This window comes from Rutidosis leptorrhynchoides, chromosome 3, assembly GCF_046630445.1.
Source record: "Rutidosis leptorrhynchoides isolate AG116_Rl617_1_P2 chromosome 3, CSIRO_AGI_Rlap_v1, whole genome shotgun sequence".
In the NCBI taxonomy this organism is placed as follows: Eukaryota; Viridiplantae; Streptophyta; class Magnoliopsida; order Asterales; family Asteraceae; genus Rutidosis; species Rutidosis leptorrhynchoides.
This window is the reverse complement of record NC_092335.1, coordinates 326,607,431-326,895,788: the sequence shown is the minus strand read 5'-3', so window position 1 is coordinate 326,895,788 and position 288,358 is coordinate 326,607,431.

Genomic DNA, 288,358 nt, shown 5'->3' with positions numbered 1-288,358 from the left:
GAAAGATTGTCTTTTCAAAAACGAATGCAATATTTGTAAAATGTATCATATAGAGGTCAAGTACCTTGCGATGTAATCAACTGTTATGAATCATTTATAATCGATATGGACATTGTCCAGATGGATTAGGATGGGTCCCCTCTGTTGGTATCAGAGTGGTAGTCTTAGCGAACCAGGTCTGCATTAGTGTGTATAGCTGATAAGTCGTTAGGATGCATTAGTGAGTCTGGACTTTGACCGTGTCAGCATGTCAAAAGTTTTGCTTATCATTAGTGTCGAAAATTTTTTGCTTATCATCCTTAAAGTGTAGACACGTCTTACTGCTTCTATTGCATAGACAGTGTATAGATAAATTCATATCTTAGCATATCTGTTATTGTTACCTTTGCCTAATAGCTTCCGTAGGTTCCTCCGTAACTTATGGGATTTTAGTATTATATATGCATATGTAAATTATGTATTGCAGGGTACTAATCTAAATCATATAATCTATTTCTTATCGAAAATCCTTCGTCTGATCGTACGAGATGAATCCCTCAACCAATTCGGGTCCCTCAAATTTCGATAGCTATTCCGATAGTTATTCCGACAGCTATTTCGACATGGATATTCACCTAAGCCCCGAAAGCGTTGTCATCAGAATGAATCAACCAATCAGTCATCCCCAATTCACCTGATGGGTTCGTAGTTGACTTCATCAAAAGAGACGCGAAGAAGGCAATCCCTTCCACCAACCGAATTTATCACTTGACGATGAACCTGAAACACTTACCGGCGAACCAGTCCGAAACACCATTTTCACCCTCATTTCCCGAATATATCAACGCGATTAAATTCTATCCACAATTCTAAACCTTATTCAGCCGCTCGTTCTAACCGACGATCATTCCGAAATAATGGAAGAAGCCAACAAGCTTCGCGCTCGAGTAATCAATTTGCAGAATATGGTGCAAAACTTACCAGCTTCAGCAACAACATCAATACCATTACCACCAACAACCCAAGTTTCAACGTCACACGCCTCAACGTCTCATTCGGTACCTCGAATATAATCATCGTTCTACGAATCGTTCTACATAAACTATCTTCGTCCTTCATGGCAATTATGTAATCTTTAATGTTTTAGAGATTATGTACTCTAGTTTTAGCCGTAAATCTGATGAGTTTAATATCACATTGACTCATTAAATCCATGATTACGTCTGAAGAAAATATATATGTATATATGTTTTCATAAAGATTGTAATTAAAAATTCTTTTGTACAAACTGTTAATGGTGAAAATATTTTAACGGGTAGGTAATACCCGAGGAATATTTAGATTTCATATTAATAAGTTACATTATACATTCTTCGAATCTGATTCAACAGTCATTTACTATCCTATTTACAACCACCGATATACGAATCCGTTCACCACAGAATAACCATTTTCATCCAATTTCATATTTGAATTTTAATTTATCAGAATTCAACAAGTGGCATAATGAAGAAAACATTTGATAAAAATAAAATTTGTTAGAAACAAACAAATTAAATATGAGAAATTTTGTTAAGAATCCACGCAAACTGTTTCTAGCTAATTGTTCCTAGCTAACGGATTACATTTTATATTATCGCAATTTAATTATCACAATTTACATTCTCGCAATTTTATTTATCGTCATTTAATTTTTGTTATTTACTTTACGCACTTTATTTATCGTTATTTAATTTCTGTTATTTATTTTTACGCACTTTAAATATCGGGACACGTATACAAGGTTTTGACATATCATATCGACGCATCTATATATATTATTTGGAATAACCATAGACACTCTATATGCAGTAATGATCGAGTTCTCTATACAGGGTTGATTTTGATTCTACAATAATATATATAATTTGAGTTGTGATCGAGTCTGAGACATGTATACGGGTCACGATACGTATTAATTAATTCGAATATTATATAGTAAACTATATATGAATTATTATTTGTACACTGCTAACTGTGGACTATCAACTGAGGACTATCAACATTGGACAATTAAAATGAATTAAAATATTGATTATAACATATGAAACTAAACAATTCTTCAAGTTTGCCACTTGATTTCATTCTAAACTTCATTAGTATCTTGACGATTACAATCTGCGTTCAAACCTTTCATGATTCTTGAAAACACCTCAATCGATAGGATGAATCAACCGCACTTCATCTACGGAAGAAAAGATTTATGCATATAGTTATGCACCTAAGAAACTCTCGGCAATTGAGTAAAAGTTTAACACGTATCCGCGTCAGATCCTTTGGCATTTATTAACAAAAATAACTTTGGTAATTCCTTTCAAAATAGCAAATTTTGTCACAGCTCCAGCAAGTCAACTTCGACTTTTCCTTCGAAGTAGCCTTACTATAATCCTGATATATACGATTACCCTTTCGATACCGGGAAATTCTTTTATATTCCATTATATTACCAGCAGACGTACCAGCAACCCCGTTGCTCCTTGACTTAAATCTCTCCGACAAATCACTATATTTATCTATTGAAGTCTCATCATGTACTCGTCCGCATCTTGTAACAAGAATTGCCATACCAATTACTGATAATCAGTAATCAATACTTTGAAAACTCACAGCATATCTACAAAAACAGTTATATGTATACATATAACATTCACCTCTTAGAATTTTGATTTTCCATTCTGAAAAGCACCCAGTCGACAAACCAAAACCACAAATTCTGAAAAAAAAAAAACAAGCTGAATACAGCAGCAAAAACTGTACACTATTCAATGCCTGCTGAAGTCTTTAGTGAAATGTCCCGTTCTTATTGATTAAAAACGTTCCATATTAATTGATTTCGTTGCGAGGTTTTGACCTCTATATGAGACGTTTTTCAAAGACTGCATTCATTTTTAAACAAACCATAACCTTTATTTCATAAATAAAGGTTTAAAAAGCTTTACGTAGATTATCAAATAATGATAATCTAAAATATCCTGTTTACACACGACCATTACATAATGGTTTACAATACAAATATGTTACAACAAAATAAGTTTCTTGAATGCAGTTTTTACACAATATCATACAAGCATGGACTCCAAATCTTGTCCTTATTTAAGTATGCGACAGCGGAAGCTCTTAATAATCACCTGAGAATAAACATGCTTAAAACGTCAACAAAAATGTTGGTGAGTTATAGGTTTAACCTATATATATCAAATCGTAACAATAGACCACAAGATTTCATATTTCAATACACATCCCATACATAGAGATAAAAATCATTCATATGGTGAACACCTGGTAACCGACAATAACAAGATGCATATATAAGAATATCCCCATCATTCCGGGACACCCTTCGGATATGATATAAATTTCGAAGTACTAAAGCATCCGGTACTTTGGATGGGGTTTGTTAGGCCCAATAGATCTATCTTTAGGATTCGCGTCAATTAGGGTGTCTGTTCCCTAATTCTTAGATTACCAGACTTAATAAAAAGGGGCATATTCGATTTCGATAATTCAACCATAGAATGTAGTTTCACGTACTTGTGTCTATTTTGTAAATCATTTATAAAACCTGCATGTATTCTCATCCCAAAAATATTAGATTTTAAAAGTGGGACTATAACTCACTTTCACAGATTTTTACTTCGTCGGGAAGTAAGACTTGGCCACTGGTTGATTCACGAACCTATAACAATATATACATATATATCAAAGTATGTTCAAAATATATTTACAACACTTTTAATATATTTTGATGTTTTAAGTTTATTAAGTCAGCTGTCCTCGTTAGTAACCTACAACTAGTTGTCCACAGTTAGATGTACAGAAATAAATCGATAAATATTATCTTGAATCAATCCACGACCCAGTGTATACGTATCTCAGTATTGATCACAACTCAAACTATATATATTTTGGAATCAACCTCAACCCTGTATAGCTAACTCCAACATTCACATATAGAGTGTCTATGGTTGTTCCGAAATATATATAGATGTGTCGACATGATAGGTCGAAACATTGTATACGTGTCTATGGTATCTCAAGATTACATAATATATAATACAAGTTGATTAAGTTATGGTTGGAATAGATTTGTTACCAATTTTCACGTAGCTAAAATGAGAAAAATTATCCAATCTTGTTTTACCCATAACTTCTTCATTTTAAATCCGTTTTGAGTGAATCAAATTGCTATGGTTTCATATTGAACTCTATTTTATGAATCTAAACAAAAAAAGTATAGGTTTCTAGTCGGAAAAATAAGTTACAAGTCATTTTTGTAAAGGTAGTCATTTCAGTCGAAAGAACGACGTCTAGATGACCATTTTAGAAAACATACTTCCACTTTGAGTTTAACCATAATTTTTGGATATAGTTTCATGTTCATAATAAAAATCATTTTCTCAGAATAACAACTTTTAAATCAAAGTTTATCATAGTTTTTAATTAACTAACCCAAAACAGCCCGCGGTGTTACTACGACGGCGTAAATCCGGTTTTACGGTGTTTTTCGTGTTTCCAGGTTTTAAATCATTAAGTTAGCATATCATATAGATATAGAACATGTGTTTAGTTGATTTTAAAAGTCAAGTTAGAAGGATTAACTTTTGTTTGCGAACAAGTTTAGAATTAACTAAACTATGTTCTAGTGATTACAAGTTTAAACCTTCGAATAAGATAGCTTTATATGTATGAATCGAATGATGTTATGAACATCATTACTACCTTAAGTTCCTTGGATGAACCTACTGGAAAAGAGAAAAATGGATCTAGCTTCAATGGATCCTTGGATGGCTCAAAGTTCTTGAAGCAAAATCATGACACGAAAACAAGTTCAAGTAAGATCATCACTTGAAATAAGATTGTTATAGTTATAGAAATTGAACCAAAGTTTGAATATGATTATTACCTTTTATTAGAATGATAACCTACTGTAAGAAACAAAGATTTCTTGAGGTTGGATGATCACCTTACAAGATTGGAAGTGAGCTAGCAAACTTGAAAGTATTCTTGATTTTATGAAACTAGAACTTTTGGAATTTATGAAGAACACTTAGAACTTGAAGATAGAACTTGAGAGAGTTCAATTAGATGAAGAAAATTGAAGAATGAAAGTGTTTGTAGGTGTTTTTGGTCGTTGGTGTATGGATTAGATATAAAGGATATGTAATTTTGTTTTCATGTAAATAAGTCATGAATGATTACTCATATTTTTGTAATCTTATGAGATATTTCATGCTAGTTGCCAAATGATGGTTCCCACATGTGTTAGGTGACTCACATGGGCTGCTAAGAGCTGATCATTGGAGTGTATATACCAATAGTACATACATCTAAAAGCTGTGTATTGTACGAGTACGAATACGGGTGCATACGAGTAGAATTGTTGATGAAACTGAACGAGAATGTAATTGTAAGCATTTTTGTTAAGTAGAAGTATTTTGATAAGTGTATTTAAGTCTTTCAAAAGTGTATAAATACATATTAAAACACTACATGTATATACATTTTAACTGAGTCGTTAAGTCATCGTTAGTCGTTACATGTAAGTGTTGTTTTGAAACCTTTAGGTTAACGATCTTGTTAAATGTTGTTAACCCAATGTTTATAATATCAAAAGAGATTTTAAATTATTATATTATCATGATATTATGATGTACGAATATCTCTTAATATGATATATATATACATTAAATGTCGTTACAACGATAAACGTTACATATATGTCTCGTTTCAAAATCATTAAGTTAGTAGTCTTGTTTTTACATATGTAGTTCATTGTTAATATAATTAATGATATGTTTACTTATCATAATATCATGTTAACTATATATATAACCATATATATGTCATCATATAGTTTTTTTTTACAAGTTTTAACGTTCGTGAATCACCGGTCAACTTGGGTGGTCAATTGTCTATATGAAACCTATTTCAATTAATCAAGTCTTAACAAGTTTGATTGCTTAACATGTTGGAAACATTTAATCATGTAAACATCAATCTCAATTAATATATATAAACATGGAAAAGTTCGGGTCACTACAGTACCTACCCGTTAAATAAATTTCGTCCCGAAATTTTAAGCTGTTGAAGGTGTTGACGAATCTTCTGGAAATAGATGCGGGTATTTCTTCTTCATCTGATCTTCACGCTCCCAGGTGAACTCGGGTCCTCTACGAGCATTCCATCGAACCTTAACAATTGGTATCTTGTTTTGCTTAAGTCTTTTAACCTCACGATCCATTATTTCGACGGGTTCTTCGATGAATTGGAGTTTTTCGTTGATTTGGATTTCATCTAACGGAATAGTGAGATCTTCTTTAGCAAAACATTTCTTCAAATTCGAGACGTGGAAAGTGTGATGTACAGCCGCGAGTTGTTGAGGTAACTCAAGTCGGTAAGCTACTGGTCCGACACGATCAATAATCTTGAATGGTCCAATATACCTTGGATTTAATTTCCCTCGTTTACCAAATCGAACAACGCCTTTCCAAGGTGAAACTTTAAGCATGACCATCTCTCCAATTTCAAATTATATATCTTTTCTTTTAATGTCAGCGTAGCTCTTTTGTCGACTTTGGGCGGTTTTCAACCGTTGTTGAATTTGGATGATCTTCTCGGTAGTTTCTTGTATAATCTCCGGACCCGTAATCTGTCTATCCCCCACCTCACTCCAACAAATCGGAGACCTGCACTTTCTACCATAAAGTGCTTCAAACGGCGCCATCTCAATGCTTGAATGGTAGCTGTTGTTGTAGGAAAATTCTGCTAACGGTAGATGTCGATCCCAACTGTTTCCGAAATCAATAACACATGCTCGTAGCATGTCTTCAAGCGTTTGTATCGTCCTTTCGCTCTGCCCATCAGTTTGTGGATGATAGGCAGTACTCATGTCTAGACGAGTTCCTAATGCTTGCTGTAATGTCTGCCAGAATCTTGAAATAAATCTGCCATCCCTATCAGAGATAATAGAGATTGGTATTCCATGTCTGGAGACGACTTCCTTCAAATACAGTCGTGCTAACTTCTCCATCTTGTCATCTTCTCTTATTGGTAGGAAGTGTGCTGATTTGGTGAGACGATCAACTATTACCCAAATAGTATCAAAACCACTTGCAGTCCTTGGCAATTTAGTGATGAAATCCATGGTAATGTTTTCCCATTTCCATTCCGGGATTTCGGGTTGTTGAAGTAGACCTGATGGTTTCTGATGCTCAGCTTTGACCTTAGAACACGTCAAACATTCTCCTACGTATTTAGCAACATCGGCTTTCATACCCGGCCACCAAAAATGTTTCTTGAGATCCTTGTACATCTTCCCCGTTCCAGGATGTATTGAGTATCTGGTTTTATGAGCTTCTCTAAGTACCATTTCTCTCATATCTCCAAATTTTGGTACCCAAATCCTTTCAGCCCTATACCGGGTTCCGTCTTCCCGAATATTAAGATGTTTCTCCGATCCTTTGGGTATTTCATCCTTTAAATTTCCCTCTTTTAAAACTCCTTGTTGCGCCTCCTTTATTTGAGTAGTAATGTTATTATGAATCATTATATTCATAGATTTTACTCGAATGGGTTCTCTATCCTTCCTGCTCAAGGCATCGGCTACCACATTTGCCTTCCCCGGGTGGTAACGAATCTCAAAATCGTAATCATTCAATAATTCAATCCACCTACGCTGCCTCATATTCAGTTGTTTCTGATTAAATATGTGTTGAAGACTTTTGTGGTCGGTATATATAATACTTTTGACCCCATATAAGTAGTGCCTCCAAGTCTTTAATGCAAAAACAACCGCGCCTAATTCCAAATCATGCGTCGTATAATTTTGTTCGTGAATCTTCAATTGTCTAGACGCATAAGCAATCACCTTCGTTCGTTGCATTAATACACAACCGAGACCTTGCTTTGATGCGTCACAATAAATCACAAAATCATCATTCCCTTCAGGCAATGACAATATAGGTGCCGTAGTTAGCTTTTTCTTCAATAACTGAAACGCTTTCTCTTGTTCATCATTCCATTCAAATTTCTTCCCTTTATGCGTTAATGCAGTCAAGGGTTTTGCTATTCTGGAAAAGTCTTGGATGAACCTTCTGTAGTAACCAGCTAGTCCTAAAAACTGGCGTATGTGTTTCGGAGTTTTCGGGGTTTCCCACTTTTCAACAGTTTCTATCTTTGCCGGATCCACCTTAATACCTTCTTTGTTCACTATGTGACCGAGGAATTGAACTTCTTCCAACCAAAATGCACACTTTGAAAACTTAGCGTACAATTCTTCCTTCCTCAATACTTCTAACACTTTTCTCAAATGTTCACCGTGTTCTTGGTCATTCTTTGAGTAAATAAGTATGTCATCAATGAAAACAATGACAAACTTGTCAAGGTATGGTCCACACACTCGGTTCATAAGGTCCATGAACACAGCTGGTGCATTAGTTAAACCAAACGGCATGACCATAAACTCGTAATGACCGTAACGTGTTCTGAAAGCAGTCTTTGGAATATCATCTTCTTTCACCCGCATTTGATGATACCCGGAACGTAAGTCAATCTTTGAATAAACAGACGAGCCTTGTAGTTGATCAAATAAGTCGTCGATTCTCGGTAGTGGGTAGCGGTTCTTGATGGTAAGTTTGTTCAACTCTCGGTAGTCGATACACAACCTGAATGTACCATCTTTCTTCTTGACAAACAAAACAGGAGCTCCCCACGGTGATGTGCTTGGTCGAATGAAACCACGCTCTAAAAGTTCTTGTAATTGGCTTTGCAGTTCTTTCATCTCGCTGGGTGCGAGTCTGTAAGGAGCACGAGCTATTGGTGCAGCTCCTGGTACAAGATCTATTTGAAATTCAACGGATCGATGTGGGGGTAATCCCGGTAATTCTTTCGGAAATACATCGGGAAATTCTTTTGCAATGGGAACATCATTGATGCTCTTTTCTTCAGTTTGTACTTTCTCGACGTGTGCTAGAACAGCATAGCAACCTTTTCTTATTAGTTTTTGTGCCTTCAAATTACTAATAAGATGTAGCTTCGTGTTGCCCTTTTCTCCGTACACCATTAAGGGTTTTCCTTTTTCTCGTATAATGCGAATTGCATTTTTGTAACAAACGATCTCCGCTTTCACTTCTTTCAACCAGTCCATACCGATTATTACATCAAAACTCCCTAACTCTACTGGTATCAAATCAATCTTAAATGTTTCGCTAACCAGTTTAATTTCTCGATTCCGACATATATTATCTGCTGAAATTAATTTACCATTTGCTAATTCGAGTAAAAATTTACTATCCAAAGGTGTCAATGGACAACTTAATTTAGCACAAAAATCTCTACTCATATAGCTTCTATCCGCACCCGAATCAAATAAAACGTAAGCAGATTTATTGTCAATAAGAAACGTACCCGTAACAAGCTCCGGGTCTTCCTGTGCCTCTACCGCATTAATATTGAAAACTCTTCCACGGCCTTGTCCATTCGTGTTCTCTTGGTTCGGGCAATTTCTAATAATGTGGCCTGATTTTCCACATTTATAACAAACTACATTGGCATAACTTGCTCCGACACTACTTGCTCCGCCATTACTCGTTCCGACACCATTTGTTCCTTTCGTTCTATTAACCCCTGGTCCGTAGACCTCACACTTCGCCGCGCTATGACCATTTCTTTTACACTTGTTGCAAAATTTGGTGCAGAACCCCGAGTGATTCTTTTCACACCTTTGGCATAGTTGCTTCTGATTGTTGTTGTTGTTGCGGTTATTATTGTTGTTGGGATGATTGTTGTAGTTGCTGTTGTTGTTGTTGTTGTTGTTGTTGGGCCGTTTGTTGTAGTTGCGATTGATGTTGCGATTGTTGGGATAATTGTTGCGATTATTGTTGTAATTGCTGTTGTTGTTGTATTGGTGATTCTTATCACCGTTTTCCTCCCACTTTCTTTTGACTTGCTTCACATTGGCCTCTTCAGCAGTCTGTTCTTTAATTCTTTCTTCAATCTGGTTCACTAGTTTGTGAGCCATTCTACATGCCTGTTGTATGGAGGCGGGCTCGTGTGAACTTATATCTTCTTGGATTCTTTCCGGTAATCCTTTCACAAACGCGTCGATCTTCTCTTCCTCATCTTCGAATGCTCCCGGACACAATAGGCACAATTCTGTGAATCGTCTTTCGTACGTGGTAATATCAAATCCTTGGGTTCGTAACCCTCTAAGTTCTGTCTTGAGCTTATTGACCTCGGTTCTGGGACGGTACTTCTCGTTCATCAAGTGCTTGAATGCTGACCACGGTAGTGCATACGCATCATCTTGTCCCACTTGCTCTAGATAGGTATTCCACCATGTTAACGCAGAACCTGTGAAGGTATGCGTAGCGTACTTCACTTTGTCCTCTTCAGTACACTTACTTATGGCAAACACCGATTCAACCTTCTCGGTCCACCGTTTCAATCCGATCGGTCCTTCGGTTCCATCAAATTCCAAAGGTTTGCAGGCAGTGAATTCTTTGTAGGTGCATCCTACACGATTTCCTGTACTGCTAGATCCAAGGTTATTGTTGGTATGTAGCGCAGCCTGTACTGCGGCTATGTTTGAAGCTAGAAAAGTACGGAATTCCTCTTCATTCATATTCACGGTGTGTCGAGTAGTCGGTGCCATTTCCTTCAAAATAGTTAAATGGAACAAGTTAATCATACAGAATATTAAGAGTAGTTAATAGTATTTCGTAGCATAATATGAACTCATTTATAAAAGCTTTTTCTTCATATTAGCGTTTTATAAGTTTAAATTCGGGTAGTACCTACCCGTTAAGTTCATACTTAGTAGCTAATATACAATTCAACTACTACAATTCTATATGAAAAACTGATTGTAATAATATTTCGCGTTCAAACTTTTATACAATATTTTACAAACTTACAATACCGCTTATTTTACATAAAGCATGAAATATAGCACACAATAACTTTGATACAAGATAGTTGTGAAGACAATTCTAGCTAGTACACAAGTCGTTCGGCAAAGGCAATAAAGACACGTAATTCATACGTCAAGAAACAAGTCATGCATTCTGGTTTTACTAGGACTACTTCCCATCCTTGGTCTTGTGCAACATAACCGTTATGGCCGTTGATAAGACAGCGTGTTGTAACGTCATCAAAGGGACGAGGGTTACGTAATGTCCAACAGTCCCGTAATAATCTAAAAACCTCATTTCTTACCCCAATTACCGACTCCGTCACTTGTGGAAACGTTTTGTTTAATAGTTGTAGCCCGATGTTCTTGTTCTCACTTTGGTGAGAAGCGAACATTACTAATCCGTAAGCATAACATGCTTCTTTATGTTGCATGTTAGCCGCTTTTTCTAAATCACAAAGTCCAATATTCGGATATATTGAGTCAAAATAATTTCTTAACCCGTTGCGTAAAATAGCATTTGGGTTCCCCGCAATATATGCGTCAAAGTAAACACATCGTAACTTATGGGTTTCCCAATGTGATATCCCCCATCTTTCAAACGAAAGTCTCTTATAAACCAAGACATTCTTGGAACGTTCTTCGAATGTCTTACAAACTGATCTCGCCTTAAATAGTTGTGCCGAAGAATTCTGGCCGACTCTAGACAAGATTTCATCAATCATGTCTCCGGGTAGGTCTCTTAAAATATTGGGTTGTCTATCCATTTTGTGTTTTTAAACTGTAAAATAGACAAGAGTTAGATTCATAAAAAAAAATACTTATTAATACAAGCAATTTTTACATATATCATAAAGCATAAGAACACTATATTCCATATATTACACCACACGAATACAACTATCTTATTCCGACTCGCTCGTTTCTTCTTCTTCGGTTTTGGTTCGTTTTGCCAAGTTTCTAGGGATATATGATGTTCCCCTAATACGAGCCGTCGTTGTCCACATTGGTTTAGAAAAACCTGGTGGTTTAGAGGTTCCCGGGTCATTGTTACAACTTAAGGACTTCGGGGGTTGACGATACATATAAAGTTCATCGGGGTTGGAATTAGATTTCTCTATTTTTATGCCCTTTCCCTTATTATTTTCTTTTGCCTTTTTAAATTCAGTTGGGGTAATTTCTATAACATCATCGGAATTCTCGTCGAAATCCGATTCATCGGAGAATTGGTAATCCTCCCAATATTTTGCTTCCTTGGCGGAAACACCATTGACCATAATTAACTTTGGTCGGTTGGTTGAGGATTTTCTTTTACTTAACCGTTTTATTATTTCCCCCACCGGTTCTATTTCTTCATCCGGTTCCGATTCTTCTTCCGGTTTCGATTCTTCTTCCGGTTCCGACTCTTCTTCCGGTTCCTCTTCGGGAACTTGTGAATCAGTCCACAAATCATTCCAATTTACATTTGACTCTTCATTATTATTAGGTGAGTCAATGGGACTTGTTCTAGAGGTAGACATCTATCACATAATATCAAACACGTTAAGAGATTAATATATCACATAATATTCATATGTTAAAAATATATAGTTTCCAACAAAAATGTTAAGCAATCATTTTTAAAGAAAACACGGTCGAAGTCCAGACTCACTAATGCATCCTAACAAACTCGATAAGACACACTAATGCAAATTTTCTGGTTCTCTAAGACCAACGCTCGGATACCAACTGAAATGTCCCGTTCTTATTGATTAAAAACGTTCCATATTAATTGATTTCGTTGCGAGGTTTTGACCTCTATATGAGACGTTTTTCAAAGACTGCATTCATTTTTAAACAAACCATAACCTTTATTTCATAAATAAAGGTTTAAAAAGCTTTACGTAGATTATCAAATAATGATAATCTAAAATATCCTGTTTACACACGACCATTACATAATGGTTTACAATACAAATATGTTACAACAAAATAAGTTTCTTGAATGCAGTTTTTACACAATATCATACAAGCATGGACTCCAAATCTTGTCCTTATTTAAGTATGCGACAGCGGAAGCTCTTAATAATCACCTGAGAATAAACATGCTTAAAACGTCAACAAAAATGTTGGTGAGTTATAGGTTTAACCTATATATATCAAATCGTAACAATAGACCACAAGATTTCATATTTCAATACACATCCCATACATAGAGATAAAAATCATTCATATGGTGAACACCTGGTAACCGACAATAACAAGATGCATATATAAGAATATCCCCATCATTCCGGGACACCCTTCGGATATGATATAAATTTCGAAGTACTAAAGCATCCGGTACTTTGGATGGGGTTTGTTAGGCCCAATAGATCTATCTTTAGGATTCGCGTCAATTAGGGTGTCTGTTCCCTAATTCTTAGATTACCAGACTTAATAAAAAGGGGCATATTCGATTTCGATAATTCAACCATAGAATGTAGTTTCACGTACTTGTGTCTATTTTGTAAATCATTTATAAAACCTGCATGTATTCTCATCCCAAAAATATTAGATTTTAAAAGTGGGACTATAACTCACTTTCACAGATTTTTACTTCGTCGGGAAGTAAGACTTGGCCACTGGTTGATTCACGAACCTATAACAATATATACATATATATCAAAGTATGTTCAAAATATATTTACAACACTTTTAATATATTTTGATGTTTTAAGTTTATTAAGTCAGCTGTCCTCGTTAGTAACCTACAACTAGTTGTCCACAGTTAGATGTACAGAAATAAATCGATAAATATTATCTTGAATCAATCCACGACCCAGTGTATACGTATCTCAGTATTGATCACAACTCAAACTATATATATTTTGGAATCAACCTCAACCCTGTATAGCTAACTCCAACATTCACATATAGAGTGTCTATGGTTGTTCCGAAATATATATAGATGTGTCGACATGATAGGTCGAAACATTGTATACGTGTCTATGGTATCTCAAGATTACATAATATATAATACAAGTTGATTAAGTTATGGTTGGAATAGATTTGTTACCAATTTTCACGTAGCTAAAATGAGAAAAATTATCCAATCTTGTTTTACCCATAACTTCTTCATTTTAAATCCGTTTTGAGTGAATCAAATTGCTATGGTTTCATATTGAACTCTATTTTATGAATCTAAACAAAAAAAGTATAGGTTTCTAGTCGGAAAAATAAGTTACAAGTCATTTTTGTAAAGGTAGTCATTTCAGTCGAAAGAACGACGTCTAGATGACCATTTTAGAAAACATACTTCCACTTTGAGTTTAACCATAATTTTTGGATATAGTTTCATGTTCATAATAAAAATCATTTTCTCAGAATAACAACTTTTAAATCAAAGTTTATCATAGTTTTTAATTAACTAACCCAAAACAGCCCGCAGTGTTACTACGACGGCGTAAATCCGGTTTTACGGTGTTTTTCGTGTTTCCAGGTTTTAAATCATTAAGTTAGCATATCATATAGATATAGAACATGTGTTTATTTGATTTTAAAAGTCAAGTTAGAAGGATTAACTTTTGTTTGCGAACAAGTTTAGAATTAACTAAACTATGTTCTAGTGATTACAAGTTTAAACCTTCGAATAAGATAGCTTTATATGTATGAATCGAATGATGTTATGAACATCATTACTACCTTAAGTTCCTTGGATGAACCTACTGGAAAAGAGAAAAATGGATCTAGCTTCAATGGATCCTTGGATGGCTCAAAGTTCTTGAAGCAAAATCATGACACGAAAACAAGTTCAAGTAAGATCATCACTTGAAATAAGATTGTTATAGTTATAGAAATTGAACCAAAGTTTGAATATGATTATTACCTTTTATTAGAATGATAACCTACTGTAAGAAACAAAGATTTCTTGAGGTTGGATGATCACCTTACAAGATTGGAAGTGAGCTAGCAAACTTGAAAGTATTCTTGATTTTATGAAACTAGAACTTTTGGAATTTATGAAGAACACTTAGAACTTGAAGATAGAACTTGAGAGAGTTCAATTAGATGAAGAAAATTGAAGAATGAAAGTGTTTGTAGGTGTTTTTGGTCGTTGGTGTATGGATTAGATATAAAGGATATGTAATTTTGTTTTCATGTAAATAAGTCATGAATGATTACTCATATTTTTGTAATCTTATGAGATATTTCATGCTAGTTGCCAAATGATGGTTCCCACATGTGTTAGGTGACTCACATGGGCTGCTAAGAGCTGATCATTGGAGTGTATATACCAATAGTACATACATCTAAAAGCTGTGTATTGTACGAGTACGAATACGGGTGCATACGAGTAGAATTGTTGATGAAACTGAACGAGAATGTAATTGTAAGCATTTTTGTTAAGTAGAAGTATTTTGATAAGTGTATTTAAGTCTTTCAAAAGTGTATAAATACATATTAAAACACTACATGTATATACATTTTAACTGAGTCGTTAAGTCATCGTTAGTCGTTACATGTAAGTGTTGTTTTGAAACCTTTAGGTTAACGATCTTGTTAAATGTTGTTAACCCAATGTTTATAATATCAAAAGAGATTTTAAATTATTATATTATCATGATATTATGATGTACGAATATCTCTTAATATGATATATATATACATTAAATGTCGTTACAACGATAAACGTTACATATATGTCTCGTTTCAAAATCATTAAGTTAGTAGTCTTGTTTTTACATATGTAGTTCATTGTTAATATAATTAATGATATGTTTACTTATCATAATATCATGTTAACTATATATATAACCATATATATGTCATCATATAGTTTTTTTTTACAAGTTTTAACGTTCGTGAATCACCGGTCAACTTGGGTGGTCAATTGTCTATATGAAACCTATTTCAATTAATCAAGTCTTAACAAGTTTGATTGCTTAACATGTTGGAAACATTTAATCATGTAAACATCAATCTCAATTAATATATATAAACATGGAAAAGTTCGGGTCACTACATTTAGCGAATATCTTGCTCCTTACTCTAAACCCTTACGGACAATAGTCTCCATTACCCTCTGATATTAGATATTCAAAGATATTATCGTATCTTTCATTATAAATATCCTACATATTTCTGAAGATATTTTCATAATTATTCTTATCCGAAATCATGAATCTCTTCGTGCTATCAGTGTTACATCATATAGAAACTGTTAGTTTCTATATTCTGTAAACTTTCGGGCTTAAATTATGAATGTTATTGAAGTAATGTTGGGAACTGATGCATGAGTTAGTATAATATAATGATACTTGATCAACGTGATTATATTACAGTAAGTCATGCTGAGTTTTAATGGGACATGATGATTCACAGAATCATAACGTCATCACATGCCATGTTACATAACTCTTTCATTCTACTTAACTTCTGAACATATCAAGAAAATATATTCTTGATAGTTCTATCCTCAGTAATTCTGGTAATTTGACAAATCAAATCGTGCTACTACCTTTTCTTTCTACCTTGTATATTATGGTAATTCGAAACTCCATACCTATGAAGTCTGGACCATTACTTGTGAAAAGAAAACAAAAGCATGAAGTTCTGAAAGAGAAAGGGGATATAAATCACAGAAAATAGGAGAGAGCATTAACTATGGATGACAATGATTATAGAAGACAGAAGCAGGGTCATCGAAATATAAGGAAAGATATAAAACCCAACAACAACACCGAAATTTCAAACCGTGGATATTAATACGAATAGCAATATAAAGACACGGTAGAATTAAGAATAGTATCCCCCCAAGGTAATAGTAGAAGTAAACGGATTTTTCTGGTGGAAGATTGAAAAGAAGGATGACAGAAATGATAATTGGGAAAATAATAAAGATTAGAACTGGACTAAGCATTTTCATAATCTTTCGGATGTATGAACTAAGAAAGAAAGTATAGGAATGGTGAAAATAATGAAACGGGAGAGCTTAATTTCTAATGGAAATATCAGATAGGGTAATCAAGGCAGATCACTGTATTTAATTATAGAGATCTTAATTTTCTTATTCACCGAAGAATCAAATCTTTTCGATTTCGAAGATTTTCTATAAATCCCTTGAATTCTGGATTTCAACCAATACAACGTCAAAAGTTAAGACGCACCTTATTTTCTAAATTTAACCCTGACTCTGTCAAAAGTTAAGATGAATATTTACTTTCCTATTTCACTCTTTGGTGATAGCTTCATTCGTACTCTTCGATTAATTGAATTATTTTATCTTTATTACTCAATGATGATAAAACTCTATTCATCAACTCATATTCGTCATGAAAACATTTTTATTGTTAGCCATGACCACCCCACTCAAATTTCGGGACGAAATTTCTTTAACGGGTAGGTACTGTGATGACCCGGGAATTTCCGACCAAATTTAAACTTAATCTTTATATGTTTCCGACACGATAAGCAAAGTCTGTAATGGTGAGTCTCGAAAATGTTGGAACTATGTTTATATAATCAAATGACCTTTGACTATGCCCGACGATTCACGAAAAAATATTTGTATGTAATATGTATATATATTTATATATACAAATGTGAGTATTTAGAATAATTTGAAATTACAAAATTTAACATTTAAAATTAATTATGTAAAATAAGATTCAAAATTTTTAAGTGTAATTTAAAAAGAATCTATATATAAATATATGATTTTGATGTAATCATATATTCCACAAACATTGAGTTCATTATTTAAAAGATAATAGTTTTATTAACAAAGATAATAACGAATAATTATATATTAAAATTATAAATTAATATATGTAATGGATATATAGCTTCTATACATCATTATTTAAGCAAAATCTTAATATAAGAATTAAAAAAAACATTATATATATATATATATATATATATATATATATATATATATATATATATATATATATATATATATATATATATATAGAATGTTAATAATAATGTGATAATAATAATTTAATAAAAATAATATCATCGTTATAATTATTATTATTTTTAATTACATCATTTTATTATCTAGATGTTTATGTTTATTAATTTATGATAATTAAATATTAAATATATAATATATATAACAGATGGATCACAGCAAAATAATGGAGGAATCTGCTTTATTTATTTTACTCCATATTCGTACCATTTCCCTACCTGCTCTCGATTTTTCTGTCGAGTTTAATTCACAACAAAACAGTTTATCAGTTTTGAATTATCGAATCAATCATTCACTTTCACATCATAATTAGTTGCTGCTATTCTAAAATCAAAGAGAAACATATTTTCTTTAAAAAAAAAAACCGAAGGTTCCCCTGTACGTTTTCTTTTTCATCTTAATTCGATTTCAAACCATATAGCAAAATCTATAAATGCAGAAGTATTAGAAATCTTTCACTTGAACTATCTGTAAAGTCTTTTGCTTCAATTTTTTCAAACGGCTTCGAATTTTGGAGTCAAATAATTAATACAAAATGTCAACAGATTTGTTCTTGGTTAAATTCGAGTTGTATTTAATGTTTCGAGTTAAATTGACAATTTAGAATGCTTTTAAGGATGATTTAAAACATAAGTTATGTTGAAGGCTTCATCGAAAACGTTCTCTTTGACTCAATCATATTTTTTTCTCTCTTAGATAGCAGCGACGAACCAAAAGATATATATCTTCAATTTTGTTTTCTCTTTCTTTTCACTGTTATTAATCATCAATACTTTTGCTAATTTAACTCTTTATAATTCATAAACTTAAAAACAAAAATCACTGTTATGAAGTGTATATGGGTCGATTCAATTGGAGTGTGAAGAAGATGGAATAAGGAGGAGTTAATGACGGTTTATAGAAATTAAAAGTTAGAATAAAACAGAAAGGAATGTTGGAGCCGTGGTTAAGTGGGTTAGCGGTTTAGCGGGAGGTCTAGAGTTCGAGTCCAGTTCATGGGCAGTTTCTTTTTAAAAAAGCCTGTTTAAAGGTAGTTTTAAATTTTAAAAATTCTTATTATTATTATTATTATTGTTATTATTATTTTTGCTATTACTTATTAATGTTATTATTATATATTGATAGAATTATGATTATTATTATTATTACCATGATTATAAGTAAAGTGAACATTATTAAGGTATTTATTATTATAAACTTGTCATTTAAGGATTAATTATCATTTATTATTAATATTATTATGGTTATAGTTATAATTAAGAATATAGTTACTATAATTATCATTAATATTGTTATTATTATTATTATTATTATTATTATTATTATTATTATTATTATTATTATTATTATTATTATCATTATTATTAGTAACCTAGGAAAAATAAATACTATTATGATTATTAAAAAGAAATATAAAAGTATTAGGGTTATACATCATGAAGATTATTATGATAAAAGATTAGTAAAACAATTTTGATCATAACATAATGATAATATAAGGTGCAAGTAAAATGATGGTTAAAATTATGAATTCTAGAACTTAGAAAAGATTATATATTATCGATAACGAGAGGAACGAATAAAAGATAACGAACCGTAAGGCAAAGCAATGACAAAAATTAAAATTTGAATAGTGTAAAAATGATATTAGGAGTATTGCTATAAATTTATGAATATTGTAATTATTATCATTATTATCATTTTTATTATTATTAGTATCATTATATATATAATTATCATTAATATCAAAACTATCATTCTTAACAAATAGATATTTGGTACATAAAACTTACTCATTACATATACAACAATTATATTACTAATCTATATAACTATATATATTGCATATTAACATTTCTTATATAAATACCTACATACAACAAATTCGATATTTTTAATATAATACTAAATATATATATGTATATATTAATATAACTAAATGTGTAGATTCTAATCATTTTAAATACATATATAAAATAAATATATATAATATATATACCTTAAAATATAATAAAAGTATATATGTTTAAATGGAATTTAATATAAATTATATAAACTACAAACACATAAATAAAATATAATTAATAAAGAAAAATTATGTGATTTCTATTATATGTTTTAATAGATATATAAATAATATAGGTCCGTGAATCCGAGGCCAACCCTATACTTGTTCAATTTCGTTCTATGTATTTTTACTACAAAATACATTAGGTGAGTTTCATTTGCCTTTTTACCCTTTATATTTTTGGGCTGAGAATACATGCGCAATTTTTATAAATGTTTTACGAAATAGACACAAGTAATTGAAACTACATTATAAGGTTGAATTATCGAAATCGAATATGCCCTTTTTATTAAGTCTGGTAATCTAAGAATTAGGGAACAGACACCCTAATTGACGCGAACTCTAAAGGTAGATCTATCTGGCCCACAAGCCCCATCCAAAGTACCAGATGCTTTAGTACTTCGAAATTTATATCATGTCCAAAGGAGGATCCCGGAATGATGGGGATATTCTTATATGCATATTGTGAATGTCGGTTACCAGGTGTTCAATCCATATGAATGATTTTTATCTCTATGCATGGGACGTATTTATGAGAACTGAAAATGAAATTCTTGTGGTCTATTAAAATAATGGAAATGATTATTTATGTTAAACTAATGAACTCACCAACCTTTTGGTTGACAATTTAGAGCATGTTTATTCTCAGGTATGAAAGAAATCTTCCGCAGTGCATTTGCTCATCTTAGAGATATTACTTGGAGTTATCCAGGACATATTTTAAAAGACGTTGCATTCGAGTCGTTGCGTTCATCAAGATTATTAGTATTAAGTCAATTATAATTAGATATATTATGAAATGGTATGCCTGCCGTCAACTTTCGATGTAATGAAAGATTGTCTTTTCAAAAACGAATGCAATATTTGTAAAATGTATCATATAGAGGTCAAGCACCTTGCGATGTAATCAATTGTTGTGAATCGTTTATAATCGATATGGACGTTGTCCGAATGGATTAGGACGGGTCCCTTCACAGGAGCCCATGCCCGAGCAGCTCCCGGTTTATCAACTGATAGGGCGGAAACAGATCCTGTCATATCGGGGAAAAACCCTTTAGAGTCGATACCTTTGTGGGCATCATAATTGACATCAAAATCAGAGAACGATCGGACAAACCCGTCTCTCCTGACAGAATATGTCAGTACGAAGACAACGACAAAAATAAAAACAGTTCGTCAAGCATATGTGCTACCAATATCCTGTATAGAAGTTTATTTCAAGACAGAAGATAAACGTTGTGCATTTCATTACTAAGCACGAAAGCTACATGTATAAAAGCTGAAACCCTAACAACCTATGGTTTCAACACAAAAATATCATCAAATCTTATACAAACTAAAGGAAACCCTCGTATATGATCTGTCAAAGCTCACCCCCAAAAAGAAGTGAAAATGGGTACATATGTTGAAAGAAATCAAAAGCTCTTAACGAGCAATCACCAATATGGCCCGGCTGGTATTGGAAAGATCGCAAGATGGACAAATGTCCGACAGCCCCACGGGTCGTGATTCGAGTTTCGAAATCAACTGGAAGCACAAGAAACAACTTTCGATCGCAAGAGATGCGCATAGCACATCGTCATCCGAGCGTAAACGAATCGTATTCCTCGAGTCTGGAAGATCCAACAACGCGACGACCAATTGGATGAAATAAGATACATCGAACGAACATCGGTGTTCGACAGTTTCCAATCTATCCGCAGTTGAGGGCGGAATACATTCGAAAAAATTCAAAGATTCGAAACAAATCTTCAGATCCAAATCGAAGCCTGAAACAGAACAAAAAACAGCAATAAGAAGGCCGCACAAGAAGAGAAGACAGAAAAGGAAAGACACAAACACTTACCAATACTGTGAGAAAAATGCCTCAGCGAATAACGGCAACCCCATCTTTCGTGCAACAACAACAACAACAACAACAATGATTAATCAAGAAAATGGGTTATTCATAACATCGAAAGGCAATTTTCGAAGGCTGAGAATTTATAAAGTGAAGCAGTGTTGAAGACACAAATGTAGAATAGTTGGAAGTAAAAAAGGTGAAAAACTCAAGAGAAAAACGAAGCTATTTATAGCCACAACGTAAACAAGAAGCAATGATGAAAGTAGCATACAATTGTCTCTTGGAAAATGTTTCAAGATATCGATAAATGGAACGTAATCACTAAAAATGACACAGTTGCAAAGAAAAATGTATTTAATGCACGTCCACTCAAGAACTTGGCACAATTTCCTAAGTTTGGCGACGGTAACTGTTCCGGCTACCACCACCAAACTTTGGGGACTTAATGATACGCATAATGATCCGTCTCAAAAACAGGCAAGCATCTCGGCAAAGATCCAACCCGGCACCGCACATCCCGGAATACGGACCCTTTCCCGACACCTATCCGACGACATCTCAGCAACTTTACCACGCTGGGCGAATGGCTAAACTGAGAGCTCGATGTCATACATGTAACCGGCGCCATGCAGCCAGTCATGATAACTATAACCGTGAAGAAACACTTGGAACAAATAGAGAGCAAAACCTTCCCCGCTAGGCTGAGAGCATCGTGATGCCTTAACCGGAACCAACATGCCGTCAGCATCGTCACGGCATTGAAACCTGACACTAGGATACTCTCCCGGGACAAGCACGACGTCCCAAATAAAGTACATTGCCCCGTAGCAGACACTTCATCCCGAAACGAGTACCTGACAACGGAACAAGCATGCAAGCAAGTTGCATGCCAAGTCAGCACGCGAATCTAGGGAAGTTTGTTAGGATCAGTTACTCCCATGAAAAGGACAGGTGCCACGTCATCATTCCCTCCTAATATCTATAAATATGCAAACAAGAACTTACATTTGGACAACGCTGGATGCATTAATGTTACTCTGCTCAAATCAATTGCGATAACATTACTCCAGTCATTAAACCAATTCCGGTCGGTGCTCCGATCATCGTCGGAATTAATCCTCACTCTTAGATATTAGCTTATTTGATTCCGATCGAATAAGGCTAATTCAATCTATTATTTTACGCCCTTGGAATCCAGATTCCAAATCGGGGTTTGCACAATTATTGGAGTTAAAACATTCGACTTACTATTTTTCCCAAATCAAGCACTCAAACCCGAAATCTACTCACACTAGACGATTTTGGTTTGATCAGACGACAAAATCGTCATTACCCTCAGGTAGTGATAATATCGGAGCGGTAGTCAACTTCTTCTTCAGAGTTTGAAAAGCAGTCTCTTGTTCATCCTTCCACTCATACTTTTTCCCCCTTGTGCGTTAAAGCAGTCAGAGGTTTCGCTATACAAGAGAAATCTTGAATGAACCTTCTATAGTAACCTGCCAACCCTAGAAATTGACGGATCTGAGTAGGAGTTTTCGGAATTTCCCACTTCTCAATTGCCTCAATCTTGGTAGGATCAACTTGTATTCCCTATTTACTAACAACATGTCCAAGGAATTGAACTTCTCTTAGCCACAAAGCACACTTAGAGAACTTAGCGTACAGTTCGTCTTTCCTCAACAAATAAAGCACCAACTTCAAATTTTCTTCTGTTCTTCATCACTCTTGGAATAAATAAGTATGTCGTCGATGAAAACAATAACAAATTTATCTAGATAGGGCCTACATACACGGTTCATGAGGTCCATGAACACAGCAGGTGCATTTGTCAATCCGAACGGCATAACAATGAATTCGTAATGACCATAACGTGTGCAAAATGTGGTTTTCGAAACATCAGATTCTTTAACACGCAGTTGATGATAACCGGAATGAAGATCGATCTTAGAATAAACAGACGAACCCTGAAGCTGATCGAATAAATCATCGATTCTTGGAAGAGGGTAACGGTTTTTAACTGTGAGCTTGTTCAATTCATTTTAATCAATACATAAACAAAACGAACCATCTTTCTTTTTAACAAATAGAACAGGAGCTCCCCAATGGACGAACTAGGATGAATAAAACCCTTATCTAACAACTCACTGAGTTGACTCGACAATTCTTGTAGTTCGGAAGGCGCAAGTCGATAAGGAGCACGTGCTATAGGAGCAGCACCGGGAACAAGATCGATTTGAAATTCTACCGCGCGTTGCGGCGGAAGGCCAGGTAAATCTTCGGGAAACACTTCGGGAAAATCTCTAACAATAGGAACATCACCAATGTTCTTCTCTTCTCTATCAGAATCAACAACATGGGATAGAATAGCATGACAGCCTTTGCGAAGATGTTTATGAACTTTCAAACAGCTAATAAGGTTTAACTGTCTACATTTCTTATCCCCAAAAACCATCAGTGGCTCTCCAACCACATTAGTATTACGAACAACTTTCTCATAACACATGATCTCAACACGATTCGTAGACAACCAATCCATACCGATAACAACGTCAAAATTGCCTAGGTCAATCGGTATTAAGTCTACCTCAAAATCTCTACCATCCAGATTAATGTTAAATTTATGATACATAGTCTTAGCAGTAAGTACTTTACCATTATCTATCTCTACAACATAAGTTCTGTCAGTGGAGTTAACAGATTTTTGATTTTTGGACTAAATTTACTCGACACAAAACTCAAATTAGCCCCTGAATAAAATAGTAGATAAACTGATAAATCGTTGACCGAGAACGTACCCGTAACAAGTTTCGGATCTTCCTCAGCATCCCTGGCATTAATGTTGAACGCCCTTCCACGTGCATTCTCAGTAGTCTTCTTGTTAGTGCAGGCATCACGGAAATGCCCCGGCTTACCACATTCATAACAAACTTTATGACTTCCACCATTTCTCGGCTTCCCATTACCAATACCACCATTGTTACCACCATTATTACCGCCACTTGCAGCAGGAGTAGCAGTATCCAACATGATCACCATACAATTTTTAGCAATGTGTCCCTGCTTGGAACACCTCTTGCAAGTAACCGTACAATAACCATCATGAGCCTTATAACATCACGGACAAACACGCTGATTACGGTTATTAGAACCAGAAGTATTTTGTTTCTTCTGCAGACTTTGGTTCTGGTTGCTGTTGTTATCTCACTTCCTTTTTCCATCATCAGCCTTTTTAACAACTTCCTCACTGTCATCAGTCGCAGCTTTCTTACTTCTTCTTAAAATCTTATCATTAAGCTTATGCGCCATACACATGGCAGTTTCAATAGTCTGGGGCTCACTAGACTCAACCCCATGCTCAATCTGCTCAGATAACCCATCAATATAAGCCTCAATTTTACGGTCCTCATCAGCATAAGCATTTGGACACAACAATGTCAGTTCAAAGAACCTTTGCTCATAGGCATCTAAATCCGTGCCCTTCATCTTTAAGTTCTTAAGCTCAGTCTCCAACTTCTTAAGTTCACCCCTGGGACAATAACGGGTGATCATCCTCTCCTTAAAATCATTCCAAGACAAACCATAAGCAGCATCATTACCCAAACTGCTAACCAAATTATTCCACCAAGTTAAAGCACTGTCTTTGAGAGTGCAGCTGGCGAAACTAACTTTGTCCTCATCTCGGACTCTACTAATCCGAAAAATAGACTCAACTTTCTCAAACTAACGAGTAAGTCCTATAGGTCCTTTGGTGCCACTAAATTCTGGTGGACGACTTGCCATAAAAGTCTTGTGGGAGCATCCCACCTGATTATTGGCATTGGCATTAGCATTAGGTGCCATAGCAGCTGCAATCCCTTCAGAAATTAGGCGTTGCATACGAGCTTCGTTGGACTCACGGGGAGGCATGATCTTCATAACAGAATAACACAATCGATATTACTAAGAATAATATCAGTGTTATAAAGGAATAGATCGAACACGAAAAGATTAACCATTAAAATAATAGTCAACGAACACTATGAGTAATAACATGATAGTTATGATAGTTATAGAAATAGCCACCACATGCATACATACTTTATTATAAAAATCATACAACAAACATAGCACCTAACATACATGAACTATATTACGCATAATATAACACACCAAGAGTCACAACACCAGAATAAAAATATGATAATGATAAACAGATGTTATAAAAGAAATAACCATCGATACATAAATGAAAATATTCCATAACAAAATCCTCGGCAAAACGTCGTACATCACCCAAAAATGAATTTATAAAAACGAAAAATAGTCTATGAAATAAAATAATCACTCATGAACATCACATCACATCTGCTTGGAGCTGTTGTAATAGATGGGCCGGTATGAGGCTCTTCAGGAGTCTCATACTTCCTCAACTTTCCTTTCACCTCCTCCAACTCCGTCTTAAGATCACGAACCCCGCTCTCAAGAGCCTCGAACTTAGCGTCCACCTCTCAATTATGCTTCCGAGTCTCGAACTCGATCCCATGCTTGAAGCTAACGAACGTATCCATATCAGCTCTAATCTCATCCATCACCTTCGTATGCAGCAAGACACGCATACAGTTACTAAGAGCATCAATGCGAGTCTCGTTCGTATATACCCTAGTCATATGAGTAATGGTGGCCATGTAGTAGTTAACAGGGTCCCTCAAGTGAGGTTGCTGTGCACGACGGGCAGCAGACGGGGAAACGGGAGCAGGAACGGAATTGTTGCTCGAGGCCGACATATGCAAACAGCAAAACCACAAACCACACACAAAATAGAAATAACATAAGCAATAACTTAAAATTATTTCTCATACAAACTGAAATTCATAATAATGCTATATCAAGAAAGGCCGGGCTGTAGACTAGACTCTAATGCACCCTAAAGACCAAGGGTTAACCACATTAATGTAGCCTAATTCCCTACAACCAGAGCTCTGATACCAACTGTGATGACCCTGTCAAGTACCCTTAACGATTCCTGAAGCGACCCGTCCAAATCCACCTGGACGAAGTCTTCAACATTTGGTCCCATTGCGATGATCGACTCCAAGTAATATCTTTAAAATGAGCAAATGCACAGAGGAAGATTTCTTTCATACGTGAGAATAAACATGCTTAAAAGTGTCAACCAAAAGGTTGGTGAGTTCATTAATTTATCATAATCAATCATTTTTAATAATACAATAGACCACAAGATACTCATATTTCGAAAACAATCTATGCAGGTCTGCTCACTGCTGTAAAAATCATTCATACGAAATTAACACATGGTAATCGACATTAACAAAATGCATCTAGAATATCTCCCGCATACCACAATTCGCAAATATGCCCACAGCATACGAACAGGCCACTCTTTTGAAAATGACGGTTGTGTACACCTCACAAACAGGTCATTCCTTTTAAAGCTAGCGGTTGTATACTAAAATCGAAGTACTAAAGCAGTTCAAAGTCTCTGAATGGGGCTTGTCAAGGCCCATAGATCTATCTTTAGGATTTGCGTTAATTAGTGGACTGGTTCACTAATTCTTAGATTACCAGACTATAAAGGGGTGATATCCGGTGTACTCATAACTCAATCATAGAATGTTTTTAAGTATTTGTGCCTATCTCGTCAAACATTTATAAAAGTAGCGCATGTATTCTCAGTCCTAAAAATATATATAGCAAAAGCATTTAATAGGGGAATAATGAAAACTCACAATTTGATATTTTATAGTAAAAATATGCATACGACGGAACTGAACAATGCAGGGTTGGCCTCGAATTCACGAACCTATATTATATATATATATATATATATATATATATATATATATATATATATATATATATATATATATATATATATATATATATATATATATATATATATATATATATATATATATATATATAACACACATAATTGTAATCGAACAAAGTTATATATATATAAATTTATTAATTCTATCATTTTTATATTAATAACGTATATATCTCATATATTCATTTTATATATTTTAAATAAATAAAAATATTAATTTTGTTACGTTATATGTATTAAATATATTTTCATATAACTAATATTTATTTGGTAAAATAATATGAATAATAAAAATAAAAATTTGTATCTTTTTATGATAATAATAATACTAAAAATAATTAGATTTAGTAATGATACTGATATTAATAGTTTTGATAATAATACTAATAACGATAATAACTATAATAATAATTTTTATTATTAATTATAATGATTTTAATCCTAATGATACTACTAATAATAACCTAATGATAATACTAATAGTAATACTTATAATAATAATAATAATAATAATAATAATAATAATAATAATAATAATAATAATAATAATAATAATAATAATAATAATAATAATAATAATAATAAAAGAGTACAACTTTGAAGAAAGGAGCTTAAAAAAATAAAACGCCACTGCTCAGGCTCGAACCCGCAACCTCTCACTTAAACCAAAACACTACTACACCAATGAGCTGTTTGATGCTTTCTGAATTAATTCACACGATAATTTATTTTAACCTATAATTGCTACATCCTTCTACTTAACACCAAACCCACTTTAATCTCTTCATCATGAAATATCATCTCTCATTAACATCAACACTTCGTATATATATAGAAACAGATCGAATAGCAAAAGTAGAAGTCATACGTGCATACTCATCATCATCTCGATTGGGCCTGCTATGATGTTGGACTTATTTTGCTAGGAAACAAGTTGGCCATGGTTGTTAAATGGGCTGAGCAGGAAAACAAGATTGAATAAGTAATCAGTCCATTTGAAAATTGGTTTAAAAATGTGAATGGCCCAAAAAAAAGAAAAGAAGCTGGATCATACTCTAACAGAAGAAGGGACATGCCCCAATAACAATTCGTTGTTATGGTTAATGTCGACAGGAAAAAAATAATAGGAAACAGAAAAGTGGATAGCAGGAGCAGTTCACAACTTTATTCATCATCATATGATAATCATCATCATCATCGACATCATCTATCATCTACATCACCACATCATCACATCATCATCAACGTTTAACATCTCATCATCATCGTTATCATCATCAACGTTCATCTTCTTCTCCGGTTGTTATCATCGTGACATTACAGCCTCCGTATCATCATCATCTCTTTTTATCATCATCTTCGTATTCACTATAACATCACGATCAAAATCATTGTTTGAACAAAAACAAGACAATAACAGTAGCTTGATGATATGTTGAGTCTTCAACGATAACAGGAACATAGGTAAAATAATGGTGGTGGATAGATGGTGGAGTTGTGGTGACAGTATTGGATGGTGTTGGGTTTGACCGGAAGTAAAAAAATGTTCATTAGCATCACAGTTATGATTCGGTTTTGGGTTGTTTGAATGTAACAGAATTGGAGAGTGATGGTAGGGTGATCTCGGTGATTGAGTACGTTTGAAAGGCTACCGCAGCAGCAATAATTATGAAAGTTTAATTATTGTTCTGGGTGGTGGTTTATGGGACAGTGGTAATAGCAACAGCAGATAGGAATCAATAACCAGAGGATGGCAGCCATGTTTTGGTGTTGGAGTTTTAAACAGAAATGAGGTATAGCAACAAGACATGGTGATGGTGGCTAACGAAAAAAGAAAGAAGAAGAAGAAGGAAGAGAGAGAGAAAAGGGAAGTGAGAAATGGAGGATGGTTGCGGTGGTTCAAAGTGGTGGTTCTTGGTGCGGTTTATGATGACGGACTGGGACTGTAACAACAGGAGTAGCAGTTCCATGAAGTTCAAGTATGTTTGTTAATTGTTTTCATTTGGGATGCAAAACAGATAAAAAAATATTAGTGTGACGGTGGTGGCGTATTATGGTGATTATGGTGGTTTAGGACTACACCAATAGTGAGCTGTAATCGGGGTAATATAAACAATAGGCTGCAATTGCAATTGCAGTTGTGGTGATCGAGCAAATGATGCATATATATATATATGCATATCTCATATATGAATAAACAAACTAGTACAGTAATAATAATAATATAAAATAATAATAGTAAATCACATGAATCCTAAATTGCAGCCGTATGTTTAACTCTTGTGCCGACAATTTACCACAGAATGCAATATCGTGTCCCTTGCTAAACAGTTAACGTATAAAAGTGTTCCTAAAAATCCCAAATTTTTAAATTAAGTTCATTTAATTATTTCAGTCATTTACTGTTTGAAACCTGATCAAAAAGGTTCTATAATTATTTATTTTCTGTTCCAATTAATATGTATGGAGTACTAATATTAAAACTTAAAAAGGTAAAAATATTTTTAACAAATCTAAAATCTACATAATCAATTTACAGTCCAACTTTTATTTCAATCCTTCATGAACATGTATTATATCTATATTAAAACTAACAAAACATCAACTGAGTGTTACTGACGTTTATTAATTAGGCTTGAAACCACTTATTTTTAATATATTCTCTTTCTATATATAAACATTTTTAAATAGCAAGTTTAACTACTAAAATAAATATATTATATATTTTTAAACAAATAGATTTAATATAATTTTATATATTTACAAGTAATATTTATATACATATTATATATATATATATATATATATATATATATATATATATATATATATATATATATATATATATATATGTATGTATATATATATATCTATAATAAAAGTTTTCATTACATCGCATATTATTTTACATATTTAATTTCCAACAATTTAATCATATATTATCTCAAATAATATTTCAAATTACTATATATATGTATATTTAAATATACAATTATCTATATACAATTAGTTGTTCGTGAATCGTCGGTAATGGTCGAAGTCAAATGAATGTACAAAAATAGTTCAAAAATTTTGAGATGCAACATAATGGACTTTACTTATCATGTCAGAATTATGAAATCGTATCGTGAGTTTGGTTCAAAATTAGTCGAAATTTTTCGGGTCATGACAGTACCTACCCGTTAAAGAAATTTTGTCCTGAAATTTGAGTGAGGCCGTCATGGTTAACAATAAAAATGTTTTCATGACTAATATGAGTTGATAAATAGAGTTTTATCATCATTGAGTAATATGTATAAAACAATTTGATTACGCGAAGTGTATAAGTGAAGCTATCACAAAAGATTGAAATAAAGAAATAGAGATTCGTCTTAACTTTTGATGTTGACGGGGTTGATTTCTGGAATTTAAGGAACTTAAGGGAATCCTCTAATCAGAAAGAAAATGTAATAGCACGATTTATTAGCAACTGTTGGAATTACAGAAGAACATAAAAATCAAGGAAATATTTCTGTTATATGCTTAGAGATTAAGTAGAATGAAAGAGTCGTGTAACATGGCACATGATGAGGGTGTGACCTGTGACTCATCACATTCTATTAGAAATTCAGCATGACTTACTGTAATATAATCACGTTGGCCGGCCGTCATTATATTATACTAACACATGCTTCAATTCCCAACACTACTTCAAAAACATTCTTATTTTAAACTCGAAGGTTTATAGAATATAGAAACTAAACAGTTTCCTTTATGATGTAATGCAAATAGCGCGGAGAGGTAAATGGTTTCAGATAAGAATACTTATGAAATATCTTGAGAAATATTGAGGATATTTATAATGAAAGATACGATAATATCTTATAATTCTACAATCAAAATGTGATGAAGAAATTCATTTACAATGATTTAGAACAATTACGGAATAAGGCATTCGCTAAAGATTTCATCAGAAATAGAATCATCTAGATTCTTTATGTACAAGTTTAGTCCTTGCGATTTGTTCAGAGTCTCTTTCATGGTTTGCTCAATCTGTTTTCCAGTACCAATTTTCTTTTGAGCTTTTCTAATGTATCCTTCTTTATCATCAAACTTTTAACTGTTAAAGTCATCTATAGTTTTTGCTGCTTCATCAGCACTTTCAAAACTTAGAAAACTGATTCATAGGCTAAAGCGCTTTTCAGAAATTCAAAATTGAAGTTCGTAAATATATATATATATATATATATATATATATATATATATATATATATATAACTGTTGTCGTGGAATCGCTGAGAAATTCGATATTATCGATTGATGCCTCCCGGTATTTGGTATGGTAATTATCATTACAAGATGCCGATGAGTTCATGATAAGACTTCAATAGATAAATATAGTGATTGGTCGAAGAGATTAAAGCCAAGGAGCAACGAGGTTGCTGGTACGTCTGCTGGAAATATGGTGGAATATAAAAGGTTTTCTGGTAACATTAAAAGAACACGCATATATATCAAGGTTATAATAAGGCTGTTTCGAATGAAAAGTCGAAATTGACTTGCTGGAGCTATGACAAAACTGGCTATCTCGAACAGGAGTTACGAAGTTATTTTTGGTAATAATAATGCTAAAGGAATTAGCACAGCTACGTGTTAAACGTTTACTCAGTTTCTGAGAGTTTTTAAGGTGCATAACTATATGCATAAATCTTTCCTTCCGTAGATGAAGTGCGGTTGGTTCATCCTCTCGATTGGGGTATTTTCAAGAATCATGAAAGGTTTGAACGCAGATTGTAATCGTCAAAATACAAATGAGGTTTTAGATTGTCATAACCCGACCTTAACCATATGGACAAATACAATAACATATGATTTCATCGCGAGGTATTGACCTCTATATGCAACATTTTTCAAAAACTGCATTCGTTTTTACAATACAAACCATAGCTTTTATTACAAATACAAGGTTTAAACAACTTAATAATGATTATCTTTTAGTGTTAATCTTAGACTTACAAACTTTATATGTGATAATAACAATATGACTTCCAACATATTTTACATTACAAATCCTCCGATATGCAGTTTTATTTTTGACACAAAGACGCATACTCAAGATCTTGCTTAAATTCAACATGTTGCAGCGGAAGCTTTTAGTTATCACTTGAGAATAAATATGCTTAAAACGTTGACATAAAGTTGGTGAGATATAGGTTTAATGCCGGCAGCGTTATAAATATAGACCACAAGATTTCATATATAAATGTTTTAATAAAAATATTCTAAGTTGTTGAGCACTTGATAACCATACTTAACATTTAATCAACGTCACATATTCCCTTTATTATGAAATCTTACTACACCGTACCAAGTGTAGTCACCGAAACGAAGTACTGTGCAACCGTGGAATACTGGTCATCCAGTCCGGTTGGGGTTGTCAGGCCCGATAGATCTATCAACAGGATTCGCGTTTACAATACCTCATGTAAATAGTAGTTACCAAGTTACAGGGAAGTATGCCAGTGGTACAACTCAACGTAGAATATATATTTTTAATCACTTGTGTCCATAACATAAATCATAAAATGCATGTATTCTCATCCTGAAATATTTAGAGTTTAAAAGTGGGACTATATACTCACGTTTTGCCTTGAAGGTAATAAACACGACTTGGTCTCCGATTGATATCACAAACCTAACCATATATATAATATATCAACATATTTTCTTTTCAAGTAATCGTTACATATATATATATATATATATATATATATATATATATATATATATATATATATATATATATATATATATATATATATATATATATACTTTTAATACTTTTAATATTTTCTTAGTCCGTAGTTAGCAGTCCGATGTTAGTGGTCCACAATTAGTTGCTTAAATAAAATAAATAAAGACCCCATCGTATTCGTATTGATCAGAATTAATCTCGACCCATGGTACCATGTTGTCAAGTGACGTGTTGCGTACATAAAGTACCGTGTTGTCAAATGACGTGTTGCGTACAATCATGAGGTCTTATGATTAATCTTCTCGTGTTGTTTACGGGTGGTCCTGAAATACATAAAATCAAATCATAAGTAAATATATATGAAATATCATATTAATTAGAAAATATATGATTAATTTAATTTTTCTCCAAATATTTTCGTAGCTAAACTAGCTTCGGATACCCGATCTTGTTTTAGTCGTAGTTTCTTCATTACAACTCCGTTTTTGTTGGTTCAACTTGCCACTTCCTTGGATCGAGTCATATTTTAAGAATATGAACTGATAATACCTTAGTTTGTATTCGAAATCAAAGGTTATAGGTCAAACTTTGGTGAAACTTATGAAAGTGATCATTTTCCATCATAAAAACAACATTTAATGATCATTTTTCTAAAAATACTTACACTTTGAGTTAAACCATGAAATTTTTATGTGTTAACATATTCATAAGAAATATAATTTTTCCATAATATGAACTTTCAATTCAAACTTAAGATGGTTTTTAATTATCCAACCCAAAACAGCCCCCGGTTGCACTCCGACGACGTAGATTCAGTTTTTAAGGTGTTCTTTGTAAAACCAAGTTATATCTTGTTAAGTTAGCATATCATTATGATATATTACAGGTCTTGAAGTGTTTTAAAAGTCAAGTTAGAAGGATCTATTTAGTTTGCGAACAAGTTTGAAATCATTCAAACTATGTTCTTGTTGTTAAAATTTTATACCACAAAATAAGATAGCTATATGAATATGAATTGAATAAGATTATGAATAAGGTTACTACCTCAAGTTACTTGGACAAAGTTACTGTAAGATATGAGAAAAATCCTAGAATCAAAAGAGTGGTGGAGTTGGATTGAAAGGTTGGAAGTAAACTTGTTTACTTGGAAGGATTTTTGAAGTGTTCTTGAATGGATTTTCTTATGATGATTAAGGGTTGTTTTTGAAGCTAGATCTTCATGGTTATTTGCTGAGATTGTGAAGAACACTTAAGGTTCCTAAGAGTGTGTTTTTAGTTAGAGAAAATGTGTAGTAAAAATGAAAATGGAATGGAGTATAAATGGTGGTGAAAAGATGTATAAATTTGTAATATTGTGCAAAAGTCTTGTAATATGCCAAATTGATTAATCATGCATGCTAAGATCCAAAATTGGCTGACTCATGGCTGCTAATAAAGTGATTGTAATGTGTATATACCAATAGTAAATACGTATAGAAGCTGGGTATGATACGGGTACATATACCCTAGATATACGTATAAAAATCTTGAGAAAACGGAACGAGGATTCAAATATAGCTATCTTTTGTAAATATACTTATATTGTTTTATGTATATAAATCCTTTAAAAGTGATAAAATACATATCTATACGATACATGTATAAGCATTATAAGTTTTAAGTATTTAAGTCGAAGAACGTCACATATAGTTATCGTTTTGAAAACTTAAGTTAGTAGTCTCAAAATATACTTATAACTCATTGTTATTAGTACACAATGAGATGTTAAAACATTCTTAGATCATGTTAAATATATAAAAATACATATATATACACAAACATATAATTATCGTATGTTATATAGTTCGTGATATCATCGGTCAAATTGGACGGTCAAACGTTGTGTAAAACTCTTTTCAAAAACATAAGTCTCAACAATTTAGATTGCTTATCATGTTGGTAAGGTTTAATTTATGTAAATATTAATCTTATAGGTATAAAATGATCGGAAAAATCTGGGTCGTTACAGTACCTACCCGTTAAATAAATTTCGTCCCGAAATTTTAAAATTGTACCTATTTTGCGTTCTCGGGAAACAAATGTGGGTACTTTCATTTCATCTGATCCTCTCGTTCCCAAGTAAACTCGGGACCCCTTCGAGTATTCCAACGAACCTTAACGATCGGTATGTTGCTCTGCTTGAGTTGTTTAACTTCACGGTCCATGATTTCGACTGGTTCTTCTATGAATTGTAGTTTCTCGTCGACTTGGATTTCTTCAAGAGGAATGGTGAGATCTTCCTTTGCAAGACATTTCTTAAGGTTTGATACGTGAAATGTATTATGTACTCCAGCGAGTTGTTGTGGTAACTCGAGTCGATAAGCTACCGGTCCGATGCGTTCGATGATCTTGAACGGGCCTACATACCTTGGGTTCAGTTTACCCCTTTTTCCAAAACGTATTACACCTTTCCAAGGTGACACCTTTAGCATAACCATGTCACCGATCTGAAACTCTAATGGTTTCCTTCGGACATCCGCGTAGCTCTTTTGGCGACTACGGGTTGTTTTTAATCTCTCCTTGATTTGTACTATCTTCTCATTCGTTTCGTGTATGATCTCGGGACCAGTTAATTATCGATCTCCTACTTCATTCCAACAGATAGGGGATCTACACTACATTCCATACAGTGCTTCAAATGGTGCAGCTTTAATGCTCGCATGATAACTGTTATTATACGAGAATTCTGCTAATGGTAGATACTTATCCCATCCGTTTCCAAAATCAATCACACATGCCCTGAGCATGTCTTCAAGAGTCTGAATTGTTCTTTCACTCTGCCCGTCAGTTTGTGGAAGATATGCGGTGCTCATATCCAAACGAGTTTCCAGGGCCTCCTGTAGTGATTGCCAAAACTTTGATGTAAATCTACTATCACGATCGGATATAATGGAAATAGGTATTCCATGCCTTGAAACAATTTCCTTTATGTATAATCGTAATAGTTTCTCCATTCTATCTGTTTCCTTTATAGGCAAGAAATGTGCAGATTTGGTGAGACGATCAACTATTACCCAAATGGTGTCATAACCCCAGGCAGTCTTAGGTAACTTTGTGATGAAATCCATGGTAATACCATCCCATTTCCATTCTGGAATTTCTGGTTGTTGAAGTAACCCTGACGGCTTCTGGTGTTCTGCTTTGACTTTGGAACAAGTTAAACATTCCCCAACATATGTTGCAACATCTGTCTTTAAATTAGGCCACCAATAATGCATCTTAAGATCTTGATACATTTTTCCAACTCCAGGATGTATCGAGTATCTTGTCTTATGTGCCTCATTCAATATCAACTTCCTTAATCCACCCAACTTCGGTACCCAAATACGGTTTGCAAAATATCGAATTCCATCTTCCCGTATAACGAGTTGCTTCTCATACTTTTTCATTATTTCATTTCCTATGTTTTCTTTAGTAAGGGCTTCTCGTTGAGACTCTTTAATTTGTGAGTTGAGATTCATGCGAATTTTTATGTTCATCGCTCGTACTCGAATTGGTTCCCGTTCCTTTCTGCTTAAAGCGTCGGCTACTACGTTCGCTTTCCGGGGATGATAGCGAATTTCACAATCATAGTCGTTTATCAGCTCGACCCACCTACGTTGCCTCATGTTCAGCTATTTCTGATCGAAGATATGTTGAAGGCTTTTATGATCGGTAAACACAGTGCATTTAACCCCATATAAGTTGAAAGGACCCGTCCTAATCCATCCAGACAAAGTCCATATCGATTACAAACGATTCACAATAGTTGGTTACATCGCGAGGCACTTGACCTCTATATGATACATTTTACAAACATTGCATTCGTTTTTAAAAGACAAACTTGCTTTATATCGAAAACTGACAACATGCATACCATTTCGTAATATATCTTACTATAATTGACTTAACAATAATCTTGATGAACTCAATGACTCGAATGCAACGTCTTTTGAAATATATCATAAATGACTCCAAGTAATATCTTTAAAATGAGCATTTGCACAGCGGAAGACTTCTTTCATACTTGAGAATAAACATGCTTTCAAGTGTCAACCAAAAGGTTGGTGAGTTCATTAGTTTAACATAAATAATCATTTCATAAGTTTAATAGACCACAAGATTTCATATTTCCATTTCTCATAAACATACGTCCCATGCATAGAGACAAAAATATCATTCATATGGATTGAACACCTGGTAACCGACATTCACAATATGTATATAAGAATATCCCCATCATTCCGGGATCCTCCTTCCGACATGATATAAATTTCGAAGTACTAAAGCATCCGGTACTTTGGATGGGGCTTGTTGGGCCCGATAGATCTATCTTTAGAGTTCGCGTCAATTAGGGTGTCTGTTCCCTAATTCTTAGATTACCAGACTTAATAAAAAAAGGCATATTCGATTTCGATAATTCAACCATATAATGAAGTTTCGATTACTTGTGTCCATTTCGTAAAACAATTATAAAAACATCGCATGTATTCTCAGTCCCAAAAATATATATTGCAAAAGCATTTAAAAAAAAAGGATTAATGAAACTCACGCATATAAATATTGTAAAACAGTTATTAAAACAGTGCATGTATTCTCAGCCCAAAAATGTAATGAGTAAAAGGGAATAATGAAACTCACCTAATATATTTTGTAGTAAAAATACATACGACTATATTGAACAATACAGGGTTGGCCTTGGATTCACGAACCTATATCATTTGTATATTCATCAATATACATAGTTGTAATCGAACAAGTATATATATAACTTTATTAGTTTTATCCCTCTTTATATTAGTAGTATATATATGTCTCATATATTCATTTTGTGTATAATATTAATTTTGTTATGTTATACGTATAAAATATATCATTTTATTAAATATTCATTAATACGTTATATAGTTCTAGTACATCTATACAAAATGTTATTTTATAATTACTTGATGATTATGATAGCATAGGTTTTATAAAAAAAATTATGTATCTTATATATATATAGTTATATTTATTCATATGTATAAGTATATATATTTGTATATATATAAACATTAGTTACATTTATAAGTCACAACCTATAACTATACTTACTATTTTACTAATGTTATATTAATCCATATTAAGCTATATATTATTATACACTATTCTCATTTATAGTCGTAATATATTCTGTACCTTAATATATGCCAAGTTTTTATGTAACTAACATTTACGCTTTAAGATTATATCAGTCGTTATATATTAAAAATAAGTTCATTTAGAGTTTAACCTTATGCGTCTTCTATACATCAATATATATGTATATGTTACATATAACTATATATTTTTACTCATCTCAAATCCAAATTTTCAAGTTATCTTATGATATTATCTCATATATATTATAAACTTTATGTACTAATCAAATTACTTATCATACAAAATTTACGTTTCATAATATCATCCTTAACAATTACAATAATAATAATAATGTAACAATGATAATAATAATAATAATAATAATAATAATAATAATAATAATAATAATAATAATAATAATAATAATAATAATAATAATAATAATAATAATAATAATAACAATAATAATAGAATTTGTAAACTACCTCAATAAAAATGAATTCTAAAAACATAACAGCCCCTGGACTCGAACCCGGGACCATAAGCTAACCCGACACACCCTTAAACCATTGAGCTGTTGTGACTTTTCTGATTATGCTCTCACCCATAAATATATAACTGAACCTCTACTGTTTCTTCTTCTTCTTCTTCATAATATACATTGTTCAGTGTACAAACCATACCCAAAATAGGTTTATTGATTTATTTTAAGATTAAACACAGATACATAAACATTTAAAGGTTTTGTTAATTTATTTAAAACGGAAAAATAATTAAAAGAAACCCAAGAATCTCGCTGATGAACACGTAAGAACTCAAAACCAAATTCGAATAATTTGAAATCATAACAGATAAATCTCGTTTGTTTTAAAACATGTAAATGACACTGAAATGGCAAATGATCTATTTAATTAATCAAAATCAAAGTAAGAATCAAAATTTAATTAAAACAGACCTTAAAGTATACGGTATGAAGTCAAGATCAAAATTCGAATTTCAACTTGTTTTAGAAAAAACTTATAACATGAAAAAGGTGTGAAAACATTCGTAAAAGCTTTCTGGTTCTTCAATTGTTCCTAAAACATTGAATTAAGTTTGAATTTTTCGATGAACACTTGCTTTGACTTTTAAAAAAAAAAGTTTGACTCGAAAATTTGATCTTGATAATAGAAATTGATCACTGAAACTTTCCAGATAGTTTTATTGAAGCATTTCTAACAAAGTTGCATTATTAGATTTCTAACTTTGTTAAGGAAACCTGATTTGGCCAAAAAGTCTAAAAGCAGAGGACGTGCGAGATTTTAAAAAAAAAATCAATTTAATTCATTCAATAAATTTGTAGTAATTGATAAATGATAGTAGATGTGAAAGAACTGAATGAATTTCCTAATATCACTTGATCAGATGAATTGATTTATACGAAATTTATAGTCGACAGGTTTTAATCAAAAAAAAAATTAAATAAATAAATAAAATAATTGAGAGGGATTGAGACCTACAACTGATTCTTGTTTGGATGCAGCAAAAAATTCGCTGTCTATTTTAGATTGGAAACAAGAGTACAAAGCTTGATGTTGATACATAACAATTTTGGTACCTTTACAGCTTTTATATATATATTATTATATTTATATTAATAATAATATTTATATTAATAATAATATTATTAATATTATTAATAACTCTAAAAATAATAATACTGATAATAAATAATAATTATATTAATTATTATAAAAGTGATAATAATAATATCTTTAAATGGTAATAATAATGATTTGTATTATACATAATAATAATAATAATGGTTTTATTGATTTCAACATCATAATATTAATCACAATTTTACTACTAACTAAATTAATAATGTTATTAATAATATAACAATAGTTTTAGTAATAATGATATAATGTAACCAATTTTGCATCTTTATATTATGTATAATAATAGTATTGATTATTAATATTAATATTTATATTGATTTTAATAAAAGAAATGATCAAATTAATATAGCAATTATAATTTATATTGTAAGTAAATTTAATATATTGATATTATTAACTATGTAATATTTATTAACTCTCTAATATATAATAACACATATTTATATATTTCATATATATATTACAATATACTTATAATATTAATAATGTATAGAAATCTTATATATATATATATATTTATTTATTTATTTATTTATTTACCTAATAACAACCTTATGATCTTGTATATTATTTTACATACTTGATTCTAATATTTCAGTTATATTTTATTATTTCCAATTATTATACCTACTTTTGTTATAATAAATTATATATAAAAATATAGATATATGTTCACATTTATTTACATACAATGGTTCGTGAATCGTCAGAAATAGTCAAGGGTTAAATGTATACATGACATAGTTCAAACTTTTTGAGACTCAACTTTACTGACTTTGCTTATCATGTTAAAAACATTTAAGATTCAAGTTTAAATTTGGTCGAAAATTCCCGGGTCGTCACAGTACCTACCCGTTAAAGAAATTTCGTCCCGAAATTTGAGTGGGGTTGTCATGGCTAACAATAAACATGTTTTCATGACGAATATGAGTTGATAAATAATGTTTTATTCCTCATTAAGTAATATGGATAAAAATAATTCGATTATTCGAAGAGTACGAATGAAGCTATCACCAAAGAGTGAAAATAGGAAAGTAAAGATTTATCTTAACTGTTGACAGAGTCAGGGTTGAATTCCGGAATTCAAGGGACTTAAAGAAAATCTTTGAAATCTAAAAGATTTGATTCTTCGGCGAATAAGGAAATTAAGATCTCTATAATTAATGCGTAAATCTGCCTTGATTTCTTTGTCTGGTATTTTCACTATAAATGAACTTTTTCCGTTCCATTACTTTCACCATTACTATACTTTCTTCCTCTATTCCTACTTCTAAAATATTGGGGAAATGCTCCATCCTGTTCTGATTCTTGATATTTTCCTATCTATGTATCTGTCATCCTTCTTTTCAATCTTCCACCAGAAAATCTATTTACTTCTACTATTGCCTTGGGGGGAATACTATTCTTAATTATACCATGTCTTTATATTGCTATTCGTATTAATATCCATGGTTTGTAACTTCTTTGTTGTCATTGGATTTTATATCTTCTCTTATTTTTCAATGTCCCTGATTCCGTCTCCTATAATTATTGTCATCCACAGTTAATGCACTCTCTTATTTGCTGCGATATATACTCCTTTTCTAGTTCGGAGCTTCATGCTTTGGTTTTCTTTTTGCAAGTAACGGTCCAGAATTCATAGGTGTGGAGTTTCGAATGAGCTTAATGATCTAAACAAGAAAGAACGTATTAGCACGATTTGATTTGTCAAATTACCAGAATCACTGAGAATAGAACTATCAAGAATATATTTTCTTGATATGTTCAGAAGTTAATCAGAATGAAAGAGTTATGTAACATGACACATGATGACGTTATAATCTGTGAATCATCATGTTCCATTTAGTAACTCAGCATGACTTAATGTAATATAATCACGTTGATCAAGTGTCATTATATTATACTAACTCATGCATCAGTTCCCAACATTACTCCTATAACATTCATATTTTAAGCTCGAAAGTTTACAGAATATAGAAATTAACAGTTTCTATATGATGTAACACTGATAGCACGAAGAGATAATTAGTATCGAACGAGAATATTTATGAAAATATCTTCAGAAGTATCGAAGATATTTATGATGATATTTTAGAATTTTTAAGTTCGATGGTTGATGAGGAAGATTTTCCGCAAGATTTTAACATGACCTCAGAGTAAGATATTCTCTAAAGATTTCATCGGATTCAGAATTACCTGGATCCTTTGAATATAGGGTTTGGTCCTTGTATTTGTCTTTGGTCTCCTTCGTGGTTAGCTCAATCCGTTTTCCAGTTCCAACGTTTCTGGGCTTTTCCAACATACTATTCTTTATCAACAACTTCCGACGACTAAGGTCGTTTACAGTTGTCTACAGTTTTCTGCTGCTTCATTCAGCTATAACTGTTGATGTAGATATGCTGTGAGTTTTCAAAGTACTGATTACCGATTCCTCTACATTTACTGCTACCATATCTGAATCATTATTTATCGATCTGAGGTGATTTCAAGGGAATTGTGTTTTTAGATGATTAAACGCTGACGGTAATATGGTGGAATATAAAAGGTTCCCCGGTAACAATAAAAGAACATACATATAAGTCAAGGTGATAATAAGGTTGTTTCGAACGAAACGTCGAAGTTGATTTGTTGAAGCTGTGACAAAATTTGCTACTTTGAAAGGAATTACCAAGTTGTTTTAGGTAATAATAACACTAAAGGAATTAGCACAACTATGTGTTAAACGTTTACTCAGTTTCCGAGAATTTTTCAGATGCATAACTATATGCATCAATCTTTTCTCCCGTAGATGAAGTGCGATTGATTCATCATATCGATTGAGGTGTTTTCAAGAATCATGAAAGGTTTGAAAGCAGATTGTAATTATGATGATACGAATGGGGTTTAAAATGAAATCAAGTGGCAAACTTGAAGAATTGTTTAGTTTCATATGTTATAATCAATATTTTAATTCATTTTAATTGTCCAGTGTTGGTAGTCCACAGTAACAGTCCAGTAATTCATATATAGTTTAATATATAATATTCGAATTAATTAATAAATATCGTGACCCGTGTACATGTCTCAGACTCGATCACAACTCAAAGTATATATATTATTTGAGAATCACCCTCAACCCTGTATAGAGAACTCGATCATTACTGCATATAGAGTGTCTTTGGTGATTCCAAATAATTCATATAGATGCGTCGATATGATATGTCAAAACCTTGTATACGTGTCCAGATATTTAAAGTGCGTAAAATAAATAACAGAAATTAAATGACGATAAATAAAATTGCGAGAATGTAAATTGCGATAAATAAACTGCGATAAATAAATTGCGATAATTAAATGGTATACGGAATTAACAGTTAGCTAGGAACAGTTAGCTAGGATTTTGTTAGCGTGGATTCTTAATAGAATTTCATATTGTTAATTAATCTGTTTCTAATCAATTTTTATTTTGTCCATTATTTCTTCATTATGCCACTTGTTGGATTCTGATAGGTCAAAATCCAAATATGTAATTGGATGAATATGGTTATTCTGTGGTGAACGGATTTGTATATCGGTGGATGTAAGTAGGATGGTATATGACTGTTGAAACAGATTCGAAGAACGTACAAGGTAACTTATTAATGTGAAATTTAAATAGTCCTCGGGTATTACTTACCCGTTAAAATATTTTCACCATTAACAGTTTGTATAAAAGAATTTTTAATTACAATCTTTATGAAAACATATATACATATATATTTTCTTCAGATGTATTCATGGATTTAATGAGTTAATATAATATTAAACTCATTTGCTTTTCGGTTGGAACTAGAATAAATAATCTTTAAAACTTTAGAGATTACATATTCGACATGTCGAATGAAGATCATACTCAAAGTACAGATGATGATATTGAAGCATGGATTGTTGATGGCACTGGTGCTGTTATTGATTGTACTGTTGGTGCCGGTGATGTTTCTGAAGCTGGTACATTTTGCACCATATTCTTTGAATTGACTTATTACTCCAGGATGATTGTCGGTCGGAACGAGCGGATGAATAAGGTTCAGAATTGTGGATAGAATATAATCTTGTCAAGTTACCCTGTAAATGAGACTAAAAATGGTGTCTCGAACAGGTTCGCCGATAAACGCTTCAGGTTCATTGTCAAGAGGTGAATTCGGTTGGTGGAAGGGATTGCCTTCTGCGCGTTTCCATTAATTAAGTCAACTACGAACCCATCAGATGAATTGATAATGGCTGATTGGTTGATTCATGCCGATGGCGTTGTTTTTTGGAGCTTAGGTGAACATCTATGTCGGAATAGCTGTCGGAATAACTATCGGAATAGCTATCGGAATCCGAGGGACTCGAACTGGTTGTAGGATTCATCTCGTACGATCAGATGGAGGATTTTCGATAAGAAATAGATTATAGGATGTAGATTAGTATCCTGCAATACATAATTTACATATGCATATATAATACTAAAATTCCATAAAGTTACGGAGGAATCTACGGAAGTTGTCAGGCGAAGTTACAGTAACAGATACGCTAAAATATGAAGTAGCAGATACGCTAAGATATGAATTTTGTCTATACCCCATTCATGCAATCATTGTAGTAAGATGTGTCTAGACTAAGAATAATAAGCAGGTAATTTTCTAAGGATGATAAGCAGATGATTTCTGACTAGAAATGATAAGCAAAACTTTTGACATGCAGACACGGTCGAAGTCCAGACTCACTAATGCATCCTAACGACTATCAGTTAGACTCACTAATGCAAGACCTGGTTCGCTAAGACCTCCGCTCTGATACCAACTGAAAGGACCCGTCCTAATCCATCCGGACAAAGTCCATATCGATTACAAACGATTCACAATAGTTGGTTACATCGCGAGGTACTTGACCTCTATATGATACATTTTACAAACATTGCATTCGTTTTTAAAATACAAAGTTGCTTTATATCGAAAACTGACAACATGCATACCATTTCGTAATATATCTTACTATAATTGACTTAACAATAATCTTGATGAACTCAATGACTCGAATGCAACGTCTTTTGAAATATATCATAAATGACTCCCAGTAATATCTTTAAAATGAGCATTTGCACAGCGGAAGACTTCTTTCATACCTGAGAATAAACATGCTTTCAAGTGTCAACCAAAAGGTTGGTGAGTTCATTAGTTTAACATAAATAATCATTTCATAAGTTTAATAGACCACAAGATTTCATATTTCCATTTCTCATAAACATACGTCCCATGCATAGAGACAAAAATATCATTCATATGGATTGAACACGTGGTAACCGACATTCACAATATGTATATAAGAATATCCCCATCATTCCGGGATCCTCCTTCGGACATGATATAAATTTCGAAGTACTAAAGCATCTGGTACTTTGGATGGGGCTTGTTCGGCCCGATAGATCTATCTTTAGAGTTCGCGTCAATTAGAGTGTCTGTTCCCTAATTCTTAGATTACCAGACTTAATAAAAAAGGCATATTCGATTTCGATAATTCAACCATATAATGAAGTTTCGATTACTTGTGTCCATTTCGTAAAACATTTATAAAAACATTGCATGTATTCTCAGTCGCAAAAATATATATTGCAAAAGCATTTAAAAAAAAGGATTAATGAAACTCACGCATATAAATATTGTAAAACAGTTATTAAAACAGTGCATGTATTCTCAGCCCAAAAATGTAATGAGTAAAAGGGAATAATGAAACTCACCTAATGTATTTTGTAGTAAAAATACATACGACTATATTGAACAATTCAGGGTTGGCCTCGGATTCACGAACCTATATCATTTGTATATTCATCAATATACATAGTTGTAATCGAACAAGTATATATATAACTTTATTAGTTTTATCCCTCTTTATATTAGTAGTATATATATGTCTCATATATTCATTTTGTGTATAATATTAATTTTGTTATGTTATATGTATAAAATATATCATTTTATTAAATATTCATTAATACGTTATATAGTTCTAGTACATCTATACAAAATGTTATTTTATAATTACTTGATGATTATGATAGCATAGGTTTTATAAAAAAAATTATGTATCTTATATATATATATAGTTATATTTATTCATATATATAAGTATATATATTTGTATATATATAAACATTAGTTACATTTATAAGTCACAACCTATAACTATACTTACTATTTTACTAATGTTATATTAATCCATATTAAGCTATATATTATTATACACTATTCTCATTTATAGTCGTAATATATTCTGTACCTTAATATATGCCAAGTTTTTATGTAACTAACATTTACGCTTTAAGATTATATCAGTCGTTATATATTAAAAATAAGTTCATTTAGAGTTTAACCTTATGCGTCTTCTATACATCAATATATATGTATATGTTACATATAATTATATATTTTTACTCATCTCAAATCCAAATTTTCAAGCTATCTTATGATATTATCTAATATATATTATAAACTTTATGTACTAATCAAATTACTTATCATACAAAATTTACGTTTCATAATATCATCCTTAACAATTACAATAATAATAATAATGTAACAATGATAATAATAATAATAATAATAATAATAATAATAATAATAATAATAATAATAATAATAATAATAATAATAATAATAATAATAATAATAATAATAATAATAAGAATAATAATAATAATAATAATAATAATAATAATAATAATAATAATAATAATAATAATAATAATAATAATAATAATAATAATAATAGAATTTGTAAACTACCTCAATAAAAATGAATTCCAAAAACATAACAGCCCCTGGACTCGAACCCGGGACCATAAGCTAACCCGACACACCCTTAAACCATTGAGCTGTTGTGACTTTTCTGATTATGCTCTCACCCATAAATATATAACTGAACCTCCACTGTTTCTTCTTCTTCTTCGTAATATACATTGTTCAGTGTACAAACCATACCCAAAATAGGTTTATTGATTTATTTTAAGATTAAACACAGATACATAAACATTTAAAGGTTTTGTTAATTTATTTAAAACAGAAAAATAATTAAAAGAAACCCAAGAATCTCGCTGATGAACACGTAAGAACTCAAAACCAAATTTGAATAATTTGAAATCATAACAGATAAATCTCGTTTGTTTTAAAACATGTAAACGACACTGAAATGGCAAATGATCTATTTAATTAATCAAAATCAAAGTAAGAATCAAAATTTAATTAAAACAGACCTTAAAGTATACGGTATGAAGTCAAGATCAAAATTCGAATTTCAACTTGTTTTAGAAAAAACTTATAACATGAAAAAGGTGTGAAAACATTCGTAAAAGCTTTCTGGTTCTTCAATTGTTCCTAAAACATTGAATTAAGTTTGAATTTTTTGATGAACACTTGCTTTGACTTTTTTAAAAAAAAGTTTGATTCGAAAATTTGATCTTGATAATAGAAATTGGTCATTGAAACTTTCCAGATAGTTTTATTGAAGCATTTCTAACAAAGTTGCATTATTAGATTTCTAACTTTGTTAAGGAAACCTGATTTGGCCAAAAAGTTTAAAGGCAGAGGACGTGCGAGATTTTAAAAAAAAATTCAATTTAATTCATTCAATAAATTTGTAGTAATTGATAAATGATAGTAGATGTGAAAGAACTGAATAAATTTCCTAATTTCACTTGATCAGATGAATTGATTTATACGAAATTTATAGTCGACATTTTTTAATCAAAAATAAATAAATAAATAAAATAAATAATTGAGAGGGATTGAGACCTACAACTGATTCTTGTTTGGATGCATAAAAAAATTCGCTATCTATTTTAGATTGGAAACAAGAGTACAAAGCTTGATGTTGATACATAACAATTTTGGTACCTTTACAGCTTTTATATATATATTATTATATTTATATTAATAATAATATTTATAATAATAATATTATTAATATTATTAATAACTCTAAAAATAATAATACTGATAATAAATAATAATTATATTAATTATTATAAAAGTGATAATAATAATATCTTTAAATGGTAATAATAATGATTTGTATTATACATAATAATAATAATGGTTTTATTGATTTCAACATCATAATATTAATCACAATTTTACTACTAACTAAATTAATAATTTTATTAATAATGATAACAATAGTTTTAGTAATAATGATATAATGTAACCAATTTTGCATCTTTATATTATGTATAATAATAGTATTGATTATTAATATTAATATTTATATTGATTTTAATAAAAGAAATGATCAAATTAATATAGCAATTATAATTTATATTGTAAGTAAATTTAATATATTGATATTATTAACTATGTAATATTTATTAACTCTCTAATATATAACAACACATATTTATATATTTCATATATATATATATATTACAATATACTTATAATATTAATAATGTATAGAAATCTTATATATATATATATATATATATATATATATATATATATATATATATATATATATATATATATATATATATATATATATATTATTTATTTATTTACCTAATAACAACCTTATGATCTTGTATATTATTTTACATACTTGATTCTAATATTTCAGTTATATTTATTATTTCCAATTATTATACCTACTTTTGTTATAATAAATTATATATATAAATATAGATATATGTTCACATTTATTTACATACAATGGTTCGTGAATCGTCAAGAATAGTCAAGGGTTAAATGTATACATGACATAGTTCAAACTTTTTGAGACTCAACTTTACAGACTTTGCTTATCATGTTAAAAACATTTAAGATTCAAGTTTAAATTTGGTCGGAAATTCCCGGGTCGTCACATAAGTAGTGTCTCCATATCTTCAATGCAAACACTACTGCTCCCAATTCTAAATCATGCGTCGTATAATTCCGCTCATGAATCTTCAATTGTCGGGATGCGTATGCTATAACTTTATTCCGTTGCATAAGGACGCAACCAAAACCTTGTCGCTAAGCATCACAATATATCTCAAAATCATCGTTCCCTTCAGGTAACGATAAAATAGGTGCTGTAGTCAACTTCTTCTTCAGTAATTGAAATGCACTTTCCTGCTCAGAAGTCCATTTGTACTTCTTCCCTTTTTGCGTTAACGCTGTTAATGGTTTAGCTATTCGGGAAAAATCTTGAATAAACCTTCTATAATAACCAGCTAAACCCAAAAATTGGCGTATCTGCGTTGGTGTCTTAGGAGTCTCCCATTTTTCAATGGCCTCAATTTTAGCTGGATCAACCTGAATTCCTTTGCTACTAACAACGTGGCCAAGAAATTGCACTTCTTTCAACCAAAATGCACACTTAGAAAATTTGGCGTATAACTGTTCTTTTCGTAACAATTCTAATACTATCCTTAAATGCTGCTCATGCACTTGCTCACTCTTGGAATAGATAAGAATATCGTCAATGAAAACGATAACAAACTTATCTAAATACGGACTACAAACTCGATTCATGAGGTCCATGAATACAGCTGGCACATTCGTTAATCCAAACGGCATGACCAAAAATTCATAATGACCGTAGCGTGTCCGAAAAGAAGTTTTCGGAATATCTTCTTCTTTGACACGTAATTGATGATAGCCCGATCTTAAGTCGATTTTCGAGTACACACATGATCCTTGTAGTTGATCAAATAAGTCATCAATTCTCGGTAGTGGATACCGATTCTTGATAGTTAACTTATTTAATTCACGATAATCTATACACATCCTAAAAGATCCATCTTTCTTCTTGACGAATAAAATTGGAGCTCCCCACGGTGAAGTACTTGGTCGTATGAATCCACGGTCTAGTAATTCTTTTAACTGACTCTGAAGTTCTTTTAACTCAGATGGTGCAAGTCTATATGGAGCACGAGCCACTGGTGCAGCTCCTGGTACTAGATCTATTTGAAATTCTACAGATCTAAATGGAGGTAATCCCGGCAACTCTTCCGGAAAGACTTCAGGAAAATCTCTTGCCACAGGCACGCCATTGATGCTCTTCACTTTTTCCTTCATTTCGACTTTATTAACATGTGCTAAGATAGCATAACACCCTTTCTTCAAGCACTTTTGAGCTTTCAAACAACTAATGAGTTTTAGCTTTGAGTTACCCTTCTCTCCATAAATCATTACTGGCGTTTTATCCTTACGAGGAATGCGAATTGCCTTCTTGGCACACACAACTTTAGCTCCTATTTTGGACATCCAGTCCATGCCGACTATTACATCAAAACTTCCTAATTCTACGGGTATCAAATCAATCTTAAATATTTCTCCGGCTAAATTTATTTTACAATCACGGCAAATTTTATCGACTTTAATTAGTTTACCATTAGCTAACTCAATCATGTACTTAGCATCTAGAGGTAATGATGAACAATTCAATTTAGCGTAAAAGTGTCTACTTACGTAACTTCTATCGGCACCAGTATCAAATATAATAGATGCGGATATGTTATTAATGGTAAAAGTACCCGTAACAAACTCCGGGTCTTTACACGCCTCTCTAGCATTAATAACAAATGCTCTTCCACGTGCAGATCCATTATTCTTCTCTGGATTCGGACACGGGCTCTTATAATGACCCTGTTTCCCACACCCATAATAGGTAACAGTGGCCAAGGTAGTTCTATTTGCATTAGTGGCAGGAGTCTTGGTGCCATTTGTATTTGTAACAGGAATCCGACAATCTTCAGCAATATGACCCCTTCGATTACAATTTTCGCACACCACATTACAATAACCAGAGTGATGTTTATGGCATCTGTTACATAAAGGATTTTTTCCTTTATAACCTGAGTTCGAACCGCTACCCGCACCTTGCGTGGTTTCTTGTTTCTTGTTGGATTGTTGATGATTACCTTCCCACTTTCTTTTGTTTCCCGATGTCTTGACATCGGTGTTCTTATCCAGAATAATCTGGTCCATCAACTCGTTCGCCATGGTAATGGCTTCATGAATAGTCTTGGGTTTCGATGCTGTAACATTTGCTTTGACATTTTTAGGCAAACCATCTTTGTACAGTTCTATCTTCCGTTCTTCGGTTGGTACCAATTCGGGACATAGCAAAGCTAATTCCATGAATCGCTAATTGTAGTTGGTGAGTTCAGTACCAACGACTTTCAGGCTTCGTAATTCAGCTTCCAACTTCCTAACCTCGTTCCTTGGATAATACTCGTTGATTAGCATTGTTTTGAATTCTTCCCAGGGAGTATCATAAGCTACATCTCCTCCTACGGCCTTCACATAGTTTTTCCACCATGTGAGTGCACTATCTTGTAAGGTGAACGATGCATACTTGGTCATGTCCTTCTCAATACAACCACTGATTTTAAACACAGACTCAATCTTTTCGATCCATCGAGTTAAACCGACTGGTCCTTCTGTTCCACTCAATGATGAGGGCTTGCAACCTTGAAAAGTTTTGTAAGTACATCCCACACGAGGATTTGGGTTAACCGTAGCACCTCTCGCAGCCTCGACCCATAACATTCTGTCGTCCACTCGCTGATTGATGAGTTCCTCAATTTCTTGTTCCGTCATTCGGTTCAATCGCGCCATAATCTTCAATAAGAATGAAAAAAAATAATTATTCTCATGGAATATTATAGATGTAGTATGTATTTACAGTACATCGTAGCTTATTAATAATATGAACCAGTTATTATTATAAAAGCCTTTTCTTCTTATTAGCGTTTTATAATTATATCTAGGGTAGTACCTACCCGTTAAAGTTCATACTTAATAGCTTAGTACAGAAATCAATTACTATCACCCAAATGATACTCAACCATGGAAAATTATTGCATTTCACACTTCACTATTTTACATATGCTTATCTTACATCAAACATTAAGCAAACCACACTAGTAATATTATACAAAACGTTATATGATCCCATGGTTTAAAACAACAGCGCATCATTTAACCCAAAACGTTTGTGTTCAAAGAAATCGCTTATAGGTTATCTTGACTGTCTCCCTGCGTTTTGGCGGAGGGGCTGAAGAACTGGATGTCGAGATAGAACTAATAGGAATAGCGGGAATAGGTGTGGAAGTATCTGGTGGAGTTGGTGCCACAACATCCTCTCTAAACTCGGGATTTGGATTTTCCAATTCAGTAGCCTTTCGTTTCTTTCCTCGTTCGAACTTGTCTTTCGTAATTTCCTGTATTTCTTCCTCCTCAGGATCACCTTCTGGTTCCTCTTAAATTAATTCATCCGGAACTTGTGAGTCTTCCCCAAAGGTGTCATTTTCATCATCGGATAGGTTAATGACTGGAACACCATCTGAAGATTCTGGTTCGGAGTCGCTGAATGTGATAACAAGTTCTAAGCCAGACATCTATCACATAACAACTAGTAAATTAGTATCACATAATATTTACATATTAATTTTTAACCAACAATGATAAGCAATATTTTTCGAAATCAAACACGGTCAAAGTCCAGACTCACTAATGCATCCTAACAAACTCGATAAGACACACTAATGCAAATTTTCTGGTTCTCTAAGACCAACGCTCTGATACCACATGTCATAACCCGGCCTTAACCATAAGGAAGAATACAATAACATATGATTTCATCGCGAGGTATTGACCTCTATATGCGACATTTTTCAAAAAATGCATTCGTTTTTACAATACAAACCATAGCTTTTATTACAAATACAAGGTTTAAACAACTTAATAATGATTATCTTTTAGCGATAATCTTAGACTTACAAACTTTACATGTGATAATAACAATACGACTTCCAACATATTTTACATTACAAATCCTCCGATATGCAGTTTTATTTTTGACACAAATATGCATACTCAAGATCTTGCTTAAATTCAACATGTTGCAGCGGAAGCTTTTAGTTATCACCTGAGAATAAACATGCTTAAAACGTCAACATAAAGTTGGTGAGATATAGGTTTAATGCCGGCAGCGTTATAAATATAGACCACAAGATTTCATATATAAACGTTTTAATAAAAATATTCTAAGTTGTTGAGCACTTGATAACCATACTTAACATTTAATCAACGTCGCATATTCCCTTTATTATGAAATCTTACTACACCGTACCAAGTGTAGTCACCGAAACGAAGTACTGTGCAACCGTTGAATACTGGTCGTCCAGTCCGGTTGGGGTTGTCAGGCCCGATAGATCTATCAACAGGATTCGCGTTTACAATGAAAGGACCCGTTCATATACATTATAAACAATTCACAATAGTTGATTACATTGCGAGGTATTTGACCTCTATATGATACATTTTACAAACATTGCATTCGTTTTTAAAAGACAATCTTTCTTTACATCGAAAATTGACAGGCATGCATACCATTTCATAATATCCACTATCCAACTATAAATTGATTTAATAATAATCTTTGATGAACTCAATGACTCGAATGCAACGTTCTTCGAAATATGCTATGAAAGACTCCAAGTAATATCTTTAAAATGAGCAAATGCACAGCGGAAGATTTCTTTAACACCTGAGAATAAACATGCTTTAAAGTGTCAACCAAAAGGTTGGTGAGTTCATTAGTTTATCATAATCATTTATTTCCATCATTTTAATAGACCACAAGAATTTCATTTCCAGTTCTCATAAATATACGTCCCATGCATAGAGACAAAAATAATCATTCATATGGTGAACACCTGGTAACCGACATTAACAATATGCATATAAGAATATCCCCTATCATTCCGGGATCCTCCTTCGGACATGATATAAATTTCGAAGTACTAAAGCATCCGGTACTTTGGATGGGGTTTGTTAGGCCCGATAGATCTATCTTTAGGATTCACGTCAATTAGGGTGTCTGTTCCCTAATTCTTAGATTACCATACTTTAATAAAAAGGGGCATATTCGATTTCGATAATTCAACCATAGAATGTAGTTTCAATTACTTGTGTCTATTTCGTCAAACATTTATAAAAGCACATGTATTCTCAGTCCCAAAAATATAAAGGGTAAAAAGGCAAATGAAACTCACCATACTGTATTTCGTAGTAAAAATACATATAACGTCATTGAACAAGTGCAAGGTTGTCCTCGGATTCACGAACCTATATTAATTATATATATTTATATGTTGGTCAATATTTGTATAGCAATTTAGGTCAGGTCATAGTGTAATCCTATCCTATAGCTCGAGTCTAACTCTACAGTATAGTAACATGTTATATTACTCATGCTCAATTAAGATTCTAATAAAAGGTGACGTGTGAAACAACGTAACACAAATGGTTTCATAATCATAAAATAGTATTTTAGGTTTTTTTTTTTTTTTTATAGAGAAAATCAACACAAAAAGTTAACTGAAAAGTTAACAGGAAAAGTCAAAGTTCAAAGTCAAAAGTCAAAGGTTAAAGTCAAAAGTCAAAGGTCAAAGTAAAAATGAGGTCGCATGCAAATATATAATAACTTATACAAAAATGATTTTCGGTCAAACATGACTAAACGGGCACTTCAGCTATTTTTAGAAAAATTATCGGAACTCCGATTGATAAACGGCCAAAGATAAAAGTTACACATTACCAAAAAAATTAAGCATAAATATTACAGAAGTAAACTAAACCTAGACAACTCGTAGTTGCGAACGCGTTTTCGGCGTTTCAAAGTTAATTTTTCAGCTTTAATAAATTTACAAAAGTAACCGAGTAGCCTACTTTGGAGATTTTTAGAAAATTCCTCAAAACTCGTATTGACAAACGGTCAAAGCCTGCAAATTCTCGTTACCACAAAGATATAACATGATTTTTGTCAAGAGTAAACACATATCAGGCTGACCATGACAACTGATACAAAACTGACATTTTTAAATAAAAAAGTTTCAGCTCTTTTTAGAATTTTAAAATGTGACCAAACTGTCAACTTTGATGATTTTTAGAAAAATCGTCGAGACTCGAATTGACAAACGGCTAGAGTTGTTTATTAGACCTTACAGCAAAGAATTCAGTGGTATTTTTTTTATATATGAAACAACGCAGATCAGCGAGAATTTCAGTTCCCGTTTCGACATTTCATCAAAATTTGCAAAACTTCTTTTGTCCATAACTTGACAACCGTTCAACGAAACGAGACGTGCTTTATATGAAAATTCATCTACTCGATGAGTAGAATCCAAATAATTACTTTTTATAACCCAGAAAATTAGTTCACTAATTATCATCAGCAATTTTAATTACGAAATTAATTATGCAATTGGTTTATTTCATAACTTTCTAACCATTACTTGGATTCAAGTGATTCTTAAACCAAAATTCAACTATTTTTCGCTAGCTTTCCAACGACATGCATATCTTAAACCTTATCTCAATCGTATATGTAACTAATTCAGGAATCAACATAACCTATCTAATGGCAATATCAAAAGTACAAGCATGCATAATCCTATATACTCGAGCACTAGTCAGGGATACACTATTAATATGTAAAAATTAAATTATGAGTACTCACATATCAATATTGAGATTCAATATTGCAGGAAAGGTACGTAAATGCAACGGAGATGATAAACACTATATTGACCTCACGAGCATACCCATGAACCATACTCAATCACCTCCATAGCTATAACCCATAATTTCCTTAATCTTATCCCACTCGAAAAAACAACTTCGAAATCACTCGGACAGCACTCCGTCGTAATATTTTATGTATACTAATAATATCTTGAGATAATACGGAGTAAATATATATATGTAAATCGATTGAGAGAGTTTAGAGAAAACTATTTTCAAGTTTCTATGAAATAATGAAACCTATTGAATTATATTTATAATAGATTTTTGAATTATTAAATTGAATTATTAAAGTATGAATTATTAAAGTGAATTATTAAAGTATGAATTATTAAAGTGAATTATTAAAGTATGAATTATTAAAGTGAATTATTAAAGTATGAATTATTAAAGTTAAAGTAAAGTAAAAATAAAGTAAAGGTAAAGTTTAAATATAGTAAAAGTATAAAACTATGTACGTATAATACGCGTATAAATATATATAATATTAATTTAAATCGTTATATATATTTAATAAAATAAAATATAAATATCGTTATCTTTATCATACTAGTTAAGTAATGAGTTGTCAAAAGTGGTTCTAGATATTTATAAAAGTTATATACGTTTTAATAATAAAGTTCTTTTTAAACTGAAAACGTTTTTGTACGTTTGAAACTATATAGATCAATCGAGTCTTTATGAGATTCAATCTTCCACTATCCTTTGTCTAGTTCTCAATGATTGACAATTTGTTCATATTTATAAATCACTTTACCATTTTCCGAATATTGTTAAAATGAAAAGATTTCTCAAATCAACGTGGGCCTTTCAACAGAGACTTGTAATCATAATTCAATATATCTGATAATTCAATCATTTGATCTTATCTTCTAATTCCATTGATAAACATTTTGAAACAGATACAATCATATAAAGTATTTAATCTAATATTTTGTTTACGTTTCAAGTTATAATATATATACACATATACATATATAATCATATTCGTTTAATGGTTCGTGAATCGTTGGAACTTGGTCGAGGTTGAATGAATGTATGAACATAGTTTAAAATTCTTGAAATTTAACTTAACAAATATTGCTTATCGTGTCGGAAACATATAAAGATTAAAGTTTAAATTTGGTTAAAAATTTTCGGGTTGTCACAGTACCTACCCGTTAAAGAAATTTCGTCCCGAAATTTGAGTGGAAAGGTCGTGAATGATAATAAGTATGTTATCATGATGCATATGGGCTGAAAATTAGAGTTTTATCATCAGCGAATAATTTGGATAAACAATCTATTTATATGAAGAGTACGAATGAAGCTAACATAGAAGAGTGAAATGAGTAAGTGTAGATTCATCTTATCATTTGACGTAGATATGATTGATTTCCAGATTTTAAGGGATTTGAAGAAAATCTTCTTAATAAGATTTGACTATCCGGTAATCAAGGGAATTAGGATCCGCTTTAAATGCGATCGTCCATTTTAATTGTTCTGTCGGAGATTTTCTTATAAATTCACCTCCTTCATTTCCTTACAACTCACACCATCTGTTGATGCATTTTATGCAAGTTCCTAGACATCTACCCACGTCCATTGCAGGTACAACAGTTTACAGGCTACCATGATTGCTCGTTATTATCCTATCCGTAGTTTTATGTGGTTACAGAAACTACAGGAACAAGATTTAGATGTTTGACTATGTTAGACTTAGTCAGACGTACGAGTGAAGCCTTACTAGTACTGCTGACAGGCTCATACGCATGGTTGATGCTGAGCTAAGTCACAATTATAAGCTAAATGATAAGACACGAGTGAGTGATCACCCATACGGTTGATGAAGCCAACTCGTACATGTGATGAATGAATCGTATGGGTGTGTCAACAGCAGGGGTATATAAAGTCTTATGTTCTTCATTTTAGGTTAAGCCTCTCATTTGTTACACACACTCAGATCTAGTGAGCTCCTTCGATTCTCTCTCAGTCCAAATCACCCAGGTGGTGAATAATAGCTCTAGGTGTTGATCTAATCACACTTGATTTAGTTGTGGTTTGACTAAATTAATCAAAAAAAAAACTTAACCTATTCACTAGAGGGTTTGATTCACTTATTCTGCCATTGTGTGAGTTAAATTTGTTGATTTCTAAGTTCCTAGTCATGTTTCATCACCTTCTATTCTTTCCCCCTCAACTCATATTTTAAAGTATTCATCAATATGCTCCATCCAGTTCTGATTCTCGATATACTTCTAACTTTCATATCGGTCATTCTTCTTTTTTTTCATCTACCGCCGGAAGAATCTATTTACTTCTACTATACTCTTGGGTTTATAGTGTTCCTAGTTCTCCCGTGTCTTTATATTGCTATATGCATCGATATATATGGTTTATAATTTCTGGTTTGTCGTTGGGCTTTATATGTTCCCTTATATTTCAAAGTCTCTGCTTCTGTCTTCTATAATCATTATCATTCACAGTTAATGCTCTCTTTTATTTGCTGCAATTTATACCCCAATTTCTATTTCGAAGTTTTGTCCTTTCGTTTCTTCTTCTTGCGATTAAGCACCGCTTGTAATGGTCCAGAATTCACAGATACGAATTTCGAAATGAACATTGTTAATGTTCTAGGAAGGAAATTGTGATGGCACGATCTTGACTTGTCAAATTTCTAAAATACCTTGGAAAAGGCCGAATCATCAAGAAATATTTTCTTGATATTTTAGAGGTTAAATAGAATACAAGAGTCGTATAACATGGCACATGATGATGTTATGATCTGTGAATCATCACGTTCCATTTAGAAACTCAGCATGACTTACTGTAATATAATCACATTGATCAAGTGTCATTATATTATACTAATTCATGCTTCAGTTCCCAACACTACTTCAAAATATTCCTATTTTAAACTTGAATGTTTCAGAATTTAGAAACTAAAATAGTTTCTTTTATGATGTAATACAGATAGCGCGAAGAGGTAAATGATTTCAAATAAGAAAAATTAATATCTTCAGAAATATGGAGGATATTTATAATGAAAGATATGATGATATTTTAGAATTTCTAATATTAGAGGATGATGAAGAATATTGTCCGCAGGGGTTTAGAGTCAGGAGCAAGGTATTCGTTAATGACTTCAGCAGATACTGAATTATTTGGATCCTTTGAAGTCAGGTTCAGTCTTTGTAATTTGTCCATAGCCTCTTTCCTACTTTGCTCAATCCGTTTTCCAGTTCCAAGACTTCTCTTTTTCTGCGCTTTTCCAGCACACCTATTCATTATCATCAAACTTTTACTGTTAAGGTCGTTTATAGTTTTTTTGCTGCTTCATCAGTATTTTTCCATTTTCGGAGAACCAATTCGTAGTTCGAAGTGTTTTTCAGAATCTTCACATTCAAATTAAGTCCAGAAGATAGACGTTATATATACACATATAACTGTTGGCGTAGACATGCTGCGAGATTTCAAAATACTGATTGCTAATTCCCAATGATTCGTATGGAAATTCTCATTACAAGATGCGAATGAGTAAATGATGGGGTTTCAATGAATAATTATAATGACTTTTTGGAGAGGCTAAAGTCAAAGGGTAATGAAGTTGTTGATACATCTGTTAATAATGTGGTGGAATGTAAAAGGTTCCCTGGTAACGATGGTGTATATCTCAAGGTTATTATAAGGTTAGTCTGACTGAAAAGTCGAAGTTGACTTGCTGGAGCTGTGACAAAACTGGCTACTTTGAATAGGAGTCGCAAAGTTATTTTTGCTAATAAATGCTAAAGAATCTGGCGCGGATACGTTGTTTAAACTTTTACTTTGGTTTCAAGAGTTTTTCAGGTACATAACTGTGGGTAACATGTGGTTGGATCATCATCTCGATTGTTCATCATTCGAAGTGTCTTCAGAAATTTTCGAAGGGTTTGAACACAGATTGTAATCGTTAACATACATTTGATGTTCTAACACAGTTTTGAAGTCAAAATATAGCTTGTGAAAGATGTAAGGATCTAAGAGTGATGATTTTGGTCATATCTCAAGTTGAATTTTGAGATTTCAAAATCAGAATATGTAATTAAATTTTGAATGAGTATGGTTGTTTTGATTTCTATAAAAGAATGTATATTGTTGTGAAAGTAGGGAGTATAATGGATGATTTGCTGAATCAGATTCAAAGAATGTAATATATTAATTGTGAATTTATATATCTCTCGGGTATTACCTACCCGTTAAAAAAAAATTCACAATTAATATTTTGTACAAAAGAATTTTATTACAGTCTTTATAAAAATATATATATGTATATTTTCTTCAGATGTAACATAGATTTAATGAGTTAATGTTAAATTAAACTCATTTGATTTACGGTTGAAACTAGAATTGAATAATCCCTAAAGGCTTTAAAAAGTACATAACTTTTACGCAGTATTTCTTTAATGACATTGAAATTATGAATCAATACTTCGTTATTTGTTGATGTATGATGTTCGGTTCGTGGAATTCTTGTGAATTTCGCAAAGTACGAATGATGTTATCTGAAAAGTTTCGGGTACATCGATGATGAAAGTGTAAAATCAAATATATACTTGATTTATTATGAATTGGAATTTGTTGAATTGCGACAGAGATTGTAGTTAACGCTGGTTAAGTTGCGGCCGAAGGACGTACATTATTGCATATTTGTAATATGAATTAACCGAGTAGTTAAGATTCACACACAATAGCTTAGCACGGAAAGATTTATTTTTATTTCAAAATATATAAAATATACATATAATTTCTTCAAAGGGAATGAGTTAATTCTTCATAACTCGTTGATACAATATACGGGTTATTGATTCGTAATGATGTCCATAGTGATTCTTGAGCTGACGGAGTTTGTGATGTTATAGGTGTTGTTGATTCTGATGTTGACTGTACTGATGATGCTGGTGACGCTGACGGTACTGTTGATGATGTTGGTAAAACAAGTTTAGCTTGTTAATCACACACCATTTTTGTCAGGGTTTCTACTCTTCCTTCTATCATTTTGGTTCGCTTAACTGATTTATGGTTAGGGCTAGATTAGATAATCTCTAAGACTTTAGAGATTACATAATCTGCGCGGAATGTTTCTCCAATGAAGTTATGAATTAATACTTCGTCGGTTATTGTTGTTGGTATTCCTTGGTATCTACAGGGCGTATGACATTGGTGCTCGTGGGACAGAGTGTAAAGTTGAGGTTTACGACGTGGTTGTGGTTGGGGTGGTAATGGTACTATTGGCGTTGATGATGGTGTTACTGGTTATGCTGCTGATGCTGCTGCTGGTGTTTGTAATCTCTGCACCATATTCTCCAAAGTCACTACCCGAGCGCGAAGCTCGTTGACTTCTTCTATTACACCGGGGTGATTGTCGGTTCGGACGAGCGGATAAATAAAATCTAAAATTTGATGTAATATATAATCGTGACGAGATACTCTGGAAATGAGCGAGAAAATGGTGTTTCGGACAGGTTCGCCGTTAAGTGCTTCAGGTTCTTCGTCAAGAGGGCAATGTGGTGGATGGAAGGGATCACCTTCTTCTTGTCTCCAATGATTGAGGAGGCTACGAACCATTCCCAATTCATCCAGAATAGGTGATGACTGATTGGTTGATCTATTCCGGTCACACTGCTTTCGGAGCTGGAGTGGGATTCCATTTCGAAATCCGAGGAACTTGAATTAATGATGAATTCCATTTCGTACGATTGAATAAGGATTTTTTTCCGATATGAAATGATTTTCGGTTATCGTATGGTATTCTAATTACATAGAATATCCATATATATAGAACAAAAGATTTCGTAAATTACGGAGGAATTTACGGGATATATCAGGCAACGTTTACAGTAATAGATACGATAAGATATGATTTAGCAGATACGCTAAGATATGAATTTTTGTCTATACACTATTCATGCAATCAATGCAGCAAGACGTGTCTTAGACTAAAAATGATAAGCAGGTAATTTCCTGAGGATGATAAGTAGTTAATTTTTGACACAAAATGATAAGCAAAACTATTGACATGCAGACACGGTCGAAGTCCAGACTCACTAATGCATCCTATCGACTTATCTGTTAGACACACTAATGCAGACCTGGTTCGCTAAGACCACCGCTCTGATACCAACTGAAAGGACCCGTTCATATACATTATAAACAATTCACAATAGTTGATTACATTGCGAGGTATTTGACCTCTATATGATACATTTTACAAACATTGCATTCGTTTTTAAAAGACAATCTTTCTTTACATCGAAAATTGACAGGCATGCATACCATTTCATAATATCCACTATCCAACTATAAATTGATTTAATAATAATCTTTGATGAACTCAATGTCTCGAATGCAACGTTCTTCGAAATATGCTATGAAAGACTCCAAGTAATATCTTTAAAATGAGCAAATGCACAGCGGAAGATTTCTTTAACACCTGAGAATAAACATGCTTTAAAGTGTCAACCAAAAGGTTGGTGAGTTCATTAGTTTATCATAATCATATATTTCCATTATTTTAATAGACCACAAGAATTTCATTTCCAGTTCTCATAAATATACGTCCCATGCATAGAGACAAAAATAATCATTCATATGGTGAACACCTGGTAACCGACATTAACAATATGCATATAAGAATATCCCCAATCATTCCGGGATCCTCCTTCGAACATGATATAAATTTCGAAGTACTAAAGCATCCGGTACTTTGGATGGGGTTTGTTAGGCCCGATAGATCTATCTTTAGGATTCGCGTCAATTAGGGTGTCTGTTCCCTAATTCTTAGATTACCAGACTTTAATAAAAAGGGGCATATTCGATTTCGATAATTCAACCATAGAATGTAGTTTCAATTACTTGTGTCTATTTCGTCAAACATTTATAAAAGCACATGTATTCTCAGTCCCAAAAATATAAAGGGTAAAAAGGCAAATGAAACTCACCATACTGTATTTCGTAGTAAAAATACATATAACGTCATTGAACAAGTGCAAGGTTGGCCTCGGATTCACGAACCTATATTAATTATATATATTTATTTGTTGGTCAATATTTGTATAGCAATTTAGATCAGGTCATAGTGTAATCCTATCCTATAGCTCGAGTCTAACTCTACAGTATAGTAACATGTTATATTACTCATGCTCAATTAAGATTCTAGTAAAAGGTGACGTGTGAAACAACGTAACACAAATGATTTCATAATCATAAAATAGTATTTTAGGTTTTTTTTTTTTTTTTAGAGAAAATCAACACAAAAAGTTAACTGAAAAGTTAACAGGAAAAGTCAAAGTTCAAAGTCAAAAGTCAAAGGTTAAAGTCAAAAGTCAAAGGTCAAAGTAAAAATGAGGTCGCATGCAAATATATAATAACTTATACAAAAATGATTTTCGGTCAAACATGACTAAACGGGCACTTCAGCTATTTTTAGAAAAATTATCGGAACTCCGATTGATAAACGGCCAAAGATAAAAGTTACACATTACCAAAAAAATTAAGCATAAATATTACAGAAGTAATCTAAACCTAGACAACTCGTAGTTGCCAACGCGTTTTCGGCGTTTCAAAGTTAATTTTTCAGCTTTAATAAATTTACAAAAGTAACCGAGTAGCCTACTTTGGAGATTTTTAGAAAATTCCTCAAAACTCGTATTGACAAACGGTCAAAGCCTGCAAATTCTCGTTACCACAAAGATATAACATGATTTTTGGCAAGAGTAAACACATATCAGGCCGACCATGACAACTGATACAAAACTGACATTTTTAAATAAAAAAGTTACAGCTCTTTTTAGAATTTTAAAATGTGACCAAACTGTCAACTTTGATGATTTTTAGAAAAATCGTCGAGACTCGAATTGACAAACGGCTAGAGTTGTTTATTAGACCTTACAGCAAAGAATTCAGTGGTATTTTTTTTATATATGAAACAACGCAGATCAGCGAGAATTTCAGTTCCCGTTTCGACATTTCATCAAAATTTGCAAAACTTCTTTTGTCAATAACTTGACAACCGTTCAATGAAACGAGACGTGCTTTATATGAAAATTCATCTACTCGACGAGTAGAATCCAAATAATTACTTTTTATAACCCAAAAAATTAGTTCACTAATTATCATCAGCAATTTTAGTTACGAAATTAATTATGCAATTGGTTTATTTCATAACTTTCTAACCATTACTTAGATTCAAGTGATTCTTAAACCAAAATTCAACTATTTTTCGCTAGCTTTCCAACGACATGCATATCTTATACCTTATCTCAATCGTATATGTAACTAATTCAGGAATCAACATAACCTATCTAATGGCAATATCAAAAGTACAAGCATGCATAATCCTATATACTCGAGCACTAGTCAGGGATACACTATTAGTATGTAAAAATTAAATTATGAGTACTCACATATCAATATTGAGATTCAATATTGCAGGAAAGGTACGTAAATGCAACGGAGATGATAAACACTATATTGACCTCACGAGCATACCCATGAACCATACTCAATCACCTCCATAGCTATAACCCATAATTTCCTTAATCTTATCCCACTCGAAAAAACAACTTCGAAATCACTCGGACAGCACTCCGTCGTAATATTTTATGTATACTAATAATATCTTGAGATAATACGGAGTAAATATATATATGTAAATCGATTGAGAGAGTTTAGAGAAAACTATTTTCAAGTTTCTATGAAATAATGAAACCTATTGAATTCTATTTATAATAGATTTTTGAATTATTAAATTGAATTATTAAAGTATGAATTATTAAATTGAATTATTAAAGTATGAATTATTAAAGTGAATTATTAAAGTATGAATTATTAAAGTGAATTATTAAAGTATGAATTATTAAAGTTAAAGTAAAGTAAAAATAAAGTAAAGGTAAAGTTTAAGTATAGTAAAAGTATAAAACTATGTACGTATAATACGCGTATAAATATATATAATATTAATTTAAATCGTTATATATATTTAATAAAATAAAATATAAATATCGTTATCTTTATCATACTAGTTAAGTAATGAGTTGTCAAAAGTGGTTCTAGATATTTATAAAAGTTATATACGTTTTAATAATAAAGTTCTTTTTAAACTGAAAACGTTTTTGTACGTTTGAAACTATATAGATCAATCGAGTCTTTATGAGATTCAATCTTCCACTATCCTTTGTCTAGTTCTCAATGATTGACAATTTGTTCATATTTATAAATCATTTTACCATTTTTCGAATATTGTTAAAATGAAAAGATTTCTCAAATCAACGTGGGCCTTTCAACAGAGACTTGTAATCATAATTCAATATATCTGATAATTCAATCATTTGATCTTATCTTCTAATTCCATTGATAAACATTTTGAAATAGATACAATCATATAAAGTATTTAATCTAATATTTTGTTTACGTTTCAAGTTATAATATATATACACATATACATATATAATCATATTCGTTTAATGGTTCGTGAATCGTTGGAACTTGGTCGAGGTTGAATGAATGTATGAACATAGTTTAAAATTCTTGAAATTTAACTTAACAAATATTGCTTATCGTGTCGGAAGCATATAAAGATTAAAGTTTAAATTTGGTTAAAAATTTCCGGGTTGTCACATACAATACCTCATGTAAATAGTAGTTACCAAGTTACAGGGAAGTATGCCAGTGGTACAACACAACGTAGAATATATATTTTTAATCACTTGTGTCCATAACGTAAATCATAAAATGCATGTATTCTCATCCCGAAATATTTAGAGTTTAAAAGTGGGACTATATACTCACGTTTTGCCTTGAAGGTAATAAACACGACTTGGTCTCCGATTGATATCACAAACCTAACCATATATATAATATATCAACATATTTTCTTTTCAAGTAATCGTTACATATATATATATATATATATATATATATATATATATATATATATATATATATATATATATATATATATATATATATATATATATACATATACTTTTAATACTTTTAATATTTTCTTAGCCCGTAGTTAGCAGTCCGATGTTAGTGGTCCACAATTAGTTGCTTAAATAAAATAAATAAAGACCCCATCGTATTCGTATTGATCAGAATTAATCTCGACTCATGGTACCATGTTGTCAAGTGACGTGTTGCGTACATAAAGTACCGTGTTGTCAAATGACGTGTTGCGTACAATCATGAGGTCTTATGATTAATCTTCTCGTGTTGTTTACGGGTGGTCCTGAAATATATAAAATCAAATCATAAGTAAATATATATGAAATATCATATTAATTAGAAAATATATGATTAATTTAATTTTTCTCCAAATATTTTCGTTGCTAAACTAGCTTCGGATACCCGATCTTGTTTTAGTCGTAGTTTCTTCATTACAACTCCGTTTTTGTTGGTTCAACTTGCCACTTCCTTGGATCCAGTCAAATTTTAAGAATATGAACTGATAATACCTTAGTTTGTATTCGAAATCACAAGTTATAGGTCAAACTTTGGTGAAACTTATGAAAGTGATCATTTTCCATCATAAAAACAACATTTAATGATCATTTTTCTAAAAATACTTACACTTTGAGTTAAACCATGAAATTTTTATGTGTTAACATATTCATAAGAAATATCATTTTTCCAGAATATAAACTTCCAATTCAAAGCTTAAGATGGTTTTTAATTATCCAACCCAAAACAGCCCCCGGTTGAACTCCGACGACGTAGATTCAGTTTTTAAGGTGTTCTTTGTAAAACTAAGTTATATCTTGTTAAGTTAGCATATCATTATGATATATTATAGGTCTTGAAGTGTTTTAAAAGTCAAGTTAGAAGGATCTATTTAGTTTGCGAACAAGTTTGAAATCATTCAAACTATGTTCTTGTTGTTAAAATTTTATACCACAAAATAAGATAGCTATATGAATATGAATTGAATAAGATTATGAATAAGGTTACTACCTCAAGTTACTTGGACAAAGTTACTCTAAGAGATGAGAAAAATCCTAGAATCAAAAGAGTGGTGGAGTTGGATTGAAAGGTTGGAAGTAAACTTGTTTACTTGGAAGGATTTTTGAAGTGTTCTTGAATGGATTTTCTTATGATGATTAAGGGTTGTTTTTGAAGCTAGATCTTCATGGTTATTTGCTGAGATTGTGAAGAATACTTAAGGTTCCTAAGAGTATGTTTTTGGTTAGATAAAATGTGTAGTAAAAATGAAAATGGAATGGAGTATAAATGGTGGTGAAAAGATGTATAAATTTGTAATATTGTGCAAAAGTCTTGTAATATGCCAAATTGATTAATCATGCATGCTAAGATCCAAAATTGGCTGACTCATGGCTGCTAATAAAGTGATTGTGATGTGTATATACCAATAGTAAATACGTATAGAAGCTGGGTATGATACGGGTACATATACCCTAGATATACGTATAAAAATCTTGAGAAAACGGAACGAGGATTCAAATATAGCTATCTTTTGTAAATATACTTATATTGTTTTATGTATATAAATCCTTTAAAAGTGATAAAATACATATCTATACGATACATGTATAAGCATTATAAGTTTTAAGTATTTAAGTCGAAGAACGTCACATATAGTTATCGTTTTGAAAACTTAAGTTAGTAGTCTCAAAATATACTTATAACTCATTGTTATTAGTACACAATGAGATGTTAAAACATTCTTAGATCATGTTAAATATATAAAAATACATATATATACACAAACGTATAATTATCGTATGTTATATAGTTCGTGATATCATCGGTCAAATTGGACGGTCAAACGTTGTGTAAAACTCTTTTCAAAAACATAAGTCTCAACAATTTAGATTTCTTATCATGTTGGTAAGGTTTAATTTATGTAAATATTAATCTTATAGGTATAAAATGATCGGAAAAATCTGGGTCGTTACAAAGATGAAATCAAGTGGCAAACTTGAAGAAATGTTTAGTTTCATATGTTATAATTAATATTTTAATTCATTTTAATTGTCCAATGTTAGTAGTCCACAGTTAGTAATTCAACAATTCATATATAGTTTAATATATAATATTCGAATTAATTAAAATGTATCGTGACCCATTGTATACATGTCTCAGACTCGATCACAACTCAAGGTATATATATTATTTCAGAATCAACCTCGACCCTTTGTATGCTAACTCGAGCATTACCGCAATATAGAGTGACTTACGGTTATTTAAAATAATATATATAGATGATGTCAATATGATATGTCAAAACATTGTCTACGTGTCCTGATTTATCCGACGATATTTAAAGTGCGTAAAATAAATAACAGAAATTAAATGATGATAAATAAAATTGCGAGAATTAAAATTGTGATAAATAAATTGCGATAAATAAATTGCGATAAATAAAATATAATAAAGAATTAACAGTTAGCTAGGAACAGTTAGCTAGGATTTTGTTAGCGTGGATTCTTAACACAATTTCTCATAGTTAATTTCTTTATTTCTAAAAAATTTTATTTTGTTCAATGTTTTCTTCATTATGCTACTTGTTGGATTCTGATAGGTCAAAATTCAAATATGAAATTGAATGAAAATGGTTACTCTGCGGTGAACGGATACGTATATCTGTGGATTTGAGCAGTATTGTTAATGACTGCTGAATCTGAATTGAAGAATATACAGTGTAACTTATGAATGTGAAATCTAAGTATTTCTCGGGTATTACCTACCCGTTAAAATATTCTCATCATTAACAGTTTGTACAAAAGAATTTAATTACAATCTTTATGAAAATATATATACATATATATTTTCTTCATATGTAATCATGGATTTAATGAGTTAATATAATATTAATCTCATCTGATTTAGCGTTAGAACTAGAATACATAATCTCTAAAACTTTAGAGATTACATAATCGCCATGTCGAACGAACATAATCGATGTAGAACGATATGTAGAACGAATATAAATATTATAGATGTCGATTGTTAAATCGTTGATGAAAGATGTGAATGATAACATATGTGAATTTATTATGATAGAAGCCCTTTAAAGCTTCTTTTATCTTTCTCGGGTATTACCTGCCCATTAAAAATTCACACGTCATAGTTAATATGAAAATAATTTTTATTACGATCTCGAGATATACATAAATATATATACATATATCTTTTATTCGTGAACAGAAAGTAATGAATTAATATTTCATAATTCATCATTCTCGGTACTCTTCGGTGTCTGTGTTGCTTATGGAGCTTGTGGTGATGGAAATGATGTTGGTGCTGGTGATGTTGCTGATACCATTGTTATTGATGATGGTACCTGCATTGTAGGTGCGAGCCTAGCTTCCAAGTCGAACACCGTCACTTCCAGGGTTTCTACTTTACGCTCGAGTCTATGAATTAGTTCTACCCATTCTTTCGTAAGGTTTGTCAATTCCTGATATTTAGTTCGAAGTCTTCTAACTTCAACTAATAATCCTATCTGATTAGAATTCGGGAGTAGAGGATGAATCCTGTCTTTAACTACATCGAGTCGACCTTCGAGGTGGAAAATCCTAGCGAAAAGAGTGAAAATGGTGTTACGAACAAGTTCGCCGGTAAGCGGATCGAGTACTCCTACGTTATGTGGCAAGTTTGGCTCAAGATATGGAGTACCTTCTTCATTTCTCCATATGGTAAGTATCTCGCGAACCCATCCCCACTTTCTAAAGAAATCACGATAGTTGATCGGTTGGTGCGCTCCCGTCACGATGTCTTCGTGAAAGGACCCGTCCTATGTAGTGACCCGAACTTTTCCATGTTTATATATATTAAATGAAATTGATATTTATATGATTAAGTGTTTCCAACATGTTAAGCAATCAAACTTGTTAAGACTTGATTAATTGAAATAGGTTTTATATAGACAATTGACCACCCAAGTTGACCGGTGATTCATGAACGTTAAAACTTGTAAACACTATATGATGTCATATATATGGATATATATATATAGTTAACATGGTATTATGATAAGTAAACATATCATTAAGTATATTAACAATTAACTACATATGTAAAAACAAGACTACTAACTTAATGATTTCGAAACGAGACATATATGTAACGATTATCGTTGTAACGACATTTAATTGTATATATATCATATTAAGATATATTAATATATCATAATATCATGATAATGTAATAATTTAACATCTCATTTGATATAATAAACAATGAGTTAACAACACTTAACAGGATCATTAACCTAAAGGCTTCAAAACAACATTTACATGTAACGACTAACGATGACTTAACGACTCAGTTAAAATGTATATACTTGTAGTGTTTTAATATGTATTTATACACTTTTGAAAGATTTCAAGACACTTATCAAAATACTTCTACTTAACAAAAATGCTTACAATTACATCCTCGTTCAGTTTCATCAACAATTCTACTCGTATGCACCCGTATTCGTACTCGTACAATACACAGCTTTTAGATGTATGTACTATTGGTATAAACACTCCAATGATCAGCTCTTAGCAGCCTATGTGAGTCACCTAACACATGTGGGAACCATTATTTGGCAACTAGCATGAAATATCTCATAAAATTACAAAAATATTAGTAATCATTCATGACTTATTACATGTAAACAAAATTACACATCCTTTATATCTAATCCATATACCAACGACCAAAAACACCTACAAACACTTTCATTCATCAATATTCTTCATCAAATTGATCTCTCTCAAGTTCTATCTTCAAGTTCTAAGTGTTCTTCATAAATTCTATAAGTTCTAGTTTCATAAAATCAAGAATACTTCCAAGTTTGCTAGCTTACTTTCAATCTTGTAAAGTGATCATCCAACCTCAAGAAATCATTCTTATTTACAGTAAGATATCTTTCTAATACAAGGTAATACTCATATTCAAACTTTGATTCAATTTCTATAACTCTAGCAATCTTATTTCGAGTGGAAATCTTACTTGAACTTGTTTTCGTGTCATGATTCTGCTTCAAGAACTTTCAAGCCATCCAAGGATCCTTTGAAGCTAGATATATTTTTCTCATTTCCAGTGGGTTTATCCACAAAACCTTAGGTAGTAATGATGTTCATAACATCATTCAATTCATATATATAAAACTACCTTATTCGAAGGTTTAAACTTGTAATCACTAGAACATAGTTTAGTTAATTCTAAACTTGTTCGCAAACAAAAGTTAATCCTTCTAACTTGACTTTTAAAATCAACTAAATACATTTTATACATCTATATTATATGCTAACCTAATGATTTAAAACCTGAAAACACGAAAAACACCGTAAAACTGGATATACGCCGTCGTAGTAACACCGCGTTCTGTTTTGGGTTAGTTAATTAAAAACTATGATAAACTTTGATTTAAAAGTTTTTCTACTACGAAAATGATTTTTATTATGAACATGAAACTATATCCAAAAATCATGATTAAACTTAAAATGGAAGTATGTTTTCCAAAATGGTCATCTAGACGTCGTTCTTTCGACTGAAATGACTACCTTTACAAAAATTACTTGTAACCTATATTTCTGACTATAAACTTATAATTTTTATGTATAGATTCATAAACTTAAGTTCAATATGAAACCATAGCAATTGAATTCACTCAAAACGGATTTAAAACGAAGAAGTTATGGGTAAAACAAGATTGGATATTTTTACTCATTGTAGCTACGTGAAAATTGGTAACAAATCTATACAAATCATATCCTAGCTAACTTATATTGTATTACACATGTATTCTAATATATTATGTAATCTTGGGATACCATAGACACGTATGCAAATGTTTTGACATATCATATCGACCCATCTATATATATTATTTGGAACAACCATAGACACTCTATATGCAGTAATGTTGGAGTTAGCTATACAGGGTTGAGGTTGATTCCAAAAATATATATACTTTGAGTTGTGATCTAGCCTGAGACGTGTATACATTGGGTAGTGGATTGGGTTAAGATAATATATATCAATTTATTTCTGTACATCTAACTATGGACAACTAGTTGTAGGTTATTAACGAGGACAGCTGACTGAAAATATTTAAAACATTAAAACGTATTAAAAAAATTTTTAAAAATATTTTGAACATACTTTGATATATATGTACATATTTTTTATAGGTTCGTGAATCGACCAGTGGCCAAGTCTTACTTCCCGACAAAGTAAAAATTTGTGAAAGTGAGTTATAGTCCCACTTTTAAAATCTAATATTTTGGGATGAGAATACATGCAGCTTTATAAATGTTTTACAAAATAGACACAAGTACGCAAAACTACATTCTATGATTGGATTATTAAACCGAATATCGCCCTTCAAGTCTGGTAGCCTAAGAATTAGGGAAATGGCCCCTAATTGACGCGAATCCTAAAGATAGATCTATTGGGCTTAACAACCCCCATTCAGGTTATGGATGGTTTAGTACTTCGAGATTATTATACAGACGAGAGGTTCTGTTTTGGGGATATTCTATGCATTAAGTTAACGTTGGTTACCAGGTATACAACATATGAATGATTTTTATCTCTATGCAGTTTGCGAAATGCCTGATAAGAGATGTGTTATAAAAATGAAATCTTGTGGTCTATTATTATGATTTAATAATATGAAGGTTAAACCTATAACTCACCAACAATTTTGTTGACGTTTTAAGCATGTTTATTCTCAGGTGATTATTAAGAGCTTTCGCTGTTGCATACTAAATTAAGGACAAGATTTGGAGTCCATGCTTGTATAATATTGTTTAAAAACTGCATTTGAAGACTTATGTTGATGTGTAATATTATTGTAAACCATTATGTAATGGTCGTGTGAAAAACGCTATATTTTAGATTATCATTATTTGATAATCGTCGTAATATTTTAAAGGTTATGGTTTGTTTTAAAATCGAATGCAGTCTTTTAAAAACGTCTCATATAGAGGTCAAAACCTCGTGACAAAATCAATTAATATGGAACGTTTATAATCAATATGAACGGGACATTTCGGTTGGTATCCGAGCATTAGTCTTAGAGAACCAGAAATTTGCATTAGTGTGTCTTATCGAGTTTGTTAGGATACATTAGTGAGTCTGGACTTCGACCGTTTTTCTTTAAAAATGATTGCTTAACACTTTTGTTGGAAATTATATATTATTAACATGTTAATATTATGTTATATATTAACCTCTTAATGTGTTTGATATTGTGTGATAGATGTCTACCACTAGTACAAATTCCATCGACTCACCTAATAATAATGAAGAGTGGAATATAATTTGGGAAGATTCACAAATTCCCGAAGAGGAACCGGAAGAAGAGGAACCGGAAGAAGAGGAATCAGAAGAGGAGGAACCGGAAGAAGAAGAGGTTCCGGAAGAAGAAATATTGATACCTATAGTAAATCCATTAAATAAAAGAAAATCCTCAACCAACGGACCAAAGTTAATAATGGTCAATGGTGTTTCCGCCGAGGAAGCAAAATATTGGGAAGATTATCAATCTTCTGATGAATCGGATCCCGATGAGGATTCCGATGATGTTATAGAAATTACCTCGACCCAATTTAATAAAGCGAAAGAAAATAATAAGGGAAAAGGTATAAAAATAGAGAAACCCGATTCCAACTCCGATGAACTTTATATGTATCGGCAACATCCGTATTTCCTCAAATGTAACAATGACCCGGGAACAGGTTTTTCTAAACCATTGTGGAAAACGACAGCTCGTATTAGGGGAGCATCATATATCCCTAGGAAATTAGCAAAATGAACCAAGTCCGAAGAAGAAGAAACGAGTGAGTCGGATTAAAGAGTTGTAATCATGTTGTGTAATATATGTAATATAGTGTGCTTGTACTTTTATGTTCTATGTAAAAATTGCTTGTATTGTTTGTTAATTATCTTTTACGAATCTAATCCTTGTCTATTTTACAGTATAAAAACAAAATGGACATTAAGGGTAGACAATCGAATATTTTAGAAGACCTACCAGAGGATATGATTGAGGGAATCTTGTCTAGAGTCGGTCAGAATTCATCAGCACATTTAGTTATGGCGAAATTAACTTGGCAAACATTTGAAAGACTTTCAAGAAATGCCTTAGTTTATAAAAGGCTTTCCTTTGATAGGTGGGGTATATCACATTGGGGAGACCGTAAGTTACGCCGTGTTTTCTTTAAAGCGTTAAATGCGGGGAACCCAAATGCAATTTTACGCTACGGGTTAAGAACCTATTTTGACTTAACATATAATAACATAGGATTTCGTGAGTTAGAAAGAGCTTCTAACATGCAACATAAAGAAGCATGTTATGCTTACGGGTTAATAATGTTCGCTTCTCATCAAATTGAGGAAAAGAACATTGGGTTGCAACTTTTAAATAAAACATTCCCACAAGTGATGGACTCGGTAGTTGAGATGAGAAACAAGGTTTTTAGATTATTATGGGGCTGGTGGACATTACGAAACCCTCGTCCTTTTGATGACATTACAACATGCTGTCTTGTCCACGATCACAACGGTTATGTTCTACAAGACCAAGGATGGGAAGTAGTCATAGTAAAACCAGAATGCATGACTTGTTTCTGGATGTCTGAATTACATGTCTTTATTGCCTTTGTTGAACGACTTGTGTATTAACTAGAATTGTCTTCGCAACTATTTTGTATCAGAGTTTTTATGTGCTATATTTCATGCTATATGTAAAATAGCGGTATTGTAAGTTTGCAAAATATTGTATAAAAGTTTGAATGTGAAATATTATTATAATCAGTTTTCATATAGAATTGTAGTAGTTGAATTGTATGTTAGTTACTAAGTACGAACTTAACGGGTAGGTATTACCCGAATTAAAACTTATAAAATGTTAATATGAAGAAAAAGCTTTTATAAATGAGTTCATATTATGCTACGGAATACTATTGACTACTCTTAATATTCTATATGATTAACTTAATTCTTTTGGCTATTTTTGAAGGAAATGGCACCGACTACTCGTCAGAACCTGAACATGAGTGAGGAAGACTTCCGTGCTTTCCTTGAAGCAAATATAGCCGTAGTACAGGCTGCAATGAAAAACAACAATAACTCAGGGTCTAGCAGTGGAGTTAACTCCACAGGAAACCGTGTAGGATGCTCCTATAAGGCTTTCACTACCTGTAAACCTCTAGAATTCGATGGAACTGAAGGACCAGTCGGACTGAAACGATGGACCGAAAAGGTCGAATCTGTGTTTGCTATAAGCAAATATGCTGAGGAAGATAAGGTAAAGTACGCCACGTATACCTTCACAGGTACTGCGTTAACATGGTGGAATACCTATCTCGAACAAGTGGGACAAGATGCTGCTTACGCACTACCGTGGTCAGCATTCAAACACTTAATGAACGAGCAGTACCGTCCCAGAAACGAGGTCAATAAGCTCAAGGTAGAGCTTAGAGGGTTACGAACACATGGGTTTGATATTACCACGTACGAACGACGATTCACAGAGTTGTGCCTATTGTGTCCGGGAACGTTCGAAGATGAAGAAGAGAAAATCGACGCATTTGTAAAAGGGTTACCGGAAAGGATCCAAGAGGATATAAGTTCACACGAGCCTACCTCCATACAAAAGGAAAGTCGAATGGCTCATAAACTTATAAATCAAATTGAGGAAAGGATTAAAGAACAGGCGGCCGAAGAAGCCAATACGAAACAAGTCAAGAGGAAATGGGAAGAAATCGGTGACAAGGGTTACAATTTCAATAATCAACCCAACAATCATAACTACAATCGCACCAATTTTCGCAACAACAAACGCAACAACAACAACCACCCCAGCAACAACTACAACAACCGTTTCAACAACAATAACAACCGCAACAACAACAATCCCAACAATAACAACAAGAGGCAGAAATTCTGCCAGAGATGTGAAGGATACCATCTAACGGGGCTCTGTACAGAAGTGTGTACTAAGTGTAATAGAAAGGGCCATGGTGCAACAAAGTGCAAAATCTACGGATCAATGGTTAAGGGAACAAATAATGCCGGAACAAGTTATGCAGACATTACCTGTTTCGGATGTGGGAAGAAGGGCCATTACAAAAATATGTGTCCAAATCAGGGGGATAATAATGGGCAAGGCCGAGGAAGAGTCTTCAACATTAATGCGGTTGAAGCGCAGGAAGACCCGGAGCTTGTTACGGGTACGTTTCTTATTGACAATACATCTGCTTATGTTTTATTTGATTCGGGTGCGGATAGAAGCTATATGTGTAAGGATTTCTGTGCTAAATTAAGTTGTACATTGACGCCTTTGGATAATAAGTTTATACTAGAATTAGCAAACGGTAAATTAATTGCAGCAGATAATATATGTCGGAATCGAGAAATTAAACTGGTTAGCGAAACATTTAAGATTGATTTGATACCAGTAGAGTTAGGGAGTTTTGATGTGATAATCGGCATGGACTGGTTGAAAGAGGTGAAAGCAGGGATCGTATGTTACAAAAATGCAACTCGCATTGTACGAGAAGAAGGAAAACCCTTAATGGTGTACGGAGAAAAGATCAACGCGGAGCTAAATCTTATTAGTAATTTGAAGGTGCAAAAGTTAATAATAAAGGGTTGCTATGCTGTTCTAGCACACGTTGAGAAAGTACAAACTGAAGAAAAGAGCATCAATGATGTTCCCGTCGCAAAAGAATTTCTCGATGTATTTCCGAAAGAATTACCGGGATTACCTCCACACCGATCCGTTGAATTTCAAATAGATCTTATACCGGGAGCTGCACCAATAGCTCGTGCTCTATACAGACTTGCACCCAGTGAAATGAAGGAATTTCAAAGCTAATTACAAGAACTTCTAGAGCGTGGTTTCATACGACCAAGTACATCACCATGGGGAGCTCCTGTTTTGTTTGTCAAAAACAAGGATGGTACATTCAGGTTGTGTATCGACTACCGAGAGTTAAACAAACTTACCATTAAGAACCGTTACCCACTACCGAAAATCGACGACTTATTTGATCAATTACAAGGCTCGTCAGTTTATTCGAAGATTGATTTACGTTCTGGGTATCATCAAATGAGGGTGAAGGAGGACGATATTCTGAAGACTGCTTTCAGAACGCGTTACGGTCATTACGAGTTTATGGTTATGCCGTTTGGATTGACTAACACACCAGCTGTGTTCATGGACCTCATGAACCGTGTGTGTGGGCTATATCTCGACAAGTTTGTCATTGTTTTCATTGATGACATACTTATCTACTCAAAGAATGATCAAGAGCACGAAGAACATTTGAGAAAAGTGCTAGACTTGTTGAGGAAAGAAAAACTGTACGCTAAGTTTTCAAAGTGTGCATTTTGGTTGGAAGAAGTTCAATTCCTCGGTCACATAGTGAACAAATAAGGTATTCAGGTGGATCGTGCAAAGATTGAGACCGTTGAAAGTGGGAAACCACTAAAACTCCGAAGCATATACGCCAATTTTTAGGACTGGCTGGTTACTACAGAAGATTCATCTAAGATTTTTCCAAAATAGAAAAACCCTTGACTGCATTAACACATAAAGGGAAGAAATTTGAATGGAAGGATGAACAAGAAAAAGCATTTCGATTGTTGAAGAAAAAGTTAACTACGGCACCTATATTGTCATTGCCTGAAGGGAATGATGATTTTGTGATATATTGTGACGCCTCAAAGCAAGGCCTCGGTTGTGTATTAATGTAACGAACGAAGGTAATTGCTTATGCGTCTAGACAATTAAAGATTCACGAGCAAAATTATACAACACACAATTTGGAATTAGGCGCTATTGTTTTTGCATTAAAGACTTGGAGGCACTACTTATATGGGGTCAAAAGTATTATATATACCGACCACAAAAGTCTTCAACATATATTTAATCAGAAACAACTGAACATGAGGCAGTGCAGGTGGATTGAATTGTTGACTGATTACGACTTTGAGATTCGTTACCACTCGGGGAAGGCGAATGTGGTAGCTGACGCTTTGAGTAGAAAGGACAGAGAACCCATTCGAGTAAAAGCTATGAATATAATGATTCACAATAACCTTACTACTCAAATAAAGGAGGCGCAACAAGGAGTTTTAAAAGAGGGAAATTTAAAGGATGAAATACCCAAAGGATCGAAGAAGCATCTTAATATTCGGGAAGACGGAACCCGGTATAGGGCTGAAAGAATTTGGGTACCAAAATTTGGAGATATGAGAGAAATGGTACTTTGAGAACTCATAAAACTAGATACTCAATACATCCTGGAACGGGGAAGATGTACAAAGATCTCAAGAGACATTTTTGGTGGCCAGGTATGAAAGCCGATGTTGCTAAATATGTAAGGGAATGTTTGACGTGTTCTAAGGTCAAAGCTGAGTATCAGAAACCATCAGGTCTACTTCAACAACCCAAAATCCCGGAATGGAAATGGGAAAACATTACCATGGATTTCATCACTAAATTGCCAAGGACTGCAAGTGGTTTTGATACTATTTGAGTAATAGTTGATCGTCTCACCAAATCAGCACACTTCCTGCCAATAAGAGAAGATGACAAGATGGAGAAGTTAGTACGACTGTATTTGAAGGAAGTCATCTCCAGACATGGAATACCAATCTCTATTATCTCTGATAGGGATGGCAGAATTGTTTCAAGGTTTTGGCAGACATTACAACAAGCATTGGGAACTCGTCTAGTCAGGAGTACTTCCTATCATCCACAAATCGATGGGCAGAGCAAAAGGACGATACAGACTCTTGAAGACATACTACGAGCATGTGTTATTGATTTTGGAAACGGTTGGGATCGACATCTACCATTAGCAGAATTTTCCTACAACAACAGTTACCACTCGAGTATCGAAATGGCACCATTCGAAGCACTTTATGGTAGAAAGTGCAGATCTCCAATTTTTTGGAATGAATTGGGGGATAGACAGATTACGGGTCCGGAGATAATCCAAGAAACTACAGAGAAAATCATCCAAATTCAACAACGGTTGAAAATCGCTCAGAGTCGACAAAAGAGCTACGCGGACCTTAAAAGGAAAGATATAGAATTTGAAATTGAGGAGATGGTCATGCTTAAGGTTTCGCCTTGGAACGGCGTTGCTCGATTTGGTAAACGGGGGAAACTAAATCCAAGATACATTGGACCATTCAAGATTTTAGATCGTGTCGGACCAGTAGCCTACCGACTTGAATTACCTCAACAACTCGCCAATGTACATAATACCTTTCACATCTCGAATCTGAAGAAGTGATTCGCTAAAAAAGATCTCACTATTCCTTTAGACGAAAATAAAATCAATGAAAAACTACAATTCATTGAAGAACCCGTCGAGATAATGGATTGTGAGGTTAAAAGGCTCAAGCAAAACAAGATACCAATTGTTAAGGTTTGATGGAATGCTCGTAGAGTACCCGAGTTCACCTGGGAACGAGAAGATCAGATAAAGAAGAAATACCCACATTTATTTCCAGAAGATACGTCAACACCTCCAACTGCTTAAAATTTCGGGACGGAATTTATTTAACGGGTAGGTACTGTAGTAACCCGAACTTTTCCATGTTTATATATATTAAATGAAATTGATATTTATATGATTAAGTGTTTCCAACATGTTAAGCAATCAAACTTGTTAAGACTTGATTAATTGAAATAGGTTTTATATAGACAATTGACCACTCAAGTTGACCGGTGATTCACGAACGTTAAAACTTGTAAAAACTATATGATGTCATATATGGATATATATATATATATATATATATATATATATATATATATATATATATATATATATATATATATAGTTAACATGGTATTATGATAAGTAAACATATCATTAAGTATATTAACAATGAACTACATATGTAAAAACAAGACTACTAACTTAATGATTTCGAAATGAGACATATATGTAACGATTATCGTTGTAACGACATTTAATTGTATATATATCATATTAAGATATATTAATATATCATAATATCATGATAATGTAATAATTTAACATCTCATTTGATATAATAAACAATGGGTTAACAACACTTAACAGGATCGTTAACCTAAAGGCTTCAAAACAACATTTACATGTAACGACTAACGATGACTTAACGACTAAGTTAAAATGTATATACATGTAGTGTTTTAATATGTATTTATACACTTTTGAAAGACTTCAAGACACTTATCAAAATACTTCTACTTAACAAAAATGCTTACAATTACATCCTCGTTCAGTTTCATCAACAATTCTACTCGTATGCACCCGTATTCGTACTCGTACAATACACAGCTTTTAGATGTATGTACTATTAGTATATATACTCCAATGATCAGCTCTTAGTAGCCCATGTGAGTCACCTAACATATTTGGGAACCATCATTTGGCAACTAGCATGAAATATCTCATAAAATTACAAAAATATTAGTAATCATTCATGACTTATTTACATGTAAACAAAATTACACATCCTTTATATCTAATCCATATACCAACGACCAAAAACACCTACAAACACTTTCATTCATCAATTTTCTTCATCAAATTGATCTCTCTCAAGTTCTATCTTCAAGTTCTAAGTGTTCATCATAAATTCTATAAGTTCTAGTTTCATAAAATCAAGAATACTTCCAAGTTTGCTAGCTTACTTCCAATCTTGTAAAGTGATCATCCAACCTCAAGAAATCTTTCTTATTTACAGTAATATATCTTTCTAATACAAGGTAATACTCATATTTAAACTTTAATTCAATTTCTATAACTCTAACAATCTTATTTCGAGTGGAAATCTTACTTGAACTTGTTTTCGTGTCATGATTCTGCTTCAAGAACTTTCAAGCCATCCAAGGATCCTTTAAAGCTAGATATATTTTTCTCATTTCCAGTGGGTTTATCCACAAAACCTGAGGTATTAATGATGTTCATAACATCATTTGATTTATATATATAAAACTACCTTATTCGAAGGTTTAAACTTGTAATCACTAGAACATAGTTTATTTAATTCTAAACTTGTTTGCAAACAAAATTTAATCCTTATAACTTGACTTTTAAAATCAACTAAATACATGTTCTATATCTATATTATATGCTAAATTAATGATTTAAAACCTGAAAACATGAAAAACACCGTAAAACTGGATATACGCCGTAGTAGTAACACCGCGGGCTGTTTTGGGTTAGTTAATTAAAAACTATGATAAACTTTGATTTAAAAAGTTGTTCTTCTAGGAAAATGATTTTTCTTATGAACATGAAACTATATCCAAAAATCATGATTAAACTTAAAATGGAAGTATGTTTTCCAAAATGGTCATCTAGTCGTCGTCCTTTCGACTGAAAGGACTACCTTTACAAAAATGATTTGTAACCTGTATTTTTGACTATAAACTTATACTTTTTATGTATATATTCATAAACTTAAGTTCAATATGAAACCATAGCAATTGGATTCACTCAAAACGGATTTAAAACGAAGAAGTTATGGGTAAAACAAGATTGGATATTTTTCATGTTGTAGCTACGTGAAAATTGGTAACAAATCTATACAAATCATATCCTAGCTAACTTATATTGTATTATACATGTATTCTAATATATTATGTAATCTTGGGATACCATAGACACGTATGCAAATGTTTTGACATATCATATCGACCCATCTATATATATTTTTTGGAATAACCATAGACACTCTATATGCAGTAATATTGGAGTTAGCTATACAGGGTTGAGGTTGATTCCAAAAATATATATACTTTGAGTTGTGATATAGCATGAGACGTGTATACACTGGGTCGTGGATTGGGTCAAGATAATATATATCAATTTATTTCTGTACATCTAACTATGGACAACTAGTTGTAGGTTATTAACGAGGACAGCTGACTGAAAATATTTAAAACATTAAAACGTATTAAAAAATGTTGTAAATATATTTTGAACATACTTTGATATATATGTACATATTTTTAATAGTTTCGTGAATCGACCAGTGGCCAAGTCTTACTTCCCGACGAAGTAAAAATCTGTAAAAGTGAGTTATAGTCCCACTTTTAAAATCTAATATTTTGGGATGAGAATACATGCAGCTTTATAAATGTTTTACAAAATAGACACAAGTACGCAAAACTACATTCTATGGTTGGATTATTAAACCGAATATAGCCCTTCAAGTCTGGTAGCCTAACAATTAGGGAAATGGCCCCTAATTGACGCGAATCCTAAAGATAGATCTATTGGGCTTAACAACCCCCATTCTGGTTATGGATGGTTTAGTACTTCGAGATTATTATACAGATGAGAGGTTCTGTTTTAGGGATATTCTATGCATTAAGTTAACGTCGGTTACCAGGTGTTCAACATATGAATGATTTTTATCTCTATGCAGTTTGCGAAATGCCTGATAAGAGATGTGTTATAAAAATGAAATCTTGTGGTCTATTATTATGATTTAATAATATGTAGGTTAAACCTATAACTCACCAACAATTTTGTTGACGTTTTAAGCATGTTTATTCTCAGGTGATTATTAAGAGCTTCCGCTGTTGCATACTAAATTAAGGACAAGATTTGGAGTCCATGCTTGTATAATATTGTTTAAAAACTGTATTCGAAGACTTATGTTGACATGTAATATTATTGCAAACCATTATGTAATGGTCGGGTGAAAAATGCTATATTTTAGATTATCATTATTTGATAATCGTCGTAATATTTTAAAGGTTATGGTTTGTTTTAAAATCGAATGCAGTCTTTGAAAAACGTCTCATATAGAGGTCAAAACCTCGCGACGAAATCAATTAATATGGAACGTTTATAATTAATATGAACGGGACATTTCATCCTAATCCATCAGGACGAATACATTACATTTGGTTACATCGCGAGGTACTTGACCTCTATATGATACATTTTACAAACATTGCATTTGTTTTTAAAAGACAAACTTTCATCACATCAAAAGTTGACGGCATGCATACCATTTCATAATATCCAACCTATAATTGACCTAATCTGTAATTTACTTAATAATAATCTCTATTGAACTCGACGACTTGAATGCAACGTCTTTTGAAATAGCCATGAATGACTTCAAGTAATATCTTTATAATGAGCTAATGCACAGCGGAAGATTCCTTTAATACCTGAGAATAAACATGCTTTAAAGTGTCAACCAAAAGGTTGGTGAGTTCATTAGTTTATTAATCATTCATTTTCATCATTGTAATAGACCATATGATTTCCATTTTCATTTCTCATAAATATACGTCCCATGCATAGAGACAAAAATCAGTCATATGGATTGAACACCTGATAATCGACATTAAAAAGATGCATATAGAATATCCCCATCATTCTGGGACACCCATCGGACATGATAAATTTTGAAGTACTAAAGCATTCCAAATTCCAGAATGGGGGTTGTTAGTTCCCGTGGGTCTACCTTTAGGATTCGCGTCAATTAGGGGTGCACTAATTCTCAAAATTAGTGATGTTCCCTAATTCTTAGATTACCAGGCTAAAAGGGGCATATTCGGCTTCGATCCATTCAACCATATAATGTAGTTTCGATTACTTGTGTCTATTTCGTCAAACATTTATAAAGCGCATGTATTCTCAGTCCCAAAAATATATATTGCAAAAGCATTTAAAAAGGGAGGAAATGAAACTCACCATACTGTATTTCGTAGTAAAAATACATATAACATCATTGAACAAGTGCAAGGTTTGCCTCGAATTCACGAACCTATATCATTTGTATATTCATTAATACATATAATCGTAATCGATTAAATATATATTATTATTAGTGATGTAATTTGTATATTTAATAATTTATAATTTTCATTTATATATTTTCATTTTATATATATAACTGTAAATATAGTTAAGTTAAATATATTTTTATATGGGCATTACTTGTTTGTAATTAATAATTATGATAATACTAATATTAGTAATAATATTGATACTTTATAATAATAAAAAAATGATAATAATAATGTTAATAATGATATTAATATTGATAATAATATTAAATTGTGTTAAAGTAACTATAATAATATTAATTATAATAATTCTTTAAAACATACATTAGTTACGATTTTAATAATTTTCATAATAATATTTATATCTAAAATTTCTATATTTTTAATCTTAACAATATTATTAAACCCATATATTTATAGTTATAATAATCATAACTTTCGTGTTTAATTTATGAACTAATGACTATAGTTTCTTTTAGTATTAATTTGTATTCATAATCATAATCTAGGTGTATTCGTATAATTCTAATCAATCTCCTAATCTTTATCATAATACTTTTTATTATAAATTAACTTGTTTAGTATTTTTGAAATCCTAATAATATTAGTAATGATAATACTAAATGTTGATACTAATATAGTTAATAATAATAACCATCTTAATAATGACAATGATATAACATGTATTAATGTTAATAATAATAATAATTTACTTATTAATAGTAACTATAATTAATATTACTAATAATAATTATTAACATAACTTCAATATCAATAATAATAATAATTCTAATAATTCTAATAATAATAATCAAATTAATGATAATACTAATGATAATAATTATAACAATAATAATAACAATCATAATAATAATGATAATAATAATAATAATAATAATAATAATAATAATAATAATAATAATAATAATAATAATAATAATAATAATAATAATAATAATAATAATAATTAATAATAATAATAACAAAATAATGATAATAGGAATAAAACTACCTTATAAGCCTTTTAAAAAACACAATTTGCCATCATCCGAGCTCGAACCCTTGATCACTTGCACACCCAAACACCCTCATAACCGTCTAATCTAGCCTGTCTTTCTGTTTTAAATGACACATAAATAATTATAATTCGTATATCTATTTTCCTAATTTTTTTCTTCTTCTTCACATTGAAATCGACCAGAATAGGAATTAGCCAACATTAACTTATATGGTTAATTTATAAATCTGAATTTGAAACAGACTAACTCGAGGTGTTATCCCATTTGACAAAAAAAAAAGAAATTAAAACAAATAATGCAGTAGCAGCAAACGTTTTTGAACTCAAGAGCTCCAATTGTGTTTTAAAAATCTAAACAGTTTTGGTTAACGATTATAACATAAAAGAAGCTGTAAATGACTCCTTGAAACTATCTGGATCCTCGATTAAACTTTAAATGTAACATGAAATCTGAATTCGATTGAAGAACAATCGGTTGAGTTTTTGACCCATAAGTTTCACTTCAAAATTTGGATTCAATATGATCAATTGAGGTTTGAAACTTTTCAGAACACTTAAATGAAAGGTTTATAACAGAATTGTATTAAAGGATTTTTGAATTAAATTCGAATTCGATTTTTGGAAAGATTTTGGCAAGAATAGGGGTCGACATGTTTTGTTTTCTGTTTAAATGGTGTATTATTATGATGATTGAATTACTATGAGTCTTTTAGTGAATTGTATTACTTATAATCGTTCCAAATTAGTCTGCATTGGAGCTGGATTAGGACGAGTAGCTTTAACAGACAAGAAGTACTGACACTGTATAAAAGTAGAAATAAAAAAATAAAACGATAGGTACCCTCAACTGATTCTTGGATGTTATTGTGTTTTCAGTACTATTTGGTACTGGAATTAGAGACAAGAATTGAATCAGATAAAGTAGGACAATTACAGGTAACAAATGCTGTGATTTATATAAATCTTTATAATTATTGTTAGTAATTAATAAATATATTAATAATAATAATACTAATTAATAATAGTACTGATTAATAAAATAGAAACATCAATAATAATAATAATAATAATAATAATAATAATAATAATAATAATAATAATAATAATAATAATAATTATAATAATAATAATAGTAATACTAATATTATAAATGATAAAAACAATAGGATGTATTATTTTCTAATAATAACAATTACAATAATGATAATAGTATTATTAATACTTAATGGAAATGGAAATAAAAATATTTAATAATATTACTAATATTAATCATATAACTAAAATTATAATTTCACTACTAATTATAATAATAATGTTATTGGTATTGACAACAATAATATTAGTAAAATTAATAGTAATATAATAAGTTAAATGTATTAAACTTTATATCTATATGTTATATGGTAATATTATTAGTACTGATTTAATATTAATATTTATTTTTAATCATGATGAAACTATTTTCAATATTAATAACTATAATTCAACTTGTAATTACATTTAATATTACAATTTTATTAATTTTGTAATATCTAATAATTATATCATATATTATATGAATGCATCTATTGGATATTTAACATTTATATGTTTTATATATGTTTCAACATAATAATTATTTAATAGTATCATTATATATATATATATATATATATATATATATATATATATATATATATATATATATATATATATATCTTCATTTTAATAATAACCTAATTTTCATGTTCATTATTTTACATATTAAATTTCAAATTTATTAAAGTGTATTTTATTAACTCAAAATATTATATATACACTTATATATATATATATATATATATATATATATATATATATATATATATATATATATATATATATATATATATATATATATATATATATATATATATATATATATATATATTCATAATTATTTACACACAATTGTTCATGAATCGTTGAGACTGGTCAAAGGTTAAATGAATTCGTGCAAACAATTCAAAGATTTCGAGATTCAACATTACAGACTTTGCTTATCGTGTCGAAAACATATAAAGATTAAGTTTAAATTTGGTCAAAAATTTTCGGGTCGTCACAGTACCTACCCGTTAAAGAAATTTCGTCCCGAAATTTGATTGGGATGGTCATGGCTGACAATAAGTATGCTTTCATGACGCATATGAGCTAGAAATTTGAGTTTTATCATCTTTGAATAATATAGATAAAACAATTCGATTACACGAATAGTATAAGTGAAGCTATCACAAAAGTGTGAAATGAGAAAATAATGTTTCGTCATATCCTTTGACATAGATATGGTTGATTTCTGGGGTTCAATGGATTTGGAGAAAATATTCGTGATAAGATTTGATTCTTCGGAAATTAAAGAAATTAGGATCCTCTTTGATTAAATGTGATGATCTGTCTCGATTGCTCTGTCTGATTTTTCACTATAAATCCACCCTCTTCATTTCCTTTATATTTTGGAGTTCCATTTATTTGGTTTTCTCTTCCCGACTTTAAGTCAAACGAATAATGGCCCAGAATTCGTAGGTATGGAGTTTCGAATGAACATGACTAATGTTCTAAGAGAGATTGTATTAGCACGATCTTGATTGGTTACATTACCAGAACTCAATAGAAAAGATACAATTTTCAGAAAGATATGTTCTTGATATGTTTAGAGATTAGATAGAATGTAAGAGTCGTGTAACATGGCCAATGATGATGTTATAGTCTGTGAATCATCACGTTACATTAGAAACTCAGCATGACTTACTGTAATATAATCACGTTGATCAAGTGTCATTATATTATACTAACTCATGCATCAGTTCCCAACACTACTTCAAAAACATTCATATTTTAAACTCGAAGGTTTCAGAATTTAGAAACTAAAACAGTTTCCTTTCTGATGTAACACTGATAACGCGAGAAGATAAATGATTTCGGATAAGAATAGTTATGAAATTATCTTCAGAAATATCGAGGATATTTATAATGAAAGATACGATGATATCTTAGAATTTCTAATATTGATGGACGATGATGAAAATTGTCCATAAAGGTTTAGAGTCAGGAGCAAGATATTCGTTAATGACTTCAGCAGATACTGAATCATTTAGATTCTTTGAAGGCAGGTTTATTCTTTGTGATTTGTCCACAGCCTCCTTCATAGTTTGCTCAATCCGTTTTTCAGTTCCAATTTTTCTGAGCTTTGCCAACGTACAATTCTTTATCATCAAACTTTTGGCTGTTAAGGTCGATTACAGTTTTTGTTGCTTCATTTAACTATTCAAATTCAGATTATTGATTCAAAGACTAGGTGCTTTTCAAAATTTCAGAATGGAAGATCATAATTCTAAGGGATAAACGTTATATGTATACATATAACTGTTGATGTAGGAATGCTGCGAGATTTTAAAATACTGATTACGGATTCTAGGTATTTGGTATGGAAATTCTCGTTATCAGATGCAAATGAGTAGATGATAGGGTTTCAATGAATGAATATAGTGATTTTTCGGAGAGAATTAAGTTAATGAGTAATGAAGTTGCTGGTAAGGTTACTGCTAATGTGGTGGAATATAAATGGTTTCTCGGTAACGATGACGAAAGGCAAACTTATATATCAAAGTTATAATAAGGCTAATCCTAATAAAAATCGAAGTTGATTTGCTGGAACTGTGACAAATTGACTAATTTGAAGAGGGACTGTAAAGTTATTTTTTGGTAATATCAACGCCAAAGGAGCTAGCACATATATGTGTTAAACGTTTACTCAGGTTCCGAGAGTTTTTCAGGTGCATAACTATATGCATAAATCTTTCCTTCCGTAGATGAAGTGAGGTTGGTTCATCCTCTCGATTGAGGTGTTTTCAAGAATCATGAAAGGTTTGAACGCAGATTGTAATTGTCAAGATACAAATGAGGTTTAAGATGAAATCAAGTGGCAAACTTGAAGAATTGTTTAGTTTCATATGTTATAATCAATATTTTAAATCATTTTAATTGTCCAATGTTGGCAGTCCACAGTTGATAGTCCACAGTTTGTAGTTCAATAATTCATATACATAATATTCGAATTAATTAATACGTGTCGTGACCCATTGTATACATGTCTCAGACTCGATCACAACTCAAAGTATATATATTATTGTAGAATCAACCTCAACCCTGTATAGCTAACTCAAGCATTACTGCATATAGAGTGTCTATGGTTATTCCAAATAATATATATAGATGCGTCGATATGATATGTCAAAACCTTGTATACGTGTCCCGATATTTAAAGTGCGTAAAATAAATAACAGAAATTAAATGACGATAAATAAAATTGCGAGAATTTAAATTGCGATAAATAAATTGCGATAATTAAATTGCGATAAATAAATTGCGATAATTAAATGTAATAAGGAATTAACAGTTAGCTAGGAACAGTTAGCTAGGATTTTGTTAGCGTGGTTTCTTAACAAAATTTCTCATAGTTAATTTATTTGTTTCTAACAAATTTTATTTTTGTCCAATGTTTTCTTCATTATGCCACTTGCTGAATTCTGGTAAGTCAAAATTCAAATATGAAATTGAATGAAAATGGTTATTTTATGGTGAATGCATTCGTATATCTTGTGGATGTAAGTAGGATAGTAAATGACTGTTGAATCAGATTCGAAGAATGTACAATGTAACTTATTAATGTGAAATCTAAATATTCCTCGGGTATTACCTACTCGTTAAAATATTTTCACCATTAATAGTTTGTACGAAAGAATTTTTAATTACAATCTTTATGAACATATACTTACATATATATTTTCTTCAGATGTAATCATAGATTTAATGAGTTAATATAATATTAATCTCATTTGATTTACCATTAGAACTAGAATACATAATCCCTAAACCATTAGAGTTTACATAATTGTCATGAAGAACGAAGATAATTGATGTAGAATGATTCGTAGAACGATGATTATACTCGAGGTACAGAATGAGATGTTGAGGCATGGATTGTTGATGGTACGGGTGTTGTTACTGATGGTACTGTTGGTGCCGGTGATGTTGCCAAAGCTGGTATATTTTGTACCATATTTTCCAAGGCCACAACTCGAGCGCGAAGCTCGTTGACTTCTTCTATTACACCGAAATGATTGTCGATTCGGACGAGCGGATGAATAAGGTTCAGAATTTGAGATAGTATATAATCATGACGAGATACTCTGGAAATGAGAGAGAAAATGGTATTGTGGACAGGTTTGCCGGTAAGTGCTTCAGGTTCATCGTCAAGAGGTGAATTTGGTTGATGGAAAGGATTACCTTTTTCTTATCTCCAATGATTAAGTAGACTACGAACCCGTCAAATGAATTAGGAATGGCTGATTGGTTGATTCATTCTGGTGACACTGCTTCCGGAGCTTAGGTGAACATCCATGTCGGAATAGCTGTCGAATTCCGAAGAACTTGAACTAGTGGCTAGTTCCATTTCGTACGATTGAGTAAAGGGTTTTTCGGTATAAAATAATTTTCGGCAATCAGATGGTATTCTAATTACATAGAATATCTATATATACAGAACAAAAGATTTCGTAGAATACAGAGGAATTTACGGAATATGTCAGGCAAAGTTTACAGTAACAGATACGCCAAGATATGAATTTTGTCTATACACTATTCATGCAATCAATGCAGTAAGATGTGTCTAGACTAAGAATGATAAGTAAATCATTCCCTAAGAATGATAAGCAGGTAATTTTCGACACAAAATGATAAGCAAAACTTTTGACATGCAGACACGGTCGAAGTCCAGACTCACTAATGCATCCTAACGACTTATTAGTCAGACACACTAATGCAGACCTGGTTCGCTAAGACCATCGCTTTGATACCAACTGAAAGGACTCGTCCTAATCCATCAGGACGAATACATTACATTTGGTTACATCGCGAGGTACTTGACCTCTATATGATACATTTTACAAACATTGCATTCGTTTTTAAAAGACAAACTTTCATTACATCAAAAGTTGACGGAATGCATACCATTTAAAGTGTCAACCAAAAGGTTGGTGAGTTCATTATTTTATTAATCATTCATTTTCATCATTTTAATAGACCACAAGATTTCCATTTCTCATAAATATACGTCCCATGCATAGAGACAAAAATCATTCATATGGATTGAACACCTGATAATCGACATTAACAAGATGCATATAGAATATCCCCATCATTCCAGGACACCCGTCGGACATGATAAATTTCGAAGTACTAAAGCATTCCGAATTCCAGAATAGGGGTTGTTAGTTCCCGTAGATCTACCTTTAGGATTCGCGTCAATTAGGGGTGCACTAATTCTCAAAATTAGTGATGTTCCCTAATTCTTAGATTACCATGCTAAAAGGGGCATATTCGGCTTCGATCTATTCAACCATATAATGTAGTTTCGATTACTTGTGTCTATTTCGTCAAACATTTAAAAAGCGCATGTATTCTCAGTCCCAAAAATATATATTGCAAAAGCATTTAAAAAGGGAGCAAATGAAACTCACCATACTGTATTTCGTAGTAAAAATACATATAACATCATTAAACAAGTGCAAGGTTGGCCTCGGATTCACGAATCTATATCATTTGTATATTCATTAATACATATAATCGTAATTGATTAAATATATATTATTATTAGTGATGTAATTTGTATATTTAATAATTTATAAGTTTCATTTATATATTTTCATTTTATATATATAACTGTAAATATAGTTAAGTTAAATATATTTTTATATGGGCATTACTTGTTTGTAATTAATAATTATGATAATACTAATATTAGTAATAATATTGATACTTTATAATAATAAAAAAATGATAATAATAATAATGTTAATAATGATATTAATATTGATAATAATATTAAATTGTATTAATGTAACTATGATAATATTAATTATAATAATTCTTTAAAACATACATTAGTTAAGATTTTAATAATTTTCATAATAATATTTATATCTAAAATTTCTATATTTTTAATCTTAACAATATTATTAAACCCATATATTTATAGTTATAATAATCATAACTTTCATGTTTAATTTATGAACTAATGACTATAGTTTCTTTTAGTATTAATTTGTATTCATAATCATAATCTACGTGTATTCGTATAATTCTAATCAATTTCCTAATCTTTATCATAATACTTTTTATTATAAATTAACTTGTTTAGTATTTTTGAAATCCTAATAATATTAGTAATGATAATACTAAATGTTGATACTAATATAGTTAATAATAATAACCATCTTAATAATGATAATAATATAACATGTATTAATGTTAATAATAATAATAATTTACATATTAATAGTAACTATAATTAATATTACTAATAATAATTTTCATAACTTCAATATCAATAATAATAATAATAATTCTAATAATAATAATCAAATTGATGATAATACTAATGATAATAATTATAACAATAATAATAACAATCATAATAATAATGATGATGATGATAATAATAATAATAATAATAATAATAATAATAATAATAATAATAATAATAATAATAATAATAATAATAATAATAATAATAATAATAATAATAATAATAATAATAATAATAATAATAATAATAATAATAATTAATAATAATAATAACAAAATAATGATAATAGGAATAAAACTACCTTATAAGCCTTTAAAAAAAATTGCCATCACCCGGGCTCGAACCCTCGATCACTTGAACACCCAAACACCCTCATAACCGTCTGATCTAGCCTGTCTTTCTGTTTTAAACGACCCAGAAATAATTACAATTCGTATATCTATTTTAATAATTTTTTTTCTTCTTCTTCACATTGAAATCGACCAGAATAGGAATTAGCCAACATTAATTTATATGCTTGATTTATAAATCTGAAATTGAAACAGACTAACTCTAGGTGTTATCCCATTTGACAAAAAAAAAATTAAAAAAAATAAAAGAAATAATGCAGTAGCATCAAACGTTTTTGAACTCAAGAACTCCAATTGTGTTTTAAAAATCTAACCAGTTTTGGTTAACGATTATAACATGAAAGAAGCTGTAAATGACTCCTTGAAACTATCTGGATCTTCAATTAAACTTAAAACGTAACAGGAAATCTGAATTCGATGGAAGAACAATCGGTTGACTTTTTGACCCATAAGTTTGACTTCAAATTTTGGATTCAATATGATCAATTGAGGTTTGAAACTTTTTTCAGAACACTTAAATGAAAGGTTTATACTAGAATTGTATTAAAGGATTTTTGAATTAAATTCGAATTCGATGTTTGGAAAGATTTTGGCAAGAACAGGGGTCGACATGTTTTGTCAACTGTTTAAATGGTGAATTATTGTGATGATTGAATTACTATGAGTTTTTTAGTGAATTGTATTACTTATAATCATTCCAAATTAGTCTGCGTTGGAGCTGGATTAGGACGAGTAGCTTTAATAGACAAGAAGTACTAACACTGTATAAAAGTTGAAATAAAAAAATAAAATGATAGGTACCCTCAACTGATTCTTGGATGTTATTGTGTTTTCAACCGTATTTGGTACTGGAATTAGAGACAAGAATTGAATCAGATAAAGTAGGACAATTACAGGTAACAAATTCTGTGATTTATATAAATCTTTACAATTATTGTTAGTAATTAATAAATATATTAATAATAATAATACTAATTAATAATAATTATATTAATAATAGTACTGATTAATAAAATAGAAACATCAAAAATAATAATAATATTTATAATAATAATAATAATAATAATAATAATAATAATAATAATAATAATAATAATAATAATAATAATAATAATAATAATAATAATAATAATAATAATAATAATAATAATAATAGTAATACTAATATTATAAATGATAAAAACAATAGGTTATATTATTTTCTAATAATCACAATTACAATAATGATAATAGTATTATTAATACTTAATGGAAATGGAAATAATAATAATAATAATATTTAATAATATTACTAATATTAATCATATAACTAAAATTATAATTTCACTACTAATTATAATAATAATGATATTGGTTTTGACAACAATAATATTAGTAATATTAATAGTAATATAAAAAGTTAAATGTATTAAACTTTATATCTATATGTTATATGGTAATATTATTAGTAATGATTTAATATTAATATTTATTTTTAATCATGATGAAAGTATTTACAATATTAATAACTATAATTCAACTTGTAATTACATTTAATATTACAATTTTATTAATATTGTAATATCTAATAATTATATCATATATTATATGAATGCATCTATTGGATATTTAACATTTATATGTTTTATATATGTTTCAACATAATAATTATTTAATAGTATCATTTATATATATTTATTTTATATATATATATATATATATATATATATATATATATATATATATATATCTTCATTTTAATAATAACCTAATTACCATGTTCATTATTTTACATATTAAATTTCAAATTTATTAAAGTATATTTTATTAATTCAAAATATTATATATACACTTATATATATATATATATATATATATATATATATATATATATATATATATATATATATATATATATATTCATAATTATTTACACACAATTGTTCGTGAATCGTTGAGACTGGTCAAAGGTTAAATGAATCCATGCAAACAATTCAAAGATTTCGAGATTCAACATTACAGACTTTGTGATCGTGTCAAAAACATATAAAGATTAAGTTTAAATTTGGTCAAAAATTTCCGGGTCTTCACACTTCGGAGCTGGAGGAACTTGGTCTATTCGAAGAGGCCATCTTATGCGATCCCAGAAAGTTATGAAATGATTCTTGATATAAATTGAGGGCTGGATACTGGATGATATCTCCGTCTTCTCGAATAGATATATGTAGCAAAAAGATTCCGTAATTTATGGAGGAAATTTCGGAAAGTGCCAAATAAGATCCACGATAATTGATATGATAGGATATGATATTCGTCTATACATCATGTATACAATAAATGCAAAAACACGTGTCAAGACTTAGGAATGATAGGCAGGTAATTTTCCATTAGGAATGATAAACAAAACTTATAATATGCAGCTAAGGTCGAAGTACATACTTGCTAATGCATTCTAACGACTATCAATCAGAATCACTAATGCAAGACCTGGTTCACTAAGACCACCGCTCTGATACCAACTGAAGCGACCCGTCCAAATCCACCTGGACGAAGTCTTCAATATTTGGTCCCATTGCGATGATCGAATCCAAGTAATATCTTTAAAATGAGCAAATGCACAGTGGAAGATTTCTTTCATACCTGAGAATAGACATGCTTAAAAGTGTCAACCAAAAGGTTGGTGAGTTCATTAGTTTATCATAATCAATCATTTTCAATAATATAATAGACCACAAGATACTCATATTTCAAAAACAATCTGTGCAGGTTTGCTTACTGCTGTAAAAATCATTCATACGAAATTAACACCTAGTAATCGACATTAATAAAATGTATCTAGAATATCCCCCGCATACCGCAATTCGCAAATATGCTCACAGCATACAAACAGGCTACTCTTTTAAAAATGACGATTGTGTACACCTCACAAACAGGTCATTCCTTTTAAAGCTAGCGGTTCCATACTAAAATTGAAGTACTAAAGCAGTTCAAATTCTCTGACTGGGGCTTGTCAAGGCCCATAGATCTATCTTTAGGATTCGCGTCAATTAGTGGACTGGTTCACTAATTCTTAGATTACCTGACTATAAAGGGGTGATATCCGGTGTACTCATAACTCAATCATAGAATGTTTTTTAGTACTTGTGTCTATCTCGTCAAACATTTATAAAAGTAGCGCATGTATTCTCAGCCCCATAAATATATATAGCAAAAGCATTTAAAAAGAGAGTAATGAAAACTCACAATACGATATTTTATAGCAAAAATATGCATACGACGGAACTGAACAATGCAGGGTTGGCCTCGGATTCACGAACCTATATCATTTATATATATATATATATATAATATATATATATATATATATATATATATATATATATATATATATATATATATATATATATATATATATATATATATATATATATATATATATATTAGTTCTATCATTTTTATATTAATAACGTATATGTCTTATATATTCATTTTATATATTTTAAATAAATAAAAATATTAATTTTGTTACGTTATATGTATTAAATATATTTTCATGTAACTAATATTTATTTGGTAAAATAATATTAATAATAAAAATAAAAATTTGTATCTTTTTATGATAATAATAATACTAAAAATAATTAGATTTAGTAATGATACTGATATTAATAGTTTTGATAATAATACTAATAATGATAATAACTATAATAATAATTTTTAATATTAATGATAATAATTTTAATCCTAATGATACTACTAATAATAACCTAATGATAATAATAATAGTAATACTTATAATAATAATAATAATAATAATAATAATAATAATAATAATAATAATAATAATAATAATAATAATAATAATAATAATAATAATAATAATAATAATAATAATAATAATAATAACAATAATAATAAAAGAGTACAACCTTTGAAGAAAGGAGCTTAAAAAAATAAAACGCCACTGCCCAGGCTCGAACCCGCAACCTCTCGCTTAAACCAAAACACTACTACACCAATGAGCTGTTTGATGCTTTCTGAATTAATTCACACGATAATTTATTTTAACATATAATTGCTACAGCCTTCTACTTAACACCAAACTCACTTTAATCTCTTCATCATGAAATATCATCTCTCATTAACATCAACACTTCATATATATATATAGAAACAGATCGAATAGCAACAGTAGAAGTCATACGTGCATACTCATCATCATCTCGATTGGGCCTGCTATGATGTTGGACTTATTTTGCTAGGAAACAAGTTGGCCATGTTTGTTAAATGGGATGAGCAGGAAAACAAGATTGAATAAGTAATCAGTCCATTTGTAAATTGGTTTAAAAATGTGAATGGCCCACAGAAAAAAAAGAAGTTGGATCTTACTCTAACAGAAGAAGGGACACGACCCAATAACAATTTGTGGTTGTGGTTAATGTCGACAGGAAAAAAATAATAGGAAATAGAAAAGTGGATAGCAGGAGCAGTTCACAACTTTATTCATCATAATATGATCATCATCATAATCATCGACATCATCTATCATCTACATCACCACATCATCATCAACATTTAACATCTCATCATCATCATTATCATCATCAACGTTCATCTTCTTCTTCGGTTGTTATCATCGTGACATCACGGCCTCCGTATCATCATCATCTCTTTTTATCATCATCTTCGTATTCACTGTAACATCACGATCAAAATCATCGTTTGAACGAAAACAAGACAGTAACAGTAGCTTGATGATATCTTGAGTCTTCAACGATAACATGAACATATGTAAAACAATGGTGGTGGATAGATGGTGGAGCTGTGGTGACAGTATTGGATGGTGTTGGGTTTGACCAGAAGTAAAAAAAATGTTCATTAGCATCACGATTATGATTCGGTTTTGGGTTGTTTGAATATAACAGAATTAGAGAGTGATGGCAGGGTGATCTCGGTGATTGAGTACATTTGAAAGGCTAACGCAGCAGCAACAATTATGACAGTTTAATTAGTGTTCTGGGTGGTGGTTTATGGTGACAGTGGTAATAGCAACAGCAGAAAGGAACCGTTAACCGGAGGATGGCAGCCATGTTTTGGTGTTAGAGTTTTAAACAGAAACGAGGTATAGCAACAAGACATGGTGATGGTGGCTAACGGAAGAAGAAAGAAGAAGAAGAAGGAAGAGAGAGAGAGAAAAGGGAAGTGAGAAATGGAGGATGGTTGCGGTGGTTCAAAGTGGTGGTTCTTGGTGCGGTTTATGATGACGGATGGGGACTGCAACAACAGGAGTAGCGGTTCCATGAAGTTCAAGTATGGTTGTTGATTGTTTTCATTTGGGATGCAAAACAGATAAAAAAATATTAGTGTGAAGGTGGTGGCGTATTATGGTGATTATGGTGGTTTTGGACTACACCAATAGTGAGCTGTAATCGGGGTAATATAAACGATAGGCTGCAATTGCAGTTGTGGTGATTGAGCAAATGATGCATATGTATATATGCATATCTCATATATGAATATACAAACTAGTATAGTAATAATAATAATATAAAATATTAATAGTAAATCACATGATTCCTAACTTGCAGCCGGATGTTTAACTCTTGTTTTGACAGTTTACCGCAGAATGCAATATTGTGTCCCTTGCTAAACAGTTAACGTATAAAAGTGTTCCTAAAAATCCCAAATTTTTAAATTAAGTTCATTTAATTATTTCAGTCATTTACTGTTTGAAACCTGATCAAAAAGGTTCTATAATTATTTATTTTCCATTCCAATTAATATGTACGGAGTACTAATATTAAAACTTAAAAAGGTAAAAATATTTTTAACAAATCTAAAATCTTCATAATCAATTTACAGTCCAACTTTTATTTCAATCCTTCATGAACATGTATCATATCTATATTAAAACTAACAAAACGTCAACCGAGTGTTACTGACGTTTATTAATTAGGCTCGAAACCACTTATTTTTAATATATTCTCTTTCTATATATAAACATTTTTAAATACCAAGTTTAACTACTAAAATAAATATATTATATATTTTTAAACAAATAGATTTAATATAATTTTATATATTTACAAGTAATATTTATATATGTATTTTATATATATGTAACTATATATCTATAATAATAGTTTTCATTACATTGCATATTATTTTACATATTTAATTTCCAACAATTTAATCATATATTATCTCAAATAATATTTCAAATTATTATATATATATTTAAATATACATTTATCTATTTACAATTAGTTGTTCGTGAATCGTCGGGAATGGTCGAAGTCAAATGAATGTACAAAAATGGTTCAAAAAATTTGAGATGCAACATAACGGACTTTTCTTATCATGTCAGAATTATGAAATCGTATCATGTGTTTGGTTCAAAATTAGTCGAAATTTTCCGGGTCATGACAGTTTCGTCACTTGGTCCCACAACTTGATCGAACTTTAAATGAATTTATTAAATAACGTTGCATTCTTTATTAAAAAAGTTTCCTAAAAAGAAAATTTACCAAAATATGTAGTTTAAACAAACCCAACATATTAAAACCAAAGTTGACATAAAACATAGTCAACCAAATACCTATAATTTAATAATCCAAAAGAGAATGCAAGTTCAATGTTTTCATAAAATATTTAATAAAATCTGCCCAAATGCATGTAGACACTCTAACACAGCGGAAGCACCAAACAAATCAAGTACCTGTGAAAACATGCGAGTAAACTGTCGACAAAAATGTTGAGTGAATTATAGGTTTAAATAAACGTATAAACTTTAGACCACAAGATTTAAAATGTTAGAAACATTAAAATATTATTCCATTATCTATGAGTCACCTGGTAACCACTTAACCATTTCCATACCCTTACCAAACACAATATATACACTGAATAGGTGTATCTTCAAATAAATATGAAGTACTAATACATTCCGATTATAAATTGCTAGCGCGACTAGCTCGAAATGGGGTTGTCAAGCCCGATAGATCTATTCATAGGATTCGCGTTCACCAGTAGAAACCAGTGATTACAGTTACCAGACTAGGGAATATTTTCGTTCAACTCATAATGAATAATTTAAATTTAATTGCCACTTGTGTCTAAACGTAAAACAAAAATGCATGTAATCACATCCCAAAAATACTTTAAAAAGTATGAAAAATGGGACTATAACTCACCTTAAAGAAAATGAAGTAACCACACAAAAAGCGAACAGCAAACGAAGTAAAGTGATCAAGAATGATCACAATGCCGACCTATAAATAAAGCAGGTCGATATAAATAACTAACTTAGGTCAAGTCTTAGTATAATAGCTATAGTACTTATTACAAGTAGGCATAGAACAACACTCAGTATACTTCGGTTTGATCAGAATAGCGTAAGGACACGTACTTTCTATTTTTAGATAGTTTCTATTTTTAGCAGGTTTTCTTTTTTGGAAAGTTTCTATTTTAGGAAAGTTTCCATTTTTAGAAAGTTACTATATTTAGAAAGTTGCTATTTTTAGAAAGTTTATAACTTAGGAAAGTTTTCTTAATTGGAAAGTCAACAAAAGTCAACTGAAAGTCAAAGTCAACCGAAAGTCAACTCAAAAGTCAACCTTGGTCAAACTTAGTCAACATTGAATTTTAAAGTATAAGTTATATTAATAATATAAGTTATAATGTTATTTAAAGTCATATATGTATAATTATGTCATAACATAAGTTTAATTAAATTAAATTGAATTATTAAAGTTAATATAAGTTTAAATGATATAATTGATATAACATAAGTATTTAATTAATTAATTAAATATTAGTCATAACATAAGTATTATTAATTAATAATAACTTTTTAATCACATCATAAGTATTATTAATTAATAATGAATTCTTAATCATATCATAAGTATTTAATTATAATTATTAAACCATAAGTATTTAATAATTATATTATAATTATATAATAACTAAGTCTTATAATCATTAAATAATTAATTAATCCTTATTATAAGTCTTACTATAAAAATCTCATAACATAAGTTTAATACTTATCATAAGTATTTTTCATTAATAATAAAAATATTATTAATCATAAGTTTAATTAAATGTTTAATTAAATCATAATGTAATTAATAAATGATATAATAAATATATATATATCATAAGTCTTAAATTAAAATAATTACTTTTATATCATAAGTAATTTATTACTAATTAAAATCATTATTTATATCATAAGTTCAAATTTTATAACCATAAGTTTTATTAAACGTTCGTCGGGTCATAACTTGAGCCCCGGGCGTCGGTTTTCGGCGAGTCTTATATATATCCTCGCCTAACCAAACCACCCGATACATTAGTACACTCAAGAACACCCCAAGAGCAGCCTCTAAGTCGTGATCAACAGCCATAATTCAAGTAGGGACTTTAATCCGATCAAAAACTGTTTTAGTCATACCGGGTGATCCGTGGCTCGGATTTTGATGACCCGAACATGAATGTTCATCCAATCATCAATCCTAACACACTATTACACCCTAGAGACTACAAAAATGGTCACAAAGTCGGACCAAACCTGAAGACATTCGTTTTTACATTTTAATTTCATGAAAACACTATTTTAATCATATCTTAAGTTCCGGGAATCGAAATAAGATGAATCCGGAGTCTAAAATTAATGTCTTGATGAGAGGAACACATCTAAATACTTTAATTTAACAAAGACATCAGTTTAGTTTACAGAAATGATCAAATACACCGCTGTCCAAATCCAATCAAACCGAAATCATGAATTAACGAGTGATTCTACGCATACAATCAATAATCCAACAACATACAAGCAATATACTATCATAAAAATATTCAAAATCAGTAAAATAATGTAAAATCAAAAAGTTGAGGTTAGGGTTTATGTGATGACCCGGGAATTTGTAACCAAATTTAAACTTTAATCTTTATATGTTTCCTACACGATAAGCAAAGTCTGTAATGTTGAGTCTCGAAAACTTTGGAACTATGTTCATATATTCAATTGACCTTCTGACTACTTTCGACGATTCACGAACCTATAATTGTAAACAGAAATGTAAAAATAAATAAATAATTATATTAAATATATTAACGAACTACTATGTAATTTTGTTACTATGAGAGATAATTTTGACTAACTAAAATTTGTTATTTTGAATATATATAGTATATTAGATATAAACGGTTTCAAATATAATTGTCAACGTTATCAAAGTATTACAGGTATAATGTTATATTTTAAGATTAATTGTCTAAGTTATATAATTAATTACCTACTTAATATTTAAAGACATAATTGTACATATAAGTTGTATATATATATATATATATATATATATATATATATATATATATATATATATATATATATATATACAAAAATCTATATATATTTTCTATTTATAAATATGATTATATTGTAATATATATAATATATGCACATTAAATATTCAATGAATATTATCATATAATGTATTATATAATTATTAAATATTTACATGGTTAATGAATTATAATATATATATATATATATATATATATATATATATTAAATGTGGTTCTAAGAAGAATATAATTGTTATACTAATATTATGATCATTACTTCATTATTGTTATAATATTTATACTTATATTAATATCAGTATTATTAATATTATTAGATACGAAACTTGATACAAATAATGTGATAAAATTCTTAATATTATTATTAACATTAATAATATAAGTACTGTAATTATTTATATTGTTTTCACGAAATAATCATTATTATAATAATGATTTAAGTTATTAATATGATTATTTTTATTATTAGTAGTATATTAATATATTTATTATTAATATATGTATTAGTAACTCTATTATCAATTTTTACTAAATTAATTATAGTTTATTAACATATTTAGTTAATACTTAAATTGAGTTTAGAAATATAGAATCAGATACAGATTTATTATTAAGTTATAAAAAATACACATAATTCATATTCAGATAAATACACATATATAAAATACATATAAGATTAAATATAAACACAAATACTGGATATACATATATATACTGTAAATAAGAACATCTCCTGTAATATGTTTCCAATCATTTTCCAAGCCGTACTATAATTTGTTTTACATCTACAATTCGATTCTCATTGTCTCAGTATCAGACGAAATCTGTTAGGGGTCATTTTCATCTTTCATTTTTTATTCCTTCTTTATACATGAACAATATTTTCTGTCGACAATAATTGTTGTAAAATCTGATTAAATTCGTTGTTAATTGATACCAAATAATGACATTATCAATAAACAACCACAAGTACCTTTTATAGAGTTAAATTGTCGAATTAATTCAAATGTTTAAGAACACCCAGAAGAAAACACTCTGTTCGTGAACCTTTAAATCAAACACCTCGAGTTCGAGTTTAATTTAAGAATCCTTTAATGCAGTCCTGTTAGAAACTTTTCATTTAAACTATCTGCACAGTTTCGAACTTCAATTCTTCCTATCAAGCTTTAATTTAAGAGTCAAAGTTTTGAAGTTAAAAGTCAACTCAATTGTTCATCGTAAAATTTGATTTCAATTTGATGTTTTAGGTCCAATTGAGGTTACAGACAATTTCCTGGAATGTTTTGAAACATTTTTCGTGTTATAAGTTTTGGTTAAAATGTCCTAGAAATCCGATTTTAATTCTGTGTTCAACATCTTGTAGCTGACGATCATCAGGTACTGGTACCTATCTATTTTATATTTTTTTTTCATTTTCTAAATAAACAATCACTTCATATTGGTAGTTCCTAATTAGTAATGAACCTAAAATAGATTTGAGTTTGATTCGTTGGTGGAAATTAGGCCTGGTCGATTCAGTTTCAAAGTGAAGAAGGAGGAAAATAGGAAGAAATAGAAATACAGTTTAACTAAATTAGAATCTGATTATAATAAGAAAATACAAATTGGTGGAATGGTTTAGTGGTGTTTGTGTCAACCGAGAGGTCCCGGGTTCGAACCCGGGCTGGTGCTGTTATATCTTTTTTGGAGCTTATCTTTGTGAGGTAGTTCTTATTATACTTATTATTATTAATACCATTAGTATTATTATTTTTGTTGTTGTTATTATTAATATGATGATTATAATTATTGTTATGATTATTATTATTATTATTAAGATTTTAGTTATTATTACTATTATTAGGAGTATTATCATTATTAGTGTTATAATTATTAATATTATTATTTATCACTTAGTATTATTATTATGATTATAACTACAAGTATGAATATTATTATAATTATCACTAATAGCTGTATCATTATTATTATTATAATTAGGAATATTATTAATAATAATATCATGAAAATAATACAAATTATCATTAAATTCACTAATATTAGTATTAGTATCACTTTTGTAGCTATCAATAATATTATTATTAAAAAAAAGTATCATTAATAACAATATCATTTTTTTATAAAGTTTTAATATTATTATTAGTAAATCATTAAAGATCAAAACTATCATTTTTAAACAAATGAATAATTTTATACATAAAACATACTTATTACACATACTATAATTATACTAATATTTCATATAACTATATATAAATTTTATTAACATTATCTATATAGAAATTTTCATACAACAAATTAAGAACTTTTAAAATAATACTAAATATGTATAGTTATTAATATAACCATATTAGTCACTTTAAATATATATACAAAATAAATATATGTAACATATAATTTAAGTTATAAAATAAAGTATATGTTTTAATATGGAATCTAGTAAAAATCTTATACAAATTACAAAATATATACATAATATATATTAATAAACAAATTTATGATATCTCAATTATATATTTTATTAAGAAATATAAATGATATAGGTTCGTGAATTCGAGACCTACCCTGCATTGCTCAATGTCGTCATATGTATTTTTACTACAAAATACAGTACTGTGAGTTTCATTTGCTCCCCTTTTAAATGCTTTTGCAATATATATTTTTGGGACTGAGAATACATGCGTTATTTTTATAACTGTTTTACGAAATAGACACAGGTAATCAAAACTACATTATATGGTTGAATTATCGAAATCGAATATGCCCCTTTTTATTAAGTCTGGTAATCTAAGAATTAGGGAACAGACACCCTAATTGACGCGAATCCTAAAGATAGATCTATCAGGCCCAACAAGCCCCATCCAAAGTACCGGATGCTTTAGTACTTCAAAATTTATATCATGTCCGAAGGAGGATCCCGGAATGATGGGGATATTCTTATATGCATATTGTGAATGTCGGTTACCAGGTGTTCAATCCATATGAATGATATTTTTGTCTCGATGCATGGGACGTATGTTTATGAGAAATGGAAATATGAAATCTTGTGGTCTATTAAAATTATGAAATGATTATTTATGATAAACTAATGAACTCACCAACCTTTTGGTTGACACTTGAAAGCATGTTTATTCTCAGGTACGAAAGAAATCTTCCGCTGTGCATTTGCTCATTTTATAAATATTACTTGGAGTCATTCATGGCATATTTCAAAAGACGTTGCATTCGAGTCGTTGAGTTCATCAAGATTATTATTAAGCCAATTATAGTTGGATATTTTATGAAATGGTATGTCTGCCGTCAACTTTTGATGTAATGAAAGATTGTCTTTTCAACAACCAATGCAATGTTTGTAAAATGTATCATATAGAGGTCAAGTACCTCGCGATGTAATCAACTGTTGTGAATCGTTTATAATCGATATGGACTTCGTCCGGATGGATTAGGACGGGTCTTCACAGTTGGTATCAGAGCGGTGGTCTTAGTGAACCGGGTCTGCATTAGTGTGTCTAACTGATAAGTCGTTAGGATGCATTAGTGAGTCTGAGCTTCGACCGTGTCTGCATGTCAAAAGTTTTGCTTATCATTTTTGTCAGAAATCATTTATTTATCATCCTTAGTAAATTACCTGCTTATTATTCTTAGTCTAGACACATCTTATTGCATTGACTGCATGAATAGTGTATAGACAAAATTCATATCTTAGCGTATCTGCTAATTCATATCTTAGCGTATCTGTTATTGTTATCTTTACCTGACAGCTTCCGTAGATTCCTCCGTAACTTATGAGATTTTAGTATTACATATGCATATGTAAATTATGTATTGCATGATACTAATCTACATCCTATAATCCATTTCTTATCGAAAATCCTTCATCTGATCGTACGAGATGAATCCTTCAACTAGTTCGAGTCCCTCGAATTTCGATAGCAATTCCGATAGTTATCCCGACAGTTATTCCGAATGGATAGTCATCTAAGCTCCGGAAGCAACGTCACCAGAATGAATCAACCAATCATCCATCCCCAATTCATCTGATGGATTCGTTGTCGACTTAATCAATGGAGACGCGCAGAAGGAATTCCCTTCCACTAACCGAATTCACCTTTTGGCGAAGAACCTGAAGCACTTACCGGCAAACCTGTTCGTAACACCATTTTCACCCTCATTTCTCGAATATCTCACCACGACTATATCATAACTCAGATTCTAAACCTTATTCATCCGCTCGTTCCGACAGACAATCATCCCGGAGTAATACAAGAAGTCAATGAACTTCGCGCTCTAGTAATCAATTTGGAGAATATGGTGCAAAACATACCAGCTTCAGCAACATCACCAGCACCAACATCAATACCAGTACCACCAACAACTCAAGTTCACATCATACACCTTAACATCTAATTATGTAACTCGAGCATAATCATCAATCTGCGAATCGTTCTACATCATTTATCTTCGTTCGACATGACGATTATGTAATCTTCAATGTTTTAGAGATTATATATTCTAGTTTTAACGGTAAATCAAATGAGATTAATATTATATTAACTCATTAAATCTATGATTATATCTGAAGAAAATATATATGTAAGTATATTTTCATAAAGATTGTAATTAAAAATTCTTTCGTATAAACTGCTAATGGTGAAAATATTTTAACAGGTAGCTAATACCCGAGGAATATTTAGATTTCACTTTAATAAGTTATACTGTACATTCTTCAAATCTGATTCAACATCCATTTACTATCCTACTTACATCTACAGAGATACAAATTCGTTCATCGCAGAATAACTATTTTTTTATTCAATTTCATATTTAGATTTTGATTTATCACAATCCAACAAGTGGCATAATGAAGAAAATATTGGATTAAATAAAAGTTGTTAGAAATAAACGAATTAACTAATTAAAATTTTGTTAGGAATCCACGCTAACTGTTCCTAGTTAACTGTTCCTAGCTAACTGATTACATTTTAGTTATCGCAGTTTATTTATCGCAATTTAATTATCGCAATTTTATTTATCGTTATTTAATTTCTGTTATTTACTTTACGCATTTAATTTATCGTCATTAAATTTCTATTATTTATTTTACGCACTTTAAATATCGGGACACGTATACAAAGTTTTCACATATCATATCGACGCATATATATATATTATTTGGAATCACCATAGACACTCTATATGCAGTAATGATCGAGTTCTCTATACAGGGTTGAGGTAGATTCTCAAATAATATATATACTTTGAGTTGTGATCGAGTCTGAGACATGTACACGGGTCACGATACGTATTAATCAATTCGAATATTATATATTAAACTATATATGAATTATTGGACTGTAAACTGTGGACTATCGACTATGGACTAATAATATTGGACAATTAAAGTGAATTAAAATACTGATTATAACATATGAAACTAAATAATTCTTTAAGTTTGCCACTTGATTTCATCTTAAATCTCATTTGTATCCTGACAATTATAATCCGCGTTCAAACCTTTCGTGATCCTTGAAAACACCTCAATCGAGAAGATGAATCAACCGCACTTCATCTATGGGAGAAAAGATTGATGCATTTAGTTATGCATCTGAAAAACTCTCAGAAACTGAGTAAACGTTTAACACGTAGTTGTGCTAATTCCTTTAGTGTTTTTATTACCCAAAATAACTTTGCAATCCCTTTCCAAATTAGCCAAATTTGCCACAGCTCCAGCAAGCCAACTTCGACTTTTCAGTCAGACTAGCCTTACTATAACCTTGATATATATGCGTGCTCTTTTATTGTTACCGGGGAACTTTTTATATTCCACCATATTATCAGCAGATGTAACAGCAATCTCGTCACTCCTTGGTTTAAATCTCTCCGACAAATCACTATATTTACCTATTGAAGTCTCATCATGTACTCATCCGCACATTGTAATAAAAGTTGCCATACCAATTACTGAAAATCAGCAAATCTGTATTGTGAGTATCGCAACGTTTCCACATCAACAGTTATATGTATCCATATAACATTTATCTCTTAGAACTATGATCTTCCATTCTGAAATTCTGAAAAGCACCCAGTCTGCGAATTAATACTCTGAATTTTGAAAAGTTGAATGAAGCAACAAAAACTATAAACGACCTTAATCATTGGAAGTTTGATGATAAAGAATAGTATGTTGGAAAAGCTCAGAAAAGTTGGAACGGGAAAACGGATTGAGCTAACCACGAAGGAGACCAAGGACAAATACAAGGACCATACCATATTCAAAGAATCAAGGTAATTCTGGATCCGTTGAAATCTTTAGAGAATATCTTGCTCCGAAGTCATGTTAAAATCTTGCGGAAAATTTTTCCTTATCAACTTTCGAACTTAGAAATTCCAAAATATCATCATAAATATCTTTGATATTTCTGAGGATATTTTCATAAATATTCTTGTCCGAAATTATTTATCTCTTCGTTCTATCAGTATTACATCATATAGAAACTGTTAGTTTCTATATTCTGTAAACTTTCGAGTTTAAAATATGAATGTTATTGAAGTAATGTTAGGAACTGAAGCATGAGTTAGTATAATATAATGACACTTGATCAATGTGATTATATTACAATAAGTCATGCCGAGTTTCTAATGGGACGTGATGATTCACAGATCCTAACGTCATCACGTGCCATATTACATAACTCTTTCATTCTACTTAACTTCTGAACATATCAAGAAAATATATTCTTGATAGTTCTATTCTCAGTGATTCTGGAAATTTTACAAATCAAATCGTGCTAATACGTTCTTTCTTATTTAGAACATGATGTTCATTCGAAACTCCATACTTATGAATTCTGGATCATTACTCGCTTTACTAGAGGTCGAGAAGATAATAAAAAGGCAAAGAGCTCCAAAATTTAAGAGAAAATATAAAGCTCAATAACAACACGGAGATTACAAACCATGGATATTAATACGGATAGCAATATGAAGACATGGTATAATTAAGAATAGTATCACCCCAAGGTAATAGTAGAAGTAAACAGATTCTTCTGATGGAAGATTTAAAAGAACGATGACAGAAATGATAATTAGAAAAATATCAAGGATCAGAACTGGATTAAGCATTATCACAATCTTTTGGATGTATGAACAAAGAAAGAAAATATAGGAATTGTGAAAATAATGGAACAGAAGAGTTAATTTATAATGGAAATATCAGTCAGAGTAATCGAGGCAGATCACCGTAATTAATTATAGAGATCTTAATTTCCTTATTCGCCGAAGAATCAAATTCTTTAGATTTCAAATATTTTGTTTAAATCTCTTGAATTCCAAAATTCAACCCTCTATGTCAAAAGTTAAGACGCACCTTATTTTCTAAATTCCACTATGACTACGTCAAAAGTTAAATCTCTATCTCCATCTGTTGTGACAGCTTCAATTGTACGCTTCACCTAATCGAATCATTTTATCTATATTAGTCAATGATGATAAAACTCTATTTTATCAACTCATATTCTTCATGAAAACATTTTTATGGTTAACCATGACCACCTCACTCAAATTTTGGGACGAAATTTCTTTAACGGGTAGGTACTGTGATGACCCGGGAATTTCCGACCAAATTTAAACATTAACCTTTATATGTTTCCGACACGATAAGTAAAGTCTGTAATGTTGAGTCTCGAAAACTTTGGAACTATGTTCATATATTCAATTGACCTTCTGACTAGTTTCGACGATTCACGAACCTATAATTGTAAACAGAAATGTAAAAATAAATAAATAATTATATTAAATATATTAACGAACTACTATGTATTTTTTGAGAGATAATTTTGACTAACTAAAATTTTTTATTTTGAATATATATAGTATATTAGATATAAACGGTTTCAAATATAATTGTCAACGTTATCAAAGTATTACATGTATAATGTTATATTTTAAGATTAATTGTCTAAGTTATATAATTAATTACCTACTTAATATTTAAAGACATAATTGTACATATAAGTTGTATATATATATATACAAAAATCTATATATAATTTCTATTTATAAATATGATTATATTGTAATATATATAATATATGCACATTAAATATTCAATGAATATTATCATATAATGTATTATATAATTATTAAATATTTACATGGTTAATGAATTATAATATATATATATATATATATATATATATATATATATATATATATATATATATATATATATATATATATATATATATATATATATATATATATATTAAATGTGGTTCTAAGAAGAATATAATTGTTATACTAATATTATGATCATTACTTCATTATTGTTATAATATTTATACTTATATTAATATCAGTATTATTAATATTATTAGATATAAAACTTGATACAGATAATGTGATAAAATTCTTAATATTATTATTATCATTAATAATATAAGTACTGTAATTATTTATATTGTTATCATTAATAATATTATTATTATCATTATTTATAAAATTCTTAATATTATTGTTATCATTAATAATATAATTTCGTCTGATAATATTATTATTATCATTAATAATATAAGTACAGTAATCATTATTATAATAATAATTTAAGTTATTAATATGATTATTTTTATTATTAGTAATATATTAATATATTTATTATTAATATCTGTATTAGTAACTCTATTATCAATTTTAACTAAATTAATTATAGTTTATTAACATATTTAGTTAATACTAAAATTGAGTTTAGAAATATAGAATCAGATACAGATTTATTATTAAGTTATAAAAAATACACATAATTCATATTCAGATAAATACACATATATAAAATACATATAAGATTAAATATAAACACAAATACTGGATATACAGATATATACTGTAAATAAGAACGTCTCCTGTAATCTGTTTCCAATCGTTTTCCAAGCCGTACTATAATTTGTTTTACATCTTCAATTCGATTCTCATTGTCTCAGTATCAGACGAAATCTGTTAGGGGTCATTTTCATCTTTCATTTTTTATTCCTTCTTCGTACATGAACAATATTTTCTGTCGACAATAATTGTTGTAAAATCTGATTAAATTCGTTGTTAATTGATACCAAATAATGACATTATCAATAAACAACAACAAGTACCTTTTATAGAGTCAAATTGTCGAATTAATTCAAATGTTTAAGAACACCCAGAAGAAAACACTCTGTTCATGAACCTTTAAATCAAACACCTCGAGTTCGAGTTTAATTTAAGAATCCTTTAATGCAGTCCTGTTAGAAACTTTTCATTTAAACTATCTGCACAGTTTCGAACTTCAATTCTTTCTATCAAGCTTTAATTTAGGAGTCAAAGTTTTGAAGTTAAAAGTCAACTCAATTGTTCATCGTAAAATTTGATTTCAATCTGACGTTTTAGGTCCAATTGAGGTTACAGACAATTTCTTGGAATGTTTTGAAACATTTTTCGTGTTATAAGTTTTGGTTAAAACGTCCTAGAAATCCGATTTTAATTATGTGTTTAACATCTTGTAGCCGACAATCATCAGGTACTGGTACCTATCTATTATATATTTTTTTTTCATTTTCTAAATAAACAATCACTTCATATTGGTAGTTCCTAATTAGTAATGAACCTAAAATAGATTTTAGTTTGATTCGTTGGTGGAAATTAGGCCTGGTCGATTCAGTTTCAAAATGAAGAAGGAGGAAAATAGCAAGAAACAGAAATACAGTTTAACTAAATTAGAATCTGATTTAGTGGTGTTTGTGTCAACCGAGAGGTCCCGGGTTCGAACCCGGGCTGTTGCTGTTATATCTTTTTTGGAGCTTATCTTTGTGAGGTAGTTCTTATTATACTTATTATTATTAATACCATTAGTATTATTATTTTTATTGTTGTTATTATTAATATGATGATTATAATTATTGTTATGATTATTATTATGATTATTATTAAGATTTTAGTTATTATTACTATTATTAGGAGTATTATCATTATTAGTGTTATAATTATTAATATTATTATTTATCACTTAGTATTATTATTATGATTATAACTACAAGTTTGAATATTATTATAATTATTACTAATAACTGTATCATTATTATTATTATAATTAGGAATATTGTTAATAATAATATCATGAAAATAATACAAATTATCATTAAATTCACTAATATAAGTATTAGTATCACTTTTATAGCTATCAATAATATTATTATTAAACAAAAGTATCATTAATAACAATATCATTTTTTTATAAAGTTTTAATATTATTATTAGTAAATCATTAAAGATCAAAACTATCATTTTTAAACAAATGAATAATTTTATACATAAAACATACTTATTACACATACTATAATTATACTAATATTTCATATAACTATATATAAATTTTATTAACATTATCTATATAGAAATTTTCATACAACAAATTAAGAACTTTTAAAATAATACTAAATATGTATAGTTACTAATATAACCATATTAGTCACTTTAAATATATATACAAAATAAATATATTTAACATATAATTTAAGTTATAAAATAAAGTATATGTTTTAATATGGAATCTAGTAAAAATCTTATACAAATTACAAAATATATAAATAATATATATTAATAAACAAATTTATGATATCTCAATTATATATTTTAATAAGGAATATAAATGATATAGGTTCGTGAATCCGAGACCTACCCTGCATTGCTCAATGTCGTCATATGTATTTTTACTACAAAATACAGTACTGTGAGTTTCATTTGCTCACCTTTTAAATGCTTTTGCAATATATATTTTTGGGACTGAGAATACATGCGTTATTTTTATAACTGTTTTACAAATAAGACACAGGTAATCAAAACTACATTATATGATTGAATTATCAAAATTGAATATGCCCCTTTTTATTAAGTCTGGTAATCTAAGAATTAGGGAACAGACACCCTAATTGACGCGAATCCTAAAGATAGATCTATCGGCCCAACAAGCCCCATCCAAAGTACCGGATGCTTTAGTACTTTAAAATTTATATCATGTCCGAAGGAGGATCCCTGAATGATGGGGATATTCTTATATGCATATTGTGAATGTCGGTTACCAGGTGTTCAATCCATATGAATGATATTTTTGTCTCTATGCATGGGACGTATGTTTATGAGAAATGGAAATATGAAATCTTGTGGTCTATTAAAATTATGAAATGATTATTTATGATAAACTAATGAACTCACCAACCTTTTGGTTGACACTTGAAAGCATGTTTATTCTCAGGTACGAATGAAATCTTTCGCTGTGCATTTGCTCATTTTAGAAATATTACTTGGAGTCATTCATGGCATATTTCAAAAGATGTTGCATTCGGGTCGTTGAGTTCATCAAGATTATTATTAAGTCAATTATAGTTGGATATTTTATGAAATGGTATGTCTGTCGTCAACTTTCGATGTAATGAAAGATTGTCTTTTCAAAAACGAATGCAATGTTTGTAAAATGTATCATATAGAGGTCAAGTACCTCGAGATGTAATCAACTGTTGTGAATCATTTATAATCGATATGGACTTCGTCCGGATGGATTAGGACGGGTCTTCACAGTTTATACCCTAATCGAGAATCAAAGAGTATAGGCGCATAGAGAACGAAGAGTAGAATCCGATTGTGTAAACAATTGCTTGATCCAAGAAGTATTTTGATTGATGATAATGATGATGGTGTTGATGTTGGCGATGGCCAAAAGGAGAGGAAGAGAGAAAGAGAGCAAAAATATTAGAAACTAGGTTTATTAAAATGAGATGTAGTGTAAAATGAAAAAAAGAAAAGGCACTCCCCACCTCTAAGGGGTTTGGCCGATTAGCATGGGGGTGGGCCCCATAGTGGGCCAAAAATCTTTAATGGTAATTTTCTTTTAGCCCGAACGCCCGATCGAAGCCCAAAACGCGAAAACGCTACTACGCGATTAATTATTCGGAGAGATAAAAAATATGCGACGAATAAAATATATAAACACTATATATAATTATATGACATTAAAATATCATATTTAAAATAAATTGGATTTAAAAAACTCAAAATTTTGACCGTTGGTTCGAAAAGCGAAAATATTCGCCGGATAGAAATCCACGACACGTAGAAACGTACGAATTTAAAATATGAATACAAATATTTACATAGCACATAATAATTAATATATTATTACAAAAATAATAATATAGGTCATAGAAATGACGTGGCATGAATAATAATTAACGGGCGTTAAATAATAATCGGTAAAAGAAAACAGAAAAAGTAGGGTCGTGACAAATGGTTCTAAGCCTTCGGGCGAAAGTAAAAATGATGGTGATCATGGTGATGAGTCAGATCATGACCTTCCACCTCCACCACCCCACGGAGGTACTCCAATGATAGCTGCTATTGCACAACCACCACCCAATGGTCTTGATGTTGCAGAAATGGAAGGGCTGTCCACCCTTGAAGTCTACAAGACAGTCACCAGAATCACCCCTGATATCACCAAAACCATCAAGGAATCCATCATTCCTAATGTTAATGAAGCTGTACGATGAGATGGCTGTATTACTACTTCAGCTATTGAAGCCCAGCTACGCCAAACAAATGCATTTGCTGATCTGGCAGTCGAGGCTATCACGAAACATTATGAAGAAGAAGAAGAAGCGCTCAAGCAACGAATCATCTCTCACAATGAATATGCTAATCATATCACTAGACTTCAATCAGAATTGGATCTTGAGAGATAAAGAAATCAATTTCTGAATGAAGAAAACAGGGTGTTAGAAGAGAGAGTGGAGTCACAAGAACATCAGATGCCTACCATGATTCCTGCTTCTACTTATGTTAGAATGGTTGAAACAATGCAACGCATGGCTGATCTTCAAGCTGATTTTCGAGCAAATGTCAATCAAATGGTAATGGATGTTGCTAGAAATGAAGTTAGAACGTCCAACCTATGTCTTCAATAATATTATGTGGACCCTGGTGCCAATTTATCTCCTGCTGATGCTGACTGGAACAACTTTTCATTTTCAATGCCCGATTCTGACAGTGATCTTGATGTAAGTGTTCCCCCAGGCTCTACTTCTGCCCCTGCTGATGACAAAAAGGGGAGAAGAAATCTAAACATCACAAGAAGATCAAACAATCTGATGGGGAGCATGAACAGGAGAAAGCTCCTAAGCAGCAGAGGAGAGATGGTGATGATGATGGTGATGATGTTCAAGGAAGAACTGGCCCTAAGCCCAACAACACTCATACTGAAGTAGGTGCTAAGGGTGCTGGTGGATCTCAACCCAGCATTCCTGCCACACCTGTGGATGATATTGTTTCTGGCAGTAAGCCCAGTGATAATGTTTCTGAACTGGTTTTGGCTGAATATTTGGTGGCCCCTCAATCCATTGAAAAGAAGTTAAAACGAAAAGTAGAGAGACACTAGAAGAAACATCAGGACTTAAATAATGCCTTCAATACTAGATTTGAGGCCTATGCTGCAAGAAAAATGCACAAAATTGAGCATAGAAGAAGTCTCTCTCGAGCAAAACTTGAAATTTACAATGAGCTGCTCAGATTAATCAATACAAGAAAGATTCATGAAAAAGAAATGCTAAGTTCACGATGAAATATGATAAGAAGAAAGCAAAGCTGTATGCTGAGCGATTCCGGTTCCTCTTCTTCAGGTTCCTCCTCTTCCGGTTCCTCTTCTTCCATTTCCTCTTCTTCCGGTTTCTCTTCGGGAATTTGTGAATCTTCCCAAAATATATTCGACTTTTCATTATTATTAGGTGAGTCGATGGGATTTGTACTAGAGGTAGACATCTATCACACATTATCAAACACGTTAAGAGATTAATATATCACATAATATTTACATGTTAAATATATATAGTTTTCAACAAAAAGTATTAAGCAATCGTTTTTAAAGAAAAATATACTGTCAAAGTCCAGACTCACTAATGCATCCTACATACTCGATAAGACACACTAATGTAAATTTCTGGTTCTCTAAGACCAACGCTCGGATACCAACTGAAATGTCCCGTTCATATTGACTATAAACTTTCCATATTAATTGATTTCGTCGCGAGGTTTTGACCTCTATATGAGACGTTTTTCAAAGACTGCATTTATTTTTAAAATAACCATAACCTTTTTTTTCGATAAAGGTTTAAAAAGCATTACGTAGATTATCAAGAAATGATAATCTAAAATATACCGTTTACACACGACCATTACATAATGGTTTACAATAAAAATATGTTACATCGAACTAAGATCTTGAATACAGTTTTTACACAATATCATACAACCATGGACTCTAAATCTTGTCCTTAATTTAATATGAAACAGCGGAAGCTCTTAATAATCACCTGAGAATAAACATGCTTAAAACGTCAACAAAAATGTTTGTGCGTTATAGGTTTAACCTATATATTATCAAATCATAATAATAGACCATAAGATTTCATTTTTTTCCATAAATATACATCTCATATCAGGCATTTCGCAAACTGCATAGAGATAAAAAATTCATTCATGTGTTGAACACCTAGTAACCGACCTTAACAGGATGCATATAGAATATCCCCATCATTCCGGAACTCTTATCGGATATGATAATTCAAAGTACTAAAGCATCCATACTCGGATGAGGCTTGTTGGGCCAAATAGATCTATCTTTAGGATTCGCGTCAATTAGAGGCCATTTCTCTAATTCTTAGGCTACCATGCTAAAAAGAGGCATATTCGGTTCGATAATCCAACATAGAAAGTAGTTTAGATTACTTGTGTCTATTTTGTAAAACATTTATAAACTGCATGTGTTCTCATCCCAAAATAATAGATTTTAAAAGTGGAACTATAACTGACTTTCACAGATTTTTACTTTGCTGGAAATAAGACTTGGCCACTGGTCGATTCACGAACCTATAACAATATGTACATATACATCAAAGTATGATCGAAATATATTCACAACATTTTTTATTACATTTTAATGATTTAAGTTTATTAAGTCAGCTGTCCTCGTTAGTAACCTACAACTAGTTGTCCACAGTTAGATGTACATAAATAAATCAATATATATATTATTTTGAATCAATTCATGACCCAGTGTATACACATCTCAGGCTAGATTACAACTCAGAGTATATATATTTTTGGAATCAACCTCAACCCTGTATAGCTAACTCAAGCATTACTGCATATAGAGTGTCTATGGTTGTTCCAAATAATATATATACATGGGACAATATGATATGTCAAAACATTGTATATGTGTCTATGGTATCCCAAGATTATATAATACTTGTATAATACAATATAATTTAGCTAGGATATGATTAATATGGATTTGTTATAAAATTTTCGTAGCTATAACAAGTAAAATTTTCACATTTTGTTTTACCCATAACTTCTTCGTTTTAAATCCGTTTTGAGTGATTCAAGTTACAATGGCTTCATATTGAACTTAAGTTTATGAATTTAAACATAAAAAGTATAAGTTTATAGTCAGAAATATAGGTTACAAGTCAATATTATAAGAGGTAGTCATTTCAGTCGAAAGAACGACGTCTTGATGACCATTTTGAAAAACATACTTCCACTTTGAGTTTAACCATGATTTTTGGATATAGTTTCATGTTCATAAGAAAAAAAATTTTCCCAGAAGAACAACTTTTAAATCAAAGTTTATTATAGTTTTTAATTAACTAACCCAAAACAGCCCGTGGTGTTACTACGACGGCGTATGTCCGATTTTACGGTGTTTTTCGTGTTTCCAGATTTTAAATCATTAAGTTAGCATATTATATAGATATATAACATGTGTTTAGTTAATTTTAAAAGTCAAGTTAGAAGGATTAACTTTATTTGCGAACAAGTTTAGAAGTAACTAAACTATGTTCTAGTGATTACAAGTTTAAATCTTCGAATAAGATAGCTTTATATGTATGAATTGAATGATGTTATGAACATCATTACTACCTCAAGTTTTTTGGATAAACCTACTGGAAAAGAGAAAAATAGATCTAGCTTCAAAGGATCCTTGGATGGCTTGAAAGTTCTTGAAGTAGAATCATGACACAAAAACAAGTTCAAGTAAGATTTCCACTTGAAATAAGATTGTTATAGTTATAGAAATTGAATCAAAGTTTGAGTATGAGTATTACCTTGAATTAGAAAGATATCTTACTGTAAATAAGAAAGATTTCTTGAGATTGAATGATCACTTGAAATGGATTTGCAAGATTGGAAGTAAGCTAGCAAGTTTGAAAGATTTCTTGAAGTGTTCTTGAATGGTTGTTTTTATGATGATTAAAGCTTGTAATTGAAGCTAAAAGATGGTGAAAATGCTTGGAGATGATCAAGTATGATGTTAGGAGTATTTTGAGAGAGAATTTAGAGTATAAGTATGAGAAAATGGAATGGAAAAATGGGGTGAAATCATAAAAACAGGATTACTTGTTATAAAGAAAAAAAAAAGATCCTTAAGTTTTTTTTAGCTCATTAGTCATACAAGTTGTTAAATAATGGTTCCACATGTTTTTGACTCTAAGATGGCTGCTAAGAATGAATGATTAAAGGTGTATATACCAATAGTAAATACATCTAGAAGTTGTGTATTGTACGAGTACGAATATGGGTACATACGAGTAGAATTGTTGATGAAAATGAATGAGAATGTAATTGTGAGCATTTTTGCTAAGTAGAAGTACTTTGATATGTTTCTTGAAGTCTTTCAAAAGTATACTAATACATATTAATACACTACATGTATATACATTTTAACTGAGTCGTTAAGTCACCGTTAGTCGTTACATGTAAGTGTTGTTTTGAAACCTTTAAGTTAATGATCTTGTTAAATGTAATTAATCCATTATTATAATACTTAAATAAAATGTTAAATTGTTATGTTATCATAATAAGATGGTGTATAAATATATCTTAACATCATATATATATGTTAAAATACTATTACAACGATAATCGTTACATATATGTCTCGTTTCGAAATCCTTAAGTTAGTAGTCTTGTTTTAACATATGTAGTTCATTATTAATACACTCAATGATATACTTAATTATCATTTTATCATGTTAAATATAGTGTAACAATATCTTAATATGATACATATGTATTTAGTAAGACGTTGTTATAATGATAATCGTTATATATATCATTTTCGAGTTTCTTAAATCAATAATCTCATTTATTTGTATATAACTCATTGTTAACATATTTATGGAGATACTTACTTATCATAATCTCATGCGAACCATATATATCTCCATTTATATAACATCATGTAGTTTTTACAGGTTTTTAACGTTCGTGAATCGCCGGTCAACTTGGGTGGTCAATTGTCTATATGAAACTCATTTCAAATAATCAAGTCTTAACAAGTTTGATTACTTATCATGTTGGAAACATTTAATGATGTAAATATCAATCTCATTTAATATATATAAACATGGAAAAGTTCGGGTCACTACAGTACCTACCCGTTAAATAAATTTTGTCCCGAAATTTTAAGCTGTTGAAGGTGTTGACGAATCTTCTGGAAATAGATGTGGGTATTTCTTCTTCATCTGATCTTCACGTTCCCAGGTGAACTCGGGTCCTCTATGAGCATTCCATCGCACCTTAACGATTGGTATTTTATTTTGCTTAAGTCTTTTAACCTCACGATCCATTATTTCGACAGGTTCTTCGATGAATTGAAGTTTTTCATTGATTTGAATTTCGTCTACCAGAATAGTGAGATCTTCTTTAGCAACACATTTCTTCAAATTCGAGACGTGGAAAGTGTTATGTACAGTCGCGAGTTGTTGTGGTAACTCAAGTCGGTAAGCTACCGATCCGACACGATCAATAATCTTGAATGGTCCAATTTACCTTGGATTTAGTTTCCCCCATTTACCAAATCGAACAATGCCTTTCCAAGGTGAAACCTTAAGCATGACCATCTCTCCAACTTCAAATTCTATGTCTTTTCTTTTAATGTCCGCGTAACTCTTTTGTCGACTTTGGGCGGTTTTCAACCGTTGTTGAATTTGAATGATCTTCTCGGTAGTTTCTTGAATTATCTCCGGACCCGTAATCTGTCTATCCCCTACTTCACTCCAACAAATCGGAGATCTGCACTTTCTACCATAGAGTGCTTCAAATGGCGCCATCTCAATACTCGAATGGTAACTGTTGTTATAGGAAAACTCTGCTAATGGTAGATGTCGATCCCAACTGTTTCCAAAATCAATAACACATACTCGTAGCATGTTTTCAAGCATTTGTATCGTCCTTTCACTCTACCCATCAGTTTGTGGATGATAGGCAGTACTCATGTCTAGACGAGTCCCTAATGCTTGTTGTAACGTCTGCCAGAATCTTGAAACAAATCTGCCATCCCTAACAGAGATAATAGAGACTGGTATTCTTTGTCTGGAGACAACTTCCTTCAAGTGTAGTCGTGCTAACTTCTTCATTTTATCATCTTCTCTCATTGGCAGAAAGTGTGCTGACTTGGTGAGACAATCGACTATTACCCAAATAGTATCATAACCACTTGCAGTCCTTGGCAATTTAGTAATGAAATCCATGGTAATGTTTTCCCATTTCCATTCTGGGATTTCGGGTTGTTGAAGTAGACCTGATGGTTTCTGATATTCAGCTTTGACTTAGAACATGTCAAACATTCTCCTACGTATCTGGCAATATCGAGTTTCATACCCGGCCACCAAAAGTGTTTCTTGAGATCTTTGTACATCTTCCCCGCTCCGAGATGTATTGAATATCTGGTTTTATGTGCTTCCTTAAGTACCTTTTCTCTCACATCTCCAAACCTTGGTACCCAAATTCTTTCAGCTCTATATCGAGTTCCATCTTCCCGAATATTAAGGTGTTTCTCCGACCATTTGGGTATTTCATTTTTCAAATTTCCTTCTTTTACAACTCCCTGTTGCGCCTCCTTTATTTGAGTAGTAAGGTATGTACGAATAATTATATTCATAGCTTTTACCCGTATAGGTTCTATGTCCTTTCTACTCAAAGCGTCGGCTACCACATTCGCCTTCCCCGGATGGTAACGAATCTCGAAATCGTAATCATTCAATAACTCAATCCATCTACACAGCCTCATGTTCAGTTATTTCTGATTAAATATGTGTTGAAGACTTTTGTGGTCGGTATATATAATACTTTTGACCCCATATAAATAGTGCCTCCAAGTCTTTAATGCAAAAACAACAGCGCCTAATTCCAAATCATGTGTCGTATAATTCTGCTCGTGAATCTTCAATTGTCTAGACGCATAAGCAATTACCTTCGTTCGTTGCATTAATACACAACCGAGACCTTGCTTTGAGGCGTCACAATATATCACAAAATCATCATTCCCTTCAGGCAATGACAATATAGGTGCCGTAGTTAACTTTTTCTTCAACAATTGAAACGCTTTCTCCAGCTCATCCTTCCTTTCGAATTTCTACCCTTTATGCGTTAATGCAGTCAAGGTTTTCCTATTTTGGAAAAATCTTGGATGAATCTTCTGTAGTAACCAGCTAGTCCTAAAAATTGGCATATATGTTTCGGAGTTTTCGGGGGTTTCCATTTTTCAACAGTTTCAATCTTTGCCGGATCCACCTGAATACCTTCTTTATTCACTATGTGACAGAGGAATTGAACTTCTTCTAACCAAAATGCACACTTTGAAAACTTAGCGTACAGTTTTTCTTTCCTCAACAGCTCTAGCACTTTTCTCAAATGTTCTTCGTGCTCTTGCTCATTCTTTGAGTAAATAAGTATGTCATCGATAAAAACAATGACAAACTTGTCGAGATATGGCCCACACACGGTTCATGAGGTCCATGAACATAGCTGGTGTGTTAGTCAATCAAACGGCATAACCATAAACTCGTAATGACCGTAACACGTCCTGAAAGCAGTATTTGGAATATCATCCTCCTTTACCCGCATCTGATGATACCCGGAACGTAAATCGATCTTCGAATAAACCGACGAGCCTTGTAGCTGATCAAATAAGTCGTCGATTCTCGGTAGTGGGTAACTGTTCTTGATGGTAAGCTTGTTCAACTCTCGGTAGTCGATACATAACCTGAATGTACCATCTTTCTTCTTGACAAACAAAACAGGAGCTCCCCACGGTGATGTGCTTGGTTGAATGAAACCACGCTCTAAAAGTTATTGTAATTGACTTTAGATTTCCTTCTTTTTGCTGGGTGCGAGTCTGTATGGAGCACGAGCTATTGGTGCAGCTCCTGGTACAAGATCTATTTGAAATTCAACAGATCGGTGTGGAGGTAGTCCCGGTAATTCTTTCAGAAATACATCAGGAAATTCTTTTGCAACGGGAACATCATTGATGTTCTTTTCTTCGGTTTTACTTTCTCGACATGTGCTAGCACAGCATAGCAATCTTTTCTTATTAGTTTTTGCGCCTTCAAATTACTAATAAGATTTAGCTTCGCGTTGCTCTTTTCTCCGTATATCATTAAGGGTTTTCCTTCTTCTCGTACAATGCGAATTTCATTTTTGTAACATAAGATCTCTGCTTTCTCCTTTTTCAACCCATCCATGCCAATTATTACATCAAAAATCCCTAACTCTACTGGTATCAAATCAATCTTAAACGTTTCACTAACCAGTTTAATTTCTCGATTCCGACATATTTTATCTGCCGAAATTAATTTACCGTTTGCTAATTCGAGTAAAAATTTATTATTCATAGGCGTCAATGGACCACTTAATTTAGCACAAAAATCTCTACTCATATAGCTTCTATCCGCACCCGAATCAAATAAAACAGACGCAGGTTTTTCATTGATAAGAAACGTACCCGTAACAAGCTTCGGGTCTTCCTGCGCTTCTTCCGCATTAATGTTAAAAACTCTCCCACAGCTTTGCCTATTATTATTTCCCTGGTTTGGGCACGCAGTTTTGTAGTGGCCCTTCTTCCCGCATCCATAACAAATAATGTGGGCATTACTTGTTCCTTTACCCGATGGTCCATAAACTTCACACTTCGTTGCATCATGACCCTTTCTATTACATTTGGTATATGTTGCCGGATAAAAAGTAGTTGGATGGTACCCTTCACACCTTAGACATGGAATTTTATGATTTTGAATACCAGTGTTGATATTGAGCTTGTTGTTGGGATTGTTGTTGTTGCGGTTGGTATTGTTGTGGGATGATTGTTGTAGTTGTTGTTGTTGGAATGGTTTTTGTTGTTGCAAAAAATGGTGCGATTTTGGTTGTGGTTGTGGTGTTGATTGTTGAAGCGATAGTTACTGTTGTTGTGTTGATTGTTGAAATTGTGACTCTTGTCACTGGGTTCTTCCCACTTTCTCTTGACTTGCTTCGTTTTGGCCTCTCCGGCCGCCTGCTCCTTAATTCTTTCCTCAATCTGATTAATGAGTTTGTGAGCCATTCGACTTGCCTTTTGTATGGAGGCGGGCTCGTGTGAACTCACATCTTCTTGAATCCTCTCCGGCCTCCGGTAACCCTTTTACAAATGCGTCGATCTTCTCCTCTTCATCTTCGAACGCTCTTGGACACAATAGGCACAACTCTGTGAATCGTCGTTCGTACGTGGTTTCATAACCCGTCTTAATCCATCTGAACGAAGTCTATATCGATTATAAATGATTCACAATAGTTGATTACATCGCGAGGTTCATGACCTCTATATGATACATTTTACAAACATTGCATTCATTTTTCGAAAGACAAACTTTCTTTACATCGAAAGTTGACGACATGCATGCCATTTCATAATATATCCAACTATAATTGTCTTAATAATAATCTTAATGATCTCGATGACTCGAATGCAACATCTTTTGAAATATGTCATGAATGACTCTAAGTAATATCTCTAATATGAGCAAATGTACAGCGGAAGATTTCTTTCATACCTGAGAATAAACAGGCTTTCAAGTGTCAACCAAAAGGTTGGTGAGTTCATTAGTTTATCATAATCATTCATTTTCATCATTTTAATAGACCACAAGATTTTCATTTCTCATAAATACACATCTCGTATCAGGCATTTCGCAAACTGCATAAAGATAAAAATTATTCATATGGAGAACACCTGGTAACCGACATTAACAAGATGCATATAAGAATATCCCCTATCATTCCGGGAAATCCATCAGACATGATAAAACAACATCGAAGTACTAAAGCATCCGCAACCATGGATGGGGTTCGTTAGGCCCAATAGATCTATCTTTAAGATTCGCGTCAATTAGGAGATTGGTTTACTAATTATTAGGTTACCAAGCAAAAGGGGCATATTCGGCTTCGATCATTCACCCATATAATGTAGTTTCAATTACTTGTGTCTATTTCGTAAAACATATATAAAAATTGCGCATGTATTCTCAGTCCAAAAATATAAAGGATAAAGAGAAAAATGAAACTCACCTAATGTATTTTGTAGTAAAAATACATATGACAATATTGAACAACTGAACAATGCAGGGTTAGCCTCAGATTCACGAACCTATATCATTTGTATATTTATTAATAAACATAATCGAAATCAAATAAGTTTATATATATCACCTAGTAATGATATTATTTTTATATTAATATTATATTCATTTTTCATATATTCCTTTTATATAATAAAATATTTTGTTATATTATATGTGTTAAATATATATATTTATGTATTTCATTTGTTTATCAAGATAGGAGTTCAAATTTTACTAAGGTAATATTAGTAAAAACCATGATAATAACATTAATAATATACTTATGTTAGTAGTAACTCTATTAGTGATAATAACAATGATATTAATAATAATACTTGTGAAAATATTAATTTTACTGTTTATGATAGTTATGATATTAATGATTTATTAATAATAATAATAGTAACTTTTTTTTAAAAATGATAATATTAATAATGATAATGATACAAATGATAATTTTTGTAATGATAATATTATTACTATTAATGATGATATTTACAAAAATCATAATATTTATAATAATCTTAATAATAATAATGTTAATGATAAAAGTAGTAATAATAGTAATAATTACTACTACTTTAATTATAACAATAAAAATCATACTTGTATATTAATAATTATTTATCTTATATAATTAACCTTAACCATAATAACAATACTTAATAATAATAATAAAATGTCAAATTATACCTTAGAAGCATTAAAAAGAAATAAAATGCCTGGGAGGGGACTCGAACCCGTGACCTCTAGCTTAGACCAAACACACTTAAGCATTCCTACAAATCAGTTTTTTCTGAATTATAACCCTTCCAAATTTTTATAACCCGTACATTCTGTTTCCTATTTCTCCTTCTCCTTCCTAAAACTTACAGCCCATCGTCATCATCTTGTTTATCAAAGTAACCATTATCATCGATTTATACTTTATGTATCATATCACCTTCATCATTATTCTATAATCACAATCATAACCATAACATATTCATATTTATATCATGATAATAATCGTAACAAGCCATGATCATTTTTATCCCTTCACCTCGTCCATGATTTTTATATACTCGTCATTTTCTTCATTTGAAAACACCACAATAATTCATCATCATTGTATATCATCCACTTAATAAAAAAAACGAGAAGCAGTTAAATATTCTAGCTTTTCTTCTGGCCCAACAGCAATTAAGTCTTGGCCCAACCTCAACTTATAATTCTTGACCCACAATTTAACAATTTCGTGGCCCATCAAACATAGTATGGCCTGTTTTAGAATTTTAAAGCCTACGATTGGCTTTCATCAATCAAGTCCCAAATGCAATTACTAGATAAGATTTAGTACGTAAGATTAATAGAAAAATTGGTCCACTAATATCACATGTCTAACAAGTGGGGAACAAAATTTTTTTTTTAAAAAATATCGGTGATTAGGTAATAGAATGGTTGAACATGAATAATGGTTAAGCATGATTCGATAGCTTTAATAAGTGGTTGAAGTGGGGTTTTGTTTGATTATTGTATTGGTCATGAGGTTCTTCCTTTGTCCCACGAGTTTCTTTAAAATGCAATGTTTATTACACTTATTTCATCAAGTTGTCAAAACAATAACATGCTCAATTATTCACGTTTCCTATATGTTCCACAGAAGAAGAAAAACGTATAGCAGAATGACAGAAAGAAAAGACACGCTTACAACAGCCCTTTTATGGGGTTTTATTCGATCGAACTATGAGCTGGTACAGTAGGAACAAAATGGGTTGTGGGAGTATTCTTGTGCATATGTTGAAAGGTGGCGGTTTGGGTAGTTCAAAAACAGAAACTAAAAGAGATGTGGCCAAGTGAGGAGGTGATGGTTGGTTTATGGGTTTTGATGATGGTAATTGATTATAGAAACGGGAACAAGAGACGCGTGATAGCAATCACTTATGTTTGTAGCCAAAGTTCAAAAAGTAACAATGAATAGCACCTGTGGTATCGATCAAAAGGGTATTCGGTTAACATTGTTACCATCATTGTCTTGTTATCATTGAAGTAATAGTAACAATAGAAACAGAAAGCAAACGTGCAGCTGCAGTATCTATTTGAATGAAAAGAAGAAAATATAGAAGTTGTAGTTGATGGCGTTTTGTGGTGTTTCTACAAAAAAAAATAGAAAGGGAAGAGGATATAGATGAGGTGTGTCGACAGAAATTATTCCCAGATAAAGAGAAGAACAAAATATTCAAAGTGGAAAAGGATTTGTAACAGATTTTGGATTGCTACTGTGCTTGATTTTTGATTTGTACGATTGATGTAAATGTGTAACAAACTCAAGACAGAAACAAAAATATAACACTGTTGGATCGTGATGTCAAACCAAAAGCAAAAAGAAAGAAACAGAAGAGAGAAAAGAAAATTAAATAAACAGATACAGATGGATAAATTCATACACGTCAATATATCTATAATTATATCTGTATTTAAATTTATATTTCATTATTTTATATATCTGAATACCTGTATATGTATTTATATATATATGTAATAGGATTTCATATATGTATATCTATTTACATAAATCTGTATTTATATATCTGATTTTATGTATACGATTTGTAAATTTTGTTAATTACCAGTATAAATATATTAATATTAGAATAATAATATTACTAATAATAATAAAATTTTTAATAAAAGATCTAATAATGATAATAGTTATAATTAATATTAGAATAATAATATTACTAATACTAATAATTTTAATAATATTAGTAATTATATTAATGATTATATCTAATGATAATAATAACATTAATCATATTAATATTAATAATACTAATAACAATACTAATAATATTAATATAATAAATTAACATTTTCATGTAATTATTTACATGAAATGAAAATATTACTAATTCTAAGTATCATGTCTTATTATGACGTAAATTATTTTACATCGTTGATTCTCATAACTAAATAGTATATTATGGTTTCAAGTTATTTTTTGTATACACATATGTATATATATATATATATATATATATATATATATATATATATATATATATATATATATATATATATATATATATATAGTGGTAGGATCAAGAGGGAAGTAACCATTCGAGGGGAAGCGGGGGGAAGCAAAAATTTTTTTTTTCATTTTTTGAAAAAACGTTGTTCACGAACATTATAGATGAGATGAAAATATGAACATTTACTAGAGACACTTTGTGATAAATGTTTTTATTTTGACGGGAAAATGCTCGAAGAAGTAATATATAACATGTATCGTGTTTTTCGAGCGTATTTTGAGGTTTTAGCTATTGGGGTTTAGATATTAGGGTTTATAGGGTTTAGATATTAGGGTTTAGAAATTTAGGGTTTAGGGTTTAGATTTAGGATTTAGATTGAGTTTTTAACACGAACGGTTTAGAGTTTAGGGTTTAAGGTTTGGTGTTTTGGGTTTATTCCATAAACCCAAAACACCAAACCCTAAACCCTAAACCCTAAACCCTAAACTCTAAATCGGGCTAACTTTTACTTCTCAAAACATGAAAAAAACGTTCATATTCTTCACGAACAATATTATCTTGAATGTTATTTTTGTCGATCGTTTTCCCGCCTAAATAATAAATTCATCACGAAGTGTCTCTTCTAAATGTTCATATTTTCGTGTGATCTTGATGCCGGGAAAAAAAATTCAAAAAAAACGAAAATTTTTTTTTGCTTCCCCCCGCTTCCCCCCGATTGGTTACTTCTCTATTGATCCTGCCCCATATATATATATATATATATATATATATATATATATATATATATTGGTTCGTGAATCGTCGGAAACAGGTCGAAGGTCGAATGCATCAATGTAAACAGTTCCAAAAGTTTTAAGACTCAATATTACAGACTTTGCTTATCATGTCGAGTTCATATTAAGATTAAGTTTACATTTGATCGAAAATTTCTGGGTCATCACAGTACCTACCCGTTAAAGAAATTTCATCCCGAAATTTGAGTGAGGTGGTCATGGCTATCAATACTATGTTTTCATAACGAACATGAGTTGAATAATAGAGTTTTATCATTATTGAGTAATATGGATAAAACAATTTATTATGCGAAGAGTAATAGTGAAGTTATCACAAAAGATTGAAATGAGTAAATGCAGGTTTGTCTTAATCGGTGACGTAGTCACAGTTGATTTCCGGAATTTAAAGGATTTTAAAGGAAATTTTCGTAATAAGATTTGGTTCTTCGGGAATTAAGGAAATTAAAATCCACTTTTGGTTAACTGCGATGATCTGTCTCGATTGCTCTGTCTGACACTTTATTATAAATTCACCTTCTTTGTTTCCTTATTGTCACCACTCTCTCCTTTCTTCAAGTCAAGCGAATAATGGTCCAGAATTCGTAGGTATGAAATTTCGAATGAACATGACTAATGTTCTAAGAAAGAAACGGTAATAGCACAGTCTGACTTGTCGAATTACTAAAATTCAAGGGAGAAGATAGAACTTATCAGAAAGACATGTTCTTGATATATTTGGTGATTTTGTAGAATGTAAGAGTCGTGTAACATGGCACATGTTGATGTTATAATCTGTGAATCATCACTGTCCATTAGAAACTCAGCATGACTTACTGTAATATAATCATGTTGATCAAGTGTCATTAAATTATACTAGCTCATGCATCAATTTCCAACACTACTTCAAAAACATTCATAGTTTAAACTCGAAAGTTTACAGAATATAGAAACTAACAGCTTCTTATATGATGTAACACTGATAGCGCGAAGAGATAAATGATTTCAGAGAAGATTTGTCCGTAAAGGTTTAGAGTCAGGAGTAAAGTATTCGTTGTTGACTTCAGTAGATACTGAATCATTTGGATTCTTTGAAGGCAGGTTTAGTCTTTGTGATTTGTCTACAGCCTCCTTCATGGTTGGCTCAATCCATTTTCTGGTTCCAAATCTTTCTGAGCTTTGCCAACATACTACTCTTTATTATCAAACTTCTGACTCTTAAGGTAGTCTTCAGTTTTCACTGCTTCATCAGCTTTCTCAAAATTCAAAGAAATGATTCGTAAACTAGAGTACTGTTCAGAGTTTCAGAATGGGAGATCATAAATCTAAGAGATAAATGTTATATGTATATATAACTTTTGATGTAGAAACGCTGCGAGATTCAAAATACTGATTTTTGATTCTCTGTAGTTGGTATGGTTATTCTCGTTACAAGATATGGATGATTATATGATAGGGTTTTAATAAATATAATAACTTTTCAGAAGGTCAAAGATCAATGAAGTTGTTGGTAAGTTTACTGTTAATGTGGCGGAATATAAATGGTTCTCCGGTAACGATGACGAAAGGGCAACGTATATATCGAGGTTATAATAAGACTGTTTTGAATGAAAGGTTGATGTTGATTTGCTGAAGCTGTGACAAAATTGGCTAGTTTGAAAAGGAATTGTAAAGTTATTTTCGGTAATAACAACGTCAAAGGAACTAACTCAGATACGTGTTAAACGTTTACTCATGTTCCGAGTGTTTTCAGGTGCATAACTATATGCATCAATCTTTTCTTCCGTAGATGAAGTACGGTTGGTTCATCCTCTCGATTAAGGTGTTTTCAAGAATTATGAAAGGTGTGAACGCAGATTGTAATCGTCAAGATACAATTGAGGTTTAAGATGAAATCAAGTGGCAAACTTGAAGAAATATTTAGTTTCATATGTTATAATCAATATTTTAATTCATTTTAATTGTCCAATGTTATTAGTCCACAGTCGATAGTCCACACTTAACAGTCCGATAATTCATATATAGTTTAATATATAATATTCGAATTAATTAATACGTATCGTGACCCGTGTACATGTCTCAGACTCGATCACAACTTAAAGTATATATATTATTTAAGAATCAACCTCAATCCTGTATAGCGAACTCGAACATTACAGCATATAGAGTGTCTACGGTTATTTCAAATAATATATATAGATGCGTCGATATGATATGTCAAAACATTGTATACGTGTCCCGACATTTAAAGTGCGTAAAATAAATAACAGAAATTAAATTACGATAAATAAAATTGCGAGAATTTAAATTGCGATAAATAAATTGCGATAATTAAATTGCGATAAATAAAATGTAATACGGAATTAACAGTTCGCTAGGAATAGTTAGCGTGGATTCTTAACAAAATTTCTCATAATTAATTTGTTTGTTTCTAATAAATTTTATTTTGTCCAACGTTTTCTTCATTATGCCACTTGTTGGATTCTGATAGGTCAAAATCCAAATATGAAATTGAATGAAAATGGTTATTCTGTGGTGAACGGATACGTATATCGGTGGATGTAAGTAGGATAGTAAATGACTGTTAAATCAGATTCAAAGAATGTACAGTGTAACTTATTAATGTGAAATTTAAATATTCCTCGGGTATTACGTACCCGTTAAAATATTTTCACCATTAACAGTTTGTACAAAAGAATTTTTAATTACAATCTTTATGATAATATACTTACATATATATTTTCTTCAGATGTAATCATGGATTTAATGAGTTAATATGATATTAACTCATCTGATTTACCGTTAGAACAATAATATATAATCTCTAAAACATTAGAGATTACATAATCGCCATGTCGAACGAAGATAAATGATGTAGAACGTCATGTAGAACGATGATTATACTCGAGGTACAGCATGAGATGTTGAGGCATGTGATGTTGAAACTTTGGTTGCTGGTGGTACTGTTGGTGCCGGTGATGTTGCTGAAGTTGTTACGTTTTGCACCATATTTTCCAAATTGATTACTCGAACGCGAAGTTCGTTGACTTCTTCTATTATTCCGGGATGATTGTTGGTCAGAACGAGCGGATGAATAAGGTTTTGAATCTGAGTTATGATATAGTCGTGGTGAGATATTCGGGAAATGAGGGTGAAAATGGTGTTACAAACAGATTCGTCGGTAAGTGCTTCAGGTTCTTCGCCAATAGGGCAATGTGGTGGAAGGAAGGGATCACCTTCTTCTTGTCTCCAATGATTGAGGAGACTACGAACCCATCAGATGAATTGGGGATGGCTGATTGGTTAATTCATTCTGGTGACGCTGATTTTGGAGCTTAGGTGAAACTCCATATCGGAATAGTTGTCGGAATCCGAGGAATTCGAACTGGTTGAGGGATTCATCTCGTACGATCAGATGAAGGATTTTTGATAAGAAATAGATTATAGGATGTAGATAAGTACCATGCAATACATAATTTACATATGTATATATAATACAAAAATCCCATAAGTTACGGAGGAATCTACGGAAGCTGTCAGGCAAAGTCTACAGTAGCAGATACGCTAAGATATGAATTATCAGATACGCTAAGATATGAATTTTGTCTATACACTTTCCATGCAGTCAATGCAGTAAAACGTGTCTAGACTAAGAATGATAAGCAGGTAATTTCCTAAGGATGATAAGTAGATGATTTTCGACATAAAATGATAAGCAAAACTTTTGACATGCAGACACAGTCGAAGTCCAGACCCACTAATGCATCTAAACATCTATCAATTAGACACACTAATGCAAGACCTGGATCGCTAAGACCACCGTTCTGATACCAACTTTCATAACCCGTCCTAATCCATCTGAACGAAGTCCATATCGATTATAAACGATTCACAATAGTTGACTACATCGCAAGGTTCATGACCTCTATATGATATATTTTACAAACATTGCATTCGTTTTTCGAAAGACAAACTTTCTTTACATCGAAAGTTGACGACATGCATGACATTTCATAATATATCCAACTAAAATTGACTTAATAATAATCTTGATGATCTCGACGACTCGAATGCAACGTCTTTTGAAATATGTCATGAATGACTCCAAGTAATATCTCTAATATGAGCAAATGCACAGCGGAAGATTTCTTTCATACCTGAGAATAAACATGCTTTCAAGTGTCAACCAAAAGGTTGGTGAGTTCATTAGTTTATCGTAATCATTCATTTTCATCATTTTAATAGACCACAAGATTTTTAATTCTCATAAATACACATCTCGTATCAGGCATTTCGCAAACTGCATAGAGATAAAAATCATTCATATGGAGAACACCTGGTAACCGACATTAACAAGATGCATATAAGAATATCCCCTATCATTCCGGGAAATCCATCGGACATGATAAAACAACATCGAAGTACTAACGCATCCGCAACCATGGATGGGGTTCGTTAGGCCCAATAGATATATCTTTAGGATTCGCGTCAATTAGTAGATTGGTTTACTAGTTCTTAGGTTACCAAGAAAAAGGGGCATATTTGGCTTCGATCATTCACCCATATAATGTAGTTTCAATTACTTGTGTCTATTTCGTAAAACAATTATAAAAATTGCGCATGTATTCTCAGCCCAAAAATATAAAGGATAAAAAGGAAAATGAAACTCACCTAATGTATTTTGTAGTAAAAATAATTATGACAATATTGAACAACTGAACAATGCAGGGTTAGTCTCGGATTCACGAACCTATATCATTTGTATATTTATTAATATACATGATCGAAATCAAATAAGTTTATATATATCACCTAGTAATGATATTATTTTTATATTAATATTATATTCATTTTTCATATATTCCTTTTATATAATAAAATATTTTGTTATGTTATATGTGTTAAATATATATATATATATATATATATATATATATATATATATATATATATATATATATATATATATATATATATATATATATATATATATATATATATATATATATATATTTTATCAATATAGGAGTTCAAATTTTACTAAGTTAATATTAGTAAAAACCATGATAATAACATTAATAATATACTTATGTTAGTAATAACTCTATTAGTGATAATAACAATGATATTAATAATAATACTTGTGAAAATATTAATTTTACTGTTTATGATAGTTATGATATTAATGATTTATTAATAATAATAATAGTAACTTTTTTTTTAAAATGATAATATTAATAATGATAATGATACAAATGATAATATTAGTAATGATAATAATAATGATAATATTATTACTATTAATGATGATATTTACAAAAATCATAATATTTATAATAATCTTAATAATAATAATGTTAATGATAAAAGTAGTAATAATAGTAATAATTACTACTACTTTAATTATAACAATAAAAATCATACTTGTATATTAACAATTATTTATCTTATATAATTAACCTTAACCATAATAACAATACTTAATAATAATAATAATAATAATAAAATGTCAAATTATAACTTAGAAGCATTAAAAAGAAATAAAATGCCTGGGAGGGGACTCGAACCCGTGACCTCTAGCTTAGACCAAACACACTTAACCATTCCTCCAAATCAGTTTTTTTGAATTATAACCTTCCAAATTTTTATAATCCGTACATTCTGTTTCCAATTTCTCCTTCTCCTTCCTAAAACTTACAGCCCATCGTCATCATCTTTTTTATCAAAGTAACCATTATCATCGATTTATACTTTATGTATCATATCACCTTCATCATTATTCTATAATCACAATCACAATCATAACCATAACATATTCATATTTATATCATGATAATAATCGTAACAAGCCATGATCAGTTTTATCCCTTCACCTCGTCCATGATTTTTATATACTCGTCATTTTCTTCATTTGAAAACACCACAATAATTCATCATCGTTGTATATCATCCACTTAATAAAAAAAATGAGAAGCAGTTAAATATTCCAGCTTTTCTTCTGGCCCAACAGCAATTAAGTCTTGGCCCAACCTCAACTTATAATTCTTGACCCACAATTTAACAATTTCGTGGCCCATCAAACATAGTATGGCCTGTTTTGGAATTTTAAAGCCTACGGTTGGCTTTCATCAATCAAGTCCCAAATGCAATTACTAGATAGGATTTAGTATGTAAGATTAATAGAAAAATTGGTCCACCAATATCACATGTCTAACAAGTGGGGAACAAAAAAAATTAAAAAAAATATCGGTGATTAGGTAATAGAATGGTTGAACGTGAATAATGGTTAAGCATGATTCCATAGCTTTAATAAGTGGTTGAAGTGGGGTTTTGTTTGATTATTGTATTGGTCATGAGGTTCTTCCTTTGTCCCAAGAGTTTCATTAAAATGCAATGTTTATTACACTTATTTCATCAAGTTGTCAAAACAATAACATGCTCAATTATTCACGTTTCCTATATGTTCCACAGAAGATGAAAAACGAAACTATAGAAGAATGAGAGAAAGAAAAGACACGCTTACAGCAGCCCTTTTATGGGGTTTTATTCGATCGAACTATGAGCTGGTACAGCAGGAACAAAACGGGTTGTGGGAGTATTCTTGTGGGTATGTTGAAAGGTGGCGGTTTGGGTAGTTCGAAAATAGAAACTAAAAGAGATGTGGCCAAGTGAGGAGGTGATGGTTGGTTTATGGGTTTTGATGACGGTAATTGATTATAGAAACGGGAACAAGAGACGCGTGATAGCAATCACTTATGTTTGTAGCCAAAGTTCGAAAAGTAACAATGAATAGCACCAGTGGTATCGATCAAAAGGGTATTCGGTTAACATTTTTACCATCATTATCTTGTTATCATTGAAGTAATAGTAACAATAGAAACAGAAAGCAAACGTGCAGCTGCAGTATCTATTTGAATGAAAAGAAGAAAATATAGAAGTTGTAGTTAATGGCGTTTTGTGGTGTTTCTACAAAAAAAAATAGAAAGAGAAGAGGATATAGATGAGGTGTGTCGACAGAAATTATTCCCAGATAAAGAGAAGAACAAAATATTCAAAGTGGAAAAGGATTTGTAATAGATTTTGGATTGCTATTGTGCTTGATTTTTGATTTGTACGATTGATGTAAATGTGTAACAAACTCAAGACAGAAACAAAAATATAACACTGTTGGATCGTGATGTCAAACCAAAAGCAAGAAGAAAGAAACATAAGAGAGAAAACAAAATTTAAATAAACAGATACAGATGGATAAATTCATACCCGTCTATATATCTATAATTATATCTGTATTTAAATTTATATATCATTATTTTATATATCTGAATACCTGTATATGTATTTATATATATATGTAATAGTATTTCGTATATGTATATCTATTTACATAAATCTATATTTATATATCTGATTTTATGTATACGATTTGTATATTTTGTTAATTACCAGTATAAATATATTAATATTACAATAATAATATTAATAATAATAATAAAATTTTTAATAAAAGATCTAATAATGATAATAGTTATAATTATAAAAAAAATTGGTAATAATGGTATTACAAATAATTTTAATAATATTAGTAATTATATTAATGATTATATCTAATGATAATAATAACATTAATCATATTAATATTAATAATACTAATAACAATACTAATAATATTAATATAATAAATTAACATTTTCATGTAATTATTTACATGAAATGAAAATATTACTAATTCTAAGTATCATGTCTTATTATGACGTAAATTATTTTACATCGTTGATTCTCATAACTAAATAGTATATTATGGTTTCAAGTTATTTTTTGTATACACATATGTGTATATATATATATCTATTGGTTCTTGAATCATCGGAAACAGGTCGAAGGTCGAATGCATCAATGTAAACAGTTCCAAAATTTTTAAGACTCAATATTACAGACTTTGCTTATCATGTCGAGTTCATATTAAGATTAAGTTTAAATTTGATCGGAAATTTCCAGGTCGTCACACGTGGTGATGTCGAAACCTTGCGTTCATAATCCTCTAAGCTCTACCTTGAGCTTATTGACCTCATTTCTGGGACAATACTGCTCAGTCATCAGGTGTTTGAATGCTGACCATGGTAATACATAAGCAGCATCTTATCCTACTTGCTCGAGGTAGGTATTCCACCATGTTAATGCATTACCTGTGAAGGTATGCGTAGCGTACTTTACTTTGTCTTCTTCAATACATTTACTTATGGCAAACACCGATTCAACCTTTTCGGTGTAGTGACCCGAACTTTTCTGAACCTTTCTATGATTATATGTTTAATGAAAACTATATTTACATGATTAAATGTTTCCAACATGTTAAGCAATCAAACTTGTTAAGACTTGGTTAATTGAAACGGAAATTTTGTAAACGTCTGATTACCCAGTTTGACCAATGATTCACGAATGCTATAAGTTGTATATGACATGATGATACATAAATGAATAAATATATATGTTTAACATTATATAATGATCATCAAGTATCTCATTAAAAATAGTAACAATAAGTTATATACTTAAAAAGGAGACTATTGACGTATGAAACTCGAAACGATACATATAACGATTATCGTTATAACCACGTCTTACTAAATATATATGAAGCATATTAATACATTGTTATATTATATATAACATGATAATATGATAATTAAATATATCATTAAGTGTATTAACAATGAACTACATAAGTAAAAACAAGACTACTAACTTAAGGATTTCGAAACGAGACATATATGTAACGATTATCGTTGTAACGACATTTAAATATATATATCATATTAAGATATATTAATATATCATAATATCATGATAATATAATAATTTAAAATCTCATTTGATATTATAAACTTTGGGTTAACAATATTTAACAAGATCGTTAACCTAAAGGTCTCAAAACAACACTTACATGTAACGACTAACGATGACTTAACGACTCAGTTAAAATGTATATACATGTAGTGTTTTAATATGTATTCATACACTTTTGAAAGACTTCAAGACACTTATCAAAATACTTCTACTTAACAAAAATGCTTACAATTACATCCTCGTTCAGTTTCATCAACAATTCTACTCGTATGCACCCGTATTCGTACTCGTACAATACACAGCTTTTAGATGTATGTACTATTGGAATATACACTCTAATGATCAGCTCTTAGCAGCTCATGTGAGTCACCTAACATATGTGGGAACCATCATTTGGCAACTAGCATAAAATATCTCATAAAATTACAAAAATATGAGTAATCATTCATGACTTATTTACATGAAAACAAAATTACATATCCTTTATATCTAATCCATACACCAACGACCAAAAACACCTACAAACACTTTCATTCTTCAATTTTCTTCATCTAATTGATCTCTCTCAAGTTCTATCTTCAAGTTCTAAGTGTTCTTCATAAATTCTACAAGTTCTAGTTACATAAAATCAAGAATACTTTCAAGTTTGCTAGCTCACTTCCAATCTTGTAAGGTGATCATCCAACCTCAAGAAATCTTTGTTTCTTACAGTAGGTTATCTTTCTAATACAAGGTAATACTCATATTCAAACTTTGATTCAATTTCTATAACTATAACAATCTTATTTCGAGTGAAAATCTTACTTGAACTGTTTTCGTGTCATGATTCTGCTTCAAGAACTTTCAAGCCATCCAAGGATCCTTTGAAGCTAGATCCATTTTTCCCATTTCCAGTAGCTTTATCCAGAAAACTTGAGATAGTAATTATGTTCATAACATCATTCGATCATACATATAAAGCTATCTTATTCGAAGGTTTAAACTTGTAATCACTAGAACATAGTTTAGTTAATTCTAAACTTGTTCGCAAACAAAAGTTAATCCTTCTAACTTGACTTTTAAAATCAACCAAACACATATTCTATATCTATATGATATGCTAACTTAATGATTTAAAACCTGGAAACACGAAAACACCGTAAAATCGGATTTACGCCGTCGTAGTAACACCGCGGGCTATTTTGGGTTAGTTAATTAAAAACTATGATAAACTTTGATTTAAAAGTTGTTCTTCTGGGAAAATGATTTTTTTTATGAACATGAAACTATATCCAAAAATCATGGTTAAACTCAAAGTGGAAGTATGTTTTCTAAAATGGTCATCTAGACGTTGTTCTTTCGACTGAAATGACTACCTTTACAAAAATGACTTGTAACTTATATTTCCGACTATAAACCTATAATTTTTCTGTTTAGATTCATAAAATATAGTTCAATATGAAACCATAGCAATTTGATTCACTCAAAACGGATTTAAAATGAAGAAGTTATGGGTAAAAAAAGATTGGATAATTTTTCTTATTGTAGCAACGTGAAAATTGGTAACAAATCTATATTAATCATATCCTAGCTAACTTATATTGTATTATACACGTATTCTAATATATTATGTAATCTTGGGATACCATAGATACGTATGCAAATGTTTTGACATATCATATCGACCCATGTGTATATATTATTTGGAACAACCATAGACACTCTATATGCAGTAATGTGGGAGTCAGCTATACACGGTTGAGGTTGATTCCAAAAATATATATACTTTGAGTTGTGATCTAGCCTGAGACGTGTATACACTGGGTCGTGGATTGATTCAAGATAATATATATCAATTTTTTCTGTACATCTAACGTTGGACAACTAGTTGTAGATTACTAACGAGGACAGCTGACTTAATAAACTTAAAACATCAAAATGTATTAAAAGTGTTGTAAATATATTTTGAATATACTTTGATATATATGTACATATTTGTTATAGGTTTGTGATCGACCAGTGGCCAAGTCTTACTTCCCGACGAAGTAAAAATCTGTGAAAGTGAGTTATAGTCCCACTTTTAAAATCTAATATTTTTGGGATGAGAATACATGCAGGTTTTATAAATGATTTACAAAATAGACACAAGTACGTGAAACTACATTCTATGGTTGAATTATCGAAATTGAATATGCCCGTTTTAATAAGTCTGGTAATCTAAGAATTAGGGAACAGACACCCTAATTGACGCGAATCCTAAAGATAGAACTATTGGGCCTAACAAACCCCATCCAAAGTACCGGATTCTTTAGTACTTCGAAATTTATATCATATCCGAAGAGTGTCCCGGAATGATGGGGATATTCTTATATATGCATCTTGTTAATGTCGGTTACCAGGTGTTCACCATATGAATGATTTTTATCTCTATGTATGGGATGTATATTGAAATATGAAATCTTGTGGTCTATTGTTACGATTTGATATATATAGGTTAAACCTATAACTCACCAACATTTTTGTTGACGTTTAAAGCATGTTTATTCTCAGGTGAATATTAAGAGCTTCCGCTGTTGCATAGTAAAATAAGGACAAGATTTGGACTCCATGTTTGTATGATATTATGTAAAAACTGCATTCAAGAAACATATGTCGATGTAATATATTTCTATTGTAAACCATTATGTAATAGTCGTGTGTAAACAGTATATTTTAGATTATCATTATTTGATAATCTACGTACAGCTTTTGAAACCTTTATTGATAAAATAAAGGTTATGGTTGTTTTAAAAATGAATGCAGTCTTTGAAAAACGTCTCATATAGAGGTCAAAACCTCGCAACGAAATCAATTAATATGGAACGTTTATAATAAATGTGAACGGGACATTTCATTCGGTCCTCCGTTTCAATTCGATTGGACCCTCGGTTCCATCGAATTCCAAAGATTTGCAGGCAGTGAATTCTTTGTAGGAGCATCCTACACGAGTTCTTATGGAATTTGTTCCACTGCTAGAACCAGAGTTATTGTTGTTATTTTGCATTGCGGCTTGCACCGCAGCTATGTTCGCAGCAAGGAAAACACGGAAGTCTTCCCCACTAATGTTCAAGTTCTGACGAGTAGTCGGTGTCATTTCGTTCAAAAATAGCCAAAAGAATTAAGTTAATCATATAGAATATTAAGAGTAGTCAATAGTATTTCGTAGCATAATATGAACTTATTTATAAAAGCTTTTTCTTCATATTAGCGTTTTATAGTTTTAATTCGGGTAGTACCAACCCGTTAAGTTCATACTTAGTAGCTAATATACAATTCAACTACTACAATTCTATATGAAAAACTGATTACAATAATATTTCACATTCAAACTTATATACAATATTTTGCAAACTTACAATACCACTATTTTACATATAACATGAAATATAGCACATAAAAACTTTGATACAAAGCAGTTGCGAAGACAATTCTAGTTAATACGCAAGTCGTTCAACAAAGGCAATAAGGACACGTAATTTATACGTACAGAAACAAGTCATGCATTCTGGTTTTACTAAGACTACTTCCCATCCTTGGTCTTGTGGAACATAACCGTTGTGGCCGTTGACAAGACAGCATGTTGTAACATCGTCGAAGGGACGAGGGTTTCGTAATGTCCAACAGCCGCATAATAATCTAAAAACCTTGTTTCTCACCCCAACTACTGAATCCATCACTTATGGGAAGGTTTTATTTAAAAGTTGAAATCCGATGTTCTTTTTCTGACTTTGGTGAGAAGCGAACATCACTAAACCGTAAGCATAACATGCTTCTTTATGTTGCATGTTAGCAGCTCTTTCTAAAGTTCGAAGTCCTATGTTGGGATATGTTGAGTCAAAATAGGTTTTTAACCCGTAGCGTAAAATTGCATTTGAGTTCCCCGCATTTAATGCTTTAAAGAAAACACGGCATAACTTACGGTCTCCCCAATGTGATATACCCCATCTTTCAAATGAAAGCCTTTTATAAACTAAGGCATGCCTGGAACGTTCATCAAATATTCTACAAACTAATTTTGCCGTAAATAACTGTGCCAACAAATTCGGACCGACTTTAGACAAGATTTCATCAATCATGTCCCCGGGTAGGTCTTCTAAAATTTTTGGTTGTCTATCCTTAACATCCATTTTATTTTTATACTGTAAAAATAGACAAGGGTTAGATTTATAAAAGATAATTATCAAATAATACAAGCAATTTTCACATACAACATAATAGTACAAGCACACTTATATTACATATTTTACACCTCATGATTACAACTCTTTATTCCGACTCACTTGTTTCTTCCTTTTCGGACTTGTTTCATTTTGCTAACTTTCTAGGGATATATGGTGCTCCCCTAATATGATCCGTTCTTTTCACAAATGTTCTAGAAAAACCTGGTGGCTTAGAGGTTCCCGGGTTATTGTTACAACTTAAGAAATACGGGTGTTTACAATACATATATAGTTCATCGGGGTTGTAATCAAGTTTCTCTATTTTAATGCCCTTTCCCTTATTATTTTCTTTTGCTTTTTCAAATTGGGTCGAGGTAATTTCTATAACATCATCGGAATCCTCATCGGGATCCGATTCATCGGAAAATTGGTAATCTTCCCAATATTTTTGCTTCCTCGGCGGAAACACCATTGACCATTATTAATTTTGGTCTATTAGTTGAGGGTTTTCGTTTATTTGTCTATTTTTCAGTGGTTCCTAAAATTTTCGCCTCCGGAACCTCTTCTTCCGGTTCCTCTTCTTCCAGTTCCTCCTCTTCCGGTTCCTCTTCTTCCGGTTCCTCTTCTTCCGGCTCCTCTTCGGGAATTTGTGAATCTTCTCAAAATATATTCGACACTTCATTATTATTAGGTGAGTCGATGGGATTTGTACTAGAGGTAGACATCTCTCACACATTATCAAACACGTTAAGAGATTAATATATCACATAATATTTACATGTTAAATATATATAGTTTTCAACAAAAAGTATTAAGCAATCGTTTTTAAAGAAAAATATACGGTCGAAGTCCAGACTCACTAATGCATCCTACATACTCGATAAACACACTAATGTAAATTTCTGGTTCTCTAAGACCAACGCTCGGATACCAACTGAAATGTCCCGTTCATATTGACTATAAACGTTCCATATTAATTGATTTCGTCGCGAGATTTTGACATCTATATGAGACTTTTTTCAAAGACTGCATTCATTTTTAAAATAACCATAACCTTTATTTTTTATCTATAAAAGTTTAAAAAGAATTACGTAGATTATAAAGAAATGATAATCTAAAATATACCGTTTACACACGACCATTACATAATGGTTTACAATAAAAATATGTTACATCGAACTAAAATCTTGAATACAGTTTTTACACAATATCATACAATCATGGACTCTAAATCTTGTCCTTAATTTAATATGCAACAGCGGAAGCTCTTAATAATCACCTGAGAATAAACATGCTTAAAACGTCAACAAAAATGTTGGTGAGTTATAGGTTTAACCTATATATTATCAAATCATAATAATAGACCACAAGATTTCATTTTTTTCCATAAATATACATCTCATATCAGATATTTCGCAAACTGCATAGAGATAAAAATTAATTCATATGTTGAACACCTGGTAACCGACCTTATCAGGATGCATATAGAATATCTCCATCATTCCGGGACTCTCATCGGATATGATAATTCGAAGTACTAAAGCATCCGTACTCGGATGAGGCTTGTTGGGCCAAATAGATCTATCTTTAGGATTCGCGTCAATTAGAGGCCATTTCCCTAATTCTTAGGTTACCAATCTAAAAAGGGGCATATTCGGTTCGATAATCCAACATAGAAAGTAGTTTTGATTACTTGTGTCTATTTTGTAAAACATTTATAAACCGCATGTATTCTCATCCCAAAATAATAGATTTTAAAAGTGTGACTATAACTGACTTTCACAGATTTTTACTTTGCCGAAAATAAGACTTGGCCACTGGTCGATTCACGAACCTATAACAATATGTACATATACATCAGAGTATGATCGAAATATATTCACAACATTTTTTATTACATTTTAATGATTTAAGTTTATTAAGTCAGATGTCCTCATTAGTAACCTACAACTAGTTGTCCACAGTTAGATGTACAGAAATAAATCAATATATATATATATATATATATATATATATATATATATATATATATATATATATATATATATATATATATATATATATATATATTATTTTGAATCAATCCACGACCCATTGTATACACGTCTCAGGCTAGATCACAACCCAAAGTATATATATTTTTGGAATCAACCTCAACCCTGTATAGCTAACTCAAGCATTACTGCATATAGAGTGTCTATGGTTGTTCCAAATAATATATATACATGAGTCGATATGATATGTCAAAACATTATATACATGTCTATGGTATCCCAAGATTACATAATACATTGTATACAATATAAGTTAGCTAGGATATGATTAATATGGATTTGTTATAAAATTTTCGTAGCTACAACTAGTAAAATTTTCAAATTTTGTTTTACCCATAACTTCTTCGTTTTAAATCCGTTTTGAGTGATTCAAGTTGCTATGGCTTCATATTGAACTTAAGTTTATGAATCTAAACATAAAAAGTATAAGTTTATAGTCAGAAATACAGGTTACAAGTCAATATTATAATAGGTAGACATTTCAGTCGAAAGAACGACGTCTTGATGACCATTTTGAAAAACATACTTCCACTTTGAGTTTAACCATGATTTTTGGATATAGTTTCATGTTCATAAGAAAAATAATTTTCCCAGAAGAACAACTTTTAATTCAAAGATTATCATAGTTTTTAATTAACTAGCCCAAAACAGCCCGTGGTGTTAATACGACGGCGTATGTCCGATTTTACGGTGTTTTTCGTGTTTCCAGATTTTAAATCAATAAGTTAGCATATCATATAGATATAGAACATGTGTTTAGTTGATTTTTAAAAGTCAAGTTAGAAGGATTAACTTTATTTGCGAACAAGTTTAGAATTAACTAAACTATGTTCTAGTGATTACAAGTTTAAATCTTCGAATAAGATCGCTTTATATGTATGAATTGAATGATGTTATGAACATCATTACTACCTCAAGTTTTGTGGATAAACCTAATGAAAAAGCGAAAAATAGATCTAGCTTCAAAGGATCCTTGGATGGCTTGAAAGTTCTTGAAGTAGAATCATGACACGAAAACAAGTTCAAGTAAGATTTCCACTCGAAATAAGATTATTATAGTTATAGAAATTGAATAAAAGTTTGAGTATGAGTATTACCTTGAATTAGAAAGATATCTTACTGTAAATAAGAAAGATTTCTCGAGATTGAATGATCACTTGAGATGGATTTGCAAGATTGGAAGTAAGCTAGCAAGTTTGAAAGATTTCTTGAAGTGTTCTTGAACGGTTGTTTTTATGATGATTAAAGCTTGTAATTGAATCTAAAAGATGGTGAAAATGCTTGGAGATGATCAAGTATGATGTTAGGAGTATTTTGAGAAAGAATTTGGAGTGTAAGTATGAGAAATTGGAATAGAAAAATAGAGTGAAATCATAAAAACGGGATTACTTGTTATACAGAAAAAAAAGATCCTTAAGTTTGTTTTTAGCTCATTAGTCATACAAGTTGTTAAATAATGGTTCCACATGTTTTTGACTCTAAGATGGCTGCTAAGAATGAATGATTAAAGGTGTATATACCAATAGTAAATACATCTAGAAGCTGTGTATTGTACGAGTACGAATACGGGTACATACGAGTAGAATTGTTGATGAAAATGAATAAGAATGTAATTGTGAGTATTTTTGCTAAGTAGAAGTACTTTGATATGTGTCTTGAAGTCTTTCAAAAGTGTACTAATATATATTAATACACTACATGTATATACATTATAACTGAGTCGTTAAGTCACTGTTAGTCGTTACATGTAAGTGTTGTTTTGAAACCTTTAAGTTAACGATCTTGTTAAATGTAATTAATCCATTGTTATAATACTTAAATAAGATGTTAAATTGTTATGTTATCATAATAACATGGTGTATAAATGTTGTTATTTAACAAGTTTCATAATACTTATAATCATTCAAGAAATAAGTTTTGCGGAAGCGTAAAATTACCATTTTAAAACTTGTAAATCTTTAACCAATTAAAGTTAAATCCCAATTAGGATCAAGTTATGAAATATACTTACAAAACACAAGGGAGTATAGATGTTATACCATCTCCAAGATAGGAGGTTAAAAGGATGATGAAGATGGAGCTTAGTAAGTGCGAAAACTTCAAGCTTTTGATGCACCAACACCACCCTTAAGTTATGTTAGGATTAACACACTTAAGCTCTTATAAAACCAAGCTAGAAACCTCTTCTATTTGCTGAGAAAATTCAGCCAGCAGCAACCCGGAAATGATGATGAATGCAAGCCTCAAAATGATGAGACCTCAAGAGATCATACCCCAAACTTTACCCAACACCTAATACTATGGTTAGGATTTATTTACACTTGAAAACAAGCTTTCAAACAAGCCTAAGAACTCTCTTTTCTTACCCAAAATTTCGGCCAGAATGCAGCTCAAAAAGGGAGTGTGTTTTTCTTATATCTTTCTTGTTTGAAAATGCATGTAGTCTTGTATTACTTGAGTCAAAGCATGGGTAGATTAATTAAGCATGTGTATGTGATATTGTGTCATCTCAAAAGTAGCAAAAGAGCATGGGTGAGACCCCTTGGTCTCTCCAAAACCGTCCCCCATGAAGAGGTTTTATAAAATTTACAACTTTTAATTTTTATAAACTTGTTGCTAAATAATATACCATGCATTGTTACTTATATTTTATAAACCCTTTTATAAAATGTATCACAACATAACTATTTAATCTTGCAAATAATTAAATGCTTATCATATAAATTATCCAAATAATTTATCTCAAGTAATAATATTTTAGAAAACCGATTTTCTAAAATCCAAGTGTCGCGTATTCATTTAATGATCCATTCATTAAGAATAAATACGATTAAGGTGTTGGTAAGCTTGTTATTGGGTATGACCCGACTTGGATCATAACATAGTGGCCACATTAATTTAACATGTCTCTCGGGCATACGAAATACCTTCAATCTCCCACTTGCACGAGAAACATAAGAAATAAATGCAAGTGATGGATACCACCTAACGACCATCCATCACCCCCAATATGTTATGACTTTGTGCCATTCAATATTTCCTTTTGTCCTAGATGTCATGTTATATCCAAGAGATACAGAGTGATCACTCTCTTCTAGATTTAACTTTATCAGGCCTTAGACATCTGACTCTCAACGAATAAGAGGGACAAATTCCATCTTGACTACATACGTCCTAAATATATACCTTGCATTATACCTGAGCTCTTCCTTATGAACTACCATTTTTCAGAATAGCGAAGGAAAGAATCAAGGTACAATACTTGGTAAATATCTGAACCGAATATGTATCTCAGGTCAGAGGATACAATGATATTCGCCTTTACTTAAGATTACATGTGATCAACCACAAAGGCTCCATTTAGTAGGTCTTGAGGGCGGGTCTTCCAATATTTGTGTCCCACAAATATCTATGAACCTTGGTTGCATCCTTGCCCCACATTCATCCTGTGAATGTACACCAATCCAAGTTCATAATAGTCTAAACCTCACACTTGTTCCCACAAATGTGATCGACTACGGAATTTAGAATAATTACTTATTCATGGATAAAATATGCAAAATAGGAACATAACTCAAAATAAATTTATACCATAATTATATTAATGAGTTTGAACAATTTCATTCCATTACAATACTTAAAACAGATCATGACCAATCACTAGAATATCGAAGCCCTAATGCACAAACATGTCCTGCATGTTTTGATCCATGTAAGAGCTTCGTGAGAGGATCCGCTATATTAAGATCTGTGTGAACTTTGCGAATACATATCTTTCCCTTTTCAACTTCATCCCTTATGTAGTTGAATCTCCGCTCAATGTGACGGGTCTTTTGGTGAGCACGAGGTTCCTTGATTTGAGCAATCGCACCCTCGTTGTCACAAAAGATTTCAAGAGGGTCCTGAATGGAAGGGACTACTCCTAAGTCGTCGATGAATTTCTTCATCCATGCAGCTTCCTGAGCTGCTAATGAGGCGGCAATGTACTCCGACTCTGTAGTGGATAATGCAACAACATCCTGTTTTGAACTCTTCCAAGAGACCGCACCTCCATTTAACGTGAAGACATAACCGGACTGTGACCGAGAATCATCTCGATCAGTTTGAAAACTCGCGTCCACGTAACCTTTTACAGTGAGTTCCTCCTCACCAGATCCATATATTAGAAACATATCCTTAGTCCTCCTAAGGTATTTCAATATACTTTTGACAGCAATCCAATGATTGTTGCCTGGGTTATTCTGGTATCTACTTGTCAGGCTTAGAGCGCATGACACATCCGGTCTCGTGCATATCATTGCATACATGATTGACCCAATGGCAGACGCATATGGGACTTTCTTCATTCTCTCCTGTTCATCTTTCGTGGTGGGGCACTGAGATGAACTAAGGAGCGTTCCTCTTTGAATAGGTACCAAACCTTTCTTAGAGTTCTCCATCTTGAACCTTTTCAAGATCTTTTCAATGTATGCACTTTGATTCAAACCTATCAGTTTCTTGGATCTATCCCTGTAGATCCCAATCCCCAAAACGTATTGTGCTTCTCCAAGATCCTTAATGGAGAAGCATTTACTTAACCAAGTCTTAACACCTTGCATTGCCGGAATATCATTTCCAAATAACAATATATCATCCACATATAGTACAAGGAACATGATAGTGCTCCCACTAGCTTTCTTATATACACAAGCTTCATCACCATTTTTAATGAAGCCAAATTTCTCGGCCTCCTCATTAAAACGATGATTCCACATTCTAGATGCTTGTTTCAATCCGTAGATTGACTTCTTTAACTTGCATACCTTTTTAGGATATTTCGGATCAACAAAACCCTCAGGCTGAACCATATAGACATCTTCCTCAAGATGTCCATTTAGGAAAGCGGTCTTGACATCCATTTGCCATATTTCATAATCATAATGAGCAGCAATGGCAAATAATATCCTAATAGACTTTAGCATTGCCACTGGCAAAAAAGTTTCATCATAGTCAACCCCTTGAGTTTGAGTGAAACCTTTTGCTACATGTCTAGCTTTATATGTATCCAAGTTTCCATGTATGTCGGTTTTCATTTTGAAAAGCCATTTACAATCAACTAGCCTTGAGCCAGTAGGTTGTACAACCAGTTCCCAAACTTAGTTGTCATACATGGATTGCATCTCAGCGTTCATGGCTTCCTGCCATTTATCCTTATCAATCCTTGATAAAGCATCTTGGTAGTTTGTTGGTTCATCCAAATCAACCAAGTAGCAACCATCCATGAGAAACCCATATCTCTCAGCGAACGTTTTGTGTATTTTGATCATCCATTTGATCATTCCCAACATTTGCATGTTGAGTGCTAGTGTCAACCAATTGTGTATCATCTACTTGATCTTGAACCTCTTCAAGATCTATCTTCCTTTCACTATTTCCTTCCATTAGGAACTTAGTTTCAAGGAATTCAGCCTTTCGAGCAACAAATACATTTTGCTCGGTTGGATCATAGAAATAGTATCCCATATCATCCTTGGGATATCCTATGAAGATACACTTCGTGGATCGAGCATTCAACTTATTAGGGACGTAACACTTAGGATAAGCTTCACATCCCCATACCTTTAAGTATGATAGAGATGGAGGTTTTCCAAACCACATCTCATGAGGAGTTCGTTCCACTTTCTTGGTTGGGGCCATATTTAAAATACGAGCCGCGGAGCATAGACAATAACCCCAGAATGATAGAGGTAACGAGCTTCTAGCCATCATAGATCGAACCATATCCATTAGGGTTCGGTTCCTCCTTTCGGATACACCATTAAGCTGTGGTGTCTCGGGTGGAGTAAGTTGCGAGATAATCCCACAACTTCTAAGATGATCTTGGAAAGCATCACTTAGGTATTCACCTCCTCTATCGGTATGAAGTACCTTTATTGTCTTGTTGAGTTGATTTTGTACTTCATTTTGATATTCTTTGAATGCTTCAAAGGTTTCGTCCTTGTGTCTTAATAAGTAGACATATCTGAAACGACTAAAGTTATCAATGAAAGTAACAAAGTATCTTTCACCATTCCTAGTCATGGGTTTAAAGGGTCCACATACATCCGAATGTATTAATCCCAATAAATCTTTAGCCCTTTCATAGGTCCTTTTGAAAGGTGATTTAGTCATTTTGCCTTGTAAACAAGATTCACATACATCAAACGAGTCCATCTCATTTGATTTCAAAAGTCCATTCTTTTGAAGTGTACGCATTCGATTCTTGTTTATGTGACCAAGGCGACAATGCCATAAGTAGGAATCACTCAAATCCCTTTTGAGTTTCTTGGTGCTAGTATGGTATATTGAGCTACTAGATGATGTATCATTATGAACCAATTCATAAATTCCATTTGAAGGCGAAGCCTTAAAATAGAATACATTATCTAAATAAACGTGGATATCATCATTAACAAAATTAAGATAAAAACCACATTGTTTTAAACGGGAAACTGAAATAATGTTTCGACATAAATCCGGTGCATACAAAACATTGTTCAAAATAAGTTCCAAACCACTTGGAAGCTTTAATACAAAGTCTCCTTGAGCCTTCACTTGCACTTTGGCTCCATTACCCATAAAGAGACTTGATGTTCCCGCTTGCTTGCTACTTCTTTTGAACCCCTGCAAAGAATTGCAAATGTGAGTTCCACATCCAGTGTCTAATACCCATGTATTAGAAGAAGTAATACTAAGCTCTATATATACCATATATATATTACCTGAGGTTTGCCCCGCATCCCTCTTCTCCTTTAACTCCTTAAGGTAGACCGGGCAGTTGCGTTTCCAGTGACCCATTTCACCGCAACCGAAGCACGGGTCTTCCTTGGGGTTTGCTTGTCCGGCAACCTTTTGCTTCTTGTTCTTGTTTTTGGTTGGGGTAACCATCCTCCCCTTTCCCTTGCCTTGATGGGCGGGTCCTTTCCTCTTAGCCGCCTTTGGCTTAGAGGTGTTATTACCTTTGGACCCACCATCATTGATCATTAGCACGGGTGAAGCCCTCTTATCCATGCTAGTTTCTGCCGTCCTAAGCGTGCCATGAAGTTCGCCAATGTTCTTATCCATCCCATTCATATTGTAATTAATTACAAATTGGTCAAACCTCTTTCACAAGGAGTTTAGGATAAGATCCATGGCTAGCTCATTAGATATGTTGAGATTAAGACGGTTTGCGCGATCAATGAGGCTTTTCATCTTAAGGACATAAGATGAAATGGATTGGGAGTCTTCCATACGACATGCATGAAGCGCTCGAACGGTCTCGAAGCGCTCGACACGTGCTTGTTGAAGGAACATCTCCTTCAATTGCGTGATCATGTCGTATGCAGTATGATGCTCGAAATCCTTTTGGAGTTCGGGTATCATAGTCCCAAGAATTAGGCAGGCGACTTGCACCGAATCGGCGCAATACTTATCCCAATAAGCCATGCCTTCCGTATCATCCTCGTCGGGTTAATCGGGAATGGGGTCTTCCAACACATACTCCTTATCCTCAAGTTTGAGGACAATCCTAAGATTGCGGAACCAATCCATAAATTTCGTATGGTTGAGTTTGTCTTTCTCGAGGAGAGACCTTAACGATAGGTTGTTCAAGTTAATGGGTGCGTTTTGCATGTTGTTGTTATTGGCGGCCATCTACAAAATTTAACAAAGTTCATTTAAGTATCGTTTTAAATTTAATAAACAATACCCTTTAAATATTATTTGACTTATTAAATATTACAATCCAACGGTAAATCAAATTTTGGTTAGGTGACCTTTATCCCGTTATTTGATTCAGCTAGGTAGTCATTATATGACAATTGCAATCCTTTTGCAACTTCTAAGTTATGGGATCATGCAATCCTTTTGCATGGCATATTATCCCATCAACGCCTATTTGTTCATCATGCTTCGGTGACCCTAAGTTCATGATTCCCAAATCAAGTCGTCCTACTTGTGCTAACGTGTAAATTCAACATACTAGTGGTTAGGTGACCTTTATCCCACAAGAGTGCGAAATTCACCTCAATCATATTAGTTTGCTCATAACGGTTAGGTGACCTTTATCCCATTAAGAGTTCCCTAATATTTTTAAGTGTTTCCACAAAAGGATGGCGTTAAACTTGTTTACCTTGTTTTAGTTTTAAAGGGATTTTCGGCTTTCTTTATTCTAGTTTAAGAAAACATATATGCCATACACCAACATGCATTTAGTGTATGGTTTATTTGAAATCCATTTTCAAGTCTAGTAATTTTAGCCAATTACTTGATATAAACCATTTTATATGTGCAATCCGTTTCTAATTCTTAATAACCATTTATTAACGTCTTTTGCCATTTGAATTTAACCAATTAAATTGTCATTTTAGTTTGTTGTTAACTTGTGTGATTAACTTGTAGCATACATACAATCCACAATCATACAATAAACAACCAAGCATGCAAAATAACATGTTCACAATCAAGCCTTTTGGTAAGCATTTTGTTTAGCCGAAAACAAAATGCCACCGGGTAAGGGGTAATTACACAAAGTAGGAGATTTCAAATCTCCCACTTAACCTTGCATCCAAATGCTTCTTCATGTGTTCTTCAAGTCTTCATCATTCTTCATCATTTTACAAAATATATCCTAATACATTTTGTCTAAAAAATGAAATTACAACCTAATCTATTTTACATACAAATATAAAATAAATTACATAACTAAATGAATTATTACATGCCAAATGAATAAATATTATTACAAACCAATTGAATAAATATCAATCAACCATGCATGCAACCAAACACAAGGTCAAGGCTTAGATTGTGAACATCATCAACATAAGTGATAGGCAATACAGAATCACAAGTGATTGGAAACACAGAATCACAAGTGATCTGCAACACAGAATCACAAGTGATTGGCAATACAGAATCACAAGTGATCGGCAATACAGAATCACTAGTGATCAGCAACACAGAATCACAAGTGATTGGCAACACAGAATCACAAGTGATTTTGGCCCAAATGACAAACCACTCAAAACCGAAAATTTTACATTCTACTTCATGCATGTTCATAGAATGTAAAATTATAGTGGGTTTAATAACCATCTTGAAGCATATTTCAACAACTTCGGCTCTAGATACCATTGTTGTTATTTAACAAGTTTCATAATACTTATAATCATTCAAGAAATAAGTTTTGCGGAAGCGTAAAATTACCATTTTAAAACTTGTAAATCTTTAACCAATTAAAGTTAAATCCCAATTAGGATCAAGTTGTGAAATATACTTACAAAACACAAGGGAGTATAGATGTTATACCTTCTCCAAGATAGGAGGTTAAAAGGATGATGAAGATGGAGCTTAGTAAGTGCGAAAACTCCAAGCTTTTGATGCACCAACACCACCCTTAAGTTATGTTAGGATTAAAACACTTAAGCTCTTATAAAACCAAGCTAGAAACCTCTTCTATTTACTGAGAAAATTCAGCCAGCAGCAACCCGGAAATGATGATGAATGCAAGCCTCAAAATGATGAGACCTCAAGAGATTATACCCCAAACTTTACCCAACACCTAATACTATGGTTAGGATTTATTTACACTTGAAAACAAGCTTTCAAACAAGCCTAAGAACTCTCTTTTCTCACCCAAAATTTCGGCCAGAATGCAGCTCAAAAAGGGAGAGTGTTTTTCTTATATCTTTCTTGTTTGAAAATGCATGTAGTCTTGTATTACTTGAGTCAAAGAATGGGTAGATTAATTAAGCATGTGTATGTGATATTGTGTCATATCAAAAGTAGCAAAAGAGCATGGGTGAGACCCCTTGGTCTCTCCAAAACCGTCCCCCATGAAGGGGTTTTATAAAATTTGCAACTTTTAATTTTTATAAACTTGTTGCTAAATAATATACCATGCATTGTTACTTATATTTTATAAACCCTTTTATAAAATGTATCACAACATAACTATTTAATCTTGCAAATAATTAAATGCTTATCATATAAATTATCCAAATAATTTATCTCAAGTAATAATATTTTAGAAAATCGATTTTCTAAAATCCAAGTGTCGCGTATTCATTTAATGATCCATTCATTATGAATAAATACGATTAAGGTGTTGGTAAGCTTGTTATTGGGTATGACCCGACTTGGATCATAACATAGTGGCCACATTAATTTAACATGTCTCTCGGGCATACGAAATACCTTCAATAAATATATCTTAACATCATATATATATGTTAAAATACTATTACAACGATAATCGCTACATATATGTCTCGTTTCGAAATCCTTAAGTTAGTAGTCTTGTTTTTACATATGTAGTTCATTGTTAACATACTTAATGATTTACTAAATTATCATTTTATCATGTTAAATATAGTGTAACAATATCTTAATATGATACATATGTATTTAGTAAGATGTTGTTATAACGATAATCGTTATATATATCATTTTCGAGTTTCTTAAATCAATAATCTCAATTGTTTGTATATAACTCATTGTTAACATATTTATGGAGATACTTACTTATCATAAACTCATGTTAACCATATATATATCCATTTATATAACATCATGTAGTTTTTACAAGTTTTTAACGTTCGTGAATCGCCGGTCAACTTGTGTGGTCAATTGTCTATATGAAACTCATTTCAAATAATCAAGTCTTAACAAGTTTGATTGCTTATCATGTTGGAAACATTTAATCATGTAAATATCAATCTCATTTAATATATATAAACATGGAAAAGTTCAGGTCACTACATTATTAACCTTGGTGATGATGATGAGAAGCCAGTAGAGACAGATATGTCTGCTACTGAAGGGGAGCATATTGCTATAACTCCCCTACTGCCTTCACAAGAACCAATATCAATACAAGAACCATCAGCTAAACCCGAAACAATAGATAAACTAAGGGTAAAATCTGCCCCTAGGGACAACCAGCCCTTAAGGAAAGAGCCCTTATTTAAGGCAGCTAGTGAAGGTACTGTGGTAGTTATTGTACCAGCTGATACTAATCATTCAGCTGGTACCGAAGACACATCAAGGAGTGTTGTGACAGAAGAACTAGCCAAAAGTGTGCTGCTGGGTGAAAGAAGAGCAGAAGACCTAGCAAAGGAGGATGAGCTGGGAGCTAATGCTGATACTGATTCTGTTGCTGCTAATTTCACTGTTTGGGGTAGTGGCAACTCAACTTTTGTCCAATCACCACTACCAGTAGACTCTCTTTCTTACTTTGATAGGACACTTGGTGATCTTCACTTCTATGAATCAGTAGGTTCTTCTGGCACAGCAGAATCACCATATGTATATCCAACATCTTCCCCTAAGAAGAATGATAAGCATACCACTTGGAAAGATGACTCAGTCGCACAGGGAAAGCCTGATCTCAGAAAGATGATTCCAGAGGAAATGGAGGCTTATAGGCTTGAAATCTCTGTTGCTGATTTGCTGAACATGCAAGCAGTAGGGAGACAAGAAAGAATACGCCAAATCAAGATGTTGTATCATCCTCTTGACCAGCAATTCTACATTGATGCTATGGACTTCAACATTGATATTGGTATGTATTTATCAATTAGTGGCCAAAGACTCCACAATGATGAGGAGAAAGCACTCTTTTATGAGGCTGTGTAACTGGGTATGGACTTAGAACAATATTGAAATTCTATGACTACTGATGAAGGCAGGCAATTGATTGCAACAGCAAAATCCCTAAACAACACTGTAAAATAATATATTATAAGTGTTCAACTAGAACAGCAAAGATGGGATGATGCTGAATATGCTGAAAGGTTGAGACTTAGGGAGCAAAAAGCTAAACTAGCTACTGATAGAAAATAAGAAGCTGAATCTCTCAAATTAGCAAAGGCCATAGTTAAAGCTCAGGACAAAGTCTTTGATAAGCTAGAAGCTGCTGAGAAGGTCCCTATAGAAGCTCCAGAAGAAAATGAAAGAAACAAAGAATTAACTGATCACTTCTTCAGGAGCAAGTATGCTGATGTAATGACCAGAATGTCTAACCCTGGTAAGATCATCAAGATTCATAAAGGTACAAAAAGGGCCTTTAGTATCAGCAAGGGATAACAATGTTTATGAGAAGGTAGATTACACAGATCTAAGAACTTTTAGATTTAGTGAATGGATGGAGATACTGCAGTATTTCATTGGTAAAGGTCAAAGTAATGTCAGAGACACGTTGAAACCTGAATTACAAGACCTATTTGATAAAGCAGTCAAGTACGGTGATGCACCAGTGGTAAAAGTAGAAGAAGTACTGGCTCAAAAGCCTAAAAGAAAGAAATCTATTGGTGATGGCCCACACAGAAGAGATCCCATCATTCTACCTCCTCAAATACCTGATTTTGATATGAAAGACTTGCCTGAGTTGTTCCCTGAAGCTTGGGCGGCTGTTAAAGTAAAAGAAGAAGAGCTATCTGATGAAGAAAAGGAAAAGGAAAAAACAAAGAAAGATAGCCTTCTTTTGTTGAACTTGTATCTTTTTTTATTTCACATTTCATTGTACTGTCTATAATTATTGTATATATATCATGTATGAATGTGAAATGAGTTAATCTTAAAAATCATATCAATTTATAAGATATAGATAACTCAGCAAAAGATCCCAAAACAAACCTAAAAAGGGATAAATTTACTGCCTATTTTCATTAGGTCCCTCAGTGCTGGCTTTAGTGTTTTCTCTTTATGTCATAGGTTTTGTCATCATCAAATATGGGGAGATTGTTGAGTTCCCAAAATAATTAAGGATTTAATTATGACAAAACAGCAAATGTGTACACTAAAATGTTATGTGCAGCCAGCATAGGTTTGTTTATGTATAGACAACAAACACTGCTGTGTCGAGTGTTTTAGTATGTTGCCTTGTGTACCAGCACAAGGTAGACAGTATTCTTCAATTAGCATAGGATGAGTGCCCAGCAAATCATGAATATCAAGTGACTCAGCATAAAAGAACCAGCATAGCTGGTAAGCAGCATACTACACGAAGACAGCTAAGCTCCATTACAAGCATAGTGGTTCCTGAGTGGTCTACATCAATTATATTATTCAAAAGAAGTCAAAGACAAAGTTGAACAGAAAAGGACACGCGTCGATAGCTGACAAGTGACCTTACTAGACCACATGGGAATGCAGAAGTTTAACGCATTTGCAGACATGTGTAATACTTTCTCAACACCTAGGGAACCCAACATTCTATTTGTTTATTCAAATAGTGGTGCCAAACCGAATTGGGATGTTCCTGCAAATAGCTACCAAAGAGGAAAGAAGAGAGCACGCTCTCTGATGTAGTTGTCCCCACAAGTACAGACATCCTATGTATCAATGGACAATAGAATAATTACATGGATAATAGGACTACTATAAATAGAAGTATCCACTATTGTAATAACTAGTGGTGAGGGTTTATTTATTTAGAGTCCATACTTGCAATAGCTTAAGATATCCTCGATAGCTATAACTTAGGTATAATCTGTATCAACCAACTGTCATTCTGCCTAGGACAATTGTAATTCTTTTTGATTCATATCAATAAAGAATAAATCGTTGAAAATTACCTTTCACTCTTATTTAAATTACTTGCTTGAATACTAAACTGTTATAACTGTTAAGTTAATTAAAAGAATTGTATTCACCCCCTCTACAATACTCTTGTTGTTATTCAAGGGACCAACAGGTGATTTTAAGGTGCTCAAACATTCTATTAAGGTGCATTCCATAAGGAAGTCCTCGTGTGTTTTCAGTGAGGAGATTGCTCATTCTTGTGGCCATAAGAGATGCGATGTTAACAGGTATCTTCTTTTCTAGGCACCATAGCAAGGCAAGCTGAGTGGCATGATTGTTGGAATGATTTTCAGCTTTATAATATACATTATAGCTGATCACACTGCTCCACAGTTCATACTTAGATTTTAGATGTCTTCCCAACACACCTTTTATAGTAATCTCCTCTCGTGGAGCATCTTCCTTACATAACATATCAATAACTTTTTCTTCATTTGAAAGAAAGTATGGAAGGTTACTTAGGTCATGATAGCGGCTGTAAAATTCTTCACCAGCTGATGGTACTCCTATTATTTTACCAAAGTCCTCGAGGGAGTATGTGTGATTCTTATTGAGAAGATAGAATGAGACCATCCCATTCTCGAAGGTAAAATTTGCGTAGAATTCACGGATGAAGGTTGGATAGATTGGTCCATCATTACTAAGAAAAGACTTCCACATGAGTGCGGAGAAAGCGGTCATAAGCTCAGGTAGTTGACCGTAGGCAACCCTTCTTCCTTTAGCAATCTTCATGTCAATGAGAAATTGTATGTTGTATTTTAGTTTGGCATTCAGCTTTTTTGGAGGATCGTATGTTTTCTTTCCTCTTGATTCCGCGTCTTTTGCTCTTGCCATTTCCTATAAAAAACACTTCAATTTAAATCAAAGTGAACGTATAAAGACACAATTGAGTAATCAATGTTTTGCAAACTTAGCTAACATAAGTATATTCTAGTTTTAACTTTCTTCACATTCTTACCCTCTTTTGATAAGAGTGTGTTTTCAAACATATGAATATGTGTTTTCACGATATCCATATAACACAATGATTTGCAAACTTAGTTATCATCAATAACTAGTGTTTTGATGTTAACATTCTTCACATTCTCACCCTCTTTTTTTGATAGTAAGTTTGCATTATTAATGGTTTTCATAACGTTCACATGGATTCGTGTGTTGCAAATTCTAGTTTCATCAATACACAATTGTAAACTTGATTTTCATCAACACAAATGTTTTGATGTTACCAATTTCTACATTATTACTCTTCGTTAGTGACAATGTGCTTGAATCATGTGAACAATGAACTTATGAAAACCTGATCTAGTTGTATGATGAACCCTAGAATTCAAATACTTAAATTGATGCAATGTTAATCATGATTTCAATGGTTTTTGAAGTTTTCATGAACACACTTGATTATTAGTATCAATTTGAGTGGGAATTTCGAATTAGGGTTTCTTCAAGCAATGTTTGAAGAATTCATCATACTAACACAATTGAACAAGAAGAATTCATAGATTAATCTTACCGAGATTGAAGATTAAGGATGAGAAGGAGCAGATTCGTTGGTGTGCGGTTGAAGATCTTGAGCCGTGGAGGAGAGGGAAATAAAAAATGATTTTGAATAAAATACGGAATGAAGCTAGAACAAGGATGAAAAGGCCGTCGTACCCGTGCAGATGAACAACAGTCGACCGTGGGTTGAGGCGTGGATGATTTTTGCGGTTGACTCTGCGGTCCGCCCTGGGTTGACTGTGCAGCAGGGAATAGTAGATTTCTTGTCCGCTTCTTCACGTCGAGCACGTTTTAACGATTTTGACGTTTCTATAAAATACTTAAGGATAAGTTTTCTTTGCTTAACATTGTATGATCACATCCAACCGATGTTTCATCATCAATGACACGTATGTAGGCATGAATGTATATTTATATATATATATAGTTACACATATATTATACAAATAAGGCACATTGTCCTACAATGTAATTCACTTAAGAAAGCATTTATTCCTAGGTTAAGCATAATCTTATTAAGAAATCCTTTTAATCATTTAGAGGATGTGCAACTTTTGAAATAATGACACATTAACTTAAAACACATTTAAGTTTTAAAGGCACAATCCCTTTTCTTAAAGTTTGATCATTGATTCTCATTTATCCTAAGATTACCCAACCTGTGAGTTATCCCTCATATAGACTTGCTAGATTTATTACCCTTCCTAGGTTTTCAACTTTCTTGATAATTAACCTTAGACTTAGAGTACTTTGTTTGCGTTTACTAGAATTTTGACTAGTTTCCAAAACAATTTTATCTTTAAAACAATATCTATCATATAAAGATCTTTTCAAATAATTGTTTTCATCACTTAAGATTTTGTTGAGTTGATTTACCTTTTGTAATTCCTTTTCCAACAATTTTACTTTGTCACAACTTCTAGTATACACAAATTTTACCGCTTTGTACTCATCTAGAAAATCTTCATAGTTAGAAGGATAGAATACATGTACCTCATGGCTTTGAACACTAGAGCTTTCGCCTTCTTCTCCTTGATAACATGATTCAACCTCATCCTCGCTATGAGCATCTTGACTTGGAGAGTATCTTGAACCCATGAGATAAAAGTCTTCATCTTCATCTCCATCTTGATCAAGTAACCAATTCCCACCAAGACATTCAAGTCTTGTTACCTTTTCCTCAAACCCATTATTAATTGACCAACTAGAGACTTCTTCAACTTGAGGACATAGTGAATCCCAACATTCCTTTGGACTTTCACATGAAAGCATTTTAACCCTTTCTTCACTAGAAAGAACTCTATGAAGTAGTGATATAGCATCAAATTGCTTTAGAATTTTTTTTGCTACTTCATAATTTTGGAATGTTGGTTTCACCAAGGTTTCTTCCCTTGATGGTTCTTCACATGTCATAATCCTTTGATTTGACATAGATCTCAAAACTTATCTTCCACACATAAACATCTTCTCTATCAAATATTGGTGCTTCATTAGCCAATCTTTCAATGTATGCCATCATTTGAGTTGATCCCAAGAATGCTTGACTCGGGTTTTTGCCCAAAATGATTTTTGACTCAATCAAAAATGTTTCTAGAGCAAATGCGTGACGACCCGGAAATTTTTGACCAAATTTAAACTTAATCTTTATATGTTTTCGATACGATAAGTAAAGTCTATAATGTTGAGTCTCGAAAACTTTAGAACGGTTACATGAATGCATTTGCCTTTTTTACCATTTCCGACGATTCACGAATAATTAATTATAAATAGATATATGTGTATGTATATATATATAATAATTCGAAATATAATTTGAAGTATTATATGTTGTTGTTATTAAAAATTAATAAAATAAAATAGGATATTATAATAATTATTATTTAAAATAAATCCCTATATATAAATAAAGTATATAAAAAATAAATAATAAATGATTGTAATACTCGTTTGATGTTCCGATTGATACTAAGCAAGTTAAATTCAAACTTATTAGATTTTAAAATAAACGGTGATCCGAAAATGAGATATAAATTATAGACTTATTAAAAATGTATTTATGATCTAATTATTAAATTTTAATACTTTTTATATTTTACCCAAGATCGAGCGTGGACAGTTAATTTAATTTTTATTTAATAATTTTTAAATAATTAATGACTGTTTTCATACAATATTGATTAGAATAAATAAAGGAAGTTAATATAAAAATTTAAGATTTTTAGGAAGACTGTTATATGTTAACTGTTTAAACAATGGACCGCGATATAACATTCCGCAAATTAAGATTTTATGTCGACGGCATGTGGACAAGAGTATGGTGGCTTCACTGTACTTATAAGATGATATTATTATTATTACTTTATCATATACGTTTAATCAACTTATCAATCACCGTTCTTGATTCTCATTTCTGTCCACTACTACTAGTATTGTGTTCCCATTTAATTGATGCTTTCTATTCTAATCATTCCCACTAGCATGAATATATAAAATATACATACTAACAATTTAAATTCACGGACTTAATTTATATTACTGTTTTAATTATTTTGATTCCATTCATGCACCTACTTTATGAATTATTTCCTCAAACCGGATCTTAATCATTTACATAAGAGAGATGGATACACAATCATTAATCATCACCTCTCTTATTCACTTTCCCTCTCCTTTTGTCATCCGAAGACCACCATCTTGATCACCATCGTGATCCATCAATACATTCACCATAACCACACAACTGATAACCATAATCAGTTTTTTGTATATGTTTTAGTTCAAAAACAAGAACCACTTATCATCTCACCACCTTCACTTAAATTTTTCTTCCTCGCTGTCAACATAGAACACCACCATCTCGCCACCTTGAGTCACCGTGAACACACCACCAAGTGTGGTATTCGTCTCCCATTTTGGCACGCAATCAACCACCACCTTCACCCTCTACGTCAACCACCTTCATCATTTTAACGACCCGTCCTAATCCATCTGGACGAATACATTACATTTGGTTACATCGTGAGGTACTTGATGAAGTGCCCCGTTCATATTAATTATAAATGTTTCATATTAATTGTTTTCTTTGCGAGGTTTTGACCTCTATATGAGACGTTTTTCAAATCTTGCATTCATTTTTAAAAGCAACCATAACTTTTATTATTGAATAAAGGTCTTAATGAGATAATTTAGATTGTCTATCAAAGTCAATCTCCTCAAATAAATAAGTTTTTACACAACCCATTACAATATGATCAAATATATTACAACAAATACTCCGAATGCAAGTTTAAACAATATAAACAATTATGCCTACTCCAAATCTTGACCTTGGGCTGGCATACGACAGCAGAAGCGTTTTTAATATTCACCTGAGAATAAACATGCATAAAACGTCAACAAAAATGTTGGTGAGTCATAGGTTTAATTTCTATATAATAATCATAATATTTAATAAGCCACAAGATTTCATTTAATTAAATGCGCAGGATCATTACAACTGCAAAAATCATTCATACGATGAGTCGCCTAGTAACCAACCTTAACATAGTGTGCGTAAGATATCTGGCATCATACATTCCACTATTCAAATGTATGACAAGAACCCTTCGAAGTACTAAAGCATTTCCACTATTCGAAAATGGGGGTGGTTGGTGCCCGTAGATCTACCTTTAGGATTCGCGTCAATTAGTGTTTTTCACTAATTCTTAGGTTACCAAGCATAATAATAATAAGTACAGATATCTGGTATAACAAAACAATCGTAGAATGTAGTTCCATGAACTTGTGCTTATTTTGTAAAACATTTATAAATTTGCATGTATTCTCATCCCAAAATAATTTAGATAGTAAAAATGGGACTATAACTCACTTGTGATGATTTCCGAATAGATGGTGATAATACTTGGCCTTTTGACAAATTCACGAACCTAATAATAATATTCTTTTGTCGAGATATATATATATATATATATATATATATATATATATATATATATATATATATATATATATATATATATATATATATATATATATATATATATATATATATATATATATATATATATATATATATATAAAATTAATATTCCATACTTATGATACTTGTGATAATTTTAATTGTCCATTATTAGTAGTCCAACGTTCATAGTCCAATAGTCCAATAGTCCAACAGTATAAATATATATATAAATATAAATGCGTATATTGTGTTAGAATTCACTAACACTATAATATATTGTCTTAATATAATAAGACACATAATATGTATATTGTTTGAAGCAATCCGCGACCCATTGTATACATGTCTCAGGCTCGATCACAACTCAAAGTATATAATATTTTGGAATCCACTTCGACCCACAGCTAACTCGAGATTACTGCCAATGGTGTCTAATAGATCGTTCCAATAATATATATAGAAGAAGTCAAAATGATATGTCAAAACTTTGTATACGAATCCACGGTGATCAAGTCATATATATATATGGTGTCTTACGATCTTTATTAAGACTATAATATATTGTCGTAGAACTTAATCACGACTATTATAAATTGTATTTCTATAAGTTCGGGAACAAGACATGTATAAATACATGTAGGATACAAGGTAAGTTAGCTAGGATAAGGTTAGCATCCATTTTTATGAATCATGTCCGTAACTAAAAATTAAGAAAAATATCCAATTTTGTTTTACCCATAATTTCTTCGTTACAAATCCGTTTTGAGTGATTCGAGTTGCCATGGTTTCATATCGAACTCAAAATTATTAATCTTAACAGAAAAAGTATATGTTTATAGTCGAAAATACAGCTTAGGTGTCAAATAAGAGAAGATAGTCATATCCATCGTAAGAACGACATCTTGATGACCCTTTTGAAAAAAAAATACTTCCACTTAGAGTTTAACCATGGATTTTGGATATATTTCATATCCATATAAAATAAGATTTTTCACCAAATGAAATCTTTTAATTCAAAGTTTAAGATAGGTTTTTAAAACTAAACCCAAAACAGCCCCCGTTCGAATAAGGCGGCGTATATTCGATTTTAAGGTGTTCTTCGTGTTTACAAGTCTTATATCCTTATGTTAGCTTGACATACTATCATAATACTTGTGTTGAAGCATTTTAAAAGTCAAGTTACAATGATTAAGTTTGTTTACGAACAAGTTTAGAATCAACTAAACTATGTTCTAGTTGTTGTACGTTATAAACTCATAATAAGATAGCTATATGAATATGAATCGAATAAGATTATGAATAAGGTGGCTACCTTAAATCAATTGAACAAAGTTGCTGAGATAGAAGTGATGTTCTTGATCTTGGAAGAGTTGTTGGCTTGGTTTAAAAAAGATTGGAAGTAATCTTCTTGATTTTGATGGTGTTCTTGAAGTGTTCTTAGAATGGTTTTCTTATAATGATTTAAGCTTGATTCTTGGAATGGTTTATGAAATATATGATGAAAGGTTGCTGAATTGGAAGTGTTCTTTGAGTAGTGTGTGTTTTGAGATAAATTGAATGAAGATTAAAATGAAGTGAGATGTTTATATATACACATACATACATACATATAGATATAGATATAGATATGTGATGTGTATGTTTTTGTTTCTTGCATTTTAGTCATACAAGAGGTTAAATGCTTTATCCCCACATGTTTGCTACTGATTGAGGTGGCTAAGGAGGATATTTTTGGTATTTCTTATTGGTATATACTCATAGTAATTAAGTATAGAAGCTGGGTATGATACGGGTATAAATACCGAATGAATAAGAATAGAATTCTTGATGGAATTGAATGAGAATATAAGTATAGCTATCTTTGTTGAGTATAAGTATGTTAGTATACATGTTTAAGTCCTTCATAAGTGTATTAATACATATTAATACAATACATATACATATATTTTAATTTAGAAGTTACTACAACGTTACTCGTTATATATATGTATATATTCTTGAAGTCTTTAAGTTAGTAGTCTCATTTTATATATATAACTCTTTGTTAATATATTTAATGAGATACTTAAATATCATTTTAACATGTCATAAATATATATATCCAAATATATATTCTATTTAATGATTATCACAAATTATGACGTTCGTGAATCGTCATACAGACTGGGTGATCAAACATTTGCATAAAATCCATTCAAAATATATATATCTTGACAAGTTTGATTGCTTAACATGTTAGAAACATTTAATTATGTAAATATTAATCTTATATATAGCGGAAAAATCCGGGTCGTTACATTACACACCCGTTAAATTAAATTTCGTCCCGAAATTTAGAATAGTGCCTAGTTAACGTGCGATATCGGGAAACAAATGTGGGTACTTCAACTTCATTTGGTCTTCTCGTTCCCAAGTAAATTCAGGTCCTCTACGAGCATGCCATCGAACCTTAACGATCGGTATCTTACTTTGTTTGAGTCGTTTGACTTCACGATCCATAATTTCGACGGGTTCTTCAACGAAATTTAGTTTTGTAACACCACATTTTCCTGTGCGCATATAAAGGTACGTACTTAATCAATAGTACGCTTAAAACTTGTTTGTTATGTGATTAAATGAGCTACAGTGTTAGTTGTCGTATAAGTGTATATGTGTATATATATATATATGTTTGAACCTTTATTTTATGTTAAACTTTCGAAGTGACCAGGAAAAGGCAAACGCCGCGCCGCGGCACCTCTGCAGTTCTGACTCCGATTTTTGCTCAAATTAAAAAGGGTTTTTGGGGCAATTTGGTCTTTTTGCGTGTAGATCTGATGGGAGCTTTTAATATCAGCCACTTATCCTATATTTCTCATTTCTTTTCCATTTTCTTTCATAATTTCCTCTCAAAACTTAAAATCCACTTAGCTTAAACTTGAGATTTGAAGAAGAAGTTTTGTGAATCAATCCTAGGAGCAAGAATTAAAGTTGTACTCCTTGCTATTAGCTACAAGATCATAGTTTTGGTAAGTCTCAACTCTAAGTTTTGAGTTTTATTTAGTTTAAGCTAGGGTTTGGTTCATATAGAACTTGTGTGACCCATTTGTGGGTTAAATGGGTGGATTTTGGGTTAGATTGTTGAAAGGAAACCCTAATTACCATAATCTAGGGTTTAGTCTAATGAAATGAGGTTTGTAAGTGTTAATGGTGTTGTAAGCATTAAAACACTTGTTTAAAGTTGAATGATGTTAATTGGGTCATGTTTGACTAAGCTTGCAAGTGTAAGAGTTAAAATGGGTCATATGAGTCAAAGTTGACCTAATTGGGTAAAATGGGTATGAAATACACCAAGTTTGTGTTAGTTGATGTTAATAGACCCTAATCACTAGCTTTTAGTGATTTATGACAAGGAATGGTCATTAATGGGCGATTTTGGTGTAGTTGAGTCATTTAATGCAATCGGGTCATTAAATGCTCAAGGGTTAGAAGTTGGCATTTAATTCAACTTGATTGTATGTTAATAAATGCATAATGTAATAGGTACGTTACATAGAAGGGTTGCAAGCTCGGTTAGCTTTCACAAGAGACTTGAGGTGAGTGGAATATCTATATATGTATGTATATGATTTATGTGCCGTATTGATGGTGTCACGTAGCCGTTTTGTGACCATAGTTGCGAGACATAGCCGTTTTTGTCTACATTTGTTATTTATGCACATAGCCGTGTTTGTGCATATAGTGGCGAGTAATAGCCGTGTTTTACTCCCACGTTGTTATCGGTGTTATTTGTGCACATAGCCGTGTTTGTGTACAAGATTGTGAGTAATAGCCGTGTTTTACTCACATGTTGATCAAGTGATGTCATAGCCATTTTTGGGAACACTTGGGGGTGATGCCATAGCCGATTTTGGAACACCTCGGGGGTTATTATACCATAGCCGGGTTTGGGAGCTAACGGTTGTTATGAACATCGATGACTTGTTTCGCGAAGTCATTCCCCTTGCGAAGAATTTTGGTTAACCATGGTTTTATAGTTGATGATGCTAGCATTTGATTTATGATTATGATATTTATGCTATTAATGTGGCTAGTGGTACGGTTTGACGATACTAGCTTATTTATCGAGATGTTATGCGATTGTGTGCGTTATATGATATCGTGGATGCGTGTGGGTAAGTCTTATATGCATGTATATATTTATTCTACTCACTAAGCTTTGCTTACCCCTCTCGTTGTTTATCTTTTTAGATGCAGGCGTGGACAAGGGCAAGGGGGTCGTTGGGCACTAGGTGTCCCTTGTTGTTGTTGTTATGTTGGAGCTTTTGGAAGTTGGCCTAGTTTTTGGGTAGTTTAGTCCCAAACCATGCTCGGAACGTCGTTTGGTTTATAAACTATCATTTGTAATGGGTAAAACTTGTACTAAACCTTATTCGTGGCCCTCGTGCCTTTTGTAAACAATTAGTTGTTATGCGTTTTAAATGGAACTTGTGAAATGGGTTACATATTTATTTGACGTGTAATTGTGTTGTATAAAAAAAAATTTATCGTAAGGATTACGGGTTGGGTTGTTACAAGTGGTATCAGAGCATGGTCTAAGGGATTTAAGTGACTTGAGATAGGCGCCTAGACTTAGACTTTTATGTTGTTGAATTATATGCGGGACTTGTAGGATTACGGGTCAGTGCGGGGTTTGATTAGTTCTTTGATACATAAGTGGACAATTATGCTATGTTATGATGATACTAATCGTGTGTTATTGTTTTGAACATCGAGCAAGATGGTTGTGATACGTTTGAGCATGGCACGGCATGTGAGTGTAATAGTGAGTCGCGACCACTATTACGGTTGCAAGTCAAGTCAAGCAAGGATGTGCGACAAGTATCGAGCTAGATGTGAATGCGGGTCCGTGAGGAAGATATCAAGAAAACGACCTTTCGTACTCGTTATGGGCATTTTGAATTTGTAATTATGCCTTTTGGTCTTACGAATGCACCGGCGGCATTCATGGATCTTAAGAACCGAGTGTGCCAACCTATGTTGGACAAGTTGGTAATTGTATTCATTGACGATATTCTTGTATATTCTAGGAGTATGAAGGAACATGAACACCATTGCGTGAAGTGTTGAAGACGTTGAGAAAAGAGAAGTTGTATGCTAAATTCTCAAAATGTGAATTTTAGCTAAGGGAGGATCAATTCCTTGGCCATATTGTGAACAAGGATTGTATTCAAGTAGATCCGGGGAAGATAGAAATGGTGAAGAGTTGGGGACAACCGACTACGCCTACAGAAATCCGAAGTTTTCTTGGATTGGCCGGTTATTATCGTCGGTTTATCCAAGACTTTTCCAAGATTGCTTCGCCATTAACTAAGTTGACAAGGAAGAATACGAGATTCAATTGGGAGAACGAGCAAGAAATCGCTTTTCAATTGTTGAAAGAGAAATTGTGTAAAGCTCCGGTCTTAGTATTGCCGGAAGGTGTAGATGATATGACGGTCTATTGTGATGCTTCTTTAAATGGGCTCGGGTGTGTTCTAATGCAACGAGGTAAAGTCATCGCTTACGCCTCTCTCCAATTAAAGGAACATGAAAAGAGATACTCGACTCATGATCTCGAATTAGCGGCGGTGGTCCATGCTTTGAAAATTTGGTGCCATTACTTGTATGGTGTCAAATGTACGATTTATTCGGATCACAAGAGTTTGAAACATCTTTTTGATCAACGGGATTTGAATTATCGTCAACGTAGATGGATGGATGTGGTGAAGGATTTTGATTGTGAGATACTTTATCATCCGGGCAAAGCGAATGTGGTCGCGGATGCGTTAAGCCGAAAGAGTCACCACCCGGTGTTACGATTGGGATTGTTACGTATGATTATTACTAACGATTTTCTTGAAAAACTTTGTGTGATTCAAATAGAAGCTTATGTTTACAACAAGCATGCGGAACGAATTGTGGGGCAATCGGAATTCATTATGATGGGTTCGCGTGGTTTATTGTCTTTTCAAGAAAGAGTGTGGGTGCCTAAGATGGGTGATTTCCGAAAGGTGCTTCTTGATGAGGCGCACAAGTCTAAGTATTCCATACATCCGGGTGCGACGAAGATGTACCATGATTTGAAGAAAGATTATTGGTGGCCGGGCATGAAATGCGACGTTGTTAAGTATGTTGAGCAATGCGTCACGTGTTTGCAAGTTAAAGCCGAACACCAAAAGCCGTATGGTAAGTTGCAACCGCTAGAAATTCCGATGTGGAAGTGGGAGCATATTACCATGGATTTTATTACCAAGTTGCCAAAAACGGCAAGAACCCAATATGATACTATTTGGGTGATTGTTGATAGATTGACAAAAAGTGCATTATTTCTTCCTATTAAAGAAGCGATTACATCGGAGGCGCTTGCATAGATGTTCATTAAGGAGGTGATATCAAGACACGGCGTTCCCGTGTCTATCGTTTCGGATCGGGACACGCGTTTTACTTCTCGATTTTGGAAGAAGTTTCATGAAGATATGGGTACGAGGGTAAATATGAGTACGGCGTACCATCCTCAAACGGATGGTCAAACCGAATGTACGAATCAAATATTGGAGGATATGTTACGTGCGTGTATCATTGACTTCGGTGGTAGTTGGGATGAACATTTACCTTTGGTGGAATTCTCGTACAATAATAGTTTTCACTCTAGTATTGGAATGCCACCGTATGAGATATTGTATGGTAGAAGGTGTCGAACCCCGATTTGTTGGGGCGAAGTGGGTCAAGGGGAAGTCGGGAGCTCCGACTTGGTATTGGAGACAAATGATAAAATCGACATGATTCGGGAACATTTGAAAAAGGCGCAAGATAGGCAAAAGTCTTACGCCGATAAGCGTAGATGTTTGATCGAATTCCAAGAAGGTGATATGGTGATGCTCAAGGTTTCGCCATGGGAGGGTATTATTCAGTTTCGAAAATGAGGAAAGTTAGCTCCTCGGTTTATTGGGCCGTTTAAGGTTTTAGCTCGTGTTGGTGAAGTCGCGTATCGTTTGGAATTACCCGAAGAACTTGCGGGGATCCATAACACATTTCATGTTTCCCACCTCCATAAGTGTCTTGTGGATGATTCTTCATGGATGCCTTTAGACGAAATTGAGCTAAACAACAAGTTAGAATACGTTGAAGAGCCAATTTCTATACTCGATGAGAAGGTAAAAATGTTGCGTAACAAAGAGGTGAGGACCTTTAAGGTCCAATGGCGTCGTAGTAAAGGTTCTGAGTTTACTTGGAAGCCCGAAGAATTCGTGTTGATTTACCTTCCCTCGTGTCATGCGGCTTGGATCGCGAGGACGCGCTCCGATTTAAGTGGGGGAGAGTTGTAACACCCCGTTTTCCCGTGCGCGTATAAAGGTACATACTTAATCAATAGTACGCTTAAAACTTGTTCGTTATGTGATTAAATGAGCTACGGTGTTAGTTGTCGTATAAGTGTATATGTGTATATATATATATATATATATATATATATATATATATATATATATATATATATATATATATATATATATATATATATATATATATATATATATATATATATATATATATATATATATGTTTGAACCTTTGTTTTATGTTAAACTTTCGAAGCGGCCAGGAAAAGGCAAACGCCGCGCCGCGGCACCTCTGCAGTTCCGACTCCGATTTCTGCTCAAATTAAAAAGGGTTTTAGGGGCAATTTGGTCTTTTTATGTGTAGATCTGATGGGAGCTTTTAATATCAGCCACTTATCCTATATTTCTCATTTCTTTTCCATTTTTTTTCATAATTTCCTCTCAAAACTTAAAATCCACTTAGCTTAAACTTGAGATTTGAAGAAGAAGTTTTGTGAATCAATCCTAGGAGCAAGAATTAAAGTTGTACTCCTTGCTATTAGCTACAAGAGGATAGTTTTGGTAAGTCTCAACTCTAAGTTTTGAGTTTTATTTAGTTTAAGCTAGGGTTTGGTTCATATGGAACTTGTGTGACCCATTTGAGGGTTAAATGGGTGGATTTTGGGTTATATTGTTGAAAGGAAACCCTAATTACCATAATCTAAGGTTTGGTCTAATGAAATCAGGTTTGTAAGTGTTAATGGTGTTGTAAGCATTAAAAAACTTGTTTAAAGTTGAATGATGTTAATTGGGTCATGTTTGACTAAGCTTGCAAGTGTAAGAGTTAAAATGGGTCATATGAGTCAAAGTTGACCTAATTGGGTAAAATGGGTATGAAATACACCAAGTTTGTGTTAGTTGATGTTAATAGACCCTAATCACTAGCTTTTAGTGATTTATGACAAGGAATGGTCATTAAAGGGCGGGTTTGGTGTAGTTGAGTCATTTAATGCAATCGGGTCATTAAATGCTCAAGGGTTAGAAGTTGGCATTTAATTCAACTAGATTGTATGTTAATAAATGCATAATGTAATAGGTACGTTACATTGAAGGGTTGCAAGCTCGGTTAGCTTTCACAAGAGACTTGAGGTGAGTGGAATATCTATATATGTATGTATATGATTTATGTGCCGTATTAATGGTGTCACATAGCCGTTTTGTGACCATAGTTGCGAGACATAGCCGTTTTTGTCTACGTTTGTTACTTATGCACATAGCCGTGTTTGTGCATATAGTGGCGAGGAATAGCCGTGTTTTACTCCCACGTTGTTATCTGTGTTATTTATGCACATAGCCGTGTTTGTGTACAAGATTGTGAGTAATAGCCGTGTCTTACTCACATGCTGATCAAGTGATGCAATAGCCGTTTTTGGGAACACTTGGGGGTGATGTCATAGCCGTGTTTGGAACACCTCGGGGGTTAGTATACCATAGCTGGGTTTGGGAGCTAACGGTTGTTATGAACATCGATGACTTGTTTCGCGAAGTCATTCCCCTTGCGAAGAATTTTGGTTAACCATGGTTTCATAGTTGATGATGCTAGCATTTGATTTATGATTATGATATTTATGCTATTAATGTGGCTAGTGGTACAGTTTGGCGATACTAGCTTATTTATCGAGATGTTATGCGATTGTGTGCGTTATATGATATCGTGGATGCGTGTGGGTAAGTCTTATACGCATGTATATATTTATTCTACTCACTAAGCTTTACTTACCCCTCTCGTTGTTTATCTTTTTAGATGCAGGCGCGGACAAGGGCAAGGGGGTCGTTGGGCACTAGGTGTCACTTGTTGTTGTTATGTTGGAGCTTTTGGAAGTTGGCCTAGTTTTTGGGTAGTTTAGTCCCAAACCATGCTCGGAACGTTGTTTGGTTTATAAACTATCATTTGTAATGGGACAAACTTGTACTAAACCTTATTCGTGGCCCTCGTGCCTTTTGTAAAGAATTAGTTGTTGTGCGTTTTAAATGGAACTCGTGAAATGGGTTACATATTTATTTAGCGTGTAATTGGGTTGTTTAAAAAAAAAAATTATCGTAAGGATTACGGGTTGGGTTGTTACAAGTTTCTCGTCAATTTTAATCTCGTCTAAAGGAATAATGAGATCTTCGGTAGCTAGGAATTTCTTCAGGTTTGAAACATGAAAGGGTTGTGAATCTTTTCTAATTGTGGAGGTAGCTCAAGTCGATAGACCACCGGCCCAATGCGTTTTTCAATTTTGAATGGCCCAATGTATCTTGGGCTCAATTTTCCCTGTTTTCCAAAACGAATAACACCTTTCCAAGGTAATACCTTAAGCATAATCATATCACCTTCCTCAAACTCTAAAGGTTTTCTTCTAACATCTGCATAGCTCTTTTGTCGACTCCGGGCTATTTTCAATCGTTGCTGGATCTGAATGATTTTATCGGTGGTTTCTTGGATAATTTCCGGACCTGTAATCTGTTTATCCCCCACATCACTCCAACAAATCGGAGACCTGCACTTCCTACCATAAAGTGCCTCGAATGGTGCCGCCTCAATACTAGACTGATAGCTGTTGTTGTAGGAAAACTCAGCTAACGGTAGATGTCGATCCCACCTGCTTCCAAAATCAATAACACATGCTCGTAGCATGTCTTCAAGTATCTGAATTGTCCTTTCACTCTGCCCATCAGTTTGTGGATGATAGACAGTACTTAAATCTAGACGAGTTCCTAATGCTTCGTGTAATGCCTGCCAGAATCTGGAAGTTGAAATGTCCCGTTCATATTGATTATAAACGTTCCATATTAATTGATTTCGTTGCGAGGTTTTGACCTCTATATGAGACGTTTTTCAAAGACTGCATTCATTTTTAAAACAACCATAACCTTTATTTTATCAATAAAGGTTTCAAAAGCATTACGTAGATTATCAAATAATGATAATCTAAAATATACTGTTTACACATGACCATTACATAATGGTTTACAATAGAAATATATTACATCGACATATGTTTCTTGAATGCAGTTTTTACATAATATCATACAAACATGGACTCCAAATCTTGTCCTTATTTTAGTATGCAACAGCGGAAGCTCTTAATATTCACCTGAGAAAAAACATGCTTTAAACGTCAACAAAAATGTTGGTGAGTTATAGGTTTAACCTATATATATATCAAATCGTAACAATAGACCACAAGATTTCATATTTCAATATACATCCCATACATAGAGATAAAAATCATTCATATGGTGAACACCCTGGTAACCGACATTAACAAGATGCATATATAAGAATATCCCCATCATTCCGGGACACCCTTCAGATATGATATAAATTTCAAAGTACTAAAGTATTCGGTACTTTGGATGGGGTTTGTTAGGCCCAATAGATCTATCTTTAGGATTCACGTCATTTAGGGTGTCTATTCCCTAATTCTTAGATTACCAGACTTAATAAAAAGGGGCATATTTGATTTCGATAATTCAACCATAGAATTTAGTTTCGCGTACTTGTGTCTATTTTGTAAATCATTTATAAAACCTGCATGTATTCTCATCCCAAAAATATTAGATTTTAAAAGTGGGACTATAACTCACTTTCACAGATTTTTACTTCGTTGGGAAGTAAGACTTGGCCACTGGTTGATTCACGAACCTATAACAAATATGTACATATATATCAAAGTATATTCAAAATATATTTACAACACTTTTAATACAGTTTGATGTTTTAAGTTTATTAAGTCAGCTGTCCTCGTTAGTAACCTACAACTAGTTGTCCAACGTTAGATGTACAGAAAAAAATTGTTATATATTATCTTGAATCAATCCACGACCCAGTGTATACACGTCTTAGGCTAGATCACAACTCAAAGTATATATATTTTTGGATTTAACCTCAACCCTGTATAGCTAACTCCCACATTACTGCATATAGAGTGTCTATCGTTTGGAATTACCCGAAGAACTTGCGGGGATCCATAACACATTTCATGTTTCCCACCTCCATAAGTGTCTTGTGGATGATTCTTCATGGATGCCTTTAGACGAAATTGAGCTAAACAACAAGTTAGAATACGTTGAAGAGCCAATTTCTATACTCGATGAGAAGGTAAAAATGTTGCGTAACAAAGAGGTGAGGACCTTTAAGGTCCAATGGCGTCGTAGTAAAGGTTCTGAGTTTACTTGGAAGCCCGAAGAATTCGTGTTGATTTACCTTCCCTCGTGTCATGCGGCTTGGATCGCGAGGACGCGCTCCGATTTAAGTGGGGGAGAGTTGTAACACCCCGTTTTCCCGTGCGCGTATAAAGGTACATACTTAATCAATAGTACGCTTAAAACTTGTTCGTTATGTGATTAAATGAGCTACGGTGTTAGTTGTCGTATAAGTGTATATGTGTATATATATATATATATATATATATATATATATATATATATATATATATATATATATATATATATATATATATATATATATATATATATATATATATATATATATATATATATATGTTTGAACCTTTGTTTTATGTTAAACTTTCGAAGCGGCCAGGAAAAGGCAATCGCCGCGCTGCGGCACATCTGCAGTTCCGACTCCGATTTCTGCTCAAATTAAAAAGGGTTTTAGGGGCAATTTGGTCTTTTTATGTGTAGATCTGATGGGAGCTTTTAATATCAGCCACTTATCCTATATTTCTCATTTCTTTTCCATTTTTTTTCATAATTTCCTCTCAAAACTTAAAATCCACTTAGCTTAAACTTGAGATTTGAAGAAGAAGTTTTGTGAATCAATCCTAGGAGCAAGAATTAAAGTTGTACTCCTTGCTATTAGCTACAAGAGGATAGTTTTGGTAAGTCTCAACTCTAAGTTTTGAGTTTTATTTAGTTTAAGCTAGGGTTTGGTTCATATGGAACTTGTGTGACCCATTTGAGGGTTAAATGGGTGGATTTTGGGTTAGATTGTTGAAAGGAAACCCTAATTACCATAATCTAAGGTTTGGTCTAATGAAATCAGGTTTGTAAGTGTTAATGGTGTTGTAAGCATTAAAACACTTGTTTAAAGTTGAATGATGTTAATTGGGTCATGTTTGACTAAGCTTGCAAGTGTAAGAGTTAAAATGGGTCATATGAGTCAAAGTTGACCTAATTGGGTAAAATGGGTATGAAATACACCAAGTTTGTGTTAGTTGATGTTAATAGACCCTAATCACTAGCTTTTAGTGATTTATGACAAGGAATGGTCATTAATGGGCGGGTTTGGTGTAGTTGAGTCATTTAATGCAATCGGGTCATTAAATGCTCAAGGGTTAGAAGTTGGCATTTAATTCAACTAGATTGTATGTTAATAAATGCATAATGTAATAGGTACGTTACATTGAAGGGTTGCAAGCTCGGTTAGCTTTCACAAGAGACTTGAGGTGAGTGGAATATCTATATATGTATGTATATGATTTATGTGCCGTATTAATGGTGTCACATAGCCGTTTTGTGACCATAGTTGCGAGACATAGCCGTTTTTGTCTACGTTTGTTACTTATGCACATAGCCGTGTTTGTGCATATAGTGGCGAGGAATAGCCGTGTTTTACTCCCACGTTGTTATCTGTGTTATTTATGCACATAGCCGTGTTTGTGTACAAGATTGTGAGTAATAGCCGTGTCTTACTCACATGCTGATCAAGTGATGCAATAGCCATTTTTAGGAACACTTGGGGGTGATGCCATAGCCGTGTTTGGAACACCTCGGGGGTTAGTATACCATAGCTGGGTTTGGGAGCTAACGGTTGTTATGAACATCAATGACTTGTTTCGCGAAGTCATTCCCCTTGCGAAGAATTTTGGTTAACCATGGTTTCATAGTTGATGATGCTAGCATTTGATTTATGATTATGATATTTATGCTATTAATGTGGCTAGTGGTACAGTTTGACGATACTAGCTTATTTATCGAGATGTTATGCGATTGTGTGCGTTATATGATATCGTGGATGCGTGTGGGTAAGTCTTATACGCATGTATATATTTATTCTACTCACTAAGCTTTACTTACCCCTCTCGTTGTTTATCTTTTTAGATGCAGGCGCGGACAAGGGCAAGGGGGTCGTTGGGCACTAGGTGTCACTTGTTGTTGTTATGTTGGAGCTTTTGGAAGTTGGCCTAGTTTTTGGGTAGTTTAGTCCCAAACCATGCTCGGAACGTTGTTTGGTTTATAAACTATCATTTGTAATGGGACAAACTTGTACTAAACCTTATTCGTGGCCCTCGTGCCTTTTGTAAAGAATTAGTTGTTGTGCGTTTTAAATGGAACTCGTGAAATGGGTTACATATTTATTTAGCGTGTAATTGGGTTGTTTAAAAAAAAAATTTATCGTAAGGATTACGGGTTGGGTTGTTACAAGTTTCTCGTCATTTTTAATCTTGTTTAAAGGAATAATGAGATCTTCGGTAGCTAGGAATTTCTTCAGGTTTGAAACATGAAAGGGTTGTGAATCTTTTCTAATTGTGGAGATAGCTCAAGTCGATAGACCACCGGCCCAATGCGTTTTTCAATTTTGAATGGCCCAATGTATCTTGGGCTCAATTTTCCCTGTTTTCCAAAACGAATAACACCTTTCCAAGGTAATACCTTAAGCATAATCATATCACCTTCCTCAAACTCTAAAGGTTTTCTTCTAACATCTGCATAGCTCTTTTGTCGACTCCGGGCTATTTTCAATCGTTGCTGGATCTGAATGATTTTATCGGTGGTTTCTTGGATAATTTCCGGACCTGTAATCTGTTTATCCCCCACATCACTCCAACAAATCGGAGACCTGCACTTCCTACCATAAAGTGCCTCGAATGGTGCCGCCTCAATACTAGACTGATAGCTGTTGTTGTAGGAAAACTCAGCTAACGGTAGATGTCGATCCCACCTGCTTCCAAAATCAATAACACATGCTCGTAGCATGTCTTCAAGTATCTGAATTGTCCTTTCACTCTGCCCATCAGTTTGTGGATGATAGACAGTACTTAAATCTAGACGAGTTCCTAATGCTTCGTGTAATGCCTGCCAGAATCTGGAAGTTGAAATGTCCCGTTCATATTGATTATAAACGTTCCATATTAATTGATTTCGTTGCGAGGTTTTGACCTCTATATGAGACGTTTTTCAAAGACTGCATTCATTTTTAAAACAACCATAACCTTTATTTTATCAATAAAGGTTTCAAAAGCATTACGTAGATTATCAAATAATGATAATCTAAAATATACTGTTTACACATGACCATTACATAATGGTTTACAATAGAAATATATTACATCGACATATGTTTCTTGAATGCAGTTTTTACATAATATCATACAAACATGGACTCCAAATCTTGTCCTTATTTTAGTATGCAACAGCGGAAGCTCTTAATATTCACCTGAGAAAAAACATGCTTTAAACGTCAACAAAAATGTTGGTGAGTTATAGGTTTAACCTATATATATATCAAATCGTAACAATAGACCACAAGATTTCATATTTCAATATACATCCCATACATAGAGATAAAAATCATTCATATGGTGAACACCCTGGTAACCGACATTAACAAGATGCATATATAAGAATATCCCCATCATTCCGGGACACCCTTCAGATATGATATAAATTTCAAAGTACTAAAGTATTCGGTACTTTGGATGGGGTTTGTTAGGCCCAATAGATCTATCTTTAGGATTCGCGTCAATTAGGGTGTCTATTCCCTAATTCTTAGATTACCAGACTTAATAAAAAGGGGCATATTTGATTTCGATAATTCAACCATAGAATTTAGTTTCGTGTACTTGTGTCTATTTTGTAAATCATTTATAAAACCTGCATGTATTCTCATCCCAAAAATATTAGATTTTAAAAGTGGGACTATAACTCACTTTCACAGATTTTTACTTCGTCGGGAAGTAAGACTTGGCCACTGGTTGATTCACGAACCTATAACAAATATGTACATATATATCAAAGTATATTCAAAATATATTTACAACACTTTTAATACAGTTTGATGTTTTAAGTTTATTAAGTCAGCTGTCCTCGTTAGTAACCTACAACTAGTTGTCCAACGTTAGATGTACAGAAAAAAATTGTTATATATTATCTTGAATCAATCCACGACCCAGTGTATACACGTCTCAGGCTAGATCACAACTCAAAGTATATATATTTTTGGATTTAACCTCAACCCTGTATAGCTAACTCCCACATTACTGCATATAGAGTGTCTATGGTTGTTCAAAATAATATATACACATGGGTCGATATGATATGTCAAAACATCTGCATACGTGTCTATGGTATCCCAAGATTACATAATATATTAGAATATATGTATAATACAATATAAGTTAGCTAGGATATGATTAATATAGATTTGTTACCAATTTTCACGTTGCTACAACAAGAAAAATTATCCAATCTTGTTTTACCCATAACTTCTTCATTTTAAATCCGTTTTGAGTGAATCAAGTTGCTATGGTTTCATATTGAACTCTATTTTATGAATCTAAACAGAAAAAGTATAGGTTTATAGTCGGAAATATAAGTTACAAGTCATTTTTGTAAAGGTAGTCATTTCAATCGAAAGAACGACGTCTAGATGACCATTTTAGAAAACATACTTCCACTTTGAGTTTAACCATGATTTTTGGATATAGTTTCATGTTCATAAGAAAAATCATTTTCCCAAAAGAACAACTTTTAAATCAAAGTTTATCATAGTTTTTAATTAACTAACCCAAAACAGCCCGCGGTGTTACTACGACGGCGTATGTCCGGTTTTACAGTGTTCTTCGTGTTTCTAGGTTTTAAATCATTAAGTTAGCATATCATATAGATATATAACATGTGTTTAGTTGATTTTAAAAGCCAAGTTATAAGGATTAACTTTTGTTTGCGAACAAGTTTAGAATTAACTAAACTATGTTCTAGTGATTACAAGTTTAAACCTTCGAATAAGATAGCTTTATATGTATGAATCGAATGATGTTATGAACATCATTACTACCTCAAGTTTTTTGCATAAAGCTACTGGAAATGAGAAAAATGGATCTAGCTTCAAAGGATCCTTGGATGGCTTGAAAGTTCTTGAAGGAGAATCATGACACGAAACTAAGTTCAAGTAAGATTTCCACTCGAAATAAGATTGTTATAGTTATAGAAATTGAATCAAAGTTTGAATATGAGTATTACCTTGTATTAGAAAGATATCTTACTATAAATAATAAAGATTTCTTGAGGTTGGATGATCACTCTACAAGATTGGAAGTAAGCTAGCAAACTTGGAAGTATTCTTGATTTTATAAAACTAGAACTTGTATAATTTATGAAGAACACTTAGAACTTGAAGATAGAACTTGAGAGAGATTAATTAGATGAAGAAAATTGAAGAATGAAAGTGTTTATAGGTGTTTTTGGTCGTTGGTATATGGATTAGATATAAAGGATGTGTAATTTTGTTTACATGTAAAGTCATGAATGATTACTCATATTTTTTGTAATTTTAGGAGATATTTCATGCTAGTTTCCAAATGATGGTTCCTATATGTGTTAGGTGACTCACATGGTCTGCTAAGAGCTGATCATTGGAGTGTATATACTAATAGTACATACATCTAAAAGCTGTGTATTGTACGAGTACGAATACGGGTGCATATGAGTAGAATTGTTGATGAAACTGAACGAGGATGTAATTGTAAGCATTTTTGTTAAGTAGAAGTATTTTGATAAGTGTCTTGAAGTCTTTCAAAAGTGTATGAATACATATTAAAAAACTACATGTATATACATTTTAAGTGAGTCGTTAAGTCATCGTTAGTCGTTACATGTAAGTGTTGTTTTGAAACCATTAGGTTAACGATCTTGTTAAATGTTGTTAACCCATTGTTTATTAAATCAAATGAGATGTTAAATTATTAAATTATCATGATATCATGATGTATTAATATATCTTAATATGATATATATACATTAAATGTCGTTACAACGATAATCGTTACATATATGTCTCGTTTCAAAATCATTAAGTTAGTAGTCTTGTTTTTACATATGTAGTTCATTGTTAATATACTTAATGATATGTTTACTTATCATAATATCATGTTAACTATATATATATATATATATATATATATATATATATATATATATATATATATATATCCATATATATGTCATCATATAGGTTTTACAAGTTTTAACGTTCGTGAATCGCCGGCCAACTTGGGTGGTCAATTGTCTATATGAAACATATTTCAATTAATCAAGTCTTAACAAGTTTGATTGCTTAACATGTTGGAAACATTTAATCATGTAAATATCAATTTCATTTAATATATAAAAACATGGAAATGTTCGCGTCACTACAGAAGTAAATCTGCTATCACGATCAGAGATAATAGAGATTGGTATACCATGTCTAGAAACAACTTCTTTCTGGTATAATCGTGCTAATTTCTCTATACCATCCTCTTCTTTTATTGGCAAAAAGTGTGCTGACTTAGTAAGACGATCGACTATTACCCAAATCATATCATAACCACCTGCGTTTCTCGGTAACTTAGCAATGAAATCCATGGTAATGTTTTCCCATTTACATTCTGGGATTTCAGGTTGTTGAAGTAGGCCCGATGGTTTCTGATGTTCAGCTTTGACTTTAGAACAAGTCAAACATGCTCCTACATATGTGGCTATATCGGCCTTCATTCCTGGCCACCAAAAGTTTCTCTTGAGGTCTTGGTACATTTTCCCCGCTCTAGGATGTATTGAATATCTGGTTTTATGTGCTTCATCTAGTACCACTTTCCTCAAATCTCCATTCTTTGGTACCCAAATTCTTTCAGCTAAATACCTGGTTCCGTCTTTTCGAATATTAATCTATTTTTCTAATCCTTTGGGTATTTCCCTTCCAAAAATTCCTTCTTTCAAAACCTCCTGTTGTGCCTCTTTTATTCGAGTAGTAAGATTTGTATAAATAATCATGTTCATAGCTTTTACTCGAATAGGTTCTCTTTCCTTTCGACTCAAGGCATCGGCTACCACATTCGCTTTCCACGGGTGGTAACAGATTTCACAATCATAATCATTTAGCAGCTCAACCCATCTACGCTGCCTCATGTTTGAAAGGACCCATTCATATACATTATAAACGATTCACAATAGTTGATTACATCGCGAGGTATTTGACCTCTATATGATACGTTTTACAAACATTGCATTCATTTTTAAAAGACAAACTTTCTTTACATCAAAAATTGACGGCATGCATACCATTTCATATTACATCCAACTATAATTGACTTAATATTAATCTTGATGAACTCAACGACTCGAATGCAACGTCTTTCAAAGTATGTCTTGAATGACTCCAAGTAATATCCTTAAAATGAGCTAATGCACAGCGGAAGAATTCTTTAATACCTGAGAATAAACATACTTTAAAGTGTCAACCAAAAGGTTGGTGAGTTCATTAGTTTATCATAATCCATCATTTCCATAATAGTAATAGACCACAAGATTTCAGTTTCTATAAATATCCGTACACTCGCAAGTGTATAAAAGTATTCTATAAGTTGTAGGCACCCGATAACAAACTTTAACGTTCATGTTTTACCCTCTGAAGTACATCAGATCAGGTGTGTTTAAAATAAACTCGAAGTACTAAAGCATCCCATAGTCAGGATGGGGTTTGTCAGACCCAATAGATCTATCTTTAGGATTCGCGCCTACCGTACATAGACAAGTAGTTTAATGTTACCAAGCTAAGGGTATATTTTTGGTTTAAACCCACATAGAATTAGTTTTAGTACTTGTGCCTATTTCATAAAACATTTATAAATCAGCGCATGTATTCTCAGCCCAAAAATATATATAAAAAGGTAGCAAATGAAACTCACAATACTGTATTTCGTAGCAATTATGTATATGACGGCACTGAACAAGTGCAGTGTTTGTCTCGGATTCACGAACCTATATTAAGTATATATATTTATATGTTGGTCAATATCTGTCTAACAATTTAGGTCAAGTCGTAGTGTATCACAATCCTAATGCTCGAGACCGACATGCAAAAGTCAACAAAAGTCAACTTGACCCAAAATGACTTCCAAAATCTATACATGTTTATTATATAACTTATATATAGTAGTTTTGTATATTTAAATATATTTATCAGATCTTATTATACTAAATAATACAAGTCATTTATTAATAAATAAAAATTTATATTAAAATTCATATATGATAAAAATATACTTTTATATATCTCAAATAATAAAATTTATAAAATTCACTTAATATCATAAAAATATAGTGGTATGTATTATTAATGTAATTACATTACGTGTGGTAAAAATATCTTTGTACGCATATTTATTTGATAAAATAATATTGATAATAATAATAATGATAAAAATAATAAAATGATAGTTTCAATAAAAATATTAATTTTTAGTAATAAAGATAATTTTAGTAATAACATCAACTGATAACAGTTAGAATAATCGTTTTAATAATAATATTAAAATTAATGATAATTCAATTGACCATATCTTTTAATCCGTTCATCGAAACCACACAATTTCTAAATGAAAAGTTATTAATTTTTTCTTCAGATTTTCAACGACATGCATATCATATAACTTATCTCAGTAGCATATGTATCAAATTTGTGATTTATCATAAACTATTTAACGATGAAACTAAGCATACAAACATGCATAATCATATATACTCGAGCACTAGTCAGGGATACACTATTAATATATAAAAGATAAGATATGAATGCTCACGTATCAATATTGTGATTCAATATTGCAGGAAAGTACGTATAATACACGTATAAAAATATATATATAATATTAATTTAAATCATTATATATATATATATATATTTAATAAAATAAAATATAAATATCGTTATCTTTATCATACTGGTTAAGTAATGAGTTATAAAAAAAATAGATTTCTTAAATCACAGTGGACCTCATAACATAGGCCCGTAATCATATCATAATGTATCTGATAATTCAATCATTTGGTATTATCTCTTAATTCTGTCGATAAATATATCGAAACAAATATGTTTATGTATAGTATCATATATCTAATACTTTGTTAATGTTTTCAGTTAATATTATATATTATATATACATATCTATATACACATAATTGTTCGTGAATCGTCGAACACGGTCAAAGGGTAATTGATTACATGAATGTAGTTCCAAACTTTTTGAGATTCAACATTACAAATTCTGCTTATCGTGTCAGAAACATATAAAGATTAAGTTTAAATTTGGTCGGAAATTTCCGGGTCGTCACAGTACCTACCTGTTAAAGAAATTTCATCCCGAAATTTGATCGAGGTCGTCATGGCTAACTATAAAAATGTTTTCATGACGAATATGAGTTGAAAAATAGAGTTTTATCATCATTGAGTAATATAGATAAAACAATTTGATTACGCGAAGAGTATAAGTGAAGCTATCGCAAGAGAGTGAAATGAGTAAACGTATATTCGTTTTAACCGATGACGTAGTTATGATTGATTTCCGAAATTCATGGGATTTAAAGAAAATCTTTGCAATAAGATTTGGTTCTTCGGTGATTAAGGAAATCAGGATCTTCTTTGATTAAATGCAATAATCTATCTCGATTTCTCTGTCTGATATTTTACTATAATTCCACCCCCTTCGTTTCTTTATTTCCACAGCTTCAACCTTCTAGTCTTTCTCCCCAATTCATACTTTAAAGCATTCATTAATATGCTTCATCCAGTATTGATTCTTGATATACTTTTAACTTTCATATCTGTCATTCTTCTTTTTCATCTACCACCAGAGGAAGTTATTTTCTTTTACCATTACCTTGGGGTTATTGTGTTTTTCATTCTCTCGTGCTTTATATTGCTATACGCATTTATATACACGGTTTGTAATTTCGGGGTTGTTATCAGGCTTTATATTCTCCATTATATTTCGGAGCTTCATGCTTTCGTTTTCTCTTCCCGATCTTAAGTCAAGTGGATAATAGTCCAGAATTCGTAGATATGAATTTTTGGATGAACATAGTTAATGTTCCAAGAAGAAAATCGTAATGGCACGATCTTGATTTGGCAAATTACCAGAATATCCGAAAATATAGAGCTATCAAGATGATTTGTTCTTAATATGTTTGAAAATTGGGTAGAATGTAAGAGTCGTGTAAACAGTACATGATGACGGTATGTTCTGTGAATCATCACGATCCATTAGAAACTCAGCATGACTTACTGTAATATAATCACGTTGATCAAGTGTTATTATATTATACTAACTCATGCTTCAGTTCCCAACACTACTTCAAAAACATTCCTATTTTAAATTCAAAATTTTTTTAAATTTAGAAACTAACACAGTTTCTTTTTATGTTGTAACGCAGATATTGCGAAGAGATAAAAGATATCGGATAAGAATAGTTGTGAAAATATCTTCAGGAATATCGAAGATATTATAATAAAAGATACGATAATATGGATGATGAAGAAGATTTGTCTATGAAGGTTTAGAATAAGAAGCAAGGTGTTTGCTAACGATTTCAGTAGACACTGAATTATTTGGATCCTTTGAAGGCAGGTTTAGTCTTTGTGATTTGTCCACAGCCTCCTTCATGGTCTGCTCAATCCGTTTTCCAGTTTCAAACCTTCTCTTTTTCTCAGCTTTACCACCATACTATTCTTTATTTTCAAACTTTTGACTGTTAAAGTCGTTTACAGTTTTTGCTGCTTCATCAGCATTTTTCCAATTTCGGAGAACTAGTTCATAGTTTGGGATGTTTTTCAGAAAATTCACATTCGAAGTATGTAAGTCTAGGAGATAGACGTTATATGTATAACTTTTGACGTAAAATTGTCGCGAAATTCAAAATACTGATTGCTAATTCCCAGTAGTTGGTGTGACAATTATTGTTACAGGATGTAGGTGAGTACATGATGGGGTTTTAATGAATAAGTATAGTGGCTTTTCGGAGAGGCTTAAGTCGAAGGTTAATGAAGTTGTTGATAAGTTTACTGCTAATGTGGCGAGATATGAAAGGTTCCCCGGTAACAATGATGAAGGGGTAATTGTTATAATAAGGTTTATTCGTATAAACAAATGAAGGTGATTTGCTGGAGCTGTGACAAAACTGTCTATTTTGGAAAGAGATTGAAAAATTATATTTGGTAATAAATATCAAAGGATCTGACACGAATACGTGTTAAACTATAACTTTGGTTTCGAGAGCTTTTCAGATGCATGACAGTGGGTAATATGTGGTTGGATCATCATCTCGCATGTCTTTAGGAATTTCGAAGTGTTTGAACACATATTGTAATTGTTAATATACATATGATGTTCTAAGATTTTGAATGATACAAATATTTTTGTGAGTTCCATGAATAGAAATGAGGCTCTAGGACAGTTTTGAAGTCAAAGTATAGTTTTGAAAGATGTAGGAATCTAAGAGTGATGATTTCGGTTATATCTTGAATCGAATTCTGAGATTTCAAAATCAGAATATGTAATTAGATTTTGAATGATTATGGTTGTTTTGATTTGCTGAATCAGATTCGAAGAATGTAACATATTAATTGTGAATTTATATATCTCTCGGGTATTACCTACCCGTTAAAAAAAATTTCACAATTAATATTTTGTACAAATGAATTTTATTACAGTCTTTATGGAAATATATATGTGTATATTTCTTCAGATGTAATATTGATTTAATGAGTTAATATTAAATTAAACTCATTTGATTTATGGTTAAGGCTAGGATAGATAATTTCTAAACTTTAGAAATTACATAATCACCGTAGAATGTTTCCCCAATGAAGTTATGAATCAATACTTCATCGTTGTGGTATTCCTTGGTATCTACATGGCGTATGACGTCGATGCTCGTGGGACAGATTGTGAAGTTGAGGTTTGCGATGCGGTTGTTATTGTTGGTGGTAATGGTACTGTTGATGTTATTGATGGTGGTACTGGTTATGCTGCTGGTGCTACTGTTGGTGTTTGTAACCTTTGCACCATATTCTCCAAAGCCACTACCCGAGCGCGAAGCTCATTGACTTCTTCTATTACACCGGGGTGATTGTCGGTTCGGACGAGCGGATAAATAAGATCTAGAATTTGGTGTAGTATATAATCATGACGAGATACTCTGGAAATGAGAGAGAAAATGGTGTTTCGAACAGGTTCACCGGTAAGTGCTTCATGTTCATTGCCAAGAGGGCAATGTGGTGGATGAAAGGGATCGCCTTCTTCTTGTCTTCAATGGTTAAGTAGATTACGAACCCATCCCCAATTCATCCAGAATAGATGATGGCTAATTGGTTGATCCATTCCGATCACGCTGCTTTCGGAGCTCATGTGGAAATCCATATCGGCATAGCTGTCGGAATTTGAGGAACTCGAACTGGTTGAGGGATCCATCTTGTATGATCAGGGAAAGAATTTTTTTTGGTATAAAATAGATTGTAGAATTTAGATTTGGTGTTCTTCAATATATAATTTACATATGTATATATAATACCAAAATCCCATAAATTACGGAGGAATCTTTGAAAGATGTCAGTCAAAGTTCACAGTAACAGATATGCTAAGATAAGAATTCGTCTATACACTATTATGCAATAAATGTAGGAAAAAGCGTCTAGACTTAAGAATGATAAGCAGGTAATTTCCTAAGGATGGTAAGTAGATGATTTCCGACTAAAAATGATAAGCAAAACTTTTGACATGCAGACACGGTCGAAGTCCAGACTCACTAATGCATCTTAACAACTATCAGTTAGACACACTAATGCAAGACCTGGTTCGCTAAGACCACCGCTCTGATACCAACTGAAAGGACCCATTCATATACATTATAAACGATTCACAATAGTTGATTACATCGCGAGGTATTTGACCTCTATATGATACGTTTTACAAACATTGCATTCGTTTTTAAAATACAAACTTTCTTTACATCAAAAATTGACGGCATGCATACCATTTCATATTATATCCAACTATAATTGACTTAATATTAATCTTGATGAACTCAACGACTAGATTGCAACGTCTTTCAAAGTATGTCTTGAATGACTCCAAGTAATATCCTTAAAATGAGCTAATGCACAGCGAATGAATTCTTTAATACCTGAGAATAAACATGCTTTAAAGTGTCAACCAAAAGGTTGGTGAGTTCATTAGTTTATCATAATCCATCATTTCTGTAATAGTAATAGACCACAAGATTTCAGTTTCTATAAATATCCGTACACTCGTAAGTGTATAAAAGTATTCTATAAGTTGTAGGCACCCGGTAACAAGCTTTAACGTTAATGTTTTACCCTCTGAAGTACACCAGATCAGGTGTGTTTAAAATAACCTCGAAGTACTAAAGCATCCCATAGTCAGGATGGGGTTTGTCAGACCCAATAGATCTATCTTTAGGATTCGCGCCTACCGTACATAGACAAGTAGTTTAATTTTACCAAGCTAAGGGTATATTTCTGGTTTAAACCCACATAGAATTAGTTTTAGTACTTGTGCCTATTTCGTAAAACATTTATAAATCAGCGCATGTATTCTCAGCCCAAAAATATATATAAAAAGGGAGCAAATGAAACTCACAATACTGTATTTCGTAGCAATTATGTATATGACGGCACTGAACAAGTGCAGTGTTTGTCTCGGATTCACTAACCTATATTAAGTATATATATTTATATGTTGGTCAATATCTGTCTAACAATTTAGGTCAAGTCGTAGTGTATCACAATCCTAATGCTCGAGACCTGTGACAACCCGGAAATTTCCAACCAAATTTAAACTTTAATCTTTATATGTTTCCGACACGATAAGCAATATTTGTTAAGTTAAATTTCAAGAATTTTAAACTATTTTCATACATTCATTCAACCTCGACCAAGTTCCAACGATTCACGAACCATTAAACGAATATGATTATATATGTATATGTGTATATATATTATAATTTGAAACGTAAACAAAATATTAGATTAAATACTTTATATGATTGTATCTGTTTCAAAATGTTTATCAATGGAATTAGAAGATAAGATCAAATGATTGTATTATCAGATATATTGAATTATGATTTCAAGTCTCTGTTGAAAGGCCCACGTTGATTTGAGAAATCTTTCCATTTTAACAATATTCGGAAAATGGTAAAGTGATTTATAAATAAGAACAAATTGTTAATTATTGAGAACTAGACAAAGGATAGTGGAAGATTGAATCTCATAAAGACTCGATTGATCTATTTAGTTTCAAACGTACAAAAACGTTTTCAGTTTAAAAAGAACTTTATTATTTAAACTTATATAACTTTTATAAATATCTAGAACCACTTTTGACAACTCATTACTTAACTAGTATGATAAAGATAACGATATTTATATTTTATTTTATATATATAATGATTTAAATTAATATTATATATATTTATACGCGTATTATACGTACATAGTTTTATACTTTTACTATACTTAAACTTTACCTTTACTTTATTTTTACTTTACTTTAACTTTAATAATTCACTTTAATAATTCATACTTTAATAATTTACTTTAATAATTCATACTTTAATAATTCACTTTAATAATTCATACTTTAATAATTCACTTTAATAATTCATACTTTAATAATTCACTTTAATAATTCAAAAATATATTATAAATAGAATTCAATAGGTTTCATTATTTCATAGAAACTTGAAAATATTTTTCTCTAAACTCTCTCAATCGATTTACATATATATATTTACTCCGTATTATTTCAAGATATTATTAGTATACATAAAATATTACGACGGAGTGCTGTCCGAGTGATTTCGAAATTGTTTTTTGAGTGGGATAGGATTAAGGAAATTATGGGTTATAGCTATGGAGGTGATTGAGTATGGTTCATGGGTATGCTCGTGAGGTCAATATAGTGTTTATCATTTCCGTTGCGTCTACGTACCTTTCCTGCAATATTGAATCTCAATATTGATACGTGAGTACTCATAATTTAACTTTTACATACTAATAGTATATCCCTGACTAGTGCTCGAGTATTTAGGATTATGCATGCTTGTACTTTTGATATTGCCCTTAGACAGGTTAGGTTGAATGTTGAATAAGTTACACTTGCGGTTGAGATAAGGTATAAGATATGCATGTCCTTGGAAAGCTAGCGAAAAATTAAGAACTTTTCCTTTAGATATCGAATGGTTTCGATGAACGGATTAGAAGTTATAATCAATTGAATTTTCAATATTTTTATTAAAAATGATTATTATTATCGTCGTTTTTATCGTCGTTCTAGTTTTATCTTATTATTATCATTATTATTATCTTTATCAATAAAAGAGATTTATCATTAAAAATTGTTATTTTTTTTATTATTACTATCGTCATTATCGTTAAAGTTATAATTAGTATTATTATTATTATCCAATTATTATTATTATTATTATTGGTATTATTATTATTATTATTATTATTAATATATATCTCATTATTTAAAAATGGTTATTGTTATTGTTATTATTATTATTACTATATTATCATTAAGATAATTATAATTATTAGTATTATCGTTAATAATGTTATAGTAACTATCATTATTAATATTAGTGTAATTAAAACAAATATTTGTAACACCTAATTATTTTGATTACTATTATTATCATTATTATGAACACGATATAAAAGACGATTAAAATCTATTAAACGAAACGATTAGGAAATAATGGGTAAGAGTATCATGATGAAATTAAAATGTTATAAGATATTGATTTAGATAAAATTATCGTTCTTATTATTTTTATCATTACTATTATTATTAAAAGTATCGTTAGTATTAAAATTATCATTTTAACAAAAATTATCATGTTAATAGAAATGTCATTGTTACTATAAAATATCATTATTATTATTATTTTAAATAGAATTATTATTTTAAAGATAATATTAAAAATTATCGTAAATATTAAAGTTATCATAATTAGAATTATCGTTTTATCTAATGTCATCTTAGTAATTATAAATATTGATATTTTTATAATAATAATTATTATTACAAAATAATACAACTTTTACTTACTATCATTATAGATATTATTTTATCAAATAAATATGTGATACAAACATATTTTACTACGTGTAATAACTTACTTTAATAATACCTATCATATTATCTTTATGATATTAAATGAACCCTATAAATTTTATTACTTAATATATATATATATATATATATATATATATATATATATATATAAGTATATTTTATTATATAAATTTAATATAAAATTTTATTTATTAATAAATAAATTATATTATTTACTCTAATAAATCTTTTAAAAATATTTAAAAATATAAAACAACGATATTTAAACTATATATTAATCATGTATAGATTTTTGGAAATTATTTTGAGTCAAATTTACTTTTGTTGACTTTTGCATATTAGTCTCGAGCATTAGGATTGTGGTACACTATGACTTGACCTAATTTGTTAGACAAATATTGACCAACACATAAATATATATAATTAATTTAGGTTCGTGAATCCGAGGCCAACCTTGCACTTGTTCAATGACGTTATATGTATTTTTACTACAAAATACAGTATGGTGAGTTTCATTTGCCTTTTTACCCTTTATATTTTTGGGACTGAGAATACATGCGCTTTTATAAATGTTTGACGAAATAGACACAAGTAATTGAAACTACATTCTATGGTTGAATTATCGAAATCGAATATGCCCCTTTTTATTAAAGTCTGGTAATCTAAGAATTAGGGAACAGACACCCTAATTGACGCGAATCCTAAAGATAGATCTATTGGGCCTAACAAACCCCATCCAAAGTACCGGATGCTTTAGTACTTTCAAATTTATATCATGTCCGAAGGAGGATCCCGGAATGATAGGGGATATTCTTATATGTATCTAGTTAATGTCGGTTACCAGGTGTTCACTATATGAATGATTATTTTTGTCTCTATGCATGGGACGTATATTTATGAGAACTGGAAATGAAATTCTTGTGGTCTATTAAAATGATGGAAATAAATGATTATGATAAACTAATGAACTCACCAACCTTTTGGTTGACACTTTAAAGCATGTTTATTCTCAGGTGTTAAAGAAATCTTTCGCTGTGCATTTGCTCATTTTAAAGATATTACTTGGAGTCTTTCATAGCATATTTCGAAGAACGTTGCATTTGAGTCATTGAGTTCATCAAAGATTATTATTAAATCAATTTATAGTTGGATAGTGGATATTATGAAATGGTATGCATTCCTGTCAATTTTCGATGTAAAGAAAGATTGTCTTTTAAAAACGAATGCAATGTTTGTAAAATGTATCATATAGAGGTCAAATACCTCGCAATATAATAAACTATTGTGAATCGTTTATAATGTATATGAACGGGTCCTTTCAGTTGGTATCAGAGCGGTGGTCTTAGCGAACCAGGTCTGCATTAGTGTGTCTAAATGATAAGTCGATAGGATGCATTAGTGAGTCTGGACTTCGACCGTGTCTGCATGTCAAAAGTTTTGCTTATCATTTTGTGTCAAAAATTAACTACTTATCATCCTCAGGAAATTACCTGCTTATCATTTTTAGTCTAAGACACGTCTTGCTGCATTGATTGCATGAATAGTGTATAGACAAAAATTCATATCTTAGCATATCTGCTAAATCATATCTTATCGTATCTGTTACTTTAAACTTTGCCTAACATATCCCGCAAAGTCCTCCGTAATCTACGAAATCTTTTGATCTATATATATATATATATATATATATATATATATATATATATATATATATATATATTCTATGTAATTAGAATACCATCCATTAGCCAAAATCATTTAATATAAAAAAAAATCCTTTATCCAATCGTACGAAATGGAATTCGTCATCAGTTCAAGTCACTCAGATTCCGAAATAGAATCTCATTCAAGCTCCGAAAGCAGTGTGACCGGAATAGATCAACCAATCAGTCATCACCTATTCTGGATGAATTGGGGATGGGTTCGTAGCCTCCTCAATCATTGGAGACAAGAAGAAGGTGATCCCTTACATCCACCACATTGCCCTCTTGACGAAGAACCTGAAGCACTTACCGGCGAACCTGTCCAAAACACCATGTTCTCGCTCATTTCCAGAGTATCTCGTCACGATTATATATTACATCAAATTTTAGATTTTATTTATCCGCTCGTCCGAACCGACAATCACCCCGGTGTAATAGAAGAAGTCAACGAGCTTCGCGCTCGGGTAGTGGCTTTGGAGAATATGGTGCAGAGATTATAAACACCAGCAGCAACATCAGCAGCATAACCAGTACCACCATCATCAACACTAACAGTACCATTACCACCTCCAACCACAACCGTGTCGTAAACCTCAACTTCACAATCTGTCCCACGAGCATCAACGTCATACGCACCATAGATACCAAGGAGTACCAACAACAATAACTGACAAAGTATTAATTCATAACTTCATTGGAGAAACATTCTGCGGCGATTATGTAATCTCTAAAGTCTTAGAGATTATCTAATCTAGCCCTAACCATAAATCAGTTAAGCGAACCAAAAATGATAGAAGGAAGAGTAGAAACCCTGACAAAAATGGTGTGTGATTAACAAACTAAACTTTCTTTACCAACAGCATCAGCAGTACCGTCAGAGTTACTAGCATCGTCAGTACAGTCAACATCCGAATCAACAACACCGATAACATCATAAACTCCGTCAGTTCAAGAATCACTGTGGACATCATTACGAATCAATAACGTGTATATTGTATCAACGAGTTATGAAGAATTAACTCATTCCCTCTCAAGAAATTATATGTATATTATATATATATATATATATATATATATATATATATATATATATATATATATATATATATATATATATATATATATATATATATATATATATATATATATATATATATTTTGAAATAAATCTTTCCGTGCTAAACTATTGTGTGTGAATCTTAACTACTCGGTTAATTCATATTACAAATATGCAATAATGTACGTCCTTTGGCCGCAACTTAACCAGCGTTAACTACAATCTCTGTCGCAATTCAACAAATTCCAATTCATAATAAATCAAGTATATATTTGATTTTACACTTTCATCATCGATGTACCCGAAACTTTTCAGATAACATCATTCGTACTTTGCGAAATTCACAAGAATTCCACGAACCGAACATCATACATCAACAAATAAAGAAGTATTGATTCATAATTTCAATGTCATTAAAGAAATACTGCGTAAAAGTTATGTACTTTTTTAAGCCTTTAGGGATTATTAAATTCTAGTTTCAACCGTAAATCAAATGAGTTTAATTTAACATTAACTCATTAAATCTATGTTACATCTGAATAAAATATACATATATATATTTTCATAAAGACTGTAATAAAATTCTTTTGTACAAAATATTAATTGTGAATTTTTTTTTAACGGGTAGGTAATACCCGAGAGATATATAAATTCACAAATAATATATTACATTCTTCGAATCTGATTCAGCAAATTATCCATTATACTCCCTACTTTCACAACAATATACATTCTTTTATAGAAATCAAAACAACCATACTCATTCAAAATTTAATTACATATTCTGATTTTGAAATCTCAAAATTCAACTCGAGATATGACCAAAATCATCACTCTTAGATCCTTACATCTTTCACAAGCTATATTTTGACTTCAAAACTGTGTTAGAACATCAAATGTATGTTAGCGATTACAATCTGTGTTCAAACCCTTCGAAAATTTCTGAAGACACTTCGAATGATGAGCAATCGAGATGATGATCCAACCACATGTTACCTATAGTTATGTACCCGAAAAAAACTCTTGAAACCAAAGTAAAAGTTTAAACAACGTATCCGCGTCAGATTCTTTTACATTTATTAGCAAAAATAACTTTGCGACTCCTATTCAAAGTAGCCAGTTTTATCACAGCTCCAGCAAGTCAACTTCGACTTTTCAGTCAGACTAACCTTATTATAACCTTGAGATATACACCATCGTTACCAGGGAACCTTTTACATTCCACCACATTATTAGCAGATGTACCAACAACTTCATTACCCTTTGACTTTAGTCTCTCCAAAAAGTCATTATAATTATTTATTGAAACCCCATCATTTACTCATTCGCATCTTGTAATGAGAATTGCCATACGAATCATTGGGAATTAGCAATCAGTATTTTGAAATCTCGCAGCATGTCTACGCCAACAGTTATATGTGTATATGTAACGTCTATCTTCTGGACTTAATTTGAATGTGAAGTTTCTGAAAAACACTCCGAACTAAGAATTGGTTCTCCGAAAATGGAAAAATGCTGATGAAGCAGCAAAAACTAAAAACGACTTTAAACGGTAAAATCTGAATGATAATGATGAAGTGTGCTGGCAAAGCGCAGAAAAAGAGAAGTTTTGGAACTTGAAAACGGATTGAGCAAAGTAGGAAGGAGGCTTTGGACAAATTACAAAGACTGAACCTGACTTCAAAGGATCCAAATGATTCAGTACCTGCTGAAGTCATTAACGAATACCTTGCTCCTGACTCTAAACCCCTGCGGACAATATTCTTTATCATCCTCTGATATTAGAAATTCTAAAATATCATCATATCTTTCATTATAAATATCCTCCATATTTCTGAAGATATTTTCTTAATTTTTCTTATTTGAAATCATTTACCTCTTCGCACTATCTGTATTACATCATAAAAGAAACTATTTTAGTTTCTAAATTCTGAAACATTCAAGTTTAAAATAGGAATATTTTGAAGTAGTGTTGGGAACTGAAGCATGAATTAGTATAATATAATGACACTTGATCAACGTGATTATATTACAGTAAGTCATGCTGAGTTTCTAAATGGAACGTGATGATTCACAGATCATAATATCATCATGTGCCATGTTATACGACTCTTGTATTCTATTTAACCTCTAAAATATCAAGAAAATATTTCTTGATGATTCGGCCTTTTCCAAGGTATTCTAGTAATTTGACAAGTCAAGATCGTGCCATCACAATTTCCTTCCTAGAACATTAACAATTTTCATTCTGAAATTCGTATCTGTGAATTCTGGACCATTACAAGCGGTGCTTAATCGCAAGAAGAAGAAACAAAAGGACAAAACTCTGAAATAAAAATTGGGGTATAAATTGCAGCAAATAAAAGAGAGCATTAACTGTTAATGATAATGATTATAGAAGACAGAAGCAGAGACTTTGAAATATAAGGGAACATATAAAGCCCAACGATAAACCAGAAATTATAAACCATATATATCGATGCATATAGCAATATAAAGACACGGGAGAACTAGAAACACTATAAACCCAAGAGTATAGTAGAAGTAAATAGATTCTTCTGGCGGTAGATGAAAAAGAAGAATGACCGATATGAAAGTTAGAAGTATATCGAGAATCAGAACTGGATGGAGCATATTGATGAATACTTTAAAATATGAGTTGAGGAGGAAAGAATAAAAGGTGATGAAACATGACTAGGAACTTAGAAATCAACAGATTTAACTCACACAATGGCGGAATAAGTGAATCAAACCCTCTAGTGAATAGGTTAATTTTTTTTTGATTAATTTAGTCAAATCACAACTAAATCAAGTGTGATTAGATAAACACCTAGAGCTATTATTCACCACCTGGGTGATTTGGACTGAGAGAAAATTGGAGGAGCTCACTAGATCTGAGTGTGTGTAACAAATGAGAGGCTTAACCTAAAATGAAGAACATAAGACTTTATATACCCCTGATGTTGACTCACCCATACGATTCATTTATCACACGTACGAGTTGGCTTCATCAGCCGTACGGGTGATCACTCACTCGTGTCTTCTCATTTAGGTTGTAATTGTGACTTAGCTCAGCATCAACCGTGCGTATGAGCCTGTCAGCCGTACTAGTGAGGCTTCACTCGTACGTCTAACTAAGTCTAACATAGTCAAACATCTAAATCTCGTTCCTGCAGTTCCTGTAACCACATACAAACACGTATAGGATAATAACAAGCAATCATGGTGGCCTGTAAACTGTTGTACCTGCAATGGATGTGGGTAGATGTCTAGGGACTTGCATAAAATGCATCAACAGAAGGTGTGAGTTGTAAGGAAACGAAGGAGGTGAATTTATAAGAAAATCTCCGACAGAACAATTAAAATGGATGATCGAATTTAAAGCGGATCCTAATTCCCTTGATTACCGGAGAGTCAAATCTTATTAAGAAGATTTTCTTCAAATCCCTTGAAATCTGGGAATCAATCATATCTACGTCAAATGATAAGATGAATATACACTTACTCATTTCACTCTTCTATGTTAGCTTCATTCGTACACTTCATATAAATGGATTGTTTATCCAAATTATTCGCTGATGATAAAACTCTAATTTTTAGCCCGTATGCATCATGAAAACATACTTATTATCATTCACGACCTTTCCACTCAAATTTCGGGACGAAATTTCTTTAACGGGTAGGTACTGTGACAACCCGGAAATTTCCAACCAAATTTAAACTTTAATCTTTATATGTTTTCGACACGATAAGCAATATTTGTTAAGTTAAATTTCAAGAATTTTTAACTATGTTCATACATTCATTCAACCTCGACCAAGTTCCAACGATTCACGAACCATTAAACGAATATGATTATATATGTATATGTGTATATATATTATAACTTGAAACGTAAACAAAATATTAGATTAAATACTTTATATGATTGTATCTGTTTCAAAATGTTTATCAATGGAATTAGAAGATAAGATCAAATGATTGAATTATCAGATATATTGAATTATGATTACAAGTCTCTGTTGAAAGGCCCACGTTGATTTGAGAAATCTTTCCATTTTAACAATATTCGGAAAATGGTAAAGTGATTTATAAATAAGAACAAATTGTCAATCATTGAGAACTAGACAAAGGATAGTGGAAGATTGAATCTCATAAAGACTCGATTGATCTATTTAGTTTCAAACGTACAAAAACGTTTTCAGTTTAAAAAGAACTTTATTATTAAAACTTATATAACTTTTATAAATATCTAGAACCACTTTTTACAACTCATTACTTAACTAGTATGATAAAGATAACGATATTTATATTTTATTTTATATATATAACGATTTAAATTAATATTATATATATTTATACGCGTATTATACGTACATAGTTTTATACTTTTACTATACTTAAACTTTACCTTTACTTTATTTTTACTTTACTTTAACTTTAATAATTCACTTTAATAATTCATACTTTAATAATTCACTTTAATAATTCATACTTTAATAATTCACTTTAATAATTCATACTTTAATAATTCACTTTAATAATTCATACTTTAATAATTCACTTTAATAATTCAAAAATCTATTATAAATAGAATTCAATAGGTTTCATTATTTCATAGAAACTTGAAAATATTTTTCTCTAAACTCTCTCAATCGATTTACATATATATATTTACTCCGTATTATTTCAAGATATTATTAGTATACATAAAATATTACGACGGAGTGTTGTCCGAGTGATTTCGAAATTGTTTTTCGAGTGGGATAGGATTAAGGAAATTATGGGTTATAGCTATGGAGGTGATTGAGTATGGTTCATGGGTATGCTCGTGAGGTCAATATAGTATTTATCATTTCCGTTGCGTCTACGTACCTTTCCTGCTATATTGAATCTCAATATTGATACGTGAGTACTCATAATTTAACTTTTACATACTAATAGTGTATCCCTGACTAGTGCTCGAGTATTTAGGATTATGCATGCTTGTACTTTTGATATTGCCCTTAGACAGGTTAGGTTGAATGTTGAATTAGTTACACTTGCGGTTGAGATAAGGTATAAGATATGCATGTCCTTGGAAAGCTAGCGAAAAATTAAGAACTTTTCCTTTAGATATCGAATGGTTTCGATGAACGGATTAGAAGTTATAATCAATTGAATTTTCGATATTTTTATTAAAAATGATTATTATTATTTTCGTCATTTTTATCGTCGTTCTAGTTTTATCTTATTATTATCATTATTATTATCTTTATCAATAAAAGAGATTTATCATTAAAAATTGTTATTTTTTTTATTATTACTATCGTTATTATCGTTAAAGTTATAATTAGTATTATTATTATTATCCAATTATTATTATTATTATTATTGGTATTATTATTATTATTATTATCATTATTAATATATATATCATTATTTAAAAATGGTTATTGTTATTGTTATTATTATTATTACTATATTATCATTAAGATAATTATTAGTATTATCGTTAATAATGTTATAGTAACTATCATTATTAATATTAGTGTAATTAAAACAAATATTTGTAACACCTAATTATTTTGATTACTATTATTATCATTATTATGAACACGATATAAAAGACGATTAAAAGCTATTAAACGAAACGATTAGGAAATAATGGGTAAGAGTATCATGATGAAATTAAATGTTATAAGATATTGATTTAGATAAAATTATCGTTCTTATTATTTTTATCATTACTATTATTATTAAAAGTATCGTTAGTATTAAAACTTTCATTTTAACAAAAATTATCATGTTAATAGAAATGTCATTGTTACTATAAAATATCATTATTATTATTATTATTTTAAATAGAATTATTATTTTAAAGATAATATTAAAAATTATCGTAAATATTAAAGTTATCATAATTAGAATTATCGTTTTATCTAATGTCATCTTAGTAATTATAAATATTGATATTTTTATAATAATAATTATTATTACAAAATAATACAACTTTTACTTACTATCATTATAGATATTATTTTATCAAATAAATATGTGATACAAACATATTTTACTACGTGTAATAACTTACTTTAATAATACCTATCATATTATCTTTATGATATTAAATGAACCCTATAAATTTTATTACTTAATATATATATATATATATATATATATAAGTATATTTTATTATATAAATTTAATATAAAATTTTATTTATTAATAAATAAATTATATTATTTACTCTAATAAATCTTTTAAAAATATTTAAAAATATAAAACAACGATATTTAAACTATATATTAATCATGTATAGATTTTTGGAAATTATTTTGAGTCAAATTTACTTTTGTTGACTTTTGCATATTAGTCTCGAGCATTAGGATTGTGGTACACTATGACTTGACCTAATTTGTTAGACAAATATTGACCAACACATAAATATATATAATTAATTTAGGTTCGTGAATTCGAGGCCAACCTTGCACTTGTTCAATGACGTTATATGTATTTTTACTACAAAATACAGTATGGTGAGTTTCATTTACCTTTTTACCCTTTATATTTTTGGGACTGAGAATACATGCGCTTTTATAAATGTTTGACGAAATAGACACAAGTAATTGAAACTACATTCTATGGTTGAATTATCGAAATCGAATATGCCCCTTTTTATTAAAGTCTGGTAATCTAAGAATTAGGGAACAGACACCCTAATTGACACGAATCCTAAAGATAGATCTATTGGGCCTAACAAACCCCATCCAAAGTACCGGATGCTTTGGTACTTCGAAATTTATATCATGTCCGAAGGAGGATCCCGGAATGATAGGGGATATTCTTATATGTATCTAGTTAATGTCGGTTACCAGGTGTTCACCATATGAATGATTATTTTTGTCTCTATGCATGGGACGTATATTTATGAGAACTGGAAATGAAATTCTTGTGGTCTATTAAAATGATGGAAATAAATGATTATGATAAACTAATGAACTCACCAACCTTTTGGTTGACACTTTAAAGCATGTTTATTCTCAGGTGTTAAAGAAATCTTTCGCTGTGCATTTGCTCATTTTAAAGATATTACTTGGAGTCTTTCATAGCATATTTCGAAGAACGTTGCATTCGAGTCATTGAGTTCATCAAAGATTATTATTAAATCAATTTATAGTTGGATAGTGGATATTATGAAATGGTATGCATGCCTGTTAATTTTCGATGTAAAGAAAGATTGTCTTTTAAAAACGAATGCAATGTTTGTAAAATGTATCATATAGAGGTCAAATACCTCGCAATATAATCAACTATTGTGAATCGTTTATAATGTATATGAACGGGTCCTTTCAAGACCGACATGCAAGAGTCAACAAAAGTCAACTTGACCCAAAATGACTTCCAAAATCTATACATGTTTATTATATAACTTATATATAGTAGTTTTATATATTTAAATATATTTATCAGATCTTATTATACTAAATAATACAAGTCATTTATTAATAAATAAAAATTTATATTAAAATTCATAAATGATAAAAATATACTTTTATATATCTCAAATAATAAAATTTATAAATTTCACTTAATATCATAAAAATATAGTGGTATGTATTATTAATGTAATTACATTACGTGTGGTAAAAATATCTTTGTACGCATATTTATTTGATAAAATAATATTGATAATAATAATAATGATAAAAATAATAAAATGATAGTTTCAATAAAAATATTAATTTTTAGTAATAAAGATAATTTTAGTAATAACATCAACTGATAACAGTTATAATAATCGTTTTAATAATAATATTAAAATTAATGATAATTCAATTGACCATATCTTTTAATCCGTTCATCGAAACCACACGATTTCTAAATGAAAAGTTATTAATTTTTTCTTCAGATTTTTAACGACATGCATATCATATAACTTATCTCAGTAGCATATGTATCAAATTTGTGATTTATCATAAACTATTTAACGACGAAACTAAGCATACAAACATGCATAATCATATATACTCGAGCACTAGTCAGGGATACACTATTAATATATAAAAGATAAGATATGAATGCTCACGTATCAATATTGTGATTCAATATTGCAGGAAAGTACGTATAATACGCGTATAAAAATATATATAATATTATTTTAAATCGTTATATATATATATATATATAAATATATATATATATATATATATATATATATATATATATATATATATATATATATATATATATATATATATATATATATATATATAATAAAATAAAATATAAATATCGTTATCTTTATCATACTGGTTAAGTAATGAGTTGTCAAAAAAAATAGATTTCTTAAATCACAGTGGACCTCATAACATAGGCCCGTAATCATATCATAATGTATCTGATAATTCAATCATTTGATATTATCTCTTAATTTTGTCGATAAATATATCGAAACAAATATGTTTATGTAAAGTATCATATATCTAATACTTTGTTAATGTTTTCAGTTAATATTATATATTATATATACATTATATACACATAATTGTTCGTGAATCGTCGAACACGGTCAAAGGGTAATTGATTACATGAATGTAGTTCCAAACTTTTTGAGATTCAAAATTACAAATTCTTCTTATCGTGTCAGAAACATATAAAGGTTAAGTTTAAATTTGGTCGGAAATTTCCGGGTCGTCACAATGTTTAGTTACTTTTGATTTAAAATATGTTGGAGACTTTTGTGGTCGGTGTATACGATAAACTTGACTCCATATAGATAATGTCTCCACATCTTTAATTTAAAAACAACGGCGCCCAATTCCAGATCATGTATGGTGTAGTTTTGTTCATGAATTTTGAGTTGTCGAGAAGCATATGCAATCACCTTCTTCCGTTGCATAAGAACACACCCAAAACCCATTCTTGATGCGTCGCAGTAAATAACAAAATCTTCCATTCCATCAGGTAATGATAAAATAGGTGTCGTAGTCAACTTCTTTTTCAACAATTGGAAGGCACCCTCTTGTTCGGAAGTCCATTCATACTTCTTCCCCTTATGTGTCAAGGCAGTTAAAGGTTAGGCTACTCGGGAGAAATCTTGAAAAAATCTCCTATAATAACCGGCTAAACCTAAAAATTGACGTATTTGCGTTGGAGTTTTTGGGGTTTCCCAATTTTTGATGGCTTCGATCTTGGCGGGATCAACTTTGATTCCATTACTACTGACTACGTGGCCAAGAAATTGTACTTCATTTAACCAAAAAGCACATTTAGAGAACTTAGCATAAAGTTGTTCTTTTCTTAACAACTCTAACATAAGTCTCAAGTGTTTTTCGTGTTCTTGGTTATTCTTCGAATAGATAAGGATGTCATCAATAAAGACAATAACAAACTTATCTAAATATGGACTACATACTCGGTGCATGAGATCCATGAAAACTGCGGGTGCATTGGTTAGACCGAATGGCATAACCATGAATTTGTAATGGCCATAATGAGTTCTGAAGGCTGTTTTTGGTATATCAGCTTCTTTAACCCTCAGTTGATGATAACCCGACCTTAAGTCGATTTTGGAGTATACGCTCGGACCTTGGAGTTGATCAAATAGGTCTTCGATTTGGGGTAAAGGGTATCAGTTTTTGATGGTTACTTTGTTCAGCTCACGGTAATCGATACACATGCGAAAAGACCCATCTTTCTTTTTAACGAATAAAATTGGAGCTCCCCATGGTGACGTACTCGGTCGGATAAAACCACGTTCTAATAATTCTTGTAACTGACTTTGTAATTCTTTCATTTCAGTGAGCGCAAGTCTATATGGAGCACGAACTATTGGTGCAGCTCCTGGTACAAGATCTATTTGGAATTCAACGGATCGGTGTGGAGGTCGTCCCGGTAATTCGTCCGGAAACACCTCAGGAAATTCTCTTGCAACGGGAACGTCATCGATTTTCTTTTCGTCTTTTTCAACCTTCTTGACGTGTGCTAGTACGGCATAGCAACCTCTTCTTATTAGTTTGGGTGCCTTCAAACTACTAATAAGATTTAATTTGGCATTACCCCTTTCTTCGTACACCATTAAGGGTAATCCGTCTTCTCTCGGAATGTGAATCGCCTTCTCATGACAAACAACTTCGGCTTTCACCTTGGACATCCAGTCCATTCCAATAATTACGTCGAAGCTTCCCAATTCCACCGGTATTAAATCAATTGCAAACGTTTCGCTAACTAAATAATTTTTCGATTTCAAAAAATTTTATCAACCTTAATTAGTTTACCATTTGCTACTTCAACTATACACTTTTTATCCAAAGGCGTTAACAGGCAATTTAATTTGGCACAAAATTCTCTACTCATATAACTTCTATCGGCACCCGAATCAAATAAAACATAAGCAGGTGTATTGTTGATAAGAAACGTACCCATAACAAGTTCCGAGTCTTCCTGTGCTTTCTCCCCATTAATGGTGAAAGCTCTCCCATGGCCTTTCCTATTTCCATTTCGGCACTGGTTTATGGTATGGCCCGGTTTTCCACATCCATAGCAAACAACGCCGTTATTATTTGTTCCGGCATTATTTGCTCCTTTGTTTCTATTTGGTCCGTAGACTTCACACTTTGCTGCAATATGGCCATTCCTGTTGCACCTAGTACATAACTCTCTACAAAACCACTCCAGATGAAACATATCACACGTTGAGCATATAGTTCTTTACTTTTTGTTGTCGTTGTTGTTGTTGTTGTTGTTGTTGTTAGGGTTATTGTTGTTGAGATGGTTGTTGTTGTTATTGTTAGGATTGGGGTTGTTGTTGTTGTAGTTTTGGTTGCGGTTGTTGTTGTTGTAATTGTTATTGGAATGGTTGTTGCGGTTATTGTTGCGGTTGTTGTTGCAATTATTGTTGTTGTTGGGGTGGTTGCGATTGTTGTTGTAGTTGTTGTTTTGATTGTTGTTGTTGGACTGGTGACCCTGATCACTGCTTTCCTCCCACTTTCTCTTTCCCTGTTTCATTATGGCCTCCACGGCCGCCTTTTTCTTTATCCTTCCTGTAATTTGGCCTATCAATTTGTGGGCTATACGACTCGCTTTCTGCATTGTTGCAGGGTCGTTAGCACCTACATGCTCTTGGATTTGTTCCGGTAACCCTTTTATGAACGCTTCAATTTTTGCCTCTTCATCCTCAAATACTCCAGGACACATTAAAACCAGTTCATTGAAACATCGCTCGTAGGTAATGACGTCTAACCCTTGGGTTGTCAGTGCTTTAAGCTCTTCCTTGAGCTTGTTGATTTTAGTTCTGGGACGGTACTCTTCCTTCATCATGTGCTTGAAGGCGGACCATGGAAGTGCGTAGGCGGTATTCTGTCCTACGTAATCCATGTAGGTATTCCACCATGTCAAAGCAGTACCCCTGAAAGTATGTGTGGCATACTTAACTTTATCCTCTTCTGCGCAGTTGCTGATTGCAAACACGGCTTCAACCTTCTCTGTCCACTGCTTTAGTCCAACAGGTTCTTCTGTTCCTTCAAACTCATTGGGTTTGCTGGCCATAAAAGCTTTGTAGGAACATCCTACCCGGTTGCCATTGTTTCCTCCACTGCTGGAACCCGATTGGTTATTATTGTTCATTGCATTCACCACTGCAGCCACATTTGCAGCGAAAGCTTGAAGTTCTTCTGTGTTCAATTGTTGTTGTCTAGTAGCTGGAGGAGCCATTTCCTTCAAAAATATCCGAATGAGTTAATCATATAGAATTTTTAGAAGTAGCCAAAAAGTAATTTGTAGCTTAATATGAACTTATTATTATAAAAGCCTTTTCTTCAAATTAGCGTTTTATAATTGTAATAATGTTCATACTTAGCAGCTAACACACAAATTAACTACTAAAATTCTAATATGAAAAACTATGGTAAGTTATTACGTTACTACGTAATAATAAGTTGCAATAATAATAATAAACCTTCCATGCTTATTCTTATTATTATACAATCATAAGGAAAATTACATTGCGGATTTTCTTACAAACTTAAACACACAATATAATACATATTTCACAATGCATGGAATACAGGATAGCTGCCGATGGTTCAAGAACGGCGAGATTTCTTAGATGTTGACGTTGTTTCTTTCTCGGCCAAACGTTTGGATTTTCGTTTGGATAGTTCTTTTTCCAATTCCGCCCAATTGGTTCTTTCGGCTAATTGTTTGGGAGCAAAACCAACAGTCGTTATACGAGCGGTCATTTTATAAACTGGTCTCTTAGGTGGTTCAGGTGGATGATCACAAACATTTTGGGTCATAATAGGTTCATCGGGTTTGGGATCGGGTATAACAGCCAAAGATTTTCCCAAATCACGTTGTGGTTCGGTAATTTCCACAACTTCTTCAGGATCCTCTTCTTCGGGTTCCTCTTCGGGATCTTCTTCTGGATCCTCTTCTGGAACCTCTACTGGCAATTGTGAATCTTCCCAATTTTCCCAACAATTTTCCACTTTAATGGTAGCACCAAAAGTTAACATTTCCGTTGGTTCATAAGTCGTATGCTTAGACTCAGCCTCCGAATCACTTGATAAGTAAATGAAATCTGAATCACTAGAGATGCTTATATGATCGGATGAAGTCATCTATCACATAATAGCAGGCACGTTAAGAGAATGATATATCTTACAATATTTATATGTTAATAATCTTATGTTTCCAACAATTATATTAAGCAATCATTTTTAAAATAATTACGGTCGAAGTCCAGACTCACTAATGCATCAAAAATCGAGACACACTAATGAAAAATTTTCTGATTCTCTAAGACCAACACTCGGATACCAACTGAAATGCCCCGTTCATATTAATTATAAACGTTTCATATTAATTGGTTTCTTTGCGAGGTTTTGACCTCTATATGAGACGTTTTTCAAATCTTGCATTCGTTTTTAAAAACAACCATAACCTTTATTATTGAATAAAGGTCTTAATGATATAATTTATATTGTTTATCAAAGACAATCTCCTCAAATAAATAGGTTTTTACACAACCCATTACAATATGATCAAATATATTACAACAAATACTCCGAATACAAGTTTAAACAATATAAACAATTATGCCGACTCCAAATTTTGACCTTGGGTTGCCATACGACAGCGGAAGTGTTTTTAATATTCACCTGAGAATAAACATGCTTAAAACGTCAACAAAAATGTTGGTGAGTCATAGGTTTAATTTCTATATAATAATCATAATATTTAATAAGCCACAAGATTTCATTTAATTAAATGCGCAGGATCATTACAACTGCAAAAATCATTCATACGATGAGTCGCCTGGTAACCGACCTTAACATAGAGCGCTTAAGATATCTGGCATCATACATTCCACTATTCAAATGTATGACAAGAACCCTTCGAAGTATTAAAGCATTTCCACTATTCGAAAATGGGGGTGGTTGGTGCCCGTAGATCTACCTTTAGGATTTGCGTCAATTAGTGTTTTTCACTAATTCTTAGGTTACCAAGCATAATAATAATAAGTACAGATATCCGGTATAACAAAACAATCGTAGAATTTAGTTCCATGAACTTGTGCTTATTTTGTAAAACATTTATAAATTTGCATGTATTCTCATCCCAAAATAATTTAGATAGTAAAAATGGGACTATAACTCACTTGTGATGATTTTCGAATAGATGGTGATAAGACTTGGCCTTTTGACAAATTCACGAACCTAATAATAATATTATTGTGTCAAGATATATATATATATATATATATATATATATATATATATATATATATATATATATATATATATATATATATATATATATATATATATATATATATATATAATTAATATTCCATACTTATGATACTTGTGATAATTTTAATTGTCCATTGTTAGTAGTCCAACGTTCGTAGTCCAATAGTCCAACAGTATAAATATATATAAATATAAATGCGTATATTGTGTTAGAATTCACTAACACTATAATATATTGTCTTAATATAATAAGACACATAATATGTATATTGTCTGAAGAAATCCGCGACCCATTGTATACATGTCTCAGGCTCGATCACAACTCAAAGTATATAATATTTTGGAATCCACTTCAACCCACAGCTAACTCGAGATTACTGCCAATGGTGTCTAATAGTTCGTTCCAATAATATATATAAAAGAAGTCAAAATGATATGTTAAAACTTTGTATACAAATTCACGGTGATCAAGTCATATATATATATATATATATATATATATATATATATATATATATATATATATATATGGTGCCTTACGATCTTTATTAAGACTATAATATATTGTAGTAGAACTTAATCACGACTATTATAAATTGTATTTTCATAAGTTCGGGAACAAGACATGTATAAATACATGTAGGATACAAGGTAAGTTAGCTAGTATAAGATTAGCATCCATTTTTATGAATCATGTCCGTAGCTAAAAATTAAGAAAAATATTCAATTTTGTTTTACCCATAATTTCTTCGTTACAAATCCGTTTTGAGTGATTCGAGTTGCCATGGTTTCATATCGAACTCAACATTATTAATCTTAATAGAAAAATTATAGGTTTATAGTCAAAAATACAGTTTAGGTGTCAAATAAGAGAAGATAGTCATATCCGTCGTAAGAACGACATCTTGATGACCCTTTTGAAAAAAAATTACTTCCACTTAGAGTTTAACAATGGATTTTGGATATATTTCATATCCATATAAAATAAGATTTTTCACTAAAGTAAATCTTTTAATTCAAAGTTTAAGATAGGTTTTTAAAATTAAACCCAAAACAGCCCCCGTTCGACTAAGACGGTGTATATTCGATTTTAAGGTGTTCTTCGTGTTTACAAGTTTTATATCCTTATGTTAGCTTGACATACTATCATAATACATGTGTTGAAGTATTTTAAAAGTCAAGTTAGAAGGATTAAGTTTGTTTGCGACAAGTTTAGAATCAACTAAACTATGTTCTAGTTTGTACGTTATAAACTCATAATAAGATAGCTATATGAATATGAATCGAATAAGATTATGAATAAGGTGACTACCTTAAATCAATTGAACAAAGTTGCTGAGATAGAAGTAATGTTCTTGATCTTGGAAGAGTTGTTGGCTTGGTTTAAAAAAGATTGGAAGTAATCTTCTTGATTTTGATGGTGTTCTTGAAGTGTTCTTAGAATGCTTTTCTTATAATGATTTAAGCTTGATTCTTGGAATGGTTTATGAAATTTATGATGAAAGGTTGCTGAATTGGAAGTGTTCTTTGAGTAGTGTGTGTTTTGAGATAAATTGAATGAAGATTAAAATGAAGTGAGATGTTTATATATACACATACATACATACATATAGATATAGATATAGATATAGATATAGATATGTGATGTGTATGTTTTTGTTTCTTGCATTTTAGTCATACAAGAGGTTAAATTCTTTATCCCCACATGTTTTCTACTGATTGAGGTGGCTAAGGAGGATATTTTTGGTATTTCTTATTGGTATATACTCATAGTAATTAAGTATAGAAGCTGGGTATGATACGGGTATAAATACCGAATGAATAAGAATAGAATTCTTGATGGAATTGAATGAGAATATAAGTATAGCTATCTTTGTTGAGTATAAGTATGTTAGTATATATGTTTAAGTCCTTCATAAGTGTATTAATACATATTAATACAATACATATACATATATTTTAATTTAGAAGTTACTACAACGTTAATCGTTATATATATGTATATAGTCTTGAAGTCTTTAAGTTAGTAGTCTCATTTCATATATATAACTCTTTGTTAATATATTTAATGAGATACTTAAATATCATTTTAACATGTCATAAATATATATATCCAAATATATATTCTATTTAATGATTATCACAAATTATGATGTTCGTGAATCGTCATACAAACTGGGTGGTCAAACATTTGCATAAAATCCATTCCAAATATATATATCTTGACAATTTTGATTGCTTAACATGTTAGAAACATTTAATTATGTAAATATTAATCTTATATATAGCGGAAAAATCCGGGTCGTTACACTTGACCTCTATATGATACATGTTACAAACATTGCATTCGTTTTTAAAAGACAAACTTTCATTTCATCGATAGTTGATGGCATGCATACCATTTCATAATATATCCAACTATAAATGACTTAATAATATTCTTGATGAACCAAATGACTCGAATGCAACCTCTTTTGAAATATACCATGAATGACTCCAAGTAATATCTCTAAAATGAGCAAATGTACAGCGGAAGATTTCTTTCATACCTGAGAATAAACATGCTTTCAAGTGTCAACCAAAAGGTTGGTGAGTTCATTAGTTTATCATAACAATCATTTCCATTAATTTAATAGACCACAAGATTTTTATTTCATTTCTCATAAACATCATCTCATATCAGGCATTTAGCAAACTGCATAGAGATAAGAATCATTCATATGCTGAATGCTTGATAACCGAGCTAACAGGATGCATATAGAATATCCCCATCATTTTGGGACTCTCATCGAACATGATAATCGAAGTACTAAAGCATTCGTAACCCGAATGGGACATGTCAAGGTCCATAGATCTATCTTTAGGATTCGCGTCAATTAGGGGCCATTTCCCTAATTCTTAGGCTACCAAGCTAAAAAGGGGCATATTTGATTTCGATAATCCAACCATAGAATGTAGTTTCGATTACTTGTGTCTATTTTGTAAAACATTTATAAAAGCAGCGCATGTATTCTCAGTCCCAAAAATATATATATTGGAAAAGCATTTAAAAAGGGAGCAAATGAAACTCACAATACTGTATTTTATAGTAAAAATACATAGAACGACATTGAACAATGCAGGGTTGGCCTCGGATTCACGAACCTATATCATTTATATATATTGTCACATTGTAATCGAACAAATTTATATATATATATATATATATATATATATATATATATATATATATATATATATATATATATATTAGTGATAACATTTTTATAATAATGACTTATAGGTTTTATTATTTAATTAAATATTTTCATTTTATATATTTTAAATAAATAAAGATATTAATATAGTTAAGTTATGGGTATTAAATATATTTTTATATAAAAATTATTTATTTGTTAAATTAATAATTGTAATAATACAAGATTAAGGATAATAATAATAATGATAGTGTTATAATTCAGTAGGCTTATAACTACCTTTGTTATAATTCAGTAGGCTTATAACTACCTTTAGTAGCCTATGTTCAATTTATGTGAAAGAAGAAAGAAGAGAGTAAATTCTTATTGAAGAATGGTGTACCTGCTGATTACAATCGATAACATACTTATAGTACAATAATTCACTGTGCAGTTAGGTGGAATAGTAATATCCGTGATCTACTAAATATATTGATTCACCAAATTTTACTTTATCAAAAATGTCGGCCACTACACCATGACACTTGACTTATAACACTCTCCCTTGGACGACAATTTTGTTTCACTAGAGATCAACTACAAGTTACTGCCTCGTTAAAAATCTTGCTAAAGAAAAACCCAGTGAGATAAAAACTTTAACCAAGGGAAAAAGAGTGCAGCATAGAGTTGACTCCCCCTCAAGTAGACATCGCTGAGTCATCACATCTTTTGATCTTGCCTCATGACAATATTGTGAACGTGTGTTCTGAAAACAGCAGTTGGAAGTGCTTTGGTTAAAAGATCGGCAGATTTTTGCTGGATTGAACATATCTCATTTCAATCTGGTTGTCCTTGATGAGATCTTGAGCGTATGAGAAGAATCTAGGAGGTATGTGTTTTGATCGGCCACTTTTGATATACCCTTCTTTCATCTGTGCTATGCAAGATGCATTATCTTCATAGATAGTTGTTGGACTTTTATCGCATTCTAGTCCACAAGAATCAGTAATGAGTTGTGTCATTGATCTCAACCAAAAACATTCAGGAGTGGCTTCATGTAATGCAATCACTTTAGCATGATTTGATGGTGTTGCAACAAGTGTTTGTTTTTGAGAACGCCATGATATTGCGGTGCCTCTATTTAGGAATACATATCCAGTTTGAGATTTAGCTTTATGTGGATCAGATAAATAATCTGCATCTGTATAACCAAACAAATCTTGTTTCGAGTTGTTAGAATAAAATAATTATAAATCGGTAGTTCCCCGAAGGTATCAAAATATGTGTTTGATCTCATTCCAATGTCTTTTTGGTAGGGGTTGAGCTGAACCTTGTCAACAAATTAACTGCAAAAGACATGTCAGGTCTTGTAAAATTTGTAAAATACATAATAAGCCCAATTGCACTAAGATATGGAACTTCTGAACCAAGAAGATCTTCGTGATCTTCTAGAGGATGAAATGGATCAGTATCAATATTGAGATCTAACAACCATTGGAGTACTTAATGGTTTTTATCTTGTCCATATTAAAATGTTTTAAAAATCTTTTCGGTATAAGTTGTTTGATGTATAAGTAAGTCATTAGTCATGTGCTCAATATGTAAATCAACGTATTACTTTTTTTTTTCATTTCAAAATCTTTCTCTAGAAGTTGAATGGCTTCATAGATTTTTTATTTAAGATAGTTAATATAAACAACTATGTTCACATATCCGAACATTGTTTTTATAAAACACTCATGCAAATAAGTTTATATGTATACCCTTTTCTTATCAAGTAGTCATTTAATGGGTTATACCACATACGTCCCGATCGTATAAACCTATTTAAAAATCTTTGTGATTTAATGGAATACATTCTCTTGGGTTTTGCATTAGATGTTTCTGATACCTTAAACCCTTCATGGATATTCATGTATATCACTATCAGGTGATTCATTTAAATAAGTAGTAATGACATCAATGAGATGCATTTATAAATTTTTAGAAACTGTTAGGCTGATTAAGTATCTAAAAGTAATTGCATCCATAACAAGAGAATAAGTTTTTCTCATAAACCATTCATGGTCTTTGAGAGAAATCTGGAGTTACAAGTCTAGCTTTATCTTGTAACTTCATTTTTCTCATTTCTTTTTCAGATAAAAATTCATTTTTATCTCATACGTTTCACATCTTTAAAAGTGATAACGATTGATCCGAAAACTTTTCTTTTATTGAGCGATTCTAATTTAGCTCGTATTGCTCCTTTCCATTGAGCTCAATCATGTCTATTTTGATATTCAATGACAGATTTTGGTTCCAGATCATCATCTTTATGTATGATGTCATTATATGAAAATATCTCATCAAGATTTTTCATTTCATTTTGGTTCCATAATATTGCATAATTTATCGCAATTTATGTATTTACATTTATCAATATCCTCTGCAGAAGGAATATTGATTTGTGGTTCTTCTTGAACACTTTCTTTTACTTCATTATCAGCTGATTTTCCTTTTCGAGGATTTTTATCTTTGGAACCAATTGGTCTTCCACATTTCAGACGTGGCAAAGACTCATGAGTGACATTATTGCCATTTTTTGGAATTTCAATTCGAGCTGGAGCATTTCCTATTATTATATATGATTTAGTCACTCTTTTTGTATCTTTAAATGCATAAAGTAATTAATTTGCAAGTTCTTGCATATGCATTATTTTTTTAAACTTTCGTTTAGCATTTTTTTGTGCGAGTTCTATATACCTTAATTGATGTTTACATCATGAAGCATCTTTTTCTTTATTTTTCATTTCTCCCCCTAATATAGGGAATAATTTTTTTTAAATGACAATCAGCAAAACGTGCTGTAAAAACATCACCCTTCACGAGTTCAATATATCTTATGATTGAAAATGTTTCATATCCAACATATATTTCAATCCTTCTTTGAGGAACCATTTGTTATGGTGGTGCAATTAAAAATACACTCCACAACCAAATGTTCTAAGATGAAAAATATTTGGCTCTCGACCAAAATTAAGTTGGTAACGGAGAATATTTATGACTTGCACTTGGTTTAATGTGAAGTAATGTCGCATCATGTAAATTTACATGTCCCCATATAAATATTGAGAGTTTTGTACTCATTACCAATTGTCTAGTTATTAGCTGCAAGCGTTTATCTATTGATTTAGCTAAACCAATTTTGTGTATGCACATGAGCAACTGGATGTTCAACAACAATCCCTGTAGATATATAATGATCATTAAATGCTTGAGATGTTAACTCACCAGCATTATCAAGTCTCATCCTTTTAACAGTGTAATCAGAATAATGTGTTCTTAATTTAATAATTTGTGCAAGAAACTTAGCAAATGCCATATTACAGCTTGATAACACACAAATATGAGACCATCCGCTAGATGCGTCTATTAGAACCATGAAATATCAAAATGGTTCACATGATGGATGAATTGTTTCATATATATAACCTTGAATTCTTTCAAGAAATATTTGTGATTTCTTTTCACAATATACTTTTCATTAATCACCATATGAGCTTTTCATTAATATATCATTAATCACCATATGAGCTTTTCATTAATATATCATTTTCACCATATGCGCTTTTAATCATATGCGCTTTTAATCATATGCACTTTTCATCATATGCGATTTTCATCATATGCGCTTTTAATCATATGCGCTGCGCTTTTCATCATATGCTCTTTTAATCATATGCGCTGCGCTTTTCATCATATGCGCTTTTTATCATATGCGCTTTTCATCACATGTGTTGCGCTTTTCGTCATATGCGCTTTTCGATGCTACATAGATATTTCTCATTTTCTGTTATTATTTACTGATAATCATATCCATTATGATATATATCAGAGAAACTTAACAAATTTCTTTTTGAAAAACAAGACATTATTTATCAAAAAATTCATACCATTTGGTAACATGAATTTTGCCTTTCCCGTTCATTTTATTAAGACCAGATATGTATAGTTGCTTATACAACTTAACAAGACGTTAAGTTCGACAAGTTTTATATCAGTGGTCTATGGTACCACAAGAATCTTCATGATTCAAGAATCTTCATGATTCTTATAAGAGTTTCATTCAAACCACTTATTTTGTGCACTAATTTGGTGGTTGACATTATGTTTTGCGCATCATTATTTCTTTGATCAAAGATTTATAAATCTCACTCATTATCCCAATTTAGCGATTATAGCCTTCATGGCAATAATATAGCATTTGTGTCAGTACAAGTAGCTTTCATGGCATTACATATCCTTTATGGTATTTCATATAGTCTTCATGATATTTTTTTTATGTAGTTTTCATAGCTCTTAGTATAGCCTTCATAACATTAAGTAATTTCTTACATTATTCATTTTATTACAGTATATGTTTGTGATATGATGTGAATTGTGATTACAATCATGTCCACCCAATATATTTAATAGTGGTGGATCGAACATAAGGTTAAAATAAAATTAACTATACTAATGTAGTTGACAATGATGATGACTGACATATATGTATGTATTTGGAGTTATTAGACGACTTTTGAGTTGTTCATATTCCATCTTATTTTGAGTTGTCTAGACGACTTTTGAGTTGTTCATATTCCTTTAAGATTCCTAGTGGGGTTAATTGGATATCAACAAAAGGCCCAACCATTTAAAAGAAACAAGCCCAACTAGAAACTGACGGCCCAACATAAATCATGAATTATTCTCGGCCCAAATTGCATAATAAGGATTACGACCCAATTGCTTGTCAAACGGTAGGGTTATCGAGAACATGTACTTGTATCAGAAAATACATAGATTCTTATTTATATACCAATTATCATAAAGTTGTCGTTATCTCATGCACATACATCTATTGCTTACCATTATACTTAAATTATGATATTAGAAAATTTAAACGATGTCGTGTGGTAGGAAGTATCCTAAAATCTGAAAACTTTTCTTCAAGAAATATCACATCAATATTTTGACTCTTATGTATAGACACATCACTCGATAAACTTTTCACTTTCTTGATATACTTTTATACATACATATACATATATAACTTTCATGCATCAAATATGTATACCCATAGTAATTTTGACTATTAGTTAGTTATTAGAAAATTAATAACTAAATTTGTTTAATCTAAATTTATTTTTAGCAAAAGTTGTATTACATAAAGTAGTTCATATTCATAATGTTCATAAAAGAATTCATGACGGAACATACCTTTTTCTTATTATTTATTAAAAACAAAACCATAGCTCTCAATATCGAAAAGGACTAAAAATCATCTTTCTTGTGGTCTTAAAACACATAACAACCAAGTTGTGTTATTAAAAAATATATATATAAACAAGTGGGGTTATCAGTTTAAGGGTTGTCGGCTAATACTTAGTCCCACATCTTTGATTAGTAAACGCCAATAATCTTCATTCTATAAACAAGTGGCCAGCTAATTTGATCCTTTCTATCCCATCGAAAGCTACACATATATTATTAATATCCTATTAAATTGCATCATTGGTGAGTGGTTTTTTTTTATTACTTGTCGGCCATAATGTTAGTAAAGAACATGCAGGATCAAATTTGGCACTATAATATCATTTACCAACCATAGACTCAAATTCAAAGTGGTTGTTGTGGTTTTGCTTATACGGTGAACAAGAGTCTTCCATAGCAGCAGTAGATTCTGTCGGAGGAAGTTCCGTCGGAGGTAGTGATCGACGGTGGTTAGTTCTAAAAAGACTTTGTAACTTTCTGGTGTTTACAAACTTTATTTTATTTAACATACGAGTGAAGGTTTGTATATAATTTCAAGACTTACCTGAATGCTAGCAGCAGAATCGATAGATCAGTCGGTCGGAAAGACTATCTCTAACAGAAGACTTTCAAAAATCACAGCTACAATTTCTTCCCAAGGTTTGCTTCGTACTCAATTTGATTTGAGCTTTTCCTGGCTGAAAGAATTTCTTAACTGCTGTTGTGCTTGCAAACCTTGATTATACGGAGCACTTCGTGCTGATAACGTGTTATAATTCAGTAGGCTTATAACTACCTTTGTTATAATTCAGTAGGCTTATAACTACCTTTAGTGGCCTATGTTCAATTTATGTGAAAGAAGAAAGAAGAGAGTAAATTCTTATTGAAGAATGGTGTACCTACTGATTATAATCGATAACATACTTATAGTACAATAATTCACTGTGCAGTTAGGTGAAACAGTAATATCCGTGATCCACCAAATATATTGATTCACCAAATTTTACTTCATCAAAAATGTCGGCCACTACACCATGACACTTGACTTATAACAGATAGTAATAATAGTAATAATAATAATAATAAAAAATGTTAATTTTTAAAATGATAATTTTATTAAAGATAATAACTTTAATAAAAATGATAATTAATAATAATATAATTTTAATAAAAATAATTATAGTAATAATAAATGATATTACTAATGATAATGAAAAAAAAAATAATAATAATAATAATAATAATAATAATAATAATAATGTTAAAAATAATAATAATAGTTATAATAATAATAAGTTTACTAATATTGATAATAATAATAATGATATTAATAATAATACTTATGATAATAATAATAATAATAACCATAATACTAATAATAATATTAATAAATAATAATAATATCAATAATGTTAATAATAATAATAATTGTAACAATAATAATAACATTAATAAATAATAATAATAATAATAATAATAATAATAATAATAATAATAATAATAATAATAATAATAATAATAATAATAATAATAATAATAATAATAATAATAATAATATAGTAATACTTGATAATATTATATATTATAAATAATATATATACCTAATAAAAAAAGAACTGGACAGTTCAATCAGATCGAGGATGGAAAAACATGCAGGAGAGGAAAAAGAAGGTCACGGCCCAGGGTTTCATCGATTCATTTATCAAGCAATCGATCAAGTAGCAATCACCAATGTTTAGTAGGTCATCGATTGATTTGTCCGATCAGGAAAAGAACCCATTCACAAGAACATAAACCATGGAGATCATAACCGTCATCGTCAGCCTCCATCATCAATTAAACAGGAAATCGGTCCATCAATTGATTCAGTAAGTAATCGGTCCTTTGATATTCAATTAATTTCTTTATTCCTTCTATTTATTTTATGTATACTTATTTAGTTGAACAAAAGCAATAATTAATGATGTTCTTGGTGAGTTTGGTGAGGGTACTTGAAAAAAAAATGATGAAGGTTATTGGTGGTTTACGGACTTAACAGGAAGGAATAGCATGGTAGTAGTAAATTTGATGGTATGCGTGAGAGTTGATTAAATAGAAAAATTGAACAGGTAGCAGTAGTATACAATCAATTAATTGATGATGGCTTTTGGTTCATAGAAATAGAAACAGAAAGAAATTAGCAGCTGCAGCAGTAGGATTAGTGCATGTTGATTAACGAAATAGTTAACAGCAAAGAAAAAAAATATAAGAAGGTGAAGCAGTAGCTGTCATGGTGATGGAGGTAAGTATGAACTGATCCAGGAAACAGAAATTTAAAGTAGTTAGTAGTAAAACAGTAGTAGGTTCATTAATGGGGTGGTGTGGTTGTATTTGATGAAGATAATAGATGGGTGTTGGTTTTCTCAACAGAAAAACGATATCGAATACTAGTATGCAGTGAGTTGTAATCTTTGATGATGGTCATGGTGGTCTTGTTTTTCAATGATAAGAATATAAGGTAGTGATTTGGGTTGTTTACTAGGTGTTCTTGTATGTGCAGCAGGTTTATCGAATCGCAAGAGAAAGTAACGAGCAGTGGTAGCTTGGAGTTTAATGGTTTGGGTTGATCTTGGCTACTAAACATAACAGATAGCAGAGAAAAATATTACAGCATCTGTAGTAGTAGTTAAAGGGTCAAAGGAGAGTATATGATTGTTTAGATGAAGGTGTTTAAATTGGGGGAGGAACTCGATCAGAAAAGGATACTAAGAACCAAAGGAGTTGGTGTGTGGGTGCAGTCAGTATCAACATCAATATAACTCAGTGTAATGTGTTGGCAAATAAAAACAGAATTTAAATGTCAAAGGTTAACATCCACTTGTGAAGAAATTTTGTAAAATGCCTATATTGATTGATATGTCGACCATAAACCATATACATCCATTTCAAGTTCACATGTGTAAAAGAAGAGGTTAATAGCCATGTTTGTATTTATATGTTGATGTTTGTATTTATATGTTGACAAAACACTACTCTAATTATATTAATTAAGTTTATCTACTCCATATCTTTTGAATTATTGGTTTTAATTAAGTTAAATATTATATTATATATGTTTTAGAAATAGAAAACTAAGGAAGTGTTGGGTGTGCATTTTGGACAGGAAATAGGTGAAATAGCAGTTGCAAAAGCAGTCGAGTAGCAAAAACCATTTATAGTTGGGTGATGCTTGAAGGTGGATCATGGTTGAAGAATAAAGTGATGATGGTTGTTAAAGAAAAAGACTAAGTGGTGGGTGTGAGTAATAGTTTACCAAGAAGAAGATATGTAAGAAGTGTATATCTAAGTCTTGTATCTCTCTGCATATATGATTATGTATTATATTTATATATTTTGAGAAAGTCAAATAGTTTAAGTGAAGAGATTTAAAATAAGAATAGTACCTAGGGCCAATATTTATTCATTTTGTAAGACAACGTATTTAAGTGGATGTTTGAGTTAAAGAAAAAAGAGAGACAACAAGATGGATGTGTGGTTAACTGGAAATGGGTTTTTGTGTTGGTTATCCCATATGAAAATGTATATGTAATGTATATATAGATATAGAGGTAGATAGTGCTCAATAAGAAAATGGTGTTGGCTTCTTTGATAATACAAAAGCATGAAAGGAATATAAAACAGAAAGTAAATACAGTGACCATGTTTGAATTTTTGTTTGTGATGGTGATTGCAAAGGTAATGGTTGTTATCTATCTGCATCATATGCCTATATCTATATATGAAAAATATATGTAATATGCAATTGTTTGTGGAATCTATTAGTGGATAGAAAATAAAAGAGCACGGTATCAATCAAGTAAAGAAGAATAGTTAGCCGTCACCATTTACGGACTAAATTTTGTACTCCGTTGTTAATCAGTGGCGAATAAAAGTATCTGGAAAAATCCCATATTTTTAAATTAAATATATTTAATTATTTTAGTCATTATGGTATAAAATTCGATCATTAACTATTAAATAAAAATTACATTAATTATTCACTCCCAACCCCAAGTAAAATATAAAAAATTTTAAAATTTAAAAACTAGATCCTAATTACATTTTTAGTAAGCCTAAAGTTTATAGAACTCATTTTCGAATCACCGTTTATTTTAAAATCATAAATCATATAAGTTCGGATTAAACTTCTCTAAATAATAATCGAAACGTCCAACGAGTATTACAATCATTAAATAATTATATTTAATATTATATATATATATATATATATATATATATATATATATATATATATATATATATATATATATATATATATATATATATATATATATATATATATATATATATATATATATATATATTTATTTATTTATTTTGATATGTATACACATTTGTTTACAAATAAGGGTTCGTGAATCGTCGGGAGTAGTCAAAGATTAAATGAGTCCATGCAAACAGTTCAAGAATTTTATGACTCAACAATATAGACTTTGCTTATCGTGTCAAAATTAAATAAGAATTAAGTTTAAACTTGGTCGGAAATTTCTGGGTCGTCACAGTACCTACCCGTTAAAGAAATTTCGTCCCGAAATTTGATCGAGGTCATCATGGCTAACAATAAAAATGTTTTCATGACTAATATGAGTTGATAAATAGAGTTTTATTATCATAGAGTAATACAGATAAAACAATTCGATTATTCGAAGCGTACGAGTGAAGCTGTCACGAAAGAGTGAAATGAGTAAATGAAGGTTCGTCTTAGCCAGTGACTTAGTCATGGTTGATTTCTAGAATTTAAGGGATTAAAAAAAAACTTGGAAATCTTATAAGATCTGATTTCTTCGGGATTTAAGGAAATTAGGATCTTCTTTAATTAAATGCGATAATCTGTCTCGATTGCTCTGTCTGATATTTCACTGTAAATCCATTCCCTTCGTTTCCTTATTTTCACCGCTCATACTTTCTATTCTTTCTTTCTCAATTCATACTTTTGTTTTCTCTTCTCGACTTTATGTAGCAAGTAATGGTACAGAATTCGTAGGTATGAAGTTTTGAATGAACATGACTAACGTTTTAAGAGGGAATTTGTAATAGCACGATCTTGATTGGTTAAATTACCAGAATTCAAGAGAAGAGATAGAATTATCAATAAAATATGTTCTTGATATGTTTATATATTAGATAAAATGTAAAAGTCGTGTAAATGACACATGATGACGTTAAGATCTGTGAATCATCATGTTCTATTAGAAACTCAACATGACTTACTATAATATAATCACGTTGATCAAGTGTCATTATATTATAATAACTCATGCTTCAGTTCCTAACACTACTTCAATAACATTAATATTTTAAGCTCGAAAGTTACAGAATATAGAAACTAAACAGTTTCTTTTATGATGTAATACGGATAACGTGAAGAGATTAATGATTTCAGATAAGAATAGTTATGAAAATATGTTCAGAAATATGGAGGATATTTATAATAAAAGATATGATGATATCTTAGAAATTTAGAATCAAATTGTGATGAAGAAATTTATTCACGATGATTTAAAGCAATTAAAGAGCAAGGTTTTCGCTAAAGACTTCATCAGAAATAGAATTATCAGGATTCTTAATGTACAAGTTTAGTCCTTGTGATTTGTTCCGAGACTCCTTCATAGTTTCGCATAATCTGCTTTTTGGTACTAAATTTTCTATTGAGTGTTTCCAACATTCCTTTCTTTATCATCAAACTTTCGACTGTTAAAGTCGTTTACAGTTTTTGCTGCTTCATCAGCACTTTCTAAAATTCAAAGAATTTATTAGTAAATCGGGTGCTTTTCAGAATTTTAGAATGGAAGATCATAATTCCAAGAGACAAGTGTTATATGTATGCATATAACTATTGATGTAGAAAAGCTGTGAGATTCGAAATACTGATTGCTGATTCTCGATAATTGGTATGAAAATTATTGTTATAAAATGTGGATGAGTATATGATAAGACTTCAATAGATGAATATAGTGATTTGTCAGAGAGATTAAAGCCAAGGAACAATGAGGTTGCTGATACGTCTGCTAATGCGGTAAGATATAAACGGTTCTCTGGTAATGATAATGCTAAAAACGAACATATATTTCATAGCATTACCCCTCAAGAAAGACAAGATTTTAGTTGCAGTTGTCCTATTTACAAGGAATATTCGTTTAAATAATTAAAGGTGAAGACAAAAGACAGATTCGACGAATTGAAGACGCAAACGACCAAAAAGCTCAAAAGTATAAAATACAATCAAAGAGGTTCCAATTATTGATAAGAAACGTCTCAAAATTATAAGAGTACAAGATTCAAAATGCAAAGTACAAGATATTAAATTATACGCAAGGACGTTCGAAAATCCGGAACCGGGACCAGAGTCAACTCTCAACGCTCGACGCAACGGACTAAAAATTACAAGTCAACTATGCACATGAATATAATATAATATATAATTAATTCTTAAAATTAATATATATATTATATTATATTTAAAAATCGTCGACATAAAAAAACAAAGACTTTTGAGCCTCCCCAGCTGGCCATGCGATCGCATGGCCTTGAAGGGCAAAGCCCATGCGATCGCATGAGCATCTTTTCCCAGCTCACATGCCTATAAAATCAAGTGTTTGGTGCATCATTTATCATCCATCCATCCTCTCTATCTATATACGTAAATATATATATATAATTTATATTTTAATTTTAATTTTAATTTTAATTTCTAATAATAAGGGTATGTTAGCGAATGTTGTAAGGGTGTAAGTCGAAATTCTGTCCGTGTAACGCTACACTATTTTTAATCATTGTAAGTTATGTTCAACCTTTTTAATTTAATGTCTCGTAGCTAAGTTATTATTATGCTTATTTAAAACGAAATAATCATGATGTTGGGCTAATTACTAAAATCGGGTAATTGGGCTTTGTACCATAATTGGGGTTTGGACAAAAGAACGACACTTGTGGAAATTAGACTATGGGCTATTAATGGGCTTTATTTTTGTTTAACTAAATGATAGTTTGTTAATTTTAATATAAAAATTTACAATTGGACGTCCCTATAAATAACCATATACACTCGATCAGACACGATGGGCGGGGTATTTATATGTACGAATAATTGTTCATTTAACCGGACACGGGAATGGATTAATAGACACTAGAATTATTAAAACAGGGGTGAAATTATGTACAAGGACACTTGGCATAATTGATAACAATGTATTAAAACCTTGGGTTACACGCAGTCGATATCCTGGTGTAATTATTAAACAAAGTAATAAAACCTTGTTACAGTTTAAGTCCCCAATTAGTTGGAATATTTAACTCCGGGTATAAGGATAATTTGACGAGGATACTCGCACTTTATATTTATGACTGATGGACTGTTATGGACAAAAACCAGACGGACATATTAAATAATCCAGGACAAAGGAAAATTAACCCATGGGCATAAAACTAAAATCAACACGTCAAACATCATGATTACAGAAGTTTAAATAAGCATAATTCTTTTATTTCATATTTAATTTCCTTTATTTTACATTTAATTGCACTTCTAATTATCGCACTTTTATTTATTGTCATTGTATTTAATTGCACTTTTAATTATCGTACTTTTTAATTATCGCAATTTTATTTTATCGCACTTTTATTTATCGCAATTTCATTATCGTTATTTACTTTACGCTTTAAATTTAGTCTTTTATTTATTTTTAATATTTTACATTCGGTTTTAACTGCGACTAAAGTTTTAAAAATCGACAAACCGGTCATTAAACGGTAAAAACCCCCCTTTATAATAATAATATTACTTATATATATTTGTATTTTTATAAAATATAACTAATATAGCGTTAAGCTTTGTTTAAAGATTTTTCCCTGTGGAACGAACCGGACTTACTAAAAACTACACTACTGTACGATTAGGTACACTGCCTATAAGTGTTGTAGCAAGGTTTAAGTATATCCATTCTATAAATAAATAAATATCTTGTGTAAAATTGTATCGTATTTAATAGTATTTCCTTATAAAATTTAATAGTATTTTATACCCCTTAGCTTTAACATCAGGTAACGATGACGAAAGGCAAATTTATATATCAAGGTTATAATAAGACTAGTACGATTGAAAAGTTGAAGTTGACTTGCTGGAGTTGTGACAAAATTGGCTAAGTTGAAAAGGAATTGCAAAGTTATTTTCGGAAATAACAATGCCAAAGGAGCTAGCACAGATATATGTTAAACGTTTACTCAGGTTTCGAGTGTTTTCAGGTGCATAACTATATGCATCAATCTATTCTTACGTAGATGAAGTGCGGTTGGTTCATCCTCTCGATTGAGGTGTTTTCAAGAATTACGAAAGGTTTGAACACGGATTGTAATCGTCAAGATACAAATGAGGTTTAAGATGAAATCAAGTGGCAATCTTGAAGAATTGTTTAGTTTCATATGTTATAATCAATATTTTAATTCATTTTAATTGTCCAATGTTGGCAGTCCACAGTTAGCAGTCCACAATTAGTAATTCAATAATTCATATATACTTTAATATATAATATTCGAATTAATTAATAAGTATCGTGACCCGTACACATGTCTCAGACTCGATCACAACTCAAAGTATATATATTATTGTAGAATCAACCTCAACCCTGTATAGAGTGTCTATGGTTATTCCAAATAATATATATAGATGCGTCGATATGATATGTCAAAACATTGTATACGTGTCCCGATATTTAAAATGCGTAAATAACAGTATCTAAATGACGATAAATAAAGTGTGTAAAATAAATAACAGAAATTAAATGACGATAAATAAAATTGCGAGAATATAAATTGCGATAAATAAACTGCGATAAATAAATTGCGATAATAAAAGGTAATAAGGAACTAACAGTTAGCTAGGATTTTATTAGCATGGATTCTTAACAAAATTTTCTCATCGTTAATTTGTTTGTTTCTAACAAATTTTATTTTTTTCCAATGTTTTCTTCATTATGCCACTTGTTGAATTCTGATAGATCAAAATCCAAATATGAAATTGAGTGAAAAGGGTTATTTTGCAGTGAACAGATACGTATATCGGTGGTTGTAAATAGGATAGTAAATGACCGTTGAATTAGATTTGAAAGAATGTACAGTGTACATATTAATGTGAAATCTAAATATTCCTCGGGTATTACCTACCCGTTAAAATATTTTCACCATTAACAGTTTGTACAAAAGAATTTTTAATTACAATCTTTATGAAAATATACATACATTTATATTTTCTTCAGATGTAATCATGGATTTAATGAGTTAATATGATATTAATCTCATTTGCTTTTCGGGTTGAGCTAAACTAAGTAATCTCTAAAACTTTTAAAAACCACATATTCTTCGCAGAATATTTCTTCGATGAAGTTATGGATCAATACTTCATCGTTCATTGTTGTTGGTACTCCTTGGTATCTATGGTGCGTATGATGTTAATGCTCGTGGGACAGATTGTGATGTTGAGGTGTGGGATGCGGATGTTTCTGTTGGTGGTGGTGATGGTACTGTTGATGTTGCTGAAGCTGGTAAATTTTGCACCATATTCTCCACATTGATTACTCGAGCGCGAAACTCGTTGACTTCTTCCATTATTCCGGAATGATTGTTTGTCGGAACGAGCGGATGAATAAGGTTTAGAATTGTGGGTAGAATATAATCGTGTCGAGCTACTCTGGAAATAAGAGAGAAGATGGTATTACGAACAGGTTCACCAGTAAGTGATTCAGGTTTTTCGTCAAGAGGTGAATTTAGTTGGTGGAAAGGATCACCTTCTTCGCGTCTCCATTGGTTACGTCGACTACGAACCCATCCCTAATTCATCCAGAATTGGTGATGACTGGTTGGTTGATCCATTCCGGTTACACTGTTTTCGGAGCTCAAGTGTGTATCCTTATCGGAATAGCAGTCGGAATCTGAAGAACTTGAACTAGTGGCGAGTTCCATTTCGTTCGATTGAATGAAGGATTTTTCGATATGAAATGATTTTCGGATATCGGATGGTATTCTAATTACATAGAATATCTATGTATAGTACATAAGATCCCGTAGATTACGGAGGGAATTTACGGAATATGTCAGGCCAAGTTTACAGTAACCGATATGCTAAGATATGAATTAGCAGATACGCTAAGATATGAATTTTGTCTATACACATATCAATGCAGTAAAATGTGTCTAGACTAGGAATTATAAGCAGGTAATTTCCTAAGGATGATAAGTAGATGATTTTCGGCATGAAATGATAAGCAAAACTTTTGACATGCAGACACGGTCGAAGTCCAGACCCACTAATGCATCTAAACAACTATCAGTTAGACACACTAATGCAAGACCTGGTTCGCTAAGACCATCGCTCTGATACCAACTTTAACAACCCATCCTAATCCATCTGGACGAATACATTACATTTGGTTACATCGCGAGGTACTTGACCTCTATATGATACATTTTACAAACATTGCATTCGTTTTTAAAAGACAAACTTTCATTTCATCGAAAGTTGATGGCATGCATACCATTTCATAATATATCCAACTATAAATGACTTAATAATATTCTTGATGAACTCAACGACTCGAATGCAACGTCTTTTGAAATATGCCATGAATAACTCCAAGTAATATCTCTAAAATGAGAAAATGCACAGCGGAAGATTTCTTTCATACCTGAGAATAAACATGCTTTCAAATGTCAACCAAAAGGTTGGTGAGTTGTGATGGCCCCGTCAATACACTTAACGGCTCTTTCACTTGGTCCCACAGCTTGATCGAACTTAAATGAATTTAACAAACGACATTGCATTCTTTTATTTCAAAAGTTTCCCAAAAAGGAAAGCATACCAAAATATGTAGTTTAAAAGTAACCCAACATATTAATAATCCAAAGTTGACACAAAACATTGTTAACAACCTACAAGTATTAATTATTCAAAAACCGAATGCAAGACATAGTTTCATAAATTGTTTCATAAAAATCTGCCCAAATGCATGCAGACTCTTCTAAACACAGCGGAAGCATCACATAAACTCAAGTACCTGTGAAAACATGCGAGTAAACTGTCAACACAAAGGTTGAGTGAATTATAGGTTAAATAATTGAATAAACTTTAGACCACAAGATTTAAAAATGTTAGAAAACATTAAACATTATTCCATTATCAATGAGCCACCTGGTAACCACTTAACCCTTTATTTACCCTCGCCAAACACAATAATAATATACACTGGACAGTGTATCTACAACAAAATACGAAGTACTAAACATTCCGATTATAAATTGCTAGCGCGACTAGCTCGAAATAGGGTTGTCAAACCTGATAGATCTATCCGTAAGATTCGCGTTCACTGGTAGAAACCAATGATTACAGTTACCAGATAAGGGAATATTTTTGTCCAACTCACAATGAATAATTTAAATTTAATTGTCACTTGTGTCCAAATGTGAAATAAAATGCATGTAATCACATCCCAAAAATATACTATGAAAAGTATGTAAAAACGGGACTATACCTCACCTTAATAGCAAAAGAAGAAACCACACAAATAAGCGGACAGCAAAAGTAGTACAGTGATCAGGAATGATCACAACGCCGACCTATAAATAAAGCAGGTCGATATAAATAACTAACTTAGGTCAAGTCTTAGTATGATAGCTATGGTACATGATGCAAGTAGACATAGAACATTACTCAATATGCATTGGTTTGATCAGAACAGCATACGGACACACACTTTCTATTTTTAGAAAGTTTCTATTTTTAGCAGGTTTCTATTTTTGGAAAGTTTCTATTTTTGGAAAGTTTCTATTTTTGGAAAGTTTCCAAATTTAAAAAGTTGCTATTTTAGGAAGTTTATAAGTTAGGAAAGTTTTCCTAATTAGAAAGTCAACAAAAGTCAACTGAAAGTCAAAGTCAACCAAAAGTCAACTCAAAAGTCAACCTTGGTCAAACATAGACAACGTTAATTTTAAAAGTGTAAGTTATAATAATAATATAAGTTATAACGTTTATTAAAGTTAAATATGTCTAATTATGTCATAACATAAGTTTAATTAAATTAAAATGAATTATTAAAGTTAATATAAGTTTAAATGATATAATTAATATAACATAAGTATTTAATTAATTAATTAAATATTAGTCATAATGTAAGTATTATTAATTAATAATAAATTTTAAATCATATCATAAGTATTATTAATTAATAATGAATTATTAATCATATCATAAGTTTCTAATTATATTTATTAAATCATATATATTTAATAATTAAATTATAATTAAATAATAACTAAGCCTTATAATAATTAAATAATTAATTAATCCATATTATAAGTCTTATAATAGTAATCTCATAATATAAGTTTAATACTTATCATATGTATTTTCCATTAATAATAAAAGTATTATTAATCATATGTTTAATTAAATGTTAATTAAATCATAAGTAATAATTAAATGATATAATAAATATATATATCATAAGTCTTAAATAATAATAATTACTTTTTTATCATAAGTAATTAAATGATAATGAAATCCATTATTTATATCATAAGTTTAATAATTAGTCATAAGTTTTAAATCAAAAGTTCATCGGGTCGTATCCTGAGCCCCGGGTGTCGGTTTTCGGTGAGCCTTACATATATCTACGCCTAATAAAACCACCCGAAACTTTGGTACACTCAAGAACACACCATGAACAGCCCAAAAGTCGTGATGTACAGCCATTACACTACTTGGAACTTCAATTCAATCAAAATCGTGTTTTAGACAAAACGGGTGATTCGTGGCACGGATCGAGATGACCCGAACATGAAAGTTCGTCCCACCATCAGTCCTAACACAATAAAACACCCTAAAGTCACCAAATATGGTCACAAAGTCGGACCAAACCTGGTTCATACCAATATCACAATTCAATCTTAACAAAATACCACTTTGATCATATTTAGGGCTCCGGGAATCGAAACGACATGAATCCGGAGTCTAAAATTAATGTCTTGATGAGAGGAACTCATCTAGACACTTTATTTTAACTTTTATAACAGTCACAATATCAGAAACACACGAAAAATCTGCTGTCCCAATTATATCAAACCGAAAACATGTGTTTACGAGTAATTCTATGCATACAAACACCATTACAACAACAAGTAATCATCATACTATTAATATATAATCAAAATACAGTAAAATAAAGAAAAATTAAAAGTTCTAGGGTTATGTTTTATACCCAAATCGAGAAACAAGAAGTATAATCGCGTAGAGAACGGAATGAGGAACGCGTTGGTGTTAATCAATTGATGATCCTAGCTTGATTTTGTTGCAAGATGATGATGATGATGGTGATGGTGTGCGACGGCCAAAGAGGGAGGGGTAGAGAGAATTTGCAAAAAAAATAAATTAGGTTTTTAGAAAGGAAAAATAAAAGTGGTATATATATACATATATATGGAAACAAAATAAATCAAGGAATGGCACCCCCCCCCCCTTTCATGGGGTTCGGCCGATTGGGGTTGTGGGGTGGGTCCCATGGCCCTAATTTGAATAACTTGTATTTCCTTGTGGCCCGAATGCCCAATCGAAACCCGAAATGCGAAAACACGTTTACGCGATTAAAAAATTCGGAGAGATTACAAACGCGCGACGAAAAATAAATATAAATACTCTATATAATTATATGATATTAAAATATCATATTTAAAATAATTAGGATTTAAATATCCCAAAAACTCGACCGTTGGTTTGAAAACAGAAAAGATTCGCCGGATAGAAATCCGCGACACGTAGAAACGTATAACTCAAAATATGAATACAAATATTCACATAACACATAATAATTAATATATTATTATTAATTTAATAATATAGGTCATAGAAATAACGTATCACAATTAACAGTTAACGATCATCAAATAATTAACGGAAAAGATAACGGAAAAAGTAGGGTCGTGACAGTACCTTCCCGTTACGGAAATTTCGTCCCGAAATTTAAGCAGGTGCAGGGGTTGACTCAGCATCTGGGAACAAATGCGGGTACTTCTGCTTCATCTGATCTTCACGCTCCCAAGTGAACTCGGGACCGCGTCCGGCGTTCCATTTAACCTGAACAATAGGAATTCAGCTCTGCTTAAGAGTATTAACTTCTCGATCCATAATTTCAATAGGTTCCTCAATAAAGTGTAGTTGCTTATCAACATGAAGTTCTTCCAAAGGAATAGTCTTATCGACCTCAGCCAAACACTTCTTTAAGTTCGATACATGAAAAACATCGTGAACAGCACTGAGTTCTTGTGGCAACTTCAAATGATAAGCCGCCAGTCCAACTCTTTCAATGATCTCAAACGGTCCAACAAAACGAGGACTTAACTTTCCCCTTTTACCAAAACGGATCACACCCTTCCAAGGTGAAACCTTTAACATAACACGATCACCAACTTGAAATTCCACATCTTTCCTTCCCCTATCGGCATAACTCTTTTGCCGACTTCTAGCGGTTCTCAATCTTTCTTTAATCTGTACAGTCTTCTCGGTAGTCTCATGAATAATTTCTGGACCTGTGAGTTGAGCATTCCCAACCTCATTCCAACAGACAGGAGACCTACACTTCCTACTATACAGAGCTTCAAACGGTGCAGCTTGAATACTTGCGTGGTAACTGTTGTTATAAGAAAACTCAGCTAGCGGTAAATATTTATCCCACCCATTATCAAAATCAATAACACACACTCGTAACATATCTTCTAACATCTGAATGGTCCTTTCACTCTGACCATCCTTTTGAGGATGATAAGCGGTGCTCATGTCTAACCTAGTTCCCAAGGCTTCCTGTAAAGATCGTCAAAACCTCGATACAAATTGACTGTCTCGGTCTGAAATAATGGATACAGGAACACCATGCCTAGAAACAATCTCCTTCAAGTACAAACGTGTAAGCTTCTCCATTGAATCTGTTACCCTAATCAGCAAAAAGTGAGCCGACTTAGTGAGTCAATCTACAATCACTCAAATGGTGTCATAGCCACCCGCAACTCTCGGTAACTTAGTAATAAAATCCATCGTAATTCCTTCCCACTTCCATTCGGGAATCTCAGGTTGCACCAAAAGTCCAGACGGTTTTTGATGTTCAGCTTTAACCTTAGCACAGGTCAAACACTTAGCCACACACGTAGCTACATCACCTTTTAAATTAGGCCACCAATACAGCTCCTTAAGATCATGATACGTCTTTCCTGAACCAGGATGAATAGAGTACCTAGACTTATGAGCCTCATCTAAAACAAGTTGTCGCAGTTCACCAAACTTCGGAACCCAAAGACGTCCTGCAAAGTATCTAGTACCATCTGCTCGTACCTCAAACTTTTTAGCCATACCTCTTATATTCTCATTCACAAAATTCTCTTCCTTTAAGGCTTCTTGTTGTGCCTCAAGAATCTGCCTTGCGAGGTTTGTTCTAATTATCATATTCAAGGCCCTAAACCTGCGAGGTTCAGCCCTTTCTTTACGACTCATTACATCCGCCACAACATTGGCCTTACCCGGATGATACAAAAGTTCACAATCATAATCATTCAACGTCTCAATCCATCTTCGTTGTCTCATTTTCAACTGTTTCTGATCGAGGATATGTTGAAGACTTTTGTGATCTTTGTACATAGTACTCTTGACCCCATACAAATAATGTCTCCAAATCTTAAGCGCAAAAACAACGGCCCCCAACTCTAAATCATGAGTTGTATAATTCTGCTCGTGAATCTTCAATTGACGTGACGCGTACGCAATGACTTTCTTTCGTTGCATCAAAACACAACCAAAGCCTTGACACGAAGCATCACAATAAACAAAAAAATTATCATTACCCTCAGGTAGTGAAAATATCGAAGCGGTAGTCAACTTCTTCTTTAAAGTCTGAAAAGCAGTCTCTTGTTCATCCTTCCACTCATATTTCTTCCCTTTATGCGTTAAAGCAGTCAAAGGTTTTGCGATACGAGAGAAATCTTGAATGAACCTTCTATAGTAACCTGCTAATCCTAGGAACTGACGAATCTGAGTAGGAGTTTTCGGAGTTTCCCACCTTTCAATCGCCTCAATCTTAGCAGGATCTACTTGTATCCCTTGTTTACTCACAATATGTCCAAGGAATTGAACTTCTCGTAACCAGAATGCACACTTAGAGAACTTAGCGTACAACTCTTCTTTTCTTAACAGATCGAGCACTAACTTCAAATGTTCTTCATGCTCTTCATCACTCTTCGAATAAATAAGGATATCGTCGATGAACACAATAACGAACTTGTCTAGATATGGTCTACACACACGGTTCATGAGGTCCATGAACACAGCAGGTGCATTTGTCAATCCTAACGGCATAACAAGAAACTCAAAGTGACCGTAACGGGTGCGAAAAGCAGTTTTCGAAACATCAGATTCTTTAACACGTAACTGATGATAGCCGGAACGAAGATCGATTTATGAATAAACAGATGAACCCTGAAGCTGATCGAACAGGTCATCAATTCTCGGAAGGGGATAACGGTTTTTAATAGTAAGCTTGTTCAACTCACGATAATCAATGCACAAACAAAAAGAACCATCCTTCTTCTTAACAAACCGAACAGGAGCTCCCAAAGGGGATGAACTGAAAGGACCCATCCTAATCCATCTGGACGAAGTCCATATCGATTATAAAGGTTTCACAACAGTTGATTTCATCGCGAGGTACTTGACCTCTATATGATACATTTTACAAACATTGCATTCGTTTTTGAAAAGATAAACTTTCATTACATCAAAAGTTGACGGCAGACATACTATTTCATATTATATCTAACTATAATTGACTTAATATTAATCTTGATGAACGCGACGACTCGAATGCAACGTCTTTTGAAATATGGCATGAAGGACTCCAAGCAATATTTCTAAAATGCACAAATGCACAGCGGAAGATTTCTTTCATACCTGAGAATAAACATGCTTTCAAGTGTCAACCAAAAGGTTGGTGAGTTCATTAGTTTAACATAAATAATCATTTCATAATTTTAATAGATCACAAGATTTCATATTTCCATTTCTCATAAACATACGTCCCGTGCATAGAGACAAAAATATCATTCATATGGATTGAACACCTGGTAACCGACATTCACAATATGCATATAAGAATATCCCCATCATTCCGGGATTCTCCTTCGGACATGATACAAATTTTGAAGTACTAAAGCATCCGGTACTTTGGATGGGGCTTGTTGGGCCCAATAGATCTATCTTTAGGATTCGCGTCAATTAGGGTGTCTGTTCCCTAATTCTTAGATTACCAGACTTAATAAAAAGGGGCATATTCGATTTCGATTATTCAACCATATAATGTAGTTTCGATTACTTGTGTCTATTTTGTAAAACATTTATAAAAGCACATGCATTCTCAGTCCCAAAAATATATATTGCAAAAGCATTTAAAAAGGGAGTAATGAAACTCACACATGTAAATATGGTAAAACAGTTAATAAAGCATTTGCATGTATTCTCAGCCCAAAATTGTAAAGAGAGAAAAAGGGAGCAAATGAAACTCACCTAATGTATTTTGTAGTAAAAATACAGATGACAAAATTGACAAAGCAGAGTTGGCCTCGGATTCACGAACCTATATCATTGGTATATATATTAAAACACATAATCGTAATTGAACAAATTTATTTATTATATCTTTAATTTATTATGTAGGTTTAATTTGTGTATATATTCGTAATGATTAATATTCATATAGTTATATTTATATATCCATATTTATATATAAATGTTTAGTGTTATATTTGAAATTCAATAGTTTGTTATATGTAAGTATTTATATAAATAATATTAATAAATTTTATATATATAGTTATGTAAAATATTAATATAATTATAATATACGTAATAAGTATATTTTATGCACAGAATATTTATTTGTTTAAAAGATAGTTTTGATAATATTAATGATTTACTAATAATAATAACTTTATTAATAATGTTAACACTAATAACAAAAATGGTAATGGTAGTAATAATAATAATAATAATAATAATAATAATAGTAGTAGTTATGTTAATAATAATAATACTAATAATTATAAATAATACAAATTCTAATATTCATGATAATAATAATAAGTTGTTATTACTTTCATAATACTAATGATAATAATAATCATAATCATAATAATGGTAATACTAATATTATTAGTAATACTTTTGATAATAATAATGCTAGTAACAACATTAGTAATAATATTAATAAAGATATTAACAACAATAATAATAATAGTAAATAATAAATAATAATGATAATAATAATGGCAAAAGTAATAAAGAAGTTAAATAACTACCTCAAAAGATAACTAGAAAAAAAATGTTGTCGCGAACCAGACTCGAACCTCCAACCTCTCGAATACCCGTCACTACCCTTAACCAGCTAGGTTGTTGCCCATATTCTGAACTAATAGCGAACACCATTCTATATATCTCATTTAGTTTTCAGTTTCTATTATCCTTTTCGGCCCACCAACCAGATAAACACAGCCCATAATTAAATCTCGGCCCAACTGTGAGCACAAGCCCAACAGCAAGCACAATCCAACAGAGGCTTTTATTGCTAGTAAAAATAAATAAAAACGCAGGTGCAAAGGTTCGAAACCAGAACCTTTTGTTAACTTAACAACACTCCCCACCACTCAGCTACTTCTGATTTTCGTGATATATTCTCCTCCTTAATTTATTTAACTAATGTCTCTATTATCTCCTTCTTCATCTTCCTTAAAGAAAAACAATCGCCCAGAATAATTTCCATCCATCACAACAATGATTTTGTTACTTCTTAATAATTATAAACAATTAACATCTCGCGTTTGAATTATTAGAACAAAAAAAAAAAAAAAAAAAATTTACGCAGCTACTGCTGCTGTCGCATATGTTTTAAAAAAAAAAATTTTTTTTTTTTTTGATTTGCAAACGTTTTTAGGTTATCATTCCTTCATGAAACATTTTCCAAATCACTTCTTGAAACCTTGCGAATCCTCAATTTAAACAGAAACGTCGACAAAATTACGAATTTGGAGATGAACACAACTTTGACTTTTTATTTCAAAAACCTTGACTTCGAAAATTAATAATCAATTCGATGACTTGAGGCTCAATATTTTACAGAGAGTTTAAAGGAACGATTTCTAATATAACTACATTAATGGATTTTGAAAACTGATTCAATTTTTGATTCTTGCCATAAAGTAGAATGTACAGGGGACTGATGAGAGAAAAGAAAGAAAAGAAAAAAAAATGTATCTGATTTGTTTTCATCTCGCAGCTGATATACCAAATGAATGATTGATGTCGAAAAGGAAAAAAAATATATAATCGATCGTGATTTGGACAGAGGAGGTCACGAGTGAAACAGAAGGAGAAGAAAAAGAGGATAAAGATAAAAACTTGATCTCCTAAAATCTGCCTTTGTACTTATATTTTTTTTTATATAATTATTAAATATTAAATATCTTAATAATATTTATACTTGTTAATATTACTAATAATAATTATTATCATCATAATACTAGTAATTAATAATACAAATATTAATATTATTAATAATATTATTATTTATAAAGATACTAATATGATAATATTAACAATAATGATAATTAAATTTGATATTAATAATCTTATTAATGATACTAAAATAATATTAGCTATAACTTGTATATTTTAACTTGTAATTAGATTTAATATGTAGAATTTATATCTTATTAAATATCTAATAATTAATGAATATATTATAATAACACATTTTGAATATTTATTACTTACACATTTTAACGTATTATGTTATACATAAAATCAATATTTATGCACAGAAATCATATATAGATACATATTTTAAACTACTATATATATATATATATATATATATATATATATATATATATATATATATATATATATATATATATATATATATATATATATATATATATATATATATATATATATTATATATATATATATATATATATATATATATATATATATATATATATATATATATATATATATATATATATATATATATATATATATATATATATGTTTTAAATATACAATAGTTAATTATATATGGAAACAAATACACTCAAAGTATAACCTTATATATTTAGTACTTTGTTATAGTTGACAAATTATGTTCGAAATTAATTATAATTTATACTCAATAAATTTAAAATAACAAGTTTTAGTTATTTTAAGTTATTTTTAATAATAAGTGAAACACATAATAGTTCATTAATATAATTAAACTATCATATTATTATTTATATCTACATTTCTGTTTAACATTAAAGGTTCGTGAATCGTCGAAATTAGTAAAAGGTCACATGATATATAAAACAGTTCAACAGTTTTGAGACTCAATATTACAGACTTTGCTTATCGTATCGAAATCATATAAAGACTAAGTTTAAATTTGGTCGGAAATTCCCGGGTCATCACAGTACCTACCCGTTAAAGAAATTTCGTCCCGAAATTTGAGTGAGGTGGTCATGGCTAACAATAAAAATGTTTTCATGACGAATATGAGTTGATAAATTGAGTTTTATCACTGTTGATTAATATAGAATAAACGATCCAATTACTCGAAGCGTACGAGTGAAGTTATCACAAAATAGTGAAATGAGAAAGACATGTTTCATCATAACTTTTGACTAGTCATGGTTGAATTCCGGAATTCAGGGAATTTAAAGAAAATCTTCGAAATCTAAAAGATATGATTCTTCGGCGAGTAAGGAAATTAGGATCTCTATAATTAAATACGATGATCTGCCTCGATTACTCTGTCTGATATTTCCATTATAAATTAAACTCTTCCGTTCCATTATTCTCACCATTCCTATATTTTCTTTCTTAGTTCATACATCCAAAGGATTGTGAAAATGCTTAATCCTGTTCTAACCCTTGTCCTTATCCTTACTATCGTAACAATCATTCTCCTTTTCCAACTTCCACCCGAGGAATCTGCTTACTTCTACTTTGCTCTTGGGGTTATAGTGCTTTTAATTCTCCCGTGTCTTTATGTTGCGATAAACATGGATATACACGGTTTTTAATTTAAGCGTTGTTATCAGGCTTTATATCTCCCCTTTTTATTTCAATGTCCCCCTTTCTGTTTCCTATAATCATTGTCATTCACAGTTAATACTCCCTCCTATTTGCTGCAATTTATATTCCAATTTCTATTTCAGAGCTTTGTCCCTTCGTTTCTTCTTCTGGCGATTTGGCATCTCTTGTAATGGTCCCGTATTCGCAGATATAAGTTCCAGAATGAACATTATTAATGTTCTAAATAAGAAGGATCGTAATAGCACGATTTAATTTGTCAAATTACCAGATTCACTGAGAATAGAACTATCAAGAATACACTTTCTTGATATGTTCAGAAGTTAAGCAGAATGACAGAGTTATGTAACATGGCACATGATGACGTTATGATCTGTGAATCACCACGTCCCATTAGAAACTCAGCATGACTTACTATAATATAATCACGTTGATCAAGTGTCATTATATTATACTAACTCATGCATCAGTTCCCAACACTACTTCAAAAACATTCATATTTTAAGCTCGAAATTTTACAGAATATAGAAACTAACAGTTTCTATATGATATAACACTGATATCAGGAAGATATTAATGATTTCAGATAAAAATAGTTATGAAAATATCTTCAGAAATATGGAGGATATTTATAATGAAAGCTACGATGATATCTTGGAATTTCTAATATCGATGGATGATGAAGAAGATTTATCCGTAAGGGTTTAGATTCAGAAGCAAGGTATTCGCTAAAGATTTCATCAGAGACAGAATCATTTGGATTCTTTGAAGTCAAACTTATTCCTTGTGATTTTTCCACGGCTTCCTTCATAGTTTCGCATAATCCGCTTTTCGGTACTAAATTTTCTATTGAATATTTCCAATATAATGATACACAGGAAGCACGAGGAGGTATATAATTTCGGACGAGAATATTTATGAAAATATCCTCAGAAATATCGAAGATATTGATGATGATATTTTGGAATTTCTAAGTTTGCTGGTTGATGGGGAAAGATTTTCCGCAAGATTTTAACATGAGTACGGAGCAAGATATTCATTGAAGGTTTCATCGGATCCAGAATTACCTGGATTCTTTCAATATATGGTATGGTCCTTGTATTTGTCCTTGGTCTCCTTTGTGGTTAGCTCAATCCGTTTTTCAGTTCCAACTTTTCTGAGCTTTTCCAACATACTATTCTTTATTATTAAACTTTCGATGATTAAGGTCGTTTACGGTTGTCTATGGTTTCTGCTACTTCATTCAGCTTTTTCAACATTCAGAGTATTGATTTGTGACTGAGTGCTTTTCAAAATTTCAGAATGAGAGATCATAATTCTAAGAGATAAATGTCGTACATATAACTGTTGATGTAAATATGCTGTGAGTTTTCAAAGTACTGACTGCCGATTCTCGGTAACTGTTATGGTAGTTCTCGTTACAAGATGAGGATGAGTATATGATAGGGTTTCAATGAATTAATATAATGATTTGTCAGAGAGATTTGAACCAAGAAGCAACAAGGTTGCTGGTACGTCTGCTGTTAATATGGTGGAATATAAAAGAATTCTCCGGTATAAAAAGGGTAATCGTATATATCAGGATTTATAGTAAGGCTACTTCGAATGAAAAGTCGAAGTTGACTTGCTGGAGCTGTGACAAAATTGGCTACCTTGAAGAGGGATCACAAAGTTATTTTTGCTAATAAATGCCAAAGGATCTGACGCGGCTACGTGTTAAACTTTTACTCAGTTGCCGAGAGTTTCTCAGGTGCATAACTATATGCATAACTCTTTCCTTCCGTAAATGAAGTGCGGTTGGTTCATTCTCTCGATTGAGGTGCTTTCAAGAATCATGAAAGGTTTGAACGCAGAATGTAATCGTGAAGATACAATTGAGGTTTAAGATGAAATCAAGTGGCAGACTTGAAGAATTGTTTAGTTTCATATGTTTTAATCAATATTTTAGTTCATTTTTAATTGTTCAATGTTGGTAGTCATCAGTTGATAGTCCACAGTTGACAGCCCAATAATTCATATATAGTTTAATATATAAAATTCGAATTAATTAATACGGGTCGTGACCCGTATACGTCTCAGACTCGATCACAGCTCAAAGTATATATATATTTTGGAATCAACCTCAACCCTGTATAGCTAACTCCAACATTTGCATATAGAGTGCCTATGGTTGTTCCGAAATATATATATATAGATGGGTCGATATGATATGTCAAAACATTGTATACGTGTCCCGATATTTAAAGTGCGTAAAATAAATAACAGAAATTAAATGACGATAAATAAAATTGCGATAAATTAAAATGTGATCAGTTAGCTAGGAACAGTTAGCTAGGATTTTGTTAGCGTGGATTCTTAACAAAATTTCATATTGTTAATTAGTCTGTTTCTAATCAATTTTTATTGTGTCCATTTTTTCTTCATTATGCCACTTGTTGGATTCTGATAGGTCAAAATCCAAATTTAAAATTTACTGAAAATGGTTACTCTGCGGTGAACGGATACAAATACCGGTGGATGTAAGTAGGATAGTGAATAACTGTGGAATCAGATTCGAAGAATATACAGTGTAACTTATTAATGTGAAATTTAAATATTCCTCGGGTATTACCTACCCGTTAAAATATTCTCACCATTAACAGTTTGTACAAAAGAATTTTAAATTATAACCTTTATGAAAACATATTTACATATATATTTTCTTCAGATGTAATCATGGATTTAATGAGTCAATATGATATTAAACTCATTTGATTTACCGTTAGAGCAAGGATATATAATCTCTAAAACATTAGAGATTACATAATCTCCAAGAAGAACGAAGATAATTGATGTAGAACGATATGTAGAACAATGATTATACTCGAGGTATATAATGAGATGTTGAGGCATGGATTGTTGATGGTACTGGTGCTGTTACTGATTGTACTGTTGGTGCCGGTGATGTTGCTGAAGCTGGTACATTTTGTACCATATTCTCCAGATTGATTACTCGAGCGCGAAGTTCGTTGACTTCTCCTATTATTCCAAGATAATTGTCGATCGGAATGAGCAGATGAATAGGGTTTAGAATTGTGGATAGAATATGATCTTTTCGAGTTACCCAAGAAATGAGACTGAAATTGGTGTCTCGGACAGGTTCGCCGGTAAATGCTTCAGGTTCATTGTCAAGAGGTGAATTCGGTTGGTGGAAGGGATTGCCTTCTGCGCATTTTCATTAATTAAGTCGACTACGAACCCATCAGATGAATTGATAATGGCTGATTGGTTGATTCATGCCGATGACGCTGTTTTCGGAGCTTAGGTGAACATCTTTGTCGGAATAGCTGTCGGAATAACTATCGAAGTAGCTATCGGGATATGAGGGACTCGAACTGGTTGCAGGATTCATCTCGTACGATCAAATGAAGGATTTTCAATAAGAAATAGATTATAGGATGTAGATTAGTACCCTGCAATACATAATTTACATATGCATATATAATACTAAAATCCCATAAGTTACGAAGGAAATCTACGGAATTTGTCAGGCAAAGGTAACAATATCAGATACGCTAAGATATGAATTTTTTTTACCTATACACTATTCATGCAATCATTGCAGTATGATGTGTCTAGACTAAGAATGATAAGAAAGTGAGTCTCTAAGAATGATAAGCAGGTAATTTTTGACACAAAATAATAAGCAAAACTTTTGACATGCATGCACGGTCGAAGTCCAGACTCACTAATGCATCCTAACAACTATCAGTTAGACACACTAATGCAAGACATGGTTCGCTAAGACCACCGCTCTGATACCAACTGAAAGGACCCGTCCTAATCCATCCGGACGAAGTCCATATCGATTATAAAGGTTTCACAACAGTTGATTTCATCGCGAGGTACTTGACCTCCATATGATACATTTTACAAACATTGCATTCGTTTTTGAAAAGATAAACTTTCATTACATCAAAAGTTGACGGCAGACATACTATTTCATATTATATCTAACTATAATTGACTTAATATTAATCTTGATGAACGCGACGACTCGAATGCAACGTCTTTTGAAATATGGCATGAAGGACTCCAAGAAATATTTCTAAAATGCACAAATGCACAGCGGAAGATTTCTTTCATACCTGAGAAGAAACATGCTTTCAAGTATCAACCAAAAGGTTGGTGAGTTCATTAGTTTAACATAAATAATCATTTCATAATTTTAATAGATCACAAGATTTCATATTTCCATTTCTCATAAACATACGTCCCGTGCATAGAGACAAAAATATCATTCATATGGATTGAACACCTGGTAACCGACATTCACAATATGCATATAAGAATATCCCCATCATTCCGGGATTCTCCTTCGGACATGATACAAATTTCGAAGTACTAAAGCATCCGGTACTTTGGATAGGGCTTGTTGGGCCCAATAGATCTATCTTTAGGATTCGCGTCAATTAGGGTGTCTGTTCCCTAATTCTTAGATTGCCAGACTTAATAAAAAGGGGCATATTCGATTTCGATTATTCAACCATATAATGTAGTTTCGATTACTTGTGTCTATTTCGTAAAACATTTATAAAAGCGCATGCATTCTCAGTCCCAAAAATATATATTGCAAAAGCATTTAAAAAGGGAGTAATGAAACTCACACATGTAAATATGGTAAAACAGTTAATAAAGCATTTGCATGTATTCTCAGCCCAAAAATGTAAAGAGAGAAAAAGGGAGCAAATGAAACTCACCTAATGTATTTTGTAGTAAAAATACAGATGACAAAATTGACAAAGCAGAGTTGGCCTCGGATTCACGAACCTATATCATTGGTATATATATTAAAACACATAATCGTAATTGAACAAATTTATTTATTATATCTTTAATTTATTATGTAGGTTTAATTTGTGTATATATTCGTAATGATTAATATTCATATAGTTATATTTATATATCCATATTTATATATAAATGTTTAGTGTTATATTTGAAATTCAATAGTTTGTTATATGTAAGTATTTATATAAATAATATTAATAAATTTTATAAATATAGTTATGTAAAATATTAATATAATTATAATATACGTAATAAGTATATTTTATGCACAGAATATTTATTTGTTTAAAAGATAGTTTTGATAATATTAATGATTTACTAATAATAATAACTTTATTAATAATGTTAACACTAATAACAAAAATGGTAATGGTAGTAATAATAATAATAATAATAATAATAATAATAATAATAATAATAATAATAATAATAATAATAATAATAATAATAATAATAATAATAATAATAATAATAATAATAATAATAATACTAATAATAATAATAGTAGTAGTAGTTATGTTAATAATAATAATACTAATAATTATAAATAATACAAATTCTAATATTCATGATAATAATAATAAGTTTTTATTACTTTCATAATACTAATGATAATAATAATCATAATCATAATAATGGTAATACTAATATTATTAGTAATACTTTTGATAATAATAATGCTAGTAACAACATTAGTAATAATATTAATAAAGATATTAACAACAATAATAATAATAGTAAATAATAAATAATAATGATAATAATAATGGCAAAAGTAATAAAGAAGTTAAATAACTACCTCAAAAGATAACTAGAAAAAAATGTTGTCGCAAACCAGACTCGAACCTCCAACCTCTCGAATACCAGTCACTACCCTTAACCAGCTAGGTTGTTGCCCATATTCTGAACTAATAGCGAACACCATTCTATATATCTCATTTAGTTTTCAGTTTCTATTATCCTTTTCGGCCCACCAACCAGATAAACACAGCCCATAATTAAATCTCGGCCCAACTGTGAGCACAAGCCCAACAGCAAGCACAATCCAACAGAGGCTTTTATTGCTAGTAAAAATAAATAAAAACGCAGGTGTAAAGGTTCGAACCCAGAACCTTTTGTTAACTTAACAACACTCCCCACCACTCAGCTACTTCTGATTTTCGTGATATATTCTCCTCCTTAATTTATTTAACTAATGTCTCTATTATCTCCTTCTTCATCTTCCTTAAAGAAAAACAATGGCCCAGAATAATTTCCATCCATCACAACAATGATTTTATTACTTCTCAATAATTATAAACAATTAACATCTCGCGTTTGAATTATTAGAACAAACAAAAAAAAATAAAAATAAAAAAAAAATTACGCAGCTACTGCTGCTGTCGCATATGTTTTAAAAAATTTTTTTTTTTTTTTTTGATTTGCAAACGTTTTTAGGTTATCATTCCTTCATGAAACATTTTCCAAATCACTTCTTGAAACCTTGCGAATCCTCAATTTAAACAGAAACGTCGACAAAATTACGAATTTGGAGATGAACACAACTTTGACTTTTTATTTCAAAAACCTTGACTTCGAAAATTAATAATCAATTCGATGACTTGAGGCTCAATATTTTACAGAGAGTTTAAAGGAACGATTTCTAATATAACTACATTAATGGATTTTGAAAACTGATTCAATTTTTGATTCTTGCCATAAAGTAGAATGTACAGGGGACTGAAGAGAGAAAAGAAAGAAAAGAAAAAAAAATGTATCTGATTTGTTTTCATCTCGCAGCTGATATACCAAATGAATGATTGATGTCGAAAAGGAAAAAAAAATATAATCGATCGTGATTTGGACAGAGGAGGTCACGAGTGAAACAGAAGGAGAAGAAAAAGAGGATAAAGATAAAAACTTGATCTCCTAAAATCTGCCTTTGTACTTATATTTTTTTTATATAATTATTAAATATTAAATATCTTAATAATATTTATACTTGTTAATATTACTAATAATAATTATTATCATCATAATACTAGTAATTAATAATACAAATATTAATATTATTAATAATATTATTATTTATAAAGATACTAATATGATAATATTAACAATAATGATAATTAAATTTGATATTAATAATCTTATTAATGATACTAAAATAATATTAGCTATAACTTGTATATTTTAACTTGTAATTAGATTTAATATGTAGAATTTATATCTTATTAAATATCTAATAATTAATGAATATATTATAATAACACATTTTGAATATTTATTACTTACACATTTTAACGTATTATGTTATACATAAAATCAATATTTATGCACAGAAATCATATATAGATACATATTTTAAACTACTATATATATATATATATATATATATATATATATATATATATATATATATATATATATATATATATATATATATATATATATATATATGTTTTAAATATACAATAGTTAATTATATATGGAAACAAATACACTCAAAGTATAACCTTATATATTTATTACTTTGTTATAGTTGACAAATTATGTTCGAAATTAATTATAATTTATACTCAATAAATTTAAAATAACAAGTTTTAGTTATTTTAAGTTATTTTTAATAATAACTGAAACACATAATAGTTCATTAATATAATTAAACTATCATATTATTATTTATATCTACATTTTTGTTTAACATTAAAGGTTCGTGAATCGTCGAAATTAGTAAAAGGTCACATGATATATAAAACAGTTCAACAGTTTTGAGACTCAATATTACAGACTTTGCTTATCGTATCGAAATCATATAAAGACTAAGTTTAAATTTGGTCGGAAATTCCCGGGTCATCACATGAACTAGAATGAATGAAACCCTTGTCTAACAACTCGCGGAGTTGACTTGACAATTCTTGAAGTTTAGAAGGCGCAAGACGATAAGGAGCACGTGCTACAGGAGCAGCACCAGGAACAAGATCAATTTGAAATTCTACCGCGCGTTGCGGCGGAAGGCCAGGTAAATTTTCGGGAAATACCTCAGGAAAATCTCTAACAACATGAACATCACCAACGCTCTTCGTTTCTTTATCGGAATCAACAACATGGGCTAGAATAGCATGACAGCCTTTGCGAAGATGATTAAGAACTTTCAAACAGCTAATAAGATTTAACTGTCGGCACTTCTTATCTCCAAAAACCATCAGCGACTCTCCAACCACATTAGTAATACGAATATTTTTATCATAACACACAATCTCAGCACGATTCGCAGATAACCAATCCATCCCAATAACAATGTCAAAACTACCAAGTTCAATCGGTACCAAATCTAGCTCAAAATCTCTACCCGCCAGATTAATGTTACACTTACGATACACAGTCTTAGCAGTAAGCACTTTACCATTAGCTATTTCAACAACATAAGTATTGTCTAAAGAAGTTAACGGTGTTTTGATTTTTGGACTTAATTTACTCGACACAAAAGTTAAATCAGCCCCTGAATCAAATAGTACATAAACTGATAAATCGTTGACCGAGAACGTACCCGTAACAAGTTTAGGATCTTCCTCAGCATCCCTGGCGTTAATGTTGAACGCTCTTCCTCGTGCAGCCTCTGCAGTCTTCTTGTTGGGACAGGTATCACGGAAATGCCCCGACTTCCCACACTCGTAACAAACTCTCGGATTACCACCATTATTCGATTTTCCATTACCATTACCATTCCCATCTCTATTACCAGCATAATTACCACTATTACCACCTGCAGCAGGAGTAGTAGAACCCGGCAGAAGCACCGTATAATCCTTAGCAATGTGTCCCTGTTTGGAACACCTCTTACAAGTAACGGTACAGTAACCATCATGAGCTTTGTAACATCGAGGACACATACGCTGACTACGGTTATTTGAACTAGAAGTATCCTGCTTTTTCTACCGACCTTGGCTTTGATTGCGGTTATTATCCCACTTTTTCTTCCCATTATCAGCTTTCTTAACAGCCTCTTCACTAGGTTCAGTTACAGCAGCCTTGCTTCTTCTCAAGATCTTATCATTCAACTTATGAGCCATAGACATCGCGGCCTCAATAGTCTGGGGCTGACTAGATTCAACCCCATGCTCAATTTTCTCGGATAACCCATCGGCATAAACATTAGGACACAACAAAGTCAACTCAAAGAATCTCTGCTCGTAGGCATCTAATTCGGTGCCCTTCATTTTCAAGTTTTTAAGTTCAACCTCTAACTTCTTAAGCTCCCCCCGGGGACGATAGCGGGTGATCATTCTTTCTTTGAAATTATTCCAGGTTAAACCATAAGCCACATCATTTCCCAAACTATTAACCAAGTTGTTCCACCAGGTCAATGCACTATCCTTCAAAGTGCAGCTAGCAAAACTAACCTTGTCCTCCTCTCAGACTCGACTAACCCTGAAAATAGACTCGATTTTCTTGAACCAGCGGGTAAGTCCTATAAGTCCTTCCGTACCATTGAATTCCTGTGGACGACTTGCCATGAACGTTTTGTGGGAGCACCCCACCTGATTGTTGTTCGCATTAGCATTAGCATTAGCATTTGCATTTGCATTTGCTGCCATAGCAGCAGCTATCCCTTCGGTAATAAGACGTTGCATACGGGCTTCGTTGGACTCTCTAGGAGGCATGATCTTCAAAACAGAATAACACAACCGTTAGTACTAAGAATAATACCAGTGTTATAAAGGAATAGATCGAACACGAAAAGATTAACCATTAAAATAATAGTCAGTAAACACTATGAGTAATAACATGACAGTTATGATTGTTATAGAAATAACCACCACATGCATACATATTTTATGATAACATCATACAACATACATAGCACCTAACATACATGATCTACATTACGCATAATATAACATGCCAAGAGTCACAACATCAAAAATAAAATGTGATAATGATAATAGATGTCATAAAAATAACCATCCATACATAATGAAAAACATCCCATAACAAAACCTTAATAAAATCCTCGGCAAAATGCCGTACATAACCCAAAAATGTATGTATGAAAGGACATTAAGTCTTATGGAATAAGTAATCAATCATGAATCATCATATCACATCTGCTTAGAGCGGGTGTGATAATCTGGGCTGGCATGAGTCTCGGCAGGAGGCTCATACTTCCGCAACCTTCCTTTCACTAGCGTCAACTTCACGGTTATGCTTACGATTCTCAAACCCAACATTATTCTTGAAGCTAACAAACGAATCCATACTAGCTCGAATCTGGTCCATCATCTCGTTATGTGGCAAACTACACATACAATCACTAAGCGCATTAATACGCGTCACTTCATTATAAGCCCTGTTCATGTGAGTAAGGATGGAAAAGTAGTAGTGAACAGGATCATCGATCAAAGGTTGACCAGCACGACGTCTGGCAGCAGCCGGAGGAGCAGGAGCAACAATGGAGTTATCGCTCGAAGTCGACATCTGCAAACAGTAAAACCGTAAACCACATACAACATAGAATAAATGCTTATGATAAAACTCATACGAAATGAAGTTCATAATAATGTTATAGCAAAAGGGTTGGGCTGTAGACTAGACTCTAATGCACCCTAAGAACCACGGGTTGACAACATTATGACCGCCTAGTTCCCTACAACTAGAGCTCTGATACCAACTATGATGGCCCCGTCAATACACTTAACGGTTCCGTCACTTGGTCCCACGGCTTGATCGAACTTAAATGAATTTAACAAACGACATTGCATTCTTTTATTTCAAAAGTTTTCCAAAAAGGAAAGGATACCAAAATATGTAGTTTAAAAGTAACCAAACATATTAATAATCCAAAGTTGACACAAAACATTGTCAATAACCCATAAGTATTAATTATTCAAAAACCTAATGCAAGCCATAGTTTCATAAATTGTTTCATAAAAATCTGCCCAAATGCATGCAGACTCTTCTAAACACAGCGGAAGCATCACATAAACTCAAGTACCTGTGAAAACATGTGAGTAACCTGTCAACACAAAGGTTGAGTGAATTATAGGTTTAAATAATTGAATAAACTTTAGACCACAAGATTTAAATGTGACGCCCCGTACAAAACCATCGTGTACGATTCGTCAACAACAGGATCTTTACACGGTTGAATACTACATGTTGTTTGAAAACCAGTTTGCATTCATAAAAGATAGCATTTTACAAAAGATAACGTGCATCCTACGAATAGGGGCATAAACACAAGTATTTGACCCTAAGGTCGTTACAAAGCCATTGTTTGAAATTAACATAAATTACAAATGCAAAAGAAAAGTTCCATGAATGAGACATCTCTAGTCATGCAGCGGATAACTAATACAGCAGGTCCTTAACAGCAAGACAGCAAATCTAACAGCGGAAGCAAGAAACCTCTAGGCACCTGAGAAATACACGCTTAAAAGTCAACACGAATGTTGGTGAGCTATAGTTTAAGTTGTAACAGTAACGTAAGGTAGGCCACGAGATTTCAGTATAACAAAACAGTATGAAAAGTATATGTATAACCGTGGGCACCCGGTAACTAGACTTAACGTTTATAACCCCCTGAAAGTACACTTGACGAGTGCGTATGTTCACGAAGTATTAAACACCCGTTAAATGCTAGCGCAACTAGCCCGAGTGGGGATGTCTAACCCTATGGATCCATATCTAAGATTCGCGTTCACCGGTTCAAAAACCAATTACTAAACGTTACCATGCTAAGGGGAATGTTTATGCCGTTGTATAACTCACACACATATAAAGTTTAAGTACTCGTGCCTAGTATGTAAAATGTAAAAAGCGCATGTATTCTCAGTCCCAAAATAGTTAAAGTAAAAAGGGATGCTATAACTTACAGTGATAAAAGCGGTAAAGTCGGTAATGAAAGTACGCAAGTAGTAAGTCGGTCCGAAAGGTCGTCAACCTAAATCAAGGGTTACTAGGTCAGTAGGTTATTTTTATAAATTCTAATAGTGCATAAAATAAGTTTAAGTGTCATCATCATCATAATTCATCATCATAAAAGCTAAGTAAGTTCGACAAGAATAGAGATCGAAATAATAGGCTGACTTTAGTCAGCTGCTGCGACCTTTACGTAAATCGAAAAGATGCATAGTCAGTGGCTATGGCTCCGTATATGAGTTCCCTAACAGCTGACCAATTTTCAGAACCTAACTCGTCTTTGTTTGACCATGGCGACGGTTTAAGTGCGAGTAGGTCAGAAATTTTAGCACAACATTAATAGGGTGTAGTGACTCTCGGAGGGCCATAAATCCTAAACCGTAACTCGAATTAAGATGAGGCCTAAACAGAAAATCATCTACTCGAACCGAACTAATTGAAAATCAACTTTCCTGTAGCCCAGGTGGCCTGATCAGATACGAAAATCAGTGGACAAGTGCTCCGGTGGGGTTCTTGATGCTTGATGCTCATCACGGTTCTCATCCTTGATGCTTGTAGCTTCAAGTGTACAACTCGTTGATGGTTTAGCATCACTTTTGACCAAGATTCTACCATCAATACACAATATGTTAAGACCAAGTGGTAACACAACTCATTTAAGAGTCTTAGATGGATGATGAACCAAGGTTACATCATATCCTTAGTCTTAACACAATTACAAGTCCTATTTACAAACAAAGTTACAAACTTTACATCAATCAAACAAGTATGAACACAATCTAAGTCAAATGAGGTGATGGAACCCTAAGCTAGAGAGCTTGGATCCTATTCACACAAGTTACAAGGTTGAAAAGCTAGAAAGCTTGAACCTTTATTGTTCTTGAAGATCTTGAAGCATAAAGCTTGGATCTTTAAGTTACATGAAGATAACAAACACAAGTTTGAATCTTTTTAACAAAATAACAATATCATAAGTTATAAAACTTAGATCCAGCAACAAGATATGAAGATTCAAGCTAGAAAGCTTGCATCTTGATTGTTCTTGAAGATCTTGAAGCATAAAGTTTGGATCTTTAAGATACATGAAGATTACAAACACAAGTTTGAATCTTTATAACAAAATAACAAGATTAAAGTAAGAAAAATATAGATCTACAAAGTTGGTGAAGATTCAAAGCTAGAAAGCTTGAATCTTCCATGTTCTTGAAGGATTCATGCTTGAATCAACAAGATATATTCAAGATCAAAGCTAAAAAGCTTGATCTTTTAGAATGATGATGATACACGAATTAGAAAGGGAAAGAAGAAGAAAAAGATCAAAAACTTACAAGTGAGAAATGCTAGAAAGGAAGTAAGAGAGTAAGTGTGTGTGAAATTCAAATGAGAGCATGTGTAAAATGAGAGGAATATGGCTAGTATTTATAGGAAAAATTTTGACATGGATTGATGAGGTGGAGGCCCCTAGGGCCGTGATTTTCAAAGGGGGAGGGGGAGGCACCATTTTGCTTTTTGGTTAGTGGTTGTCTAAAGTATGTACTTATGCTAGGATCCCATGTAACATTATGGATAATCTTTATCCAAATGCTAGTATGACTCATATAATTAAATGGGCATTTATTTTATTTATTATGGGTCACTAGTAAATAATACTTGGGCTAATTAATTAGGCCACTAGCTAGTGTAGGGTGGGCTAAGGTCCAATAAGGTAGAAAGTCCAACAAGACTAACTATTGTGATCTAGTAAATAATTAATTAAACTTAAGCATCCAAAAGCCCAAGTAATTATTATTATAAAATAATAATTAATATTTCGCAGTCATAATATTCCGATTACGACAAAAGTCAAACGTGCGCGCAGTTCGCGGTTTATTCGAAACGTCAAATAACACTAACGGTTATAAAGGCATCCGGTGATCAAGTTAAGTATCCTATGTACTCTAAGGCACGTTTTAAGATATAAATGGAAGTAAACCACGTATATCAAGATTCCAGAGTATAAAGTAACACAGTACGCACAAAAACGCAGTTTCGCTAAAATACAAAGCATAAAAGCAAGTCAAAAAAGTCGGGTCGTTACATTACCCACCTTTTAATGGAAATTTCGTCCTGAAATTTAAGGAGTGACTAAAAATGGTACCGTATTTAAATAAGAAGTAGCGTATCAAAGTTCCGAAAGATTCATGGGCTAAAAAGTGAGCTATTTACCTTGAAAGGTACTCGGCCGTATAAAAGTAAGAATAGTTATATGCTATTAATTAAGTCTCTTGTCTTAAGAGATCAACAAATTGATTTCATTTCTGGTTAACATGAGTATGTTGTCTGAATATATCCACAAAAGGAAAGATGATGTTTTTAGCCTTACAGGCATCTTTAGTAAGCTGGATGCATGAAATACATCATGAATGTTACTAAACTCATCTAAAACATTGAGCGCTTATGTCGCAATACAAAGCTGACAGGTAGGATGGAAAACATGGTGATCATAACCATGCGATTTGATGTCTGGATAGTGTTAGCCACGGATTTTACTAACCCCTTGATTTCGGAAGGAGACCATAGGCATAAAGAACTCGATATTTAAGAACGTTTCATTTGACTATATGAATTGAAACTTTTGCTGAAAGTGAATAATCGGACTTATATGCAATGCAATCCATAATTATCTATAGTGCCTTCAGGACGGTCTGAACGAACAACGAAGGATATCACCCAGTTTACCATACTGCGGGTGAACTTATTCTTAGATGGAATGAAAGAACAGTTCCATAATGTAACTTTATCCTTTTAGTTACATGTTGAAGTTAGGGTTAACATTAACTTGAACAACATATAGTTGCAACCAACGAAGGAAGGAATGTGTAGAGTAACCATATTCATATTATAGATGTTTAAGCAGTCCCTTCCAAGAGGATAAAAAGATTCATAGATTCCTAAAGTATGTTACTTTGCATTTCCGAAAGAGAATCACACGAAAGGTGTGATCTTTGAACCAGGGTGAACTCTTCGAGCGGTTTGTTCTGAATTTATCCTTATACTTAAGGAGATGCGCGGACAAAAAGATACGTGGACCCCTGGTCGTAAAGAACGGTTTACTCTAAGTGAAAAGAATCTCAAAACGATTCCTTGTACCTCAACCTACTGATTCATAGATATGATGTTTACGAGGATGTTGCGATTAGCCGTGAAATATTGAGAACAGAAACCCACCTAGTGCCCTTCCTACAATGGGGTGACCATTTAGTGTACTTCAGAAAACTGATTTATCGGCCGGCGATTTTGCCATGTGTAACCTTAAAAGGAACATTTTTCGAGTACAAAGACTTCCTAACAAATTTTTATAAATCCGCCACCCAAAGTGGCTCAAGCATTTTTAACAAGGATTTTAATAGTAAGCTTAATCCCTAACGGAGGGAGATAAGAAGTGTGATCCCTACATGGTGTAGTCTAATACGGAAACCTTTAATAAAATCAATCGAGGAAGTTTTGAAAAACCTTTAAACGTTTGATGCGACAACATAAATGGAACGAAGTTCTTGGTAAATTTAGAAGTATGTATAACGAGTACCATTTGTACAAAATTATTTGACTTAAAACAACTCAATAAAGGAGCGATTTTTAATCATCTTGAAGGTATAACTTAGTATGTACTAACCCAAAATAAGTAAGGGTAAATTTATACATATATGATTTTATAAATCGCGTAAGTGATAGAAAAGTTTTTAGTACTTTCATTTGTCCATAAATCTCGTGAGGACCGCACAAATAAGCAACGTGTAAATCAACGTGTAAAAATTTTGATAAACATAGTTTTTCGTATTTCAGAGGTTACGAGTTGAAAAAGGTCGAGTGAAAAATCTTTGAATCATCGGTTGACATGTTACTAGGTAATAAAAACTATTGAATTAAATGTAGTTTTGATGATTATCCGAACTTAAGTCTTTGGCCCAAAAATGTTTACGTGCGAAGCCGTTGCTAAAAAGTGAGGTATGAAGGATATAGCATGAGGATGAGAAGTTAATCGCTTCTTGATTTTGCAAAATGCCAAATAGGTTATGGCCAATTTTAAAGTCGGAGTACTGATGATGTTAATATCGCTAGACGAGAATATCTTGGAATAAGTCAGGACTTAGAGTTATGTAAGAAAGAACATCGCTCCAACGGGTGTGGCAAATAAGATCCCTAGGGTAACGTAATAATTTTGAATGGTTTAAGTGTTAGTGGATGCCCAAAGGCCCTGTATGACGTGGTAGTAAGTTCCTTCATCACGTACATACACACATGAATCTCTCAATTTCGACAGTTGTCTGTCTTCATGACGACTTGGATACGAATAAGCAACTAAAAATTTTATATAATGAGCAACAAAAATTTTATAGAAATTGTTTAAGGTGACAATGTAAGAAAAGAAATGAAGTTCTTAGTAAACTAGGGTTACGTACAACCCATACCATTCAAAGAAAAATATCTTTTGAACAAAAGATTTGATTTGTAAAAGTGAAAGTAAAATCTCATATGTATTTGCCAAAAATAAGTAATCATTTACTTTATTTTATATAACATATATGATTTCAAAAATTTGCATGAATGACAAACAATATAAATTTACTTTTATAAAACCTTGGGAGGATCGCACAGTAAAATAGTGTGTGAAAAATTTTGGCAGCAAAAATTTTCATATTTCGGAGGTTACAAGTTGGAAAAAGATCGAGTAAAAGATTTTTTTTTTTTTTTAAAATTTTGGGTGACCTTTGAGCATCAATATCACGAGGTAACGAAAACTGTTGAATTTAAATGTGGTTGATGACTATTAGTAGGGCATAAGTCCTTTGACCAAAAATGCTTAAGTGTAAAGTTGTTGCTTATAAGTGAGATACGAAAGGGAGAGTATGAGGGTGAGAATTAACTACCCATTGATTTTGGAAATCTCGAACTGGTATGACTAATATCGACGTAAGAAGGGTGTTGGTGTGATTATCATTGATTAATAATTCTCTCAGAATAAGTTAGGATTCAGTGTCGCATAAGAATGAGCATCAAATACGATTCTTGGGTAGTATAGAATTTGAATTGCTGAAGTGACGGGATACAGTTTCCTTTATGTATCGTTGTCCATTGTATCGGTTTCTTTCATGGTTAGAAAGTGAGCAGACTTGGTGAGGCGGTCAAAAATAACCTAGATAGTGTCATAACTGCCTATTGTTTTCGGTAGTTTCAGGATGAAATCCATCGTCATCCCTTCCCATTTCCATTGTGGGATCTCGGGTTGTTGAAGTAACCCAGATGGCTTTTGGCTCACCATTCTCACGAGGTATACGAATAATCTTCTTACTATAAATAACTTTCGCTTTCATCCTTGAAAGTCAGTCCGTTCCAACTATTTCCTCAAAGCTTCCTAACTCGATGAGTATTAGGTTAATCTTAAGGTCCATTCCAACCAAATCTTATTATACTGCCATGAAAATTTTTATCAACCTTCTCAAATAACATCTTCTTGTGTGAAGGTAACTAATCCTTTCCAACTACTACTATAAAACTTCCAAGTTTTGTTGGCATGAGGTCATCTCCAAATGACCCACCTGTTAATTTTTAAGGTACTATCTTAAATTACTCCTCTATCTCTGCCAACTTACCATTAGCTTGTCTTATAAAATAATTAACTCTCATGGTTGTTAGTGGCTTATTAGTCATCACACTTGGATTCTTAGATATAAGGTTTCTATCACTCTAGTATTAAATAATTCCGAGACGATAAATCGTTGTGAAGAAATGTACCCTAACTAAAATCAGGATCCATGCGAGTCTCCATAGCTGAGATAACAATTGCTCTATCATATGTGAGTCCAAAGTTTTTCCTATTTGAGAACCTTTTCCTTAAGTATCCAGGGTATCTATATCTATAACAAATTTTTGGGTTATCAATTCTGCAGTCCAGGCCCTTCTCGTACAGTATCTAGACTAAGTGGTTATTCCTGCCTTTATCAGACCATAATGCGTATACTCAAGTGGTTCCTATCAAACTTTCCTTTGAATCACTTCATATTCCTTATGTAGTAACATTGGGACTTCTGCATGATTCACTTCAATATAATTACGCTGGCCTGGCGTCATTATATTGTACTAAATCGTACGTTCATTCCAATATCACTCCATATGGTCAATGTAATGTGATCACTTCCAGTTCTACTCAATTTCATCCAACGGTGCTTTATCTATGCTATCTCAAAACAAAATATACATAATTAATCTCACGATTTCTCGGTATGGGTGCGTAAGTTCCGTAGGTCATGCACCAATGCCTAAATGTCCCGAAATTTCTTCAAAATGTTCAGGTTCCGGTAACGTCGTTAGGTTCCTTTCTAGAAATTCAATCTGGGTCTCGCGTCGAGTTGTATGTGTAGCAAGTAGTAATACAATATGTCTTGAGGTGACTCCCAAGTCTTTGGGTATGGCTGAGCATCAGTAGAAAGCACTCTGACCTTGTGAAAGGAGATGTCCTCCCGACTTCCCCAATGCCTAAGAGTGTTAGAGTACTAAATCCAGAAATGTCGTCAGATCGTCGAGTAGTGGTGAAGAACGAAAGAGATAAGTGACGGTCATGAAAGCGTACGAGATACAAGCCATATTGCGGGAACTGAACAACCTTCGAATGTTCACACGTCGTACGTAGCTATTTAGAGTGAGCTTGGGGTGCGGTTACTCCGACAAATCCTCCAATATCTCCTTCTCCGAGGATCGACTTTAGTGGGCGTGTAATCCGAGGGGTACTCCTCGTAGATTGCGTGAAGAATCATTTCGATCTCCAGAACGGTGGAACGATAGTAACAGGTGGCTTACAATACCAATCCTTAGGGTTAGACGTGTGGGAAAAGGGTTCAAAAAAACATCTGAACTAGGAAAGGTAAGTTTTCCAAGTCGGTACAGCGAATAGCAGGCATGAAGCAAGCACGTAATCAGGCACTACAGCAACCTAGATCATCTACAGCAGTATATAGCATGGCAGTATTAACAGTACTAAACAGAAGTAACATGTAATCGAAAGCAGATAGTAGTATGCAGTAGCGAGGATAAGCAATAGCATACAGCGAGTTCACATAGCAGTAAGAGTAAGCAGTAGCATGCAGCAGATCATATGGCAGTATAAGTAAGCAGTAACATGCAGCAGTAGTAAGCAGTAACAAGTAAACGAGCAAGTTGTAGATTAGTCCTATTAGTGAATCCTACTCGGGTCGGTCTAGACTCACTAATACAACCTAATTCCCTACAACCAATGCTCTAATACCAACTGTGACGCCCCGTACAAAACCATCGTGTACGATTCGTCAACAACAGGATCTTTACACAGTTGAATACGACATGCTGTTTGAAAACCAGTTTGCATTCATAAAAGATAGCATTTTACAAAAGATAACGTGCATCCTACGAATAGGGGCATAAACACAAGTATTTGACCCTAAGGTTGTTACAAAGCCATTGTTTGAAATTAACATAAACTACGAATGCAAAAGAAAAGTTCCATGAATGAGACATCTCTAGTAATGCAGCGGATAACTAATACAGCAGGTCCTTAACAACAAGACAGCAAATCTAACAGCGGAAGCAAGAAACCTCTAGGCACTTGAGAAATACACTCTTAAAAGTCAACACGAATGTTGGTGAGCTATAGTTTAAGTTGTAACAGTAACGTAAGGTAGGCCACGAGATTTCAGTATAAGAAAACAGTATGAAAAGTATATGTATAACCGTGGGCACCCGGTAACTAGACTTAACATTTATAACCCCCTGAAAGTACACTTGGCGAGTGTGTATATTCACGAAGTATTAAACACCCGTTAAATGCTAGCGCGACTAGCCCGAGTGGGGATGTCAAACCCTATGGATCCATATCTAAGATTCGCGTTCACCGGTTCAAAAACCAATGACTAAACGTTACCGTGCTAAGGGGAATGTTTATGCTGTTGTATAACCCACACACATATAAAGTTTAAGTACTCGTGCCTAGTATGTAAAACGTAAAAAGCGCATGTATTCTCAGTTCCAAAATAGTTAAAGTAAAAAGGGATGCTATAACTTACAGTGATAAAAGCGGTAAAGTCGGTAATGAAAGTACGCAAGTAGTAAGTCGGTCCGAAAGGTCGTCAACCTAAATCAAGGGTTACTAGGTCAGGAGGTTGTTTTTATAAATTCTAATAGTGCATAAAATAAGTTTAAGTGTCATCATCATCATCATCATTCATCATCATAAAAGATAAGTAAGTACGACAAGAATAGAGATCGAAATAATAGGCTGACTTCAGTCAGCTGCTGCGACCTCTACGTAAATCGAAAAGACTCATAGTCAGTGGCTATGGCTCCGTATATGAGTTCCCTAACAGCTGACCAATTTTCAGAGCCTAACTCATCTTCGTTTGACCGTGGCGATGTTTAAGTGCGAGTAGGTCAAAAATTTCAGCACAACGTTAATAGGGTGTAGTGACTCTCGGAGGGCCATAAATCCTAAACCGTAACTCGGATTTAGACGAGGCATAAATGGAAAATCATCTACTCGAACCAATATAACTGAAAATCAACTTTCCAGTAGACCAAGTGGCCTGATCATATACGAAAATCAGTGGACAAGTGCTCCAGTGAGGTTCTTGGTGCTTGATGCTCATCACGGTTCTCATCCTTGATGCTTGTAGCTTCAAGTGTACAACTCGTTGATGGTTTAGCATCACTTATGACCAAGATTCTACCATCAATACTCAATATGTTAAGACCAAGTGGTAACACAACTCATTTAAGAGTCTTAGATAGATGATGAACCAAGGTTACATCATATCCTTAGTCTTAACACAATTACAAGTCCTATTTACAAACAAAGTTACAAACTTTACATCAATCAAACAAGTATGAATAACAATCTAAGTCAAATGAGGTGATGGAACCCTAAGCTAGAGAGCTTGGATCCTATTCACACAAGTTACAAGGTTGAAAAACTAGAAAGCTTGAACCTTTATTGTTCTTGAAGATCTTGAAGCATAAAGCTTGGATCTTTAAGTTACATGAAGATAACAAACACAAGTTTGAATCTTTTTAACAAAATAACAATATCATAAGTTAGAAAACTTAGATCCAACAACAAGATATGAAGATTCAAGCTAGAAAGCTTGCATCTTGATTGTTCTTGAAGATCTTGAAGTATAAAGCTTGGATCTTTAAGATACATGAAGATTACAAACACAAGTTTGAATCTTTATAACAAAATAACAAGATTAAAGTAAGAAAAATATAGATCTACAAATTTGGTGAAGATTCAAAGCTAGAAAGCTTGAATCTTCCATGTTCTTGAAGGATTCATGCTTGAATCAACAAGATATATTCAAGATCAAAGCTAAAAAGCTTGATCTTTAAGAATGATGATGATACACAAATTAGAAAGGGAAAGAAGAAGAAAAAGATCAAAAACTTACAAGTGAGAAATGCTAGAAAGGAAGTAAGAGAGTAAGTGTGTGTGAAATTCAAATGAGAGCATGTATAAAATGAGAGGAATATGGCTAGTATTTATAGGTAAAATTTTGACATGGATTGATGAGGTGGAGGCCCCTAGGGCCGTGATTTTCAAATGGGGAGGGGGGAGACACCATTTTGCTTTTTGGTTAGTGGTTGTCTAAAGTATGTACTTATGCTAGGATCCCATGTAACATTATGGATAATCCTTATCCAAATGCTAGTATGACTCATATAATTAAATGGGCATTTATTTTATTTATTATGGGTCACTAGTAAATAATACTTGGGCTAATTAATTTGGCCACTAGCTAGTGTAAGGTGGGCTAAGGTCCAATAAGGTAGAAAGTCCAACAAGACTAACTATTGTGATCTAGTAAATAATTAATTAAAATTAAGCATCCAAAAGCCCAAGTAATTATTATTATAAAATAATAATTAATATTTCGCAGTCATAATATTCCGATTACGACAAAAGTCAAACGTGCGCGCAGTTCGCGGTTTATTCAAAACGTCAAATAACACTAACGGTTATAAAGGCATCCGGTGATCAAGTTAAGTATCCTACGTACTCTATGGCACGTTTTAACATATAAATGGAAGTAAACCACATATATCAAGTTTCCAGAGTATAAAGTAACACAGTACACACAAAAACGCAGTTTTGCTAAAATACAAAGCATAAAAGCAAGTCAAAAAAGTCGGGTCGTTACATTAAAAATGTTAGAAAACATTAAACATTATTCCATTATCAATGAGCCACCTGGTAACCACTTAACCCTTTATTTACCCTTGCCAAACACAATAATTATATACACTGGACAGTGTATCTACAACAAAATACGAAGTACTAAACATTCCGATTATAAATTGCTAGCGCGACTAGCTCGAAATGGGGTTGTTAAACCCGATAGATCTATCCGTAGGATTCGCGTTCACCGGTAGAAACCAATGATTACAGTTACCAGACTAGGAAATATTTTTGTCCAACTCACAATGAATAATTTAAATTTAATTGTCACTTGTGTCCAAACGTGAAATAAAATGCATGTAATCACATCCCAAAAATATACTTTGAAAAGTATGTAAAAATGGGACTATAACTCACCTTAATAGCAAAAGAAGAAACCACACAAATAAGCGGACAGCAAAAGTAGTACAGTGATCAGGAATGATCACAACGCCGACATATAAATAAAGCATGTCGATATAAATAACTAACTTAGGTCAAGTTTTAGTATGATAGCTATTGTACATGTTGCAAGTAGACATAGAACATTACTCAATATGCATTGGTTTGATTGGAACAGCTTACAGATACACACTTTCTATTTTTAAAAAGTTTCTATTTTTAGCAGGTTTCCATTTTTGGAAAGTTTCTATTTTTGGAAAGTTTCTATTTTTGGAAAGTTTCCAAATTTAGAAAGTTACTATTTTAGGAATGTTTATAAGTTAGGAAAGTTTCCCTAATTAGAAAGTCAACAAAAGTCAACTGAAAGTCAAAGTTAACCGAAAGTCAACTCAAAAGTCAACCTTGGTCAAACATAGACAACGTTAATTTTAAAAGTGTAAGTTATAATAATAATATAAGTTATAACGTTTATTAAAGTTAAATATGTCTAATTATGTCATAACATAAGTTTAATTAAATTAAAATGAATTATTAAAGTTAATATAAGTTTAAATGATATAATTAATATAACATAAGTGTTTAATTAATTAATTAAATATAAGTCATAATGTAAGCATTATTAATTAATAATAAATTTTAAATCATATCATAAGTATTATTAATTAATAATGAATTATTAATCATATCATAAGTTTCTAATTATATTTATTAAATTAAAAATATTTAATAATTAAATTATAATAAAATAATAACTAAGCCTTATAATAATTAAATAATTAATTAATACTTATTATAAGTCTTATAATAGTAATCTCATAATATAAGTTTAGTACTTATCATATGTATTTTCCATTAATAATAAAAGTATTATTAATCATATGTTTAATTAAATGTTAATTAAATCATAAGTAATAATTAAATGATATAATAAATATATATATCATAAGTCTTAAATAATAATAATTACTTTTTTTTATCATAAGTAATTAAATGATAATGAAATCCATTATTTATATCATAAGTTTAATAATTAGTCATAAGTTTTAAATCAAAAGTTCATCGGGTCGTATCCTGAGCCCCGGGTGTCGATTTTCGACGAGCCTTACATATATCTCCGCCTAATCAAACCACCCGACACTTTGTTACACTCAAGAAGACACCATGAACAGACCACAAGTCATGATGTACAGCCATTACACTACTTGAAACTTTAATTTAATCAAAATCATGTTTTAGACATAACGGGTGATTCGTGGCTCGGATCGAGATGACCCGAACATGAAAGTTCGTCCCACCATCAGTCCTAACACACTAACATCATCTCATATCAGGCATTTCGCAAACTACATAGAGATAAAAATCATTCATATGGTGAACGCTTAATAACCGAGCTAACAGGATGCATATAGAATATCCCCATCATTCCGGGACTCTCATCGGACATGATAATCGAAGTACTAAAGCATTCGTAACCCGAATGGGACATGTCAAGGTCCATAGATCTATCTTTAGGATTCGCATCAATTAGGGGCCATTTCCCTAATTCTTAGGCTACCAAGCTAAAAAGGGGCATATTCGATTTCGATAATCCAACCATAGAATGTAGTTTCGATTACTTGTGTCTATTTCGTAAAACATTTATAAAAGCAGCGCATGTATTCTCAATCCCAAAAATATATATTACAAAAGCATTTAAAAAGGGAGCAAATGAAACTCACAATACTGTATTTTGTAGTAAAAATACATAGAACGACATTGAACAATGCAGGGTTGGCCTCAGATTCACGAACCTATATCATTTATATATATTAACACATTGTAATCAAACAAATATATATATATATATGTATGTATATATATATATATATATATATATATATATATATATATATATATATATATATATATATATATATATTAGGGATAACATTTTTATAATAATGACTTATAGGTTTTATTATTTAACTAAATATTTTCATTTTAAATATTTTAAATAAATAAAGATATTAATATAGTTAAGTTATGGGTATTAAATATATTTTTATATAAAAATCATTTATTTGTTAAATTAATAGTAATAATAATAATAAAAAATGTTAATTTTTAAAATGATAATTTTATTAAAGATAATAACTTTAATAAAAATGATAATTAATAATAATATAGTTTTAATAAAAATAATTATAGTAATAATAAATGATATTACTAATGATAATGAAAAAATAATAATAATAATAATAATGTTAAAAAAAATAATAGTTATAATAATAATAAGTTTACTAATAATGATAATAATAATGATATTAATAATAATAATACTTATGATAATAATAATGATAATAATAATAATAATAACCATAACACTAATAATAATATTAATAAATAATAATAATATCAATAATGTTAATAATAATAATAATTGTAACAATAATAATAACATTAATAAATAATAATAATAACAATAATAATAATAACAATAATAACAATAATAATAATAATAATAATAATAATAATAATAATAATAATAATAATAATAATAATAATAATAATAATAATAATAATAATAATAAGAAGAATAATAATAATAATAATAATAATAATAATAATAATAATAATAATAATAATAATAATAATAATAATAATAATAATAATTTAGTAATACTTGATAATATTATATATTATATATAATATATATACCTAATAAAAAAGGAACTGGACAGTTCAATCAGATCGAGGATGGAAAAACACGCAGGAGAGGAAAAAGAAGGTCACGGCCCGGGGTTTCATCGATTCATTTATCAAGCAATCGATCAAGTAGCAATCACCAATGTTTAGTAGGTCATCGATTGATTTGTCCGATCAGGAGAAGAACCAATTCACAAGAACATAAACCACGGAGATCATAACCGTCATCGTCAGCCTCCATCATTAATTAAACAGGAAATCGGTCCATCAATTGATTCAGTAAGTAATCAGTCCTTTGATATTCTATTAATTTCTTTAATCCTTCTATTTATTTTCTGTATACTTATTTGGTTGAACAAAAGCAATAATTAATGATGTTCTTGGTGAGTTTGATGAGGGTAATTGAAAAAAAAAAAAAATGATGAAGGTTAATGGTGGTTTACGGACTTAACAGGAAGGAATAGCATGGTAGTAGTAAATTTGATGATGTGCGTGAGAGTTGATTAAATAGAAAAATCGAACAGGTAGCAGTAGTATACAATCAATTAATTGATGATGGCTTTTGGTTCATAGAAACAGAAACAGAAAGAAATTAGCAGCTGCAGCAGTAGGATTAGTGCAGGTTGATTAACGAAATAGTTAACAGCAAAGAAAAAAAATATAAGAAGGTGAAGCAGTAGCTGTCATGGTGATGGAGGTTAGTATGAACTGATCCAAGAAACATAAATTTAAAGTAGTTAGTAGTAAAATAGTAGTAGGTTCATTAATGGGGTGGTGTGGTTGTATTTGATGAAGATAATAGATGGGTGTTGGTTTTCTCAACAGAAAAACGATATCAAATACAAGTATGCAGTGAGTTGTAATCTTTGATGATGGTCATGGTGGTCTTTTTTTTCAATGATAACAACATAAGGTAGTGATTTGGGTTGTTTACTAGGTGTTCTTATATGTGCAGCAGGTTTATCGAATCGCAAGAGAAAGTAACGAGCAGTGGTAGCTTGGAGTTTAATGGTTTGGGTTGATCTTGGCTACTAAACATAACAGATAGCAGAGAAAAATATTACAGCAGCTGTAGTAGTAGTTAAAGGGTCAAAGGAGAGTATATTATTGTTTAGATGAAGGTGTTTAAATTAGGGGAGGAACTCGATCAGAAAAGGATACTAAGAACCAAAGGAGTTGGTGTGTGGGTGCAGTCAGGTATCAACATCAATATAACTCAGTGTAATGTGTTGGCAAATAAAAACAGAATTTAAATGTCAAAGGTTAACATCCACTTGTGAAGAAATTTTGTAAAATGCCTATATTGATTGATATGTCGACCATAAACCATATACATCCATTTCAAGTTCACATGTGTAAAAGAAGAGGTTAATAGCCATGTTTATATTTATATGTTGATGTTTGTATTTATATGTTGACAAAACACTACTCTAATTATATTAATTAAGTTTATCTACTCCATATCTTTTTAATTATTGGTTTTAATTAAGTTAAATATTATATTATATATGTTTTAGAAATAGAAAACTAAGGAAGTGTTGGGTGTGCATTTTGGACAGGAAATAGGTGAAATAGCAGTTGCAAAAGCAGTCGAGTAGCAAAAACCATTTATAGTTGGGTGATGCTTGAAGGTGGATCATGGTTGAAGAATAAAGTGATGATGGTTGTTGAAGAAAAAGACTAAGTGGTGGGTGTGAGTAATAGTTTACCAAGAAGAAGATATGTAAGAAGTATATATCTAAGTCTTGTATCTCTCAGCATATATGATTATGTATTATATTTATATATTTTGAGAAAGTCAAATAGTTTAAGTGAAGAGATTTAAAATAAGAATAGTACCTAGGGCCAATATTTATTCATTTTGTAAGACAACGTATTTAAGTGGATGTTTGAGTTAAAGAAAAAAGAGAGACAACAAGATGGATGTGTGGTTAACTGGAAATGGGTTTTTGTGTTGGTTATCCCATATGAAAATGTATATGTAATGTATATATAGATATAGAGGTAGATAGTGCTCAATAAGAAAATGGTGTTGGCTTCTTTGATAATACAAAAGCATGAAAGGAATATAAAAAAGAAAGTAAATACAGTGACCATGTTTGAATTTTTGTTTGTGATGGTGATTGCAAAGGTAATGGTTGTTATCTATCTGCATCATATGCCTATATCTATATATGTAAAATATATGTAATATGCAATTGTTTGTGGAATCTATTAGTGGATAGAAAATAAAAGAGCACGGTATCAATCAAGTAATTAAGAATAGTTAGCCGTCACCATTTACGGACTAAATTTTGTACTCCGTTGTTAATCAGTGGCGAATAAAAGTATCTGGAAAATTCCCATATTTTTAAATTAAATATATTTAATTATTTTAGTCATTATGGTATAAAATTCGATCATTAACTATTAAATAAAAATTACATTAATTATTCACTCCCAACCCCAAGTAAAATATAAAAAATTTTAAAATTTAAAAACTAGATCCTAATTACATTTTTAGTAAGCCTAAAGTTTATAGAACTCATTTTCGAATCACCGTTTATTTTAAAATCATATAAGTTCGGATTAAACTTCTCTAAATAATAATCAAAATGTCCAACGAGTATTACAATCATTAAATAATTATATTTAATATATATATATATATATATATATATATATATATATATATATATATATATATATATATTTTCATATGTATACACATTTGTTTACAAATAATGGTTCGTGAATCGTCGGGAGTAGTAAAAGATTAAATGAGTCCATAGTTCAAGAATTTTATGACTCAACAATATAGACTTTGCTTATCGTGTCGAAATTAAATAAGAATTAAGTTTAAATTTGGTCGGAAATTTATGGGTCGTCACAATCATGTCACCATAACCACAACAAACTCTATCAAACCAGTTGTTTTTCTTTCTATCTGTTTCTACCTCATGTCATGAAGAAATTCACCTGCAACAAAACATTTACTCAAATCTTTTCTGTTTTTCTCTCAAACCAACATCACCACACTACTCGTTATATCCTTGTAGTGACCCAACTTTTCCATATATATATATATATATATATATATATATATATATATATATATATATATATATATATATATATATATATATATATATATATATATATACATATATACATATATATATATATATAATGAAATTGATATTTACATATATATATATATATATACATATATATATATATATACATATATACATATATATATATACATATATACATATATATATATATATATATATATATATATATATATATATATATATATATATATATAATGAAATTGATATTTACATGATTAAATATTTCTAACATGTTAAGCAATCAAACTTGTTAAGACTTGATTATTTGAAATGAGTTTCATGTAGACAATTGACCACCCGAGTTGACTGGCGATTCACGAACGTTAAAACTTGTAAAAATGACATGATGATATATATATATGGATATCTATATATATATATATATATATATATATATATATATATATATGGTTAACATGAGATTATGATAATTAAGTATCTCATTAAGTATATTAACAATGTGTGATATACATAAAAAAAATGAGAATATTGAATTATAAAGCTCGAAATGATGTACATAACGATTATCGTTATAACAACGTCTTACTAAATACATATGTATTGTATTAAGATATTGATATACTATATTTAACATGATAAAATGATAATTAAGTATATCATTGAGTGTATTAACAATGAACTATACAAATAAAATGAGACTACTAACTTATGGATTTCGAAACAATATATATATGTAACGATTATCATTGTAATAGTATTTTAACATATATATATATATATATATATATATATATATATATATATATATATATATATATATATATATATATATATATATATATATATATATATATATATATATATATATATATATATATATGATGTTAAGATATATTCATACCTCATGTTATCATGTTAACATAACAATTTAACATCTCATTTAAGTATAATAACAATGAATTAATTACATTTAACAAGATCATTAACTTAAAGGTTTCAAAACAACACTTACATGTAACTACTAACGATGACTTAACGACTCAGTTAAAATGTATATACATGTAGTGTATTTAGATGTATTAGTACACTTTTGAAAGACTTCAAGACACATATCAAAGTACTTCTACTTAACAAAAATTCTTGAAATTACATCCTCATTCATTTTCATCAACAATTCTACTCGTATACACCCGTATTCGTACTCGTACAATACCCAGCTACTAAATGTATTTACTATTGGTATATACACTCTAATGATTAGCTCTTAGAAGCCCTTGTGAGTCACCTAACCATGTGGGAACTATCATTTGGCAACTATTATGAAATATCTAACAAAAATACAAACTAAATGGAACCTTATATGGCATGCATATTCACGTTTTCATCTACCACCATTATCACTTTCATTTTTCAACATTCATGCATCAAACACATCTCTCTCTTGTACTCTCTTGATGTTCTAAGTGTTCTTCATCATCTTCATCAAAATCTAGCTCAATCTAGCTCATAAATCCTAACCTAGATCAACATACAAAACAACAACTCAAGAACACATCAAGAACACTTTCAAGTTTACTAGTTTACTTTCAATCTTGCAAATCCATTTCAAGTGATCATTCAATCTCAAGAAATCTTTCTTATTTACAGTAATATATCTTTCTAATTCAAGGTAATACTCATAATCAAACTTTGATTCAATTTCCATAACTATAACAATCTTATTTCAATTGGAAATCTTACTTGAACTTTTTTTTCGTGTCATGATTCTACTTCAAGAACTTTCAAGCCATCCAAGAATCCTTTAAAGCTAGATCAAATATTTTCACTTCCAGTAGGTTTACCTACTAAACTTGAGGTAGTAATGATGTTCATAACATCATTCGATTCATACATATAAAACTATCATATTCGAAGATTTAAACTTATAATCACTAGAACATAGTTTAGTTAATTCTAAACTTGTTCGCAAATAAAGTTAATCCTTCTAACTTGACTTTTAAAAACAACTAAACACATTTTATATATCTATATGACATGCTAACTTAATGATTTAAAACCCGAGAACACGAAAAACACCATAAAACCGGACATATGTCGTTGTAGTAACACTGCGGGCTGTTTTGGATTTGATAATTAAAAACTATGATACACTTTGATTTAAAAGTTATTCTTCTGGAAAAATGATTTTTCTTATGAACATGAAACTATATCCAAAAATCATGGTTAAACTCAAAGTGGAAGTATGTTTTTCAAAATGGTCATCAAGACGTCGTTTTTCGACTGAAATGACTACCTCTTACAAAATTGACTTGTTACATGTATTTCCGACTATAAACTTATATTTTTTCTGTTTAGTTTCATAAATTTCAGTTCATTATGAAACCATAGCAACTTGAATCACTCAAAACGGATTTAAAACGAAGAAATTATGGGTAAAACAAGATTGGATAATTTTACTTGTTGTAGCTACGTGAAATTTGTAACAAATTTATACAAATCATAACTTAACCAAATTATATTGTATTATACATGTATTCTAACATATATTATGTAATCCTGGGATACCATAGACACGAATACAATGTTTTGACATATCATATCGACCCATCTATATATATATTTCGGAACAACCATAGACACTCTATATGCAGTAATGTTTGAGTTAGCTATACAGGGTTGAGGTTGATTCCAAAATAATATATATACTTTGAGTTATGATCTAGACTGAGACTTGTATACACGGGGTCGTGGATTGATTCGATATAATATATATTGCTTTATTTCTGTACATCTAACTGTGGACAACTAGTTGTAGGTTACTAACGAGGACTGCTGACTTAACAAACTCAAATCATTAAAACGTAATAAAAATATTGTAATTATATTTTGATCATACTTTGATATATATATACATATTTGTTATAGGTTCGTGAATCGACCAGTGGCCAAGTCTTATTTCCGGCAAAGTAAAAACCCGTGAAAGTGAGTTATAGTCCCACTTTTAAAATCTAATATTTTTGGGATGAGAATACATGCAGTTTTATAAATGTTTTACAAAATAGACACAAGTAATTGAAACTACATTATATGGTTGAATGATCGAAGCCGAATATTCCCCTTTTAGATTGGTAGCCTAAAAATTAGGGAACTAGCCCCTAATTGACGCGAATCCTAAAAGTAGATCTACGAGAACTAACAACCCCCATTCTGGAATTTGGAATGCTTTAGTACTTTGAGTTTATCATGTCCGATGGGTGTTCCGGAATGATGGGGATATTCTATATGCATCTTGTTAATGTCGGTTACCAGGTGTTCACCATATGAATGTTTTTTATGCAGATTGTATGTTATTGAAAAATGGAAATGAAAATCTTGTGGTCTATTATTACGAACTGATAAATATATAGGTTAAACCTATAACTCACCAACATTTTTGTTGACGTTTAAAGCATGTTTATTCTCAGGTGATTATTAAGAGCTTCCGCTGAAAGGACCCGTTCATATACATTATAAATGATTCACAATAGTTGATTACATCGCGATGTATTTAACCTCTATATGATACGTTTTACAAACATTGCATTCATTTTTAAAAGACAAACTTTCTTTACATCTAAAATTGACGGCATGCATACTATTTCATATTACATCCAACTATAATTGACTTAATATTAATCTTGATGAACTCAATGACTCGAATGCAACGTCTTTCAAAGTATGTCATGAATGACTCCAAGTAATATCCTTAAAATGAGCTAATGCACAGCGGAAGATTTCTTTAATACCTGAGAATAAACATGCTTTAAAGTGTCAACCAAAAGGTTGGTGAGTTCATTAGTTTATCATAATCAACCATTTCCGTAATAGTAATAGACCACGAGATTTCATATACATAAATGTTTTAATAAAAATATTCTAAGTGGTTGAGCACTTGGTAACCATACTTAACATTTAATCAACGTCGCATATTCCCTTTATTATGAAATCTCACTATACTATACCAAGTGTAGTCACTGAAACGAAGTACTGTGCAACCGTTGAATACTGGTCGTCCAATCCGGTTGGGGTTGTCAGGCCCGATAGATCTATCAACAGGATTCGCGTTTACAATACCGCATGTAAATAGTAGTTACCAAGCTATTAGGGAAAAATATGCAAAGTGGTACAACTCAACGTAGAATATGTTTTTAGTACTTGTGTCCATTTCGTAAAACAGTTATAAAACAGTGCATGTATTCTCAGCCCAAAAATATATATAAAAAGGGAGTAATGAAACTCACAATACTGTATTTTGTAGCAATTATGTATATGACGGCACTGAACAAGTGCAGGGTTTGTCTCGAATTCACGAACCTATATTAAGTATATATATTTATATGTTGGTCAATATCTGTCTAACAATTTAGGTCAAGTCGTAGTGTATCACAATCCTAATGCTCGAGACCGACATGCAAAAGTCAACAAAAGTCAACTTGACCCAAAATGACTTCCAAAATCTATACTTGTTTATTATATAACTTATATATAGTCGTTTTATATATTTAAATATATTTATCAGATCTTATTATACTAAATAATACAAGTCATTTATTAATAAATAAAAATTTATATTTAAATTCATATATGATGAAAAATATACTTTTATATAAAGTAATAAAATTTATAAAATTCACTTAATATCATAAAAATATAGTGGTATGTATTATTAATGTAATTATATTACATGTGGTAAAAATATCTTTGTACGCATATTTATTTGATAAAATAATATTGATAATAATAATAATGATAAAAATAATAAAATGATAGTTTCAATAAAAATATTAATTTTTAGTAATAAAGATAATTTTAGTAATAACATCAACTGAAAACAATTATAATAATCGTTTTAATAATAATATTAAAATTAATAATAATTCAGTTGATCATATCTTTTAATCCGTTCATCGAACCCACACGATTTCTAAATGAAAAGTTATTAATTTTTCTTTAGCTTTTCAACGACATGCATATCATATACCTTATCTCAGTAGTATATGTATCAAATTCGTGATTTATCATAAACTATTTAACGACGAAACTAAGCATACAAACATGCATAATCATATATACTCGAGCACTAGTCAGGGATACACTATTAATATATAAAAGATAAGATATGAATGCTCACGTATCAATATTGTGATTTAATATTGCAGGAAAGTACGTAGACGCAACGAAAATGATAAACGTTAGGTTGACCTCACGAGCAATACCCTCGAACAATACCCATAACTTCCATAGCTATAACCCATAATTTCCTTAGCTCTATCCCGTTTGAAAACTTATTTTGAAATCGACTGAATATAACTCCGTCGTAGTATTTTATGTATACTAATAATATCTTGAATAATACTAAGTAAATATATATATGTAATTCGATTGTGAGAGTTTAGGGAAATATATTTTCAAGTTTCTATGAAATGATGAAACCTATTGAATTCTATTTATAACAGATTTTTGAATTATTAAAGTGAATTATTAAAGTATGAATTATTAAAGTGAATTATTAAAGTATGAATTATTAAAGTGAATTATTAATGTATAATTATTAAAGTGAATTATTAAAGTATGAATTATTAAAGTGAATTATTAAAGTTAAAGTAAAGTAAAAGTAAAGTAAAAGTAAAGTAAAGGTAAAGTTAAAGTATAGTAAAAGTATAAAACTATGTACGTATAATACGCGTATAAATATATTTAATATTAATTTAAATCGTTATATCATAAAACATTTTAGAAAAGTAGAATTATATATATTCATAGTAGGTTTCAAGTTTTTAAATTACAGTCTGTTGTTGAAGCATGGGATAAAGTCCAAAGGTTTAATAAACGTATGAAATCATCTTAATGAAAAATGTCGAGTTACTTAACTTGTCGATATCCAACATCTAAGTTATTTACACTCCACGTTCTTACTTACTTTACCATTTTCCGAATATTGTCAAAAAGAATAGATTTCTTAAATCACAGTGGACCTCATAACATTGGCCCGTAATCATATCATAATGTATCTGATAATTCAATTATTTGATATTATCTCTTAATTCTGTCGATAAATATATCGAAACAAATACGTTCATGTAAAGTATCATATATCTAATACTTTGTTAATGTTTTCAGTTAATATTATATATTATATATACATATCTATATACACTTAATTGTTCGTGAATCGTCGAACACGGTCAAAGGGTAATTGATTACATGAATGTAGTTCCAAACTTTTTGAGATTCAACATTACAAATTCTGCTTATCGTGTCGGAAACATATAAAGGTTAGGTTTAAATTTGGTCGGAAATTTCCGGGTCGTCACAGTACCTACCCGTTAAAGAAATTTCGTCCCGAAATTTGATCGAGGTCGTCATGGCTAACCATAAAAATGTTTTTATGACGGATATGTGTTGATAGATAGGATCTTATTACCATAGAGTAATATGGATAAAATGATCCGATTACTATAAGCGTATGAGTGAAGCTATCACAAAATAGTGGAATGAGGAAAATAAGTTTCGTCATAATTTTTGACGTCGTCATGGTTGAATTCCAGAATTCAAGGGATTCAAAAAAAAAAATCTTGGAAATCTATAAGTTCTGTTTCTTCGAGATTTAAGAAAATTAGGATCTCTTTAAGTAAATGTGATGATCTGTCCCGATTACTACGTCTGATATTTCCCTTATATATTTACCTTTTCCATTCCATTAGTTTTTACCACTTCTATACTCAATTCTAATTTCAAAAGATTACGAAAATGCTTAATCCAGTTCTAATCCTTGTCCTTATCCTTACTATCGCAACAATCATTCTCCTTTTCCAACTTCCACCTGAGGAATCTGTTTTCTTCTACTTCGCCCTTGGGGTTATAGTGTTTTTAATTCTCCCGTGTCTTTATGTTGCGATAAACATTGATATACACGATTTGTAATTTATGTATTGTTATTGGACTTTATATTCTCCCTTACATTTCGGAGTTTCATACTTTTGTTGTCTCTTCCCAGCTTTAAGTCAAGCGAATAATGGTCCAAAATTAGTAGGTATGAAGTTTTGGATGAACATAGTTAATGTTCTAAGAAGGAAATCATAATGGTACGATCTTGATTTGGCAAATTACCAGAATATCCGGAAAGATAGAACTATCAAGAAGATATGTTCTTAATATGTTTGGAGATTTGGTAGAATGTAAGAGTCATGTAAATGGCACATTATGACGGTATGTTCTGTGAATCATCACGTTCCATTAGAAACTCACAATGAATTACTGTAATATAATCACATTGATCAAGTGTCATTATATTATACTAACTCATACTTCAGTTCCCAACACTACTTCAAAACATTCATATTTGAATTTTTTTCAGAATTTAGAAACCAACACAGTTTCTTTTATGTTGCAGATATTATGGAGAGATAAATGATCTCAGATAAGAATAGTTGTGAAAATATCTCCCGAAATATGGAGAATATGTATAATGAGAGATACGAAGATATCTTATAATATTTAAGATAAGATGATGATGAAGAATAAGGTCCGCAAAGGTTTAGAGTCAGGAGCAAGGTATTCGTTAATGACTTCGTCAGAAACAGAATCATCAAGATTCTTTAAATACAGACTTTGGTCCTTGTATTTGTCCTTGGTCTCCTTCACGATCTGCTCAATCCATTGTTCAGTACCAACTCTTCTCTTTTTTTGGGCTTTACCAACACATTATTCATTGTCATCAAACTTTTGACTGTTAAAGTCATTTACAGTTTCTGCTGCTTCATTAGCATTTCGAGAACTAATTCACAGTTTGAGTTGTTTTTCAGAAACTTCACATTCGAAGTGTGTAAGTTTAGGAGATGGACATTATATGTATATAACTATTGAAGTAGAAACGCTGTGAGATTTCAAAATACTGATTGCTGATTTTCAGTAATTGGTATGGCAATTCTTGTTGCAAGATGCGGATGAGTAAGAGATGGAGTTTCAATGAATAAGTATAGTGACTTTTTGGAGAGGTTTAAGTCGAAGGTTAATGAAGTTGTTGATAAGTTTACTGCTAATGTGGTGAGATATGAAAGGTTCCCCAGTAACGATGGTGAAAGGGCAGCGTATCTATCGAAGTTATAATAAAATTAGTTTTACTGAAAAGTCGAAGTTGACTTATTGGAGCTGTGAAAAAACTGGCTACTTTGAAAAGAATCGTAAGGTTGTTTTTGCTAATAAATGCTAAAGAATTCAACGCGGGTACGTGTTAAACTATGACTTTTGGGTTCGAGAGTTTTTCAGATACAAGACTTCGAGTAATGTGTGATTGGATCATCATCTCGATTGTTCCTTATTTGAAGTGTCTTCCGAAATTTCAAAGCATTTTAAATGCAGCTTGTCATTGTCAATATCTAAAGGATAAATTCGTCATAAATCTCGATTGATTCTCGTATCCTTTTGAGTGTTACAATTAAAAGTGATGTTCTATCACAGTTTTGAAGTCAAAGTATAGCTTTGAAATAAATGTAAGGATCTAAGAGTGATGGTTTTTCTTATATCTCGAGTTGCATTCTGAGATTTCAAAAATCAGAATAGGTGATTGAATTTGAATGAGTATGGTTGTTTTGATTTCTTATAAAAGGAGGTATACTGTTGTGAAAATAGGGAGTATAGTTGATGATTTATTGAATTAGAATCGAAGAATGTAATATATTAATTGTGCATTTATATATCTCTCGGGTATTACCTACCCGTTAAAAAAAATGTCACAAATAATATTTTGAACAAGAATTTTTCATTACAGTCTTTATGAAAATATATGTATGTATATTTTCTTCAGATGTAATACAGATTTAATGAGTTAATATCATATTAAGCTCATTTGATTTTTGGCTTGGATTAGTAAAGAATAATCTCTAAAACATTAGAAATTACATAATCTTCGCGGAGTATTTCGCTAATGTAATCAATACTTCAATATTTATTCTTATAGATATTTCCTTAGTGAATTATGCTGATGCTCATAGAACTCTTGCTAACTTCACAAGATACGAATGTTGTTTTCCAGTAAGTTTCGAGTACATTGAAGATGAAAGTGTAAAATCAAACATGTTATTGAATGATACACTTGGTGTATTATGCAACCAAATTCATTTAATTGAATCAAAGATTGTAGTTACGATGATTAGGTTGTTAACGAAGGATGTACATCATAGCATATTAGTAATATGAATTTAACTGAGTAGTATCTACCCTTTTTCAATTCATATTCAATAGCTTAGTACGAAAGATTTTTATAGTTTCAGCATTCATATATATAAAATATATATATAATTTCTTCAGAAGAATGAGTTAATACTTCATAACTCGTTGATACAAAATACTCGTTGTTGATCAATGATGACGTCCACGGCGATTCTTGAACTGACGGAACTTGTGATGTTATAGGTGCTGCTAGTGCTGATGATGCTGACAGTACTGACGGTGATGGTGGTGCTGACGATATTGTTGATGCTGATGATACTGCCGGTAACTGCTGGTGATGCTGTTGAAGCTTGTGGTATTGAGGCTTGTGATGTGGATGTTACTGGCGGTATTGGTTATGCTGCTGGTGCTGCTGATGGTGTTTGTAATCCTTGCACCATGTGTTCCAAAGCCACTACTCGGGCACAAAGTTCGTTAATTTCTGCTAGTACACCAGGATAATTGGCGGTTGGAACGAGCGGATGAATAAGATTTGCAATATGGGATAGTATATAATCATGACGAGATACTCTAGCAATGATTGAGAAAATGGTGTCTCGAACAGGTTCGCCGGTAAGTGCTTCAGGTTCATCGCCAAGAGGGCAATGTGGTGGATGGAAGGGATCACCTTCTTCTTGTCTCCAATGGTTGAGTTGACTACGGACCCATCCCCAATTCATCCAAAATAGATGATGGGAAATTGGTTGATCCATTCCAGTGATGCTACTTTCGGAGCTCATGTAGATATCCATATCGGAATAGCTATCGGAATCTGAGGAATTCGAACTGGTTGAGGGATCCATCTCGTAGGATCAGGGAAAGAATTTTTGGTATGAAATAGATTGTAAAATTTAGATTTGGTATTCTTCAATTACATAATTTGCATATGTATATATAATACCAAAATTTCGTAAATTACGGAGAATCTTTGAAAAGATGTCAGTCAAAGTTCACAGTAATAGATGTGCTAAGATAAGAATCCGTCTATACACTATTATGCAATAAATGCAGGAAAATGCGTCTAGACTTAAGATGATAAGCAGGTAATTTCCTAAGGATGATAAGTAGATGATTTCCGACTAGAATTGATAAGCAAACTTTTTGACATGCAGACACGGTCGAAGTCCAGACTCACTAATGCATCTTAATAACTATCAGTTAGACACACTAATGCAAGACCTGGTTCGCTAAGACCATCGCTCTGATACCAACTGAAAGGACCCGTTCATATACATTATAAACGATTCACAATAGTTGATTACATCGCGAGGTATTTGACCTCTATATGATACATTTTACAAACATTGCATTCGTTTTTAAAAGACAAACTTTCTTTACATCTAAAATTGACGGCATGCATACTATTTCATATTACATCCAACTATAATTGACTTAATATTAATCTTGATGAACTCAATGACTCGAATGCAAAGTCTTTCAAAGTATGTCATGAATGACTCCAAGTAATATCCTTAAAATGAGCTAATGCACAGCGAAAGATTTCTTTAATACCTGAGAATAAACATGCTTTAAAGTGTCAACCAAAAGGTTGGTGAGTTCATTAGTTTATCATAATCAACCATTTCTGTAATAGTAATAGACCACAAGATTTTATATACATAAACGTTTTAATAAAAATATTCTAAGTGGTTGAGCACTTGGTAACCATACTTAACATTTAATCAACGTCGCATATTCCCTTTATTATGAAATCTCACTACACTGTACCAAGTGTAGTCACTGAAACGAAGTACTATGCAACCGTTGAATACTGGTCGTCCAGTCCGGTTGGGGTTGTCAGGCCCGATAGATCTATCAACAGGATTCGTGTTTACAATACCGCATGTAAATGGCAGTTACCAAGCTATTAGGGAAAAATATGCAAAGTGGTACAACTCAACGTAGAATATGTTTTTAGTACTTGTGTCCATTTTGTAAAATAGTTATAAAACAGTGCATGTATTCTCAGCCCAAAAATATATATAAAAAGGGAGTAATGAAACTTACAATACTGTATTTCGTAGCAATTATGTATATGACGGCACTGAACAAGTGCAGGGTTTGTCTCGAACTCACGAACCTATATTAAGTATATATATTTATATGTTGGTTAATATCTGTCTAACAATTTAGGTCAAGTCGTAGCGTATCACAATCCTAATGCTCGAGACCGATATGCAAAAGTCAACAAAAGTCAACTTGACCCAAAATGACTTCCAAAATTTATACATGTTTATTATATAACTTATATATAGTCGTTTTATATATTTAAATATATTTATCAGATCTTATTATACTAAATAATACAAGTCATTTATTAATAAATAAAAATTTATATTTAAATTCATATATGATAAAAAATATACTTTTATATAAAGTAATAAAATTTATAAAATTCACTTAATATCATAAAAATATAGTGGTATGTATTATTAATATAATTATATTACGTGTGGTAAAAATATCTTTATACGCATATTTATTTGATAAAATAATATTGATAATAATAATAATGATAAAAATAATAAAATGATAGTTTCAATAAAAATATTAATTTTTAGTAATAAAGATAATTTTAGTAATAACATCAACTGATAACAATTATAATAATTGTTTTAATAATAATATTAAAATTAATAATAATTCAGTTGACCATATCTTTTAATCCGTTCATCGAACCCACATGATTTCTAAATGAAAAAGTTATTAATTTTTCTTTAGCTTTTCAACGACATGCATATCATATACCTTATCTCAGTAGCATATGTATCAAATTCGTGATTTATCATAAACTATTTAACGACGAAACTAAGCATACAAACATGCATAATCATATATACTCGAGCACTAGTTAGGGATACACTATTAATATATAAAAGATAAGATATGAATGCTCACGTATCAATATTGTGATTCAATATTGCAGGAAAGTACGTAGACGCAACGAAAATGATAAACGTTAGGTTGACCTCACGAGCAATACCCTCGAACAATACCCATAACCTCCATAGCTATAACCCATAATTTCCTTAGCTCTATCCCGTTTGAAAACTTATTTTGAAATCGTCTGAATATAACTCCGTCGTAGTATTTTATGTATACTAATAATATCTTGAAATAATACTAAGTAAATATATATATGTAATTCGATTGTGAGAGTTTAGAGAAATATATTTTCAAGTTTCTATAAAATAATGAAACCTATTGAATTCTATTTATAATAGATTTTTGAATTATTAAAGTGAATTATTAAAGTATGAATTATTAAAGTAAATTATTAAAGTGAATTATTAAAGTATGAATTATTAAAGTGAATTATTAAAGTATGAATTATTAAAGTGAATTATTAAAGTATGAATTATTAAAGTGAATTATTAAATTAAATTATTAAAGTGAATTATTAAAGTTAAAGTAAAGTAAAAGTAAAGTAAAGGTAAAGTTAAAGTATAGTAAAAGTATAAAACTATGTACGTATAATACGTGTATAAATATATTTAATATTAATTTAAATTGTTATATCATAAAATATTTTAGAAAAGTAGAATTATATATATTCATAATAGGTTTCAAGTTTTTAAATTACAGTCTGTTGGTGAAGCATGGGATAAAGTCCAAAGGTTTAATAAACGTATGAAATCATCTTAATGAAAAATGTCGAGTTACTTAACTTGTCGATATCCAACATCTAAGTTATTTACACTCCACGTTCTTACTTACTTTACCATTTTCCGAATATTGTCAAAAAGAATAGATTTCTTAAATCACAGTGGACCTCATAACATTGGCCCGTAATCATATCATAATGTATCTGATAATTCAATCATTTGATATTATCTCTTAATTCTGTCGATAAATATATTGAAACAAATACGTTCATGTAAAGTATCATATATCTAATACTTTGTTAATGTTTTTCAGTTAATATTATATATTATATATACATATCTATATACACATAATTGTTCGTGAATCGTCGAACACGGTCAAAAGGTAATTGATTACATGAATGTAGTTCCAAACTTTTTGATATTCAACATTACAAATTCTGCTTATCGTGTCGGAAACATATAAAGGTTAGGTTTAAATTTGGTCGGAAATTTTCGGGTCGTCACATCCACTGTTGCATGCTAAATTATGGACAAGAGTTGGAGTCAGCATGCTTGTATAATATTGTTTAAAAACTGCATTCGAAGATTTAATTGATGTGTAATATTATTGTAAACCATTATGTAATAATCGTGTGAAAATGCTATATTTTAGATTATCATTATTTGATAATTGTCGTAATATTTTAAACCTGTATCGATAAAATAAAGGTTATGGTTTGTTTTAAAATCGAATGCAGTCTTTGAAAAATGTCTCATATAGAGGTCAAAACCTCGCAACGAAATCACTTAATATGGAACGTTTATAATCGATATGAACGGGACATTTCAGTTGTTATCCGAGCGTTGGTCTTAGAGAACCAGAATTTTGCATTAGTGTGTCTTACCGAGTTTGTTAGGATGCATTAGTGAGTCTGGACTTTGACCGTGTTTTCTTCAAAAATGATTGCTTAACACTTTTTGTTGGAAACTATATATTATTAACATGTAAATATTATGTGATATATTAATCTCTTAACGTGTTTGATATTGTGTGATAGATGTCTACTTCTAGTACAAATCCCATCGACTCACCTAATAATAATGAAGAGTCGAATATATTTTGGAAAGATTCACAAAATCCCGAGGAAGAACCAAAAGAGGAGGAACCGGAAGAGGAGGAACCGGAAGAAGAAGAGGTTCCGGAAGAAGAAATATTAATACCTACATTTAAATGATTAAATAAAAAAAATCCTCAACCAACGGACCAAAGTTAATAATGGTCAATGGTGTTTCCGCAGAGGAAACAAAATATTGGGAAAATTACCAATTTTCTGATGAATCGGATCCCGACGAGGATTCCGATGATGTTATAGAAATTACCTCGACCCAATTTGAAAAAGCAAAAGAAAACAATAAGGGAAAAGGTATCATAATAGAGAAACCTGATTACAACCCCGATGAACTTTATATATATCGTAAACACCCGTACTTCTTAAATTTTAACAATAACCCGGGAACCTCTAAGCCACCAGGTTTTTCTAAACCATTTGTGAAAATGACGGCTCGTATTAGGGGAGCACCATATATCCCTAGGAAATTAGCGAAACGAACCAAGTCCGAAGAGGAAGAAACGAGTGAGTCAGAATAAAGAGTTGTAATCATGTTGTGTAATATATGTATTGTAGTGTGCTTGTATTTTCATGTTATGTAAAAATTGCTTGTATTGTTTGTTATTTATCTTTTACGAATCTAATCCTCGTCTATTTTACAGTATAAAAACACACAATGGATGTTAAGGATAGACAACCGAATATTCTAGAAGACCTACCCGGGGACATGATTGATGAAATCTTGTCTAGAGTCGGTCAGAGTTCATCGGCAAAATTATTTATGGCGAAATTAGTTTGTCAAATATTTAAAAGACGTACCAGGCATGCCTTAGTTTATAAAAGGCTTTCCTTTAATAGATGAGGTATATCACATTGGGGAGACCATAAGTTACGCTGTGTTTTCTTTAAAGCATTGAATGCGGGGAACCCAGATGCAATTTTACGCTACGGGTTGAGAGCCTATTTTGACTCTACCTCTCCCAACATAGGACTTCGTTCTTTAGAAAGAGCTTCTAACATGCAACATAAAGAAGCATGTTATGTCTACGGGTTAGTAATGTTCGCTTCTCACCAAATTGAGAAAAAGAACATGGGATTGCAACTACTAAATAAAACATTCCCACAAGTGACGGATTCAGTAGTTGGGGTGAGAAATGAGATTTTTAGATTATTACGGGGATGTTAGGCATTACGAAACCCTCGTCCTTTTGACGACATTACAACATGCTGCCTATCCAACGGTCATAACGGTTATTTTCCACAATACCAAGGATGGGAAATAGTCTTAGTAAAACCAGAATGTATGACTTGTTTCTGGACTTATGAATTACGTGTCTTTATTGCCTTTGCTGAACGACTTGCGTACTAGCTAGAATTATCTTGTATCAAATTTATTGTGTGCTAAATTTCATGCTATATGTAATATAGTGGTATTGTAAGTTTTTAAAATATTGTATAAATGTTTGAACATGAAATATTATTATAAACAGTTTTTCATATAGAATTGTAGTAGTTGAATTGTATATTAGCTATTAAGTATGAACTTAACGGGTAGGTACTACCCGAATGAAAAATTATAAAATGCTAATATGAAGAAAAAGCTTTTATAAATAAGTTCATATTATGCTATGAAATACTATTGACTTCTCTTAATATTCTATATGATTAACTTAATTCTTTTGGCTATTTTTGAAGGAAATGGCACCGACTACTCGTCAGAACTTGAACATGAGCGAGAAAGACTTCCGTGTTTTCCTTGCAGAAAATGTAGCCGCAGTACAGGCTGCGATGCAAAATAACAATAACTCTGGATCTAGCAGTGGAACTAATTCCACAAGAAATCGTGTAGGATGCTCCTACAAAGAATTCACTGCCTGCAAACCTCTGGAATTCGATGGAACCGATGGTCCAATTGGATTAAAATGGTGGACCGAGAAGGTCGAATCAGTGTTTGCCATAAGTAAGTGCACTGAATAGGATAAAGTAAAGTATGCTACGCATACCTTCACAGGCACTGCGTTAGCATGGTGGAATACCTATCTCGAGCAGGTGGGACAAGATACTGCCAACGCGTTACCGTGGTCAGCATTCAAGCACTTGATGAACGAGCAGTATCGTCCCAGAAACGAGGTTAATAAGCTCAAGGTAGAGCTTAGTGGATTACGAACGCAAGGATTCGACATTACCACGTATGAACGACGATTCACAGAGTTGTGCCTATTATGTCCAAGAGTGTTCGAAGATGAAGAAGAGAAGATCGACGCATTTGTTAAAGGGTTACCAGAAAGGATTCAAGAAGATGTGAGTTCACACAAGCCCGCCTCGATACAAAAGGCAAGCCGTATGGCTCACAAACTAGTAAACCAGATTGAGGGAAGGATTATGGAGCAGGCGACCGAAGAGGCCATTATGAAACAAGTCAAGAGAAAGTGGGAAGAAACCAGTGACAAGGGTCACCAATACAACAACAACAACAATCACAACCACAATCACAATAACAATCAAAACAACCGCAACAACAATCGCAACAATAACCGCAATCCTAACAATAACTACAACAAATGTCCCAACAACAACAACAACAACAACAACAACTACTACAACAATCGTTTCAACAACAATAAAAATCCCAACAACAATCTCAACAACAACCTCAACAACAACAATGGCAACAAAAACCAAAAATGCCAAAGGTGTGAAGAGTACCACCAGAATGAGTTCTACACGACATTTTGCACCAAGTGTAAAAGAACTGGCCATGGTGCGAGAAAGTGTGAGGTCTACGGCCCAATGAATAACAGAAATAAAAGAAAAGATAATGTCGGAACAAGTAACGCCGCCTTTGTTTGTTATGGATGTGGAAAACTGGGCCACATTAGGAGTAATTGCCCGAACCCAGGGAAAAATAATGGGCAAAGTCGTGGAAGATTTTTCAATATTAAAGTGGCAGAAGCGCAGGAAGACCCGGAGTTTGTTACAGGTATGTTTCTCATTGACAATAAATCTGCTTATGTTTTATTTGATTCGGGTGCGGATAGAAGCTATATGAGTAGAAATTTTTGTGCTAAATTAAGTTATCCATTAATGCCTTTGGATAGTAAATTTTTACTCGAATTAGCAAACGGTAAATTAATTTCAGCAGATAAAATATGTCGGAATCGAGAAATTAAACTGGTTAGCGAAACATTTAAGATTGCCTTGATACCAGTAGAGTTAGGGAGTTTTGATGTGATAATCGGTATGGACTGGTTGAAAGAAGTGAAAGCAGAGATCGTTTGTTACAAAAATGCGATTCGCATCATGCGCGAAAAAGGAAAACCCTTAATGGTGTACGAAGAAGAGAGCAACGCGAAGTTAAATCTTATTAGTAACTTGAAGGCGCGAAAACTAATAAGAAAAGGTTGCTTTGCCGTTCTTGCACACATCGAGAAAGTCAATACCGAAGAAAAGAACATCAATGATGTTCCCGTGGCAAAAGAATTTCCCGATGTATTTCCGAAAGAATTACCGGGACTACCTCCACACCGATCTGTTGAATTTCAAATAGATCTCGTACCAGGAGCTACACCAATAGCTCGTGCACCATACAGACTCGCACCCAGCGAAATGAAGGAACTCCAAAGCCAATTACAAGAACTTTTAGAGCATGGTTTTATACAACCAAGTACATCACCATGGGGAGCTCCTATTTTGTTTGTCAAAAAGAAGGATGGTACATTCAGGTTGTGTATCGACTACCGAGAGTTGAACAAACTTACCATCAAGAACCGTTATCCACTACTGAGAATCGACGATTTATTTGATCAGCTGCAAGGTTCGTCAGTTTACTCGAAGATTGATTTACGTTCTGGATATCATCAAATGCGGGTGAAGGAGGATGATATTCCAAAAACTGCTTTTAGGATGCGTTACGGTCATTACGAGTTTATGGTTATGCCGTTTGGGTTGACTAACGCACCAGCTGTGTTCATGGACCTCATGAACCGAGTGTGTGGACCATAACTTGACAAGTTTGTCATTGTTTTCATCGATGACATACTTATTTACTCAAAGAATGATCAAGAGCACGAAGAACATTTGAGAAAAGTGCTACAATTGTTGAGAAAAGAAAAATTGTACGCTAAGTTTTCAAAGTGTGCATTTTGGTTGGAAGAAGTCCAATTCCTCGGTCACATAGTGAACAAAAAAGGTATTCAAGTGGATCCAGCAAAGATTGAAACCGTTGAAAAGTGGAATACCCCGAAAACTCCGAAACATATACACCAATTTTTAGGACTGGCTGGTTACTACAGAAGATTCATCCAAGATTTTTCCAAAATAGCAAAACCTTTGACTGCATTAATGCATAAAGGGAAGAAATTTAAATGGAAGGATGAACAAGAGAAAGCGTTTCAATTGTTAAAGAAAAAGCTAACTACGACACCTATATTTTCATTGCCTGAAGGGAATGATGATTTTGTGATTTATTGTGACGCTTCGAAGCAAGGTCTTGGTTGTGTATTAATGCAACGAACGAAGGTAATTGCTTATGCATCCAGACAATTGAAGATTCACGAGCAAAATTATACAACTCACGATTTAGAATTGGGCGCTGTTGTTTTTACATTAAAGACTTGGAGGCACTACTTATATTGGGTCAAAAGTATCATATATACCAACCACAAAAGTCTCCAACATATATTTGATTAGAAATAACTGAACATGAGGCAGCGTAGGTGGATTGAATTGTTGAATGATTACGACTTTGAGATTAGTTAGCACCCAGGGAAAGCAAATGTGGTAGCTGACGCCTTGAGTAGAAAGGACAGAGAACCTATACGGGTCAAAGCTATGAATATAATTATTCGTACTAACCTTACTACTCAAATAAAGGAGGCCCAACAAGGAGTTATAAGAGAAGGACAGTTAAAGAATGAAATACCCAAAGGATCGGAGAAACATCTTAATATTTAGGAAGATGGAACCCGGTATAGGGCTAAAAGAATTTGGGTACCAAAGTTTGGAGATGTGAGAGAAAAGGTACTTAAGGAAGCACATAAAATGAGATATTCAATACATCCCGGAGTGGGAAAGATGTACAAAGATCTCAAGAAACACTTTTGGTGGCCGGGCATGAAAGTCGACATTGCTACATACGTAGGAGAATGTTTGATGTGTTCTAAGGTCAAAGCTGAACATCAAAAACCATCAGGTCTACTTCAACAACCCGAAATCCTGGAATGGAAATGGGAAAACATTACCATGGATTTCATTACTAAATTGCCAACGACTGCAAGTGGTTATGATACTATTTGGGTAATAGTCGATCGTCTCACCAAGTCAGTACACTTCCTGCCAATGAGAGAAGATGATAAAATGGAAAAGTTGGCACATTTATACTTGAAGGAAGTCATCTCCAGACATGGAATACCAGTCTCTTTTATCTCTAATAGGGATGGCAGATTTGTTTTAAGATTCTGGCAGAAGTTGCAACAAGCATTGGGGACTTGTCTAGACATGAGCACTGCTTATCACCCACAAACTGATGGGCAAAGTGAAAGGATGATACATACCCTTGAAGACATGCTACGAGCATGTGTTATCGATTTCGGAAACAGTTGGGATTGACATCTACCGTTAGCAGAGTTTTCCTACAACAACAGTTATCATTCGAGTATTGAGATGGCACCATTCGAGGCACTTTATGGTAGAAAGTGCATGTCTCTGATTTGTTAGAATGAAGTTGGGGATAGACAGATTATGGGTCCAGAAATTATCCAAGAAACCACAAAGAAAATCATTCAGATTCAACAACGGTTGAAAACCGCCCAAAGTCGACAAAAGAGCTACGCGGACATTAAGAGAAAAGATATAGAATTTGAGATTGGAGAGATGGTCATGCTTAAGGTTTCACCTTGGAAGGGTGTTATTCGATTTGGTAAACGAGGGAAGCTAAATCCAAGGTACATTGGGCCATTCAAGATTATAGATCGTGTTGGACCGGTAACTTACCGACTTGACTTACCTCAACAACTAGCCGGAGTACATAATACTTTTCATGTCTTGAATCTGAAGAAATGTTTTGCTAAATAAGATCTCACTATTCCGTTAGACGAAATCCAAATCAATGAAAAACTTCAATTCATCAAAGAACCCGTCGAAATAATAGATCGTGAGGTTAAAAGACTTAAGCAAAACAAGATACCAATTGTTAAGGTTCGATGGAATGCCCGTAGAGGACCCGAGTTCACCTGGGAGTGTGAAGATCAGATAAAGAAGAAATATCCGCACCTATTTCCGGAAGATGCGTCAACACCTTCAACAACTTAAAATTTCAGGACGAAATTTATTTAACGGGTAGGTACTGTAGTGACCCGAACTTTTCCATATATATATATATATATATATATATATATATATATATATATATATATATATATATATATATATATATATATATATATATAATGAAATTGATATTTACATGATTAAATGATTCCAACATGTTAAGCAATCAAACTTGTTAAGACTTGATTATTTGAAATGAGTTTCATGTAGACAATTGACCACCCGAGTTGACTGGCGATTCACGAACGTTAAAACTTGTAAAAACGACATGATGATATATATATATGGATATATATATATATGGTTAACATGAGATTATGATAAGTAAGTATCTCACTAAGTATATTAACAATGTGTGATATACATAAAAAAAATTAGAATATTGAATTATAAAGCTCGAAACGATGTACATAACGATTATCGTTATAACAAAGTCTTACTAAATGCATATGTATTGTATTAAAATATTGATATACTATATTTAACATGATAAAATATCACACCCCCAGTTATGGCCTGGGTGAAATGTGAATTAATATCAAACAACCAACATATTATAATAAACGAGAACAATACTAAATGATAAAATCAAACTTTATTGAGAGTACGCAGCGGAAAATGATATGTCGTTACAAAGGAATAAAGTAAATGTTTAAATGCAATAGTAATAAATGCGATATCTCTTGATCCTATGTCCAAGTAGCATCACATAAGCAGTAAGTATAAGAGCTTGAATCAAACAGCACCTGAGACAAAATATGCTAAAGTGTCAACCAAAAAGGTTGAGTGAAGTTCATAGGTTTAACAAATAAGTTTAACCATTGTTTTAGACCACAAGATTTAGTTTTTAAAGTTGATCTCCCGCAGGATCAAAAAGTTATGCCAATGCTTGATATTTAGACTAAACGTTCAAGTTTGCCCCAAGACAAGTTATCGTTTATACTTGTCAGTTTAATTTCATTATTAAGTAATACAAAGACTTAGTCAAATGTATCAGGGACGTTACTCCCGATAGGCCTACCGCCAATAATTAAGCATGCAAGCAGCAATTAAAAATATCACTGTAGGGACTTAGTCGGACATAGCCGGGTATAGCATAGTTTTAGCAGTTGGTACTTGTGTCTAAATTGTAAAATGTAAAAACAGCATGTGTCTCATCCCAAGAATAAAAGTAAATAAGTTGCGAAATAGTAAGTGGGGCTATGAATTCACCTTAGTAAGTAGAGAGAGAGAGAGAGAGAGAGAGAGAGAGCTAGTTATTCCTCGGAATAAAAAGTTGGACGAGTGAGCAGAAAAGTCAACCTATGACATTTAAGAGTAGTAAGTGTTTTTGCCCATGTTTAAATAAATGTTTAAGTATGATAGTGTTTTAAGTATAGCTCGTTTTACTAAGTTTCCTTTCCTAGTAAGTTTCTATTTTTAGAAAGTTTCCACTTTTAGTAGGTTTTTTATCTTAGTAAGTTTCTATAACTAGAAAGTTTTTACTTTAAGAGTGTTTTCCATTTTAGGATACTTGTCGTATTAGATAAGCTTCCAATCACCCCTTTCCCTTCGAATGGCCATTTCAGGTATAGGCGCTTGAGCTATAGGACCCTTTAAATCGGAAATCCAAACCCTTCCGCCTAGAGTTTCGTAGAAACCATTCGTCAAGAAAGTTCAAAGATCTATATATCTCTAATACATATCCCAAAATATTTTTATGTGCTACAATATAAGTAGTAGGTTATAGGTGCTAGTAATAGTAATAATGTATACATGTTTATTAATAGTGTAAGTAGTATTAGGGTTTTCATTAATTAGGGTTAGTTAATTAAAGTAGTAATTAATAACTAGGGTTTAGTAATTAATGTCCTAGGATTTAATAAATGTCTAAGGTTTAGGTTTAATTAATTAGGGTTTTGTTTAATGTAGTAATGATTAGGCAATGATTAGGGTTTTAATAATTAAAGTGGTATTAAATAATTAGGGTTAGGTTTAATGAATTAGGGTTTAATAATTAATTAGGTTTAGGGTTTAAGTAATTAGGGTATATGAATGTATTTTCGTGTATATATATATATATGTATATAAAAAAATATATTTTTTTACATTTATATATGTATATGTGTCGATATATGTATATATATATATATATATATATATATATATATATATATATATATATATATATATATATATATATATATATATATATATATATATATATATATATATAGGTTTATTTTGTTTCTTTAATTAACCATAACAAATCTTCCATGTAATAACCTAGGGTTTTAAGATCAAAGTTTCCTTTCCCTTTTTTTCTTCTAGTCGACATGCATATATACATATATATATCTTTATTTTTTTTTACATGTATAGATCTAGGTGTTTATGTATTTACTTATGTATAACAAGTTTATAATATGAATATGAATTAACAAAGATCAAAGTTTATGTAAATAGTTTAGGGTTTATATTATACCTTTGAAGATTCGAAGATAACTAACGAAGAAAAGATGAACACGATGAAGATTGAAGATTAAAGCCTTGAGAAACTTGAAGAACACCTTGAAGATTCACGAAGAACAAAAAGAACACTTGAAGATCACCTTGAAGATTGGTGGGAATTTCGATGGGGTGATGGTGATAATTTTTGGTTTTGGGCTGAAAATAAGAGAGAGAGGGAGAGATTTGGGAGAGAGTTGTAATTGTGATTTGGTACATAGAATGGGTTAGCCTAGGTCTCTATTTATAGGGAGGATATGATTATTCTAGAATTAGGGTTTAATTAGGAATTACTTAGGGAACAAGTTGGCTTGGAAAAGGGGTCATGGGAGGGTGTCTTGGCAGAAAATTTTAAGGGTAAAAGGGTAATTTTACCCTCCCTAAAATTGGCTAGGGTTTTAGGGTTAGGGTTTAACATTTTTCACTTTAAACCTTGCACTTTAATTTAGCTTAAATGGTTCCTTAATTATCCAAGTTTAATTATTTTTAATACACAAGTTTTAAAGTTATTTATTTATTCACAAAAGTTTATTAACTTATTATTTTTATTAACTTGTCGACTAATGTACAAAGTTAGTTACTATATTTCATAATTATTAACGCTTAACAATTATCGATTAAAGTTTAATTATTAAGTTTAATTATATTGTTGGGCATTTAATAAGGAAAAGTATAGAATGGAAAAATGAGAAATATAGAATGGAAAAATGAGGGTCATTATAGTACCTCCCCATTATTGAAAATTTCGTCCAGAAGTTTTTAGGTAGATTCATCGTTTGCATCAGCAGTTGAGAAGAGATGGGGATATTTCCGTTTCATGTGGTCTTTGCGTTCCCAGATATATTCGGGGCCTCTACATGAAATTCCAACGGACTTTAACGATAGGTATGTTGCTTTTACGCGTTTGTTTGACCTCTCCTTCCATGATTTGTATAGGTTCTTCAATGAAGTGCATTTGCTCATCAATGCGGACATCATCCAGAGGAATAACGAGTGTGTCGTCAGCAAGACACCGTTTAAGATTTGAGACATGAAACACATCATGTACTTGACTGAGTTCGGTTGGTATTTCTAATCGGTATGCCACGGAACATACTCTTTCAGTGACTGCGAATGGTCCAACATATCGTGGACTGAGTTTACTTCGCTTACCGAATCGGACAACACCTTTCTAAGGGGATACTTTTAACATGACTTTATCTCCAACTTGGTATTCGATATCTTTTCGTTTCTTATATGCATAGCTCTTTTGTCGACTACGGGCAGTTTCTAAACGTTGCTTAATTTGAACGATCTTTTCGGTAGTTTCGTGAATGATTTCAGGACCAGTTAAATGTCTGTCCTCAAGTTCATCCCGACACAAAGGAGATCTACACTTCCGTCCATATAAAGCTTCAAAAGGTGCAGCTTTAATTCTGGAGTGATAGCTGTTGTTATAAGAAAATTCAACCAAAGGTAGATGTCTATCCCATCCTTTGCCGAAATCGATTGCACAAGCACGTAGCATATCTTCCATGGTTTGAATAGTTCGTTCACTTTGACCATCAGTTTGAGGATGATAAGCTGTACTCATGTCGAGTTGAGTTCCAAGAGCAGATTGTAAAGTTTTCCAGAATTTGGATACGAATCAACTGTCGCGATCAGAAATAATCAAGATAGGAACACCATGAGGTGAGACAATTTCTTTAATATAAAGTTGCGATAATCTCTACATCTTGTCGATTTCCTTGATCGGTATGAAATGTGCAGATTTAGTAAGATGATCAACTACGACCCAAATAGTATCGTTACCGTT